This window comes from Carassius auratus, chromosome 1 (assembly GCF_003368295.1).
Source record: "Carassius auratus strain Wakin chromosome 1, ASM336829v1, whole genome shotgun sequence".
Taxonomy (NCBI): domain Eukaryota; kingdom Metazoa; phylum Chordata; class Actinopteri; order Cypriniformes; family Cyprinidae; genus Carassius; species Carassius auratus.
The window spans coordinates 20,356,878-20,645,235 of record NC_039243.1 but is presented as its reverse complement, the minus strand read 5'-3'; the positions used below and the strand labels follow the sequence as shown (position 1 = coordinate 20,645,235).

The 288,358-nt window shown below is 36.8% G+C and overlaps 1 protein-coding gene and 1 long non-coding RNA gene across 2 annotated transcripts; both read left to right on the top strand.

Moving 5' to 3' along the window:
* The first annotated feature begins 52,326 nt into the window (after positions 1-52,326).
* On the top strand, positions 52,327-55,519 carry LOC113100998 (uncharacterized). Its single transcript, XR_003289881.1, has 2 exons — positions 52,327-53,091; positions 54,467-55,519. It is a non-coding gene; the product is annotated as an uncharacterized LOC113100998 (long non-coding RNA).
* Positions 55,520-56,052: 533 nt separating this feature from the next.
* On the top strand, positions 56,053-284,539 carry LOC113106621 (glypican-5-like). The gene is made up of 9 exons (XM_026268740.1): positions 56,053-56,088; positions 57,259-57,475; positions 67,310-67,471; positions 115,139-115,833; positions 118,511-118,647; positions 119,395-119,520; positions 171,504-171,624; positions 223,314-223,464; positions 283,741-284,539. Exons 1-9 carry the CDS (start codon positions 56,053-56,055, stop codon positions 283,881-283,883), a joined length of 1,788 nt encoding a protein of 595 aa, XP_026124525.1. The 3' UTR covers positions 283,884-284,539.
* Positions 284,540-288,358: the final 3,819 nt, after the last annotated feature.

The window sequence follows — 288,358 nt, the reverse complement described above, 5'->3', positions numbered from 1 at the left end:
TGTTTGGTTGAATGTTCTTAATTGTTGCTAGGGTGTTCTGGGTGGATGTTAGGTTGTTATTGGGTAAAATGCTAATATGTTACTAGGCAATTGCTAGGATTTTGTGGAAGGGTTTCTATGCAATTAAGGCAGTTGGTAGTACTGTGTGGTTGCTAGGGCATTGCTAGGAGGTTGGTACGATGCTTTGAGTGGTTGTTATGGTGTTGCTAGGCAGCTGCTAGGGTGCTCTAAATATTGTTAGTTTATGTTGAGTCAATTGTTGAATGCTCTGTGTAGTAAGTAGAGCATTGCTAGGAGGTTAGTCTGTTCAGTGTGGTTGCAATGGTGTTATTCGACAGCCCTCATGTGGTTGCTGTGTGGTTGCTGGAGTATAACTAGGCAGTTATTAGGATGTTCGATGTAATTTTGGGGGAGTTCATAGTTCTGTGTGGTTCTAGGAGGTTGGTAGGATGTTGTTGCTAGCTGGTTGGTATGGTGTTCCTAGGCCATTGCTCAAGGCAACACCTTGAGACACAAATTTGCCTAAGTCAAGTCAAGTCTGCTTTATTGTCAATTCAACAACATGTACAGCATATACACACTGAGAATCAAAATTGCGAAATTGACCCCCGGTGCATACAGATAAAATTAACAGAAGAGCCTAAAAATTTAGATCAAATATAAAATGTAGATACAACTATACAATAAGAAAATGTAAAAAAAAAGACATATAATAAAATAAAATAATAAAAATAAAAAGTTTAAAATTAAATTTGTTTAAAGTGAAAAAGGGCTCAAGAGCAGTTATTTTATTTAACTGACTGATGAGGTAGTAGAATGACGTCAGTTCCATGCTGAATGAGGTAGTGAGCAGACCAATGCTGCACAAAGTGACTGGTGCATGTCATCGTATATTAGTGGGGGGGTGGTGGAAGGACCTGGGGATGTGGGATCTGGGGGGGAGGGGGTTATGTGTGGCAAGGCCTTAATTTCAGGCTAGGCTCTAAGCAAACTTTGTCTGTAAGAGTTCTCTGTTGCCGTATTACTCCAGTGACAACTGAATATTGAATCTACAATCGCTTTATAAGGCACCACATGCTGTATGGCAGACATAAACATCTGCTATTCAGATCAAATTTGTATAGGTTAAAAGTAAACATGGTCTTATCAACTCTTATATGACATTCAGCTAAACACCCAGGATCCCATATTTTGATAAACAAAACTCAGGGTAGCCATATCACCCACTGTGCAATCCTTAGCATGAGGTCTTCCTGATGTGGCTGACAGTTCAAAGCGCAAGATTCACTTTGGGATGAAGACTGATAGAATTCCTCAGAGGAATGTCAATCTTTCTTTGGGCTGCTGCATGTTTTTTTATACGGCCCAGCGCATGATAAGGAAGCCATGACACTGTCTGGCTCCATATGTGATTAAGGGATTGAGACACCTACAGGGAAAATGTGTCATTCCTTCACTGTGACAAGACAAAGACTGACAGTTGGCTTTATGACAAATACATGGGGTGTTCTCTATCTGCTTGCCCTGTCCCATTATTTCTACCCCGCGCTTTCTTTCTTTTTGGTATCTTTTCCCTGTCCTCCTCTCCCAGCTTGCTGTGCATGCATTCAGTCAGTCATGGCTGAAAATAATCGTTCTGCACTAAATTGATTGACACTGTGTGATGGTTAAACTCAGCGAACCAACTTGAGGTGACACAAGTCAATAGGGAACTGCAAATAACCCAACTCCAAATCACTCCAACTCCAATCATTTTGTCTTAGGATGTTAGCTGGAATTTATTAAGAGAGTGATATTCAACAATTTAGCTACAGCTACACAACAGGACATTTTAAGCATATTTATGGCTCAGCACTTGTAACTATATACTTAACTAGATTTTTTTTTTTTTTTTTTTTTTTTTTTATAAAACATGAGTGGTATTTGGCTTTGCAAAAGACATTGGCATGATTTTAGCATGTTTCTCTGCAGTTGCTAGGATGTCTTTTTTAAGACATTTGTGTGTTTTGCAGGGATATTTATTTGAGGGTGGTAGATCATTGTTGAGTGTTGTTAGTAGTTCTAGTGTTATGTTATAATGGTTGATGTGGTGTTGCTAGGCAGTTTGTAGGAGATCTGTTTGTTTGCTAATGTATTATAGGAGGTTGTTATTGTTTTTTTGTTTTGTTTTTTTCTGGGTGGTTGCTAGAATATTTAAGATGGTAGTTTATTAGGACTTTTATGCTTGGCCATTGCTATAAGAATGGTAGAATGTTCTTGATTGTTACTAGGGTTACTGGTTAGTAGTCCCGTGTGTTTGCTTGGACATTGCTAGTGGGTTGGTAAGGATGCTATGAGTGGTTCCTAAGATGCTGCGAAGCAGTAAGTAGGGTGATCTGAATGTTGCTACAGTAGGTGATCTTGGGACAGCTGGTCTTATGTTTTGCGTTTTTGCTAGAGTATTACTAGGTGATTGCTATGGTTTAAAGGATTTGTCTATAATATTTAACATAGTAGCTTGTTCAGGGGTGTTGCTGAGGCATTTATATGTGCTTAATAAATTGTTCTTAAATGTTGCTAAGGTATTCTGGGTGTTGCTAGGGTGTTACTAAGTGGTTGCCAAAGCATTCTGGATGATGCTCATATTTTGAAGACATTTTTTTTGTTTGTTTTTTTTGTTTTTTTGCTAGGACATTTCTATGAGAATGGTAGATTGTTCTCTATGTTTCTAGGGTGTTACTATGCAATTTTCAGAATGTGAATGGTTGATAATTTTGAGGGAGATAGTAGTTATTTGTGGTTGCTAGGAGGTTGGTAGGATGTTCTAAATTGTTTCTAGGATGTTACTAGCTTTATGCTGATGCTAGGAGGTTGGTAGGATGTTCTAAATTGTTTCTAGGGTGTTACTAGCTTTATGCTGGTAGAATATTCTTGATAGTTACTATGTTTTATTGTTTAATGGTCAGGATGTTCTGGATGGTTGTTGCAAATTTTTCAGGGAGTTAGTAATTCGTTGTGTTTGCTAGGAGCTTGGTAGGATGTTCAAAATTTTTAATTTTCCACAAACTGTATGATTTGAGGTACAACTCATGTCAAGCGCACATGGAATTTAAATGACTAATAATATTATCAGTAATAATATTGACACTTTCCCTAGCAAACATCATTAATAGTCTGATTTTTGCAGTAATACCTAATGCATTTCAAAGCTATTATCGATGAATATCCTTTCACACAGATGCACTGCAGGTGGTAATTCTTTAAATAACCAATGTTGATCTATGTGTAATGGCTAGATTGTTCTAAGTGGATCCCTGCCCAGATATCTATGTGAGCTGATGGACTTCTGCGGATCTGCACTGTAAGGGTTATATTAAGGCTTTTGCAGGGAAGCCAAAATCGTTAGAGAGATTGGCAGATGGTGAAGACAGCCTTTCTAAACATACCCTTAAACCTTTCTCAAGCCCTTCAGCAAACCAAATCAAGACTCTGATTGATTTACTCTGGTCAATTACAAGCAATTAGCAAGACTGCACCTCTGTCTTTCATATCCATTTAGGTTGCAAAGTAGAAACAGAGCGTAATCCTGGTTTACTAATGCTGAATATACAAATCAAATGTTCAAAGCAGAAAACCAGTCAGTCCTGTTGCCTGAAAAGCTCATCATTATACATTGGAAGGCTTTAAAGTATATGCCAGATATCTGAGGAGGAAAAGGCACTGATTCGACGGTTATCATTTCTTCTTGACACTGAGCTGAAGCATCGCGACCCAGCCTGGGGCAGAGCGTTGCATTTCCTGACACAAACAGGATACACTCGGAGCAAATGCAATCGTGCAACTGCCCAATCTTAATCGATCGCTGACTGCACACCTGACATATCTCTGTTGTCTGTGGGGAAATGGGTGCCACCTTCCTCTGAAAGAGGCTGAACAACAGAGATAAAGCATTAGAGAACAAAACAAAACCTACCAGTCATGTCGTGGCTTTCAAGCACAATGCAAAGCGTGGTGGTGAATACAGTTGGCATCTAATAACAGACTATTTCCTTCACAACCATTGATTTCTAGCAGTTTGTAACCTTTACTGCTCATCTAGTGTTAGTTAAGTGCATTTAACAATAAAATTAAATAGGCTTAGCAACTTTGTCATTGTGAGGACAACACTCAAAAATGCCAGAGGCTGTGTGTCTAATTTAAAAATATTTTTACCATATTTATGAAACCAATGTTGAAGTCCCTCCCACATGTACCAACTCTTTGTCAGCACTCACAGAAAACCTTCATGTATGTAAATTTTTAAAAATGTAAATAAAACGTCCCATAAAATGCTCCCAGCTCTTTTTCAGCTCTTTTTTTTTTTTTTTTTTTTTTTTTTTTTTTGCTTGACATTGCAAGCTAAAATCTTGTTTTAATGTATTATCTAACACACTGATTTGTAGTGCAAAGTGTTTTACCATTTACTGCTCTTTGTTATTCTTCTCATTATTTCCCAGTGGCTAATGAACCAGAAGTCTTGCACATTCACGGAAAACAGCTTACTTCCACGCTGGAAAATAAGGTGGACACCTCTCATGGAGCTACATCTTGAACTCAAAAAAAGTAAGTAAACATATTGACAGTAAATAATAGTTCCACACAAGTAATCAGAGATGTACAGGGTTGGATGGGTCATGCCATCCCAAGCTGTACATTTGTTATCAGAAAACAGTTTACTGTAATGAACCACCAGTGCCATTGTGCCCTTCAGCACCACAATAGAGCTCTACCCATTTACTTATCCTGTAATACTTTACAATTCAGCAGTCACTGATTTACGAGTTCTTTTACTGAGATATTTTATTTTGTAAAACAGAAAGTTAGTTACACGGACACTCTTGTCTGGATTTTTGTTGAGTCTTTCTGCAGGTTACATGGTTATCCCAGAAGGTGGTGACAAATGAAAAACACAGATTCAGTCAGGAATGAATCATGTGATTACCTTTGAGTCAGCCATTGAAAGGATTTGTTCAAAGATGCTGATTAATTCAGGAATGAAGTGGAGTCACTGAATCACTCATTCAATCGAAACATTCACCAATGTTGATTCAAACAGAAACCAAACATGCATGAGTCTTTGAATGATTCAATATATTCATTAAAAACACTTATACATTCAGGAAACAAGTGTGGCTTATTAAATGACATATTTTCTTATTAAATCTATTCATTCAGAAACACACAGTTTTGAAATGGTGCTCTACTTTAATTGTTTTTAATTGGCAGAAAAATTATTTGGAAATATGTGACAAAAATGTAAATTACTAAATAGTACCTTCATGTGTATTGCTTTGTTGGACAAAAGCAATTGCATACAATAGTACTGCTTACTTGTAGCTCTAACAACATTTCAAAAACAGCCCACTTTGCTAGTTAACATTTTAAAATTAGTAACTGGGACTCAAATTAATAAATATTACTAGCCTATATTGTAAAAATTATATAACTTTTTTCTCTCTCTGCATTTTAGACAAAGCAGGGTACAAAATAAACACTCATGAAATGCAAATGCAAGGAAAAGTTAGATTTGGATAATTCATTTTAATAAAACACATCTGTCAGCAAGTTGGCGTTTAACTCATTTTATTAATAGCAATGTTATTTATTTTTCGATATAAGGATAAAAGTCTAACTCTTGCTGTTTTATGAGCAGTAAAGCAGAACATTTACTATTAGCACTTTGGCTTGGAAGCCGATTAAAAATCTAGGTCTGATTTGTATGTGAAAATGTAAATAAAGTATCTTGGTCTGTAATATTTATGGCTGTTATATTCAAATTAGTTTCAAGATAAGGCTAAAAGTTAATTTTGGAACCTGAGCATAAGCATCTCCACCACTGGACATTAACACAGTTTGTTTGTAACAAACAGTTAATGGAGACAGCACGTTATAGTGCCTGGAAAGAACTTGGCACTGACAAAGGCCAAAGCTGTTTGCATCAGCAAGTAATCGGCGCTCACTCTTATAAGCAGGCTGGAGCAACAGTAATTGTTAGCTTAGTGGACAGCATTTCCTCTCTCTTTCTTCTCTCAGTGGAGTCTGCCCAGACAAGATAAGTGGGAGTCTCGTAATTGTAAAAAGTCCTCATCTCTCCAAGTCTTTAATAATGGGCTTATGAAAGCCTTTGCTCATTAAGCAACCCTTGTTTCTCTCTCACTCTCTCCCTCTTTCTCTTTATAGCAATGGGGGATGCTTATTTTATAAGTATTGTCAGAGTCAAATGCCATTCGATAGACAAAAAAAAGCTGATTTATCTTTTGTCTTTAAAAAGGGGGGAATTTAGAAGAATGGCATATGCAAATCTATTGAGTCGCTTCTTAATTCCTTAATTATTCTGGTTAATCATAAAAATCCAAAAATAGTCATTTAATTATTTATGATTGAAATGTAAGGCTTGAAAATAATAAAAGTAAGTTTTTTTTTGTTTGTTTGTTTTTTTTTTTTTGGTTAGCAAATTGTAGGTTGCAATGCCCTTTCTCTTATCAATCTGTAGAGCGCTCTGTTAAGCATGTAAATTTTTTTTGAATGAAAACAGGGTGTGATCTTTCATCATTCAGATAATCAGTCTTCAAGGTTAAAAAGTAAATGCATTTTAGTGCTGCTTGGCACATGTATTGGGATGAGAAAATTATTTAGAGGATGTTGTTGTTTTAACAAAAAATATCAATTCTGTCATCATGTCATTCTGGATCTAATTGTAATGTCTGGAATGTACACACTGCTTTTTATAGTGTAGTCCATATGACTTGAGTGCTGTATTCTTAAGTCTATGTAAAGTAAATTTGAGTTATTAGTTATTAATCATCTTTGATATGATTAAGAGAAAAACTATTTACATTTAAAGAAACTGCTGTATTTTAGGATGAAAAAAAAAAACACAAGAATGCTAAGGGAAATGATTTATGTGGTGCCATAAGCCATTTGCTGTTTGGCCTAATCCTTCCTGGGTGGAATTTGAAGTTGTCATAAGTCAAAGAAGCTTTGAATACTAAACGCATTGGATTATGACAGGAAGTAAGCTATGAGAAAGGTTGGAATACATGTGCTACGTAATTCGTGTAATACACCAAACAAGTCTTTCATAAACGAAATGACAGCTACAGCCCCGAAGAGTTCTTCCTTTTCCCCCTAAGAATACATCCTTCGTTTCTTACTTTTTCTTTTCTACTTGATGCCCACTTCCTCCAATTATCTCGCTCTCTCTTCCTCATCTCTTTATTAAGTTCTCTTAACCTCATTATCAGGCCATAAAGGATTTTTCCTCTAAAGTAAGAAAGAGAGGTCAAAGCCACTTCTTCTAGCTAAGATGCACTTGCTGGCTCTCGAGCATCAATCCCTGGCAAACTAGATTAAAAGCATAACTCATCATTCCTGCTGGCAGGCATATGGACTGAAGAGGCCTAGCTTTCAGATGCACTGCCATCATTTCTCAGTCCCATAGAAGAGAATGACCCCTTCTCATTACTCCTCATCTCTATTTCTTTTAGCCGAGGAAATGTCACTCCAGTGGTGTTTTTCTATTTTTTCTTTTTTTTTTTTTTTTTGTGCTCCACCGAAACCTTGTGGATGATTGCATAAATCTGCGGTTATCATCAGATGTCACATTTCACAAGATTTTCCTTGTATTATTCATGTGAAAACCTTGGGTTTTAATGTAAATATTTATGTTGCTGTCAATTTCTGTGCCTGTAAACTTGTTTTTATTATTTTATGGCAGTTGTCATATTATATCATGTTATGTTGCTTGCTGCTTGCATGCATGTTGAATTATGTATGTTCGCATGTTAAATTTAAGCATACAGAGAAAGCAGAATCAAATACAGACCCATTGTGTTTGGACACTTTAAAGGAATAGTTCACACAAAAAAAAAAAAAAAAAACACACAAAAAAAAACATATAACATATATATATATTCATTCATTCATGATGTAGATTAGTTTGTTTCTTCGTCAGAACACATTTGAAGTAAAATGTTTGAAGTTAAAAATGACTTGATACATTTGTTTCTTATCATTTCACAAAACATTAATTGATGGACTTGTGGATAAATGTGATGTTTTTATCAGCTGTTTTTTACTCTCATCATTCTGACGGCACCCATTCACTGCAGAGGATCCACTGGTGAGCAGGTTATGGAATGCTCAATTTCTCCAAATCTGTTCTGAAGAAGAAACAAACTCATCTACATCTTGGATGGAGTTAGTTTTCAGCTAATTTTCATTTTGGGGTGAACTATTCATTTTAATTCATTCTGAACATTTGTAATTTGGACAATTGTAGTAAAGATGCAGAAGCATACATTTATCTGCGACTTAAGACTTCAAATACTTTCAAATCCTGCATGTATGTTGAGTGAACAGCAACCAAAGATTCTAACATTAATCATGATGTTGTTTAAAATGTCTGACCGGTGTGCATTTTTACCAGTTATGTCCTCCGAGCTTATGTTACCACCCGAAAGTCTAAGGCTTCATTGAATCCTCTAAACTTCCTCGGAGATGGGAAAATGTCTCTGTGTTTCCATCATGAGGCCTGGTATGACTCTCTTTCTGTGTTTATATTTGCAGAACGGTCACTATTGGGGTATTAGCCATCGCTTTCCATGTTTGGGTGTTGAAGGTGTTCAGTTCAATATGAGGACATGATGGAAACAGGCTGAGTGATCTTTCAAATATGGTTGATGTTTTCCATGCTGAGTAGCAGAAAATAGGTCAAAATGCATTTCATAGCCTATCACTGTAAAAAAAAAACAGTAAAAGACTAAAAATGCTACAGTAAAAACCTGTTTATTGGTTATCAGTAAGTTTCCAGACTATAAAATACTGTTAAAATCACAGTTTTTGGAAGTGGAAAAGAAAAAGTATTTGTAAAATTTACAGTGAAAAAACGTATATTGACACTCCGAGATTTCCCTGCATGACACTTCATATTTTATGTTTTTTTTTTTTTTTTGTTTTTTTTTTTTTTAAATAACGCTTCTTATTAGTTTATTTCTTATCACTTGTGTACATTAGGGTTTTATCTTACATCTAAAGTTGTTAAATTAATGTTTATTGCATTATTTCAGTATCATTAGTGTTACCATGATGGTGTTAAGTGTTTCTGTGAATAACACTGTGCATTTCACATATTATTATAGCCCAGTTTGTGCTGATTACAGTGAGATTAGACTTTACCCATTTGGATATTTATAAGAAACTGAAAAAAGCACAAATGTCAGGGCATGACAAAACTTCTCCAGGCCCCAAAAATACCCTTAGACTCCAGAGGGTTAAATAGCTAAGTTAAAATAATAATATTTTATAATAAAAAGAATAATTAATTATTACAAAAATAATAAATGCATTATAATAATTAATAATTGTACTAATCATTTTACTAGTATATTTTAAACATAACTTTTACATGTATGAGTATAATCATACAATTTGAATTCATAGTCTTTTGCCATTATGATGTTAATACGGTAAAACATATAGACCTATATCTAATAGATTTTCTGTAGTTAATTTATTATATTATTAAGTAACTGTGTGTGTGTGTGTGTGTGTCCAGAGCATGCTATACTCTAAAAATGTTGCGATCTTGCTGTTATTGCAATATATGATGCATCTTGAGAACTGTTAAATATCACTGTTAAAGTGATAGTATTAAAATTAAAATGCACGGAGGCTTTTGAGTTTCAGCTCAAGCACTAGGGAGTCTCCGAGTTTTGTGTTAAAAAATGCTTAATTAATCCGTTGTGTGCAACAAAATCCTATTTTTAAATCAAAACTCACTGCCTCTGCATTTGATGCTTATCCTCCCCCAAACACCCAAAGTGTCTTAAAGATATCTAACCCATCATACCCTGACAGTGTAGTGTGACGGATGGCCGGTTGGAGACCCACTCGGTGAGGTTAACCAAGATCAGTTGCAGCTGGCTGTTTTAATGGTTTCATCAGTCGTGTCAAAGCTTGGGCAGGGATCAGAGAGACAGATCAGACCCGAGCACCGCTTGAGTCACATCTCTTCAAAAAGGCCTCGACATTCTTTCATTGCCACCATACACATAGACACACATACACATTGTGCTCATATTAGAGGACTGGGACAGTTTTGGTTGGTGTGGGTGTGATTAAGTCAAGTTGTGTGGGTGTTTAGAGCGACTGGAGCACAAATGAGGACACATAACGGGGACATTTTGCTCGGTAAGAAGGACACAGAATATTTTCAGATAAGAAGAGTGGGTTACTATGCCTGCTTATTTTACAGCTTCTCTTTGGCACTCTTGTCACAGGTGGGTGTGCTGTCATTTAGTTTTTGAAGTCCTCTGTGTGGTCACGGATCAAATACAGCGACAAAAATTACCATATAATGATAAATGATGTTTGTGAGCATCTGAAAGCTCAAAAACTCAGAAAAATCATAGACGGCAGAGCATAAAAACACTGTGTGCTGGTAGTAGTGCAGGGGTTTAGATAATCACTGAAAATGACACACTTTCAGCTCTGCTTTGTTCTGCTTTTTACCCGATGGTAGGTTAGCTTTTGCCGTGATTTATGTGATTGATTAGTGTCTAGACATTCTAAAGAAATCTTACATTTGTACCAAGGCAAATTTAGACTTTTGGGTAGTTGCAGAGCCTTTTTTGGTTCACTTTATGATAATGCAAGTAACTAGTAAAAAAAGTGTGGGATCATATTTATTTGCTTGTTTGTTTGTCATGAAGCTATGTCATGAAACTCTAGATTACACCGCCTGATAGGTCCTTAACTTAATCTGCGAGTCATCACATCATTATATACACGGCAAAGCTGATTGGTTTATTTTGCATCAGCAGCCAATGACTTTGCTGTGAACATTTAAATACTTGGCCAGTGTTTGCTGTAGCAGTTTGCAGCACACTTTCAGGAGCCCTCCACCTCCCCCAGCTCCACCTGTATTTATCAGCCAAGGGGCTATTTCATAGGTACTTGCTCTGCTGCAGCAGCATTATAGCAGATCTATTGACCAAATACATTAACATTGTCATGTATATTACCATGTTCAACTCTCCAAGGGTTGTCATGACATAAATACATTTATCTAGCAAGTGCACATTACATTGATGAAAAAAAATCCTAAAAAAAAATGTGCAGCAGCACAATTGTTTTAACACTGATTTCTGAAGGATCATATGTTACACTGAAAACTGGAGTAATGATGTTGCAAATGATGCCGACAGCCACCAGCGAAGATTTTCATCGAAGAACTGGACAAGGTGTTATGTGGAGGTAAGAGATGAACTCAATCGCAGATAGGATGCACAACACAATGGGGTTTATTAAAGACAAAAGGGGAAAAACAAAACCCACGAGGGGGAAAACAACGACTAGGGCAAGGACAGATACTTTAACAAGACTAGGTAGACACGATAAACCAAGACTCTAAACACAAGAACACTAACTACAGATAAACAATCACAGGTATAACAACGTCTTCTTTAAAGAGTAACAATCACTCACAAAAAAACATATAGAAACAATGAAGCACACAGGACAGTGAACACAAGGGGATCTAAATAGGAAGACTAATGAAGACACAACAGGTGGCACAGGTAAGGCAATCACGACAAAACTAGGATAACAAGGGGGCGGGGCAAGGGAACGAGACAAAACAAGCACATGGCCCAACGACCAGGCCATGTGCTTGCACACAAAACACGGCCTGTCATGATCCTGCCTCAAGTCTAGAAGAAAATCAAGGACACGAGGGCAGAATCATGACACAAGGCCTCTGCACAGTCCCTGTGGACATCTAAAACTCCCTCCATATGCCAGCGTGATGTGTCCATTTTTAAGCAGAAGGAACTGGTTGAAATATTCAGAAAGATATTAGTCTTGTGATGCAGCCAGGAATCAAACCACTGCGTTTTTAAAACAGGTTCATATGGCCAGAGGAGAATTAAGTCTGGTCTCTCCCCAGGTTTTTTTTTTCTCTTCATTTTTGTCACCATGAGGTTTGGGTTTCCTGCCACTCTTACCTTTTGGTTTGCTCAGCTGGGAACACTTGATAACTGGCAATACTGACTTGACTGCACAAGACACCATTGGAAGAGAACTGAACTGAATTGGATGATGTCATCACTGTTTTCTCCAGAGCTGCTTTATAGATGAATAAAACTCATTCCATAACTGACAGAGTTATTGAACCGAAATGAATCAACAAATTAGTATTTTGTTTGCATCATTGAATCACTATTTTCCTGTCTATAACTGTAAAGTTTTGAAACAATCTGTACAGTATAAAGCGCTATAAATTCAACACGGGAGTAAATTACATGTAAAACAAATATTCAAATGGAAAACACTTATTTTAAATTGTAATACTACTTCACATAATTATCATGGTCCCACTTTATATTAGGTGGCCTTAACTGCTATGTACTTACATAAAAAAATAAGTACAATGTACTTATTGTGTTCATATTGTATTGTAAAACACTTTTGCTGCTATTGAGGTGGGATAGGGGTAAGGTTAGGGAGAGGGTTGGAGGTATGGTTAAGTTTAAGGGTGGGTTAAGGTGTAAAGTATGGGTCAACAGTGTAATTATAAATGTAATTACAGAAATTAAATACAGATGTAATTACATGTAGTTTTTTTTCTAAATATAAGTACAATGTAAAAACATGTACACAATAAGTACATTGTACTAAATTATTAATTAAAATGTAAGTAGATAGTAGTTGAGGCCACTTAATATAAAGTGGGTCCATTATCATTATTACTGTATTTTGATCAAATAAATGCAGCCTTGGTGAGCAGACGAGTCTTTTTTCAGAAATGTTACCTACCTAACAGAATTTATGTTGTGGTTTGGTTTTGCTGAAGTCCTAACCGCATTTAAAACCGTTCACCGTTCAGTTTAAGAAACATTTTAAACATTCAGAATTCAAATGTATTTATATACCTTAAAACCCATTTTAACTTGAGAAACTTTCTAAATTCAACTTCCTGGCATTCAAATTAGAATTGGAATTCTGCATCCTATTTGCTCAGAAATGTACTTGATCTAAAAGGCATTATCAGTTCAGTTAATGTTGGTGATTCAACACAGGTGTAAACAGTGTGTAAGTTAAAAAAATATATTTTTACAAAATATTCAGTTACATCATATATATATACACATTATTATTATTATTTTTTCAGGTTCAATTAATCAAGCATTTTGTAAATCTAAATTTTGTAGATCTTTTTTTTAAACAGCTTATTTATAGAACATAAAAATGTTTATGTGCTTTGACATCTTTGTCATCGACTCTCTCTCTGTCCTTCAGAGGTGCTCAGTCCATTATGGATGATGAGAGATAGGAGAGGCCACAACTAAATGTGCTGGACATGTCGGCTCGCATTTGTACAACTGCCGCAACGTGAACGCCATCATGGATGGTGACCGTGATAAACTGAGTGACTGAAGCTGCGGCTGATGTGTAGGAAATGTGTCCTTAGGGGCCGCTGATGGATCACTCAGCATCAACAGCCTCTAGATATATAAATTCAAGCTCTGTCCTGCGCCTACTGTACCAGTCAAAGCTATGCACACAGCTACTCATTCTTTATTATGACTGTTTTTTTTTTTTGTTTTTTTTTTTTTTTACATTTTATAGTAATATTAAGTCATGAAGACGTAATAAATACTCATGGGACTGTGGGAGTGATGTAGTGACACATCAAATCTCTTTCATCACTCAAAAGTTTGGGGTCGATAAGAATTTTTAATGCTTTTGAAAGTCGTCTCTTCTGCTCACCAAGGTTGTATAAATACAGTAATATTGTATAGTGAAATATTACATATTTGATATTACAATTTAAGAAAAACTTGTAATATATCGTAAAATTGTATTCCTGGGATGCAAAGCTGAATTTGCTGCATAATTTCTCCAGTCTTCAGTGTCACATGATCTTTCAGGAATCATTCTAATTAGCTGATTTGCTAATAAAAAATAAAAAAAATGATTATTAGCAATGTCGGAAACAGCTGTGCAGCTTATTGTTTTTGTCGAAAACATGATTTTTTATTTTTTTATTCTTTATCCTTAACATTATAATTTTCTTTACTGTCATTTCTGATTAATTGAATGTGTCCTTGTGGTTTAAAATTACAAATTTATTTATTTAGCAATTAAAAGCTATTTACTCATTTTGAGAAATTATTTATTGAGATGATTTACTTCTTACTGGTGTTTTTAATCATTGCAGTTACAAAGTTGAAAATATATATGCATTAATATTTCAGTCAGCATAATGTTTAATATTAGATGTTTTTTCTTTATTTTCATTCCTTTTTCATTTAGAAGTATCTCAGCCTTCCTCTCCTGTCATTCACATTTTCGGGATATTTCCAGTCCACCCATGTCTCTTTCTGATATGTATTTGCACATTCTCTTTCATATCTGTACACTATTCAAACAGTTCGAAGACGAGCTTTCAGAACTGCTTTTGTTAGAATGAGGTTGCGAATAATAATTATAATAATTGATGTTTAAATCACAAAATAATAATTATTTAATATTTTATAACATCAATGAGAAAAGAAAATTAAATGTATTTTTATCTGCATGCTCAGACGAGACCCCCTCCCTACTAACGCTTTGGATTCACGGACGCACATCCACTCTTTCTCTTTTGAATGACGCATGAACATCCCCATGCTCTCCTCCCTCCACACACACACACACACACACACACACACACACACACACACACACACACACACACACACACACACACACACACACAGAGAGAGACACACACTCACGAAAAGAGTCTTTCTCTTCAGCAGTGGGTACATGCTCAACTGAGCTGAATTTGCATTTACAAATTGTGGCTGCTGTTTCCTGCCTTCGCTGCATCTCAAACCCCCCTTTCATTCCCACACGAGGGTTTTCAAACACAGTAATGCTTTCGTTCATATTGGATGAATTAACCCATGTATGAATATGCCACTGCTTGGCTCCTAAAACTACTTGGAATCATTTCTTTAAAGGTGCAGATCACCAGATGTCAGTTCTCCCTAATTTGAAGTTATGCTGCAAGAACGGTTAAATAATAAGCTGAATTGAACAATTCAAAATACATTAAACTGACTTTCACTGTATGGACAAAAGGAACAAAAACATTTGTCAGTATCTTTTGTGTTTTACAGAAGAATAATAAATTCATAGAAGTGTGTAACAACATGAGGTTAAATGAAGACTATTTTAAAAGTTATTTTTCAATTAATTATTTATTTTGCAGTCAATATAGCATAATCCATAGTCTATTTTAGGGTGAATTCAGGTCAGTACTGTTACGGATATGTTCAGCTACATGGACTTTTTGTGTTTATTTGTTTTTAATTGATCCTGTGCGCCTTTTTTCCTGCTCTTCCTTTGTTGTCATAGTCCCTGATATGAATAGTTCTTTAGTTCAGCTGTGTCTTGTTAATTTACCTTGCTCGTATCTGTACTTAAGTTCGTCCTTTTCCTGTCTTCTTGGTCCAGTTCCGTTTATGTTTCTGGTGTTCTGTTCTGTTCTGTTCCATAGTTCTATAATTATGACCCTGGACCACAAAACTAGTCTTAAGTGTTGAAATTGTATTTTTTGCATCAATAATAAATAAGCTTTCCATTGATGTATGGTTTATAAGGATCTGACAAAATATGGCCGATATACAACTATTTGAGGATCTGGAATCTGAGGCCGTAAAAAAAATCAAAATACAGAGAAAATCGCCTTTGAATTTGCCCAAATGAATTCTTAACTATGCATATCACTAATCAAAAATAAATTGTTGCTATGTTTATGATAGGAAATGTGCAAAATATCTTCATGGAACACGATCTTTACTTCATATCCTAATGATTTTTGGCATAAATGAAAAATTTATAATTTTGACCCATACGTTTTTGTTTTTTTTTAGCTATTGCTAAAAATATACCCCGGGCGACCTAAGACTGGTTTTGTGGTCCAGGGTCACTGTTATCTGTCTACAACACGCCATAACAAATAGTGCCTTTTGAGGTGCCAAAAAGTTGCAAAATTCACCATGTAATGTAATTGTATGCTGCAAAAATTGAAAATTAAGAAAAAACTTAATGGAGCAAGTCAACACGAACTTAAAAGGAGGTCTAAACAACACTGGTCCCCATTGACTTTCATTATATAAAAAATTACAATTTAAAAGATTTTTCTGTGTGTTTCACAGCTGAAAACAAATTATACAGTGAGTATGTTTATATGGACATCAGTATCTAATTATTTACCTTATTTTGAATAAGACAATATTATGATTAAAGCTGCAGTCGGTAACTTTTGACGCTCTAGCGGTTAATAAACAGAACTGCATGTGTCTTGCGGAAGAACATCGTAGCCGGAACTACTTCTCTCTGTTTATGTTTATGAAGAATCACAAAGGTACTGGGTTACTCCACCGTGGTATCCCCGAAGCAATCTAAAATATAATATAAACACTTATTATAGGTGCACCCTAGTGATTCAGGACAAGCCAAAAACACGGTTTGGAAAATGGATTAATGGTGTACTCGCTTATTATATACATTTTTCTACATTTTGAACACAAACAAAGTTACGGACCGCAGCTCTGATTGGTTATTTTTTACCGGGAGCGGTCCTTAACTGCAAATGGCAATAGGACCACTGGGAGGAGCCAGAGGAGCTTGATTTTTTTTCACAGATTATCTGTCTCATATTCTACTGTCAGGACATAATGACAGGTTTAATAAATATGTAAAAAATATTTTTTTTACAAAAGTTCCCTACAGCACCTTTAAGGTGTTTACATGAGTTGCTTTTAAAATATTCCTTTCATGTTCCTGTTTTACATGTTATAGTACATAGATTGATTAATGGCATGTCACTACGTTCCCACACAGTGCCATCCAACATTTCCTCCAGAATTTCACGTATAAACATACAGTTCATCTTCAGTACTAAACAGTTTTGGTGTTTCATTTAAAATTTTATGAAAGTGCAGTTAATTATACGTCCTAGCCTACTATACATGCAAACAGATGATGAGGGATAATAAAAGTGCCTTCTTGTTTGAAGCCATGCTCTTTTGTTTGCCATCAAATGGTTGACCACTTCTATGTGTGTATCCTGTCGCAAAATGTGGCGAAATGTCCTACACAATGATAAAAGTGTGATTAATGTGTGTACATGTCTATATTTCACTTCAATAATGCAGCTATAATAGGAATACTCCATATGTCTTAATTTGGTAGAGGGCGCTAGTACACATCTTCTGCACAGAAATTAAAAAAAAAAACACAAATGAAGAAGAAAAAAAATACACCACATACTAGAACATGTAACATGATTATTTGACAAGAAACAGCATCCGAACTGTAACGTAATGGAATAAAATACCAATGAAGAGGTGTTTTACGTTTTTATTATCATTCTGAATCCAATTCATAGTCTTTTTTCAGCTTTTTGTTCAAAATGTTATTTCTTTATTTTTATGAAACACATTAAAGTGTTTAAAAAAATAATGCATGAAGTTAAAATAAAATGTTTTTGTTTACAAGCAGATACCTGTTCTTTCTTTGGAATGTTCAGATATTCATACAACAAAATATATACAAATTAAAACCTAAATATGGACAAAGTAGTATACATAAGTCTGATGTAAAGTTCACTTAAAGAAAACGTATGAGTATACTTGCAGTATAAAACTATTAAACTAGTAGTTTACTTAGACTATACTTTAAAGTGAACAAAGTATTTTATTAGTAAACTATCAATAAACCTATAAGTTCACTTTTAGTATAATTGCAGTACAAACTACAAACGTAGAGGCAAACTAGTTGTGTACTCAAATTTTGCTACTGTTATACTTAAAGGATACTTAAAAGTATACTTTTATATACTAGAAAGTGGGCCATTTTAGTCCCAAGGATTATTGACACAGTACACTTAAAAGTATGCTACTAGAACACTGATATATGTATACTTACTGCATGAAAAATATACTTGAACTTCACTTAAGTACACTTAGTAAAATAAACTTGAAGTATACTACTTTTTCGTATGGGTCAGCATCATGAGGGTGAGTAAAAGTTTCATTTTTGGGTGAACTATTCATTTAATAACCAGCACTTTTGTTTCCTGGGTCAGTGTATTGTTTTTAAGATGAACATTTGATGTTTAAGCAGAACATTTTTTGTTGTTCTCTATTGTATTGCAGTACCTTACATCCAGTTTATCTCTTTTTCGCTCTGTCCTTGCTGTCAGTGCTGAAAGCATTTTAACTACTCAGTGGCTCTAATCACTGCAGGCGCACATACAGACATGAAAAGTGAGCGCAGTAAATGCGTCATGCAGTGAGACCCATGCTGACGCCCCAAAGTGCACTGCAATGGCGACTGCCTCTACTTCAAAAGGGTCTGGGGGCTTTTCTCCCCATACACGCTCACATTTCATGGCTAAAAGACATTTCCTAGGAACCCATATTGCTTCTGAAATACTTTAGCTCGAGGTTGAGTTGAATGCAGTGGGAGGTGTCACTGCACAAAGTACTTTAACTCAGAAATCAGGCGTAGGGGTTTGGCTTTAGGCGCAGCGGCTGTAAAGACAATAATGACTTTGCCAGCACACTGCTAAAGTGGCTCTGACTAAAATGTACTTGGCGTACTCATCGCCTATCGAAAGATGTATGAATGAAAATTTAATTAGTTGGGGGTGTTTTAACACAAAAGAAAATGCTTAAAAAAATGCTCAGTGGTGGCTTTTATCCATACAATGAAGGCCAGTGGAGTCAGATTTTTCAAAAAACATAAGTCATAAAGTTCTAAAATGAGGGTAAGTAAGTGATGATGCAACTGATGACAGGATTTTTTTGTTGTTGTTGAAACTCCCTTTAACCGCAGTATGTATGCTGTATTTTCAAATTAACATTTACACCTTTATATTGACTATTTGAGTAAAGTGATTAAATCGCTCAGTAAATACATTTTTTAGGTAACAGCTGGTGGCAGAGTGAAAACAAGCAATTTAGCAATTTAGAAAATTCTAAAGTTCTGAAGAAATAAACCAGTGCAATGTGGAAAGCAGGTGCTGTAATTGTATTATGTCTGGTTGATTTCTAAAGTAGTGTGTTCTGGGTTGGTGCTATGATGTTCTAAGTTGTTGCTAGGGTATTCTGAATGGTTTCTAGGACATTCTAAGTGGTTACTGGGGTATTCTGGGTTGTTAGGATGTTCTAAGTGGTTGCTAGGGTGTCATGGGTGGTTGCTATGGTTTTGTCATATGGATGGTTGTTAGGATGTTCTAAGTGGTTTCTAGGCTGTTCTAAGTTCTTCTTTTTTTGCGCTTTTGTCATTTTGTTAGTTTTTTATTAGATTTCCATTAATAATATTCTATTTCTTTTAATATATTTCTATTAAGCATTCATTTATTTTTATTTCTGTTTTAGTCATTTTAGTAACTTATGACACAATAGTTGCCAAAGCAGTAAATCTAAACGTAAATGCAATATTATACGTTTATTTATTTATGTTAGACGTTTTTTATCATTATTTATCTAATATTATATTATCTATATTTTATTCAACTTAATTTCAATTTACAAAATATTTGTTTAGTAACTTTAGTTTCATATTAAAATAGCTATGCCCATAACACTAACAGCATAATTTCTTCAGAAGTTATTTATTTATATTATTATTATTTTATTATTTATTGTTGTTGTTGTTGTTGTTGTTGGCTTTATTCAATCTTCCGAAAATGTGTTAAGCCTGGTGTTTCCATGGTCCAAATGGGCTGGAGTATGAAAACAGCAATGAGAGTTTGAATCATGTTCTGTGTCATTTGATTCCTGGCGAGCAATGTATTCCGCCGCGGATACTGATTGTCTCCCATTCTGGAATATCATTCTGAAACTGAGGTTTTATCTCACTATGGTCCATGTTTCATTCTAGCAAAGATTCCTATGAAACCAGCTGTCTGGTGTCCGTTTTCTTGGGTCAGTTTCGCTGCAGGCGGTACAATCACTGACAAAACAAATCATTGTGATCAAAAACAAAAAGTGAAAGAAAAATATCCATCATTTCTGGTACATCTGTTTCACCAGACAATAAAAATACAATTAATTACCACATTTTATTTTAGAATTTGACTTGAGCTTCTGCGTCACAATTTATTTCCTCAGAATCATGAGTTTATAATCTGCATTTTCATATCACAGTTATATTTATTTTTCGCAATTCTTGATTTTCCCTCAATTCTGTGTTTATATCTTGCCAGCTTCCATAATACTGAATGAACATATTCATACAATCCAAAGCATAATAATAACAACAGTAAAATTAGGAAAACTAGGAAAATGTATTGTGGATACCATTTTTATTTATTACCAGCTATTTCATCTTGGAAGAATTTGATGAGAAGTCTTTGACTTCATATTGAAATCTCTGACAGTTTGAGACAATATTGAGATCTTCTAAAACTTTAGAATAGACCGTGTGATATTTATTAGTGTCTTTTTCTTACACTATAAGCAAAAGTCTCAGTTTGGTCTCCATTTCATCTCATTGCTAAAAAAAACATATCGAGATATAAATGTTTCTTCTTTTTTTCTTATAGGGTGGTGTTTGAAAATTTTCTTCACTTTTATTGACAGTCTAATGCGCATGTTGGTTCTTCACTGTGCTTTAAAATTTTGTCACAGTAATTATGAGGACAAACAATACAGCATCCCGCTGACAAAACCGTAATGCCAGCCAAGATGTACGTGGGCAAAATACCTGTTTTTGTGTTTTCCTCTGTTCTGCCTTCATTTGTTTTAGCACCACCCCATCATCAAGATTCCTCCTGACGATATTACTCAGCAGCAGCTCTTCCAGAAGCAAGTGGGAGCAGAATTAAAATGAAGGAAGAAAACTCATCAGCAAGCAAGAAGGGGAGATCAAATACGCCAATCAAAAAAAATGAGGGTATATGTGCATGAATTTGCATGTGTGTGCAGTTGTGCTGATGAAGAGGTGCTAGTGAGGCCAGCAGGGGGTGCTCACCCTGTGGTCTGTGTGGGTCCTAGCGCCCCAGTGTAGTGATGGGGACACTATACTGTCAACAAGCACCGTCCTTCGGATGAGACGTTAAACCGAGGTCCTGACTCTCTGTGGTCATTAAAAATCCCAGGATGTCTTTCGGAAAGAGTAGAGGTGTGACCTCGGCATCCTGGCTCAATTTGCCCATTGGCCTCTGACCATCATGGCCTCCTAACAATCCCCATGTCTACTGATCGGCTTCATCACTCTGTCTCCTTTCCATCAGTAAGCTGGTGTGTGGTGGGTGTTCTGGAGCAATATGGCTGCCGTCGCATCATCCAGGTGGATGCTGCACACTGGTGGTGGATGAGGAGATACCCCCTGTCTATGTAAAAGCGCTTTGAGTGTCTAGAAAAGCGCTATATAAATGTAAAGAATTATTATTATTATTATAAACAAAATTGGCCGTAAAAAATAAAAAATGCTAAAAACATGACTTTGTAGTAACATGCCTGAGTATTAAAGACATAGAGTCAAAAGAGTCTCTATTTTGGTTCCTAGAAATGGCCAGTAGCCTTTTTTAATGGAAGTCTCTATTTTGTCCATGTTATTGTTGACATTTACTTTACATTCAAGCACTACCGTTCCAAAGTTTGCTGTAGTGATATATTTGGCTGTGTTTGAATGTCTCTTATGCTCACCAATTGGCTGAATTTATTTGATTAAAACTACAGTGAAAATGTAAACTATTATTGCAAATTAAAGTAACTGATTTTAATTGTGATATATTTTAAAATATGATTTATTCATGTGACGCAAAGCTGAATTTTCAGCATAATTTCTAGAGTCTTCAGTGTCACATGATCCTTCAGAAATCATTCTAATTAGCTGATTTGCTGCTCATTTCTGGTTATTATCAATATCGAAAACAATTGGGTTGCTATAGGGTCATATGCAGTTGCTAGGCTAGGACGTTTTGTCTGCTAGGGTTGGTTAAATGGCAGCAGTGATCATGAGACTGTGCCTGTCACACACATATAGCAGCACCATCACAGTAATGTTACACTGCCATTGAAAGTGGATTCATACTTCACTGGAGCTTTGCCAGACTGAGTTTGTTTATTGTTCAAACAACCTTTAAGCAGTCTAAAGTCTTGCCAATTCACTTAGCGGAGGATATTTTGGGATGCTTTCTGTTGCTTGCGGACGTGACCTGATTGAACTGTGTAAATGCTCTGTAGATGTTTGATGAAAACTGAAACTTTAGCCAAAGAAATGAAGTCCATTTGAAAGTCAAAAGATGTATCATTTATACATGCTTCTCCAATTTTTATATATCATCTTTTGGTGAACAAGAGTCGAAATGCCAGCAAAGCATCTCTTTGCCATTGCCAGATCTACATTACAAAATCAGCCCAACTGGTACTCAAAACTAGCCCAATCACGGCCCAAACTAGCCTGGGTTTAACTGGGGGGGTTTCAACTTATGGACTAAAAAGCAGCAGCAAAAAAGTAACCTAATTTCAACAGAAAAAAACATGGACTTGCCAACACTGCAGAAAATTTTAAACGTCTTCCTAAATTCTTGTATTCGTGTAATTTTGCCATAAGACCAATGGTTTGTATGACATCATCTTCCCTTTTAAATGATTTTTTATTCGTTTTTGTCATCTGTCAAGTGGTGTCATCTGAAGACATTCTCTGTCTCTTTCAAGAATAAATAGAGCCTGTAGTTGTCTACAAGCACATTTTGAAAGAACTGCTATCCCATTCACGTTATTGTTTTTTGGAGCAGGACCATCATTGAGCCTCAATAAAGCATCTGTCATAATATAATAAAAGCTTTGAACACTTCTCCACACCACCCTGATCTTTTCCCGTTTGTTTCTTTTTCTGCAGATACCACTCGGAAGAAAATGTGCAGAGGAAACACTGAGTCACCATTTGGGTTTGTTTGTGTCTGAGAGAGCAGGAGAATCAAATGATAGACAATCGCATGATCATCAGCTCTGAACACAGTGGATCACTGGGTTGACATGATTAAAACATCTAACTAGGGGAAGAACCTAATTTTTGGCTAGAATTATTCTGATTTTATTACATTTCTTGTAAACAGAGACTGATAGCTATTGACAGCAACTATTTGTTGATTCTGATTTCATTTGATTGGTAACAGTCCTATAATATCTTGTTTTATCAACTGAAATCATTAATAAAATGTAAGAATTTGATATGATAGATGACATGCATTCAAGGTTTTTTTTTTTTTTTTTTTTTTTTTTTTTTTTATCAAAATAGAGTTCCAGGTTAAATCAAGTTAATTTTAGTATGCAGTAGTCAAAAGTATGGCCAGTGAAAATGCTAAGTGGCAAGTAATTTTGGAAAACCACTAGCCACAGCGGCTGGTGAGCAAAATAAGTTATTTTAAAGACCTGTGACCATACACTTTAAAGTATAGTGAATTATTATTTATGATTTTGATATGATACTCCAAGGTTTTTCAAACAATACAATGGAATACTACAAAGAATAGTAATAAATGCTATCCTGCAGCCTTTGTTGTTATAGAGATGGTTATGTAGCATGGTAATTTACAATTAAATTACAGGGCAGCAATTAACACAATGTTTAGATTGGGATGCAGCTAATAGTGTTAAGCAGTATTGCAGCAGTGCTGAAGGAACAGAACTTCATTCCAGTCACATAAACTGTCAAAGGAGAATCTTAAGAACATTACATTCTGTAGGCGCTGAGAGAATTCTGGGAATTTATTTTAACACACTCGCTGCTTATTATGTGTGTTGATAAAAGGTAAACACCAAGCGTAATGAGACCCCCTAATAAACTCAGCCTCGGCCCACTCAGTCTCACATTGCTCATTTTCCACACTTGTTTACCTCCAAACAACCTTTATCTGTGCTCCTCTCTCCTCTAGGATTAGTCAACGTCTTTTGTGTCTTATCTCAGATGTGATATTATCAAGGCCCTGGGAAATGCCAAGGGGGTGTTTGGTATCTCTGCGGCGGTTGGCTTGATTTCAGTCACAAATGGACAGAGTTTCCTCTTCCATTAGAAGTGAGAGCTGATACTGAACAACAACATTATGGTCCATTGTCACCATATGTCAGCTTCACTGAGGGACTGCTTTCATAGGTGAGATCTTATCCAGCTGTGGTGCTGGCTACGTAATTACAGAAATCATCTTCTTGTTACTGACTATATCAAATAAACTAGACTTTTGCTATGATTGGCAATCGATTAACAATTTTATTTAGACTAATTACATACAATGAGTTCTTAAATGTTAACCTTGCGGTCTGTGTTTTGAATGGTTGTTATGCAGTTTCTATTGTGTTCTGGGTGGTTGCTGGGTGGTTACTTGGTTGTTCTAGGTGGTTACTAGGGTTTTCTGAAGGGTTGCTAGGTGGTGGTCAAGTCGTGAGAGTTCATCCTCTGTGATATTCAGGTCTGTCCTTCAGGGTAACCCTATCAGACTATTGTTCATATTTTCCTTGTCTGTCCGTCTCATTTTAAAGTAATAGCATCTCTCTTCAACAAGCTGTGCCATCATTTATGTCCACGGCATAGGGATGTATTCACCCAGTCCATTTTAAGCTCCATATTTTGAAATGTCCTGCCTTAGTTTAGTAAGTTCTCTGCCAAACTTTTGATGTGTATTCTTGCGTCCATAATACTTCCACAAAGTGCATTTCTTTTATTTCTCTTTATTCTCTTTATTTTTATAACCTTACTGATGCGGAAACTTTTGTAAGGGTTGTGCAGATACCCAGAGTTTTATGTAGCCACAATGTTGCACTTTAATATGTACTTTTTGTACTTTAAAGTGATTCAAAGTTCTGCTGTGATACATGTAGTAATATTTGCAGGCTGATGGGAAATGAGTGGAGATTAAATAAATATGAAACAAGATTTTATACAGCTACAATGAAGTGACTTATACATCCATATATAACAAAATATTTTCATCACAAAACTGAAAAAAATAAATAAACAATAAGTAATTATAATTATATATATATATATATATATATATATATATATATATATATATATATATATATATATATATATATGCTTTGTGTATCTATATATTTTTTTCAGCTATTGGCAAAAATTAATTAATTATATACATAAACTATACAAATAAAATCTAAATCAAAATATTGTATTATCATAGTGTATGTTATCAATATTGTATTATCATAGTGTATATTATCATAGTGTATGTATGTGCAGTCACCATAAAATTTATCTGAACACCGTTTGAGTGTCATTGCATTCAAAAACAAAATATCAAAACAAAATGTGCACTTCGCTGAACCATTTTACAATGACTTAAGTGTATTAAAACCATCTGCCATCATTTAGTGCCTATGCAGTACCATTCTAAAACACAGCATGCCGAGATAAAGAGTACATTTAAAAAATAAAGTACAGTCTTGTTCAAAATAATAGCAGTACAATGTGACTAACCAGAATAATCAAGGTTTTTAGTATATTTTTTATTGCTACGTGGCAAACAAGTTACCAGTAGGTTCAGTAGATTCTCAGAAAACAAACAAGACCCAGCATTCATGATATGCACGCTCTTAAGGCTGTGCAATTGGGCAATTAGTTGAAAGGGGTGTGTTCAAAAAAATAGCAGTGTCTACCTTTGACTGTACAAACTCAAAACTATTTTGTACAAACATTTTTTTTTCTGGGATTTAGCAATCCTGTGAATCACTAAACTAATATTTAGTTGTATGACCACAGTTTTTTAAAACTGCTTGACATCTGTGTGGCATGGAGTCAACCAACTTGTGGCACCTCTCAGCTGTTATTCCACTCCATGATTCTTTAACAACATTCCACAATTCATTCACATTTCTTGGTTTTGCTTCAGAAACAGCATTTTTGATATCACCCCACAAGTTCTCAATTGGATTAAGGTCTGGAGATTGGGCTGGCCACTCCATAACATTAATTTTGTTGGTTTGGAACCAAGACTTTGCCCGTTTACTAGTGTGTTTTGGGTCATTGTCTTGTTGAAACAACCATTTCAAGGGCATGTCCTCTTCAGCATAGGGCAACATGACCTCTTCAAGTATTTTAACATATGCAACTGATCCATGATCCCTGGTATGCGATAAATAGGCCCAACACCATAGTAGGAGAAACATGCCCATATCATGATGCTTGCACCTCCATGCTTCACTGTCTTCACTGTGTACTGTGGCTTGAATTCAGAGTTTGGGGGTCGTCTCACAAACTGCCTGTGGCCCTTGGACCCAAAAAGAACAATTTTACTCTCATCAGTCCACAAAATGTTCCTCCATTTCTCTTTAGGCCAGTTGATGTGTTCTTTGGCAAATTGTAACCTCTTCTGCACATGCCTTTTTTTTAACAGAGGGACTTTGCGGGGGATTCTTGAAAATAGATTAGCTTCACACAGACGTCTTCTAACTGTCACAGTACTTACAGGTAACTCCAGACTGTCTTTGATCATCCTGGAGGTGATCATTGGCTGAGCCTTTGCCATTCTGGTTATTCTTCTATCCATTTTGATGGTTGTCTTCCGTTTTCTTCCACGTCTCTCTGGTTTTGCTCTCCATTTTAAGGCATTGGAGATCATTTTAGCTGAACAGCCTATCATTTTTTGCACCTCTTTATAGGTTTTCCCCTCTCTAATCAACTTTTTAATCAAAGTACGCTGTTCTTCTGAACAATGTCTTGAACAACCCATTTTCCTCAGCTTTCAAATGCATGTTCAACAAGTGTTGGCTTCATCCTTAAATAGGGGCCACCTGATTCACACCTGTTTCTTCACAAAATTGATGACCTCAGTGATTGAATGCCACACTGCTATTTTTTTGAACACACCCCTTTCAACTAATTCAACTAATTGCCCAATTGCACAGCCTTAAGAGCGTGCATATCATGAATGCTGGGTCTCATTTGTTTTCTGAGAATCTACTGAACCTACTGGTAACTTGTTTGCCACGTAGCAATAAAAAAAATACGAAAAACCTTGATTATTCTGGTTAGTCACATTGTACTGCTATTATTTTGAACAAGACTGTATATATATAGTATAGCTATTACTAACCTGGAAGCCCTGCATTTTTGAAAACTCTAGAAAGCTAGTTTCTCTTATTAGAATTTCTTCAGGAGATTCCCACAGTCAGATATGTTGTACAGATGCAGTTAAGAGGGTTGAGTGGCTAACAGCAATCCACTGAGATTGGGTATTTTGAAAGTTACAGTAGTTTGAAATGCTGTTATGAGGTTGGTTTCAAAAACAGGTCAAGATATGTGAAGCTTTGTTCTCTACTTGCACATATGCTGACACATTCTCAGGCTATCCAAGATGTAAATAATTTGGTTTCTCTATAGGAACAGTTTGGAGAAATTTAGCATGTCATTATCACTTGCTCACCAATGGATCTTCTGCAGTAAATAGGTACCATCAGAATGAGAGTCCAAACAGCTGATAAAAACATAACAATAATCAACAAGTAATCCACACGACTCCAGTCAATCAATTAATGTCTTGTCAAGTGAAACTGTATGTTTGTAAGAACAAACCCACCATTCAGGTTTTTTTTTTTTAGCATTAAATCATTGCTCCTAGCAAGGAGGACGTGTTATTATGGATTATGGACTATTATGGATTGTTTTGGCCAGAAGCTACACTTTAAAGTTTAACATTTTCATTTTTGGCTGAACTAATTCTTTAAATACTCTTTAACATGATCCAAGTCAGAGTTTATAAGGTATAAAATAACTCACCATAGTCATAAACGAGCATATCATATTGCCCACACAATTACTGTAATTACTTTCTTGGAATGAGAAAATGGCTATTTGCAAGAGCAAAGTAATGGCTGCCAATTTGCTTGTTAATTGCAAATAATGCATTTCTCTCGAAAAAGGCTGCAATCAACAACAATCCTTAATATGGTACACTCATTTAGCCACTTTTTCTTAAATTTGAGTTTTAGACACCCACATCAAACAACGTGAAGATTTCTGGACAAATGGTTCTGGCTTTTGATGTTGTGATTGGCCATTTAGAATGTGTTTAAAAGACAAATACTGTCTTTGGTCTTCCACTTGTACCACGCAGAGAGGCAACAAATATTTTGAACTACTTTGCTTTATTTTGGTCCTTGGGTTTGACCCCCCAAATGCTGAACACAATTTCAAAAGAGTGTTTCCATCTTACATTCGGCTGCCTCCTCCTTGCAAGGACACTTTAATATCGAATACGTTCCCTGTTGAGTAAAATCATGCATTATCCAACAACACTCATTAGACTCCAAAGTTTACCTTAAAAGAAGCTGGCGGTACAAAGATATGAAAGGGTTCAACCTCAAAGCATACAGTTTCCTCATGGAGGTAGCTCTGGATTGGAGGATGTTCTCAGCAAGAGACTGGAAGATAAGAGTTGTCCCTCCTCAAAGGCCACACTTACAGCCTCCAAGCTCCGTGCAGGGGCATGCCCTTACCCTATGAGAGGAAATGCCTCTTGACAGGAATCTTCTATGGAGCACCATCGAGGAGTGAAATCAGGTCCGAGAACCATACTGGGCCCGGCCAGAATGGGGCTACTAATAGAAGATGGGCCCCACCCCGGTGTACTCTAACTAGAACTCCTCGGAGCAGAGCAATTGGGGGAAAAGCGTTACCGTTTAAGCCTCGGCCAAGTCTGCACCATAGTGTCCAGTCCCAGAGGAGCTGGATGAACTAGAGAGAACCAGAGTCGACAGTGCGATGTCATCTGAATCGCAAACAGATCCACCTGACCAAATATTCACCACCTCGGGATGAAGCATCCATTCCCTTGGCCTCTGCCCCTACCTCAACAGGATGTCTGCTCCCATATTTAAATGCCTAGTAATGTGAATTGCTCTCCTTAAGCAAGAGGAGTTTGCCCTGGGACCACACACAAGGATCTGATATAAGAGACCACCGCTGTGTTGTCGGTGTGCACCAACACATGGTGACCTCTTAGGTCTGGGAGAAAGTGTTTTAATGCTTGAAGCTCGGCCTAGCATCTCCAGGCAGTTTATATGCCTCCACAGATTGTGGGCAGGGTGCCCAGTCATGACTGCACCCCAGCCGGCGAGGGACGCATCCATCACAAGCATTACACGACGACAAGAGCTCCAAGCACCGGGCCCTGAGACAAGTACCAAGATCTCCTCCACGTGTTTAAGGCACGTAGGACCTCCATGTGACCTTGATCACGTGAAGCGTGTTTCCCCTCTGCGAGAACCCCTTGGTCTTGAGCCACCACTGTAGAGGTCTCATGTGCAGCAGGCCAAGAGGTATCACATTGGATGCAGCTGCCATCAGACCCAGCAGTCTAGAACTGCTTGACAGTGAGTGACGGGCCTTGTCTTACTCTCACAACTGTGGTGAGGATCAACTACATCCGAACAGGAGACATCTGTGCATGCACCGTGGTCGAATCCCACACCACGTCCAGATAAGTGGTTCTCTCGTGAAAATGTGGGGTGACAATGCAAGGCCAAAGGAATAACCGGTATTAGTAGGCTTTTGCCCCCAAAAGCCAACTTTAGGAACTTCCTATCATGGCGAAGAATGGAGTATGCATCTTTCTAGATCGATCGGGACACCAGTCCTCAGACTTGATCTGAGATGCAACCTGTTTGAGTGCGAGTGTGCGAAACTTTGTAGGAGTGAGGTTATTGTGACTTAATATCCCACATTTGCCATTTTAATTCTCTTAATTGCGACTTTAAAGTCACAGTTCGACTTTCTATCTCATAATGTGACTATTTCTTACTTTTATCTGTTTTTACTTTGACCTGTTTTATTTTTAACTCTGTGGTGGAAACAGTCTTCCATACTTCTCATTATTGATAAAAACAGGTTACAATGAAACATACGGCCACCTCCAAGCTAGACTTGATTATGTATTTTTTCCACTGAGGTGTGTTTACACAGCAGCCCCTTGTTGTATTTCCCGATCTTATCTCATGGCCTTTTCATTTCCTGTTAACGTCTTTCATTTCATCTCACTGGGAACCAGTGTCTCTACCAGACCCATGTATGACTCAGTGCTAAATAGAGTTTAGCTACAGAAGCTCAGCGTTTGTTATATATTGCAGATAATTCACTGCATTTGTTGAACAATTGATCCCATGGAAAAATGAGAGGAGATAGAGCAGGAGGGACTTTACTGAGCGAGGGATAATGCAGAGGGCTGGCTCCGTGTCAAGGGATTCTGATTGGAAATAGCGGGGCAAAAGTCTAAATTTTAGGTGATTACACCGAGCTGCTTTCAGATATTTCCCTTCATGCCAAATCTCCAGCCCTCTGTCAGCAAGGACTTTAAATAGCAGTAGGAACGGCTTACAATTCCACATTTGCTGGTATAAATTATTAGTGACTTCCGCCTTTCTTCTCCCAGGAATCCCGCTGAGAGCGGCAAGTAAGTGTATCTGATAGTGTTTCCAATCTCCTATCCCACTCTCTCAGACAATGACATTCAGAAGCAGTCAGAAATGAAGAATGTACTTTGTCATGGTTCAGTAATTACTAAGTATGGCCATAAAGGACTGGATTTAAGAGCAGACTGCTTTGTGCCAGCCCTCCTCGCGAAGGGATGTTGTATTTTCCTGTCAGTGACACCACAGAGCGAGCCCCTCGTGGTAGGAATGACACCTACTGAGTTATAGACGAGTCACCTTGGGTTGGTCTTTGCAGGTGACATTTCCAGAGTGTGGCACGGTGGGTAAAGCGCATGATCTGTCGCTGAAATCATCTGCTGACAGGGAGAGGGATTTATTACATCGAGTGATATTTGCTCAGGAGCACAGAGTTTGGCCAGTTGGTTCCTCCTGCTAGATTGCACAGATACACCAAACAAAACAATGTGTATCCTGACCGAAGAGGGAATTTATTGGAAGCCACATTAAATACATTGATATAGATGCAAGAATCATCTGTCACATGGCACCACAAAGGTGATTGGCTAAGAAAAATATTTTAGCCGAACACCTATGATGGCAGAATCCAGGCCACACACCTATAAAGCTGCATGCACCAGTTCAGCAGGTCCCATTGAAATCAATGCTCTTAGCATTTTTGCTTTGTTTTTCAGTATAAATATCTAAACATTTTTAAAACAAGATATATTTACTTTAAATGCAAACATTTCATATTAGATATTAGATTTTCTTTCCAGCAGAATCTAGTAGAATCAGTTACATGTAATAGGTTTATGCTTAAAACAGGTAAAACTATCTGCCAGTGGGGCAAGAAAAATAAACATTATATATATATATATATATATATATATATATATATATATATATATATATATATATATATATATATATATTTGAACATTATAAATGTTTACATTTATATATGTATTAATTGCTTTATTATTTATAAGGATCTTGATAATGATATTTCCAGTGCACACATATAAATAAAAAAATACATTATAATAAAATTAAAGCACAAAAAATGAAAAAGTATTGAGACACAGTTAGGTGAAGTATATAGATAGACAGCTTCTTCAAAACATTTTTTGTGTTCTGCACTAGAGAATGGTCAGAATGACACAAGGATGAAAAAATGATGTCAGAGGTTTAATTTTTTGCATGAACTACCCCTTTAAATGTCCAAATAACATATTGAGGCTTCCATACGGTATGAGAGTTTCTGTGCAAACATGTTTTAGTTTTCTAAGGTCCACAAAGTAAAGAGTTTTGGAGTGGAACAGTCCGATTTTCACTCATTGATTCTAAACTCTGTCCCTGATTGGAGAAGTCAGGCTTTGACTCCCTGCTGTGATTCTTTCTTTTTCCCCATTTTCCATCCTTAGGATTTCTTTATTGCTCGGTGCTTTGAAGTGTCCTCAAAACCTCAGGCACATGTGGGTCAAATGAAGCAGATCTCATTTCGTGGATGGCGGATTCTCTTCTGTCTACACACGCTCGTGATCACTCACATCTTGATGCCCCGAAGACTTGATGATTACTCTTACTTTTGATGCCAAGTGTCAGTCAGTCGCACCCCAAAAAGCCAGATTCCATTGGCTGGCCTCATAACTATTTCATGGCCAACCTTTCCTTGTGCTGCCGTCAGTCAAAATGCCAAATAGAGGCAGAATTTCCATCGTGACCAAAATCTTCGGCGGTCAGATGGTCACCCTGCATCAGCATCAGATGCCTTCGCCCTTCAAAACAACAGACTCCTGTCCAATATATAAGACACCTGATATCTCCGGTGCCCACTATCCAAAAAAGCGATCACTGAAAAAAATGAGAGGGGGATTTAGTGACTGGCTCACTTTATCATATCTCCTCAGAGGCCTAGAGTTACAGATATATCTTCAGGCTGGCAGACAGAATACAAATCATATGTCGGCCTTCGGGGTATAGGGGGGTCATTATAAACTGGGGTATATGATGCAGAATTGTTTTCTGTGTATCGCTGAGAGAAAAAGCTAATGCATGTAAAGATGCGCGGAATAAATCGAGGTTATCAAGGGGGATTGTGGTGTGGCACCAAAGATGTTTGTTTTACACCGTCATTCAAAGACTATTAAATATATACAGCTCTGTTCCAAAACCTAGGATGCCTAAACTGCCTAAATAGGGTAAACAGCATTGCATGCACCCTTCCATGCACTCATTGCATGCAGCCAAAAGTTCAAAGCGAGAGAAAAATAATTTATCTATTAATTTATATTATTGTATAATATATTATTGCTAAAATGTACTCATTTTAGTATAATCTCACTGTACTTTGGAACAATAGTCTATTCTTAATTAGACAGATTGAACTATTTTGTATCTCTTTTTAATATTGTGTATAATACGTGATCACCTATAATCAATTTCACTTGCAATTCACTCTGGGATTGCCATCTTTGCAAAATATGCAAGCATTGCTGCCTTAGTTTTTGGCCTAAAGAAAGTAAATAGTCGGTAAAGGGTTCTTATTGGCTGTTTGTGTTGCAGTGCATTATGGGAACTTGTTGTTTTCACCATCTGGCGTGAGTGTAGCATTAATAGTCAGGTGTTTATGAGCTGTGTGCGTAAAAGTCATCTATTTAGTCTTCACTGAGATGTTACAGTGTATTTTATAATGCTTTTTCTATAGGTAAGCAGCTCACTAGGTTTTGGAAGTAAAACATAAAGTTAAAACTAGAAAAACAGGAAGAATCATGCCACAGGGCATCTGGTTATTTTAATCTAAAGTAACAGTACAGTCCATTTGGAGCAACCTTAAGTTATGTTCCTTACTCGAGCATGCAATGGAGACAGGAAAACTCACTAACTCATGCCTTCTGGGGTTTGATCGAAAGATCTTCGGGTTCCCAACTAGAACGTTTCATTGACCACCATCCCATATCTGTCCTGACCTTTACTTTGACCCAGCAAAACATACACCATATTGGTTTCAAAACAGAGCTGGAGTCATGACTAGACCTTCAATTCAGGCCAAGACCATGACCTCTTGGTTTCAGTAATAGCTAGTTTCTTCTAACAAACTGAAAGTTAGAGCATTTGTTTGAAATAGTTTTCAATGTTAATTCGATGTTGCAATAACTATTAATAAATAAAAAAAAACGTGTTATGTAAATTATTCAGAATGATAAAAAATAATAATCTTGAAATAAAACTGAATTGAATTACTAATTATTATTTCAATCATTTAATAACTCATATATTTTTTAACTATTCAAAATAAAATCATGAAATTAATCTGGTTCATTCAGTTAATTTACTAACTATTTCATTTTTATGATATTCAAATTCAAAATTAGTCAAAATAATTACTTTTTTTAATTAATTAACTATTTTTCTTTTTTAATTATTTGAGAACAATCATAGGAAAAAAAAAGATATAAATATATTTATATATATCTATATCTATATCTATATATATATATATATATATATATATATATAATTTTCCTATGATTGTTGTTGATGATAATTTTTTCTTTCATTATTATTATTTATATAAATATTCAACATTAATTAAATAATATGACTCCAGTACTCCAAAACACTGTGCATCTGCATTATGTATTTCAGAGCTTTATGTATATTCAAACACTCTACAGGCAGTGTATCCTGGTGGAGTTGAAATGTATAACCAATCACACAAACAAAAAAAGCTGATGTAATCGCCACACATGGGACGCTCTTTTAAGAATGCTTAAAAATAAATAAATAAATAAAATCAGCTGGAGCTGGAGTGAGAAAATGGAAGAACCACACATGCACACACCTAACCCCAGCCAAGTCTGAGGGAGAAAGTCTTTGGTGTATAAAACAGGAAAGATGTCTTCACAGTGGAACATCTGTGACAGCCAGAAAGATAAAAAGAGTAAGCCTTGAAGCATCAAGTGTTTTCCACAGTCAAGCGTGCACATTGTTTTGCATGGCAGTTCCCTCAGCCAGAGTCCTAAATAGAGCATCTTTCATCACAGACAGTCAGACAGCTGTGTGTCTCCATTGCTCTCTGCTGGACGTTCTCAGTAATGACATCCTTCCCATCCTCACCTTGCCAGAACAGATCATTTTATCTCCGTGAGCAATCGGGTGTGTGGAAGAAGGGGGATTTATTATTATATCAAATCAATATGTAATTCCAGCCTAAGGGGGGTTTTATTTGGGCTGGGGTGAATATGAGATGGCTTTCTTTTGTCGGGAGATAAATGAGCTGTCTCTTGGTCACTCAGTCAAACCAGGCCTGGAGACAAATCCCTACAGACAGCAGAGGGAAGATCAGTGCATCGACGGTGTCCTGATTAAAACTGAATGCAGGATCACAACAAATGCAACAAGAATTAGGTGCAACAGCTAAAGGTCTGTTTCCTTTCATTTCAAAGGCGGGTGTGTTTGACAAATGCCACTGAATACAAAAGATGGTTCAACTATTTATCCTGTTGATGTCTTCTTTTGTGTTAAAGGAAATGAAAATGTTTATCTACACAGAATGCAAGCAAAAAAAAAAAACAAAAAAAAAAAAAACACCATTTTGTATTACAAATGTGTTTTATTTGCACACACGCACACACAAACACCTAACATCTAACCCAAACTATCAGCAATTTTCATGGACGTGCTGATTTGAGGCTGCAAATACACATTCTGTTTCAGGCCTCAATTTGACATGCAACTTGCAATTGATTTGCAAATCATCATCCTACTGAATGACAGAGAAGATTACAGACTCATATTACTAGCAAACAAATATATTTCCTGCATTATAGGGACCAAATGTCCCCGCAAGGTTGAAATCTCAGTTTGTCCGTTTAACAGCGGAGCCCAAGTCTCCATTACTAATTTGTAAATGTCACATTAGAACTAACAAAGGAACTTTCAGTTGCATCATTGCAAAACTTATTGTATTGTATTACTGCATTAAAAGCTCACAGTATTATGCAGAGTATTTATGAGAGAGTTGGACTGAGCGAGTGTGATTACCTTCATCTGATACCGCATTCATTTTTCAGCTTAATCTCATATTCACAATAAAACATTAGTTTGAGAAAAAAGAGGTATCTTTGCCAAACTGTTCTTTAATCTGTTAAGAGTGATTTTCAAGTGACAGCAATCTTTAACAAGCCCCATATTTGAAGTCTAAACAGCTACATTCCCAACCAAAAAGGGTTAAAAATATATACATTCCATAACACAAAAACAGTATTATTGATATAATATATATGATAAAAATAAAAAATAGAACTAAATGATCAATATATTAATAATATGTATATTCAATGATCACTCGGGATTCTACTAAAGACTTAAACATTGCTACCATAACAACATCCTCTCCTATATTTTTACACTGATGGGATTTCAAAATGGCTAGCTTAGCTCGCCCAATTAGAAAACTTTCAAGAAACACTTTGTTGTTACCACGACCTTCTATATTGATATCTTGAAATAAACAAAATTGTTGTAAGAACAACCCAATTTTATAATCAATCCATTACGAATAAAGAAAAAATAAATTGTGAAAAACCGTATCATGAGCATTACAGAATGGACGCAGTAAAACCATCTCATTAAATTTTGAAACTAAAATATTTGAGGCTATAATAGAGTACTCTCCACTGAAGATCTACACATCGCTAATATACAGGAGATAGAGAGACTGATGATATGATATGATATGATATGATATGATGGCAGCCAACAGTTAGTGTTGAGGTAGTAACTCTTGGCTTCCATCATCACCTGTTCATTCGCTTCTTTCTTATTTCGCAGAACACACACCTGCTGCTTTCCTTGAACAATTTTCAAGTACAAAGCCCTTAAACCATCGCAGTACAATGAATTATTGCATGATAGACTGCAACAGCTGGGATTGGGAAGTAAAAGTCCCATTAATTTTCTCCATAGAGAAACTGATTTTTAACGACAATCTATAAACCTTTCAAGGCAGACCTGCCGTGAGGCTGTTAAGTGATGAAATATGCACCTGTAGAAGTCGGTGTGATTTTAACATCATTTTAAGACACAGGCCCGGTGTTTAATTACAAACTTCCTGATGAACTGTAATGCTGAGGAGAGAACTATATTTTCTGCTGCCATGGAAATGAAAACAATGGGAAAAACAGCCCAGGAGTATGATTTTCTGTGTGTTAACTATTATAGGCTATTGATCTAATGATTAATTGAATTATTAACTCATTCAAATTGTATGGACTTATTTTTATGGTGATTTAAAGGTGCTTTCTATTACTTTCATTCATTCATTCATCCATCCTTTCATTGTAATTGCATGGACAAAATGTTGTATTCCACAGAAAAGAGAAAGTCATATAGGTTTGAAACAACATGAATTTTCAAATATTCCTTGAAGAACAAGAGCTGAGTGAATAAGTAAGTAAAATGAGCCTGCAGTAGCCAGAGAATCCCTTATTCTGAGTTTCTAGGTTTTTTTTTTTTTTTTTTTTTTTCTCTCCCAGGGCCGTAAATTGCAAGCCCAGTGAAATAGACCCACCAATTTGGAGACAGAAGTGCATCGTGGCTGCTTCTCAATTACATTCATCCAGTCAAGGGTAACAGAAAGTGTTTTCGATGCAGAGGAGATGGTATAGCGTGGCGTCGTTCACACTGAGGTGACGCGGAAGCGAAGAAGCATCATTCGTCTTGCGCCTGCCAGTGTGGAAGACGCACCTGTCACTCTGAAGGGGGTAGATGGGGGAGACAGATGTGATTATTGTACTGAAAAATGAAGCGTCTCATGCTCTCAAACAAATGAGTGCAAACGAAGGCCCTGCCAGAATTCCTAATGCTCTTTTAAAGTGAAGCCCAGCGCAGTCAAACTTATTTGATGCAGCAGCGAGATATCTTTGATGACAGTAGTTTTCTTTACACTGACACACATAATGAAAACGTCATTAAAAGCTAATTTAAAGGAATAACTCACCCAAAAATGAACATTCTGTAATAGTTGTAAAATTTGTTCCAAACATGGATGGATTTCTTTCAGCTGTTAAACACAAGAGAAGATGTTTTGAAGAATGCTGGTAACCAGACAGTTGACGGTAGCCATTGACTTTCATTATATTTAATTTCATCTACGAAATTCACCATGTTGGCCAACAGAAAGCTGCTTTGAAAGTGACTTCTGTGTGAGCGGTGCTTCATACGTTGCTACATAAAGTAATGGACAATCCCAACTAATAGGAAACGTTCCCAGAATGTTCTGGCAAGGTTATCACCTCAACGTTATAAACAAATGTTCTTCCAGTTACCTGAATAGAACATTTGTTCAAATTGTTGTTTCTGGTTTCTAAAGATGTTCTCAAATGTACATTATTTATTGATATATTTTTTATTATTATTTTAAAGCTTAACATGGACAACTTTGTACTTCCAACAAGGCAATGAAAACTAATTGTAACGAAGAACAGTAATCTTAAATAAATAAATAAATAAATACATAACTATTATTATACTTACTATACACCTTTATACATGATCGAATATATACTATATTAACTATATTACTATATTAACTAGGGTATTTTAAGTGGTTGCTAGAACATTGCAATACAATTGCTATAAAGGTATTCAGGGTTGTTGGTGTGTTGAATCTAGATACGAATGTCCCACCCTAAACTCTCCCTATATGCTCCTGGCTGCTCTTTGAGAGCCTTGAACTCAAATGCATTGTCAAGACTCCAGATTTTCATATGCATCAAAATAATGAATGATGTATTTTTTTGTGGTACAAAGCTTATAACTTTTGGCACGGTAAGCGCCACTGAACTTCAGTTTTGAGCTTGTTTAAAGCGAATGGCTCCTGACTGTTGTCCAGGTGATATTGCCAGGAACGTTACGGAATCTTGCATCATGCTCAGAGTAGAAAAGCAGGCCAAATTGCAAAGTTGCTCTTCCTCAGAATTTATGCAGAGAAATCCAATTTTAAACGACAGAGTGAATTTGCAGAATAATTGATTAAAATGATATGAAGGTTGCATTAATAGGAAAAGATTAATGTTCCAAAACCTAGTGAGCTTCCTACATAGGCATCATTTTACGGCATGGACATTTTAATACATCTAAGTGTGTCCTAAGCTTTTAATACCTTTACTGTAAAAGTGGATCGATTCAGTTCCTTGATTCATTCAAATAAATGATTCACTGATCAAATACATGTTCCAATCATTTAATGTCCTGCTTCTTATGCTGTTCTTCAGCAGAATTTTTTTTTATGAAATAATGTGTTTTTGTACTTCATATTAAGGTTTGGCTGACAGCTATAAAAACTATGCTTAAAAAATATCATAAATTCTCAACTCCAAGATTGTAATAATTTACAATAACATCTCATAAGTTACTATTGGTTAATGTAATAACTATGTTAATGTTTATTAATATTTGTTCAGGTTAATTCATAAAAATACAACTTTAGTTTATAGTAGTAAACTCAGGTCCATGAAAAAATATTGGTAAATTCAACTTTTTATTTATTTATTTATTTATTTATTTATTTAATCTATCATTAAATGTTGAAATTAATATAAATTGCTAAATGCTTTAGAATTTCCATTGTTAGTTAATGTTAACTAATGATGTTAACTGATGTAACCTTATTGTAAAGTGTTATCTCAATAACACCCCCCTTGGAGGGGGAGATTGATTGATTGGTTTTTTTATGCATTTTGTAATAATAATAATAATAATAAACAAAAAATGTGCATTAACTACAAAATATTCAATTAAAATGTGTACATATTATTTGCTCCTCAAAATATTGTGCAATCCATTGAAAAGTTGATTCTCACATTTAACTGAATTCCATTGTCATTGTCCAGTTGCAACAGATGCGTTTCATTTGATTACATCAGGTTATACAGCAACAAATGCATTTGATTAGTTTGTGATTGCGATATGAATACCCATAATGTTTATTCAATAACATTTTATGAAGAGTATATAAATAAATGTATATATACAGTCGTGGCTAAAGTTTTGGCAGTCACATAAATGTTATGTTTTGCAAAGTTAGCTGCTTCAGTATTTGTACAGTATTTTTCCAAATTTCTATGGTATAATGAAAAACAATAATACACATCATAAAGTTTAAAGGCTTTTATTGGCAAAAAATATGAGTCAATATTTACAGGGTTGACCCATGTTCTTCATAACCTCTGCAATTCACTCTGGCATGCTGGATATTAGCTTCTGGGCCAAATCCTGACTGATGGCGATCCATTCTGGCCTTATTAGTTCTCGGAGTTGATCACAGTCTGTGGGCTTCTGCTTGTCCACTCGCCTTTTGAGGACTGACCACAGGTTCTCTGTGGGATTGAGATAAGGGGAGTTTGCCTGGCCACAGACCCAAAATGTCAAAGTTATGATCTTTGGACCACTTCTTAATCCTCTTGCTTTGTGACATGGTGCACCATCATGCCTCAAAATGTACAGATCATCACCAAATTGCTCACGGATCGTTGGAAGAAGTCGCTCTTGTGGGACAAGAGCTTTGTTTTTTTTTGTTTTTTACTTTGATACTATTCTTTATTCCTGGCAGTGTTTTTGGGCAGAATTATGAGAGAGCCAACTCCTCTGGTTGAAATGCAACCCCACACACGGATGGTCTCAAGATGCTTCACTGTTGGCACAACACAGGACTCTTGGTAGCGTTCACCATTTCTTCTCCGAACAATTGATTTTCCAAATGTCCCAAACAGTCGGAAGGGAGCTTCATTAGAGAAAATAAGTTTGCACCAGTCTTCTGCCGTCCAATCCTTGCACTTCCTGTTGAATTTCAGTCTGTCCTTGAAGTTGTTGTTTTTTTTGTTTTGTTTTTTGTATAGAAGGGGCTTCTTTGCTGCCTTTCTTGACACCAGGCCATTGTCCAAAAGTCTTGACATCACTGTGTGTGCAGATGCTCTCACACCAACCTGCTGTCATTCCTGAGCGAGCTCTGCACTGCTGGAGACACGACTCCATATCCGACTCAGGAGGAGACAGTCCTGGTGCTTGATGGACACTCTGGGACGTCCTGAAGACTTCTTCACTGCAGTCAAACCTTAAGTTCTTGATGATCCAGTAAATGGTTATTTAAGGCAATGTTCTTTGTAGCAGTTTCCTTGCATGTGAGGCCAATTTGAAACAAAGCGATGATGGCTGCACGTTTCTTTGGAGGTAACCATTTCTACCAAGAACACAATGATTGGAAGCGCTTCATTCCTCCTTTCAACAATCAGTCTGCTCTTACAATCTAATTAGTACGTAGTGATTTGACCTGACTAGTACTTATTCGCAGTTTCACATGTGCTGCTGATATGAATAGTCTGGTCATTTTGTGTCAGGATCATTTGTTTTGGAAAAATGGCTGAGTTGAGATATACAAGATGCAATGTGCATGTCACCCTACAGCTGCTGCAGTCCTCCTGTAAGAAAAACCTCCTAGTTGGTAAGATGATAGATATTGATTTAGATGCTATACAGCAGCATGCTATGGTAAATCTGTCTAAATGAAATAAATTGAGGCGAATGAGCCAAAGCTTCAGACAATATATCATTCTTTTTCCCTGATGCCAAGCCCTCCATCTCGCTTATTGCTGGGCTGAAACAAGTGTCTTACATGTACAGTTCATGAGTTAAAATCATTTACAGTGTGAGTTTGTAGTCACAGTCAAAGAGTATGGTGTATAAACACTCCACAGAACATGAAACAAGGAAGAATGATTATATACATTGTATACTCAATATGTAAACAACCAGTCAAAAGTTGTAACACATCTATGATTTTCCAAAGTGAAGAAAAAGCAAAAGCTGATGACCTTCTATAACATTTTGACTGAGGCAGTGAATGCTCACGCAAAAGCAAAAAGATGTGACATAATAATAATAATAATAATAATAATAATAATAATAATTATAAAAATAATTATAATAATAACAATTTGTTACTGATGCAAATATTGTAAAGAGGTTACAATAATAAAACATAAAATACGTAATAAATGAGCACAACTGAGATCTTTCAGACTTCAATACCCAATAATGACCAGAAGAGGGGGCCATTAAACAGAGAGTCATTCCCAAAAATAATCAATAGACAATTCTGGCCAATGTGTATTAGACAAAAACACATTTATTTCATAATGTGATTCATAATGTCATGATGTTATTTCATAATGTCATATCTACCATATATATATATATATATATATATATATATATATATATATATATATATATATATATATATATATATATATATATATACTGCTGAGCCAAAGTTTGGGATCAGTGAGATGTTTAATGTGTTTTGAAGAAGTCTATTCTCGTCATCATGATCAAAAAAAAAAAAAAAAAAAAAAAAAAAGTACTATGTGACACTGGACCACAAATCTAAATTGTAATGTAATTTTTAATGTACATTTTTCAAAAAAAAAAAAAAAAAAAAGTTATCCAAATGGAGTCCTTAGCAATGCATATCACTTATTTATGGTAGGAAATTTACAAAAAAAATATCTTCATGGAACATGATCTTTACTTAATATCTTAATAATTTTAAATCATTTTGACCCATACAATGTATTTTTGGCTATTGCTACAAAAATACCCCAGTGACTTAAGATTGGTTTTGTGGTCCAGGGTCACATATTGTAAAATAGTATTACCAATTAAAATGTAAAATTTTAACATACTATCATGTGTATAGAATATAATTTATTTCTGTGATTCAAAGCTGAATTTTTCAGCATCACACTCCAGTCTTCAGTGTCACATGATCCTTCAGAAATCATTCAATATGCTGATCATATTATCAATTTTGGGAACAATTGTGCTGCTTAATTAATTAATTAATTTACTGAATATTTATTTATCTGTTTGTTTATTTTTCTTAGATGAATAAAGTAAAAAATAAAAAAACAGCATTTATTTCAAATAGAAATAGAAATAATAAATAACTCTAATAAATAACTCTTTATTATCAATATTATCAACTTTATAACATCCTAGCTGAATAAAAGCATACATTTTTTATTATGAAAAAAAAAATACTTACTGACCCCAAACTTTTCAACAGTAGTGCAGATTGTTACTATATATATATATATATATATATATATATATATATATATATATATATATATATATATATATATATATATATATATATATATAATCAAGACAATAGTTAAATTTCCACTATTATATTTATATATAAAATGTCCAAATATCTGCATAGTACTGTATATTTACTTTTTTTTTTTTTTTGGTTTGTTGTTGTTGTTTGATTTTTTTGTTTGTTTGTTTGTTTTTAAGATCAGATTTTTTTTTTTTTTTTTTTTTTTTTTTTGTAAAACAACATCAATTCAAACAATCAAAACAGGAAAGGGGAAGCAACATACACACGTATACTTACAGGTTTAAAGCGTGTTCGTAGTGTCGTACCCTTCTGTACCACTAGGGGGTAAAATGATTCAGTAAATTGACTAATCAGCGCACATTTATATGAAATCCAGCCAAAAATATCTAAACAAATGCAACTCGCATCTCACAAGGCTCCTGTAGTTTTTACAGTCATTTATAAAACAAAATGAAGCAGTTTCTACTAGCGGGAAGATTATTATACCAAAGTAAGTAAAATTTCTAATGTGCAATACTTAGGATAATTGTTTTCTAGCTGTGTTAATTTGAAACACTGTGTTCAGAATGGTCTTGGATTAGGACATTTTTTGTAAATGTTGTCCTCCAAACTAAAATCTCACTGTTGTAATGTATGCAGCCTATATACATATGTGTATTTTAACTGTTTTATTAAAATGTTTTATGGTGTTAAGACAAGGATCATTGCCAGGTCTGTTTGTGTAGATTATAACATTAATTAGCCTTTCCTCTTTATATATATATATATATATATATATATATATATATATATATATATATATATATATATATATATATATTTGTAAAAAAAAATGTGTGTTCTTTATAATTTCATGATTTGTTTTTGTTTTTTCTAATATTTTTTTAATTTATAATAATTCATTTAATTGATAAAAAACAAATTTTAATATGAATGTTCTTGTCCAAGATTTATTTATTATTTATGTCTGTGAATGTACATAATTTATATGCACACTGTAAAAAATATTAAAAAATATACGGTAAAAAAAGGTTTTACCTTAAATTTACAGTTTAATACCATAATTTAACTGATACTATATTAATATATTAACTTATTGAAGGACTGAAATCTGTTTTGTACCTCTGAAATTCACTGATAACCACCAAAAGCAGGTGGTAATGTTTAAGTTACCTGGTGAAATAAAGCCCATCACAAACAGCTTTTAAATAATATGAATCATTGAAGGTGCAGAGTGTCATTCAGACAGACACTAAATACCATCATGGTGAGACTCATTAAACTGAAATATGCAATAAACATTAATTTAACAACATTATATGTAACATACTACCCTAATAAACAAAACAGATAAGAAAAAAATAAGAAGGAACATAGTTATTTAAAAGAAAAAAAAACATCAAGTTCAAACAAAATTTGAAATGCAACGCAGAGAATTCTGGGAACGTAAGTTTACAGTTTTCGCTGTAAAGTTTACAGGAAATTACCTTTAACCATTCAACAGGTTTGTACTGTAGCATTTTCACAAAACAATTCCGTTAAAATCACAGTCATTTTTTACAGTGCAGGAATATGTGTTTTTGTAATGAAGATTTTAAAATTCGATACAGGCAATGAAGAAAAATTCAGTGTGACAACTAGCCCCAATTGTCCCTATTGTAAATGTTATATGTTGGAAGTATTGAACTCAAAATGACAACAATCTGCAATGGCAAATGACAAATAAAGGATAATGTACAGTACAGACCAAAAGTTTGGACACACCTTCTCATTCAAAGAGTTTTCTCTATTTTCATGACATGGAGGCTGTATGTAAAAATAATAATGGTAACTTCAAAACTGACATATTATTTTCCTTTCAAGTTGTTTACAGTTCCTCTGACCAAAATCAAAATCCTGTACAGATAATGTTTTCATAAAACAGTTTTCATAAAACAAATAGCCTCTTACTTTGATGTTAAGTTTGATCTTAAAATGGGTTTGTTGTGTCTCAGATGCCAAACAGAACGTAAGGATTCATTGGAGAATCATGGGATCATTCCACAAAGTGTCCAGTTCCTTTAATGCTTCTGACACATGGTGGCTGATGACGTTGCTCTTCAAAGGGAATGCTTATGGTGTTCAAAAACATGTTTGATTGCAAAATGTTCCGAAATGTTAAAGGCTAAATATGATCTGGAAATCTGGAAACTGTTGAGATTCTGACACAGAGATTGAAGTGGGATGGAGGGAGTTCAGATGCCATTCTTCATTCAAACCTTCAAATATTTCAATAATAATCTTATATACATCAGGCTTTTATGGCTCATATAGATTGAGAATATGGAGGTCACCTCAATTTTATTCAGAGACCCAAATTGTGCAAAAAATATAGCGTTTTGTGTAGATGTATATATTTTTGGCCAAAAATTTGATGAAATTCAATTTGCTAACCCATATTTATAATACATTATAAGGGTATTCTTAAGACATTATAATGAATGCATAATGCTTTATAAAAAATAAAAAAAAAACAAGGTATAATATGTTGTATCATCTCATGAATATTCATAAGAACGATTTTAATATATTATTATATTTTCTTATTTGTTGTTGTAGCTTTTAAGAGATGATTTATAACACAATGAATATGTTGCATCCACTTTTTCAATTGATTCTATTTATCATAGTTATAATGTATTATCTCATATCTCATCTCATTATCTCATATGTATTATCTCATATCATACATGTCTCATATCTTGCCATTTTTCTGATGCTACTTTACTTAAAGCAGTCAAAGACCACTTATAAGTAGTAGTAGTAATAATATTTTTTTTGTCTCAAACAGCCATAAGATCAGATATTGGATCAGATGAATGTGTAATATGACACATTTGCTTTGAACTATTTTTATTGTGATATCAGTTTGATTATTTTACCCTTTAGACAGCTGTTGATAAGTAACTCTGCAAATACATGTAACTAGCAGTCAATGGAGTATTGTATTAGTATGTCTGCTACTGTAAATTTATGCTAACACTTTATTTTGATGGTCAACCAACGGATAAATTGACGATAAGTGTCTTTGCAAGTACATCAATTTATTCTACCAAACTAGATTATACCATTCTTGAGCATATTAATACTCTAATGAGAGTTAGTTGGCATGTAGTTGCAAAGTTGCAATATAATCGATTAAGTGGACCATCAAATTAAAATGTAACCAGATAAAACATTGCATTTTTCTTCAGTTGGAGTATTAAGCTCACATCAATTATTTAACATTAACCCCACAGGAAACACTCAAATAACACTCAGCATCTAACCACTCACAAGCTGTAGTAAGATACTGTGCAGATCTTAAATAAACAATGTCAAGACATGATACAGTCCATTATACTGTAAATGAAGTAGATTTATTATGGTGTTTATTGTTTGTTATAAAAAATCATACTCTTATAACCACAAATACGTTAGTATTTTGATGCATTATAGTTGTAGTTATGATTATCCATGAATTTATATAACATATACTTTTTTTATTATAATGCATTATGCATTCATTATAATGCCTTAATAATGAATTTATTTCAGAAATTCAACTCTAATTGTGAAATGCATGTATTAAATCAATTTAATGCACACAGACTTAAGTAGTCTAAGCCTTTGGTTCTTTAAATTATTATTATTATTGCTTACATTTAAAGCTGCAGGAGGTAACTTTTGTAAAAATATATTTTTTACATATTTGTTAAATCTGTCATTATGTCCTGACAGTAGAATATGAGACAGATAATCTGTGAAAAAATCAAGCTCCTCTGGCTCCTCCCAGTGGTCCTATTGCCATTTGCAGAAATTCATCTGCTCCCGGTAAAAAACAACCAATCAGAGCTGCGGTCCGTAACTTTGTTTGTGTTCAAAATGTAGAAAAATGTATATAATAAGCGAGTACACCATGAATCCATTTTCCAAACCGTGTTTTTAGCTTGTCCTGAATCACTAGGGTACACCTATAAAAAGTGTTTATATTCGGACTATGTTAGATTGCTTCGGGGGTACCGCGGCGGATTAACCCAGTACCTTTGTGATTCTTCATAGACATAAACAGAGAGAAGTAGTTCTGGCTACAGTGTTCTTCCGCAAGACGCAAGCAGTTCTGTTTATTAACCGCTAGAGCGTCAAAAGTTACCGACTGCAGCTTTAACCAAAACCAACCAATTCACGACATCAACAAATTAGAATATAATAACATGCCAAACAGCTAATCAACTCAAAACACCTGCAAAGGTTTCCTGAGCCTTCAAAATTGTCTCTGACAATCATTGACACCCTTCACAAGGAATGTCACAAGGAATTGACAATAAGCTGGCTGTTCACAGAGTGCTGTATCCAAGCATGTTAACAGAAACTTGGGTGGAATGAAAAAGTGTGGAAGAAAAAGATGCACAACCAACCGTGAGAACCTCAGCCAGGATTGTCAAGCAAACTGGATTCAAGAATTTTAGAGAACTTTACAAGGAATGGACTGAGGCTGAGGTCAAGACATCAAGAGCCATCACACACAGACGTGTCAAGGAATTTGGCTACAGTTGTCATATTCCTCTTGTTAAGCCACTCCTGAACCACAGACCATGTCAGAGGCATCTTACCTGGGCTAAGGAGAAGAAGAACTGGACTGTTGCCATTGGTCCAAAGTCCTTGTTTAGATGAGAGCAAGTTTTGTATTTTATTTGGAAACCAATGTCCTAGAGTCTGGAGGAAGGGTGGAGAAGCTAATAGCCCAAGTTGCTTGAAGTCCAGTGTCAAGTTTCCACAGTCTGTGATGATTTGGGATGCAATGTCATCTGCCGGTGTTGGTTCATTGTGTTTTTTGAAAACCAAAGTCACTGCACCCCTTTACCAAGAAATCTTCGATTTATTTATGCTTCCTTTATGCAAACTCACCAGACCTGAACCCCATATGGAATCTAAGGGCTATTGTCAAGAGGAAAATGAGAAACAAGAGACCAAACAATGCAGATGAGCTGAAGGCCACTGTCAAAGAAACCTGGGCTTCCATACCACCTCAGCAGTACCACAAACTGATCACCTCCATGCCACGCTGAATTGAGGCAGTAATTAAAGCAAAATGAGCCCCTACCAAGTATTGAGTTCAGAAGGCCAACAATTCACTAAATGTTTTTATTTATTTATTTATATATTAGTTTTATTAAGTACAGTATTCTAATTTGTTGAGATTGAATTGGTGGGTTTTTGTTAAATGTCAGCCAAAATCATCACAGTTAAAAGTAAAAAGACTTAAACTACTTCAGTCTTTGTGCATTGAATTGCATTAGTTTCACAATTTGAGTTGAATAACTGAAATAAATGAACTTTTCCACTTCATTCTAATGTATTGAGAAGCACCTGTATTGGCACTCTAAATCTCACAATAATGTCTTAGTGAGATACAGTATAGACCAAAAGTTTGGACACACCTTCTCATTCAAAGAGTTTTCTTTATTTTCACGACTATGAAAATTGTAGAGACACACTGAAGGCATCAAGGGCTATTTGACCAAGAAGGAGAGTGATAGGGTGCTGAGCCAGATGACATGACCTCCACAGTCACCGGACCTGAACCCAATCGAGATGGTTTAGGGGTGAGCTGGACCGCAGACAGAAGGCAAAAGGGCCAACAAGTGCTAAGCATCTCTCGGGGAACTCCTTCAAGACTGTTGGAAGACCATTTCAGGTGACTACCTCTTGAAGCTCATCAAGAGAATGTCAAGAGTGTGCAAAGCAGTAATCAAAGCAAAAGGTGGCTACTTTGAAGAACCTAGAATATGACATATTTTCAGTTGTTTCACACTTTTTTGTTATCTATATAATTCCATATATAATGCCACGTGTTAATTCATAGTTCTGATGCCTTCAGTGTGACTCTACAATTTTCATAGTCATGAAAATAAAGAAAACTCTTTGAATGAGAAGGTGTGTCCAAACTTTCGGTCTGTACTGTATATTTTTTGTAAATGCTTAATTTAACATGTAATGCAATGCAATACAATTATAAATTGAAAGATTAAATAAACATTCTTCAAAAGCCTGATGATCATATCTGATACTCATATTTTAAAATTTGTTATCACTAAAAAATGTCATTGAAAAAGTAAAAGTAATCCTAAATTGCTTCAGTCCAATGAATGTCCATCTTGAAATATTACTAATAATATAAAATGTATTCTTATGTGTACTTTATAAAAATCAGATTTCACAGCAAAAAGCAACCATGACTTGATGGTGCATGTTTTTAATTTTAAATTATGTATTTATACACGTCAAATGGATCGTGATGTGTTGTACAAAAATTGTACCCAATTTGATTTACTATTTTAAAAATTATTTGTAAATTTGTCCTTAGATTTTGAGTGAGAAAAAAAAAAAAACATGTGGATAATTTTGCCAACGTTCGCTCAAAATCAGGTGCATGAACTCAGATTATTGTGACCAATGATCAATCAGTTCCAGAAAGAAGGTACAAAACCTGTGCGGATTGAAAAGTTGACAAGCAGATTGAATCCAGTATCTGTTGATAGTAAAGAATGAGAGATTTACAAGTAATGTTTATAGGCCTGTGCTTTTTGACCAGAAACGCAAGGTGGGGAAATAAATGTAAGTCTTATGCTTTACCATTTCAGGGGGAAAAAAAGAACATCCTCTCTATAAGTCAAAGGGACAGTAACATAGCTCACTCTTGTTCTGTTTGGTGGAAGGGGGGAATTCTGTTCAGATCTAGTGAGATAATTTTGTTTCCAAATGTAAATGCCATAACAAACATATGCCATATGATACGGTACGACTTTGTTTTTTCCAAAGATGCTAAAATACAACAACACAGTTCTATGAATAAACAAGTTCGAACAGGACAATTTCCTTGACCCTCTTAGAAAAACAAAATTGGAGGTTAGTTAGAATACAACAATTCTATAATACACTTTGCACTGAATAGGAAATACAATAGAAAAAAGTTGCAAAAGAGCATGGTTATATTAAAAACTGCAAACATTTACAATTTCCCATTTGTTGTTCTAACTTAATGTTGTCAGTTTGATTTAATCTAAACAATAGCTATGATTCAAATAAAACACAAGGAAATAAGGGACCATCAAGGAATTAAGTATTTAAAAAAAAAAAAAAAAAAAAAAAAACAGCAACAACACCTGTTTAAGTTTGTGCTTTTATTAAAGATCAATAAGAAAATACAAAAAGTAACATACAAACAATTTGACAAGTTTGTATCATTCTGTGCAAAAAAAGAAGAAAAAAACATAAAAAAAAACAAAGACTGAAACTCTATAAACAAATATACATATACTATGAACCAGATTACAATAACTACATATTGCGTACTGTCTTCATAAAAAACAAACAAACACAAACAAATATATTTTGTGAACTGACAGAGCAATTATCGCTGCCATGTATTTACAACTACTTGCAAAATGTGGCAAAGAAAAAAAGTGGTTTGGCAGAGAATTTTAAGACCAATGAAATGCTCTCTTTCTCTCTCTCTAGTGCTTCTTTAGCAGATGGTATTTGAATAATAAGGATTAGGCTATTTAAATCTTGAATACAGTTTTAGGTTTTATGAAAACTGATTCACTTCTAATGCTAAGATTAATTAATACACAAGTTCGTACAGTTTAAAATAATAATAATAATAATAAAATAAAATAAAAATGAAATACTGGCAAAGAAAAGAAGCACTGGCAAATCATGACCTGGACATTATCCACCGATTTACTGGACATTACCATTTACTCCAAAACATATAAATAAATACAGAAATTCCTTGTACATGTGCCCCATTTTATTTTTATATCCACCCCCACCCCCAGAGTGTACTATTTCTAAGTCTTTCTACTTCAAAATTTAATTCAAAATAGTACTTAAAATTCTATGAAAATAGCAAAAACTATTTATAAATGAATATTGTTTAAAGGTAAATCCTAAACCATTTTTTCAGTGTAAAATATAATGATAGATTTTATTCTTATCGATACTTTATATATATATATATATATATATATTTCAATACAGTTTAAATAAATATAACATTTTATATTTGGAGCAATACTGCCTTCCAAAATAAAAAATAAAAATAAAAAAAGAAGAGAAATAAATAAATAATATTAAATACAGATTATACAACTCCATTAAAAAAGCTAAATAATAAAACCACATTAAACCCTTAGTTAATCAACCTAAATAAAATTACATTTAAATTTACAAAAACTGTTTAAAGTTTATATATCCATTTTTCATATTTTTCAAATTTGTTGACTGAGTTTCTCCATCAGAGATGACGCAGGGTGTTCGTCTGTGAGATCTCTCAGTTGAATGGACTGTGGTAGAGAGAGGTGAGTCTGTTTGACCTCGGGTCACCAACAGTGACAATTCCTGGCCTTGCTTTTTCAAGACAAATAAAAAATTTTGCCTGGCCCCTGAAGTGGGTGGAGTCTGCTGCCATTTTAAGAGAGGAAGAGACCGGGAGAGGGGAAGAGAGAGAGACATAAGGACAAAGATACAGTGAGAGAGAAAAGGCAAATACAATAGAAAAAAAGAAGCAAAAAAAAGAAAAGAAAACAGGATACTCTTCCTGCTTGTCCACCATCCTTCATTCTTGAAGAATCAACTTCTTCATCCTCCTTTTCTTAGATGCAATCTCCAATATGGTTGAAATAATCTATAATATCTCTTTCTTCTCCCTCTAATTGTATTTTTTCTTTCTGCGTCAGTTCTCAGAACTATGCGAATGATTGTTTCTCACTTTTCTCTTTTCTCCAGAACTCTAAACTTCATCATATCCACCCTCCTTCCCTCCCTCTAAAATGGAATTGCATCCTTTGTCCAGAGACACAGGGGAACGGGGTGTTGACCAAGAGGCAGCCTTAAGCCGAATGTGACCCCCACATCCATGTGAGGCCTGAAATCTGCCCCATTGAGCAAAACAGCCTGTTCTCAAAGTCCTGAATTGGAATGGGGGTTGGGAAGGTTACAAACCAGCGATCAAGCACAAGACCTGCCCGTAGCTCACTCCAACTCTTGCTTTCTGAAGACTGTGAGGAACAAAGAGGAAAACATGCACTTTTCTCCTTAATCAAAAGGAATTCCATCAATTTAAACATGTTAGGCCTATGTTTAAGCAAGATGAACATTATGAAGTTTGATGCTCTGTGTCTCTTTGCATGTCACTGCAAACCTTGCTATATTTACAATTAAGTAAAGACATGCCATAAAAAAATAAAAAATAAAAATCTCTATAATGTAGGGTTGTAAATATATAGACCAACCAAATACTTTTCTTAACCCCCCCCCCCCACACACACACATATATATATATATATATATATATATATATATATATATATATATATATATATATATATATCACATTTGCAAATTGTTAAATGTTAACAGATTCTCATCTAATTTAATGCGCTGATTTCTAATTTCATGTTATTAATGTAAATTTTCATCATCTGAAAATAAAGGGGTATAAAAAGAAGAGGAACAGTTATATTATTTGCTCATTTTATATATCCATTTTATGATTCCCTTAAAAAATGGATTCAGTATACATGCTATTTTTTTTTAAAAACAAACAAACAAAGACATTAACATTTTATATTTTAACCAGTTGCTTCACTCTTTGCAGAAAACCTACTGCATTGTACAATGTAAACATTTTTCATTAAAAAAGCTGTAAATAAAACACAATTTATAGGAGTATGTCTTTCTACTACTTTCTAATTTCTTTGTAATTAACAGTGAAACTAATAATTGCTGAGTGAAAATTGTACACCAATTGTACACTTACTTTTGATTTCTAATATATAATATCTTTTTTATAATACACAATCTGTATATATGTTACTCAAAAAAACTTATTTGTACTTTATTATTATTAGTAGTAGCTGTAGTATTTACATTAAAACATTTCAGCTGAGCAGAAATGGACAGCTCACATAAATTTTCGGCTTTTCAGGTTTAACTTTGATTTTGGATTTTATTATTATGTATTGCATGATTAATAGCTCGTGCTTGTTCGCTCGTTCTTTTTTCCTACGCCAGTGCTTTCTTTTCGATTGGTTGGAGCGCTAAAGATCGGAAGTAGTTTATTTATGCTAATGAAGGAGTTGGGGGTTGTAGATATTTACGTTCAACGGGAGACGCCCTTCATTCACCCACATGGTTCAAGGCAGGTCGCCTTCGCGCCACTTTTGCAATTTTACTACGATTAAGAAAGTCGTTTTAGCAGAAGTTTCACTTCACTTTGGATGCGCGCCGCGTGCGTTACGTTCGAGCTCGGTCCACTTTTAAGTTTACGCACCAGTTTCGCAGATTTGTCCAGAGCTGTGGCAGTAAACGGCAAGTGAGTGAAGATGGTGGATTTCACTGGTGAGTGTCTTACTGTTCGTTACTGACTAGGAACCTGTTGTTAAATTTTCTGGCTTAGTCTCACAAACTCAATCGCGTTTTCCCGCTTAAACGCATAAGATGAGATTTCCGCGAAGGATTTTGTAACCCCGCTATCGCAAGCGACAACGATGGTGATACAAACAATGTAGTAAGTGGCGCATGGTAGTCCTCTCCACCTCCATACTTGGGGAGAATGTGGGAGATTTGAAAAGCATGCTTGCTGCAATGCAACCACCAACTCTTATTTCACCGCACGCCTGCGCAGTACGTTTACATTCGCATCGTAAATAAGATATGAAATAGTCAAATGCGAATTAAGTTGTTTTTAGACTTCTAGAGTGATGTTTTCTCGTTCTGTTGCGCGTGCGAGTTAAAGTGCCTCCAGAACAAAGCAGCAGCACATGGGGGGACGCGTAGGCCGCGCGCGCACAGGCTAGCTTAGCAGCGGTGCGCTGGACAAAAACATCCCCCCTTTCAGCCATCACTTTCTGCTTCTCGGGTTTTTAAGATAACATTTGGAGAGATGTTAAAATAAATTCAAGTTAATTAGCCACTCAATGAGCTTGTTGGTTTTTATCGATGACTTTTAATGGGGAATGGATTGAGCTAGCCAGCACTAACATTAGTTGTTGTAGTTTAACTGTTAACTGGCTAGTTTCTCTCAGGAACCGCTTCGTGTAAATACTTTGAGCGCCTTATTTGTTCACGTTAAGACATTTTAACGCTCGTTGTTTTATTTTTATTTTGAGTGCAAGTTTAAGCCACAATCCTAGTCAGTTAGCTTAGCATTAGCAGCTATTCCTGTCCTCAACGTCGGCTGAACGCGAAAGCAACAACGCGCCGCTTTATTTCCCACACCTGTTTTACCTGTTTGACTAATAAAACATATTGCTTGTTGTCTAATACAGTAGTTTTTAAGCGAAGAATGATCCGGTTGGTAAACTCTACGGCGCCATGTTAGTACAGTTTGTTTTAGGTGGGGGAGGGGTGACCGGGGAGGGTCTCACTGCGCATGCGCCACACACCGACGGCGCGGTCCGCAGGCTGCGCAATTCATTCACTCGCTCAGCTCTAGTTCTCATAACTTGGAGATTGGTAGTGAAATGCACATTTAAAACTGAGAGCGCGAAGTAGTTAATGCTGGTTTGGTGGAGTTAGCTTTTCTTAAAAGAGCGATACACCGTCAAAGTTGGATATGAATAGTACCGCAGTGCCCGAGTGACATGTGCTTTGCCATGAGGCCCTTGCTTTTGTATTATAGAAAAGTCAATCCTATTTACTATTTTGCTTTTAAATTTGTTTTATTATATAGGCAATGAACTAATTCAAATATTTCTCCCCTTCCCTCTCTCAGAAACCTCAAGAAAGATGGGAGTAGTTTCCCGCAAGTTCACTGGAGGCTGTCCACTGGACGTTGTTGTGTTGATGGTGTGGACGTGGTTGGAGTCAGTGTATTGTCAAAGTGCTTACAGTGCAGGTAGTATTATGGAATATCTACTGCAGTGGAGGCACTTCTAGCAATACACTTGGCCATTGCTTTTTCCCTCCGCCAAACATCCTTCACCAAGACCCCATACTAACGGCTTTGTGCTAAGGTGCATCTAGTGCAGATAGTGAAGTAGACTAGCACCTACTGCCCTAAGTGCTCCTTCTGGCACGAGGGACTGTGACTTTCATCCTTGTTTGCAAATTAAGTCATAGTTTTTCTTGTCTTTTGGTGCAGTTCTCTGCTAGTTTTGCATAGTTGCACTACAAGAAAACCGGAGTTGTGCAAATCTATGCAAAACTGATGGTGGCCTGCTGCTTCTCCACGTTTCCCAAATTTCAGTTTGAAGTCTGAAAAGCGGTGCCCCCCCCCCCAACCATTCTTTTAAATAAAACCTGCCATTGTGTTAGAGTTTCAGCAGTGCTAAAGTGCTTATAGTGCAGGTAGTATTTCTGTCATCTACTGCAGTGTGAGCACTTGAAGTACTTCTAGCTAAATGCATCTGGGATCTGAAGACCCTTGCCGAACACTCCTAGGTCTCTGGACGCTGTGTATCCTTGCTGGACCCCAGTCAGTTTTGCTGGTTTGCATCCAGCTTAAGACAGCGCGCTGTGCAAATCCATGCAAAACTGACAGTGGCAGCCCATCCAAGAACCGCTTTTGGAGCCGTTTGGTCCCTTTCTGCACAGGTTGGGATTAGTAGCAATGCTGTGTGTTTGGAAGGTATTGCACTTGTCCCGGCCTGTAGAGGATTGTGGAGATTGTACCCCACAATTTAAGTTCCCTAGAATACCCATTCTTTTCCATAAATGCAGTTTTTATAATTTTTTTTTGTGAGCTTGAATATTCGGGAGTTTTATTTTTTTTTTATACATTGTATGTTTTTAAATGAAAACATTGTCAATAAACGATTAAGATATGCATTGTCTTACTGTGTTAATTTTATCATGTTATCTAATTTTCACTTACAGCATGTGAGACATACAGGTGTAACTTGGGGCTGGTAACTGTTAACCACAATGCTTTATTGGATGCCATTGGTATCAACTTGAATTTTGTTTTCTAGGGTGCAAGAGTTTTGATGTTGTTCATGAAGTTAACTTTTGTTTATTTTGGACCAAATTCCATGATTCCAGACGGTTTTACTGGATCAACAGGAGCAGGCAAATTCAACAACTGTCTATCAAGCTGTTCATTGTTTAGTTAAGTCCAATTATTTGAATGCAAAGCAAGTTATGTTGTCCCTCTTAGTGAACATGCTTAATGCAAAGGGGTGGTCTAAAAATAAATCCAGTATTTTTATATAAATAAAGGAATACATTTGAACTTATTTTATAAACATTTAATTTGGATCTACATGTGTTATGGGGTTACGAAAAACACTCTCTACATCTGCAGTGAAAATTACTCTATTGTGCATTTCCAGCTAAAGTTATTTCTAATGGAGTATTACCATGGTGTCCAGCTACTGTTCAGTGGAATGTGGGGAGGTTTTCTGTAACCCACAGTCAAGATGAACAAGTTTAATTTTGAAGAAAACAAGTTCAAAGCCTTTAAATCTGTCTGATCAGTTGCCCATAAGTGTTGTCTGTTTTTAATGCCTAACTAATTGAAATGGAAACTGATGTTATGGTTGTTTACCTCTCCTGGTTAAATTCTTATGGTTATAGCCATTTAGGAATTATGACCACGTGAGTAGCTGTTTTAACTTTTTGTCTAAACAAATGATTATTATTTTAAATGAACTCTATAATTAAGTCAAGCTAGAGTTAATTTAACCCCCCGAGCGTTGAGATGCCTGTAGTTTCAGTATTTGTCCAACAGATGGCTCTGTTGCAAGCCGTTTGAGAGAGACTTCGCACTTCTCTGGGCAGGATTTTTTTTTTTCTTTCTAGCACACAATTTGATTAGACTTGTCAGTTACAGCACTCAAAATTCACTAGTATTACCGTGTAAGGTCTAAAACATGTTTACATAGACAACAGTACGGGTTTGGGCATAAACTTAAAAATAAAATAAACTTTAAAATAAACACAAAACAAAAGTAAGTGTTTTTTTGGAGCTCCTCTAGCGCACTAACCATGTTGTATTCATAATGCATAATTAAACAATGACGAGATGCATGGTATCTCATCCTAACTGAACTCGAGGAGCAGTTGCTATGGTGCAAGCAATATGCGCGCGTATACGTTTAGCGCACTTTCTATGTAAGGTGAACGAGTGTAACGTTATCTGACTTATTTCGAAACTAGTATTTCAACTTTCAAGACTCCCAGAGTTTTATGATACAAACGATGGTCCAGATTTTTTATGATTCTAAACGCGCCCATTATTCGAAAATGTCGACGCGATAAAACTAGATAAAAGTTATTGAAATTGTAAGAACTGTATTGTTGTCCGCTTCGTTAGTGTAGATGTGTTGAAGAGAGTGGCACTGCTTTTAAAGTCTGAATACACGAATGATTCCGCCCAGTCTCTCTTGACAGCTCCGTCTTTCACCAACACACAGCGAATTTTTTTTTTTTTTTAAAGGTCCTGCGTGAAAGCCTTCCCAGGCGCGTGACAGGCACGTTATGTCGTTTTTTTTTCTTCACCTAAAATCAGCACCGGTTTTTTTTTTGTCAAGTTTTCTGACACCTAAACAACGGCCGCGTTTCTAGGTTTTTTTTTTTTTTTTTTTTTTTTTTTTACTCGAAGGGACACACTCTCCTGGGCAGCTTCTGGAGATGGGGTTGCGTGGAGTTGTGTTTTACGTGTTTTTAGCGGTTTTCATCGAGCCATGTTGGGGGACTTTAACGAACTGCGATGAAGTGCGCAAAGTTTTCCAAATGAAGGAAATCGGACCAGTAAAATCAATACCTGAAACACCGAGAACAGGTAAGATCTAACCAAATCTGACAGTGACTGTGACAGTAATGATTTTATGTTACCTTATTCGTTTTTATTCCCTTCCCAACATAACTCACTGCTGATCATACAAGATGATCATTTAAAATATAAAATTCCCAAAACAATTTTATTCCCTTCCCAACATAACTCACTGCTGATCATACAAGATGATCATTTAAAATATAAAATTCCCAAAACAATCTAAAGCTCTATGATGTCAAAAAAAAAAAAAAAAAAAAAAAAAAAAATATATATATATATATATATATATATATATATATATATATATATATATATATATATATATATTACAATTCGAATAGTTTTAATTAACTGCACGATATTGACCCGAAGTATTTCAACGCTTGATATATGTACTTCAAATGACGCTTTCAAGACGCTTTAGATGAGTCCTAGCCGTAGGGCGCGTTTACCGGCTTTACTGAAACACTGACGGGCATTACTGTTCAAATAAACTCCGGTACTGAATGGTGTCTCATGTAGGAGTTAATAGACAGACCCTTCTCTAACAGCTTGAAATTGTTTCACTTCCATCGAAAGGCTAAAACCTGTTTTTATACAAACCAAAGATTTTCAGTTTGCCTTCATGAAAATCACATGTTCTCAGAAAATTTGGAACAAGAGCATCTGAAATTGTCTGGAAGCATATCGCTGCTGTTAAGGTTTCAGGATTCCTCGAGTAGCCTAATATTTTGAACATATTTTGAACTTTGAGTAATAGACTAATTGTGAACACTGAACATAACCCTTTCACTCATCAATCCCAGCAGTCTGAAGTGGTTTACTTGGCAGGTATCTTCAAGCTGAGGTTTAAAATCAGCTGTTTTGTCAAAACACATACTGTATACAAGGTCGGAAACTAACTTGTGCCACTTGACTGCAAAACACAGCTGTAATTAGTCATGAGAAGATGTGCAGTTTGGTTTCAACAGCTGTCACATGTATCTCTGAGGACTGTTTGGTTTGTGACCTCTGAGCCTCTGAAATGGTCTTTGTCCGCTTGTTTAGATAATAGTCCCATTTTGCTGTTGCTCTTGTGATCTGAAACTAGTTTTGTGTTCTCTCAAATAATGGACATTGGTAGTTTTAGCTGCTCATATCATGGGAAAGGCAACCTCTAACCAGTTTGACAAATTGGCTGTTAATGGATGTTAAGTGGCTTGAGGAGAACGGCTTGTACACTGTTTCCCGCAGAGGTCATCAAATGGAGCTCACTTCAAAGTGCTGCTTGGAAGATGTTAGTTTTACAGGAATTTAGAGCTAGAGGTTGTGTGGATTGCTTTGAAAGTCTTGTGCTACTTTTGATTTGCTGTCTTTCCCATCACACCACTTTTTCCTTCAGGTTTCATTTTATGAAGCAATATGCTCAAAGTATTCCTGGCTTGTTTTTTTTTTTTTTTTTTTAATGTTGTGGAGCAAATAATAAACAATCTTGTCACACAAACCTCTATACTTCAGTTTTCTAAAAGCTGTAGTGTTTTTCTTCTCTCTGCTTCCAACCTTGGATGTTAATAGCAACACAAACGGTTTGATGTCCAGCGATTTCCAGGCCAATTCAATGAACTGTGTGAGAGCTTTGGTCCTAAAACATCAAATAATAAACTGAACACCTTAGTTTGTAGGTAAATAAAATAGTTAAAAATAATCCTCAAAGGTTTTTATTTCTGTAATTTAGCATTACTCAAGCATTGGCTTGTGTGTGCCAGTCATTTTTCTTGTCAGAGAAGCTTGTAAAATGCACTGTCTGTCGTAACTGAATCACGCATTTTATTGCTGTGCTCAGACAACTGAAACACAGACTTGCATGTCACTGCTAGCAGATTGAAAAGTCAAAGCCTCACGTTGCATTTGTTTTGATTTGATCAATCGTTGGCTTTGTGGGAATTCCTATGTAATGCATTAAAAGTGCTGGGAGTATAAGAGGCTTCAAAGAAGCATGAACTTTAGAGTGTTTTCTCTTTTATTTGATCATTGGGATGTAGTGGGAGCGTTGTCAAGAGGCTTACTGGAAAAACTCTAAAACCTACCTATATACACTATGGTTGTGACGATGAGGAAATTTTTTCATGGTTGATGGTCATGTAGTCTCACGTAGCCAGACCATCAGGCTGAAGGTCTTAAATTTATGGCAGCTATCTTTGGCCAAGGCCTGCCCATGATGCTGTTTGTTCGACATGTCAAACCACAAATTACAGTTTGTTTCGTTCGTCATGTTTCGAGGCGTGAAAATGTTGCCACACTAACAGACCGGTGTGTAAAAACCTGGGACGTATTTTAAAGATTTTATGCCGCAAACTATAAATATTTCACATACTTTTGAAAATCCAGTGTTTATATCATCCTGGTAAGCGCTGGTCATCACAGTTGTAAACACGGCGGCTTTCTCCTTCAGTGAGGGGTTTTGGCATCACAGAATTTTGTTTCCAGGCAAAAACGTTAAAGAAAGCGACACACACGTCTCGCGGAAATCCTGTAGAATTCAAACAATCCAATGGCGACTTGAACATTCTTGAATTGTTTCCACTTTTGTGTCCCATATGCATCAGACGTTTAGCCAACGGTCCGTGGGCGTGACGTCTTGAGACTGAGACTAATCGTCATGTGACAACACCAGTAATACCGGTATCACCGGGGGGTGGGGTGGTTGGGGTTTTCCTACTTTTCCTCGCTTTCCTTCGCTTTTAAATAGCAAATGCCTATCAAATTAGAGTCAATTAGGTGTTTATTGCTTGAATGGACAACAAAATGGTACAATGAAAAAATCACTTATATTAAACAGAACTTTTGTTAACAAACTGAATAAAAATACACCATGCTATTAGCCTAATATAAAATAAACAACTCAGGCCACACAGTTTATATGAAGTTTATATATATATATATATATATATATATATATATATATATATATATATATATATATTTGTCAGTGACAAATAAGGGTTGGGAAGAAGAGAAATTCCAAATCTTAAAAAACTTGTTTCGAAAGCATGCTTTTTTTTTTTTTTTAATGTATTTATGCAATGAAAATAACAATTATTTATAGTGTAGTAATTACTGGATAATGAACAATAATGAAACTGAATTGCATACAGATGGGCTTTTTATTTTTTTTATTTTTTATTTTGTTTAAAATTGTTTAATTTGTATTGTTTGTTCATTCTATTTATTTATTTGTGCTATTTACACAGTTTAAATTTTTTAAGTTTATTTTTGTTAATTTAAAATAGCACTGCATATTCTTCACTGTAAAATAACAATCAAACCAAAATGTATTCAGACACCTTCAACATTTCTCACATTATCACAGTTTATTTGCTGTAGTATAGAAATTGGCAATAAAATATGACAAGAACTCCTGTGTCTGAATATGACAAGAACTCCTGTGGTTAAACTGTGTCAAAACAAATACCTCTTGATAATGTTAGATAATTTTGATAGAAAGATATGTAATGGAATCAACCAAAACTTCAGACAACTGTCAGTATGACAATATTTACACAACTATCAATACTTTGTTGAATAGTTACCAAGCAAGCAATGCTTAATTTGGTTCTGTGGTGTGAAAAGGTTGCATTAGCAATTAAAGAAAGAAACACTTAAGCAAAAAATGGTAAGGTCCCAAATTATTATTATTATTTTTAATCAATTTCACTGGTAGTCTACAGTATGACAAATTTTGGGGTATAATATTTCACATCACTGTATTTTGCTATACTCACTTACATAAATGAACTAGTTTCCTGCACCCACTAGTTAAACAATATAATCAATTCTATCTGATTTTTGGATTGACTTTGGATAAATTCTTGTTAAAACTAGTAATTCAGTCAAGAGCAGTTAGTGATTTACTTTCATTTTCATACATTAAAGACTCTGACAGCAGAACTAGTAAATTAGGCGCGGTCACCTTAAGAGACAAACGCATCCATTATAATGATACACATCCAATTTCTTTCTCAACTCTTTCACTTAAGACATAACCACAGACTTTTTTCGAACACACTTTCCAAGACGGTTATTTTGACATCTTTTTTGTGTATTTGTTGTCGGTACAAAAGCAAGAAGTCTTTGAGACGCGTCTCTGCTTGCTCCCTGAACACCAGAACACCGCGGTGCTGAATTGAGCTCATTTGCTTTTAGCTCTTTTTTTTCTGTTTATTTAAACTGCGATTTGCATTTATTCGTTCAGGCGCAGGAGGGCGCGAACGTCCTGAAGGAGAGCTCGGTTCAGTGTTGCTATTCGCGAGATGCGGCTCTCTCGTGCACACCGAACACAGCGCGTGAGTAACCAGCTGCTGAATCACATTCGTCAAGGGTCGGGGAGCAGCTGACCCATACAATTAATGAATAACGGATCAACTACGACAGCCTACATCGCACATCCTGCGATCATGGATCATGGATTCGTACATCGCGATATTGATGCTTAAACGACACATCGTGCAGCCCTAACGCAGGTACACCTTTTCAAAGATCAATAAACTTATTTTATTTTATGGCAGATTCAGAGCAAGAAATATCAACATGTTAACTTTGTGCGACTTAAAATTAATTAATTTTGTATGTTATATTATGTTTAGATGCCAGTTAGGGATGGTCATATTGGCTATTTAACAGTTAACCGAAAGTAAACATGTAAACAGCCGATGAAAGGGCTGTTCACATATCATGTCTTTTTTTGTGCTCAAGTTTGTTATTTCAAATGCGATATGCGCGCTCATAATGGAAGAGACCCGATGCGACGTGCTCGTTTTTTTCCAGGCGCGTATGCACCACATCTAGTTAAAATGCTCTTCAGAATGACGCAAGCGCACCAGGCCATGTGAAAAGAACCAACTCAATCAGCTTCCTTCGGGGTGAAATTGGGTGAGTATTTTACTTTTCTTATAAAATAAATGTTGTAGCAGAGTTACAGCAAGGGTTTTTCATTGCTGAAATGTCCTTGTTGTAACGGAGATCGCAGCTGATGGATGCCTGAGCAACGACAGATGCCTGAGGAGAGCAACTACCCTAGCGATTTGGAAAGAAGGAGAAAACGACGTGTGTGTGTGAACTCACTGGGCACGTTGACACACGCAACCACACGCCTACAGACATATTTAGCTGAGCAAACCAAATGAAGCAAGCGAAAAGTTGGCCCAAAAAAAAATCAGAAATCGTTATCAGAATCGGCCAGCTTTGCTTGAAAAAAATTGGTATCGGAATCAGCCATGAAAAATCATGATTGTACATCCCTAAATAAAACCAATGCCATTCTTTATATTTATTTACAATTGTAAATAAAAAAAAATTCTACATTTAATATAATTATGAAAAACAGTGAACAAGTTTCACCCAAATTTAATTTGTCTTTTAATTAATTAAATTTAACATTTATTTTTTTTTGGTAAATATAGGGGATTTGCTAATAAATTTAAAACATGGAAGAAATATTGTGTGATTTATTTCTATAAAAAATAAAGTTTTATATATTTTTTTCAACAGTAGTAGCACTAGCAGTATCACATACATTATACTAAATAATAGTAATATTAACAGCACAATTCAATTATGTAAAATTTAACTTTTATTTTGACGGGGTACTTTTATTTTGACACTGGTTTTACTCAAATGAAACGGTAAAATGCTTGTGAAGTGACTCAGAACAGTTTTGGTGATGTAGTTTATGTATTTATGTCCTCATTGAGACAGCAGATCCTGAAATTACTGCAAGCGTCACACGCTTCAGTCTATGTAGTAAACAAATGCGCACGTCTATGCCATTCATTCATTCATTCACACAGAACATGCAGGATTCATATTTCAACCAACTTTTGCGGCTTAACATTTACAGATACTGGTCCATATGGAGATTTGATTTCATTAATTTATGCTAACTTTGACAAATTCCGTGACTGTCTATATTAAAATGTAAGTTTAATCTTCATGACTGGATTTTGAAATTCCATCCGCGTTTTCTGCTTCGGGGAAATCTTAGCGCTGTATGTGACAAGAACCGGGTTGGGTTGAGAGCTGGGTCTATACTAAGCAAGCTATGATGACTTTCACCTGTTTTTAAGCCTTACAGCTTTAAACATTAAAAACACAGTCGATTTAAACATTAAAGCATCCAAACACAAGACGCGAAAAGCTGAACAGAGTAGCTGGTTACTCTCACACTGTATTCGGTGCGCACGAGAGAGAGAGAGCCGTGTATCGCGGACAGCGACACTGAACCGAGCTCTCTTTTGCGAAGTTCTCCTCGAAGTCCCTCCTGCACCTGAACGAACAAATACAAATCGCAGTTTGAACAAACAAAAAGATATGAAAGAGCCCTAGTCAGTACTCACGGTGTTCTGGTGTTCAGGGCTCATGCAGAGAGAGGCGTCTCAAAATACTTGAACAACGAATTTGCGTATTTTTGCTCTTGTGCCGACAAATACATACAAAATATGTCAAATTATCCACCTTGGAAATTATGCTAGAAAAAACTGTCAGTTATTTCTTAAGTGAAAGTAAACAGTTGAGGAAAAAAATGGGATGTGTATTATATTGGATGCGTTCATCGTCTCTTAAAGTGACCGCGCCTAAATTAGCTGCTGGCTGCTGTAATGTTAATCCAAGAAATTATTATTAAATTATTCAGACACCAGATATATTTTTTGATATATATAGCAAAACTGTAATAATGTGAGAAATGTTGAAGGTGTCTGAATAAATGTAGGTTTATATTTCATTTTTACATTGAAGACTATCCAGTGCTTTTTTTACATTTAATTATTTAGTTTCTTTACCTTGACACCTACAAACTTGAAAAAAACTTAAACATTGTGTAAATAGCACAAATAAATAAAAATAAACGAACATACAAATTAAACAATTTTAAACAGGGCCCACTGGTACAACCTTCACCGGGTCCCCGCTGACCGCAGCTAAGGCCCTGCTCAAGCCTGTTTCACACATATTCCATCTGCAGTGCGTATGCAGTCCCTGTGCGTTATGTATGTGGTGCAGCACGGACTCGATGTGCTTTCACACAGGACATGTTTGCAGTTCGCTACTCGGTACGTAAACGATCGCTGCACTGCTGCAGACGCAACGCTCCTGGAACGCAACTGGAATCGGTTAATATGGGTGCGTAAAAACATATGCAACGCATACGCACTGCAGACGGAGTATGTCTGAAACAGGCGTACGGTTGTTTGCACCTTGTGCAATGTGGAATTAGTTTTCAGGTTTTTCAAGCAGTTTGTGATGCATTTTGGAAACAGGAGATATACATTTCTAATGCACCATCTAGCTTGATAAACCTCTTCTCAAAGACTTACTGTTTGTCAATTTTATTTGGGTAACACACATATTTTGAATGCCGTCGGCAGAATTCGAATGAGCCATTTTAATCTAGATTAATCTAGATTAATTTCAAGATCACAGTGAGATTAATCTAGATAAAAAAAATGTATCTATGCCCACCTCTAATATATATATATATATATATATATATATATATATATATATATATATATATATATATATATATATATATATATATATATATATATAACTGAGAAGATGCGCAAATAAACGCTGGAAATGAACGTGGATTTGTGCATCTTCTCAGCTAACAATGGCTCTGTGTAGTAACAGCTGCTCTATGTGAAATCAAGCACCTGAGGGAATTTACCGCTGATTAGAGAACCGGCTTTACTGACGAGATGCGCATAACGATCAGCCGATCGTGATCGGAGCACCCCTAGTTATTACATCATAACCCTTTTATCATAGTGTATGATTTGTTAACTAATAAGTTTTGATATTTGCTTCTCATAACCCAGACATTCCATTTCTGAACTGCTACAATACACAACAACCCACGTAAAAACAATTCAAAAACAAAATAACCTTGTCAGATTGACATTCCGTCTGGATAAAACTGAATGCACTTTGAGTGCCACTAATTGACATTTCACTTTGATAATGTAATGAAACATGCAAAAGGAATGTAATATTTTGCAGAAGTGTCCACCCGGTTGTTTTCCAGTGAGCCTTGGTTGAAAGTTTGCTTGCAACAAAAAAGCGACACCATTTTGACACCATGTCAGCAAGGAGGTTCTCTATCTGTGGGATGACCTACACAGGGTCCCTTCTTTCAGGCATCTATAACAATTCCCAAATCTCACAGCCTGTTGAATCATGTGAAACCAGGGGGAAAAAGGGAGGGTGGAAAGTTCACAGTTGGATGCATTATTCTCTCAGGTGATTACACTGAAATGCCTAGTGGGTTGTGAGTGAGAAATAAACACTGGGGCACTTTTATTTTGTTTGAGCAAGACAGAGATTGATTCCTTTCCTCATGCCATCTCCTTTGCATCTTGCTCAGGAACTCAAAACATTACGTTGCGGCATGGTGATAGTGTCTTTAACACTTGACTCGTCCTGGCATGTCCCGCACTGTTTTCTGAGAGCTATAGCTATAGGGGGGGGTGTGTGTGTGTGTGTGTGTGTGTGTGTATGTATATATATATATATATATATATATATATATATATATATATACACACACACACACAGTTGGGCTCGAAAGTTTGGGCACCCCTTTCAGAATCTGTGAAAATATGAGTAATTTTCTAAAAATAAGAGAGCTCATACTAAATGCATATTATTTTTTATTTAGTACTGTCCTGAGTAAGATATTGTACATAAAAGATATTAAGATTTAGTCCACAAGACAAAAAAATTGCTGAAATTATTAAAATAACCCCCTCAAAAGTTTGGGAACCCTTGGGTCTTAATACTGTGTTCTGTTATCTGATGATCCACGACTGTCTTTCTGTTTTGTGATGGTTGTGCATGAGTCCCTTGTTTGTTCTGAACAGTTAAACTGAGCAGCGTTCTTCAGAAAAATCTTTAAGGTCCTGCAGATTCTTCAGTTTTCCAGCATCTTTGCATATTTGAACCCTTTCCAGCAGTGACTTTATGATTTTGAGATGCATCTTTTCAGACTGAGGACATTTGAGGGACTCAAACACAACTATTAAAAAAGATTCAAACATTAACTGATGCTCCAGAAGGAAACAAGATGCATTAAGAGCTGGGGGGTGAAAACTTTTGAACACGATGAAGATGGCCAAATTTGTCTTATTTTGTTGAATTACATTTTTTTTTCTATTTAGTTCTGCCCTTCGTAAGCAACAGAAGATACTTGTATGTTTCCCGGTATACAGATTAAGTACAATTTACCTTGATCTTTAAATTCCAAAAGTTTTCACCCCCCAGCTCTTAATGCATCTTGCATCTTGTCATAAATGCATTCAGTATAAATTTTAAACATATTTCCAAAAGAAAACCAATGAGAGCTTTATCAAAAAGTTGTGACATGCACTCACAACTCTCTCTATGCTCATGGGCTATATATTCATTCTTTTCGCACCTTTGTATAACTAGCCTTTTCTGTTCACATCTTTTACCGTGTGCAGTTTGAACGTTCTGATTCGTTAACATGGGTTCGAAAAAAAATAGGTTACATATCACAGACAGAGTGTATGAACCTGGAGTTAGGCATATGCCCATGCCCACTTGGAATGCAGTGCACCTAAGTGGAGCGTCTGTTCTGTTCTCGTGCTCCACTTAGGTGCGCTGCATTCTGATAGGTTCGGATAGCATACTGCGGGAGGTCGGGCCGAGGAAAATCATGATATAAAGCGATTTAGAAATTAGTCCCACTCAAATCGTGATTTTATTACGATTTCGATTAATCGCACAGCCCTACCTCTAATTGTTGTAATTTATTCAAAAATATGTCATTCTTCATCCCAACAGGTTCAGACCTCCAGGTTTGTTTGTCAAAGAATCTAACGTGCTGCACCAAGAAGATGGAGGAGCGTTACCAGATGGCGGCACGACGGGACATCCAGAACCTTCTCCAGATGTCCAGCTCTAGTCTGAAGTTCCTCATCTCACGCAATGTGGCTGCTTTTCAAGGTTAGTTCATTGATTTTGGAGACAAAATTTTGAAAGATCAACAGTTTATCCAAAGCCTTTTCTACCTGGCTGTTTGTGGTGATCTTGTTTGCTATGATATCATTTACATGGTACATTAAAGCACTGGTAGTGTATACTTTCCCTGAGACCCACAGAATGTGATTTAGTCCCCTGGTGGCTCTCCAGACTCTTCATTCTGCTGTCTTTTCAGTACATTTCAGGTTGAACAATGTTCATTTATGTGAATTAATGGCTTCCTTGATGAGTTGTACACCAAGATGTTTGTTTTGAGGCCTTAATGAAACCCTTCACAGATTTATAATATGAGGATTATGAGAAACCAAACAAAATGACAAACCTGGATAACCTGTAATCTCCCGTAAGTGCTGATGCAAGAAGATGCACTGCTCCTGACAAAAACCTCTCTTGTCGTCTATAAAGCGAATTCTAAGCAGAGGATCAGTTTCTGGTTCCACAAAGGTGGTTAGTGAGTGTGTTGCAGCTCATGATGGGCCAGTTTACTGGGAGTGTGTTGAGTTCTTGGATTGCTGCAAATGTTATAGGAGAGTGAAGATTAACAGTCTCCATTACATTAGAAGTGAAGTGTCACTTTTTCGCGCATGCACGCCAAACAGATGGAGTGCAATAATTGTGTCATATGCAGAATTCTAACCAACAAGTGTGTTTAATGATAGCAGATAGCAATAATAATAATGGGGTAATCAAAAATAAAATGCAATTAATCTGTGCTCTTGTGGGTTTTTTTTTACTTGTATTTTTGGTTTAGTGGATTGAACTTCTACTTGAATTGAATTTTACTTCTAACAAAGTAAAAAAAAAAAAAAAAAAAAAAAAAAAAAAAAAAAAAAAAAAATATATATATATATATATATATATATATATATATATATATATATATATATATATATATATATATATATATATATTAGTAGCAGCAGTATCTCTCTTTATGCACCATTTAAATAACAAAAAATAGATTGCCTGCTTTCATTATCAGCCAAATCCGACCATATCAAAATGATTACTGGTACATCTTGCAACCCTTTCTCTCACTGAATGTATACAGCTGTGAGAAACCCCTTGTTTTCTGTTCTAAGAAAACAATGTTTAGTTTCAGTACACCGTACAATTTATGGCACTGCAAAGCTTCTCATTTGCATGGTACCTGCATTTCTGAGTCGTGACTGACAGTTCAAACGCAGGTGTAGACATGCTTCTGTTTACTGCCTACATTGGTAGACAACATCAGTGTGAGAGTTTTCCTCAAATTTGAGACTATATCATTAAACCAAACCTCTTGCGTTATTTCTCTTGTGGTTTGGGGGACTTTTTAATCTCAATTTGAGACCTGTTACATCATATCATTTGGAAGAATGTTATTCAGGTGGCAGTTACCATAGTACTTAAAAACATTTTGCACATTTTGTTGGCTGTAGACTCGGGGAGAGCCCTGATCTAGTGTCTAATCACAAGACTCATTTTATGAGATTAAGCCCATATTACAGGGCCCAGTCCCAGCCTCCTGCTGTCTAACTAGCTATTACCTCTTGCCTACGATACTGAACGCTGTTGTCTTGCAACAGATAGGAAAACAAGGAATGAAACACAGCTGTACACATACTATGAGAAATAATGGATGGTTTATATATATATATATATATATATATATATATATATATATATATATATATATATATATATATATATATATGAGTTCTGGGCAATGATTCAAATTATTAATCATGATTAATCGCACTATTGTCTGCAATTAATTGCAATTAATATATCTATCTATCAATTGCAATTTATCTATCCATCTATTTAAATATACAATCTAAAACAAAAAAAGTAAGTGTAAATAAATACACAGACATTTAACAGACATTTAACAGTTAAGTTTCAAATGTTTTATATATATTTATAAAAACATATGAACATGAGGCAGTCTGCAAGCTCTTACCTGTTAACATGGGAGCCAAATTAAAAACGGACACGCCACGCAGCTGAGACGCTTGTGCCACGCATCCAATAGAGCATCACAGTCCCGCCCACAGCCCGAGAGAGCTCTGGTGCCGGAAGTAAATTTCCCATTCATTTCTCCCATTGACTTTCGGAAAAATCCGTATCTAAAGAGTTTTAGAGCACGTGTGAGGATAACCAGCTACGGCTGAACTCTTAACATATAATTTCGAGTGAAAAAATTAAGAGAAAATCCAAAAAAAGTCAAAGGTACAAACCAAAGGTTCATTTTGAGCGCAGGAACTACTCATCCCATAAACCACCACGCCTCACTGAATTCGACTGAAGCCACAACCGCGAACGAGCCTTTTGAGCGACTTCCAAATCTGATGACGGCCGCTCGCGCAAACTTTTTCCTCCAGTGAATTTTATTTTATATAGTGAATGTGCAGTAATAGCAGTTCTTTCAGTATTAATCGTGTAAATAAATAGTGTTTTATATAGGTATTGTGTATTGATTTTTATATTTATCATCGTGTATTTTATATATTGTGTGCATGTGTGAAAGCGGTTAACGATAACGTCAGCAACATGGTGCAGTGCTTTGTATCTGACTGCAATCGCCGCTCAGTCGTCAACACGTCGTTGCTATTAGACAAATGTTCAGTGAATGCACAGAAAGGTATGCCTAGGCTAAATATTGTTTTGACAGTGGCATTATAAAATTCTAGATATGACTCATACCATATGAAGGCTACAGTAGCCTAGCTAAGTTACCAACCTCCCTGCAAGACTCTAATGGCAGCCAAGGAGAAAAACGCAACAAAGGTTTTTATTTTATTTTATTATTAATGATCTTTAGTCTTCACGGACCTTCGCGGGGTTTAACCAGACGGTTAAACGAGCTCCACCAATCAGATGCATCACTGTGGGATTGTGGGATTGTTCAGGATTGTGGGTAATGAAGTACTTAGCCAAGACATCGCGAATAAAAGGCATTTATATCAAAACAAGGTTAGTGCCCCATGATCCTTTTGCGTTTATATGAGCATATACTATCGCTTAGTACAGCCGTAGCTGGTTTTTAAGTCTCCCATGTATGGTTACGTTTTTATGGCTTATACCCCAAATGTCAATGCAGAAATTGCATTGAATTTTTACTTCCGGCACCAGCTGTGGGCGGGACTGTGATGCTCTATGTGTCGCCGGCCTTAGAATCAGCTGCAGGGCGGGATTTGCGCTGAACGCGGAGACTTCCGCCACTTAATATGTTCGTTTGGAAACACGACAATGAACCTATGTTCCGCATACAAAATATTGCATTTGGTCATTCGGTACATACGTGCACCGTACTGAAAGCCCTGTACCGAAACGGTCCGGTACGAACACACGTACTGTTACACCCCTAATAAATATATATATATATATATATATATATATATATATATATATTACACAGATTTTTTTAAAATAGTTTTCATATATATAGAGAGAAATGTGTTGACATTTTATACATTTAGAATAAATTAATTTATAATTTGAAGAATCTGTCTATTTTTTTTACATTTTTTATAAATATGTAAAACGTTATAAACTCAAAAGTTAATTTATATTTACATATTTCATTTATTTTTTTTTGGATATTTGTAGTATAATTACTTAATTTTCATAATGTCACTAAAACATATTTCTTCTTTCAGTGTGATTTTGACGTGAATACAGGTTTTTTTTTTTTTTTTTTTTTTTTTTATATATTGGTAGTGATTTTTTTTTGTACTTTGATGTTTGCTTTCTTTTGAATTATTGGCTAAAAGTCACAGAGCTTTGGATGGTGGTTTATTCCTACCCGGTAAGATTAATAGTTGTGGTTGCCATGGAATGATGGCAAAACTCTCTCAGGGTGAAAGAATGAGTCGACCGGCGTCTCCCACAGTGGGCAGCAGCATATTTGCACATTTGATGCAAAGACCCTTTACGGCCCTAGGTTATAGACAAACACACTCCCGTGGAGTCATGGCCTCTCAGTTGACTGAACGTTACCTGATGAAAAGGCAGCTGTTATTTCATCTTTTAATTTCGCCTTATTTTTATATTATTTTTATATTTATTTATTTTTTGCTTTCTCAACATTACCAGATGACATCAAAGTGAGCTCTGCTTCAGTGGAGAGCTGATATCGTGAAATGCCCATGCAGTTGATGCCAAAAACAGCAATCTATTGCGAGACGGATGCTTGAATAAGAGGGCAAGATGTTTTCCTTAAGAGCACCTCATTAGTGAGAGCGAAATTGCACTGTGAGCGGGCAAAATACCTGCCAGCCAGTTGTTAAAAGCATATTCGAGTAGGCATACCTTTTAATGTTGAGGGGGAAAATGAGCAGATTTGTGCAGAGGCCTTTGGCTTGTTCAGTTTGATTCAAAGCCAACCACTTTGAAAGTGTGTGAATCATCATTTTTGGGGTGTCATGACGTTTTTTCTGCCAAAATTACTTCAAATTTATTGATGTTTTGTGGTTTACTAGACTAACCTCTTCAGCTACTAATATATATATATATATATATATATATATATATATATATATATATATATATATATATATATATAGTTTTTCTTCCTATAAAGCAAAAATATTGCATGTAGGAATAGTTTACCCCAAATTATCAACCTTCACATTCTTGCTCCTCTGCAGTGAATGGGTGCCGTCAAAATGAGAGACCGAGCAGCTGAAGATGTTTTTCATCTTTTTAACTTCAAACCTTTCCTTCTAGCCAGAATACCAGTCCATAGTATATAATAACTCTTCCTCCAGTGGAAAAAGTAGCCTCATTTGAATTAGATCAAGCACAGTTTAGAAGCGAATACAGTCCAAAACCGTTCTAAACAAATATGTTGGTGGGTTTTGAGGTGAGAGGACAACACAGGTTGGACTTTTTCACCGGAGGAAGCATTATCATGGACAATTTACTTGTATTTTGGCCAGAAGTGACAGTTTAAAGTTAAAATTCGTAGTGATGTGTTTGTTTCTTACAAACACAAAGCTTCACAAGACGTTAGCTGGTGGACTGGAGTCATGTGGACTCTCATCTGACGGCACCCATTTACTGCAGAGGATCCATTGGTGAACAGGCGACGTAGTTCTAAATTGATCCAAAACAATTGGATTTAAAGTGTGACCTAATCAGACTCTTTCTTCAGATTTCTCCAGAGCTATCAGATGCTGATGTCTGTGTCCTGTAATGGTGATGACAGGTACACTGAAAGACAAGATGGGTCAATTGGTAGCCCACTGACCCTAGACCTGCTAACCTAATTAAATCTGAAATGGCTCATATGGACAGTTTATACATCACACTGGAGAGGACGAGCTGAAAAGAAGGACTAATGTACCCATTTGTTATACACAAGTCCTTCAGTTATACAGTTTTATTTGATACAGATGGATACAACTACCCAAAAGACAGTTTTATTGCTCATATGTTGGTCTTTTGCATCAAGGCTAAATAGATCTTGCCACTGCGCTTAATTAGTGCTGTAAGGTATCACTAACTATTTTTTATCCTTACTTCGAAGTCATAAATCCAATTTTTGTGCAGTTTTACAAGTAATGAACGACATTCTTGAATGGTACCTTAAAATTTTTAATAATGTATACGTTATTATAATGTTCAGATTCATGCAATGATTTTTTCTTTTTCTTTTTGTATATATGTTTTTTTTGTTTTATTTTAAAGATGTAAAGGAAAAAAAATCAGCAAATGTAATTTAAAAAAAAAATGTGAAAAGAAAAAACTTTTTTTTTTGGTATTTTTTTATTTTATAATTTATTTATTGACTTATTTATACAAAAAAATTTATGTATGTATGATTGATTCAGATTTATCTCATCATAATTTAAATTCAGGTTTTGAGGTGCTTTTAAACAAAACTGCTTAAAAAGAACTTGGCATCAAACTGAAAGGTAGAAAAAACATTCTTTTTAAACTGTGCATCTGTGGTGCTCGGACAACAGGATGAAAGATGCAAAGCCTGTCAATTTATTCAGCTGTCACAGGCCGATTTGAGCCCATAAAACACGTTATATGCACGACTTGTATTTCCCAATGTCTCCTGGTTAACTTGCATTGCGGTCCCTTAATTCCTCTTTGTGATTCAGGAAGTCATCTTGGCAGGATCTAAACGTCCCTCCGTGCCTTCCATACTTATGTGGCCATAAACATTTTCACTGTGGAAAGTGGAACTTGTTGACTGATCGTTCTCAGTAGCAGGAGGATACAATGCCATGTGGGTGGCTGTGATGGGCTGAATTTAGATTTGTTTATGTCACAGATTGACATTCCCTGGAGGATGTCAGAATCCCTTTATCTGACATTTAGAGTAACAAGTCATTTGACATGTTTGATTGAAAGATCTTGCTATGTTGCATCTTGTTATTCTCAGAAATAATGAACTGGGATACATTTCCTGTGAAAAGTGTGACATAATTAAGATTTTTTTTTTTTTTTTTTTTTTAATGGTTTTGAAGGTTTACTCTCACGAAGTCTGTATTTATCTGAATAAAACTACAGCAAAAAATTATTGTGAAACATTATTAGAATTTAAAATAACAGTTTTAATTTTGACTATATATTAAAATGTAATTTAATACTGTGATTTACAGCTGAATTTTCAGCTGCCATTAAGCCAGTTTTCAGTATCACATGATCCTAAAAGTCTAAAAATGATCAGTGATGAAAGTTTTTGCTACCTAATATTTTTGTGGAAACTGTGACACACTAGACATTTGAATTGTAATGCGAGTAAAATAAATACAAATAAAAAATAAACACTTTTATTTAGTAAAAGGACACAATAAATCGATCAACAGTGACAGTACTACACATACAATACTGTTCAAAAGAATTTTGTGACAAAATATTAAATTTTCAATTTAATGCTTCTCTTTTAAACATTCTATTCATCAAAAATCCTGAAAAAAAAAAAAAATTATAATAATAAAGCAACAATAACTGAGCAGCAAAGCAGCATATTAGAGTGATTTCTAAAGGATTATTTGACACTTAAGACTGAAGTAATGACAGCTGATAATTCAGCTTTGCGTAAAAGGGAGACATTACATTTTAAAATATAAATATATTTAATAAATTCTATAATATATTTTAATCAAATAAATGCAGCCTTGATGAGCATAAGAGACTTCTTTCAAAAACATTACAAAATCTTGAATATTCCAAATATTATCAGTGTGTACAACTAAATTTTTAGAAAACTGTTTCTAGAAAACTGTTGTGCTTGTTCTTGCTATACACAGTGCTAGGATGTTTCCAGGGTGTTGCTGTTGATTTCCTGGTGATCTCTAGAATATTTTGCTCTCTAAATATGGCTCTTTTTTCTGCCTGTCTAATCATCTTGTAGTTTATAATCGCATTTTAGTTTTCAAAAAAAGAAATCATACAATTTGAGGTCTCATTCATATGGCACAAACAAAGCCATTTTAGATTTTCATTTCTATGTGCTTTTCCCATGCATATGTTCTCGATTTCCCAACAGGACACTAGTGGCATCCTTGCATTTAGAGAATAACTGTCACACCATTGGCACCAAGAGCATGGTCCACTGCGTTCCACTCACATGACCTTGTCCATGAATGACTGTAGACTTCAGGCAAATGACCAAGACCAACCTCTCCATCCTCAACCATTCACTAATCAGAACCTTTCGCTGGAGCGGGTAACAAAGGCAGCTTAATGAAAACAGAATGTCTCTGTTTAAGACGGCTTCCCTGTAAAGGACTCTGGTTAGAGGGCAAAGACATGCTTTTGTCCCATTACCGCTGCTTTGTGGTCTTTGCTGCATTTTTGCCTTCTTTAACTCATGAATCAGAGGTTGATGCTGCTCATGCCCTGCTGAAGTGGCATTCACCCTATTAATATTTCCCATCTCCAGTGGGTTTTGCACAGAGTTAGAAGGGGGTTTGGGGTGGCTGTGACATTGAAACCTGACATTGGCTCATCATGTGTCCCCTTAAGTGTCTTAAACTGCAAATAGTTGGCAAGTAAACAAACACTGGAAATGAGCAGATGCATCCATATGGATGTCTTATTGTTTGTCAGCAGGCTTTGAATTTGATTCACTCCAATCTGTTAGCTGGGAAATTATGAAATCTGTTCAAGAGCTCTTTTCACAGGACTGAAATCCTAGACATTTATATTCTGGATGAGAAGAGCATGAAGTCTGGTTCTCCGTTTTTCATGTCTAGTATTGTTCTTTTCATCGTGCAATTGAATTAAAATCAAATGGTTTTGTAATGATTAATGCAAATAGTTTAAAGCAGAGCAAAGCTAGTGCATCATAATTTCTATAATAAATATACCAGTACTTAGAGCAGATCTTAATGTTTTTACTCTAAGTAAATGCATAACAGGGTGTAGTTATAAACACCGTGTGCATGAGTTTGGTGGAAATGGAAAGTGAACACACTGTAACTCAGGAAGTGATGTATCTTGTGGTTATCACTGCAGATGCTGACAAAGATAAGCCATATTATCAATGTTAGTTACTCTATTTATATCCACTACTGTTCAAAGGTTTAGGTGGGTAATAATATATATATATATTTTTTTATGCTCAGCAATGCTGCATTTATTTGATCAAAACATTCAGTAAAAGTTATATTGTGAAATATTATTACGAAATTCAAAATAACTGCTTTCTATATTTATATACTTTAAAATGTAATTTATTCCTGTGATCAAAGCTGCATTTTCAACACCATTAATCCAGTCTTCAGTGTCGAAGAATCCTTCAGAAATCATTCTTATATGCTGATTTGCTGATCAAGAAACATTTTGATTGAAAATATTGAAAACAGATGATTGATATCTATATCTATCTATCTATCTATATATATATATATATATATGTATATGTATGTGTGTGTGTTTTATATGTATAAATACATGTATATTTATACACACACACACACACACACACAGTCACTTTTAACCAATTTAAAGCTGCATTCTTTAACTTTTGGTGTTAAAAAATTATCCTAAATCAATTATTGAGCAAGTACATAACCAATCAGTGTTCAAAAAAAATCTCCTTACCTTAGCCCTATCCACAACTGTATGCTTGTAATACTGTGTGCTAATTTGAGTAGTTTGGGTTGGTTGCTGAGTTTGTTGTATTTGTTTTTGCATCATTTAAGTCATGTCTGTATGAAAATGGAGTCCCATCTAGAAGGCAATATTGCTTAAGTGGATGCTGCAGGTGCCGGTTTATTTTTACAGTAGCTGGACTAATTACAGTAAATTAGCATTTTAGAACGATTTTTAAGGAACATTAAATTGCTATTTTAAGGTTAAAATAACTATTTCTTATGGTTTCATTCGAGTGGTATGACTACTGTTGTCACGTTACCAAAATTTCAGTATTCGGTACCAGTACCAGTGAAAATCCATGGTTCTCTGTACCAATTTCGGTACCAAAGCAAAACACAAAAACATGCTGATTAAAAACACATTATTTTTATTAATAAAATCAAACAAAAATAAATGATACCAAGTAATAAAAGTATGAAAAAAGTAAATACGTTTTACCCAAATGTTTTTGTCTGTTGCCATTGAAAAACAGCTGTTAACTGCTGTCTGTTTTTGGGTTTGCTGGTGTGTTTCATGATCTTCCTCAGCCTGCAGCTGTAAAAAGGAAGTATAATATACTTAAGTAAAGCAATAGGCCGAGTCTGACCAAATGCAACATCAGATCATTGACAACAGCTAAAATATAACTTTTCAGTAATTAACAAACCTCAGCTTTTATAATAATTTAGATACGATGAAATGTGTTTTAGGTTAAGTGTATATCAAAAAGACAGAAAATGTAGATTAAAAACACTTTACAGTAAGATTCCATTTGTTAGATAACATGACCTATCAGTAAACAATATTTATTGTAATTATTCTTCTTAGGGTCAATTTAAAAATGTACTAATACATTGAACGAGTCATTATCTGGCTCGGCTCGGTGTTCATCTTCAGTTCTCTCTTCACAGCAGTTCGGTCAGTGTACTGTTTGAGGAAATGAATTACTCCGGGATATTGGTTTGTTTGAACTCAGAGGGAGTGTCAGCCACATTAAAAACAGCTTAAGTCTAGGGCTGTCAACTTTAGTTGTTTAGTCGACTAATCGGTCGATGCTGTCTTGGTCGACTGACATTCTCATTGGTCGACCAGTTGCATAATTATTTTTTTTTTCACCAATAAAGAAATTTTCATTGATTTACTCCTTGATATTTATTCCTTTATTGGCAGTTATATATTACAGTATTCTAAATATAATTAGCCTATGTTTTATCCCAAACTTTAAATGCTTTCATTTAGGATATTTTATAACAGCGCCACAGTTTAGCGCACCACGTGAACACTCGGGAACCGCATCTGTGGCTGGCTGCACTGCTGCTTCGCGCTCAGTAAGGACTATATGTAGATTTGCTGTATTAAATCAGTTAGAACGCTACTTGTTTGGCTTTAGTTGACAAAATATCCAAGAAATCTTTAAGAACATGTTTAAAATCGTCGAGCCAAGATATACTGTGCCAGCAAGGGAGACTGTCATGCGTGCGCTACGTTCGCGGTTTGATGGACTTAAAGTAAATGTAAACCAGTTAACGTTTCTCCAATCCTCGGAGGCTGTTGGCCTCACAACTGATTTGTGGTCTTCTGTTAGAATGGAGGCATACATGATAGTTACGGCCCGTTTTATCGATGCGGACTGGAAAATGAATAGCGTTGTTTTAGAAACGGATGAAGCACACACGGGAGAAAATATCGCTGCGCGACTCAATCAAGTCGCGAACGCTTACCACATTCCACCAGAGAAGCGGGTGTCAGTGGTATAACGGAAAACGCTGCCAACATGGTTCTCTCGGTGGAATTACTGATGTCAGTGGCCAGACATGGAGTTGGTTAGGTGTGCAGGCCACACCCTGCAGCTGTGCGTAAATGCTGCCTTATTTTTTGTAGCGTGTGGTGTGGTCAGGTGCACGGACCTAGGACAGAGCTCGTCACTTTGCAGTAAAAAACAATCACTTAATTTTCAAAGAATTGTATTATTATTATTATAGTTTTATGTATTATTGATGTTTTTTCGTTTTACAAATGCTCATTATTGTTTAATAAATGTTCAATCAAAATGCAAAACATCGCTTTTTATTTTTTTTATTTTATTTTTTTTAGTCGACTGGTCGTTGCGCAGGACAGGACTTTGGTCGATTAAGCATTTCTTTGGTTGACTACAGCCCTACTTAAGTCATTTGTGGATTAATGCGTATTGGAGACGCGAACCGTTTAAAACGATTCAGTTCGATTTGGTCAACTGGTTCAAAAAGATCCGGTTACATCGAATGATTCGTTCGCGAACCGGTTATCACAAACTGTAGTGTTTTGAACTCTCTCTCACAACAGACACGGAAGAGAAGACAATGCTGAATAAAGTCATAGTTTTTTGCTATTTTTGGACCAAAATGGATTTTCGATGCTTCAACAAATTCTAACTGACCCTCTGATGTCACATGGACTACTTTGATGATGTTTTTCTTACCTTTCTGGACATGGACAGTATACCGTACACACAGCTTCAATGGAGGGACAGAGAGCTCTCGGACTAAATCTAAAATATCTTAAACTGTGTTCCGAAGATAAACGGAGGTTTGGAACTGGTTTGGAACGATATGAGGGTGAGTTATTAATTACATAATTTTGATTATTGGGTGAACTAACCCTTTAAAGGTTACATTGAGTGATTCGTTCGCAAAGCGGATATCACTAAACTGCAGTGTTTTGAACTCGCTCACAACAGACACGGAAGAGAAGAAAAAGCTGAATAAAGTCGTAGTTTTTGCTATTTCTGCTATGTGACAAGGTGTACAGTAAACAAGCTAAAAACCAGAGCTAAGTTTTGATAAGCTACCGAACCGTAAAAGCTAGCCTTTAAGGAGACAAAGGTGGATACAGGCAATAAGATGTGAAGCATCAGCAGGAATAATGGTTTAATTGTGGGATCCCAACTCTCAATTTGATTTAGTATGAGTAAAATTTAGTTTCTCCATATATCTCATTCTCTCAGGTTCACATAGGGTGGTGAAAGAAACCTTTGACATGGTTACAAATAATGAATGTTTCCTGTCGGCGATTACTATTACGTTTCCCTCAAGTGGGCTTGGTTCTCAGAGTAACATGACACATGTCGCCCTCCTTTTGTGTCCCAAATGCTAGTTTCTTTTTTTGGGGGGGTCGTTTTTTTTTTTTTTTGTTTTTTTTACTTAATCCCATCACACTAACATTAGCGTCTTCATGCAGGCAAATCCTTAAACATTTTTAGTTATTGTGATCATGTAACGATTAATTTTGTTTGTTTCCAAAAGTTTGTTGACAATGTTGCATTTTTAAAACGACATACTTCAGCTTCCCCTCAAGTCAAGATAAGCAGATTCTACTGTACATGCAGAGCTAATCAGCATCACTGAGGATATTAGATAAGGATATTATGGGTATGCATTCTTGAGGAAATAAATGCCTTTGCCACCTTTATCACAAAGCGTGTGTCACGAATTTTGTTCGTAGGGCCTTAATATACTTTTGTTTGTGTGTTTGGCTCACACCCCTTTCAGGGCCCCTGCTAATAGCCCTGTTAAAGTGCATGTTGTTAAGTGTGGCTTACACATTACTGCCACTTTTTGACCACAAACCAGATCTCTGATGACAGACCCCAGTGTGAAATCGTTTGGCTTTTCACATACTTGAGCTGTGTCCGAGCTGTGCTCTTCAAAGGTCGCAGACTTCAAAAGCCACACCTTTGAAGGCCACAAAGGTTAGACCGACCATTGTGAAATGGGATGGTCTAGTTGACGAAACATATCTTATTGCCTAGCAACTGTGACAGCTGCCGTTGATGAGTGGCAGTAATGTTTGTACTGGACTTTTCTTTCTTTCTTTTTTTTTTTTAAAAATTGTAATTTTTTTTTAATTAAACAGGGTTCACAAAACCAATTTAAATATGCTTACCTTGGTCTGTTCTGCCCTACAAAGGCAAAAGACCTTAAAGCTGCAGTAGGTAACTTTTGTAAAAATATATTTTTTACATATTTGTTAAACCTGTCATTATGTCCTGACAGTAGAATATGAGACAGATAATCTGTGAAAAAATCAAGCTCCTCTGGCTCCTCCCAGTGGTCCTATTGCCATTTGCAGAAATACATCACTCCCGGTAAGAAAACAACCAACCAGAGCTGCGGTTCGTAACTTTGTTTGTGTTCAAAATGTAGAAAAATGTATATAATAAGCGAGTACACCATGAATCCATTTTCCAAACCGTGTTTTTAGCTTGTCCTGAATCACTAGGGTGCACCTATAATAAGTGTTTATATTCTGACTATTTTAGATTGCTTCGGGGGTACCGCGGTGGAGTAACACAGTACCTTTGTGATTCTTCATAGACATAAACAGAGAGAAGTAGTTCCGGCTACAATGTTCTTTCGCAAGACGCAACAGTTCTGTTTATTAACCGCTAGAGCATCACAAGTTACCGACTGCAGCTTTAACTCGCTAGTGTGTGAAACTGAGAAAAATGACATTAAAGTTTTTTACTTGTCCAGCCAATTTAATTATATGTAGGACACATGTTTCAGAAATGAAAATTATCTACATTAAAACACTGAGCTCAAACTAGATTTTTAGCCCTATTTTGAAGTTAGTGTACTCTTCCTTTGCATTGTCTGGAAAACGTGAAAATTCACACCAAGGCATAAGGCAGTAACTTCCACATCATCGATATTTGGTTGATGATCACCATTTACAAAATCATTTATTGTAATATTACTCTAGCTATGTGTACATGGGAAACCATGGCATGACCATACCAAAACTACTTATCAGGGGAAGTAATGTTGGTTGGCAAGTAGTGGTCGTGACCTCTGACTAGAAATGTTGCTTTATGTAAGTGTGTACAAATCTATGGGGGCTAATTAAAAGTACTTTTAGAATGAGCAAGCATAGGAGAGGCCGTCTGAAGTATTAGCCAACTACCTCGGTCTAATAACCAAACTGACAAAAATGTTACCGTATGATACGCTAAGGCCAAAGCAATTTTTTGGAGTGACATGAGCACCCGAAGGAATAAATACAATACTATTAAAGAATACATTGAATAATTAAAACTCATAATAATAATAAGAAGAAGAAGAAGAAGAAGAAATTATCAAGCAACCAATTCATATGACAATCAAAATAGGGTCATATTAAAATGGAGTCAGATAAGATACTAAAATGGAATCAGATTATAATTAAACTTAAATTGAATAACTTTGCGCGCTGAAAAGACCGAACATGCAAGAAACCTTCAGCTACAACTGGATACCTTACCTTGGGCTAAGTGCATGGACTTTACAGTAGCTTGATGCTAATGTTAGCTCTAATGCAGCTGCAGATCAGGTGCAGTTCTTCTTCATAATGTATTTTGTCACAATAATTGACTCAAGGTTGTAAGAAAAAAAAAAATGCTTAATAAAATTCACAGTTTAAAAAAAATTATGTCCTGAATTTGAAATGAGGCATTAGTAGACTTGTGGCTTTATCTTCATTGTTTTTGTAATAACATTTACCACAGCAACATTTTTTTTTTATACATTTAATTATTTTTTTTTATATATACATTTTTATTTTTGCTTTTATGTTTGAGCTTATATATTTCTATCATCATAAAGTCTTATTAATTCTGATTCTTGAAGAGTAAACTTTGAAGTCTTAGCTCTGTGAACTTATGTTGATTATGTATCTAGTCAGAAAGACTGATGAGCAGCAACCCTTTTATTTGAGTTGATGCTAGGTTATTTCTGTATGGTGTCCTTGTGGTGCTAGTGTTTTGAGTGGTTGCTATAATGTCACTAAGGTAATGCTATAAGGTTTCAAGAAGTTAGGTGAAAGCCAAGGTGTTGCTATACAGTTATTTGAGTGATCAGGATGGTTGCTAGGCAGCAATGTTTGTGCATAGTTGCTGGGGTGTTTTGGGTAGTTGCTAGCTGGGGCATTGCTATTCAGTAGCTAGACTGTTTTCTGGGTGGTTTCTAGGGCATTCATCTAGATGTTGTGTTGCTAGAGTGTTGTCAAGGTGGTTTCAAGAAGTTCTGGTATTGCAAGGGCATTTGCTACAATTTTGAATTGTAGCTATTGTGTTCTGTGGTTTCTAGGGCCTTGCTATGTGATTGCTAGACATCTATGTGATTCCGGTGTGTTCTGGGTTACTAGGGGGTTTGTAGTTGATTGCTATGGTGGTCTTAGATAGACAAGCTGTAAGAGATATTGTCAGGCTGAGATGTATGCATATTTTCCTGTCTGTGTCAGTGTGTTGAAATCATTGCTTTTCCATAGATTTAGAGGCCGTAGATGGAGATGGGGTGAAAGAGTCCAGACTGTTTTCAGCAGTCGTGCAGTAAATGACAGGTTTCAGCAAAGACTGCATTCTTTTCCATTGAGAGAGACAGAGAGAAAGAGAGAAATGAAGTTGTACTTTAACATGTTCAGTTCAGTAACTTTATTGTCCATGTTGTATCAATTGTATTATTTATTGTATGAGAGTTTTCTCTCATACAATAATAAAATGGTTGCAAATGCTGTTTCGTGTTAACATTACTGTGTCAGAAAACAATTAAGATGTTAATGAGATCTCATCCATGACTCTTTTGTTTCCTGTGTGTAATAAGCTGTCAGGAATTCCTAGTCTTGACTTCTTTCTTTTCTTCATGAATGGCTGCTTCAGGATTTCTCTCTCAAATAAACTCCCGACTGGGACAGCAGGCATAAATAGTAACACAGTGTTATTCCTGTGGTTTTATGTTTGAATGTGTCTGGTTTTAGCATCTTCAAAAGCAGGATATGGTTTGTGCAACTATCCAACCCCTTCCTCTATGTCTCCAAAGACATGTGGCATAATGACCCCATAATTATACAACATGCAAACAAAAGACACAAACTTAGCTGCAGCGCAGTGTAAGTCATTTAGGAAAAGCTGACGTTTTGTGAGTCTGGAATGTGAGCTGTAGGTTTCCTGTGAATAAAAAAAGAAAAAAAAAAGAAAAGACAGCTCACTTGGCTTCTGTTGTTCTGCTCTATAAAAATGTAAACTCTTGAAGGTTTAAGTGACAAACAATGAAGTTTAAAATCCAGTTGTCCCAACTGTTTGTAACACTGATAATAACCAGAAATGTTTCTTGAGCAGCAAATCAGCATATTAGATTAATTTCTAAAGGATCATGTGATGTAACTGAAAATTCAGCTCTGCATTACAGGAATAAATTACATTTGAAAAATTCAAATAGAAAATAGATATTCTAAATTATAGTAATATTGTGAAATTGTATGGTTTATAAATTTATTTTTTAATCACATAAATGCAGTGTTTAGTGAGCAGAACGTACTTTCTTTTTTATATGAAAAACAGGGCCAACCTCAAACTTATGAATGACATTATTTTTATCACACTTTATATAAATGATAGACATGAACACCTATTGTAGTGCAGGAATTCAAATTAGTTAGCTTTTTGTCAACTAGATCACTGACATGGACTGCCCGATGCTTTGTACACTTTCACCTGCTTTTGAATTGGTGTTCTGTATATTTAATATATTTTTTTAGAAAATATAATTGTCTATTGCGCTTACATTTTTACACCTTTCACTTTCTAAGAATGAATGCTAAATGCTTGTAAGATGGATTTATTATATTCTTAATGAAAAGCACTACAACAATAAAAGTATAGTGTCAAACTAGTTTATACTGCGGTGGGAAAGTAATGCTTTCGATGTACAGCCGAACACCGGGTAATACCGACCACCACAGCAAACCTGACTGTTATGAAAAAGTTTGTTCTGGTTTGCTACTTTTTAGTTAATTTCTCCACAAAGCTGACTTCAGATTCTTGCTGTGTCTCCCCTTGGCCTGATTTTCTTATTTTCTTAAGATTGGCCCTGACAAACTATGTTTTACCAGTTTTTTTCTGAATGTTGTTTATTGTAGAGTAAAGACTGTCTGGTTCTGTCCTGGCCTGAATTTGTTAAACATCCATGATGCTTTGCTTTTTATATTTTCCATTATAGTCTAGGAAAGTTGAAATAAAACTTTGTTTTTTTATTTTTTTTTATGCAAGCTTAGGTCAGGGATAGTTTCTGGGGTTTCCCAGACTATACTGTGGTTTGCTATAAAATATATGTGTGCATCTGATTAAAGAGAGAGAAACTATTGTTTTATTTCTATTATTGCTTTCTTGCTAACAGAGAACATTTTATCGTGTTTTTTAGACCCATATAGTTTGCTTTTTGTGGATGAAACTTTCCGTTTTCTTAAAATTATTGTCTTTCTTACAGTGGTATGATCACTTATAAAACTCTGTCCTCCTCCTGTTGACCTCCTCCTCCTCCTCTCTCTCTCTCTGGCTCCATTACTCAAATGCTTCCTCCAGGTCTTGAGCATTTTGAAGATATAAGGACATAATTGCTGTCGTATACCATTAGAGCATCCGGCCCTGAGTGACAGATGGATATTACTGAGCAATTACCTAGGAGCTCCGGGTCCTCCCTAACCTGTCCTGTGTTGATATTCTGATTGTCTAAACATTCCTGTGTTCTCCTTCACGGAGTTTCAAGCCCTGATTTGTTTTTCCTGTCTTATAGCTTGTGATTTTCAGATATCAGAATGTTTTTTTTTCTTTCTTTCTTTCTTTGTTACTTTCTTTCTTTCTTGCTTGCTTTGTTACTTTCTTTCTTTCTTGCTTGCTTTCCAATCCTTCCCAACTTTAGCAAAATGTCAACACGCTTTTGAATAATTTATAAAATGTATACATAATTTATACATATGGGTTAAAGATACATAGATCTGCAGATAGATACACACACACACACACACACACACACAACCCTCTACAGACACCTTGGTAGTTGAATCTCCATTGGCTAGTAATTCTTTTAGTATATATAATGTTTGTAAAATGGCACAGTTTTTTAAATATCTGAAAGTACACTCTTAACATCAGTCAGTCAAGCATTATAATAATTAAGTTTTATTTAATAATAGAACTTTAGTAATTAGAATTAAAACTTCATATGTTAAAACTTTGATAATAGGTGAGCACCCACTGCCGGTTTCTCCGGTAGTTCTTAAACTGAAGAATCCCAAAGGAACGGCATTATTTTGACAGCAAAATACTATGAAGAATATTGTTTACATGTAGCGCATAAATTCGTAGAGTGAAAGTCAGAGAATGTTTGGTGAATTAAAAAATATCTGTGCTAAACTTTCAATTAGCCTCCAAATCAAACACTGGCAAGTAAAATCTGATAATTTATTAGCCACTGGCTAATATAAGACATAATTTTTTTAATTAAGGCAGGCGTACACGGTGCAATTTTTTCTGTTGTACGAATTCGCATGCGATTATTTTTTTTTAAATCATGTTGAAATCGTGTATGCTCGCAGCTCGTATCATGTGCGAGGAATTATGAGCCGAGCAGGGTGCCTTATGAGCACTTCCCGACCTCCCGATCATTTTTAAACTTGTCTAAAAAGTTTGTGAGCCATCAGTTTGAATTTGTGACGTGTGCCGTTGAACGAGATGATTTGTTGATTTATCTGAAGTTGATCAATGAGGATAAACTCGCTGAACTCAGGCAGGAACAGTGAGTGCTGTATGAAGTTTCTAGCAGCCTGTACCATGACAGGGTCGTCCATGATGATATTTTACAGCGGATCGCCCAAGAGCTTCATTTATCAGGTGAGGAGATGTCACATATTGTTAGCTACAGTTATTCTATGCTAGCTATAGTATGCAACTATTATTTGTAATTCTCTCTCTCTCTCTCTCTCTCTCTCTCTCTCACACAAACGCACACGCACATGTGGTTTATGGGGACTCTCCAAAGACGTAACGGTTTTCTATACTGTACAAACTGTATATTCTATCCCCATACACTATACCTCTATCCATCACGGAAAAATGCATGTTTAAAATTTCAATTAAATAATGTTTAGTATTTTTTTAAAAGCCATTTGGTTTATGAGGGCACAGGGAGTTTCCTCATAAACCATGTTTACGTTGTAATACCCATGTCATTATAGACATTTGTGTCCCCATAAACCATATACAAGAACACACACACACTAGGGTGACCAGATGTCCCGGTTTCCTGTTGCTGTTTCTGTTCCCTGTTGTAGGAAATAGTCACGGCTCGTATCAATATTTCATATGCAGTTATGAGAGAGGGAGAGCAGTTATATTAACTTCGTGCGATTTGCTTCGGAAATAGGCAAGTCGTAAAATCATGTGGTATATAACCTCGTCCATACGATTTTCAGATAAACTGACTTGTGATGTGTGCGTGGACATACGATCTTTCGACCACCAGATTTCGCATTGTGTACGCCCGCCTCTAGTCTCCCAGGTAAATATTTAGTTGCATATGCGAATGATTTACTCGCAGTGTAGAGGGTTGGTACAGCATGTGAGAGGGCAGCTCTAAGATACGCATATAAAAAATTTAGCATCATAGTTTCCTGTGCTGATGTCCTATAAAGTCCATAACTTTGGTCAAATATTTGTTATTCATATTTTTGTAACCTTTAAAACCTCCTTTATCATGTGGATAAGTATCCTCAGTCAGTTTTGTTGTTGTTGGGTTTTTTTTTCACTGTCAAACACAGTGAGATCCAACTATGGAGTGGCATAAGAGGTCACAGGTTGTAATGACAAGGTGTGAGAATGACTACGTGAACTGGATATTGATGAACAGCAAATTATAATTAAAGAAGCTTTAAGACGTAGCTTTGTGCTTCATTGGCCACTGGTCGAACGTTCCTCTTTCCCATTGTTGCTCTGGCACCATCTGGGAGCTGTAATACCCCTGAAAGCTGCAAGGAGTTTAAGTCTTTTTAATCATTTATCAAGATTTTCTTTGAACATGTAAGCCTTTGCTTTTGGCTCTTGGACAAGACTTTGTTTTTTCAGACTAAATCAGCCTTGCACTACCTTTTTATGACTACAGGGCAAACCTGTTTACAAATACAGCACGGATGGTTCATGCTTTATCACACCGCATGGGACCCTCTCCATCAACAAAACAGTGCCATCAGATTAATAACGTCCTGCATCTCGCGATTAAGTTTTTTAGTTCATGCTGAACTGATTGTGCCATAGACAGAGCTGTGATATTGTCCTGGACGGTGAATTATAAGGAAGTAGGTGCTTTAAAAAGACAGATAACATCTTCCATTCATGTGTTTTTCAGCTGAGCACATTTAGGAGAGAAGGAGCACCACTGGCCTGCTGGTGTATGTTTCTTTATTTGAAGGGATAGTTCACCCAAAGATGAAAATTACTAACCCTCAAGCCATCCTTGGTCTGTATGACTTTCTTCTTTCAGACCAATACAATCGGAAAGCTCTGGTGAGAAGTGACTAGGCATGGGCCGAGTACCGGTTTCAAAACTACTAACATTTTCTGTTATACCGTTCCTGCGGTATGCACTGTTTTTCAAAGACTGAAAGTGTAGGAATCCCTCAGGTTGAGTGAGAGTAACATGACCCCACCCCCTCCTGTTGGTACAAGCGATCTGTCACATGTGTGTATGGCGGCCGAAAGAGCTTCCCCTGAAACTTACGTGATTGGCACCCGGACGTATTTTTGTTTTATTGCAGCCGACCTCTGTAACTTTTTACTTTAGCCACATTCATCGTGAATCTTGCTGATTAGCACATTATTAGGAAAGGTGATTTGCAAAGATTCATGAAAAAAAAAAAAAAAACTAAAAAACCCAATAAAGATACTCACTACTTCTTTTGGTGAAGCTGGATCATTTAGGTAGATTGGGGGCAGATTCCCTTCAGAAACAAACATAGTCCACTGTGTCTTTAGCGTCTCAGATGCCAGGAGTAAATGATGACTGATATGTTCATTATTACATCCAACATTATGATATCACACAGGCATCTAAGATTGGCTCGATTTGAGAAAGGGGAAATGATTTAAGGAGATTAAAAAAAATAAAAACACTGGTTGGAGTTTTGCACTTTTTTGGGCGACACAAATTTGAATTCAACTGTATTTCATGATGGATTTTAGCTGGTTATCCATCATTTACACTGGTCAATCTATACATGCAACAATGGCTATTAAAAAAGCTTATTCCAGTCTCTTCAACTTGAAGTCAGTACAAACTGTGAAAGATTATTATTGTATTTAGTTCGTTGTTAAGCTCACTAGCTAATCCAGAGTGTTAACATTTATACTTTTCGTGTTGTTTTTTTTCTTCTGCTTTGCAAGATCAACCATATTTTTGGCATTCAGAAATACAAGCATTGATGGTGACAGTCATTTGAAGGAGAGTGAGGGCAAGTTATTTTATTTTTTTTCATGTGCACAGACTATAAAGTTTTATCTGTGATCTGAGCAGCATACCTGTGGATTTGAGTTTGTTTATAGTGGAGTTAAGGAGTCAAACGGTGAGTGAGATTTAAAAGCTCTCAAGAGGTTTTTTATGGGCTTTACTGTTTTTTCTGTGCTTTGTGGAGACTGGGCTAATTTACTGCTACGCTGCTGTCCGTGGATGGATATGTTGATACGTATCCAATCAAAGAAACACTGACCAGTCCAGCAGCATTGTAACTTCCCACACAAACTCTGTGGTTTGTGCCTGTTTTTTTTTTTGTCTTCTTTCCTTCTTTGTATTTTTATGACATCCCTACTATTCATTAAAGACAACATGAAGTGAAATTTGACCTTAGTAACTTTCCCCAGTGCTTGTTATTTCTAAGGACAATTACATTTGTTTATTTATTTATTTATTTTTATTTTTAAGGTTATTAGATAATGCTAACTTAACACTTTAACTTGACTCCATGGCAAAATTGCATTGTATTTTTGGGCTATAAACATTGCTTCATGTAAATGTTCTCTCTGTGACAGGGTAGTGATTTTAAAGTTGATAAAATGTTAAACTGCCAACTGCTAACACATACACACACAAAAAAAAAAAAAAAATATTGGCATAGAGATGGGTCCAATCAGTTTTGTGGTTGATTTTATGTTTGCATAAGATTATCTTTAAAAAGATAAAATGGCATATTTGTAACCATTAGAACAGTTCTCCTGTGATCTAAATGCTGTTTAACCGTAGGAAACATTCCTAGATAAGGATTTGGACACCAAACAAACAACACAGGCAACTTAGTTTTTAGATATGGGAAAGAACTTTACAAAATAGCATTTCCCTGCCTTAAAGTTTGTAGAAGAATGTAAGAAAAGATGAGGTTTTGGTTTCATGAAAGTTCATTTCTAAATGAAAATAAAGGCTTTTCTCGTGTTACAACTGATGCAAACTAAAGGTCAAAACAGTCAGAAAGCCAATAAGGTTTGATTCAGAGCCATGTTTAAATACTTTTATATTGATATTATTGATGGATCATTCACAAAAAGATCAGGATTATGTTTTAAAGGGATATATATATATATATATATATATATATATATATATATATATATATATATATATATAAAGGTTTATATATTGTTTATTTTCGTTTACTTTAATTTACTGTAGTTTTATTTATTTAAATTTTTTAATACCGATGTTACATAAAGCAAAAAGTTAACAGACTTGATTCACAGTAATGTTTGTAAATAAAAGGATGCTTACAATTAAATATTGTTAATGTACTATATTAAATTGTATTTTAAATGTTAAAGGGGGGGTGAAATGCTATTTCATGCATACTGAGTTTTTTGCACTGTTAAAGAGTTGGATTCCCATGCTAAACATGGACAAAGTTTCAAAAATTAAGTTGTACGTTTGAAGGAGTATTTCTGTTCCAAAAATACTCCTTCCGGTTTGTCACAAGTTTCGGAAAGTTTTTTTCGAGTATGGCTCTGTGTGACGTTAGATGAAGTGGAATTTCCTTATATGGGTCCTAAGGGCACGTCTGCCGGAAGAGCGCGCGCTCCCGTAGAGCACAGCACTGAGAGCACAACAGACTTCACTGATCAGAGCGAGAACATCGCAAAATGTCACAAAAGATGTGTGTTTTTGGTTGCCAGGGCAAGACAACCCTGCACAGATTACCAAAAAAAAAAACAGCATTAAGGGACCAGTGGATGGAGTTTATTTTTACAGAGCATCAACGGAGTTGATCGAAGATGCTTGTTTTACAAACAAGGCCCAGTTTGACGCCGGATTTGCACATCGTTTATTTATTAAGGATAATGCTGTCCCAATGAAAAAGGGTCATGATCGTGTGTTGGAACCGCATGCGGTGAGTAAAACTGCTTCAAATATCTCTGTGTTGTTAACTTAGCTATCGGCGTGTAAGCACATCAAGTAAACAACATGCGATGTCATCAAACTGCACGAGTAAAACTGCTTCAAATATCTCTGTGTTGTTAACTTAGCTATCGGCTCGTAAGCACATCAAGTAAACAACATGCAATGTTGTCATCAAACTGCACTTTCCACATGTACAGCTTAAAAAAAAAAAAGAAGAAAAAAAGACGACAAAGTGGAACTTAGTCATTTTCCAAAACCGCTAAGCAAATATATACAGTTTCAGTACATACCACATAGAGACGTCGTTGCTGATGCTGCTCTTGTTAAATTTCAGCCTCTGGATCTAATTCTGGATCATAAATATACGCTGAATCTGACTGTTAGCCATGGTTTGTTTTGGAAGTTTTTTTCCTCACGGTAATGTCACAGCTTCCAAACGCTCTCAACGCAAAAGCCTACTGGCGCTTGTGATTCTTTAGCTCCGCCCACACGTCACGCCTCCAGCCGGTCGTGTTTTTCCAGGAAAAATCGGTACAGACTATCTATCTCTTATGAATATAATAAAACTAAAGACTTTTTGGAGTTATGAAGGATGCAGTACTACTCTATAGGTACTCAAGATTAACAGGATATTGAGTGAAACCGTTTAATGTAGTAACGTGCATATTTTGACATTTTGAGTTGTGCGCTTTTTGGTGTCAAAAATACATAAAACATATAAATATAAAATATATTGTTAACGCTTTACAATAAGTTCCATTAGTTAACACGAACTAAGCATGAACAATAGTTCCACGGCATTTATTAATCTTTGTTAATGTTAATTTCAACATTTACTAATGCATTAATACAATCAAAAGTTGTGCTTGTTAACATTATTTAATACACTGTGAATTAACATGGACGAACAATGAACAACTGTATTATCATTAACTAACATGGAACATGGAACCTTACTGTAAAGTGTTACCAAAATAGCATAAACCCTCATTAAAACTTTCAGCCAGAATTGCAGTCCACAACACCCTCTTTTCTCTCTTTCCTCACCTGACTTTACCTACTTTATGCTGATGAGGTGAAACACGTCTACAAGCAACAAAAAGACATTTTGTGTTTTACTGCTCTCTCTTTTACTAAACAGTGACTCATTTAGGCAGAGCAGGTCAATGCTACTGAGTGGGACAATGAGACACATTCATACACTTGTGCTGCAAATATTAGAGCCAGGGAAGTGTGTTTAAGTGTGTTTGATGGGTTAACAGTAGTCATGGTGCTGTGTGTATTTCTAAACCATCCCCTACCAAATCATTGACCAAATGATTTTTGTTTTTACAGCCCACACTAGTGTTGGGTGATATGCTCCATAGTCCTATCGTCCTATCGTCAGCCTATGAGATCGCTGATACATGATATTTTCATGTTAATTTATTTAACTATTTACTTAGTTTCATAACTAAGCCTAAAGCAGCCTAATGTTAGTGTAATCTATCAACTACACATTATATATTTTTATTAAAGTAGCATATGGTTTTCTTGTCATAAGATATTTTTAATTTGACTGAATTTGTATTTAACACGATCACAGTTGAATAAAAACATTGTAAGTTACAAATTTTAATGCTTATATTTCCTCAGTCATTCAAGTGACAGAAAATGAGTAAGGATCATTTACATTATCAAAGAACATCATCACTGACTTCAGTCTAGCACGAGTTTATGCACTTTTAAGAAACACTCCCTTTTATAATCAGTGAAGCCATCTAAACTGTATGATGAATAAATATCTTATAGTTACCTGTGCACCTTGTTTATGACGAGAGAATATGTATATACATTCTCTCGTCATAAACAAGGTGCACAGGTAACTATAAGATATTTAATCATCATACAGTGTAGATGGCTTCACTTCATACAGTGTAGATGGCTTCATGAGAGAGAGTTCAGCTTCCTGACAGCCTGATGAATGAATCTGTCCTCAGCAGTCTTCTCCCTGATGGCAGCAAACTGAAGAAGCTGTGTGACGGGTGTGTGGGATCATCTGCGATGCAGAGGGCTTTACGGGTGATACGGGTTCCATACATGTCCTGGAGGGAGGGGAGAGAGACACCTACGATCTTCTCAGCTGCTCTCACCAGCGTTGAAGTGACTTGCAGCAGGACGCATTGCAGGTGCCATACCACACAGTGATGCAGCTCGTCAGGATGCTCACAATGGTGCCTCTGTAGAAGGTGCACATGATAGGGGCCGGGGCTCTGGCTCTTCTCAGTTTCCAGAGGAAGTAGAGACGCTGCTGTGCTTTCTTGGCAAGTGCTGCGGTGTTGTTGGCCCAGGAGAGGTCCTCTGTGATGTGCATACCCAGGAATTTGGTGCTGCTCACTCTCTCCACAGTCAAACCGGTGATGGTCAGAGGAACATGTTGAGTGTGCACTCTCCTGAAGTCAACAACAATTGCATTGATCTTCTTCACATTCAGATTGTTGTCATTACACCACCCGGCCAGGCCACTTATCTCGCTTCCGTTATTTTCTCTTAACACTGTTGCTAATGAGACCTACTACAGTTGTGTCATCCGTAAACTTAATGAAGAGGTTGGAGTTGTGTGACGGTGTGCAGTCTTGTGTCAGCAGAGTAAAGAGGAGGGGGCTCAGCACACATCCTTGGGGGCCCCAGTGTTCAGTGTGATGTTGCTGGATGTGTTGATTAAATATTATATCAACACATACAACTCACGTTTCATTGTAATGGCTGTATATATACACATTTCCCTGAGCAATTATTATGTTTAAATGAAAACGAAAGGAGACAGTGGTATTTGATATCCTATTTAATTTTATTGCAAATATACAGTGAGGAAAATTGCAGTAGCCAGGGCGAGCTAACTGATGTTGGGGGCAGTGCCATCACCTGGTCGCCGGGATGAGGTGGAGTCTTCTGTGCAGTGGTGCTGTTTTGTTCCTCAAAGTGAGCAAAGAAGGTGTTCAGCTCGTTCAGCAGGGAGATGGTGCTGTCACCAGTGTTAATTTCGTTGACTAAATATTTTCGTCATTATTTTCGTCACAAATTTATTTTTGCGGATGAAAACGAAACGAAAACTAAAAAAGAAGTCACTGATGGAGACTAAAACTATGACTAAATTGATTGAGATTATCGTCGAGGAATAAAGGACGAGACGAAAATAGACTGTGGCGAAATGGGACAGGAGAGATGCGAGGAATGAACAAAAGAACCGTCAAAACGGAACAGGCGAGACTGCATGAGAGAAGAGAACCTATCAGAGTCTAACTTATTGAGACGTGAAGCGAAGGTATTCAGTTTTTGACTGAGCTCCCTGGAAGATGGCATTCGAAGAGGTGATGTCTAAAAGAGCAACAAAATGTCCACATCTCACTTCACGTTTGACGACGAACAAAACAAAGTGTAAAGCATGCGGAGCGATCATTCATGGCAAGAACACAACCAATTTGAAAAGACATTTACAGATGAGCCACCCGGACATTTTCTCAAAGGTAAATTCACAACGATGTTCTTTTGTTTATTGAGCTAAGCAAAATTGGAAGACTGCAGTGCGTAGATTGTAACATTAAATATTACGAACTGAAAAGTTCTGTAAAATAGCCCCTTCTTCAAGTTAGATGAGCGCACCATACTAATACGTAATATTATGCTACATACATTTGATTAATACTAATGTTTAGTATATTTTATAATGTTCTACTTGTTGACAATATCACAAATATTTCTAGATTAGTCATGTGAAATGTGAATGTTCACATCCTGTCATTATACATACTAATCTAGCAATATTGTAGTATTTAAAACATACAATATTGCTAGACAAATGAATACCTTATAAAATCTTGCTACTTTTTTTTTTATCCACCTAGCTGCCAACTTATTAAATATTTACTTTAAAAAAATGTTTGCACTTATTGTTCAGCTCAGCTGTAAGCTTTAAGGTCCTGGACCTAACTTTATTTTTCTTTTAGTTGGTCAATTGGCAGCTAGTTATTGTTTACATTATCATGACAGTGTTTGTTGCTGCATAAAAGCTTTTGAATGGAAATAAAGACACAGTTGTGTTGAAATAAAGTTGCATTTGTGAATTTTTATATATTTTGGTTAAGTTTGTTTCCTATACCAGCTGTAAAAAAATTGTCTAGTAAATCTGTTATTGATTTTAGTCTTATTTTAGTCAACTAAAATACCAAGCAATTTTAGTTGACTAAAATAAGACTAAAATTAAAACAAATCAGATGACTAAAACTTAACTAAATCTAAAAAGAATTATAGTCAAAAGACTAAGACTAAAACTAAATTAAAATTTCGTGTCAAAATTAACACTGGGTGTCACAAGTCCATGGTGGGGGCTCATAGACCGTAATGGTGTGTAACCCCTGCCACAGGCTCCGAGGATCTCTGCTTTTCGCTGAATTGATGGGCTATCCTCCTGAAAAAAAAAAAAAAAATATATATATATATATATATAAATTTTATAATACAATTTGAATATCTAAAATATTATATAATTATAATTATATATAATAGTAATTTTTATAAAGTATTTTTTTATAGAGTATTACTAAGATTGCAGTAAGATTGCATTTATTTTATAGAGTATTACTAAGATTGCAGTAGCATCTTTGTTATATTTATATAATAATAATTATTTATTTTATATAGAATAAAATTATTGCAGTAGCATCTGTGTTGGTCATAATTGTGGTTAGTGGTTTACTGAACCAGGATATAAAATAAAATAAAATAAAATTAAACTTATGCATGTAAATGGTCTTGTACCATTTGTTTTATGGACTTTATAAGCAATCGGACTATGATTTCTGCTTGGCGGGTAATAAAATGGGCCAAAAACCTACTCAGAACTGCCAAGAGCCATCATATTAGTTGTGTATATTGCTTGTATATTGGTTTTATGTGTTTCAGATACAGGCAGGTCACCATGGTCGCAGGTCCAGGTATGGCTGGTATTTGTGTTTGGCCATGTTCGGGCCAGGGCTAACAGGACGGCAGGAGCAGCACCTCTAAAGCGTGTGATAATGGAAATGTTTGCTCAATCTTCCCTTTTTCTACTAAGTCCTCTCAAAAACCAACATAACCCGAACAAAATATACTAACCCACTCACTAGCAGTGATACCACTCCCTCTTTAAAGGAAATGGACGTTTGGTGAATGGTTTGGAAAGCTTCACTTGTAGAGGAGACTAAGAGTGGCATGTCTTTTGGGTGAGAAGGGTCCTCAAACGTTCAGCCAGATCTGAATAGGATCTAAAAGCAACTGGTAAAAAAAAGCGAATCTAAAAGCGAATAAGGTAAAAGTGTGAAAACTGTTTTAACATGATATTGCCAAACTATTTTTCCAAAATATGACAGATGATTAAAAATGACATTATGGGGAAAAACAAATGTTGATTTGATTTTTAGGTAACACTTTATTTTAAGATGTCCTTGTTACACGTTACATGTACTTACTATTATAATAACAATAAATTCTGCATAATTACATGCAAGTAAGCATATGCCCAACCCAAATCCTAACCCTAACCTTATAGTAATTACATGTAGTTAATTAATATTACTTTGTACTTAAACAGTTACTCCACCCCAAAATACAATTTTTGTCTTTAATCACTTAAGACAATAAGTGTTGTTCCAAAGTAAAATAGCTTATACAGCTTGCGTTCAGCAGTAGGGCTGTGTATCGGCAAGAATCTGGCGATACGATACGTGTCACCATACAGGGGTTTCAATACGATATATTGCGATACACTGCAATACTGTAAGTAAGGCAATATACTGTATAAGGATATTTCTTATTTTAGGATATATTTTAAGGGAAGCTGTCATATGCAAACCTTAGCAATTAATAAAATAAAAATTGTTTAACCAGAACACACTGGGATCTGGATTTGCAATAATCAGTCCCTGTAACATTCTTAAAGTTCTTATTATTAGTTTCCATGTCAGTGGGGTCCAAGGCTATAACATTCTTCAACATTGTAACATGTTTAGGCTATAACATTCTTCAAAATGCATTGTTTTTATGTTCCACAGAAGAAAGAAATGGCAAAAGGTTTGACATGACATGAGGTTGATTAAATAAAAGTAGAAAAATTGGGTCAGTTTTGTTTTCACATCGACTCTAAAGCCTTGATCTGTTTGGACAATCTTTTCAGTGCTTTTGAAGGAGGTAGAAACTAATCTATTACTTTAAAGAACCAAGGAGGACTAATTTATACTGATTATATGAGTTTTTTTTTTTTTATCTCAAACGAACCATATAGAGGCAAAACTGGATAAACGGCAGCTTATTTGCTTTGACCTTTATTTGTAATAGGTTAATTCCCTTAGAGCTGAAGATTCATATGCCAACCCTGCTTTCATTCTCTTTAAGAGAATCTGGATTGTGCCACATTTGCATTCAAATAATAGTTTATGGCTTTAAATAAATGGTGGCCAGAGCAAAATGGCTAAAGACAGTATATACTGTAAATAAATATCTGCCTATTTCAACATAAAAACATAAGTTAAGTTGAACTTAAATTCCTTAAAATTTTAAGTATAATCAACTTGGTTGTACAAGTAATTTTAACTGCAAATTATATTAAACTGACTTTACGAAAAATAGCTTCAATCTTAAATATAACTTAAATAAAAAATCATCAAACTAGTTTTGATGAGTTAAAGTTATGTAAAAAAAAATATGTTTCCATGGCTTACTGATCATATCAATGTGAGCTTTGTGCCTTACTTTCAAGCATTATTGCTTTCCAAAATGTCTTGATGATGTTATATCACTGGGACTGTGCACTTGCAATGCATTGGCCAAGGATCTGAGTGTGATCTGACTGTCTAAATAAAGGTTGAACCCAGCTACAGAGATGATCACTCACGTCTCCCCTGGGTCTCAGCAGTATCTCAAGTCACCAGTGGCTTTTCTTGTGGTCTGAGGCCATTCAGAAGAACTAAATCGAGTCAGTAAGAGTCATCTTTGTTTCTCAGCACCGAAGATGGCCAGGTGGCACAAGAAGTTCTTTGAACTCTGTCTAAACGCAGTAACAATGAGGGGCCTCCCCTTGGAGCGCTGGAGCCTTTCAGCGCGGATTAGGCTGTCCCAGGACAAACGGTGGATCGCAGAACTATGTTATAAATGGATGTGGTGATTGGCACAACTGAAGTGGCATTGTGACAGGCAGCAGGTCTACTCTCACAGTGAGCTGAAAAAAAAAATTGTAGACACTATTGTCTCCTCACTGTTCTGTTGCCTTTGTGGGACGCTGTTGTAGGGGAAAGAAATGGAAAGGAGCTGGAGGCTTTGGGTAGGTGACAATAAAGCTACAGCATGTCTGGGTACAGCGCTCTTTGTTTGCCGGTCTGTGTGAATCAGAATTGCACCATATTTTTCTGTTTGTATCATATACTTGTGTACCACAACATTGTATATTTTTGCGTGTGGTTTGTTTGAGTCACAAAGTGAGTCACGTCTTTCACACTTGAATATTCGTAAAGTTGACAAATGTGACATTAACTCAAAGAAATCATCTCAAGCATGTTATATGCTTACGTTTTGATACACTGGTACACAAGTCATGTCGGTATACTTATCAGTCTGTTATTTGTAGTTGACTTGTATTTTATATGCATTGGCTATCTAACATGGAATAATGATGACATGGTAATTGTGTGCAATTTTTATACCATACACGATAAATGTTTGTGTTTAATACTGTATGATTATACTATGATTTTAGGTGATTGACCAAAAGACATATCATATTAGTAACAAGTGCGTGTCTTTAGATGAAGGATGCCAGATGAAAATCCAAAGGAGTAGGTTTTAATGATCACAAGGGTGAAGAACTAAAACATACATAACTTAACTTGGCTTTACGCTATGATACCTTAAGGACCGACAAAACAGAACTAAACAGAGAGGGTTTATAAACACAAGAAAAGTAATTAGAAGAACAGAAACAGGTGGAGAGTAATCAATCAACTAAACCAGAAAATGAAAATTACCAAATAAGGAAAACTCAAAAGGAACAGGGGAACGGAAGTCCATGACTGTGACATTACTCCCCCCTCCCGGAAGGCTCGTCCCGAGCCGTAACACCAGGGAGTGGGGGTATGCACCCTGGAGGTTGGTGCAGGACAGGAACAGGGTGGAATTAAGGAGGACGTCCAGGGCGGATCTTGAGACTCGGGCAACCATGGTGGATCTGGAGACTTGGGAGGCCATGGCACCAGTTTAATATATATATGGCTTGCCATATGACTTGCCACCGTCTGCCGCATTGGTGGGCTGAGGGAGATAGCTGAGCTCGGGAGGCTACTGGGGTGGTTGGGTTTGGGCAGGCAGGGGGAACTGTATGCAGAGGTTCCTGGCTCAGGGTGAGCAGGCGCAACGTGGCTCGTTGCTGAGGGGACTAGACGAGGAAATTTTGGACAATACTGAGAGGTACTTAGAAAAGTAATTAGAAGAACAGAAGTAATCAATTAACTAAACAAGAAAAGGAAGATGACCAAATAAGGAAAACTCAAAAAGGAACAGGAGAACGGAAGTCCTCAGTATGACTCGCAGTACCCGCTTGAGCAGTCCCTTATCAGTTGTATCAGTTGTGGTTGTATCATTAACACTAGATGGTGCGATTAAAGAATCAGAGTTTTATTGCAGGGATCCATGTAGAAATATAAATGAACGAAGCAAGGTTCTGCCAAAGTCACTAGAAGGCAAAGTATGCAACTTTATTGTAAATTATTGTAGGTCCTCCGCCTCTCTCAAACTTAGTTTTCTACAAAGTCTCTCCTTCTGACAGTGTAGTACACAAGCCACGGACGGTTAAGACAGCTGACTCCACTGTGTGACCCAGTCTCTCTCTCTCTCTCTCTCTCTCTCTCTCTCTCTCTCACACACACACACACATACACACACACACACAGAAAAAAAGAAAAAAAATCTATTGCATGGCAATTCATAGCATATTTTCATTTTAGGGTGAACTATTCTTTTAATAAAATTTACTTAAAATGGGAACACCTTAAAGTCACCTGAGCATAGAAAGAGCATAATCAGACCGACGAAAGGTTGGTTTGGTGTGTATGTGTGTGTATGTGTGTGGGTGCACTGATGGCTTGGCGAGAGCAGCAGTGAGTTGTGACCTCATAACACTGCACTCACTGGACACTAATTGGTGCCACACCACTGATCTGCTATGATGGGAGAAAATCAATACTGACAATGATTTGATGGGCTTGTGTGGGCGGACGTGAATTAGAGGAGCTTCTTTCTCACCCAGAATGGCTTGTTGATGTCTGTGTCTCTGTGATGAATGTTGGAGATCATGTTTGGATGTTGCCTTTGATGGAAAGGAACATTTCACCAAAAACTGAGAACTGTCATCATTTGCTTAATCTCATGTCATCGAAAACCCGTATGAAACATCTTGCGTGCTTAATTCCAAGTCTTCCAAATCCATACAGTAGATTTGTGTGAGGATAGTTTTTTTTTTTTTTTTTTCAATTATTCCTTTAATGCTTGTCTTGAAATAATGGCCTTTTTAATGGCAAAGGGCCAGTGCAGTCATGTAGACAAAATATTTAATAATTATTGTAAACATGGTTTAAACAAAACCCACTTAAAAGTCTTATTTGTAAATATTTTATATGACATTACTCCTCATATAAATAACCACATTAGGCAAGTATTTAAAAAATTTTGCTCACAGAGGATGTTTTAAGTTCAAGTCCTAATGTGCAGCAAAAAAAAAAAAAAAAAAAAAAAAAAAAAAAAAATCGCAAGCACAACTAAATATCCTTGTTCAACTCCCCCTGGTGGACAGATGTTTGATTCTAATAATTTAAATATTTTAACACAAAAAAAAATATATAAATAAATAAATAAAATTATATATATATATATATATATATATATATATATATATATATATATATATATATATATATATATATATATATATATATATATATACACACATACAGTGGGGCTCGAAAGTTTGGGCACCCTTAGCAGAATCTGTGAAAATGCGAGTAAAAAAAAAAAATAATAATAATAAGAGAGATCATACTAAATGCATGTATTTTATTTAGTACTGTCCTGAGTAAGATATTGTACATAAAAGACATTAACATTTAGTCCACAAGACAACAAATTGCAGAAATTATTAAAATAACCCCACTCAAAAGTTTGGGAACCCTTGGTTCTTAGTACTGTGTGTGGTCACCTGATGATCCAGGACTGTCTTTCTGTTTTGTGATGGTTGTGGATGAGTCCCTTGTTTCTTCTGAAGAGTTAAACTGAGCAGCGTTCTTCAGAAAATTCTTTAAGGCCCTGCAGATTCTTCAGTTTTCCAGCATCTTTGCATATTTGAACCCTTTCAAGCAGAGACTTTATGATTTTGAGATGCATCTTTTCACACTGAGGACATTTGAGGGACTCAAACACAACTATTTAAAAAGGTTCAAACGTTCACTGAAACATATCCTCCTCCTAAAAACACATAATTTAAACGCCCCCACATGTCTCCATCACAATGTGGGAAGATTTGCATAACACCACCCAAATGTTCAAGCAAAGAAAAAAGGCATAACTTGCAACTCGCTGTTGCTGCCAGCGCCATGTTGTGAAGATGCTGTTTCATTGTGAAAGTGAAAATACATTATTTAGTCTTCCAAAAGTGGACACACCTAGAAATCAATGGTTAAATTGTATTTGCATCACTGTTCCAGAACAGCTCAACCTAAATATTCAGATGTGTGCAGCACATTTTATGGAGGACTGGTTCATGATCCTGGGAGAGTAGTCTACAATGCCGGCTGTTTTGACTCATGGTAGAGGGTGACACGGGAGTGGATTTTCAAATCGGTCCCGTCCCACTCCCGCAAAAAAAAAAAAAAATCCCATCCCGTCCCAATCCCATGAAAAAACTGGGGGGAAAATCCCGTCCCGTTCAAGCCCGGAAGAATGAATCCCGCTCCAGATCACAGCATGCCAACTTGAGTAAAATAATGTATAATTTTTTTTTTTTTTTAATGAACTGAAAGCCATCTTAAACAATGCACAATGTGCATTGCGGCGCTCAAAAAAAGCACAGGTCAGAGCAGCGCGCAAATGAAAAATTTAAAAGCACATGTAAATGAGAGAGTAACTCTAGCGCTGAGTTAATACTGCTATGAATGATGTGGTGTTGTACAGTGTATGACAGTGGCGACAGAACTGCAGCTGATATAATGAGCGCTGCAGCACGATACTACATTTCTTCATATCGCACACCCCTAGTTTATAGTTTATTTATATAAAAGGTAAGCTATATTTGTGTATAATGTTGGGGATCAAAGTGTATTCCCGGTCCCCCCCACTCCCGCTGACATTTTTTCCTGTCCCATCCCAATCCCGTGATTAATAGTCATTTTGTTCCCAATCCCGCGGGATTCCCGTGCACCCGAGACCAGTCGACCCCGGACCCGACCCGAGACCCGTACGGGTTCGGGTCTATATTTTAAATCATCAGCCGGGTCCGGGTCGGGTCTGAATCTATTACCTCAGGTCCCGGGTCTGTTTAACATTGTGTGTAATACCCGTGCGATCGCCGATCGGAGTCATCGGACTCAAAGAACACCCGGCCGTGATCAAAGACTGCTTGTGTTTTTTGTAACTTGCAACTTGTAAAATTAGGAAAAGAAAAGAGTGAGCCAAAAAAAGTGATCTCTCTCTTGCTCGCAGACTCAGAGTTAATGTACAAGTGCACGCACGGTATTAATGCTTGCAGACTTGACACATATTTCAAATCAGCAACACAATCTGAGGTGAACTGTCACATGAATGTTTTCTATTACGCTCAAATTGCGTTAAAGCATTTTAGGTTGATACAGCTAGCACACATGTGCAGTCTCAAGCGCATTTCATGTTTCTATGGCAACCAGTGAGGGACACTTCGACTGCCAAACCGCGTTTTACATTTTCTCCCATTTTTATAATATTATAAATTAACCGTTTAATCTTAAAGTTTTAGTGGTTCAGATTCAGACTCGATGCAGAGCAGAGAGCACAGACAGAGATCAGATGATAGTAAATAAATAACGTCAGCGGCCATGGCATTGCACGAGCGATCGTTATTATAGTTCAAAAGGGCAAACAGTCTAAGTTATTATGCGAATTAACTCGAGTCAGAATGTACATGTGCACAGTAGCATTTGTCATCCGTCACCGTGACATCAAGTGGACTTTTGAAGCTGAAATAATGAGTGGATTCAGCTTGGACTTTGAATAACGAGAGGAATAACATGAATAACTTTCTTGTCGGAGGATTGTAATGCATCACAGGCAGTCAGGTACAAGGAAGAGAGACTACGGCTCTTTAAATTAGGTAAGACAAAAAGCTGTATTCTTCGCAACAGGTTTATTGACTTGTAATAGCAATTTAAGGTGGAATATGTGAACGTCGGGTCCAGTTGGGTCTGTGTCAAAAAAATATGCATTTCAGAAAGGCGGGGCTTAGAGGAGAAACAATAATGTACAATATTTGGAAAATACTTTTTTTATGCTTATACTGCATAAACATATTTCATTACACTGAATACACAAAATACATGCTTGTTTGTTTTTTGCAACATCATATGACCCCTTTAAGATATGTGAAGTTAAAGTAATTAATTAATTAATCAAATCAATCAATGAATTAATTATTTTATTTATTAATTTATTTATTTTAGTTTTTAGGTGTCATTGTCAAAAAGGTTAGTATTTGTGAATTTTTATTTTATTTTATTATTATTATCATTATTATATTATTTTCTTTAATTCAAGGTTAATACATTTCTGGCTAACTCGTTGTTGTACTTAGTCCAATATTATCCGAGTTTAAATACATACAATAGATATTCACAAATTGTTATTTGTAAATAATTTGTAATTATCATTAACAATTTTTTTTTATTTTCAGAACATTTACGACTTCTTTATTTTTATTTTTATTTTTATTTTTTTAATCCTTCAGCTTCTCTATACTGATCCATTTTGGTGAACTGAACTCTGTAACACTGACATGTGATCCTAGCAGGAGTTGAATCTTTCGCTTTGCCCACAGCTTCATTTATTGCAATTCATGCCTCACCTAAATCAGACACTGATGTAACACAGCTTATGAAAGCGCCTGTCCCAGACGTAACCCCAGCCCCTATAAAAGCACCAACATGCACACTATCCACTGCGCTAAATAGGGGTGAGAGGTTCCAGCATTTCATCATCAGACACATGTGAGTTTTCACTACAGTCCGAATAAAACCCATGCCACCTTTCTGTTATCCCATTCTTTTTGCACTTCAGTTAGGATGGCGTAATCGCAGCCAGCCGTGTTGATGTTTGCAGAGGTCAAGAAGGAAACTCTTTGCCAAGAGCTACTCCTTTGCAGTCAAACCCTTGTGAGAGAAGCAAACAGAAATGCTGCCAGTGAACAAGTGTTGGTCCAACTCAAACAAACGTAGCAGTCAAGTCATAAAAAGCTGCTTCTTTCTTCACACTAGAGCTCTGGTTTCAGGTCAGACGATTACAGAAGCACCTTTAGTGACACCTCGCTAATCAGACCATCGTGAAGCCGACTGGTGTATGCCATAGATAAGCTTGGCTGTGCTAGAATGGGGTGATGAGACATTTAGTTAATTCATTTCTAAGCACAAATAGAAGTTTTGTAGTTACATAAAAACATAAAAATGTTAAACCTGGCCTCCCCCTCTCTCTCTCTCTCTCTCTCTCTCTCTCTATATATATATATTATTATTATTATTAATGTATTTTTACTTCTCTCTCTAATAAATCTATAATAACACATTTTTTTGTAAATTGTTTTAAATCAAAGAGTGAAAGTATTTACATGAGAACGATAATTAATTTTAAAGCGTGTGTGTGTGATTATTTATTCATTTATTTCTCAGTTGTCACTACGAAATAAGTCTGTGTATGCCGTTTATGCTTTGCTTAAATTTAAATTGAATAAATTAGAGATGCACCGAAATGAAAATTGTTTTTAGATTTTTTCCCTTTTTTTTTCACCATTGCACAAATGTTATTACAAAATATAATATATATATTTATACAATGAATATTTCTTTACATTTTAGCGGAAATTATGATTTTTTTATAAAAAAAAAAATAATACAAATGTGACTGAGCAACTGACGAGTAACACTGTTTCAGTGCAGATTTCAGTGCATTTTGGACTTTGAACCCTCGTTAACAAGCAGATCCGTCGCGAGCTCATGCAGCGCTGTTTGAACACATTCATTTTTCACATGCACACATGCGTGCGTGAATTAGAAAACAAAACATTCTGCAGATAATTTCCTAATTGTTTAAGGCCATTTCAGGATTTCAGGATTTCAGTCATCATACAGTAACCAACAACAATCACCCCTTCCTCTTCTCATCGAAGACGTGATGCAGTGCTAAACAGTCTCTTGCTGTCAGTGCTCGTAATGATTTTTGTGTCTTTCTCTGACAGTTCTAAATGCTTCCACACTGCTGACATGTCTGTTGCATTGCGCATCTCACTGTACACTGGATGCTATTTAATTTCATCACATCATTGTTCGGTATAGTTTATTCTGTCTTTTTGCTTATCCGGCCAAACACCGAAATAGTTTTTATTTTTTTTTCATTTTTTTTTGCTATTTTAAGATGAATATTATTGGTTACCGAACATTTGGTGCATCACTATTATGAATTTGAAAATCTTTTTTTTTTTTTTTTTTTACTTGTAGTGTTAGCACAATGTTATTTTTGTATTTTAAAATGTATAAATATTATTGTAAAAACTAATAAAATTTATAATTTAGTTATTATTTCACACATTGTTACCATTAGCGATTTTCAACAATTGCATGTACATAAGCATAGCTATTTGATATTACAGCGGCGCCCCCCCACCAACACATCTCAAGACCACCACAGAGACCTACTAGTCCTGCGAGCCGTGACGTACCGTGCCTCATTCATGAATTAAATAATATGCTGTCATGGCTAAGTAGATTACTTAGCATTATTGAAAATGAGTAATGCTGCAATTATGGGTCGAGGGATGAGAATGGGGTCTAGAAAAGTCTTATAGCAGCCAGCCAGATTCATGTGAGAGAGAGGAGCTGCATCAAATAGGATGAAACGCATTCCTGATTGTGCTACGATGGACAAAGATGTCAGGGGAAACAGCTGCAAGAACAATGCATCTCGGATGGGGCAGTATGTCACTATGACTAATTAAATGTTGTAGAACGTGTACATGTATGTGAATTGGTTGACTGGAACTATTTAAATTTAGAGTTGTAAAACAAGTGAAAAGAAAAACCACAACAAGGCTTTTTTTGACGTAAATGTCATAATGCAGTAAAATTGTCAAATTTGTCCTGCTCTTACTGTGAACAATTTGTTGTGCACATTAAAATATAGAAAAAAAAACAAGATTGTCTTTATAATAACTTATCAATAATTATAATTGAGGTGTTTAACTTTTTTATTTGTAAGTAATAATAATAATAATAATAATAAATCTTATCTGAATAGTGCTTTTTGTACAGAACATTTAGCTCAAAGTGTTTTGAAAAAAAAAAACATGACAATAAACACCAAGTACTTCGACTGAAAACAAGTGAAAATACTAAATAATAAACCCAATGTATAACGTTAAAATACGATTACAAAATGTATAACAAAAATGTTAATTAAAGTCAAAGACAACTTAATACATCTAATTCATGAAAGTGCTTTTATTTATTTATTATTGGTTAAAAGCTGAAATAAAAATGTTTTTCTAGATTTAAAAAACAAAAAAAACAAAACAAAAAAAAACATTTAGCTTGCTGGCGTCCTTGTCTGTTTTCACTGTCTGATTTTACAGATTCCTCTTATTTAGCTGTATTAGGATATTTAATTCCCATTTTTCATAAATTTATCATAAAAATCATGTCCCCTGCTATATATTTCACATGTAAATGCATTAGATTACTGAGGTAAATTAAGTTGTATATTTTGCTTTGTTGACTTTAAATGTTGTAAAACAGGTTTCTGAACAAAGACAAAGCAATCTCTTTTGTAGCATTTATTTCCTTTGACATTAAACCACTGGCCTGATTTTTAGTAGCCTGTTTGAGTGTTCTTTTAAGAGCTCACATGCTGTTTGTAAATAAAAATCAAGTTTCCACCTGTTTTTGTGGTATAAACGAAGTGTCTTTATGACCTTTGAGTGTCCTTGTCATAGTAGCAATAACCCTTTTTGCAAGGCCTTACAAACATCACGTCATCTGTCTGTATGACAGCTCGGAGTTAAGATATTTGTTCTTAGCTGTGGTTGGGCCCTTTATCTGATGAACAATGCATTAGGGCAGCTAATGCAGTATTCATGCGCCGTCTGAGCATTGATGCATTGTTCTTCCACCTGTAAAGATCAGTCCCGTTTGGGACATACACTCTGCATTGGAAGATCAAAAAGCACTCAACAAAATGTATCTCTAGCATTAAGAGGCAGAAATACAAGAACCCAGGCTGTTTTATGATAATTAGCAAAAATTGAACAAGCAATGCAACTATGCAAGCTCCATTTCATGCATCGTTTTAAAGGAATCGTTTTTCCAAAAAATGAAAATTTGCAGAAAATGTACTCACCCTCGGGCCATCCAAGATTTATATGAATTAGTTTCTTCATCAGAACAGATTTGGAGAAATTTAGCATCACATCACTTGCTCACCAATGGGTCCTCTACAGTGAATGGGTTCCGTCAGAATGAGTCTCAACAGCTGCTACAAATAATACAATAATAAACAACAAATAATCACTGTTGGGAACGTTACTTTAAAAAAAAGTAATTAGTTATAGTTACTCTACTTGTTCCAAAAAGTAACTGAGTTAGTAACTGAATTACTCTATAATAAAAGTAACTCGTTACCAGGGAAAGTAACTATTTGCGTTACTGTTAAAAAAATAAAAAAAAATTAAAAAGTTGCTATATGTCAAATATTTATTTATTTTTTTATTTATTTTTTTGGAGCAGTTTTCACAAGTCAGTTAAAATGAGTAGAACAGACAGGTGTTCGTACATAACTTTCGATATGTATTGCACGTCAACAGACAGCAAGAGTTTTATCCTGCACTTCAAGTATTATCTTTGTAAGAAAAGTGTTTCTGGCCACTAGCTTTGTAGATGCGTTTGTCACATATTACATGTACACATTACATGCACGTTCTTGCCTTTGACCACAATGAATTTGAAGTAGTGCTTATATATCCACCTTGAAAATGCCGATTTTTCATCGGATTGCTCCTGACTCGCTATCTCTGCTGCTGCTGCGAATCTTGCGTGCGTGCGTCAGTGTGTGTGTGTTTGACGCCGCTGGCGTAAAAACACTGGCTCTGATTGGCTACCATGAAACACATGACTGCCTTAGCCAATCATAATCGCTTATCTCGTTATTAACTCACCTCCTCACTCGCGACTTGTGAGTCAGGGGTGCGTTCAGATTACATAGTTCATTAAATCAATGCATAGTAACGCACCGCATTTAACGTCCAGTAATGTTAACCGCGCTATAACAACGTGAAAAGTAAGATCACATTTACCAAATGTACGGAAGTGTTTTAAAATACTGGAATGTTGTGTGATAAGGGTCGTCATTGACAGTGCCAGCAACATGGTCAAGGGGATTAACCTCTTCCCTGTGACTGAAGAGGAGGATGAGGGGACTGCGGGGGCCAGCAGCAGCAATGCTAAACATGAGGAGGAGGACGGACCACCTGAGCTGTCACAGATCGAGGTGGAATAGGTAGCGGCCAAAACATGATCAATGAGTACTTTACTGTGTCCAGTTTACATTTGAGGTGTCCCATTCACTGTTTTGCTTTGGAGGATTCTCTTCAAACTGGTCCAACAAATGACTACATTCACAATATAGCATGTCTTCTTCCACCATTTTTTCAAATTATTATTTTTATTCAAAATGAATGTTTCCAAGCTCAAAACACACATATCCTCCTACCTCATTTGATAAATGTCAGCAAGGGCAAATAATGCAGATTGAACTTACACACAGCGAGTTTAACTCTTTGTGGTTAAACTCACACACAATCATCACGTTTCTTCACGATCCTGCCCCCATTTGTGGTTTGAAATGTGTATAACTGAGGATGCCAGTCAAAACAAAATTGGCTTTTCAATGACTCTTGAAACCTCCGTAAACTGAGTGCGTCGTATAAAGCCCCTGATGTTTGCTAGAGCATGTGTTGTATGAATCATAAACTAAGACAGTCAGTGAGAGTCTGTCTCAGAAAAACTGGGATGATTGAAGTTCTGCTAATAATAATAACAATAATAATAATAATAATAAAAAGATTGTTGCTGAGTAACTTTCTGCCTGGATGCTGAAAAGCTGAAGCTGTAATGAATAATAATATTAAAAAGAAATATAATATTTCATAAGTTATAGATATAGAAATATACTAACAAAGATGTACAATAAACGTACTTAAAAATATTAACAAACAAATGAAATGTAAATGTATACATTAATATGTATTTCTAAGTTTACAACACTAGCACAGATGGTCTGAGAGCTAGAATATATGCAAAAAGTGTTATAAAACTTTAATTTGTATTTAATTGGGTTTTTAAATAAACCCCCAGATTTTTATTTAACATTTAAAAGTTGGCAAACTTTAAGTTCACAGTTGGGATCATCTGATGCCAGCTCTTAATTTGGCCCTGGATTTATATCGAACCACGCAGAAAGAATAAGAGTGCTGTTTAGTAAATAGTGGATTGGTAATGAAAAATAGCCCTGTGATATTCACGCTTGAGATGGATCCTGCTGAAACTCAGCTTAGCATAGCCGTCCTTGAGTCTTTCTCATGGGCTTTTCTTGTCTAGTGTCACGCTATGAAGCACACATATGGTTCCAATCGGAGGTGACACGAATCTCCTCTCCCTCCTCCCCACCTCCTGTTCTCCTCATGCTCTGAATGAAGGAAATGCCATGGTTTTACCCATCATGAATCGCAGGTGTGCTCGCCATGCTCTCTTCGTCTCAGTTCTGACGAGTTAGCACTTTTGTCACGATTTAATTTGACCTGTCTTGTAACTCTTTGTGGGTTTCCCTGAGGTGTCCCCTCATGGAGACATCAGCAGAAAACGTTGAAGCCATCGGCCGTGCTTCAGGGCAGAACATTTCAAGGTCTCTTAGCCTCAGTTATCCTGCTGTCATGCTAATAGTTTGCCTCTGGAAAGCGAATGTGTAAGATGAAGTCGAGGGAATGGAGGTGACCGTGATTTCACCAAGTACAACATGTTTCAGGATCAACATTCAACACATGAACTCGAATTGTAAAAATGTCATTTATATATTTATTTGTTTCTTTATTTATTTACTTACTTTTGGATGAACAAACATATACAATAAGGGAACCTACATGTGACTGGGAATGTCAGAAATAACCAGAAAAGTCATAAAAATTAATCAACCAGAGAGTGTGGGAAACCATGGCACCTTTAAGGGTGGTCGCTTAAGGTTTCGACTCTGGATTAACCACGAGAGCAATGAATTTCTTGGAAATAGCCACTCACCGTGTCCTTCGAGTTTGGTTCTCCTTGACCGTGGCGCGTAATGAGCCACTAAATGAGACACATAGCCACGGATAATATAATGGGTTCTACTCTAGTCACCTCGTGTCAGTTAACTCACTAATCTTTTCATTTAGCTCCAGAAGACTTTACACGCACACATGCTCAGACTTACTTATTTCTGGGGTCTAGTAAGGAGGATTCATTAACGCTCGGTTGTAAACAATCTTCGGTGACCTCTCTCAAGCAACCAGCCCTTAATCAGCTGTGTCTAATCCCTGTGAACCCTCAGTAGTCGGCCAAGACCAAATGCATCGAATGCGTCTAATCCTCACTGCATGACACCTGCTGATTCATGCTCTTTTTTTGTCCTGCTACTACAACCACTTAAAGGGATACAAGTATACGCTTACAAATTGAGGTACTTTATGGTTCATTGAAGAACCTTTAACATCCATACTCTTAATCCGTGTTCCAAGAGGGGTGTTATGTCATAGTACTGTGGTTCTCAATTCCAGTCCTCCCATACCATCGCTCTGTATATTTTGCTTGTCTCTATAATTTAACACACCTGATTCAGGTAACCAGCTTGTTACAAGAGAGCTCCATGCATAAACTGTTTTCCCGATTGACATGGTTCCTACACTACTCCCTGAGCACAGAAATCCGAAATCCACTTCAGGTAACTTTGAAAGTGAAAACGGTTGGTTAGAGTTTTAAAAATGGTAATTTGAATAAATGGTTGTTTGAAGAACAGTTCACTTAAAGGTTCTGTGACACAACTAAAAACGGTAGTTGTATGGTAGGCCTATTGCTATGAAAACCCGCTTTCAGAGCCTTTATTTTGAAGAGTAGAGAGGATTCTGTTGACCTGCTCTCATGATGCAGCTAGTAATTCTTTCACCAGTTGAGGGGATTGATTGCCTCTCTTGTGCTGAAGTGTGCTTTGTGGATTGTTGTCAAAGAAGGTAAAATTGCACTTGATGTTCTCAGGGATTGGAAATGATACAGTAAAGTGATTTAAAGAAACACCACCACCACCACCACCCTCTTTTTCTCTCTCAGATCTCTCTTTCTCTGCCCCTGCACACTCTTTCTTTACATGCCTCGTTCTCATCACACACTTACACCACAACCCATGATAGGCACATGATGTGCTCGGCTCTCAGACAGACATATTTATCTGTGCAGCGGTATTAGGGCAACCTCTCACCCTTCTATGTGATTTGGCTCCAGTCTCCCTGACCCGTCTTACCGCGACAGATCTCCATAGCAAATCCAAAGCTGCAGTCAGACATTTATTTACAAAGAATCACGCCATGGATAACATGCCAGCAGTGTAATATGTGCGAAACTTAAATAAGGGTCCAACATTAGCTCTTCTCAAGCACTTCACAATGTATGACAAGGGGGAAACTTTGGGAGAAACTGAGACTCTAAAACATTTTATAGTAGCTATATCAACTTAAATGATAAATGATTCTGGTGTTAACGAGGAGAAAGAGGTGGTTCTGTGTCACCTGAGGTTCTGTTGTCCTTCATATAGTTCTCGGGACTCATAAAAAACACAGTAAGGATTTTGCTAACTCTGCAAATCGTGCTTCATCCATAGACAAAAAAAAAAAAAAAAAAAAAACTTTCTGCAGGAAATTGGACGTCCTGCCGCGCTGGTCCTGTAACCTGCATCAGGTTATTTCTGCTTATCTGGCCCTGCTCCAGTCTTCCTCTCTGTCTTCTACCTCCTTCATGGCGAAGGCATGTGTTTGCACTCTTTATGTAGAGCTATTCTCCCAGTGGTCCTCAGATTGTAAAATGTGTTAAATATAATTTATTGGCTGAGATCAAAGCTGAAGGATTTAATCCAAAAATATCATTGGCAAGCCTGAAATCTCTTTTGCCAAGATTTATATACACTACCTTTAGAAAATTTGGTGTCTGTAAGGTTCATGTTTTTGAAAGATGTCTCTTCAGCTCACCAAGGCAGCATTTATTTGATCAAAAAACTATAACTGTTAGCTTGAATGCACTGTAAGTCACTTTGGATAAAAGTGTCTGCTAAATGCATAAATGTATTAAAAAAAAAAAAAAAAAAAAAAAAAAAAAAAAAATATATATATATATATATATATATATATATATATAGTAATTTTTTATACACTTATGCTGAATAAAAATATTAATTAAATTAATAAAAATAGGCTTTAAACATTTGAACAGTAGTGTATATTTCTTAATTTCAGTAGTGTATATTTCTTCTTGATAAAATATCCTAATTTATTTAATTTATTTTTTTAACAAGAAAGTGCAAACAGAATTAAAAGCGAAATAAGAAAGCCCATTAAAACCACAATAGCTAGGAGTCATTTTCAACATAATGCTCTCTGAATTACTGTTGGTAATGAGTGTTTGGAAAATTTGCACAAAGATGATTTTGGTCATCATAAACCGAGATAACAGAGAATAATAAAAAAAGACAGATGATATTTCAACGCACTCTTTAAATGCAGAGATATTGGAGAACGCTTCAAGGCATCATTGCACCCTTGTATCTTCAAGCTCTCTGTGTTTTATCAACTTTTTTTCTTCTTCTGTCTCTCTCTCTCTTTCTCTCTCTCTCTGGACTGAGGAAGCCCTTTAGATCTTGTTGCACACAGATAAAAAAGCATCTCATATTTGGTTTGCCTGCAGGAAGAGTCATTCTCTGTTCTGCTGCTTTCTAAAGGCCTGGACTCATTTCTTTGTAGTGGGCTTTTATACACTCAAAGCACAGACCATATTGCAAGAATGCCTCTAGTTTTATAATATTTTTATGCAAATGTCAGAGTTACACTACTGTTCAAAAGTTTAGAGTTTGTTTTTAATGTGTAAGTCTCTTCTGCTAAGAGTTTATTTGATCAAAACTACAAACAGTAATATTGTGAATATTACTACAATTTAAAATAACCAAATTCTATTTTAATATATTTTAAAATGTAATTTATTCCTGTGATGCAAATCTGAATTTTCACCATTATTATTTGGGCAATATGAGCTAAAATTCATATCACAACATTTTACACTGTCAAAAAGTGAAACTTGTATATTATACTCATTCATTACACACAGACTGATATATTTCAAATATTTTCAAGAACGCTGTGTGTTTGGTTATGAAAGCGAAACTACTTTGTTTGGCCTTCCAAAAGAGGACGATGATCCATGCTGGTCGCTGAAGAAATACATCAACTTCACACTGTGGATCACCGGATCAGCTTTCACCATGGATGAAGCGGAGTCCAGCCCGGGGTAGTCACATGTGGTTGCCACAAGCCCAATGGAAGCTCCTTCGTTGAATCCGCCGGCCACGCCATTCTCAAGCCGGCTCTAGGCCTCCAGCCTCCGCTCACTCAAGGCCGCGGTGTGTGACACTGTTTCGTTGTGAAGGCGAAACTACTTTGTTTGGCCTTCCAAAGGAGGACTCGACTAGAAATCATGTTTATATGACGTTTATAATGGGTTTTATGTTTGAGGGTTTATGTCTCGTAGCTCCAGCCGGATAGAGCATCACAATATGTTAAGGGGCGTAACATTTCCGTTACACGCTTGAGGTATTCGGCCAATCACAACACACTGGATAGCTGGCCAATCAGAGCACACCTCGCTTCAGACTGATGAGCTTTGTAAAAATCTATGCATTTCAGAAGGCGGGGCATAGAAGAGAAACAATAATGTACATTATGTGGAAAATTATGTTTTTTTTTTTGTTTTACCTTAAACCGCATAAACACATTTCATTACACCAAATACACAAAATAATGTTGTTGTTTTTTAGCAGCATCATAGGACTCTAATTCTTTAATTGCGCCATCTAGTGGTCTGTTATTGATACAACCACAACTGCTGTGACTGATAACGGTGCGATCAAGCTGGTGCTGCAAGTGATGTTGAGGTAATTAAAATATGTCAAATTAATACTTTGCGTTCAATTATTGACTTAGACAAGTGGCCACATGATAAGCGGGACATTTATGCAGTGTAGTCATTATCACCCTGCAGAGGTTTCTTTTTGCAAAATCATCTGCTGACTACACGATCCCTCAGTTTGGGAACCACTGGAGTATGCGATTTGCGCTCTATTAGTTTGGTCTGTTGCGATGCTCTATGTGTTTGATTACTAATGCCTGTGTAGTAGGGGTTGCACACAGAGGATAAAAACTTTCAGCCTTAACTCTTTATCGTCATTTGTGTTAAAATTTGCAAAGCGTACCAAACTTAACAAAACTATATAAATGCAAAATTTGAATTCTTTAATATATAACAGTATCCATGGTACAGCAAAATCCATATCATGGAACAACATAAAGTTGTAATTGATTTATAAAGTAAATCAATAATAATATACTGTACATACAATTCAGTGAAAAGATGGCAGATAAAACCATGATAAATGTAATGTGTTCTCCAAATAAAATAAATGAAAGTAAAACCCCAGAACTGTAGTGTATATTGAACAAACTTAATGGACAAACCTGTGTTTTGTGTGAACAATCCTGCTTTATTAATTTCTAAACATTGCAAGTCAATGTGAAATAATAAAAAAAGACTATTTCTAAATGAACAGGGCTTATTGCTTATATATATATTTTTTCCAATCAGAAATCATTTTGTATGTAATAACTTTCTTTCTAACTGTATTTCACTATTTTTTTTTTTTTGTCTTGCAGAAACCGTGGACTCACTGGTCCGTCAGGCGGAGAACCACACTCATGCCGTCCTCTTGCAAACGTACCGTGACCTGGCCAGTCCTGCGGTGGCTCCTATCGGGGAGTTTTTCACAGACGTTGCTCTCTTTGTCTTGGGCTCCGAGCTCAGTCTGGAAGAAGCTTCACATCGCTTTTTCAATGCCCTTTTCCCCCTGGTTTACGAGCGGCTGGTGGAGCCGGGTCTCTCCCGCTTGTCTCCACCGTACGCTGAGTGTGTCCGCGCGGCCTGTCGGGATCTGGCACCATATGGTGGAGCCCCAAGCCGCCTCGCCTCGCACATCTCCCGCGCCTCACTGCCTGGCCGGGTGTTTCTCCAGGTGCTTCACTTGGGTGTCGAGGTCATCAATACGACTGACCACATTCAGCTCAGCCGGGAGTGTAGACGTGGGTTGCTGAGGATGAGCTACTGCCCGCACTGTCAGGGTCTGACCAACAGCAAGCCCTGCATGGGCTACTGCCTCAACGTGGTACGGGGGTGTCTCGCCAGCCTGGCTGAAGTGGACGCCCATTGGAGGGAGTTTGTGCGATCGTTAGAGATGCTCTCCACCCGCATGCATGGAGCGCAGGACCTGGAGCAAGTGCTTCTGGGAGTTGACGAGTTGGTGAGGGACGCTGTGGCCCACGCGCAGAGGAATGCACCGCGACTTTCTGCTCAGGTATGCAGGATATCTGTGAGATAGTTTGCAGAAAGGGCATGTAATCAAAAGTGTTTTTCTAAATGATCTAAAATGATCGTGCATATGCCAGCATTTATTTATTACTGGTTTATTGTATTTCAGATTATATTCTGTGAAGTGTGAATATTTATGTTTACTTATATTTACATTTGGGAAATGCTGTTATTTGATGCAATTTCAAGATATACATCTTTTCTGATGAGATGTGCATGAAAATTGCATTTGATTTTTTGCACAGCCCTAATATAAACACATGGCATGAAAAAAGTATATATATATTCTTTTTTCATGTCATGTGTTTATATTAGGGCTGTGCAAAAAATCGAATTCAATTTTCATGCACATCTCATCAGAAAAGACGCTCCTGTAATTAGAAGTGTATCTCCAGCACGTGCGTTCAGATCATGGTTGCCAGGTTTTCACAACAAATCCTGCCCAGTTGCTTCTCGAAACTATCACGTTATTGGTATTTTTGCTTCGACCCGCGGACATGAAAAACAACCTCCTGGAACCTCCTGGAATCGCGATTAGTTTTGGACTAGTTTTAAGAAGCAATAGGGCAGGATTTGTTGTGAAAACCTGGCAACCCTGATCTGAACGCACGTGCTGGAGATAATACTTCTAATTAAAGGAGCGTATTTACTGATGAGATGTGCATGAAAATCGTATTAGATTTTTTGCACAGCCCTAGTTCAATCATCAGTATTAAAACAATAAAAGACCTGAAATATTTCAGTTGGTGTGCAATGAATCTGAAATATATGAAAGTTTAATTTTTATCATTACATTATGGAAAATAATGAACTTTTATCACAATATGCTACTTTTTTGAGAAGGACCTGTATAAGTCCTCCAGAAAAGCCCTACTTCAGTGATTTTGGCTGGAATAAACTGATGCATTGGCTAATTAGATACATATTTCAGTTTTCACAAAAATTATAATATTTTGACATGACGGGAGCATTTGATGTATGAAATCCTGAAAACTCTATGTTTGTTTACTTTTATGGCTGTGGCATGTTGAAAACCCTTACATTTACAATTAGGTGAACCAGAAACGTTTTCCTTCCAAACCCAAACATTGGCCTTTGCATTTTTGCAATTTTCATTTCAGAATTTCCCAAGCAGCATTTTAAACCTGTGGTGTAGCTACTCTGTGGACGGCGTGGAATGCGGTATAGCCTGAGCATGAGTTGGTCACAGTCACACATGCCATGCTGCAGCCAGAGAGCCCAGAACATTCCCAAAATACTCTCAATGTGGGCAGCTGCAGCGGCACAGCTGGCCACGCTGATGTGTGCTGGACTTGTGCAATCTGTGGGATTCAGTACGCATGTTTTCAGATAGTTGTGTGGTGTTGTTGAAATGTGAAGGTTTGCAGATGCAGTGTCTCGTGTATGTGTGTGTACAGTGTGGCTTTGCCAGCGATCTAGTGACACTTGATCAGCAAGGGTCGTGTGGGTGGATAAGAATCAAGTCTCTAATAAGGTGTTTGAAATCAGTTAAACTTGTTTGGGGGGTCAATAGCTGATATTAGACCAATAAAAACCTGTTTAATTCCAGACAAGCCCGGTTGTTCTGGAGGAATAGATCTTTATAAAATGAAACGAGTGTGCACATTATTATTAGTGTTATGAGTAGTCTCACATTGTGCATATCATGACGTAAATGGTTATGGTCAATGGACTGCATTTATATAGCGCTTTCAACAGACCCCATGGCCATCCAAAGCGCTTTACAAGTTGCCTCAGATTCACTCACTCATCCATACACCGACGGCGGTGGTGGGGTCAAGGACACCTTGACACTTGGTCAGGTGGAGCCGGGGATAGAACCACCAACCTTCCGGTTTGTAGACAACCTACATGAACCACTATAACCACTTGTATAATAAAAAAAAAACAACAACTTAATATTAATTTCATATTAATTTTAATTAATTATAAAATAATATATACACACATTAGCCACTTGAGCCAAAAAAATACATAAGTAATGCCATAAATAGATTTTATTAATTAACTTTATATATTTTATATATGTGTATTAACATAACTAAATTAAATCAATATTTGGTGTGACCACACTTTGCGTTAAAAAAAGCTTTTGTCCTGGGTGCACTTGCGTATTGTTTTTCATGTAGCTTTTTCAGGTAGGTTTTTTAAAGTGTTTTGGAGACATTGCCACAGTTCTTCTAGATTTAGTCTGTCTCAGTTTGTTCTGTTTCTTCATGTTCTTCCAAACAGACTGATGATGATGAGATCAGATCACTGTGTGGACTGAGCACCGGCTGCTGTCAGAGATCTTGTGCAAACAAAAATCTCACTGAATTATTACATTTAATGGCAAAAATAATGTATGGAAATGGAAACTGATATTAAGTACTGACACACTACAGCAAAAGATAGAAATAACTGACTTAAAACCATTTCTTGTTGGTGAAAACACTAGTGGCCTAAGACTTTTGCACAGTATTGTATATGACTGAAAAATAAAACAGCATCATCTAGTGGGTGATCATGCTACTACAGGCACATCGACCCCTTTTGACCTGCAAAAAGTGCAAGTTTCAGCAGCCCTAAACTGTATCATTGTAATAATGGTTATGCATGTGGATATGTTGGTAATGGTGCTGGTGCATGTGTAATTTGTGCAGGTGCAGAAGGTGTGCGGTCACCCCAGCAGACAGCCGGAGCAGGTGAGCAGCGTTCAGCACGGCAGCACCGGCCAAGACTCTATTCCTTTGAATGGAGTGGTCAGAAACGCTGAGGACTCGCTCAGCAACAGGAGGAAGTAAGTCCCATCTGCAAAACATCTGCAATCATCAACACTGTATACTGCGGTGAAAGCTCTGGAAACATCTACTCATCTACTGTTTTATGATGACTACCTTCGCTGTTTAGAATAATGTTTACAACATTAGATTTTTCTCTCTTCCATAGAAATAACTATATAGGCTTGAATTTGTACATACTGTATAAAATGGTTAAGAATATTTTACGTACTAATATATTTAATCAAACAATGTTTTGTGTAATAGTTTAAAAAAAAAATATGTCTGATAAACTTAATAGTAACTTATGAATCGGTCTTACATAACTACATAATCATACATAACTAATTCATATATGCTATATATTGACGAAGTATTTTTAATCAATTAAAAAAGTAAAATAGTATGTTGAAAACATGTCTTAATAACATTAATAATATTATTACATATTATGTAACATTTGTTTTTGTTTCACATACAGATACAAAAAAAAAAAAAAAAAAACATAGGTACACTACTACATTAACAAAATAAATTATATTATAATTTATATATTAATATAATATGTTATACAACAAGGGGATACAAGAAAATAATTTACTTTCATTATATTAATTTGGTAACTGAAATAATTTCTTCCTATAAAATTTCTTGAAGCTGCATGTTGTTTCCAGAGCTCAGTTGCAGCTGTGACACGAGTGTTGAACAGCTGTGTTAGTGCACCATCTCCTGGACAGACAGTGAAACACTCTTCTGTGTCTCTGCAGAGAGTTCATCAGCAGTCTGCGTCTACACCGCGCCTTCTACGGCGGCCTGGCCGACCAGCTGTGTGTGAGTGAGTTGGCTTCAGGAGACGGACTGGCCTGCTGGAACGGGGCTGATGTGGTCAAAAGGTAGACGTCTAAAATCTCCTGCAGATCTTCTGCCGTTTGTTTCTTCTGCCTGTAGCTGCAATTATACAGCAGTTTCCATAAGCAGTGCATAAATCATAAAGCTTTAGTTTTTTCAGCTTTCTTTTTAGGTGTGAATAATGACCAAGATCCAGGAGTTGCTTATACTCATGTCTGTATTTGAAGCATCCCATGTATTAATGCAGATGTGCTATCATCTATCTATATTTCTGATGAGGGTGGTCTGTTGGGAAGTGATATTTTATTTGTGATTTCTGCACTTTAGTTGATTTTATGAGAAAATGTTCCTTGTTAAATCTCTTAAGATTTGAGTCATGAACCATCAATCAGCTTTGATTAAGACACTTAAGCTCATGTTAGTACAGGGTGATTTACCTTTTATTAGTGTAATATAAGTTGTTGCGTATAATTGTGTCTGCTGAATGATTACTATCTTATTTTAATCAAATGATTAGAATTATCTAAACATAACATTAACACATAAGGAAAACTAATTATTAATTAGTAAAAAATAATTGAATAATTTAAGTGATCCCCGCATTCCAAGTAAAAAGTCAGAATAACCAATAAGAATAATTATTATTATAATTTTTATAATTCAATTATTATTATAACAAATTGAATTTATAATCCTCTCCTCTCCCCTTCGCTTCTCTCCTCCTCTCCGCTCCTCTCCTCTTCGCTCATCTCCTCTCGTCTTCGCTCATTTCCTCTTGTCTTCACTCCTCTCCTCTCCGCTCCTCTCCTCTTCGCTCATCTCCTCTCGTCTTCGCTCATTTCCTCTTGTCTTCACTCCTCTCCTCTTCGCTCCTCTCCTCTTCACTCATCTCCTCTTCACTCATCTCCTCTCCGCTCCTCTCCACTCCTCGCCTCTCTTCTTCGCTCATCTCCTCTCCTCTCCGCTCCTCTTCGCTCATCTCCTCTCGTCTTCGCTCATTTCCTCTTGTCTTCGCTCCTCTCCTCTTCGCTCCTCTCCTCTTCACTCCTCTCCTCTCCTCTTTGCTCCTCTCCGCTCCTCTCCACTCCTCACCTCTCCTCTTCACTCATCTCCTCTCCTCTCCGCTCCTCTCCTCTCCGCTCATCTCCTCTCCGCTCATCTCCTCTTCGCTCATCTCCTCTTCACTCATCTCCTCTCCTCTTTGCTCCTCTCCTCTACTCTTCGCTCCTCTCCACTCCTCTCCTCTTTGTTTATCTCCTCTCTTCTTTGCTCCTCTCCTCTCCTCTGCACTCCTCTCCTCTCCTCTCCTCTTTGCTCCTCTCCTCTTCGCTCATCTCCTCTTCGCTCCTCTCCTCTCCACTCCTCTCCTCTCCTCTTTGCTCCTCTCCTCTTCACTCCTCTCCTCTTCACTCATCTCCTCACCACTTTGCTCCTCTCCTCTCCTCTTCGCTCCTGTCCGCTCCTCTCCTCTTTGTTCATCTCCTCACTTCTTCGCTCCTCTCCTCTCCTCTTCACTCATCTCCTCTCCTCTTCGCTCCTCTCCTCTTCGCTCCTCTCCTCTTCACTCCTCTCCTCTCCTCTTCGCTCCTCTCCTCTTCGCTCCTCTCCTCTTCGCTCCTCTCCACTCCTCTTCGCTCCTCTCCGTTCCTCTCCTCTCTGCTCCTCTCCTCTTCGCTCCTCTCCTCTTTGCTCCTCTCCTCTCCTCTTCGCTCCTCTCCTCTCCTCTTCAATCATCTCCTCTCCTCTTCGCTCCTTTCCTCTCCGCTCCTCTCCTCTTTGCTCCTCTCCTCTCCTCTTCGCTCCTCTCCTCTTTGCTCCTCTCCTCTCCTCTTCACTCATCTCCTCTCCTCTTCAATCATCTCCTCTCCTCTTCGCTCCTCTCCTCTTTGCTCCTCTCCTCTCCTCTTCACTCCTCTCCTCTCCTCTTCGCTCCTCTCCGCTCCTCTCCTCTTTGTTCATCTCCTCTCTTCTTCTCTCCTCTCCTCTCCACTCCTCTTCACTCATCTCCTCTCCTCTTCGCTCCTCTCCTCTTCACTCCTGTCCTCTACTCTCCTCTCCTCTCCGCTCCTCTCCTCTTCGCTCCTGTCCTCTCCTCTCCTCTTCACTCCTCTCCTCTCCTCTCCGCTCCTCTCCGCTCCTCTCCTCTCCTCTCCTCTCCTCTCCTCTCTTCTCCTCTTCGCTCCTCTTCACTCATCTCCTCTCCTCTCCTCTCCTCTCCGCCCCTCTCTTCTCCTCTTCGCTCCTCTTCACTCATCTCCTCTCCTCTCCTCTCCTCTGGCCTGTCAGCGCCACAGCACTGTCATAAATTCAGCTGTCAGCGTTGCCAGGTGGTACCATATTTGAAGAGGAGAGGCGGGGCTGGACGGGTTATTATCCACCATTAAACGCTGACAGGAGATGAGGTAGAGACGCCCTCTAGTGGACACGAGAGAACATGGGCTTTCAGGGTTTAAAATGATAGACTGCTTTAATTGGAGTTAGGCAATGAACACAACAAAGTAAATTAATTAGCTTATTGATTAAATCTGTTATTTTTGCTATTTAAATGATAATTTGACTGACTTTGGTAAATGATTATTCTGCTTGTTATTTTACCAAAATAAATTAGGGGGCAATCTAGAAAGTTTATGCAAATTAAGACTGATTTTAACCTTATTTAAATGACCAAAAACAGTACAAAAAAGGAGTAAAATATTATTTTATTAATTTATTAAAAATATTTGTATATTATTATTATTAGTGGAATATTTAATAGCTAAAAGTTTGCTTCAGAAAAACTAAACTAAAATAACAATGTACTCTTAAATAATAATAACTTTGTAATTTCATAACTATCATTAATTGTCCACAAAGTGAAAACAAATATCTTCTGCTTATCATAAACAACATACCACACAGAATGCTCAATAAATATATATATATATATGTGTGTGTGTGTGTGTGTGTGTGTGTGTGTGTGTTATTTATTTATTTTATTATTATTATTGTTGTTTTTTACTTATTACTGGTTTTTACCCGGCTTAGTAATCATGCTAAGAGTTTATTTTAAATGAGTAAACATGAAGGCTAAGGACATAAATACATATATTATGAAGATATTATGAAGATGGTTTTTATTGCAAATATCATTGTTTTAAAACAGGGCCACTACCATGGTATTTGTAAGAACTTTATTGTACCATGGTTTATGGTAATACAGCACCATGATATGCTTCACAGTGGTCAAAATAGCATATTAACATCTAAAACCATAATTTGACTTTTTCAGGGTAAGCCTGGAACAAGATGCATAATGAATCAGGTCATGAATTACTTTGGAAATATTATAACATTCTCTCAAACAAAGGCAGTATCGAACACTTTTAAGCCTGTATCTTCGTCTCAAAGACGTTATATAAGTCTATAGTACTCTTTCTGATTAATCCGGTCTCTTTAAAACTACAGAGGAACATAGAGGCCTTTGTTTTACTGCGATAGATGGCCCACTTGTCTCACTCTGTACTAACTTTGTCACAGAGGTGTACTTATGTATGGCAGCCTCATCCTCCATTGTACCTTAGGCCACCGCTTTTAGCGTTCAGCCCACCAGAGGTAACGGTGATAAATAACCACGCACCCACAGGCTCCACATCTGCCAGCAATGAGGGATAAAAAAAGAAGAAATAAAACAGGACAGAGGGCGACAGACTGATTTACCAAGGCCATTCGTGCCTGAAGCGAGTGGTTTGGGGCCCTGGTCACTTTGAAAGGGTTATGGTGCATGTCCGAGAACCAGGGTGAAATGGCCAAAAGCAATTAGGATGGGGAAGCTGTAGCTTTGATAAATAAGATCAAACACAGAGGGAAAGGTAAAAGTGTGACCTTAAAGCTATTTAAGGAAACTTCTCTCATTAGGGGTGTAATGAAAACACAAAAGCTTGAATTATGCTCTTCTATAAAAACAATTAGCGTGACAATATGTCTAGTTGATATTTCACTTCAAGCTGGGGTCAAATATGGAATTAATTCTTTATTTATTTTTTTTATTTACATTTTTTACATTTATTTATCTGTAGTACTTTGTCCTTGGTGTGGTTATAATGCATGTTTATTATAAGCCAAAGATAATTTTACACTTTGTGGACAATCAACAAAGTTTCTGAAACTCAAAATATTAAATGATAAATGATTATTTTGTTTTTTATAAAAAATAATCTCTCTCTGTGTGTGTATACACACGTTTGTGTTTGTGAAAAGTGGGGACATCCCATAGGCGTAATGGTTTTTATACTGTAGAAACTGTATATTCTATGGCCCTAAACCTAACCCTAACCCTCACAGGAAACTTTGTGCATTTTTACTTAAAAAAAAAAAAAAAAAAAAATCATTCTGTATGATTTATAAGAGTTTTGAAAAATGGGGACATGGGTTATGTCCTCATAAGTCACCCTCTCCTTGTAATACCCATATGTTATTATACGAAGTTGTGTCCTGATATTTCACAAACACACACACACACACACACAAACACCATGTTCCAAATCATTATGCAAGTGACATATCAATAGGATTTCAATACAATAAAGAGTCAGGTTTTTGTTTGTGTTGTTTTTCACATCATTTCAGGTAACTGGTTTCAATCTCAGATTGGTTTGGTCAATAGTTTACCAGGTCTTCTTAGGTATATGGAAACCCTACTGAAAAAGGTTGTTCCACATTATTGAGCAAGCCACACATGAAATATGGTGAGGAAGAAAGATCTTTCTGAAGATGAAAAGTATGAAACAATGCAATATCTTGCAAAAGGCATCGGAACAAACAATATTTTGCAAAAAAAACTAAGAGATTATTGAACTGTCAAAAGATTTGTGACTTAGAGCACATAAGATATTGGTCAGATAAAGATTTCAGTTTTAGATTTAATAAGGAAAGTTTTTGTCAAACAAATGAACTGTATTGTAATGCCAGATGTTTTGACACCCTAAAATGACCTTACATCTCACTTCCCAATATTCCAACCCAAATCATCACCCATCGCCTCCTTGCTGATGTTGCAGTCTCATTGGAATAGGACAGCCATTAATCAGCTATCAGAAATCCATTTATCTGGACCATACATTGTACTGAAGCATTCGTAAGTGAATAAAACTATTTAAAAAAAGTGTTCACGTGTTTCTACAGCCACTGTGCATGTTTCTCTTTGTGAGGTTTGGTTAGCAGTGACTGAAACGCAGCTTTACACACAACTGTCAGTCTGCATGGAGAGGATCTTGAGACTCCAGGAGCTTCAAACACCTCTGCTGCTCAGCAGTGGCTTTTTACAGGTGCTATTACAATACAGTTCATTTGTTTGACAGAAACTTTCCTTGATAAATCTTTATCTGACCAATATCTTATGTGCTCTAAGTCACTGATGGTTTAATAATCTCTATTTGCTTTTACATCTTCAGAAAGATCTTTCTTCCTCACCATATTTCATGAAAAGTGTGACTTGCTTAATAATGTGGAACAACCTCTTCCAGTAGGGTTTCCATATGCCTAAGAAGACCTGGCAAACTATTGACCAAACCAATCTGAGATTGAAACCAGTTACCTGAAATGATGTGAAAAACAACACAAACAAAAACCTGACTCTTTATTGTACTGAAATCCTATTGATATGTCACTTGCATAATGATTTTGAACACGGTATAGATAGATAGATAGATAGATAGATAGATAGATAGATAGATAGATAGATAGATAGATAGATAGATAGACAGATAGATTATGCTTAACAGTGAGAAATGTCCATTGTGCACAAGTAGTAGCCTACTTCAAATAAAGTTTAATTTCTATATTTATATAAGTATGGAGTGATATGTCACTGAATAGTCAATACATAAAGCAAATAAAATGTTTAGTTTTGACCTAGTATGAAATAAATGTATTTTCAGTACAGTAAAGTATATTACTATTTTACTAGAGTTTGTAGTAAAAAATATGATAGCAAATACCATTAACTGAATGATACTGAAGTAACGAATTGCATGACTAATTATTATTAACAACAATAGTAAAAACAATAGTCCCTTATCTGCATTATCTCTCTTGTGGCTATCGGTTACTTCCTGCTAGCTGATTACACCTCTCTCACATTGAATGCTGGATATTTACATTTTCTCCATCATCATCCAGCTCTTTGTCACCAAATAAGCTTAATAATACATCTTGGTTGACCTACCAGGCTTTCGTGTTGTGTCAGTCATTTTGACTGATGTACTATCCACAGGCTTTACCCTCCATACATCTCTCAATGCCAAAGTGGCGTAAGTGCAGTTACACCCTACTGGAACCAACTGGCTTAGTATTTTCAGTGTTAAGTATTTTGGTTTCTAATGAATAACTCCAAAATGATTAAGAATTCACTTGTGTCCTCCTGGTAGTAGAAAGAGCCCATCAAGAGCTTTCATTTGATACAATTACCTAATCCTGAACATGTTATCCTAAGATTCAGGCTTGTATTAATTATGAATATCTGCGTGGGACCCATAAAGGTAAAGATGTATTTGTCTTCAGGTGCTATTTCTGTAAGCATCTCTATGTATCTCTAAAGTCAGTGGAAAACAACAAATGATGTGACATGGATGACATGGAACTTTGTCAGCAGGAGTCCTGACATGCATTGTCCTTTTGAGACTCATGAGGAAAGGGAATCACAAGCTCTTCATTCCCTATGGTGGTCAAGTGTACACACATTTGCTTTGGGCACTTGCAGACGACAGGTGGTTCTGATGCAGTATTTGATGGATAAGAATGCTTAAAATCCATTTTGGGGGTCTGGAAGGAGGCAAGTCATTTTGAAATAAAGCAGCTTTAAATATTTACTCTATTTAGGGATAGTTCACCAAAAAAATAAATATTCATCAATGTTGTCATTTATTCACCCACATGCTGTTCCAACTTGTATGAATAACTTTCTTCTGTGGAAAACAAAATTAATATTTTTTTTTTGGGTGAACTGTCCCTTTAATATGTGATATGTTGACCTAATTGTGCATAATATGTTGGTGTTATTGTGGATAATCCATCAGTTTGTTCGTTCATTCGTTCGTTCATTCATTCATTAATTAATTAATTCGTTCATTCTTTTTTTATTTTGAAACATATTTTATATTTCAATTCGTTTTAAGGTTTTTTTTTTTTTTTTTTTTTTTTGCCTACTGTATTAGGACCATTAATTATTTATTTATTTAATTATTTTTGCAATCAATATTTATCACAATTCTAAAAGGATTAATGCAATTAGTATGCTGTCAAGTGAAATTGTGAATTTAAAAACGTAAAAATCACAAAGTGTTTAATATATTTATCTACGGATGTTGAGTTCTGTTGAAACGGTCATGGTTAGCACTGCTTAATGCTAGAGTTTCGAGTCTCAGGCTGCTTGTTTGCGGCTTGTTTGCAGTTGGAGATGTTTGTGTTTGATGAGCAAAAATATCATTCCTGCCCAGACGATCCACAAACGCTCTTACACACACAAAATCAACAAGATCAACATCTTTTATTCATGATGATTACACTCTGTGCTGCAATCCTCCTTCCCACCCATTTTCCACAATCGTTTTGCTTCCCCCAATGTTTATTTACAGTTATTTATGAAGTAGGTCATTAAAACTTTGTCAAACTGTATTCACATGTTAGGCTAAAAAGCTGTCTGACCTTGAGAATCGATATGTGTTTGAAACACATTTGAATCTTGCACCGGTGCGGTGGCAAAAAGTGCTGCACACATCTGAATATTTGGGTTGGACTGTTCTGGAACAGAGTTGTAAATACAACTTAACCACTGATTCCTAGTCAAGTCCTCTTTTAGAAGACCAAACAAAGAATCTCCACAACATGTGGAGTTACACCTTCTTTCTTTGCATGAACATTTGGACGGCAATATGCAAATCTTCTCACATTGTGACATATACATGTGGAGGCATATATATATATATATATATATATATATATATATATATATAATATATATATATATATATATCATAAAATAATCAATATGACTTATTATCTACAGTATATTGATACAATTCAAAATTGCTTGCATTATAAACAAACATGAAACAATACATATTCGAGTTACATTTTTTTATTAGCTTTCAGAGGTTGCAGATTATTACATGACAGTGAAAAAAATATTGAAATAATTCTAAACGTAGGTTAAAGTGTGCCCCCGTTTCTCCTCTTCACTTTGTTTAGTTTAAATTATTACTGCTAACATGTGGGCGACCACATCCACTTCCAGGATTAATGACTCACTCTCCCACAGACACTGCACTTCAGCACCCGGCTCTCCCTAGGCTCCCTGAGCTCCCGTTTTCTCAGGGCAGAAAAGTGCGGTGTGGTCACTGTGGTGCGACGTTGGGAAGTGCCGTTACCCACGATTACCTTTCTCAGGCCTCATCAACCCGTTTACTCTGAGGAGGGATGTCAAAGTCCCGTATTTGCCCATAACAGCTAATGCATTTTATTTGTAAGAACTGAAATGAACACATAATAAACCAACATTCGAAAATAACTTGTTTTTTCATTAGTAGATTTTGGACACTAGGTGGCACTACTGTGTCAAACAGACGTTCATCTTAATAGTCTCAATCACTGTGAGAAAAACAGTGCAAACTGCATAATATTACAATAATAGTGCCTTTCATTCTCGCTGGAACATACTGCTGAAGTATCATGTGTCTGCAAACAGGGTGCGCAGAGGTATTCAAATACATATTTTAACAGGCAGGAAGGACAGCCTATCGTAATGTTCACACCGAACATTTTGATTGGACGGATATTTTATGGTCCTACACCTTCCACTGACTGTATGAATACATATAAATACATTTAGAACACTTAGCTTAGTGATTGCTATTAGGATGTGAAGAGACATTCAACCACTGTAACAAAAACTTTTTTTTGAACCAAGTCACCTACCCTGGCTTAAACTAGAAATAAAAAGTTGCAAATAATCTTTTTGTCAGGCATCGACAAACTAAAAGTCCTTGTCTTTATAAAAACAAAGCAGTAAGAGTATGAAAAGTGTGTTCAACCTTTTAATGTGGTCCTTTTAATTAAATTAAGATGCATAAAATCATTATATTTATTAGTTAATGCATTTTTTTTCTGCCTTCTGGAGCATCAGTGAGTGTTTGAACTTTCTGTAATAGTTGCATATGAGTCGTCATATGTCAGTTGTCCTCATTGTAAATAGATCTCAAAATCATATTGTCATTGTCGGAACACAGTTGTTTCAAACACAAAAATGCTGAAAAATCTAATAATTTGTGGGACCTGAAGGTCCATATAACACATATATACAGTATATCTGTGTGGTTCCATTATAATTTGGCTGTAGTGCTGAGTTTTGGCCAGATGGAGGAGCTGTGTTCATTTCATCTCAGCCATCTCTCTCTCTCTCTCTCTCTCTCTCTCTCTCTCTCTCTCCCTCTCTCTGTCATCTGTGCATTCAACATGTTCACAACTCCAAATTATGCATTAAAACAGGCATTATTATCAGACCAGACAGGAGACTAGTTACGCAAGGCAGCACAACTACTTTTTGGAGGTTTTATCAGCAGAGACGTGTCTCAAACATTCATTCACAGGTGTGAGTTTCTTCTTCTTCTTCTTCTTCTTCTTCAAAAAACAAAACAAAAAAACAATGGTCTGAAGGTTATTCTGACCGGGGAATCCAAATGCGAAATGTTTAAGGTCAAGTTATTCACATTGTTTCACGTATCTATAACTTGGCCGCTCTCAGTCCTCACACATCAGTGTGTAAAGATGGTTGGACGTACAACAGACGTGACCTCACGTCTGTGTTAAATCTTAGTTTGACATGGAGACGTTGTGACCGTGGGCAAATTGCAGCAGTTTTCATTGGCTTCATCCTTAAACAGTTACCATAGGGGCACGTGAATGCTAAGCAAAATACACAGTAGCTAGTCATCAATTATTGGACTATTTAAGATGTGCAGTACCTCCATGCAGCCTGCTGAGCATGGATATTAATTGCATATTTTGGTGTGAGCATTTTATTCAGTGAAATTCAACATAAATACCATCTGCCAGAGTGCAGAAAAGCAGATGGTAAAATCAGGTGTGGAGATACTGCGGTAAAACACTGCTTCACCTCTGTGTGAGAGTGGATACAGAGGACAAAACGAACACAGACTCCTTAAACAGAGTCTAAATTAACCATTTAATGCGTCAAATGCAGTGAAAATGGCCTCTGGCGGGTAATGTAGGAACATTATAAATGATTAACTTACAGCGAGTACCTTTATATGTAAAGCAATACTGTGTTAACTATAAAAAATAATGTCTTTATAACAACCTGTAAAGTGTACATTTGAAATAAACAAGATTAATCCCAATTTAGGCTGAACTGTACCTTTAAACTGTAGAAGAACACAGTTTAAGGATATACAAATTTAAATAAATGCATGCATTAGAGAAAGTGTTAAGGTTCTCTGAATGATGTATGAAGAACATCTTTGTGCTAATGTTTTGTGAATGATTCTAAACTGGATAAGTTTAAACAAACATTCTGTTAACATTACTGAAGAAGGTTTGTCCATACACCTTGCCAGAATGTTATCTTTTAGCTATGAAAGTTGCTTTTTATTTATTGTAAATAATTGTCATGTTTCTACTAGTAAACTATCAAAACAAACATTAGAGGAATAAATCTTGAAGGGTCCTGAGTGTACCATAGTAAAATCGTGGTAGTTTACCTGCATGTCATGTGACTATTAACCAAGTCACAGAACTGTGAACATGCAAGTGAGTATTCAAATATTTATTTTAAAACCTCAGGGGTACTTCAAGGACATATATTAGGTGAAAGAAATTCAAATGACCAGAAGAAGAAGAGGAAGAAGTAGAAGAAAAAAAAAAGTTTAGGAATGGCTGTATTACATGCAAATAAGAAATAATGTGATTCTCTGCATTTTAATGTGTTTGAAAAAGCAAAAGCCTTTCAAAAACATGATAATACATGGTTAGCCCTGCTGAAATATAATTCAAATAAAAATGAATGTGTCCATCAGTAGTTGATGCAGAGTTGAAACAACCAGTGGTCAAATGTTATAGCCACCTGACTTCCTAAGCAGTAGGCTCTTTTAGAAAGGAACATTTAAAAGATGAAAAATGCAATTTAATCTAATTACAAGCACTTATTTTTTTGGATTCTGATTATGTAATCCAGATTACATGTAATCAAATTACTACCCAGCTCTGTGTATATCGACACATTTCTGAAGGATCATGTGACTGAAGACTAAAATAATGATTTTGAAAATTCAGCTATGAATCACAACAAATAACTTCTATGTTAAAATCTATTCAAACAGAACACTGTTATTTTAAATTGTAATAATATTTCACATTATTACTGTTAATTTATGATCAAAATGCAGCCTTGGTACACCCACAGCGCCCTCCACTATTATTGGCACCCTTGGTAAATATGGCTGATGTAGACATTTCTCTTTCTCTGTGTGTGTGGTTGTGCTAGATTTAGATCAGCTCAAAAGCTGTCACGCAAGGCCAAATGAAGCCACAGGTGATCCGAGCTGCAATCGATGTATAAAAAAACTGATTATCTGATGCTCTGACCGTAGTGTGGCTGTGTTGATGAAAGAACGAGAGGACAGGGAAAGCGTTTTTCCTGGTTTTTCTTCCTGAGATGAAGGAAAGGATTGTTTGTTGTGTGTTGGACAGGTTTTGTCGAGTGCCAGTGCTGAACCACAATTTTCTGTTTTGAGTCGAGATGGGAATTATTTTGACTCCACTCAACGGTTCCATAAACAATTATTTTTGTATTTTTAATAAATCATCAAAATGTATTTACCTATTTTTAACACACCATTTTTTTTTTATAAACACAAATACTATTTACTGAATACTTACTAAAAGAACCGGATCATATGACTCATTCGGTCATGGATTGAATTATACTAGCTGTGTAGTTTTTTTTTTTTTAAGTGTTTTTTTGAGTGTAACCAGAGGGCTGTTTCATAAAACAAGTTTATCAAATAAGCCGGGCTTATTTCAGTTAGTCTGACTTATTTTGACTTGATTTGGTTTCATAAAGCCATCTTTCCATCGTTCAAGCTCAGTCACTATGGCAGCTTATGCTAGAAAAAATAATGGTCCAATGCAGGCTAACTGTCAGGCTAAGCTGAGCTCCTCTAACACTGGCCAATAGGAATGCATTGATATTACAGAACTGACTTTCTCACATAGAAGTCCAAAAATAAAAGTATACAGAAAAACTAAAATAAATCAAACAAGTAAAAATGTAGGCTACAACTGACTGTATTGTGCCCAAGATTTAATGATTTGTTTTAAAATATTTTAAAACATTTTAACATGCTGCTATATGCGCATTCAGTTGATTAGCAGTTTCTAGCCATGCAGCCTTTCTCTCTGGTTTTAAGACAGCTGTACTTTATAGTTATTAGTAGAAAATTAAAACATTACAATATAAAATTGTTATTTAATGCATTAAAACACTAAATTAATAGTTAAAATTACTAAATTAAAAATGAAAATAAATCTTATAAAACATACTTTAATTTATATGATAAGATGAATACACATATATCTCGTTTGAACTAGTAATTAGGATTATATTAGCTAGCTTACATTTGATTTACTGTTACTGCTATTATAAAAAACACACTTATATGTAGGATTAAAATTCTACATGTGTCACATTTAATGTACAACAGCAAATATTTTAGCAGAATTCATATTTTATTCAGAATTATTACGCTGTTATTCTATTGCATTCCATATGTGTAGTGCACTTGCGTGCAGAAGTGCTTATTCACTCACATATGCCTCGCCAGTTTGCATGACTTTCTATACAAATATACATTTGACGTGTCAGTTATGCACTGAGAAAAACACAATATCTCAAATGCATTAAACAGCACAAATATTTGCTGTTTGCTGTGGTGGATCGATTTGTTCCATGATCGACATTAAGGGCTGCTTAAGAATGAGCGTGCACATCAAATTATCCCGACTCATTGAACCTGGATCGAATTAGTGAGATTGTGTAAACTTAAATTGTCATTTTTAAAAATGCTTTAGTCGCGATTGTTTTGTTTATTTCAACTAAGGTTTTCAGACTTTAATTCTAATTTTTCTTTTATGAAACAGTCCCCTGGAATAAAAAAAAAAAAATAAATATGTGTTGCCTGTTTATTGTCTATTATTATTCTTACATATATGATCCAGACTTCAAACCTCAACTTAAGATAAGAAGTTAGAATATTAATTTTGGTGTGGAGCTGTAGATTCAGTGTCAAGGGACACAGATGGATGGCCTAAAAAATGTTCTTAAAAAAAAAAAAAAAAAAAAAAAAAAATTGGTGTTCAAGATTCATTATCAAATAATTTTTAACAGTATGATTTATTATTTATTTATGTATGGATTGAATTTAGGGCCAGGTATTGTTTTTTGATAGTTGTGAGAATATGGCAGAGATGTATAAAGTACTAGAGACCCATACTTGAGTAAAAGTACAAGTGCTCTATCAAAAAAGTGACTTGAGTAGAAGTTGAAGTGCTCTTTAAGCACCACACTTAAGTAGAAGTACTAAAGTATTCAACATTTTTTGTACTTAAGTATTGCAAGTAGTCTATTTTAAAATTTACAACTCAAGTACTGAAAGTAAAAGTACAAGTATTGTGTTATGTAGTTATTAAAGAAAGTAGTCAAAAGTTTGAACATTGTTTTTACTATTTCAAATGATTAACCTAAAGGACAATCACAATTCCTTTGACTGTAACTTTTTGTAAACAAAAAACAGATTAAAGGGTTATTTCGCCCAATTTGCAAAATTATGTCATTAATAACTTACCCCTCATGTTGTTTCAAACATGTAAGACCTCCGTTTATCTTTGGAACACAGTTTAAGATATTTTAGATTTAGTCCGAGAGCTCTCAGTCCCTCCTTTGAAGCTATGTGTTAGGTACTGTCCATGTCCAGAAAGGTAAGAAAAACATCTTCAAAGTAGTCCATGTGGCATCAGAGGGTCAGTTAAATATAAAAAATAGCAAAAACTACGACTTTATTCAGCATTGTTTTCTCTTCCGTGTCTGTTGTTAGACAGTTCAGAACAAAGCAGTTTGTGATATCCGGTTCGCGAAAGAATCATTAGATGTAACCGGATCTTTTTGAAACAGTTCACCAAATCGAACGGAATCGTTTTAAACGGTTCGCGTCTCCAATACGCATTAATCCACAAATGACTTAAGCTGTTTACTTTTTTAATGTGGCTGACACTCCCTCTGAGTTAAAACAAGCCAATATCGCGGAGTAATTCATTTACTCAAACAGTAGACTGACTGAACTGATGTGAAGAGAGAACTGAAGATGAATACCGAGCTGAGCCAGATAATGAACAAAAGACTGACTCGTTCACCAGTCAAGAACCGTTTACGAATTCGTGTCCGATTCGAGAACCGAGGAGCTGATGATACTGCGCATGTGTGATTCAGCGTGAAGCAAACCGACACGCAGAGCGCTGGACCGAACTGATTCTTTTGGTGATTGATTCTGAACTGATTCTGTGCTACTGTTATGAGCCCAGGTAAACCGAAGGCTTGCAATCATCGCCAATGACGTCATTACGTTGAGCACAAAAGAACCAGTGAACTGTTTTCTTCAACCAGTTTATTGAATCGAACTGTCAGAAAGAACTACAGGTGATCCGGAAACGGATGCAACCGGTTTTTGGCTCGTGAACGAGTCATTATCTGACTCGGCTCGGTGTTCATCTCTCTCTTCACAGCAGTTCAGTCAGCACGCGCAGTCTTCTTAATCGCTTGATCCGCTCAATGATGTGCCAGCTTCATCAAACCTGCTATCTACAGTTCTGGCAGTGGTAATGTGGGTAACGAGTAACAATGCAGCACATAACAAAAATAACGGAGTAAAAGTATTAAACTCATCGAAAATATGTACTGAAGTAAAAGTGGAAGTAGGGGGAAAAAATTATACTCTAGTAAAGTACAGGTACCGCCTTTTAGTACTTAAGTACAGTAGTGAAGTAGTTCTACTTCGTTACTATACATCTCTGGAATATGTGGGGATTAGATATCCTTTTGCTGTGTTCACACCAAATGCGAATAGAGCGTCAAATTCGCGTCTACCGCGTCTAGTTTGCCGTTTGAACATTTTGAATGCATTCGCGCATCTAGAGTGAAATAGACGCGCGTAAAAAGCAAAAGTTTGAAGTGAAATTGACGCGCTTCTGAGGCGAAATCTGCTTCTTGTGGGAGGGGCAAGTGCTAGCGGTTGTCTGTTTGCAAGATGGCTGATGTTGATCGAGCACTCGTGTCTTTTCCACTTTTTCCTGCACACGTTCTCTGAATAAACACTTATCCTGTTAGCGAAAAGTAGCTGTAGGCAATATTAGAGGGAAAATAGTTGTAAAAAAACAGCGGGAAGGGCGCGGGTCGATAAACGTGTACGTGACTCAAAAGTTAGATGTGTATTACAACACACTCTTCCAAGCGAGGTCCTTTTTATTCCTGAAATATGAACTTGTGTGTGATTCTTGTGTCATAAATCTCTGGTTGACTGCTCACTGACAACATCAGTCATTCCTCCATGTTGAATGAGTGACTCGGGCGCGAATTGACATTATTCAATTTTTCCAACTTGGGCGGCAGACGCGAATTCGCGTCAAACACATAAATGCACAAAAGTGTAATTCACGCGTAACATGCCTATCGCGCCAGACCCTCAATTCGCCAGACCTCCAGACATGTGTAACCGCCTTTGCTTTGACTTAACATTGAAATCATTTGCGCCAGACGCTCTATTTGTGTTTGGTGTGAACACAGCATTAGAGATCCTTTTGATTTTTCAGAAATCATTCTAATATATTGATTTGCTGCTCCGAAAAACATTTATTATTATCATCATCATTATAATTATTATTATGTTGAAAACAGCTGAATCATTTTTTTTTCAGGTTTCTTTGATGAAATCCTATTGGATTTTAGGTATTGCATAAAATACTTCAGACATGACGTGAATGTTTTACTGAGCTCGTGCAAACATCCATTAAAGCTATCTCTATATTTTGCTGCACTGAGCATTGCTTCTACTCTGACGAGTGCCTCATTCCCTGCCACTGAAAAACAGACCCACAGCATGAGGCTGATACCAGCACACTTTACTTTCGGGATGGTACTCTGCACATGATGCTTAAAATTGAGGTTCATCAGACCTGATAATCTTGTTTCTCAGAGTCTGAGGGTCCTTTAGGTGGTTTTTTTTTGTAAATTCCAATTGTGTTTTCATGTGTCTTGAGAATTGGAGAGACTATTGAGTTTGGCCACACCACCATAAAGACTGGATTGGCTGAATGTTGGAGTAATGCTTATCCTTCTGTAGAGTCTGTAGATCTCCACATATGATCATGGAGCTTAACTAGAATGACTATCAGGTTCTTGGTCACCACACTAACCAAAGCCCTTCTCCATCAGTTACTCAGTTTGGCCAGGAGGCCAGCTTTAGGAAGAGTCCTGGTTGTTTCAAAGTTCTTCCATTAACCCTTTGGAGTTGATTCACATGTATACGTGATTTCCTCAGAAAAAAAAAGAATGAATCACTTTATCCAGCAGAGATCATAAACATAAGTCTTTTTTAAATTATTAATCTACTTGTTTTAGTTGTCACACAACATGTACACATTTTCCTAGTGAGACTTTTTCCAAATTGACAGAATGTATAATCAAGTGAAACAGTATGAAGCTTCATTCATATCTAGTTCTACTGTACTACTAGTGTCAGTGACCATACAAATAATGTTAATAATGTTGTTTATAATTTAGTTTATTTGAGAGCACATAAACAATATACAAGTTGGAAATGCTAGTGATGTTCATTTATATATTTCAACATGACACTGTAACGATGAGCCAGAGATGTTCGGATCCATATGCAAAACTTTATTATAAGGATGGTCAGACAGGCATTAATCAGAAACAGCGTCAGGTATGTCAGAGATATCCAGGATCAGTAACAAGCAGTGATCGGGGCAGGCAGCAGAGAATCAGAGTCGGTATAGACAATCCAAAGGACAGACACGGAAGGAACAAACACAGGGAAAAATGCTCAGAAATGTCTGGGAGAGCAAGTCTGGTCAGGTAGGACTGAAACAGAGAAAATGAACAGGTTAATGGCGGCCCCCTTGGCTGTGATGAGAAGGTGGTTAGGGAGTTCCCAAACAGCCTCCATAGTCATGACAGGGCAGGTAGTCCATGGATGGCCACCGTGGCAGGACAGACAGTGAGTTGGTGGATGGCCTCCGCAGCTGTGACAGAACAAGCAGTGAGTTCCTGAGTGGCCCCTGTGGCCATAACAGGACAGGCAATGAGTTCATAGGCGACCTCCATAGCCATGATAGGACACGACGAAAGTTCAAGGATGGCTTCTGTGGCCCTGACAGGGCAGGCAATGAGTTCATAGATGGCCTCCTTAGCCACGACAGAGCAGGACGAGAGTTCATTGATGGCTACTACTGACACCTCCAAAGGTTCTGTAGCAGTTGCTGGTACTGCTGGAGGTTACACAGAAGTAATGGTCTCCTTGACAGCAACACAACAGGCTGAGAGAACATTGCTGGGTGCAACAGACAGGATGTGACGAGGCTCTGGAAGTTCAGCTGAGACATGACGAGGCTCTGGATGATCTGTGGTGGTATGATAAAGCTCTGGAAGATCTGCTGAGTGGGTTGAATTTCTGGGAGAGCTGCTGAGACATGACAAAGCTCTGGAAGGTCCGTGGTGATTTGACTTTGCTCATGAAGACCAATGGTGACTTGATTTGACTCATGAAGTTTACCTGTGGCTTTACATGACTTATGGAGATTAATGGTGACTTGGCTTGATTCACAAAAATCATCGATAACTTAACTTTGTTCATGAAGATCAACTGTGGCTTGACTTGACGCACAAAGATCAACAGTGGCTTGACTTGACTCACAGAGATCATTGGTGACTTGACTTGATGCACAGAGATCATTGGTGACTTGACTTGATGCACAGAGATCATTGGTGACTTGACTTGATGCACAGAGATCATTGGTGACTTGACTTGACGCACAAAGATCAACTGTGGCTTGACTTGACGCACGGTGATCATTGGTGACTTGACTTGACGTATGGAGATCATTGGTGACTTGACTTGATGCACAAAGATCAACTTTGGCTTGACTTGATGCACGGAGATCATTGGTGACTTGACTTGACGCACGGAAATCATTGGTGACTTGATGCACGGAGATCATTGGTGACTTGACTTGATGCACGGAGATCATTGGTGACTTGACCTGACTCATGGAGTTTAACTGTGGTGTTACTTGACTCTGGGAAGTCAACGGGGAACCGACCTGACTATGGGAAGTCAACAGGGAACCTACCTGACTCTGGGAAGTCAACGGGTAACCAACCTGATTCCGGAAGTTAACGGGGAACCGACCTGACTCCGGAAGTCCCTGGAAAGTCGACGGGGACCTTACTTGACTTTTAAAATCACACTTACGGGGTTGAATGAACCTTGGCTCCATACCTGGTCTGGTGCTTAGTAAAGCTGCTGGATCCTGGTTTGGCAAAGTCTTCAAGTGCAACAATACACACTATACCTTGGAGTCAGTATATATAGAAATTCAAACTTTTATTTAGCACACAAGTGATGATAAATACAATAACCATTCTTACATGAACATTTATGCATTTAGCAGATGCTTTTATCCAAAGCGACTTACATTGCATTCAGGCTAACAATTTTCTCCTAAAATGTGTTCCCTGGGATTCGAACCCCCAACCTTGCGCTTGCTAACACAATGCTCTACCACTTGAACTACAGGAACATCAAACCATTGTCACAGTATGTCTGGTCTGTGTATCCCTGGGTGTCCACTAGAGGTCTCACTTCCCCTTATCGTCACTGTTCATTGTTTTCAGCTGTTTTCACTTACATCGTTTGCACTTGTCTTTAAATACCTGGCTTGTTTCTGTCCTTGTTACGGAGTCCTTGTTTGATGTCATTGCGTTTCATGTCCGTCACTCTTGCCTTGTCTTGCCTTGCCTTGCCCTGCCTTGCTTTGCCTTGCCCTGTGTTCGTGTCCTGTTTATGTTCTGTTTTGGATATCCTGGTTTTGACCCTGCTTTGCTTGACTACCCATTTGGATTACCCTTATTAAACAAGCTTCATACCTGCATTTGGTTCTCTCGCCTCGTTCCTGAAACGCCGAACGTGACAACCATGTTATTTCAATTCATAAAAACAAATACTGAAAAAAATATATATATTCTCAGCTCTTTTCAAAATGAATAATAAAAGTAGTAATATATATATATATATATATATATATATATATACACATACAGGTATATATATATATATATATATATATATATATATATATATATATATATATATATATATATATATATATATATATATATATATATATATACAGTACAGATCAAAAGTTTGGACACACCTTCTCATTCAAAGAGTTTTCTTTATTTTCATGACTATGCAAATTGTAGAGTCACACTGAAGGCACCAAGGGCTATTTGACCAAGAAGGAGAGTGATGGGGTGCTGCGCCAGATGATCTGGCCTCCACAGTCACCGGACCTGAACCCAATCGAGATGGTTTAGGGGTGAGCTGGACCGCAGACAGAAGGCAAAAGGGCCAACAAGTGCTAATCATCTCTCGGGGAACTCCTTCAAGACTGTTGCAAGACCATTTCAGGTGACTACCTCTTGAAGCTCATCAAGAGAATGCCAAGAGTGTGCAAAGCAGTAATTAAAGCAAAAGGTGGCTACTTTGAAGAACCTAGAATATGACATATGTTCAGTTGTTTCACACTTTTTTGTTATGTATATAATTCCACGTGTTAATTCATAGTTTTGATGCCTTCAGTGTGAATCTACAATTTTCATAGTCATGAAAATAAAGAAAACTCTTTGAATGAGAAGGTGTGTCCAAACTTTTGATCTGTACTGTATATATATATATATATATATATATATAGAGTATCAATTCAGAATATTGGAAGGATTACTGAAGACTTGTGTGACTGGAGTAATGATGCAAAAAATTCAGCTTTGAAAGTCAGCTTTTATTATTCCTAATAAACTGTTTAACAGCACTCACACGTGAAGCAAGTGAATCAAATGATTTTGTGGGATAATTAAATATATTCTAAATAAACTATAAACATTTATTTTGTCCTCGCATTCTTTCTTGTAACTCTTCCCTCCCAATCACACAGCTGACTGAAAGGATCATTAGGTCTTCTCAGGTGTAGATCACTATTATTCATGGTCAATATTGGCTACTCGCATATGCCCTTTCGAAACAAAAAGTGTCTAAGAAAATTTAAATCAATCTATTGTTTTCTGTGAGTGAGTAAACAAGATGATTTTCACATTATTTGAAGCAAAAATTCTAGGCTACAAGCTCCAGGTTTTGGTCTTGTGAACAAATGTTCTGTATGTTTTATGACCTTATTTCAGCGACTTTAACATTTTAGTTTTTCTATAACTACACATAGACATTTCTTTTCTTAAAAACACAATCATGTACATACATCCAATTTATATGCTATTGTAGCCCAGTTTGTACTGAATACTTTAGCAATGTATATGTTTATAACCAACTGAAAAAAAGCACAAAAGTCAGGGCATATCAAAACTTATCCAGGCCCCCAAACCCCCAGACCTTATAGGGTTAAGGGTAACAGAGACTACATGCTTCTGTGACCCTTCAATGAAGCAGAATGTTTTTCTGGACTCTTCCACAGATGTGTGGCTTGACGCAAACCTGTTTCTGAGCTCTACAGGCAGTTCTTTTGATGCATTATCAGCTGTTAGACGTGTGTGCCATCCCAAATCATAATCATTCAATTGAATTTGCCACAGGTTAACATCTACAAGCAAAATGAATGCTCCTGAGCTAAATTTCAACTGTCCCAGATAAGGGTATGAATAGTTGTGCAATGGAATGTATATATATATATATATATATATATATATATATATATATATATATATATATATATATATATATATTTTTTTTTTTTTTTTTTTTTTTTTTTGCTTTGCAATGATGGTGATGAATCAGTTATTTGAACCACTTCACTGAAACCTCTGAAATTATCAGATCATGGAACAGAACCAGACTTCCCCCCTTGAGGCTATTGATTACAGATAATATAGTAAATATTTTATTTTTTAATTATTATTATTTTTTTTTAAGATTTTCTTGCACAGACTGAACTTTTCACTTCATAAGACCTCAGTATATTATCAGGAGCCACATGTATTAATTTCATGCTTCCTGATATGCTTTTTTTTACTCTTAAATTCTGGTAGCCATTGACTTGCATTTTTATCAATTGCCAAGAACCACAGTTAAATTTTTGGGTGAACAAAATGTTCTTTACCTTGTAATAGGCTTGCCGCAATAGACGGTGCTGACTGTGACACCGTTTTAAGCCTCAATATTGGTTACGTGGTAAGACCATACACTACATTACCTGGTAAGAACATATACTACAATTACAAAACTGAACATGGCTGCTCAATGCAGCATGCCAAATGACAGTCACATCACATCACAGATCAGATTTAATTTGTGTTGACTGACAAGAAGAGTGACAGACAAAATGATGGCAGATGATTGAGTTTCGAAATTAAATGCAAAAGCGCCTGTTTGGCAATATTTTGGATTTTGACCGTTGAAAGCTGCGTATTTATTTCATGGACGGTGCAGAAATGTAAGCGTCTAAATCAACGCACAGTTCCACTGAATGATATATGTGTTTTAACAATGCTGATGAACCAAACGTATGAAGGAAACTGTTAAAATAACCACAGCATTAACAACAACCTTGAAATAAGAGCGCAAGGTTTATCTGAAAATCAGATGCATGAAAGTAGCATTTGTTGCTATAGAAACAGGCACGTTTTCTTTCAGAATCATCATTCGCTGATGGTAAAGGTAAAGTTAAACAGTTACTGTAGCATTTTATTTTGTGAAAATTAGATAAATACATTTTAACACTGAAAGAGATGTGATCGCTCTCATAGACGTGCCAGGCTTTATCTACAACTAAACTGAATAAAAGCAGAATGAACTGATGAAACGTTAATAAAGAAGATAATTACTTTAAAAAAATAACAGAAATAACAATTATGGTATTACATAGGCTACATACATAAAATGATTGTATTTGAAAATTCCTGTCACTTCTGAAATTATGGCCACGCCCCTGGTGTGACAAAATGTTAGCTGATACATAATACCTTTAAAGCTTTTTTTTTTTTTTTTTAATCTTGGCTAACATTTTTTTTTATATATATGCCATGTCATGCCATATCATAATAAAACTAGCATCTAACAATGGACAAAAGGTCCACTTTTCTAACCTATGATTCTCTAACCATAAAGGCTGGTGTAATTTGCCCCCTGACTAAGCATTTAACAAATTTTGGGGAAACATTTAAATAATCCTGTGAATGCATCTAAAGAATGCAGAATCTTATCATCATAATTGAATCAAATCAAATTTAATTGAATCGAAAACCTATGAATCATGAATCGAATCGCTGTCTACCTAAAGATTCACAGCCCTAATGTATACTTATTTCCAGTTATGTAAGTTATTTGTTACTTTATATTAGACGTAGCCTGCACTGTAGCATGGTTTAATTTTATTCGTTTAGTTAATAAAACATTTGTTAAAAAAAAAAAAAAAAGTTTTTTTTTATATAGGCTAAAGTGAGATTGACGTTGTATTTTGTTGTTGCATTCAAGCAGTTGATGCTGAATTTCTGCCAATTCGAAAGTGAAAGTAAAATGTGCATGTCTTCTCTTCCAAGGAAAGCTTGGAAAAGAGGGAAAATTCAAACAAACTGAAAACTAACAATTGTTTTATGCCGATCGGGCACTATTTGAAAGCGAACGTAAAATACACATGCCACTTTTACAAGATATTTTACCTTTTTAATGGTATGGTCCCACATATGGGATTCTTATTTCCATGCCCCTGGGAGTATGGTCCCACATATGGGATTTAGAACATTTGGTGACGTCACATAACTGTCAAATTCAAACTGCGTTTTCGCTCGTTGGCTGGCACCGTGCCAGAGAGCGACATGCACTGCTCTTGTCATATTATCACAACTATGCTGTGTCATTAACCACATAAAAAATATTTTAGGTTTCAGACATTTAAATACACATAAATACCAGTAAAACAATACATTAAGAGTTTGAAAAATACACCAATCCATTAAAATTTTATTTGCAGATATGTTTTATTCATAACAGATACACAGTATAAGAATCTATAAAGTTCACTCTGTTCTTCACCCAGTTCACAGGTCACTTATTACTTGTATTTCGGGAAAGACTGATGAATTCACATGCTGTAAATCCGACTGACAGGACTCTCTGCACTGCAGCATGAACAAACATGGCGCAACTGTGTGCAACTTTCATTGTCCAGGATTCAGATTCAGTTCCCTAATGAAAATCAATGGAAATTCAGATGGTCTCCAGTTGAAGCACTGCCCATTAATTTAGCTCTGATTCAAGAAAAGTACACACATTTAGATGGTATTATTTGATCTGTGTGAGAGCAGCATCAGAAGCTCCACTTAGTTTCACTTGTCTCGACACCTTCTTCCGGCTATAACATCAATGTGAATAACACTGCAGCATAATTTTTCAGTGAGCCGATTATGTATTCAGCCCTGAGTTTCGACAGTCTGAGGGCAATGAAGATGAATAACCTCTTAGTAATTAACTGCAGCATCCATAAGACCATGTGTTATGTGTCCCATCACACGAGTGCTGCAATATTCTAATTAAAAGCTCAGGCGTAAATCAAGCGTTAAACATAGTGCCATCACCTTTAAACTCTCAGCATCCGCCAAAGCCAAAGCTCCTCTTCAGGCCTGTTTGTTTGGACTTTTTATTTAAGCGAAATGCATTGAATAAATTCATAAAACTGTTAGTTTGGAGCCTTTGCCCATGGCTATCATAATGTACACATCATTGCTCTGATGGCAATGTGCTCTTCTGGTGCGACATTCATTAACTGTAGAATGAGACTAAAATGTGTTCTTCAATTATAAGAGTATCGCCCCAAGTTATTTAGTTTCAGTGAACAGTAAACAATGGAAACTCGTATTTATACATCTGCACTCAGCATTTTGTACCTTTGAATGTTGTATGAGAGGTTAATTGAATGAGCCATGATAAATACAAGCTGACATGCTGATAATTACAATTCAGCTTGTCCTTAAGTAAAAAAGAAAAAAAAAAGAAAAACTAAAATTGTGCTTAAAGTAATGCATTTAGAGGGAATACAATTGCAATCAATGCTACATTAGTGTTTATATATTATTGTGCGATTTCTTTCTTTCTTTCCTTCTTATCTTGGAATGTTTTCCTCAAAAATCTTAATTTCTTTGCGACTGAAGACAGAAAGACACGAGCATCTTGGATGACATGGGGGTAAGTAAATTATCAAGAAATTTTATTCTGGAAGTGAACTAATCCTTTAATCATGCATTTTTATTTGCTTGTTGAACATTTGATTGCTTAGAGTATGACAGTTTTCAAAAATTAATAATCCCTAGTTAGCTATGCTTGCAAATGACAGGCGGTCCTCCAGTGTATCTTGAAGTTTGAAACTTTGTGATTGACACAAACTAACAAGGTTGTCCTACATCGTCAAGAATGGCTTGATTCCTTGTATTTGTCAAGCTTCGTATCTAAAAGGAAATGATTAAATGAGCATGAAGAGTTTGTTTTTGTCTGTATGCATGTGCAATCAGTGAGGCTTGCTGCACGTCACTTTTAAAGAAGTTGTGTGTGGTCTCGAAGGCAGCAGGCTTATTAAATAAGTAGTTGGGAGAGAGAAAGAGAGAATTTCACCTTTTCGTACGTTGCCCTTTACCTGACAGCCAAGACAAACGAGCCGGTGTGCAGAGAGGTACGAGAGCGCAAACACGTGTTTCTGTTTGCCAAGCCATGCAGACTGAAGGCCACAATCCTTATTTATTGGCCAGCATAATACAGCTTTTCTAAAACAGAGCCCTGACACATTACATGGAAAAATAAGCAATAGAAACTGAGACAAAATGCACACGGTTTGATTCTACCTGTGAGCTGAATACTGTGGGAAGCTTTTATGAGCATTTAAAGGAATGGAGGAGAAAAGAAAACTTGGTTAAACCTTAAGGTCTGAAGGATATTTAGGCCTATGAATACATGACCGTATGGTTTCTAAACAGTTTTGGTGTTGCTAAGCTACTGTTAAACAATGGCAAGCTTTTGCAGGTGATCTGACTTGTTGCTAGGGTGTTGCTATGCTAAGGTGTAAAAAGTTGCTGGGTGGTTGCTAAGAAGTTTTGGGTAGATTAGTTCAGCAGTCGAGCCACACCTGACTCTTTGATAAAAACCATGTGATTCGCCAAAGCAGCCAATTGCAACACCTTTGTTGTATAACCTACCAAAGCTAATGATAAGTTCAGTGCTGTTTGCAAGTGTCATGACAGCAATCAGCGGCAAACCACTTACTTTGCTGATAATGGCGAAAATAAAGATTTTTTGAAAAGCACCATAAATAAAAAAAAAAAGAAAAGAAAAAGTGACTGGACTGAAACATATCCCTATTAGTCGCAAGAGAGAACTGAATCTGAACGCTTTCTGTGTGCAAACTGCAAGTGCAGTAGCATTTGTCTTGGGTTGCGTTCTTAAATACATGAGGTTGCTGTGGCGTTGCTAAGGTATAAATGAATTTCTAGGCAGCAGACATTTGCTAAACATTTTATAGTTTAGTTGTTGCTACATAGGTGGTTGATAAGGTTTTGTTTGCTAGGAAGTTGCTTGGATGTTAAAATTGATTACTAGATGGTTTCTAATGTGTTCTGAAAAGTTTCGTAGGATGTTGTCAATGCCGAGTTTCTACCGGAATTACCCGGAACAACTGTACCAGGAACTTTTTTTTTTTTTTTTCACAGGAACCCCCCCCCCACCAGAGCAGTGCTTTCTGCGTTTCCACCGTGGTCTAAAGTACCGTGAAGATTAGACAAATAGTCTAGTGACAAAAGTATGCGTGCATTTCGTAGTACAAAGTACACAAATTTCAGACTCGCAATCCTTCGGACTTTGCGAGTTTGACTTTGGAGTGTGATCTCCCACGGATGGGAGGACACAAGTCCAGTAATTCTGCAAATAGTAGCCTTTGCTACTGCAATTTTCCTCTCTGTATATTTACAATAAGACGAAATATGAAATAACATATTAATAGCCGCAAAAATGTAGATCAGGGAAATGTGTAGGCCTCTAGCCTAATGTTACATTACAATGAAACGAAACATAATATCAAACAGTATTATAATGGTATAAATGCGCATATTTATCAATCAGCATATTTAGTGCTCAACTCCAAACCCCCGAAAGTTCCGGACCTTTGAAAAAGTATTACCTTATGAGCAGGGACTATCTGAGGGGCAATGTTTTACCCGGATATTGATTTAGATCCTGGTTCCTGCGGTGGAAATACACGGAATACCAGCCCAAAGTCCCTAGTTCCTGGGTAAATTTCCAGCGGTGGAAACACAGCTTTAGTTGTAAAATAGGTTTTAGGCAGCTGTTGGGTGGTTGCTAAGATGTTTTGGTTAAGGGCTTTTGAATGGTTGCTAGGGTGTTTTTAAGGTGTAAATTAGTTTCTAGGCAGCTGCTAAAAGTTTTAATGGTTTATTTTTTGACCAGGTATTCTGAATGGTTGCTAAGGAAGTTCTGGGTGGTTGCTCTGCATTGCTAGGGGAGTACTAAGGTGTTCTAATTGGTTTCAAGGAGGTTGCTAAGGATTTTTATATCCTTTTTGTGTTGAGACTAATAAAACAAATAATTTCAATCTCCATTTAGTCTCATTGCTATCAAGGGAAAAAGTTGCATTATTTCAGAAATCTCATTGATGATTGCTCTTTTCCCCGTTTCACCTGTTTGTCCTCATTGTAGTCCTATTTTTTTAAGATAGCATGGTTATCTGCCATGCATTTGTCATACCCTTTTATTCTTGTTTCTAGCTCTGCTGCTTCCAATAATCTCTTCCTGATCTCAAGACACACTCCAAAGCAGAACAGATAAGAGGAGAACTTCTCCTTGTGCACTTTTTCTCTGACATACACTCTGAAATCCACACATATTGTCTGTGTTCAGTATACAATGCTAGCATACTCCTTTCTGAATACAAACACTGCATAATGATCATATGATCATCTTGGAAATACATTTAGTTCTTTTGTATTTGTAATTCAGTTTTGTGGAACTTAAGCCAGATAATGATTCAAAAGTGTTAACGATCATGCATTCAGTGCTTATAGAGACTTTAAATACAGTGTGCAGCATATGTACAGCATACTCCTGAATTTCTAGAATAGTATGTTAGTATGCTACTCTAAACCATCAAAGTCACCCTTGAGAAGCCCTGTTGAGTTTGGTCAATTCCGTTGTTTGATTCATTTACTCAGTGGTGGACAGTAACGGAGTAGCTTTACTTCGTTACTGTACTTAAGTACATTTTTCAAGTATCTGTACTTTACTGGAGTAGTTTTATTTTGAGCAACTTTTACTTTTACTTCACTACATTCCAAAGCATAAAATCGTACTTTTTACTTCACTACATTTCATAAAACATATCGTTACTCCCTATAATATCATGTGCTCCGACACGCAGAAGCGGTGTCTGATTCATCATGAACGAACTGAATCTTTTCAAAATAAACTTTTAAATCGGATCGCGAATCACACCAAACAATTCGTTTACGAATTAGAATGATCCGATTGCAGCTGTTCTGGTGTCGACCACTCACTGATTCAAATGAACCGTTTAGTGCGAGACGAGTCCCCAGAAGTAAGAACCGGGAGATCTTGTGAGCGCGCGTGCGTCTGACGTTGCTAAAAGTAAGTTATTAATGTCTAAATTTTGGATTAATTATTGTAACTGAAAATCATATTTAGGTCAAAACTGTCAGTTGTTTGGGAACTAAATCCGTTGTAAAGAGTGATCTATTTAAGCCCACTGAAATGCTCGAGTGCAGACGATGCAGATACATCAATTTTAGGTAAAAAAAAAAAAAAAACATAAAATAACACAGATTAAATACAATAACTCATGCACGTTAAAATTCACCGCTGCCGTAATGTTAACAGTTTAATTAAAATGTCCAATGTGACGTCTGTTTTTATATTGTTTATCGACATTAACGTTATACATATGTATATTGTTTGGATTAACTAGACGAGTAGACAGACATGAATGTTCATCGTACTGAAAATAAGTAAATATTGTTAGCTGATGCTAACAATCTTGTTGGTGCTAAGTTGATGTAATTTTTATAAATAATGTCCAAATATTTTTATTCAGCCACCTATATATATATATATATATATATATATATATATATATATATTTGGCCAGGGGTGTTTTTAAACCACAGACAAGATTTGAAAAGGAAAAAATCATTATCTTTATTTACATTTTTTTTATTATTTTTTTCCTTAAAATGTTCTTCCTAACTTCAGGCCTTATTATCATGTCATATATACAGTACAGACCAAAAGTTTGGACACACCTTCTCATTCAAAGAGTTTTCTTTATTTTCATGACTATGAAAATAGTAGATTCACGCTGAAGGCATCAAAACTATGAATTAACACATGTATATAATTCCATATATAATTCCACATAACAAAAAAGTGTGAAACAACTGAAAATATGTCATATTGTAGGTTCTTCAAAGTAGCCACCTTTTGCTTTGATTACTGCTTTGCACACTCTTGGCATTCTCTTGATGAGCTTCAAGAGGTAGTCACCTGAAATGGTCTTGCAACAGTCTTGAAGGAGTTCCCCGAGAGATGCTTAGCACTTGTTGGCCCTTTTGCCTTCTGTCTGCGGTTCAGCTCACCCCTAAACCATCTCGATTGGGTTCAGGTCCGGTGACTGTGGAGGCCAGGTCATCTGGCGCAGCACCCCATCACTCTCCTTCTTGGTCAAATAGCCCTTGATGCCTTGAGTGAGACTCTACAATTTTCATAGTCATGAAAATAAAGAAAACTCTTTGAATGAGAAGGTGTGTCCAAACTTTTGGTCTTTACTGTAACTTTGATATTCTGTAAAACAACAAACTTTAAAATACTTTGTTCTTACTGGTGAAAATCAGATGGTCATCTCTGTTTTCTCTCAGGTACATCACAGTGTAAGCTTCACAGTGAACATTACTCTCATCAGCGTAGTCCATATCAACAACAAAAATATATCTTGACTCCATATAGTGGTTATTTTGAAAAAATCCAAGGTATTTTGAGCAGTAGGATTATAAAAAAAATGTGCTAATATAAAATTAAATTAAGTAGCCTATATAAAATTGCAAACATCTATCTTGCAGTACTTTTAACAAATTGTACATAAAAAAAATTGAGTACTTTTGTACTTTCACTTGAGTAAAATTGAAAAAGGAGTACTTTTACTTTTACTGGAGTAATATTTTACCATATGTATCTGTACTTTTACTCAAGTACTTGATTTGTGTACTTCGTCCACCACTGCATTTACTTTGGGACCTCTCTCAATCTAGCACACTGGGAAATTACATTCAGTATCAGAAAACAAACCCAGAATGCTAATTTATTTGCTTTAGCTTGAGTGAGAGAGAGTTGTACAGTGCTCTGTGATACATGATTAACCCTTGTGTTCTGTTGAATTGAATTTACTCAATGTTGTCCCAATGTTGCACATGTAGAAATGTTAGTAGTAATAAAACCACATTTTTATTGATTGATTTTACTTACTAATCCAAAACCAGTAGACCTGTTACTGAAATCGTTACCCTATGGTAGGCATGCATTGTACAGAATATACATATAAATTGCTTCGATATTATAGCAGCAATATTTTCTATTAGAAGTATCAACAAATTATGAATAAAAATATCAAAACTTAAATTAAAGAAAGAAATTTAAGAAAATATAGTTTTAAATTGCAGCGGTTTTATTGCCAAATTATTAAGTATTTATTGCCAAATTAAAGCTGCAGTAGGTAACTTTTGTAAAAATATATTTTTTACATATTTGTTAAACCTGTCATTATGTCCTGACAGTAGAATATGAGACAGATAATCTGTGAAAAAATAAAGCTCCTCTGGCTCCTCCCAGTGGTCCTATTGCCATCATCAGCTCCCGGTAAAAAACAACCAATCAGAGCTGCGGTCCGTAACTTTGTTTGTGTTAAAAATGTAGAAAAATGTATGTAATAAGCAAGTACACCATGAATCCATTTTCCAAACCGTGTTTTTAGCTTGTCCTGAATCACTAGGGTGCACCTATAATAAGTGTTTATATTTGGACTATTTTAGATTGCTTCGGGGTACCGCGGCGGAGTAACCCAGTACCTTTGTGATTTTTCATAGACATAAACAGAGAGAAGTAGTTCCGGCTACAATGTTCTTCCGCAAGACGCAAGCAGTTCTGTTTATTAACCGCTAGAGCGTCAAAAGTTACCTACCGCAGGCTTTAAGTATTTAATAATTTACATACATACACACACACACATATATATATATTATAATTTTTTTTTTTATCTATGCATTTTTTCCTCTTTTCTTTTTTTTGTGATATTTATTTTTTCTTTCATATATTCAAAACACCAGGGTCAATGCAAAATAAATCCACAAGCTTAGGACAGAAACCGTAGTCTGCCACTAACAAAATGTGATGAGTACATTTGCATGTACCGATTCTGCAATCCTACTTCTACAATCTGTGACACTCTACGGGATTTCAGTTTTGTTATCTTCAATATTTAATGTGTTTTTTGTTAAAAAAAGAAAAAAAAAAGAAGATAAAAATGAGACTTTTTCATCCATATGCATGTTGTGATAAGACAGATAGACATCACTGCCAAAATATCCCGTGTCCCTGCTGATTGTTCCACGTCAATCAGTGGCCATCGGAATTACACACTGTGAAGAAAGGCTCCTGCATCTGTTCCCTGGTGGCTTGGACCAAAGAAAGAGCATCAGATAACCTTAAATTGGGATGATGCCATACGGTTTCCCAAAACCAAGCATTTGTCTTTGTCTTTTTCTTTCTCTCGCTCATTTTTCCTCCTTGTTTTTGTCATTCCTCCCCTAGCCTGACATTCTATCTGATGCCGAAGTAATTTAACTCAAGTAGATAAAGGGGAGTAGAGCAATCTACTGTGATTCTTGTTTCAGATGCTGTCCTCTCAGCCCAACTCTATAAATTGGATCAAACAGAATGCAGATGCGTAGAGACCGGCAGCTCTATGATCCGTGCCAACGAGACCGAGAAAATAATTGCAGGACACTTGCCGGAGATGTTGTCTTAACTCCTTGTGTGGTATTGATGTTTGGTGTGGAATAATAATGAACAGTCTTGAGCTTTGTTGAACATTTTTGACATCTGACTAGAGAATACAGTTTTGACTAGTTTGGTCCAGCTTAAATTCTAAGAGGGCATTTTTTGTTTTACACAAGATGATTGATTAGGTTATTATAACAGACCTTGCCATTAAGATTAATTCATAATTTGTTGAGACATAATACAAATATATAAATAAACATTAATAGTGTATTTGCAATGGGCTGGTGCAAATAAATGCTCTGCAGAGTAATACTGCCAGGAAACAATTTAATATAGTAATTGGGAAAACCACTGAAGAACAAGACAATATGGAACACAGGACAGAACAAACTGAAAGCTTATATACACATTATAGATAATACATAACGAAACACAAGACACTTGCTAAACCTAATCAATAACCATAGAGACACATTAACTAATGAAAAGATTCAATCAAGCTTACAGAAACAGAAACCATATATGTTACATTATTTTTCCTCCATAAAAATGATTTGCATTAATGTGTTAATGTAATGTAACTGCATTAATGTGTTAATGCTAAAATAACGTCAAAGTTATGTATTGTATCTACTGTATATATATATATATATACAGACACAGTATTGCAATGCTTTTTATTTTTTTATTAGTCATTTTAGTACTACAGATTATTATTTTTTCAAACAGTATTTTTCTGTTGATTGCCAAGACACTATTTCAGGTTTCTATACATTTATATTTTTTAAATGTTTATCTCTCTCTCTCTCTCTCTCTCTCTCTCTCTCTCTCTCTCTCTCTCTCTCTCTCTCTCTCTATATATATATATATATATATATATATATATATATATATATAATGTTTTAGTTAACAATAACAATGGTAGTTTATATATTTTATGTATTTTCATTTTTTATGTAATCTGTATGATATTTTTTTTTATTTGTTTTACTCAAACTATTAAAAATATGAGTCCAAGCTAAATAAATGCATAAGAAAGGACAGACAGAAAATAAGCCCTACTTCAAAACAAATTAATGTATAAATGAATGAATGAATGAATTAACTTGAATTAATACACCTAAAATCAATTATTTTGTTACAAGTTGAGTCAGCTTTACCAGTCTATTCAATTGAATCCAGTCAAAACCCTCATTAATCTAACCAGAAACAACCACCAAAAACTGGTTAAGTTGCCCGTGCACAGCTATAGTTGCTATGGTGTTGCTTGGTGGGTGGTTGCCAGGGTGCTCTGTGTGATTGCTACATTATTATTTACAGTTCTGAGTCTAAATTTCTATAATAATCAGAATAGTTTATAATAAAAAACTCTCAAATCCAGATACAGCTCAGGTCTCCCCTTAAATGAAGTCTAATAATTCTTTAGCTTGTTTTATCACCTGCTGGTCCAAAATTGCATGCCTGGTTGCTTAGAAAAGTAATAACAAATTTCATTTTCTACCTTATTTTTTGTCTCAGGCTTTCTCCTAGCTGTAGCTGCAGTCCTCTGAGGAAAGTGTGGATGATAGTTGGACTAGGGACTGTTCAAGTTTGTTGTGGATTCCCTGGTTCATTGACAGTCTGGCACTGGCACAGGTCTGAAAGCCTGAAGGGCTCATACAACTGCACATTTTAAAGTGGCCTTTTATTGTGGCCAGCCTAAGGCACACCTGTGCAATAATCATGCTGTCTAATCAGCATCTTGATATTCCACACCTGTGAGGAAATATTTTAAATTGTAATAATATTCCACAATATTGCTATGTTTACTGTAACAAATAAAATCAGCCTCAGTGAGCATAAAAGTGCAATATTCAGTGTACGGCCAAGCCAAGTTTCAGGAGCAGAAGTTCAGAAAAGTAAAAGAGAAAACATTATTGTACTTCTTTTGATTGTTGCTGTATTTTCAGTTAGCATCACTGCAATTTCCATTTGTTGTTTAACAAACTTTTTCTTGTCGGTAATCAACATCGTGCTGTTGTTGAAAAATCTTAAAGGGCAAAATTTAAAGGGGTCATGTGATGTTGCTAAAAATACATTATTTTGTGTATTTGGTGTAATGAAATGTGTTTATGTGGTTTAAGGTTAAAAAACAACAACAACAACAACAAAAAAAAACATAATTTTCCACACACTGTACATTATTGTTTCTCCTCTATGCCCCGTCTTTCTGAAACACATAGTTTTTTACTAAGTTCATCTGTCTGAAAAGCGATGTGTGCTCTGATTGGCCAGCTATCCAGTGTGTTGTGATTGGCTTAATGCTTCAAGCATGTGATGGTAATGTTATGCCCCTTTCCATACTGTGATGTGTGACCCGGTCAGAACACCGGCGAGACAAGACAATAACATTAAAACCCATTACAAACGAGGCATTTGTTAAATCCATTATTAAAGTTTTCATTTTTTATCAGAGAAACAACAAACAGCAAGCTCTACTCTATTCCGGAGGTTCTCAATTCCAGTCCTCGCGCCCCTCAGCTCTGTTCTCAATGACATGGTCTCTTCACAGTGTTCATTTCTCCCTATTTCCTGAGCAGGGGAAATCTGTTGAAGTTACCTCAGTTCGGAACATTCATTCACGGATTTGCACAGTGCAACGTCTTCACACACGGACAAGTGTGACATCATATACTTCTGTAAATAAATATTTAAATTCAAACTCGCACACATCAATGCATTTGAATGGAACATTTACGTATGAATCATCAGTGGCAAACCCTTGACATATGTAAACGTACTTACAGACTGTGAGTCAGAAAAGCCGGCATTGTAGACTAGGGCTGCAACTAACGATTATTTTGATAATCGATTAATCCGTCGATTATTATTACGATTAATCGGTTTATGTACTTACATTTTAGTTTTGCCCATTTTTTCCCCAAGTAAATTATTAATAAAGGGTCTTTATCATTCAGCATAGATTTTTAAGAGATTTTAACCATTTTGCATTGTCATATCCTCATCAAAAATATACCTGGAATTGTTTTATTATGTGTTAGTAATTCTTTGTCGAACTCTTCTGCAATCAAAACACTGACCCATACGTACTCTAGCAAATTTCACAAGGAGATTTCAAATAATGTTTTCACCATGGCAGTCCTTAGAGCTCCTAAAGTAGTTTAACATCCTGAACAAAGCTTAAGGAATCTTTCAGAACATATTTTCGCGAAGAATAAAGATAAAACAGAATAAAATTGCAATGCATTGCATTTTATTATTTACTGGGAAACAGCTTTATAGCTTTTGCTGTGAAATTGTAAACAATCATTCGAATAAAGTGCCAATGGCATGAAACCTGAATGGAACTCACAATTTAAAGTAAAATCCATCAGAAGGTTGTCCAGAAAAAAAAAAAAAAAAAAACTGGACACACAAAAAAACCTGCTGTGTAAAAAAGAGCAGTGAATTTCAAATATTCAAAAAGTGCATTTCAAATATCTTTAAACATTTACCTCTCTCATTCAGTCATAATTAGGCTGCAAGACTGAATTATGAATTGGTAAACAACCAGAGGTGGGTAGAGTACCCAAAAACTTTACTCAAGTAAAAGTAAAAGTAATTCTAGAAATATTTACTCAAGTAAAAGTAAAAGTACTAGTCTTGAATAGTTACTTGAGTAAGAGTAAAAGAGTATCGTATAAAAAATCTACTCAAGTACTTAGTTACTAGTTACTTTGGGTCATATATACAGAGCCTATTTTTTATTTAGATATATAAATAAAATGTATGTTATGTATGTGTGTGTGTGTGTGTGTGTGTGTGTGTGTGTAAAAATGTATATATTTCATCAGCCTTTACTCCAATTTATGTAATTTATTATAAAACCCTGTCTGTTTACTTAAGTAACAGATATAGGTGTCATGCCATAACATATTTTTAATACGACTGACTTTATATTAAATGTGAATTTAACATTGAAAGTTAATGTGATATAAATATTGCTACTAATCTTTCATTGTTCAGAAAGAGAGCAAATATAATTTACATTATTAAAGATCATTTTCACTGACAGTCTACATTTCAATCACTCTCAGAAACTGCCATTAAAATCACTGAAACTGTTAACACTGTGAAATCAAAATCTTAATTATAGATTCGTACACACATCTGCACTTTGTTGTTTCTGACGAGAGAATTCGCCAGAAAGAGGTATTCAGTCAGTGAGCGAGTGAAGGAAGCACCGGCATTTCAGCGATGACTCATCTGATCGCCTCTGATTGGCCTGATTGCATTCATAAGCGCAACAGAATCGTGTGTGATTGGTTATAATGCGCAGTGCTGTAAAAACGCGTCTGTCTCTGGCTCAGCGCCAGCAAGCGATCACAGGTCTGAATTTAGCAGCTGATGATATGACTTGCTGAACGTACCCGCACCGGTGTGATTGTATTAAAATTAATAAAATCTTAATCGGTTATTTTTTGTCTTTTGGAAGCTGCATTCAGCTTGGTTCCCTACTGTTATAAGTCACACGTACAACAAACTAATGTCACAGTGGTATCGTGTACTGTAATCGAATGTAGCCCAAGTTATTACCTGTTAAACAGTAGACAGCACACGCGGTGTTCATCTAATAAGGATCTCCATCGCAAGCAAATAATAGCCTTTGCAGATTTCCTTTCAATTCAGTGCAGTTCCACAGCCCCGTTTTCAACGCTGCTGATGTTAAACGTTACAACTCTGAGTGAACCGCTTCAGATGCTCAGCGCGTGCGGCAGGGAACTGAACGAATCATTCAAACTGATTCATGAACCAATTCACTCGTTTGCCAATTGGTTTGATCAAGCCTTTGAACAGAATTGACTCAAAATAATGAATCATCGCGAATGGGCATCGCTCATTGCCCAGAGAAAAGTAGACGGCGCGTTTGGAATAAACTGAAGCATTTATAACATTTATTGCATTAAGATAAAGTAACGAGAGGAGAGTCGCCCACAGTAACGAAGTAAAAGTACAGATTTTCCCCCAAAAATTTACTCAAGTAAGAGTATAAAGTACCCATCTTTAAATATACTCCGAAAAGTATTAGTTACCCCGAAAAATTACTCAAGTAAATGTAACGAAGTAAATGTAACTCGTTACTACCCACCTCTGTAAACAACAAACTGATCACAGAACATGTTTGTAAAGCTTTAAAGGGGGGGTGAAATGCTCGTTTTCACTCAATATCCTGTTCATCTTGAGTACCTATAGAGTAGTACTGCATCCTTCATAACTCCAAAAAGTCTTTATTTTTATCATATTTATAAGAGAAAGATAGTCTGTACCGATTTTTCCCGGAAAAACACGAGGCGTGACGTGTGGGCGGAGCAAAAGAATCACGAGCGCGAGTAGGCTTTTGCGTTGAGAGCGTTTGGAAGCTGTGACACAGATCCAGAGGCTGAAATTTAACAAGAGCAGCATCAGCAAAGGCGTCTCTATGTGGTATGTACTAAAACTGTATATATTTGCTTAGCGGTTTTGGAAAATGACTAAGTTCCACTTTATGTCGTCTTTTTTTTTTTTTTTTAAGCTGTACATGTGGAAAGTGCAGTTTGATGACAACATCGCCTGTTGTTTACTTGATGTGCTTACGCGCTGGTAGCTAAGTTAACAACACAGAGATATTTGAAGCAGTTTTACTCACCATCTGCCGTTCCAACACACGATCGTGACCCTTTTTCGTTGGGACTGCATTATCCTTAAGAAATAAACAATGTGCAATTCCGGCGTCAAACTGGGCCTTGTTTATAAAACAAGCATCTTCGAAATGCAGGGAACAAACAAAAACACTTGCACAACTCCGTTGATGCTCTGTAAAAATAAACTCCATCCACTGGTCCCTTAATGCTGTTTTTCTTTTGGTAATCTGTGCAGGGTTGTCTTGCCCTGGCAACCAAAAACACACTTCTTTTGTGACTTTTCGCGACGCTCTCGCTCTGATCAGTGAATGCCTGTCTGTGCTCAGCCTCTCAGTGCTCTGCTATACGGGAGCGCGCGCTCTTCCGGCAGAAGTGCCTTAGGACCCATATAAGGAAATTCCGCTCCATCTAACGTCACACAGACCCATACTCGAAAAAACCTTCCGAAACTTGTGACAAACCGGAAGAGGTTTTTTTGGAACAAAAATACTCCTTCAAACGTACAACTTAATTTTTGAAACTTTGTCCATGTTTAGCATGGGAATCCAACTCTTTAACAGTGTAAAAAAACTCAGTATGCATGAAATAGCATTTCACCCCCCCTTTAAATATTAACTGTTAAAAAACAATGTTATCAGCTTTTACGACTAAACATTTGCAAACAACATTGTACTGGAGAATCTGCACAAATAAAAGTCTTAGGGGCCGTTCACATATCACATTAATCGATTAAATCGATTCATTGTTTCAGCTCTATTGTAGACTACTCTCCCAGGATCAGGAAACAGTCCTCCATAAAATGTGTTGCAGACATCTGTATATTAGGGTTGAACTGTTCTGGAACAGTGTTGTAAATACAACTTAACCACTGATTTCTAGCCAAGTCCTCTTTTGGAAGACCAAAGAAAGTTTCACAACAAAACAGCGTCTTCACGACATAGTGCTGGCGGCAACAGCGAGAATCAAAGGTTATGCCTTCTTTCTTTGTGTGAACATTTTGGTGGCGTTATGCGATCTTCCCACATTGTGATGTAGAGATGTGGGGGCGTGTTAGAACAAGCAGTTTTAGGGAGGCGTGGACGACTCTTAACTTTTATAAAGAGTATCTCTTTGGGTTTGAGACTTTAGTCTTTGCAACTTTACAGATCTTCTACGTATATGCACCAAAATCTTGTAACACTCCAAAGAGAAAGGAAAACTTGAAATTGCATCATATGACCCCTTTAAACAAGATCTGCAACACCTAATGATGCCATGAAGATGTTTATCCGGGTCCGGAAGTCTCCCAGTGTTCCATTTTGAATAAACATTGTTGTGTCACAAATTCGATGCATAAGTAAGTAGTAAGTATATTCCCACCGAGCCACTTTACAGTCGGCAGCTGGGAAGGGATTTTATCAGCATCCAATGAAGAGCACTTGTGTGAGTGTGTTTCCTTGGTTACAGAAGCACTCTTCCGTGATTGTCCAAGTGAAAATGAGTCCGTCGAGATGCCATGTGGAAACATAAATACGGACAGCAGACAGGGGGAACCAAGCAGTCAAGGCCTTAGACCACTGGACTATAAAATTGATTTGGAATCAATAAGAGGAGTGCAATTCTTGGAGCAGGGAAAGATGTATGAATGAGGCATAAAATCAAAACGGAGAATGGCGGTGAACTCGCATACATAACGGTGAAACGCTAGGGGCTTATTCACTGCATGCGATAAAAACAGAATGTGGTGTCTATAGCTGCTTGATCGAGAGTTCACTACGCAGCAGCTTTCTAGGAGAGAGCTCATGTGGTGTGACAATTTTATTTGGGCTCAGTCGTAGTCAGCTGTCAGTTGTCATTCAGGATCCAGCTGCCCTCAAACCACTCACACTCATTACTCACAACTTGAGTCACACGCACTCAAATAGTCTGCGTTTCTTCATCGTGGGAGGATTTCAGCACCTGTATAACCACTTCTTTGTGGACGTAGATTGTCTGGTGTTTCTGTAGACCAGAGTATTGTGATGATTGGCACCCGTAAGTCACCTTTTACCCTTGCACACCTCTCAGTCTCTTGTCAGTTTGACGCTTCTGTTGGAAAAGCTGTAGAAGAGATCAGGGAAGTTCATGTCCCACCAGTCCCAAAGCATGCAGTCATTTAGTATTTGTTCAAGCTAGACAGGAAACGCAGAGCATAAAGGGTCAGCGAAAGTGGAATGATAAAACATTTCTGACAGTGCAAATTGAGGGTCAGAAAAACAACACAACTGACAAGGTCAGGAAGAAACGGAGCGCAGAGAAGCACAATCACATCTGTTTACATTGATTTCTGTCAGATGAATGTTATTGGAGATGTTGAGCTGTTTGTTAGGTTTTCAAGATAGTAATATATATATATATATATATATATATATATATATATATATATATATATATATATATATAATATTATTTTTTTGCTCTACTTGATACTGTATGCATCTTGATAATGTAATTAGAGTTAGTGTTTGGCAAGAAAAGCGCCACTATTATCAGCACATTGTATACAACACAATAAACATTTACAGATAAATAGTTTCATAGTGGTGTACCATTGTGAAGGAATCGGTGCTTTTGAACAAAATGTTTTAGTGAGTTCAGATGCAAAAAGACTTTAAGTGCCATCTGAAATTTTCTTCTAAAAGTAGAATTTTTCTCAGGATCTTGTGTGTAGGTTCAGTAATTTCACTTTAATGGCAATAATAATTGTTTATTTATTTTTTATTATTTATTTATCTTCATGAGGAGCACCGCAAGTTCTCTTTCACGCTTTTAAAAACATGAATAAATATACTTCGATAAATCAAGCATGTCCCATGTGGAATCGGGCACAATAATCGCTTTTTCTCGATTAATGTATTTTCATAATCGTTGGAGGTCAAAATAGAAATCAAATAATTTTTTCGATTAATTGCAGAGCCCTAATATCTGTGTCTTTGTATTCTCACAAGTAAATGCTAAGACCCATTAGTCGGGGATCAACTGGTTATAAACTGCAATATACTTTGCCTGAGAAAATAAATACACACTACTATAGAGCATCACAGTCCTGCCCACAGCTGGTGCCGGAAGTAAAAATTCAATGCAATTTCTGCATTGACATTTGGGGTATAAGCCATAAAAACGTAACCATACATGGTAGACTTAAAACCAGCTACGGCTGTACTAAGCGATAGTATATGCTCATATAAACGTAAAAGGATCATGGGGCACTAACCTTGTTTTGATGTAAATGCATTTTATTAGCGATGTCTTGGCTAAGTACTTCATTACGCACAATCCTGAACAATCCCACAGTGTTGCATCTGATTGGTGGAGCCATAGACAGTAGGTGGAGCTTGTGTAACCGTCTGGTTAAACCCCGCGAAGCTCCGTGAAGACTGAAGAGCATTAATAAAAAAAAAATAAAAAAAATAAAAACCTGTGTTGCGTTTTTGCACGGTAGACTTATCAGTGCAATCATGAGAGTTTTACAGGGAGGTTGGTAACTTAGCCTTCATGGTATGAGTCATATCAAGCATTTTATAATGCCACTGACAAAACAAAAGGAATACCTTTTTGTGCATTTACTGAACATTTGTGTAATGGCAACGGCATGTGTTGACGAATGCGCGGTGATTGCAGTCAGGTACAAAGCACTGACTGCACCATGTTGCTAACGTTATTGTTAACAACTTTCACACACGCACACAATATATAAAATACACGATGATAAATATAAAAATCAATACACAATACCTATATAAAACACTATTTATTTACACGATTGTAAATTCACTACATTCACTATATAAAATAAAATTCACTGGAGGAAAAAGTTCGCGCGAGCGGCCGTCATCAGATTTGGAAGTGACTCAAAAAGCTTGTTGCCTCGTTCGCGGTTGTGGCTTCAGTCGAATTCAATGGGGCGGGGTGGTTTATGGGATGAGTAGTTCCTGCGCTGGAAATGAAAATATGTACACAGTCTTGTACCTTTGACTTTTTTTTTATTTTCTCTTAATTTTTTCACTCGAAATGATATGTTATATGCTTATGAGTTCAGCCGTAGCTGGTTATCCTCAAAAATGCTCTAAAACTCTTTAGATACGGATTTTTCCGAAAGTCAATGGGAGAAATGAATGGGAAATTTACTTCCGGCACCAGAGCTCCCTCGGGCTGTGGGCGGGACTGTGATGCTCTATTGCATTACTTCTAAGAATGTGGGACCTCATGATGATATGTTTACTGTTTAATTTCTGTTATAAATGTTATAAATGTATTCTGTTCTGTGTTTAATAATTCATTTAGGGATGCACCGAATAAAAACGGAATAAATTGTTCCGAACAATGACGTGATGTGATCAAATAAAGGCATGCGGTAAGGCAGCAAACATATTGCTAGTGTTGAAGGATTTAAAAGTGTCAGAGAAAGACACAAAATTCATTACAAGCATCGACAGCATAGACTGTTTAGTACTGCATCGCATGTCTTCGATGAGAAGTGGAAGGGGAGGTTGTTACTGTATGATGCCTGAAATTGTGAAATGCATTGAAACTATTAAATAAACTGCAGAACGTTATGTTTTCTAATACATGAATGAATTCCATGTATTCAAACAATGCTGCATGAGCTCGTGGCACCAGGGTTCAAAGTCCAAAGCGCAAGGAAAATCTGTGCTGAAATAGTGTTATTCGTCAGTTGCTTAATAATATTTTTATGAAAGCGAAAAGCTTGGCCCAGTGTTTCATTATGTTCGGCTTCGGTCAATAACTTTCATTTCGGTGCATCCCTACATGTATTTTTTCATAAGGTGTGTTTAGAATTTTAAGTATTATGTTTGTATTTGAAATTGCAAATATATATATATATATATATATATAACTCTTACTCGGAATTGGTGCTCTGCATTTAACCCATCCAAGTGCACACACACAGCAGTGAGAGCATTGAGAAGCGAACACACCGTGAACACACACCCGGAACAGTAGGCAGCTGCTATATATCCAGTGCCCGGGGAGCAACTGGGGGTTCAGTGCCTTGCTCAAGGGCACTTCAGCCATGGGTATTGAGGGGGGAAGAGAAAAAATATAAGTCTCATTCATCATGGTTACAATATATTGGCAATGAACTATTGTTTTTCATTTATTTTTTAAGTATATTTTAAGAAAACAAAACAAAAATCGGTTGTTTATTTTCGTTTTTTTTTAATTAAAACTTTATAAATATAAACAAAATGTAAATCATTTTAAATTAATGAATGTAAAGTGTCACACAAAGTAGCTGAACATCATTAAATAGGAAAATAGTGTGTCAATAAAGCAAAAAGGCAGTTCATCATTTAATTAAATGATGTCATCATCCAACTCAGTTAGGTTTAAATAGTATCTGCTTAGGGCCCTAGTACTGAGCCTTGAGGTACTCCTTACTGCACTTGTGATCGATATGATACCTCTTCATTCATATCACATGCTAAATAACTATTTTTGAACAAATCTTTATTATAATATTTATTTTTATTATTAAATGTGTTTGTTTATATTTTGCTGAAAATAATAATACTGTCTGTGTTCTTTTAATTTATGGATGCAAACCAAATACAGTATGCAATAAACTGATAAAGTCATTGTAACATGTAGCTGTACACTGAAATTAATATGTCTGATTATTTTTCACTTGTAAATTGTGTAAAGTAGCCATAATAGATGGTATATATTATTAGGAAAGACCTGTCTTTTTATGGCTGACCTCAATACAAAATTTCATTTTCAGCTCTCTCCACGGTTGTGTTGTGGTTCTCGCAGAATTTTGGCAGAAGCCGAGGCGTTGTTGCCTTTAGTTGCTGCAGTAAAGAGCTAAGTGAGGATTATACACAATAGACATTGACCTTTTCAAAAACAGAGAATGCCCAGAAAGCCTTGCTTCCCTGGATGCCCATGCCCACACTTTGCCCCTGGCACAGATCGATGGGCGTTTATGGCTCGGGGTGGTTTCATTGATTGGAATGCTGGAACTGCAGTTTAATGGACTACTGTGTGTCTTTTGTTTAGGTCTCGCTTTCTTTGTACTGTTAAAATAAAAACTTTTTTTTTCCCCCTAAAAAGAAAAAAGAAAAAAATAAAAAAATCAGTAAAGTGAGATCAATTGTGAAAAAATATTACATTAAAAACTTCAGATAAATAGGTCTTGACATTTTCTTGTTGTTTTTGCTGCTTTAAGCATAAATTAGTAAAGGTTTCCTTGAAGGGGTCATATGACGTTGCTAAAAAGGAAAATTATTTTGTGTATTTGGTGTTATGAAATGTGTTTATGTGGTTGTGGCGAGTGGGGCGGGGCCGAGAGGCGTGGGAACGAGGAGTGAGGCCAGGTGTAGTGATTGAAGATGAGCTGCACCTGCGCCCCACCGCCGGTATCGAGTCCCACGTAGGAGATGGAAGGATATAAAACTGGAGCGACTATAGTGAAGGACGAGAGAGGACCAGGCTTGGGACATATTTTATGTTTTGGTTTTTATTTTGTGCGCACCAGTCGTCCGTGAGGGGCTGGTGCGCTGTTTTGTATTTTCTTTGGAATAATTAAAGTTTCATTTGATTGTGCGCCGGTTCCCGCCTCCTTCTTCCCGATGATTACGAAGGTTTTAATATTATTACAGTGGTTTAAGGTAAAAAACAAAAACACATACTGTACATTACTGATGCTCCTCTATGCCCTGCCATTCTGATACACGATTTCTGATTTTTTACAAAGATCATTGTTCTGAAAAGCGATGTGTGCTCTGATTGGCCAGCTATCCAGTGCATCGTGATTGGCTGAATACCTCTAGCGTGTGATGGAAATGTTACATCCCTTACCATACTGTGATGCTGTGTCCTGGCACGACAAGACAACAACAATAAAACCCATTACAAACGACGCATTTGTTGCATCCAGTGGGGACATAATTACAGATTATAATGACTTGATATTGTGTTTTTATGCATTACATTGCATCACACTGCGTAAACATTAAACCATGTCTGCATTTGTGATCAAAAAAAAAAAAAAAGTGCTACTCTACACTGCTCAAATCTCTTTGAATTGTCAGTGACAAATTCAGCAAACAGTCCTCCGTAAAATGCGTTGCACATTCACAAATATTTGGTTTGAACTATTTTGGAACAGTGTTGTAAATACAACTTAACCACTAATTTGTAGTTGTGTCCTCTTTTAAAAGATCAAACAAAGTAGTTTAAATTTACACAGCATCTCCACGACGACAATACTGCAACAATACAACAGCGATAATCTAAACTACACGTTGTTTCTTTGCGGCGTACATTTGAGCGGCGTTATGCAAATCCTCTCACACAGTGGCATAGATGGGCGGGATTAAAGGAGACGTTTTAGGAGAGCGTTGGCGAGTCTTAACTTTTAAGTAAAATATATCTTTGGGTTTTAGACTTTAGTCTTTGCAATTTTAGGAATCTTATCTATTCAGGAACAGCTTGTAACACTCTGAATAGAAAGGAAAACTTGAAATTGCAAAATATGATTTGCCAAAAGAAACAAACTTTATACAACAGACTCCACTGTAATCAATATAAAGACTGTTTTTTTCCCCCCGTTTAAAGCATAAAATTTATTTTATTTTACAAGATTACACTTTCATGAGATTACAACTAAAGACAAAAGACAACTTGTCAAGAGATATTAACTTAAAGGGGGGGTGAAATGCTCGTTTTCACTCAATATCCTGTTAATCTTGAGTACCTATAGAATAGTACTGCATCCTTCATAACTCCAAAAAGTCTTTAGTTTTATCATATTCATAAGAGAAAGATAGTCTGTACCGATTTTTCCCGGAAAAACACGAGTGGCTGGAGGCGTGACGTGTGGGCGGAGGTAAAGAATCACGAGCGCCAGTATGCTTTTGCGTTGAGCGCGTCTGGAAGCTGTGACACCATGAGGACAAAACCAACCAAAACAAACCATGGCTAACAGACAGATTCAGCGTATATTTATGATCCAGAATCAGATCCAGAGGCTGAAATTGAACAAGAGCAGCATCAGCAATCAGTCTCTATGTGGTATGTACTGAAACTGTATATATTTGCTTAGCGGTTTTGGAAAATGACTAAGTTCCACTTTGTCGTCTTTTTTTTTTTTTTTTAAGCTGTACATGTGGAAAGTGCAGTTTGATGACAACATCGCATTTTGTTTACTTGATGTGCTTACGCGCCGATAGCTAAGTTAACAACACAGAGATATTTGAAGCAGTTTTACTCGTGCAGTTTGATGACAACATCGCATGTTGTTTACTTGATGTGCTTACACGCCGATAGCTAAGTTAATAACACAGAGATATTTGAAGCAGTTTTACTCACCGCATGCGGTTCCAACACACGATCGTGACCCTTTTTCGTTGGGACTGCATTATCCTTAAGAAATAAACGATGTGCAAATCCGGCGTCAAACTGGACCTTGTTTGTAAAACAAGCATCTTCGAAATGCAGGGGAACAAACACTTGCACAACTCCGTTGATGCTCTGTAAAAATAAACTCCATCCACTGGTCCCTTAATGCTGTTTCTCTTTTGGTAATCTGTGCAGGGTTGTCTTGCCCTGGCAACCAAAAACACACTCCTTTTGTGACATTTTGCGACGCTCTCGCTCTGATCAGTGAATGTCTGTGCTCTCAGTGCTGTGCTATACGGGAGCGCGCGCTCTTCCGGCAGACGTGCCCTCAGGACCCATATAAGGAAATTCCGCTCCATCTAACATCACACAGAGCCATACTCGAAAAAAACTTTCCGAAACTTGTGACAAACCAGAAGTAGTATTTTTGGAACAGAAATACTCCTTCAAACGTACAACTTAATTTTGGAAACTTTGTCCATGTTTAGCATGGGAATCCAACTCTTTAACAGTGTAAAAAAATCAGTATGCATGAAATAGCATTTCACCCAACCTTTAAATTCAGGATAAATATACTTGTGAAGAAAAATTGCATAAGATATTAAGACTTCACAGAATACATTTTGAAGTTCTCTCTCTCTCTCTCTCTCTCTCTCTCTCATATTTAAGCATAAATACGAGTACATTTTCTGAAGCTTACGCTTAAAATAAGAATTCCATTGAAGGTAAAAATTTTAGGTAAGAAAAAATTGATTAAAAGATAGGGTTTTGATGTTGTTGTTTTACCTGGTTTAAAATTCATATACATTTAATAAAGATTGGACTTAATATAAGACTTCAATTAAAGATAGACATGCTTGTGAAGAAAATGTGTATGAGATATTAAAACTTTGTTTTATATATATTTCTTGTCTTTTCCCCAAAAAAATAATTGTCAAGAGAAATAAACTTCATTTAAGATAAATATCCCAATAATATTACACCGTTTTGCTTCTCAAGTATAGAAATCTTGTTGTTGTTTTTTGTACTGAAAAGCAAGGCAGATAGAATAAGCAGGTTTTTTTTCCTTTTTTTTTTAAAATACAAAGCGCAGTGCACCAAAGAGTCGCTGTAATTATGTATTTAATCATCATATTCATGTTTGTTTGGATGTTGGCATCAAGCTTCGGGGTGGCAGTCATGCTCCATGACAGAGGCGACATGTTTTGCAGCATTATTGTGCCGCATGCGACGTCCCTCTTCCAAACTCCCCATCCCATTTCATTTCATAGCAATTGCATTCAATCTAAGCCATTATTTCTTTTAATTAACACTGCTGTCTCATTGAATTTATGCCGAAGAACGCAGATTCATTTAGATGGTTGTATTTCCTGAGGAGACCCGGGTGGCTCTCGAGATTTTACAGACGAGAAGAAATGATGAGGATACAGCTGCTGGAGTGATCCGCTTGATTTCTCTCTCAATTCTGCAATCACAACAAAATGGGCACAAATCATTATTCCTTCATTTTCATTCTCAATAATCACATCTTTCACGTCCTGAGAAAAAGAGTCTGATGGGATTCTAAGCGCTTTCAAGCAGAGATTGTAGTTCACAGGTGGTTTGTTGGGAGCATAAGCCCTGTTGGCCTATGCATTGGCACAGATTTCCTTCATGTGTTGATGTATTTGTAAGACGTATGATGATTGTTATTCATTTTTATACTAGTTTATGATACAGCTGTGAACCATGATTTGTTTCTTTATTTTGTTATGGGGAAGGCATAAGAAGATTCAATGATTCGCTCGGTGGATCTGCAAAAAAAGTTAACGATGTGGTGCATCGATTTAAAAAAGTGTGCAGTGGATACAAGTTGGCATTTGTATCGATTCACATATCAAACAGTGAATATAATTGTGCTGTTTAATACATTTGAGACGTGTTTTCATCAGTGCATAACTGACATGTCACAGGTTTTTTTTCTTTTATCTGTAAATGTAAGAAAGTCATGCAAACATATTCATTTTTCTAGCCTTTTGTAGAATTTTAAACCGACATATAAGTGTATTTTTATTATAGCAGTAACTGTAAAGAGTCTATTGTAATATATATTTTAAAAAAAAATGCAAATACAGTAATTACAAAGCTCAGATGAGTTGTGTGTTTCTTATAGCAGTAAAAATTTACTTTTAATTTAGTGATTTTAATGCTTTGAAGAGCCATTTTAGATAGGCTGCATGGCTATAATATTATGTGAGAGAGTCAGTGGTAATATCATTGTGTTCATATTGGTCAGTGTCAGAGGATCTCAGCTTAGCCGGACAGTTAGCCTGCCCTGAACCAGTTTAGTTTCCCAGAATAAGTTGCCACAGTGACTGAAGTTTATCTTTGTTAAATTTGCTTCATGGAACCAGATCATTTGACAATGAGTTAGACTAACTGAAATAAGCTTGGCTTATTTGGTAAACTTATTTTATGAAACAGGCCTTGAGGTGTTATAAGTCAGAAGACACATAAGTTAATTTATGATTTGCCTTTTTGATTTGTTGTGTATATATATATATATATATATATATATATATATATATATATATATATTTAAGACTGCAGTGTATGTAAATAATATATGCATAATAGTGGATTAATTCTCGCAATAGTTTGTGATATCATAAAAACCTGTTTTTGTACAATCTGTGCAGCTTAGCTTTCATAAATGGCAAGACATTGGCGAATGATTTGAGTCTCTGTATTGCAGAATCATTACATTTCCACAAATGAAAAACCATTTCCCTTCATTTGGACACAATTGCCTCTCAATTCTCTTGTACCTTTGAGTCATTATGATAACTACCACAATTTCAGAGTAAATACCCCACAGATCATTCTTCAGTATGTGAATCTCAAAGACAGCACTGAAAATGAAGAATACAAACCATATGAAGATGTAAGAGATAAAATGCATAAATTATATATATATATATATATATATATATATATATATATATATATATATATATATATATATATATTTAATTACAAAATTATTGTTTCCAATTATCAGGTATGAAAGCTACATCAAACCACCCAGATCTGAGGATTTGAAAGCACATCTGGAGTGTCAAAAATGTATAATATGGACGCATCTGTTAAAGGAAAAGTGCCTGCAGTTTCACCAGAATCTCTTGCTCTAACTGCAGCCTGAATTGTAGCGCTGATTGAACTGTTACACAGATCTGCAATTATAGGCCTTCTGGGTGGTTCTCTCACCGGTGCTGGCCTCTTGTGTAATATGCTATTAAACCAATAAGTCACTTGAGTCTCTGCGTCGCAGTGATTTTACCATGTCTAAGGAGTTTTGCACCTTTTAATCATGATCAAATCACTGTAAAACTGTAACAATCATGGCAACCATCTAAAACACCATAGCATGATGCTGTTTTTTTTTTTTTTTTTTTAAACGATTATTATTATTATTATTCGTAGTAGTAGCAGCAGTAGTAGTAGTAGTGGCAGTAATTCATGATTACTTATAAGAAGAATCATGACCATAATCATAATTGTGTCCACAGATAATATATTAGAATAGAATATAATTATTTTTTTCTTTATTTTTATGTTTGCCAATCAACTTTTCTAAATATAGATTTCACATTTTTAGAATATATATATATATATATATATATATATATATATATATATATATATATATATATAATGAATGAATGAATGAATGTATGGTTATTAAATTAATGTGAGCTTTCAGATTTGTATCTGTTGTTTTATTTGTTGTTACATTAATCCAATCAGTTTTCAGATGCAGGGATGGACTTTTATGAGCATACAGTAATTATTGTTTTTCAAAACTCTACAGTTCCTGTTTTTGCCATGAGAGCATATAGCTTGTGTTTTATTCGAGGCAAATGAAATAGCTTTGATTGTGATATGCCGCTTCTGTCAGCCGCAGTTACATTTCTCATTACACAGATCGTTTGGTGGATGGTTTGTTGAGCAGTAAAATGCGTAATGATCCGTTGTGCGCCACTGCAGTGTAAATTTGTAAAGTTTTATGACTGATGTCTTTAAAAAGACAATCCTGCTCATATGTATGTACACCCACACAATCCCATCATTCATTGGCTAAGGATAAAAAAAATAAAATAAAAAAAACCCTCTTCTTTAAATGATCCATCTCTGGCGCTGAAGGATCCACACACACCAAAAAAGAGATTGAAGAGCGTTGTGATTGAGAATGCTGTCTGTCAATCCTTACCAGATACATACAATCTCTGATCTATTTTCTCTTTTGTAAAATCAAGTGTTTTCACAGTTAGCGGATGGCATGTGCATGTACAGAGGAGCGTTGTGCATGTTGGTAGTTTTATTATTCAACACCTCTAAAAAAAAAAATACTCTGTGTTCCCCGGCTGCGTGTCATCTTGTGTGACTCTTCCATGAGGCGTGAGTGTGTTATGAAATATTAGTGAAATGTCTGCAGAGCGGCCCGTTGCACAGTGAAAGATGGCTTTTAAATGGAGCGTGTGAGTGCGGCGCACACATCCGCTCTGCAGTCATGGCTCCTGTTCTTTTGAGAGGACATGCAGGCGTCCTGGCAGAATATTCTTTTGAAGTGCACTTAGAAGCATGTTTGCAAGTGACCTGCATGTTGATGATTCGGTATTAATCAAGTCAGACAGAGCCTAGTGTTAAATGAGCGTCTTAAAAGCATTAGACTATATCAAAGGGAGGAATATTATACATAAGTCCTTGATCTGCACAGCAAAGGTTTCATTGCTCTCCATTGCAACTAACAAAAAAGACTTTTTTTTTCTATTTTTTTTTTTCTTTTTACATTTTGGACAGCACTTTGTTTTAGGCACTGCATCATGACACACAAATCGCACTAAAAGCACACACTGTTTTGTTTTATTTATTTATGTCTTTAGTTTTTTTATGGAAATAAATAATGTTAAACATACTATAATAGTAAAAAACACCATATTACTATGAATCCCAGAGTGTTTTTAGCATTTTCAGAAGAGAATGGCTTGAATATGAGAAATAAAAATGCTATAGTATTGTTTTCAATGTATTGTATTTTTTTATTGTGATTTTATTATTTTTATTCATTTATTTTGTTCTTTTGACAGTGATTTCATTGCATTGTTATACAATTGCTAAGGTGTTCTGTGTGGTTTTAATGTGTTGCTATGCCGTTTCTAAGGTGTTCTAAGTGATTTAGTGTGTTGCTGTGTAGTTTCTAAGGTATTCTGAATGATATAAATGTATTAGCATGCAGTTGCTAAGCTGTTGATAATGATTTTACTATGAGGTTACTAAGGTGTCTTCCATAGCTAATTTCGTTAAACTGATGATAAGCTGTAAGCTGGTGTGATTTCTATATCCTTAAGAAGACGAAACATTGAAAAGTCTGTATTTCATTTTTGTTGTTTCATTTGAGTCTTAAATTTCCCACTCAAACCCCTTTAATCAATTTGTCTCCAAGCCTCAAGAGCACAAAACCCACAGTGAGACTTAACGGTGTATTTCTGGAGCATTTGCATTCCACTGAAGTGCGTGTCTGCCTTTCAGAGCGCCGCTGCGGGTTTGAAAGTTATTCAGATGAGTGTGTGGAAAGTGGCAGAATGGCTAAGTGACAGCACTGAGCGAACGCACCTCTCATGCCTTAAGTTGGAATCAAAGGAGCAGAGGAGACGACTCGGTGCTGTTGTGAGGGGCTTTTTGTCTCACATAAACCCATTCAGACACATGCTGAGGTGAAACTACAAAACAAGCACGAGGGGAGGATGAGTCTTGAGGCTCAACGTGACAGAAGATGCATGTACCCCCCCCCCCCCCATGTTATTATTTGCGTCCTTTTTAATGCAAACTTTTTAACTATTATAGTAAAAATAATAAACTTATAATCATAAACTAATAAAATATTAACAATAGTATGATGATGATGATAATAATAATAATAGCAGTAATGATAGGCTTTACTATACAAAAATGTTATTGCCCGAAAAACAAAGTCGATTGTCTGAGCCCACTACGGATTTTCCTATTCATTCATATTTTTTTCCTCACTGTCTTTACATTTTATATGTCCTTCTCAAGGTGATTCTCAACAGGACGGGCTGGTTTTACCATTGGTGTAAAACAAATTCACCCATAAAGAATTGTAATATTTCGTGTCATTTGTCAGCCATGCTTTCTGTGCACTATTGTGTCGTATCTGCGGTCCATCGCAACGCACATCCATTCTGCCCCACATAAACCCCAATCTGTCTCTCAGCCTGGAGTCATATCGCTTTTTAGTGTGGCTTGAGTTATTCATCCCATTGCAGGCCCTTGTGGGTTTTTCAGGGATTTAGTCATGCCTCTTTCTTTGTTGTGCTGATAAATGTAGTTGGTTCATGTAAGGCCTTCCTCATCAAGTCGGCAACAAAGCTTCAATTGGAAAAATTGGAAATGAATTTAAAAAAAAAGAAGTACACATAAAATGACTTCTTTATCTTTGTTTTTTTGTCTTTATAGCTATACTCTTCGAGTGGTTGGCAATGGGATTAAAGCCCAAGCTGAAAACCCAGAAGTCAAAGTGAAGGAGGCCGACCCGATGATCAGTCAAGTCATTGATAAACTGAAGCACGTCAATCAGGTGAGTCTGGCCAGGAGAAATACAGTCAAATGAAACAATGTAACGTGTTCCTTGATGTCCCACAAAATCCTGTTTCATGAGTTGCAGTGTTTTCATGCCAACAGATCAGAGCTGATCTAATTAGCTCTGCTCATGGATGCATGAAACAGTACGCTGTGTGAATAAAATGTGTTAACATTAGCTTTTTTTTTTTTTTTTTTTTCTGTTGAAAATAGTAAAAGGATCTGAGAATCATAAAATGTTAATGTTTTTTATGTTTTCATATTTTAATTTTATTGAAGGTTTTAGTAATTTGTTGTGTTTCATAATTTTATTAATTAATTTTAAGAATTGTATAACTTATTTTTATGAGAAATGATGCCTTGGTAACTAGCTGAAATTAAAAAGGTTTTATTTTTGTTTTTTTTATATTAATAAGAAGTTGTATATGTCTATGAATCAAATATGTATTTATATTTATATATTCATTATTATTATTTCTTTATGATTATAACCCTGGTCATAGGATATTTAAATCTGTGTTGCTGTTCTCTTTTTCCATCCAGTTCTGGTGTCCTTTAGATTGTGGTTTCACATCTAAACATCCATTTTTAATTCTTCTCTTATTTCTGAATTTTTAAATCATTGGCTACATTTACATTCATCCATATAATACGATTAGGGCTTTAGGGTGATTAAGCTGGAACTCACGTAAACAAAATACTGTGATTGTTAATGTGATTATGCTCATAATAACCACAGTAACCATAACTACAGTGAAATGTGTGCACTGTGGTTTTAATCACACTATTGGTGTTTTAATCGCATTTCTTACACAAGTGCTCCAGATTGATGATGTGTTTTGCTCACGGAGGGAGTAACACACATGCACTGTTGGCAATGCGAGCAATTTATGTAGCTGTTTATTTTAGAAATGTCATCCCTCGTATTACCTATTACTATAATCAGTCATAGGATTTCAAAGCAGCCTGTTTTATAAGCTGTAATGGACGGCGAATGCACCAGAAAAGAGAACTTGGACTAAACATTGTTCACATTTGTTTTAAGTATAAACTCGATGAATGTTGATGCATTCTTCAGGCAAAAAGACTTTATAAGTTGTTATTTTGCTTCTTGAAATAAAGGAATAGTTCACTCCAAAATTAAAAATGTGTTGCTGATGTACTATTCCTCAGACTACCCAAGATGTAGATGAGTTTGTTTATTAAAGGGAACAGATTTGGAGAAATTTATCATTACGTCATTTGCTCCACAATGGATCTTCTGCAGTGAATGGGTGCCATCAGAATGAACGTCCAGCAGCTGATAAAAGCAGCACAATGTTTCTATTTGGGGTGAGCCATTGCTTTAATTGAAAGGGAAAACTAATATTTCTTTGTTGAAGCATAAATTATTTTTTTTCTTTAATCATTAAAAATATATATATTTTACAGTGCATCTAAATTACTTACATTTACATTTGGAATATGCTTTTATTCAAAGTGACCCACACTGCATGCTGTACATTTATTCAGTTCATGCATTCCCTGGGAATTGAACCCGTGACCCTAGTGTTGCTATAGTCAGCAACACCAAGGTCATGGATTTGAATCCTGGAAAAATGCATGTTCTGATAAATTATACACCTTGAATACAATGCAGATTCCTAGCTACCAGCATCTGCCAAATGCATAAATGCATGTATATATTATATATATTCACTTTTTTATGATGGATATTACTTGCACATTTCCGTATGTGATTCTCAATTATTATTTCAAAGCTGTATGTGAAAAACTCGACTCGACTTTTGTATGGATGAATAAACATCACTGTCTAACCTCCACAGCCAAAAGTACTGAGCTTCCCTGAACAAACAAACGTCTGTGTTGATTTGATAATTATTGTCATCACTCTCAGTTTGGAGGATTGTAAAAGCTCAAACGCTGACTCACGCTTGAATGTTTTGCTTTAATTAGTATGATTGAAGGCAAATTAGTTTATGCTTCTTTTCATATCCCTCTGTTTTGCAAAATAACACGTCACAGCGGAACACTTAGAGACCAGAAAATCAATGGATACATATTTAAAAATCCATTTTCAGACTTAACACTCTTGCGTTTATTCTATCCCTGTACCACCCGCTGGCCAAATCAATGTTGTTTTACCCTCCTGAAGCAACAGCGTCAGGCTGATGCTACTGTCCTGCCTGCTGGAATAGATCGTGTTTCTTCCCTCCATGCTGGATGTGCTTCAAGACAAAACAGACAGAATATCAGAAGTCGTCTGGCATGTTCTGATCTTGAGAAACATTTCGTACAAAGTGTTATCATCTCTTTTGCTTTTCAGATGTATTTTTGGGAACACACGTTTATCCATTTAAAAAACCTGGCCTATGTTTCAGTAACTTTTGTTTTAGTTTTAGTTATTTTAGTGCATCTAGTTAAACTAAACTAAAATGACAATTATTAATACCCTTTCTCTAATACTGTACTGATGCCTTTGTTAAATTGTTTTCATCAAATTTTGTTTGCTGCAGCAAATGCCTTGCAGTTCAAAGGGGTTGAATAATTTTGATTTCAACTGTATATATATATATATATATATATATATATATATATATATATATATATATATATATATATATATATTAGGGATGCACCGAATCCAGGATTCGGATTCGGATTCGGCCGAATACTGGGCTTTTTGACGGGGTTCTGTTTCGGCCGAACCTTAGGTTTTTTTTTCACCGAACCGAACCCTAGGCTTGCGCTACTCTGGTCGACGTCACGCGGCCGTTGATTTCGTGAAGGTGAAGGTGTTTATATGAAGAGGAACAAGGCCCGACAGTTCGCTCTAAACTAAACCATTCAGGAATCTTAAGCGCCTGGGACGATTTAGGGGCCATTCACATATCGCGCCTAAAAACGTGTGGAAAATGCTAGGCGCGCCGCTTTCTCCTCCTTTCCAAAGCGCTCGGGCAGTTGCTCCCCTGAGTCGTCTGCCTTTGTTAAGCAACCATGACCTGCTCTCTCCATGAAGATGCGGAAATTTCAGCAAAGGATAAATGGATTTGCAGCTTTAAAAATCGCTTGCTAAATTTATTTCAAAATGGTAATCCATATACAACTATAGCTGTGTCTGAAATCGCTCACTCATTCACTAATCCCTATATAGTGTATGGCAGTTCAATAAATCAGGAAGGAGTGAACAAATAAATAAGTGAACGGATTCGGAGAGTGACGTATAGCCTACACTGCGCGTGAGACTTGGAGCTGTTGCAAAAACATTTCCATATGTACTTTTATATTACTTGTACCTAATTTTAGAAAATAATACTAATAGCAATAATACTCAAAATTACTTTATATTGCAGTTATACATACCTCTGCGTCAGCTTTGTGGTTTCATCGATGGTAACATTATATATATTTTTTTTGTAATGCTTATATGTTCATAATCATTAAATGCTATTAAAATAACGTACTGAGAACAAAAATAAACACACATTATTTTTAGTATCTTGAAACTCGCTCAAGCAGCGTTTTGAGCTCAGATGACCTTTCTCAGGCGACCGTCAATTTTAAAACAGAATACACTACCTTTTATTAACGAAAAAATTTAAATTATCCACCAAATTATCATCAGTTTTGTAAGTTAACAACAATGCCACCTCAGTAAATTAGTCAAATATTAAACTGGGTTATTGCCTACATAACATATTTTAATATAAATAATGTAGGAAAAACGTTAAAACAGAAATAATAAAGATATAAACTTAATCTCTCAATCAAACTCGCTTGCTCCCGCTCTCGCGTTCCAGCCGAGCGGCAACCTCACCCTCTCTCTCGTGAGGCCAATAAGGAAGTGACTAAAACTGCAATTCATCGACTGACCGCTTGAGGCTGGCTGCAGAAGAGAGTCAGTCCCATAGACTCCCCATGTTAAAATGTCCAACTTTACAGCAGAAAAAAACATGTTTACAGCCTGGTTGAAAAAATGATTTTGGTCTATATTGCTAATTTTGCCCTTCATGACAACTGTGAGGGGGGTGAATTTTTTTTATAACTCATCCGTTTAAATTGTATTAAGCCTTAAAGTTCTGCATAATTAAGGGCGTGGCCACTTAAGTGACAGGTGGATTGCCGCTGCTGACAATGCCAAAATGGCGACGGCTCGCTCTGCACACTTTAGGCTTCAAAACCGCTATTGAGGAGTCTATGGGTGACGTCACGGACACTACGTCCATATTTTTTTACAGTCTATGGTTCCAGCTCAACGCTACTCCGCATTGGATTGTGGGAAATAGTGCTTCAGCGAGTGTACACAGGCAGCAAGGAAGTCGACCAGAAGTTGAAGTCGGCCGCGCGCTGCCATCTTTTAGCAGAACTTCACTTGCGTTAGCATTCCCATTGACTCCCATTCATTTTGGCGTCACTTTGACAGCGAATAACTTTACATCAGAGGCGTTTAAAGACTCCGTTTGTCCATTATTTATTTTTAAAGATACATGACAATGTATAAAGGGCTCCATTACCTTCTATGTTACATTATGGCCCCGTAGAAACAGTTTTTGTAAAAATAGGCTAACGATTGCGTCATAACCACTCTGCATTACCGTACAGACAGGAGGAGAAGCTCGCAGATAATTAACTTAATATGGCATACTGGCGTTACAATTTAAAATACTATACAAAATAATTAATCAGAATACTTACTCCTACTCACTCACGTCAAAGAACTCCCCACTCAAGCTCGCCATCTCTGCAAGATTAACGATGGCAGTTTGCACGCACAGCTAATAGAAGATTTACATCTGTCAGACAGGTTGCTGACGTCATCAAGCTTAGTTTGAGTCTGCGCGTCAGAAACGGAAGTGCTAAAAAAACGCTAAAAATGGGCTTCACTTGTCTCAATTGAGTTCCAATGGGGTCGCTGTGTCCATTTCTTTTACTGTCTATGAGTGTACATCGGTTGTACACTCGAAATCAGAATGAATTGTGGGTAAAAAGTAGTGGACAAATGTAGGGAATGTAGTCGTTCACTCGGAATTCGGACAGCACTACAAAATGGCTGACACCCCATATAGTGCACTATATAGTGGATAGGGAGCGGTTTCAGACACAGCATATGATCAGCTGTTACTTCATCTTGGCTGATCTTTCAACGTTGTTACGGGAAAGGATGAAGCTGATTGGTTAGTTCTTGTCACATGTTGAAAGGTTGAAATGAACTCGATGCAGGCGCGTCGCACCGCGTGCGCGTCGCGACCGTGTCGCTTCCATTATGAGCGCGCATGCCACGCTCTTACATGGGAAATAACTAACTTTTTTTTTTTTCGGTGAGCCTTTGATTCCTCTTAGAAGAGGATCTTCTTCAGTGGTGGAAGACAAACCAGCAGCGATTTCCAATGCTGGCAAAAATGGCAAAAATCTACCTCTGTGCCCAGTGAAAGACTTTTCAGTACTGCTGGGGATAATTAGTTCCCACACTCGCAACCGGCTGTCACATGTTAATGCAGAGCGTCATGGTTTTTTTTTTTTTGTATTAAACAAAAAAGTTTTTCTCACTTGTCATCCTGGCATAATCTTGCCTATTCTTTTTCTTTTTTTCAGTTAAAATAAAATAAAATGAAAAATACATTGCTGTGGACGTTGTTTGCTTAATTAATGTGTTTTACTGTGTTAATGGAATAAGGATGCGAGTAGGATTCGGTATTCGGCCGAATCTTAAACAGTGGATTCGGTATTCGGCCGAACCCCAAAAATCTGCATTCGGTGCATCCCTAGTATATATATATATATATATATATATATATATATATATATATATATATATATATATATATATATATATATATATATATATATATATATATATATGGGTGGTTCTTGAACTACGGCCACTTTTGGCCTTGTGAACTTGAGGGAAAAAAAATTGTTCAAATCAATATTGTCACAATCTAATAGTTAAATATAGTTAGTCTAGTTTAATGATCCATAAGAGAACGCACTTACATTATAAGACAAATTGGTGTTTTTTGACATATTTTCCGATCCGCACTAAACAAATGTCATTTCCATCACATGTAAATATCTGATTATTATTTAAAATTAATATGATATACATAATTTCTTAACAGTGTGAGACCACTGTCACACATAGTTTTACCAATTTATACCTATATTACAATTACCATAGATTTGTGGATTAAGTAAATTAATTGTCATTAGGCCCAAACGCAAAGCTTACATCCACCACAACCTGAAATATAATATTGCATTGGTTAGATACATTTCTCAAAATTACTACTTGTGTTATTACATTAAGTGGAAGATTATCCCATAAACTATGCAGAAATTTTTAATGAGTGATTAGAATTTTGTACATATTTTTTAAAAGAGTTATGAGGTGGTGGAAATGACTGAGTGTTGTGGAAATGACAATGAATGGACGTCCATGTAGAAAAACACAAAACATATATTTGAAACACATTTAACAAATCATTAGTCATTAGTTTGGTTCCATAACCAGATGAACAGTTACAGCCTTACTGTAAACAACTAACCACAAATAATCACATGAAAAATGTAAGTTATACATAAATTGTAATTGTAAAATTATAACATTATAATTGGTTAGATGAACACGGTTTTGAATTTTGGAATACTTAAAAAACACCTAAAAAGTTAGTCATGTCAATGCATTGTAACATGAACTAATAAGCATCTTGAGCATGCTCACGTTGTATGTGAGTTAGTTTGGTATTGTACAATTCTAATCGGTCTCTTAGATGAACATTGTTCTGAAGAGAACATTTAAAAGACACCTTAAACTATAACATATAAATTATCATAAAACATGAACTGTAAAGCACCTAGATCACGAGGGCTGTGCGTGTATGAGAGAGAAAGAGAGAGAGAGACATGAGAGGCTTGTCCAGAGGGCAATTATGGTGACCAGACGGTATGTGTGTGAGAGATAATGTGCATGAAAGTGAGGTAGTGTGTGTGAAAGAGTTTATGAGAGAGGGAGTGTGTGTGTGTGAGAGAGAGAGAGAGAGAGAGAGAGAGAGAGAGAGAGAGAGAGATGTGATTCAAGGCCAAATCTTGTAGATTTCTTTCCAAACTTCCGTCTTAGGCCCAATCCCAATTCTACCCCTTAGCCCTTCCCCTTTCCCCTACCCCAACCCCAACGTTTCGTGCGTTCACGTGAAGGGGTAGGGGTATCTTGATTTTCTTTTGGTTGGAGGGGTAGGGGTAAGGGGAAGGGCCAGATAGCCCTTCAAATGAAGATTTTTCGAGGACCACACTTCAAATGAAGGGGTATGAATTAACTCGGCAACATGGCTGCTACAGCAAACAAAAAGACACATAAATGTAAGCTTTTTTGGCATAAATAAAGATTTTAACAAAAAGTAATCATTTGTTTTATGTTACATTCAATTGTGAGTTCATATTAACGGTCATGTTACTCAAAGAAATGTTTGCAAAAAAATCACTAATATTTGCTAACTTCATATCATTACAGACATGATAGTGCCACAGCATATGTCTGATCAAGGCGATAACTGCCATAGACATAATTGGAAATCACTAAACCATAAGGGAAGGGGTATAAAATAGAATTGGGATTGGGCCATAATCTCCTTGTGCCGTTTTAACACTGGTACAGGCTCAGGGATGAGGCCTATTATATCTATGGGTTGCTTTCAGGTGACATCATCTCTCAGTGGCCAATAAAAGCGATTGATCCCAGCACCACTGAGACCTTTCTCCAGTTGACTTCTGCGGCATCTTAAAAATAGATAAAATGAAATTTCAGCAAATATATATTTGAATAAAAACAGAAGTGTTGTACATTTCAATAAAAAAATATTCATATGTAGCCACTCATTCTATGAATTGCACCTTGTAAACATAAATGTCATTTCCACCTCACCTTTGTCATTTCCACCCAAGAAGGTAATGAGGTGGAAATGACAGTGATGGAAATGACAATTCTACAGTATTTTGTAAAAAAATCCAAGCTAGTATTACAGATTAGCTATGAATTGGTAGCAAGCATTCCATGCATGCAAAATAAATCTATTTGTGTTTAAAAAATCTATTTATTTACTGACTCATTTGATGTTACGCCATGTTTGGAAATGACATACAATAAAAATATTTTCATTTCAAGCAATATTTACCTTGAGTTTTCTTCTCCAAGTTGCTGAAGAAATTTAAAATCTCCTCCATGTCAGACATGTGCTGTGATGTCATTGTTCATCTCCATAGAAACTACCCAAACAATCTTTCAAAAAAAATGTTTTAAAAGGACATTACAGTGTTGTGGTGGAAATGACGCCAATACTGTGGGACAACTACATTTTGTATATAAAATCACATTAATAGTTGTCTGACCTTAAAATCCCCAATTATGTTTTGATTCCTTTACTGATACTTTATTCAATCATATTAAAAAAAAAATGGATGAATCACTTTTTCATTATTGAAGATCAGAAGTCTGGGCGTGGGACAAGCACAAAACAGCAATATTTGCATGTATAATGATGTTTAAAAAGGTGAAAAAATTATTATAGACTACTGGTAAAAAGTTCCTAAAGTACTTTCATTGTAAATTTAACTATGAAAGAGTGAATTTTTCAAAATTAAATGTTACAAAGGACATGAAAGTGCCCATAGTCTAAGAACTGCCCATATATTAGTGGTGGGCATAGATTATTTTTTTTATCTAGATTAATCTCACTGTGATCTTGAAATTAATCTAGATTAAAATGGTTCATTCTAAAAAAAATTAAATTGACAAACAGTGAGTCTTTGAGAATGGGTTTATCAAGCTAGGTGGTGCATTAGAAAAGGGGCTCATCTCCTGTTTCCAAAATGCATCACAAAGTGCTTGTGAAAGCTGTAAACTAATTCCACATTGCACAAGGTTGTTTTACAGCGTCTGCAGCAGTGCAGTGATCGTTTACGTACCGAGTAGCAAACTGCAAACATGTCCTGTGTTAAAGCACATCAAGTCCTTGCTGCACCACATACACGGACTGCATACGCACTGCAGATGGAGTATGTGTGAAACAGGCGTGAGAAATATCTTCTTCTTCGTGACATTCAGCCAAGTATGGTGACCCATACTCAGAATTTGTGCTCTGCATTTAACCCATCCGAAGTGCACACACACAGAGCAGTGAACACACACACACACTGTGAACACACACCCAGAGCAGTGGGCAGCCATTTATGCTGCGGCGCCCGGATATACAATCATACAAATATAAATATACAATCAAACCTACATTTGTTCAGACACCTTCAACATTTCTCACATTATTAAAGTTTTGCTATATATATCAAACATTATATCTGGTGTCTGAATAATTTTTGGTTAGACTGTTTAAACTACAAAGTAATTAAGTCAAGAGCAGTGAGTGATTTTCATTTTAATTTTCTTGGATTAACATTACAGCAGCCAGTAGCTAAATTAGGCGCGGTCACTTTAAGAGACGATGAACGCATCCAATATAACACACATACCATTTTTTTCCTCAACTGTTTACTTTCACTTAAAGGGGGGGTGAAATGCTATTTCATGCATACTGAGTTTTTTACACTGTTAAAGAGTTGGATTCCCATGCTAAACATGGACAAAGTTTCAAAAATTAAGTTCCAAAAATACTCACAAGTTTCGGAAAGTTTTTTTCGAGTATGGGTCTGTGTGACGTTAGATGGAGCGGAATTTCCTTATATGGGTCCTAAGGGCACTTCTCCCGGAAGAGCGCGTGCTCCCGTATAGCAGAGCACTGAGAGCAGAGACATTCACTGATCAGAGCGAGAGACCGAATTGTCACAAAAGAAGTGTGTTTTTGGTTGTCAGGGCAAGACAACCCTGCACAGATTACCAAAAAAAAAAAAAAAAAAAAAAAAAAATTAAGGGACCAGTGGATGGAGTTTATTTTTACAGAGCATCAACGGAGTTGTGCAAGTGTTTTTATTTGTTCCCTGCATTTCGAAGATGCTTGTTTTACAAACAAGGCCCAGTTTGACGATGGATTTGCACATTGTTTATAATCTTAAGGATAATAAACAACATGCGATGTTGTCATCAAACTGCACTTTGCACATGTACAGCTTAAAAAAAAAAAAAAAGTGGAACTTAGTCATTTTCCAAAACCGCTAAGCAAATATATACAGTTTCAATACATACCACATAGAGACGTCGTTGCTGATGCTGCTCTTGTTAAATTTCAGCCTCTGGATCTGATTCTGGATCATAAATATACGCTGAATCTGACTGTTAGCCATGGTTTGTTTTGGATGATGTTTTTCCCTCACGGTAATGTCACAGCTTCCAAACGCTCTCAACGCAAAAGCCTACTCGCGCTCGTGATTCTTTAGCTCCGCCCACACATCACGCCTCCAGGCGCTCGTGTTTTTCCGGGAAAAATCGGTACAGACTATCTTTCTCTTATAAATATAATATAATATAATAAGGGCTCAGACCCCTCCCAAATCAACCCAGATCCCACGTGACTCCTCACTCTCAATAGACCCAGCTCCCAACCCAACTTTGAGAATAGATTAACGGCGATAACGGCCCACCACTAATACATATATATAGATATTAAATCATGATATGATATTTTGGGAATGTCGCCCATCCCTGGATAAAGGCAAAGTATTTTAACATTTAAAAATTGCACCTATCTATTGCATTATAGCAAAATTACATCTGCTTTAAGTATCAGCTCTTTCTTGTCTCAATATTTCTCATGATCAAGGACATCTCACCATATCTTGATGGTAGCAAGGTGTTGATGGGGAAAATGTAGGAGAGAGATTGAAAGAGATTTTAAGAGAAAGCATTTCAGACGTTTCATCACAGCAGGTTCACTTCAGTCTTTCTGCCTGGAGCTACAATCATTTTATGGGCTGGTGCCACTGTTATCTATGATAACACGACAAAGTGTACTCCTTAATGACGATGAACACTGGAACACAGAGAGGACATTTACTGGGAATCTCAGCGTGAAGCCACTGGTCCGCTGACTGATCCAGCAGGACACGATATTCAGAGCAATCAGAGAAACCTCCTTCTGATGACGAAATGGCCCGATCGGTGGGGGTATGATTACTTTTTTAAGTGTGATGATATCCAATTATGGGCTAGTGGAACATTTTGATCAGGTGTTAGGAATTAAACTGTTAAATTGGACACTTTCAGACTCTTACTAGAATTTGTACCTTTGACCAAAAGAAAAACTCATTCAATAGAGCAGTGTGAGCTGTCTTCAGAAGATCAGACAATCATAGTGTGACAAAAGTAAAGTGCGGATAACATGCCACTTTAATGTGTGCTGAATGCTCCTGATTATATTGATATCGATACATTTTTAACATGGTTGTACATAGGGTTATTTCAATAACAAAATGGAATAAAATATTTAAATGGAATAAAATATTTAAAAAGATAAAATGAAAATTAAGTTGCCAAGGCAACAATATTATTTTTAATGTAGTTCAACTTGATGTAATAACTAAAACTAAGCTCTCTGTCAGCGGTGGACTCGGCCTGATGTTCCATGCAGCAGGGAGATGGTGGGCTGGGCTCTGGGTCAGGAGTGACACAAAGGTGGTGAAACTCGCTCGAGTGCCTTCCTCGGACGACAGTGCTGTGTACGCCAAGTTTAGGCTGACATCATAGAACGGACAGAGCATGTCAGCCGGTTAGCTGAAGAAGCTGGCAAGGACCATGAACAGTCTGTTGTGGCCCTTGAGTGATCTTTCACCCTGCTCCAGCAGGAGGAAGAGGTATTCTGGGTGAAAGATGCGATCCATGGAAATGAAATTTAGATTTTTTTTTTTACAATATGGCGACAAATACACCAAAAAAAAAAAAAAATTATTCGTCAGTTCTTCTGTTACAGTAGCCTTCTGTTAGGAGCAAAGAATGAGGAAACAAGAAATTTCATACAGAACGGTCTTTAATAATACACTGGAGTACAACAACGTTCATGGACAACACAAACAGACTGCACAGACTCAAACTTAAGTACAGGGGATGACTAACAAACACAGGTGTACTAAATGACTAATTAAACTAAACGAGGACAGGAAAAAGACCATATAAGGAAACCCAGGAACAGAAATGAGCAAAACACAACATAGAACAGTCCAGGGGCTTGTTCTTCGTACGTCGCTTATTACATCCGAGATCAAATGACACATCCAAGATGATATCATCGTGCTAATCATGATCCGGCTAATTGGGTTCTTCGAACACACCTGTTGTGTATGATTAGTATCGCTGGATTGAGTTATCTGAGATAATTGCGCGTTCATGTGTTGGCTTAAAGGGGATATGTATCGAAACTCGAAACCATGATCAGCAGTGCAGCGATTGGCTGGTGGCAAGACTGCAATGTAATGACGTCATATAATTTAAAACGACACCTGACGAAAAACTTGACAAATTTCTGGACTTTTATAAGGAAACAGCCAAGCAAACAAAACTACATAAATGTTATAATAGATACATGAAACAGATAATAGATACATGTTTTTATTTTATTAGAATTTTTTTCATGATTCCCAATTATTTAGATTCGCAATTTATAATAGTTGTGCAGTCTTTACATTTTTATTTCAATGTAGAAATTATCTATTCATTTCATTTTATATTTGGACAGATTTGTTACGTGACAGCATTAAAGAAAGTTTCTTAAGGGTCAATATCATGTTATCTGCATCTCCTGCGATCCATCAAGCCACTCTTATAATAGCAGTCATCACTCAAAATAATGCACCACTCTATTATCTGTATAGCATGTGTGTAAGACTCTAATACAATTATGAAGTAATAATTTGATGACAAATAAATATTTCAGTGAGTAAAACTGGCTGTCTATAGTAGGCTGTTATGGACTACACAGCATTTTTATATTATTTTTAAATAAATTTATTATTATTATTATTATTTTAAATTATTGTCCCTGGATCAGTACGATACTCTTGTAATAAAGTAGCGGTGGTAGCAGACATATTTTGAGTATCAGTTCTGGTTGAAAAGAAGCGATCTAATCCTGTTTACATGAAATAAGCCTGCTCCCGAGCAGGTTTAAGCTTACGGACCTGTTGCTATGACAGCAGCTCCGGGATGAGCTTCGAAGAACCAAACGATCCAAGATCACGTCAAATCGTCAACATTCAAATCCAGCTAACTGAGTTAGCGACGTACGAAGAACAGGCCCCTGGTCATTTGATTTTCTACTTAAAAAGAAATAAAGAGAAATTAGAAATGGTTACAGATGTCAAAAATACTGTGTCATTGCCATACTATACCTGTACCACTGTATCACCATGGTACTATCTTTATATTTTGGACATATACCGTAGTTTAACTATGGTATTCTTGGAAGTATGTTGTGTGTGCACTTTTACCATGAAATGGTAAAAATCAAAAGTACCATGGTACTTTTTGTTTGTAAGGGAAAACACTGTTAAAAATGTATCATGGTACTACTGTGGTATTTTGGACATTTACCACAATATTACTATGGTATGTTTGGAAGTACTTTGTATTGAGTGCCAGTAGTAAACCTTTTCTATGACATTGTAAATATCAAAATAACCATAATATTACCACAGTACTCTATTATATGTAAAAACATAGCTTTATAAATTGTAACAGTAGTACAGTAGTAAAATTAATTAACATTATGATGTTGGTATAACCCCAGTACTTTTTGTAAGGGAAAAAGAAACCTTACCAAAAAGAAACCATTGGAAATATTTTCTGCTTTTTATGAATATTATGGCACGTCACAAAAAAAAGGAAAAAAAAAGAAAAAAAAAAAAGAATAATAAAAATTAATAATAATAGTTTTTATGGCACAAAAAAACAAACAAACAAACATAAAATCATATTAGCATTGTAGCATGTTTGGTCCTTGTTTGACTCCAAACTGAAACTCCAGGAAGAATCACAGTGAATCAATGCAGTGTGAATGCAATGGGATAATGGTGTTATTATTCCGAGCTAACCATAACCCATGATCCCGAGCAGCCCAAAGCCAACACAAGCTCTCAGTACAACTTGCCTGTGGCAGAAAGCCACCCTGCAGATTCAGTTTGCCCAGAGCACCAGGCTAATGAGCTTCTCTCCTTGAGCAGACTTAGGAAAAGATACCCATGGCCTCTTTTTCAACCCATGAATCCTTCAAACATTTTATTGTAACGCAGGGCTTTAGTTCTGGTACATGAGGGGTCAGTTCAGCCTGAATGCTTTACCTTCTTTGTCCAATAATTACTTTCCCGTTTCAAGTCTAGCATCTGAATATGATAAATCAGACCTATAAGCATAAAATAAACCCAATATTGTTTATTAATAAAAATTTATATTTGGACAAAAGGTTGCATATGCACAAGCGAACTGAACTGTGCTGGTCATGAAGGTGCACCTCTGTTGTGAATGCACTCTTCCCATAGGTGCTTAAACACGGCTGCACCAAGATTCCGTAACATTATTTAACAGTAATGTTCTCATTACATTATGGCAGACTTGCCCTGCACATGTTGCACTTCACTCTATGTAACTGTTTGAAGTGATTACAATAATATTCCAAGCAATTAAAAACCATCATGGCAAACAATGCACATCTGAAGTGTCTCTGCAGGAAATAATGCATTACTTATCGGCTTTAATATATTGGCAAAAAATTATCGCTTCAATAACTGTATCGGCCAATACCAGTTTAGTGGTCGATATATATTGTGCATCCATAATCAGTATGAACACATGATACAGTATTTCAACATTTACTACAAATAAATTTAACTGCACAAACTATGTAGGCTACAACTTCAACTTGGGAAAAGAAGTGACGGGATTTAGGTTGTCCTGGAAGTGAGGAGTTGTTGGAAAACAACGTTGATTACTTCAGATGAGCTCAGCCCTGGTAAATTTGGCCCATCCTTGAAATGAGTTTTCCTCGTCTATGGCTGACAATGTCAGATTCTCCTGTTTCTGTCCCGTCTTCCCGGTTTGTGGAGACCATTTTTCCGCCGGTGAGCGGAGTCTTCGCATGCAGCGGATAGAGTCCAAAGGATTATACATTTATTAGTCTGCCAAGACTTTCAGGCCATGGTGGAGGACTTGTTTAGTAAATGTTGGGCGTTTTTTCTTATTTTGAATTTCAAGTGATTCAAATTGGTTGTACAGATCCTTGTTATTGTATTTGAATTTATAGCCCTCCTGGTCCGAGGAGCTCATTCTAAGATGATTTTAGTGATTTATTTTTATTTTAAATTTTTATCATCTATTCTTAAGCTCACTAGAATTGTGATTGTTGGTGACTTCAGAATGCATATTGATGATGTTTCTGATAAATTTGCAACTGATTTTTATAAATATAACAGACTTTTAATCTCATCCCATATGTTAGCGGTCCTACTCATATAAGAAGGCATAATCTAGATCTTGTTTTCAGCTTTGGTTTAAATATTGGTTCTGTTTTGTTCGAGGATATTTTTTATTTCAGATCATAATTGTATTCCATTTAATTTATTTTGTGATGTAGATTCACCATCCTGTAGTCAAGCAATTAATTCTCGCATCCTGAATAATCTTTCTGCAGAAAAAAAAAATGTCTGTTTTGATAATTCGTCCATTAATATGTCAAATAGTAGCGTTGATGTTCAAGTACAATCTTTTAATGAGCATTGCCTTTCAATATTGGATGAAGTTGTTCCAGCTAAATCTAGAGCAGCTCATCTGATAAATTCCATCCCTTAAATCAGTGATACTATCCGCTCTTTTAAATGTATTTTTTATAAAACCGAGCTTCTGTGGAAATCTACTCTACTACTAGTTCACTATCAGCTTTTAAAATAACTGTTAATGGATTTTAATAATACGATTAAGGATGCCAGATTTAAGAATTTATCTAATCTTATATCTAGCAGCAGACATAATACCAAAATTTGTTTGACACCATGCATAACATGTTATCCTCCATCTCCTGCGATTTAAAATCTCTTCAGTTTATGAGTGCAACAGTTTAATCTCCTTGTCCGGGCATAAGATAACCAAATTTACAAAATAATATTACTCTTTCTCCTTTACTTCAAATACCTTGTGTCTCCAGGCCAGTAAACCTGGAGAATGTTTCCCCTGTAACAATTGATGACCTCACTAAAGTAGTTAGTTCTATGAAATCTCTAGTTCTTTGGATGTGGTACCCACTGCCTTGTTTAAAAATGTTATTGACAAGATTGGTCCCTGTGTGCTATCTATAATTAGTAATTCATTATTCATTAAGTTCCAGTTTATTTGAAACATGCTGTTGTTCAGCCTATACTAAAGAAAAAAAAAAATCTTGATCCATCTTTATCTCAAAATTATAGACCTATTTCTAAGTTACCTTTTATTGCTAAGGTCCTGGAAAAGGTGGTTTAAAATCAACTCTCAGCTGTTTTAGATGGTTATAATGTGTTTGATAAATTCCAATCTGGCTTTCGTTGTATGCACTCAACTGAAACTGCTCTTCTTAGAGATTGAAATGATATGTTAATGCAAGCTGATGCGTGAGAATGCTCTTCACTGGTTTTATTGGATCTTACTGCTTCTTTTGATACAGTTGATCACTGTATATTAATTGAGAGGCTTAGACCAGTGTTAATTTTGACACTAAATTTTAATTTAGTTTTAGTCTTAGTCTTTTGACTATAATTCTTTTTAGTTTTAGTCAAGTTTTGGTAATTTGATTTGTTTTAATTTTAGTCTTATTTTAGTCGACTAAAATTGCTTGGTATTTTAGTCGACTAAAATTGCTTGGTATTTTAGTCTACTAAAATAAGACTAAAATCAATAACCGATTTACTAGACAATTTTTTACTGCTGGTATAGGAAACAAACTTAACCAAAATATATAAAACACAAACTCAACTTTATTACAACACAACTGTGTCTTTATTTCAATTCAAAAGCTTTTATGCAGCAACAAACACTGTCATGATAATGTAAACAATTACTAGCTGCCAATTGACCATCAATAAAAGAAAAATAAAGTTAGGTCCAGGACCTTAAAACTTACAGCTGAGCTGAAAAATAAGTGCAAACATTTTTAATTTAAAGTAAATATTTAATAAGTTGGCAGCTAGGTGGATAAAAAAGTACAAGATTTTATAAGGTATTCATTTGTCTAGCAATATTGTATGTTTTAAATACCACAATATTGCTAGATTAGTATGTATAATGATAGGATGTGAACAGTCACGTTTCACATGACTAATCTAGAAATATTTGTGATATTGTCAACAAGTAGAACATTATAAAATATACTAAACATTAGAATTAATCAAATGTATGTCGCATAATATTACGTATTAGTATGGTGCTCTCATCTAACTTGAAGAAGGGGCTATTTTACAGTACTTTTCAGTTCGTAATATTTAACGCTACAACATCTATGCACAGCAGTCTTCCAATTTTGCTTAGCTCAATAAACAAAAGAACATCGTTGTGAATTTACCTTTGAGAAAATGTCAGTGGCTCGTCTGTAAATGTCTTTTCAAATTGGTTGTGTTCTTGCCATGAATGATCGCTCCGCATGCTTAACACTTTGTTTTGTTTTGTTTGTCATCACACGTGAAGTGAGCCCACAAGTCTCCCCTTCTTTTTCTCCCAGCTGTGGACATTTTTGTCGCTCTTTTAGACATCACCTCTTCGAATGCCGTCTTCCCGGGAGCTCAGTCAAAAACTGAATACCTTCGCTTCACATCTCAATAAGTCAGACTCTGATTGGTTCTCTTCTCTCATGCAGTCTGTTCCGTTTTGCCGGTTCTTTTGTTGATTCCTCACATCTCTCCCGTCTGCTGATTGGATTTTCGTCACATTCTATTTTTGTCTTGTCCTTTATTAGTTGACGATAATGTCAATCAATTTAGTCATAGTTTTAGTCTCCATCAGTGACTTATTTTTTAGTTTTTGTTTCGTTTTCGTCCGCAAAAATATATTCGTGACGAAAATAATGACGAAAATATTTAGTCAACAAAATTCACACTGGCTTAGACAGCAGGTTGGTATCTCTGGAACAGCTTTGAATTAGTTCTCATCATACTTATCAGACAGGTCTTTCTAAGTAAGAGTTCTATATTATACCTCAACAACAGCACCGGTATCCTGTGGTGCTCCCCAGGGTTCCGTTTTGGCCCCATTGCTTTTTTTTTTGTATTTGCTGCCTATTGGGAAACTGATAAGTAATTTTGAAGGCATTCACTCTCATTGCTATGCATATGATATTCAGCTGTATGTTTCTTTTAAATCTCATGAAATTACAAAAAGTGTCTACTTTTTTAAATTGTATAAACTCTATTAAAGTCTGGATGGCAAATAATTACTTAAGAATTACAGAAGTACTTATCTCGGCTCCTGCTGGTATTCTCTGAAAGGGATGGAAAATCTTGGTCCTTTATCACATTCTGTTAAATCTACCCTTCGTAATTTAGGTGTTCATATGGGACAAGCCTTCAGTCTTGATCAACATGTGAATTATTTGGTTCATAATTGTTTTTATCAGTTGAGATAAATCACAAAATTGAGGCCAGTTGTGTCCACAGCAGAGATGGAAATGATAATACATGCATTTATTTCCTTTCGCCGTGATTATTGTAACTCTCTTTTTACTTGTTTTAATAATTCATCCCTGAAACATTCACAAGTGGTTCAAAATGCTGCTGCTAAGCTTTTAACCAAGTCATCAAAAATATCTCCGGTAACCCCAATTATTGTGATGGTGTTTAGAGCATTGCATGGTCAAACCCCTGTGTATATAAAAGAGATGTTACATTTAGCCATTTTGCAGACGCTTTTATACAAAGCGACTTACAAATGAGGACACAATCAACAAAAGAGCAATGATATACAAGTGCTATAACAAGTCTCAGTTATGTTCATGTATGTTATATGTGTAGCAGCAGTATTTCTTACATGCTCACTGCATCATGTCTGTGGATGTACTGTACTGACAGTAGCAAGCCTCTGTATTTCCTCTGCAGCTGCAGCAGCGTAGCAGATCTGTTCCACCAAAACCAATCACATTAATATCATTAATATCAACTTTCCAAGACGTGTAATGACAGAACTGTAATCAGTCAACCTATTTTTTTTCTTTAACACTATTTACTTGCATTTGCTACCCAAATATAACCTCTTGCTACCTATTTGTCAAATGACTTCTTTAATGTGAAATATTTCAATGTAAAATAGAATATTCAACAAAATAATGTTGGAATTGATTTGAAACCTGCTTTGATGTGATTAATAATATTATTATTATTTTAAGCAGTTTCATTTTGCAGCACTAATGTTGCAGAAATTACATTTCAGCTATAAAAATAGTTTTGCCCAGCAGTTTTTTTGTGTGTGTGTGTGTGTGTTACTTTTGAATTTTGCAGTGAATCACCATGCAAGTCATACCCTTCTCTGTCTGTATATGTCTGTATTTCTTCTCGCCTGTCTGCATCTCGTTCTTTGTGTCTCAGTTCCTTTCTGAGACTGTCTCTCTTTCTCTCATGTTCTGCCTCTTATTCTCTCTCGAATCCCTTTCGTTTATGAAACGGGGAAACTTCATACATGCATATAGGAGCTCTTCATTCCTTGGAGGACTTGAATACATTGAGTATGATCTGCATCTTTCAGCACATCTTAATTTAGCATTTTGGAGCTCATCTGCGACTCCGACTTCCCAGCAGGCTGAGCAGAGGCTGAGGTAATCTCTGTTGACCTGTGCTGGCACTGCGGCCTGATCCACACCATCTGTGATGTGTCACTGCATCAGATCCATAGAGCTATATGTCATTTAGGTACATCAGATATATGCATGCTAAAGTGTGTTTGCTCTCAAGGGCTGTAGCTCATACTGTGCTGCAAGGGATCAAACGATGATGTGTGAGATGTCATCTGTGGTTCTGTGTGTATCTGAGTGTATATATCTCATTTATGATGAGCTGTAATTATTCAGCAATTATCAGTTTCTCCAGATCTGCTTAGTATGAAGTAATATATGATGAACCCACTGCTGTTATTTCATGATATAACAAAGCACAACATTAGTAGGTTACAAACAGTAGCAAAAAATGATATTTAATTTTGCTTAATTATTTTCAAGCATTCTGTTAGTATTTTTCGCTAAATTTGTAACTGCTTACTAACCTTACTATGTTTTTACCGTATCTTTCTGTGGCAGGAACAGAAGAGTAGTACGCTAGTAAGCAGTTCAGAATTAAAACAAAAAATGTGTTGTTCGTTTTATTTATTCATTTTAATTTTTTATGCATTAGTTTAATTAATGATTAAATGACTCACTACCTACTGGTGTAACAATGTAGCTTTTAGAAAGAAGGACAAAAAAAAAAAAATATCCACCACTAATGTACAGATATATAAATATTACTTATATACATCACTTTCAGGAGGAGAAAAAATATAGAGCATTTTTTTTCTTCTGGAGACTGTCCAAAAAATGAGTTCAACAAAGTTAGAGCTGTCAAGAAACTCGGACAAGTGGGCCTGCCGATAACTACTCTAATTTATATGGACATTGAAATGGTAACCAATCAATTTCTCACATTTGAATGACTCAGACTCTTGCCCCTGTGTGGAACCATCAATTTAACTCAAGCCCTTGTCAAAGACGCCTTCTGAGAACTCACTATTCAGCACAGTAGCTTCGCAGAGAGATTCCTCTTGGCTAAATGGCATCAGTACGAGGTCACATGATCAGTTTTGCAGTATTACGACCTTAGTGTTCAAATCTGACTTCAGTTAGAGCTTTGCTTCTGTTCATGCAAATTTAAATATTCAGTTAAGTTCCAAAAGTCTGACATACTTTTGTTTTCTTAAGGCTGGAATACACTACTTTACAAAGTTTATGCTAGCTGCCGAAATTCAAAGCCAGTCTGCATATTTAAGTTGACTGATTTTTTTTTTTTTTTTGCTTCAAACGATGAATCCATCCAGTCGGAGGAGATCAAACATCCCTGTGTTTGAATAAATATTTTAAGAGAATGATTCATTCTATAAGTCTCTTAGTAGAGTTTTGGACACTTGCTGAATTAAGGATAGCATACTAACATACTACTCTCTCTATTTTTTGACATATAATAATTAAAGTTTATTTTAAATAAACGTTCTTTTGAACTTTGTTTGTGAAAGAATCCTGAAAAAAAACATGATTTCCATAAAAACATTAAGCAGCTTGGCTGTTTTTTTACCTTGATAATAATAATAAATGGTCTTTGAGCAGCAGAAAATTCAGCTTTTCCAGAATATATTTAAATAGAAAACTTTTAATTTAAAAATATTTTTACTGTACTTTAACTCTAACTTTAACTGCCATTGATGAGTTATCTAATAATTTAGAAGACAACACTTCCCCACCATTGACAAGTTTTTACGACTTTATGTGTTTTCACTGTTATACCCGAGTGTATAAAGTCGTAAAACACTTTTACACATCTTCTGAAGAAAATCTCCTCCCAAACAAAAACACACGCGAGCAGGACGGAGAAACAAGCATTATATTAAAAATAATGAGATCATCAGCAATAGACAGCATATAAATGAAAACTGCATAATGTTACAGAGTAAAATGTTTCTCCAGGAAGTGGTACATGTCTGTGAAAGCTTTGGAAGTATTGATGGAGCGATTTACTGGATTTTTGCTTTGATAATCATACAAAATATTATCCAGATGTAGTTTTTGACAAAAATCTTATTTTTTCAGCTTTTTTCTAAAAATGTGGCACTTTTATGAAACCTACCTATATTCAAGCGTTGATAAAAAATTATAATAATGCTTTATAGGTGCAATGTGTAATATTTACAACAATCTGTTTACATTAATGCATTATAATATACATAACTATGTTTTCAGAGGTGTATAAAGACCCACTTAATGGACCGTTATGCTTTTATTATACATTAGATTGAGCAAATTATATCTACATACACCGTGGCTCCCCTTGAATGGAAGTCGCCACCATGTTTCTATAGTAGCCCTTAATGGACAAAATGCTCTACAGAGTGCGTTTCGTCACTTTTTTGTTCTTGCGAATAAAACACTGACACAATGATGAACAAGTACATTTACCTCTGAGGTCTAGGGGGTTTTGAGGGCCTGGAGAAGTTTTGACATGCCCTGACTTTAGTACTTTGTTCAGTTGCTTCTATACATATACAGTCTTGTTCAAAATAATAGCAGTACAATGTGACTAACCAGAATAATCAAGGTTTTTAGTATATTTTTTATTGCTACGTGGTAAACAAGTTACCAGTAGGTTCAGTAGATTGTCAGAAAACAAACAAGACCCTGCATTCATGATATGCACGCTCTTAAGGCTGTGCAATTGGGCAATTAGTTGAAAGGGGTGTGTTCAAAAAAATAGCAGTGTCTACCTTTGACTGTACAAACTCAAAACTATTTTGTACAAAATTTTTTTTTTCTGGGATTTAGCAATCCTGTGAATCACTAAACGAATATTTAGTTGTATGACCACAGTTTTTTAAAACTGCTTGACATCTGTGTGGCATGGAGTCAACAAACTTGTGGCACCTCTCAGCTGTTATTCCACTCCATGATTCTTTAACAACATTCCACAATTCATTCACATTTCTTGGTTTTGCTTCAGAAACAGCATTTTTGATATCACCCCACAAGTTCTCAATTGGATTAAGGTCTGGAGATTGGGCTGGCCACTCCATAACATTAATTTTGATGGTTTGGAACCAAGACTTTGCCCGTTTACTAGTGTGTTTTGGGTCATTGTCTTGTTGAAACAACCATTTCAAGGGCATGTCCTCTTCAGCATAGGGCAACATGACCTCTTCAAGTATTTTAACATATGCAAACTGATCCATGATCCCTGGTATGCGATAAATAGGCCCAACACCATAGTAGGAGAAACATGCCCATATCATGATGCTTGCACCTCCATGCTTCACTGTCTTCACTGTGTACTGTGGCTTGAATTCAGAGTTTGGGGGTCGTCTCACAAACTGCCTGTGGCCCTTGGACCCAAAAAGAACAATTTTACTCTCATCAGTCCACAAAATGTTCCTCCATTTCTCTTTAGGCCAGTTGATGTGTTCTTTGGCAAATTGTAACCTCTTCTGCACATGCCTTTTTTTTAACAGAGGGACTTTGCGGGGGATTCTTGAAAATAGATTAGCTTCACACAGACGTCTTCTAACTGTCACAGTACTTACAGGTAACTCCAGACTGTCTTTGATCATCCTGGAGGTGATCATTGGCTGAGCCTTTGCCATTCTGGTTATTCTTCTATCCATTTTGATGGTTGTCTTCCGTTTTCTTCCACGTCTCTCTGGTTTTGCTCTCCATTTTAAGGCATTGGAGATCATTTTAGCTGAACAGCCTATCATTTTTTGCACCTCTTTATAGGTTTTCCCCTCTCTAATCAACTTTTTAATCAAAGTACGCTGTTCTTCTGAACAATGTCTTGAACGACCCATTTTCCTCAGCTTTCAAATGCATGTTCAACAAGTGTTGGCTTCATCCTTAAATAGGGGCCACCTGATTCACACCTGTTTCTTCACAAAATTGATGACCTCAGTGATTGAATGCCACACTGCTATTTTTTTGAACACGCCCCTTTCAACTAATTCAACTAATTGCCCAATTGCACAGCCTTAAGAGCGTGCATATCATGAATGCTGGGTCTCATTTGTTTTCTGAGAATCTACTGAACCTACTGGTAACTTGTTTGCCACGTAGCAATAAAAAAATATACGAAAAACCTTGATTATTCTGGTTAGTCACATTGTACTGCTATTATTTTGAACAAGACTGTACATGGTTAAAATCTGAAAACACTGTATTCAGTACAAACAGGGCTACAATAATATGTAAATAGCATGTATGTACATTATTTTTCACTAACAACGTTTGTGCGTGGTTAGTGTAAAACTAAAAACTAAAAAAGTCACAGTAAAAGGTCATAAAAAACATACAGAATATTTGTTCACAAGACTGCCAAACATGGAGCTTGTAGCCTAGAATGTTTGATTCAAAATGATGTGAAAATCATCTTGTTTACAATAACATGATTTAAATCTTCTAAGACACTTTTTGTTTGTAAAGGGCATATTGTGATTTACACCTTAGAAGACAAAGGCCCGCATAATGAGCTGCATAATGAGCCTTTCAGTCAGGTGTGTGACTGAGAGGGAAGAGTTACAAGAAAGAATGTGAGGACAAAATAAATGTATATATTTTTATGTTTGTAGTTTATTTTGAATATATTTAATTATCCCACAAAATAATTTGAGATTAACTTCCAAGTGTAGTTAAACAGTTTATTAAGAACAATCAAGGCTGACTTTCTGAATTTTTAGTTGTAATAATTTTAGTCACACAATCCTTCAGAAATCCTTCTAATATTCAGATTTTCTACTAAAAAAAATAATATATATATATATATATATATATATATATATATATATATATATATATATTGTTATTATTATAGTTATTAATTAGCTGAGAAGATTTTTTTTTCTTTTTTGTATAAATTTCAAGAACAGCATTGTTTGTAACATTTATCGTATTAATCACTTTTATCATCACGTTTTTATTTAAAACTAAATAACAGTTTTAATTTTTTTAATTTTGTGGCGGGTTGAAGAGTACACGACACGGGGATGCAGGTAAGATCCCCGAAGGGTGGATTTTATTAGTGAGTTGGTGGTGAAAAGAACGCTACCGTGAGGCGGTTTGGTGTTCGGTGCTCAACTTCTTCTTCTTGTGGTGCGCTGTGTTGTGTGGGTCCATGCTCTTCCTGTGCGGTGGGGCTGGTGGTCACACACTGCTTTCTGCGGAATAAACAGAAGATGGGGAGTCGAGTCTTGTGAAGACATATCTCACCTCTATGTTTGTTTGCTGGGTTTATGAAGCCAGAGCCTGGTGGGGCGCAGGTGTGGCTGCTCAGCCCGTGATGAGCAGGTGCAGGTGTGACGGTTTCCAGGGCGATGCTGATGAGAGCTCGGGACACTTGTCACCCCACCCAAGCGTCGTCCTTTGGGGGAGGGTGGGGATTGGACCCTGACAGACCTGCGAAAGCCACCATATTCGGGAGAGTCCATCTGCTTTAGGGTCTGTTTGGAGCGCTCGACAAGCCCGTCGGTCTTGGGGTGATACACTGTGGTGCGGAGCTGTTGGACCTTCAGGAGCTTGCATAGGTCAGCCATCATCCGGGACATGAATGGGGTACCCTGGTCAGTCAGTATCTGGGAGGGAATGCCGACCCGGCTACGCACAAGAAACAGCTCCTAGGCAATAGCTTTCGTGGTGGCCTTACGGAGAGGGATGGCTTCGGGGTAGCGGGTGGCATAATCCATGATGACGAGGATGTGCTCATGCCCCCGGTACTTCGGTGTCCATGGGCTCATCTTGCGGACCGGGAAACGCCGGCCTGTTTACTGGTCGCTGGTTGCCCTCCGGCGTGCGTTGCTCCTGGACCACCCTTCGGGGAAAAGGCGGCGCTCGCTGCCCAACCTCTCAGTGTTGGGTGGCCTCTGCCAGCTCGATGGCCTCGACCAGCTCGTCGATGTTGGATGTGTTCCGCATGCCGGCTGCCTGACAAAGCGGGCAGGGAAGGACTCGGAGGGGGCGGTCAACCACTACGCACTCGTATGCCCATTGTGCCTCTCCCGTTAAGAGCGGTGCCATGATCTGTGCCCACTCCTCCTTGGGCCACGCCTTCTTGTGTCGTCATTTTCGGCAGCAACTGCTGGTCAGTGGCAATGCGGAGCGCGGCGAGCTCATGTTCGGTTTCCCCTTGCCGGGAGGCCATGTGCTCCATAAATTGCTGAAAAAAGAAAAAGAAAAACGTCCTCTTCTTGTGGTGCGCTGGGCTGTGTGGGTCTGTGCTTTCACTGTGCGGTGGGGCTGGCGGTCACACACTGCTTTCTGTGGAAACAACAGAAGACAGGGGTTAGCCGAGTCGATATCTCTCACCTCTGTGTTCGTTCGCTGGGCAGGTGTGACTGCTCGGTTTCCAGGGTGACGCTGATGAGAGCTCAGGACACTTGTCACAATATATACTGACTCCAAGCTTTTGAATGGTATAGTGTATACTGTTGAACTTGGAGTAAGAATGGATGCTGAAAATTTAGCTTTGATCACAGGAATAAATTACATTTTAAAATATATTCCAATAGAAAGCAGTTACTTTAAATAGTAAAAATATTGAACAATTTTACTGCTTTAGCAAACTGGTATGTTGAAATATATAAATGAACATCACATAACTAGCATTTCCAAAGGGTATATTGTTTATGTGCTCTTAAACTAAATGATAAACTACATTATTAACCTTATTTTGATGGTCACTGATACTAGTAGTATCATAATGTACTTCAAAACTTACTCATGTTTATGATCTCTGCTGGATTAAGCGCTTTATTCAGTTTTTTTTTCTGTTAAAGAGATTTTTGCGCAGGTTCTGGCGTGCGCATGGTTTTATGAATCTGCAAACTTTTGGCCATCAAATTTGAGTGAAAATCATCAAAATCGCTGGCAGTGGCTGGTAAGTTTTTTCAAAAACGCAGGCAGGGAAAGAGTTAAATTAAATTACATAAAACATTCTTACCAACCCCATTCAATACTATAGGTTTTTCTGATTATTGAAATTATTGTACGTGCACTCCAATTTTGCATTTATTCATTTTGTAGATGTTTTTATATAAAGCAACTTTCAAATAAGAAAAAAAATATATGGTATGCTTTTTTCCCCCTTATTTCCTTATCTCTGCATTACAACCATTTATTAGCACATCTTCTGTTCGCAGATCATCATAACAGTTCATCAGCTCTTTCCCATTAGTGTTCCTGCATAGAAAAACCGTCAACCTCCCATCATCCACAGGTTGAATTATTTACCATTCATTGACATACAGCCTCGCCAGCCTGTTTGTTGGTTAATTATTGATGACTGCCCATTCCGGGTTCAAAGTCTTAATAGTAAAAACATGTCTCACTCTTCCACAGTCACTCAATGCAAATCCAAACAAATCTTAATTTGTGATATGCCTCACGTTGTTCAGTGCACACAGAGAAAAGCAATTAAGATGTCAGAGCATTTCAGGCTGGAAGTGTGAGACTGTGCAAGATTCATCAAGCTAGCAAGTGGAAAAGCCCGTAGGAGCACTTCCTGAGGCTGGGGTCAAAGGCCACTTGAGGGTTCTTAAGCCTGCGTTGAGCCAGGTGCTTGTGGATGTTTGAATGATTACTGCGGGTTTATCAAGGTCACCCTCCAATCAAATTGATTGAGAGTTAATTTCAGATCTCAGACTCTTGATTTTTCTGTGAAATTCCAGCAGCTTCTTTGTTTGCTTTGTGTCGGTTTCTATGGAGACGCCAGTACATGTGTCATGCAATGGAGACCTGACTAAAGACTGTGTTTAAAGGAAAAACTTCAGTAAACATTACAGACACTGTTGTTCATTTGACTGAAATTATGGTATAAGTGTTATGCTAAAACAGCTCCTTACAGTCTAAGACAACAGTGCTGATCTGGAAAAACACTGATGCTCAGCTCTTATTACTCATAATTTGTTAGGAAAACTATCTGTTTGTCTGTCTGTCTATCTATATATCTATCATTTGTTCATCCATTATATCTTTTGTTCTATCGTTCATTCTCTATATATATCTGGTATTTTATCTTTCAATCTATTGTTCTATCTGTGCATAATTTGTCCCCCATCAAGGAATTCAAGCATTGTCTAAACACTTTGGGATCGCCTCTGGGTGACCATGCTCTAAAGCACATGTGGAATCAATCCAATTGAGAAGCAAGACGTCATTAGTGGGGTAACAGGAAGCCTAAAAGTACACCTGGCACAGCGCATATTAGCTTTTGCTCTTCAGCAAGCGAGTTTTGGTGTGTTTGTGTGTGTATGTATGTGTATGTGTTTGCACAAGCAGTCAGAAAAACCTTGAGGCCCCAAGTCTTCCCCCCAAGCCAGTCAGAACAATGCCTGCCTTGGTGGGGAAAGCTTATACGGCAGCAGGTCTATCCAGTGCATGTTTGCACACCATGGTGGTGTTATAGGCGTTCCAGGCCAACGTGCTTAAGGACCTGAGTGAGAGCAAAGGGGTAGATTCAGGTGGATGCTCATTTTGCTCATTTCTCATATGGTTACATATGTAACCTGAGACATTCTATTGTTTGTTCAACTGTTTGTTCTATCATTCATTCTATCATTCAATCTATTGTTCTATTTATCCATCTATTGTTCTGTTGCTTTATCTTATATATTATCTATGATATCTTATATTATATCTATGACCCTCCATGGTTTTTAGTGGTTTAACTATAAAACAACATGAAATGTAAGCAATTCAGTGTTGCAAAAATCTGGAAAAAATGGCTGTGAAATCCTAGCGTGACTGAAAAGCTCACATTGACACCACAAAAACCACTGAACCTGATTCTGTGCTCACATTCAATTTCTTTGTGAGGTTGACCCTTTAAATGTGACCCATATTCAGAATGTGTAAAACTAGCCAACTAATCAGTCGTAAGGAAGCCCAATATAATTAGACTGGTTTTGAGTTCAGCTGACCCCGATCGGGTGGTTTTCTCAGGAGGAGTTTGTATAAGATATGTTCTTTTGCTCAAAACATATATAAGGAGCACAACAAAATGCAACTGTTTTTATCCCCTGCTTCACTTCTTGGTTTATTTTGCGATAATGAGACCCTTGCTGTGCATTATATCCTTTACTTTGTGTGTGTGAGAGCGTATATGCCTCTATTTCGAAGAAAGCGAGCCTGTAAGATAAAAATAAAGCAACAACAAAGGAGGTGAAGAAGACACTACAAGCAATTTTAGAAAGAAATTCAGAAAAAGAAAAAGATCATGTTGAAGAAAAAGAGAAGGACAGATTTGGCAGGTCACGGCTGTCACAGGTGAGCAGAGTGAGCGATCTTTCTCTGGCTGCTTACCCCTGTTCATTTATTCTGGATCAATTTTATTGAGTTTCATCAAGTGAGCTGCCAGGGACGATTGCTTGGCACAGCCGGCTGGATGGCAGATGCTGGATTCTGATTGGCAGCTGGGCCGTTCCACAGACGTCCATGCTGACTGAACATTGGCTTTGGTTTGGGAGAGAGGCATCCAAAGTAGTGCAACTGAAGCAGCGATAACTAGGTCTTTACAGACCGCAATTGCTTCTCACAGAAGTGAGAACGGATAGAGATCAGAAAAAAACACACAAAATGAAAATGAGGATGTTGTACCATGGTATTATCTCAGTATGGTCTTTACCATAATAGTATACCATGGCATTCATATTCATGGCAAATCATATTTCATAGACTGTACCAGTATATTAATATTAAAGGGGGGGTGAAATGCTATTTCATGCATACTGAGTTTTATTACACTGTTAAAGAGTTGGATTCCCATGCTAAACATTTCCAAAAATACTCCTTCCGGTTTGTCACAAGTTTCGGAAAGTTTTATTCGAGTATGGCTCTGTGTGACGTTAGATGGAGCGGAATTTCCTTATATGGGTCCTAAGGGCACTTCTGCCAGAAGAGCGCGCGCTCCCGTATAGCAGAGCAGAGACATTCACTGATCAGAGCGAGAGACCGAATTGTCACAAAAGAAGTGTGTTTTTGGTTGCCAAGACAACCCTGCACAGATTACCAAAAAAAAAAAAAAACAGCATTAAGGGACCAGTGGATGGAGTTTATTTTAACAGAGCATCAACGGAGTTGTGCAAGTGTTTTTGTTTGTTCCCTGCATTTCGAAGATGCTTGTTTTACAAACAAGGCCCAGTTTGACGCCGGATTTGCACATCATTTATTTCTTAAGGATAATGCAGTCCCAACGAAAAAGGGTCACGATCGTGTGTTGGAACCGCATGCGGTGAGTAAAACTGCTTCAAATATCTCTGTGTTGTTAACTTAGCTATCGGCGCATAAGCACATCAAGTAAACAACATGCAATGTTGTCATCAAACTGCACTTTCCACATGTACAGCTTAAAAAAAAAAAAAAAAAAAAAAGACGACATAAAGTGGAACTTAGTCATTTTCCAAAACCGCTAAGCAAATATATACAGTTTCAGTACATACCACATAGAGACGTCTGTAAATGCTGTAAATGAGATGCTCTGTAAAAATAAACTCCATCCACTGGTCCCTTAATGCTGTTTTTTTTTTTTTAGGGGGGGGGGGGGGGGGGGTAATCTGTGCAGGGTTGTCTTGCCCTGGCAACCAAAAACACACTTCTTTTGTGACATTTCGGTCTCTCGCTCTGATCAGTGAATGTCTCTGCTCTGCTATACAGGAGCGCGCGCTCTTCCGGGAAAAGTGCCCTTAGGACCCATATAAGGAAATTCCGCTCCATCTAACGTCACACAGACCCATACTCGAAATTTTTTTTCCCAAACTTGTGACAAACCGGAAGAGGTATTTTTGGAACAAAAATACTCCTTCAAACGTACAACTTCATTTTTAAAACTTTGTCCATGTTTAGCATGGGAATCCAACTCTTTAACAGTATAATAATATTATATGATTATATAAATAATTATACTTAAATATTTATTATACATATTAATACAAAATACATTTATAAATAGAATACGAATTTAGCTCTTTGTGCTCGCTAATACTCTGATCGCTCTCTGTAACACTCCGATCGCGTTCTGCTTTCTCCACCCTGATGCTGATTCTCTGAACGCTTATTGATTACATGTCTTTTACTTTAGTCCAGCCAGCTTTTACAAGGCTACAGCAGAGCTACAGAGTCCTCTGAATCGCTAGAAGACATAACCTTCCTCTGATTGGGTTAGAAAAAGACTCCTCCCAGCGGCAATTTTTCCATTGGCTGTTGCGTGTTGAATCTGCCTAGCACAATCGTTTTCATTGGCCTGTTTACGCAGTGGTATTGCGCAATAAGGGAAGTGTTTAATATACAAACTGGACACCGCTGTTTTCAGCGGAATCTGAGGAAGACGGCAAAAAAACCGCTTCTCTCTAGCATTAATAGTTTTTGAGATAACTACACATTTGTAAAAGTATGCCATTTTGGGCGGTACCGCCCAATTCATCCCCAGAGGGTTAATGACCTCAGTGTCTGAATTTTTCGCTGTTCACATTGGGATGCAGGCAGCTCTGTGAATGTTTATGTGCTTATTAGACTGCTGATGGTGATTTGTACACACTTTGGACACACTGACGGTCAATATGACCTTTTCTCTCCGGACTAGCACTGATGATGACTCTATGAGCCTAGAAGGTATGTTTGTTTGTGTCCCGTGAGGTAAATAAGGGCCAGACAGCTGTCTTCAGTCAGTCAGTACAACATGACCTTGTTTTTAGGACACAGGGAAGACCATCTGGAGTCCTGCATGCCTTTAAACTACAAGATACCTTGATATAATGAAGAATAAGCCTTCATATTTTCCTTTCTCTTTGGAGTCTTATAAGCTCTTGGTGCATGGAGAAGATCTGGAAAGTTGCAAAGACTAAAGTCTCAAATCCAAAGAGATATTCTTTATCAAAGTTAAGACTCTGCCACACCACCCTAAAATGGCTTGTTCTAACATGCCCCCACATGTATATGTCATGATGTGGAAATATTTGTGTAATGCTGCCCAAATTTTCACGCAAAGAAAGAAGCCGTGGTTTTAGTAATCGCAGTTAGTGTTGAAGCAGCCATGTCAGGGAGATGCTGTCTTTATCTAGGCGAAAGCAAAAGCACTTTATTTGGCCTTCCGAAAGTATATGCATTTAGAAATCTTTAAGATTACTTACAACAGAATAGCAATGCATTTTATGGATGACCATTATGTCAACCTAGGAGAGGAGGCAATTCTGACTTGCTACGACAATCTGGCACTTCTGAATCAGCTACTGTACGTATGTTTTGTTATTAGTTTAAGTATTTGTTAATGACAGTTCAAATGCTGAGTTTTGCGTGTTGTGTGTGTGTGTGTGTGAGAGAGAGAGAGAGAGAGAGAGAGAGAGAGAGAGAGAGAGAGAGAGAGAGAGAGAGAGAGAGAGAGAGAGAGAGAGAGACAGGGTCACACAGTGGAGTCAGCTCTCTTAACCGTCCATGGCTTGTGTACTGCAAACACATACAAGTTTAATCACTGTGTCTGTCACACCACTCTGTTCCCCTTTTGGGCTTGAACTGATGGTAAAACTAAGGATATTATTAACTGTCTTTATATTTATTTTGAAAGATGAAGATTGCAATTATGGAAAGGGGCTTTACATTTTCGACGAGTGCTTGCGGTGTTCGACCAATCACCATGCACTGGGTCAGTTGGCCAATTAGAGCAGACTGCACTTGTCAGAAGGCGGAAGACTTTGTAGAAAATGATGCGTTTGAGAGAAGCAGGACATAGTGGACCTACAATAATGTACAGTATTTGAAAAATAATGTGTTTTTTGAAGAAGCATGTCAACATATTCTGTTACACCAAATACACAAAATAATGATCTTAAAAAAAAAATAATATGACCCATTTAATTAATAGTTTGATGTTATTTATTCCCTATCATGACAGTATAACTGTTACAAACACGCCAGGTTCCACCTCCACACAATCATGGCGCACACCCTCACCTGAGTTCTAACCATCACCACCTGATCCTCATCACCAACCATCCACCACAGCACTATAAAAGCCACACACACGCACCCAGTCATTGTCTGGGCACGTTCGCGACAAGATCATTCATCTGCGCTAACTATAAGGACTAACTCCTCTTTACCTTCTCTCCAAAGATAAACTCCGAAGACTCCTCCTCCATCTTCTCTCTAAGGATTACTCCCGAAGACTCCTCTAAGCCCCAACGGTGCGTGTGTGTGGTCACTACCTTCCCAGCACGGATCCCAACACCCATCCACTCTTCACTACCTGCTCCTCTGCTTGTGTCTATAAATAAACATCTACTTCATCTGTTACTCCTCTGTCTCCGAGTAATCCATAACAGATGACCGGACTAGCACCGAGAGACGCAAGCATGAGCCTCACGGACCCCTTCCAGGAATTGGTTGATGCACTCCGTAGGACACTCATGTCAGCACCCGCATCACCACCACCAGCGAGCACTTCCGCTAATCCCGTCATCCCTCCTTCACCTGCCGTTCACACCAGTCCCATGGCCCGGCCAGCGCCCTACTCTGGTTCGGCGGAGGAATGCAGCGGTTTCCTGCTTCAGTGTTCACTGGTCCTGGAGATGCAACCGCTCTCATATCCAACGGACCGATCCAAGGTAGCTTTCATAATTTCCCAGTTACAAGGCAAGGTATTGCAGTGGGCAGATTCTCTCTGGACTCAGAATAACCCTGTAACCCAGTCATATTCTAGCTTCATCGAACATATCCGGGAAGTTTTCGGCAAACCTGTCTGGGACTCCTCGATAGGTGAGAGACTATACAATTTGAAACAAGGGAACATGTCTGTCAATGATTATACCTTGAAGTTCAGAACTCTGGCGGCCTCCAGTGGGTGGAACGAACAGGCCCTGCTCACTACCTCTCGTCAAGGACTGGAACCCCGAGTGCGGTTGCATCTCGCTGCATACGAGGATACCATCGGCCTCGAGCAATTCATCCAGTTATCCATCCGCTTTGCCACCCGTATGCAGTCGTGCTTAGAAGAGGACCAGGGCCAGGCGCATTCCTCCACACCGCTCTGCCGACCAGAGAACGTCAGCTCCCCAGAACCAGCCAATGAACCCATGCTCGTGGAGCGTCAAAGACGGCTGGCCCAGAATCTTTGTCTGTACTGTGCAGCTCCGGGGCATACCATAGCTGGATGCCCCGTTCGTCCTCCTCGTCCCATGGTGAGTGCCATCCTTCCCTCACGATATCAAATGAAACCACTCACCACTGTTGTGACACTTACTGCGGCTGATGTGTTTCTTCCAGTTTCCGTCCTTCTCGATTCTGGGTCAGCCGGCAACTTCATCTCCACCGCCCTCTGCCGTCAGCTCAGGCTCCCAACCACGGCCACGCCAGCCGCTTACCAAATCCACACAATCACCGGCAGACCGCTAAGCAAGAAATATGTACGCCACTGCGTGGGCCCTATCTCCCTTCAAACAGGACTTCTTTACCACGAGGACATCCATCTGCTGGTTCTGGAGGATTCCACCGCTGACGTCATCCTAGGGCGCCCATGGTTGGAGCAGCACAACCCGGTAATCTCCTGGAAGACCGGAGAAATCCTGAAGTGGGGCGAAGCCTGCTTTCAATCATGTATCTCCGGCTGTCCTGTTCCAGTGGAACGCCCCCCCCGAACCACTACCAGTCTACTCCACCTCCATTGAAAGCCCTGTCGAGAACCAGTCCATCTCCATACCCCAGTGCTACGCCCCCTTCAGCAACGTCTTCTGCCCGAAGCGGGCCTCCAAGCTGCCTCCACACCGGCCGTGGGACTGTGCAATAGATCTGCTGCCGGGTGAACCAGTGCCAAAGGGACGGATTTATCCCTTATCCGTCCCCGAGGAGAAGGCCATGGAGGATTACATCAGGGAGGCGCTGGCTCAAGGATACATCTGCCCATCTACCTCCCCTGCTGCTTCCAGCTTCTTGGTGGCCAAGAAGGATGGAGGTTTACGGCCATGTATCGATTACAGAGCATTTAACAAGATAACTCAGAAGTTTCGTTATCCTCTTCCCCTCGTCCCAGCGGCCCTGGAACATCTCCGTGGTGCCACTGTATTCACCAAGTTGGACCTCCGCAGCGCATATAACCTCATCCGGATACGTGAGGGGGACGAGTGGAAGACCGCCTTCATCACCCCTATTGGCCACTACGAGTATTGCGTTTGCCGTATGGGCTTGCAAACGCCCCCTCCGTATTCCAGGATTTCATACACGAGGTGCTCCGGGATTTCCTCCATCAGTTCGTCCTAGTCTATATAGATGACATCTTGATATACTCCCAGAGCCAGGCAGAACATCAACGCTACGTTGCGGAGGTCCTGCAACGCCTGAGGGACTACCAGCTCTACCTAAAAGCAGAGAAGTGTTCATTCCATCAACCCTCAGTGAAGTTCCTTGGATATACCATCGACCGCAGTGGCATCCGGATGGACGAGGGGAAGGTAAGCGCCGTCAGGGACTGGCCCATTCCTACCACTATAAAGGAACTGCAGCGATTCCTTGGCTTTGCCAACTTTTATAGACGATTCATTCAGAATTTTAGTATTCTCACCAGTCCTCTTACTAACCTCCTTCGTCAGAAGCCCAAGTCCCTGTCATGGACTCCTGCCACCACCGAAGCCTTCCAGGCCTTGAAGCTGGCCTTCACGACCGCCCTACTCCTCGTGCATCCAGACCCAGAATTACCATTCGTTGTGGAAGTGGACGCCTCTACCACCGGAGTGGGAGCGGTCCTATCCCAGCAGCAGGGGACGCCCAGCCGCCTCCATCCATGCGCCCTCTCCAGGAAACTCAACCCGGCGGAGGTAAATTATGACATTGGTAATAGGGAGCTCCTTGCCATCAAGCTTGCCCTGGAGGAGTGGAGACATTGGCTGGAGGGAGCCAAACATCCTTTCCAAGTGCTCACAGACCACAAGAATCTGGAATACCTTAGAGCAGCCAAGAGACTCAATCCCAGACAAGCCCGCTGGGCACTATTCTTCACCCGCTTCCAGTTTACCATCACCTACCGCCCTGGGGCTAAGAACGTAAAGGCCGATTCTCTGTCCAGATGTTATGCACCTGAGGAAAAGTCGGAGAACCCTGAACCCATCCTCCCGGACAAGGTCATAGTCGCCCCATCACCTGGTCAGCAGAGACTCTCCCTCCAGTCGAAGCTCCCAACAACACCCCGCCGGGTTGCCCACCAGGACACCAATACATTCCTAGGACACAGCGCACTCCTCTCATCCACTCCACCCATACATCAATTGGCACTGGTCACCCGGGGGTCAATGGAACCCTCTCGTTGCTACGGGAACGCTTCTGGTGGCCCAACATGGCTTCGGATGTCAGAATGTACGTGAGTAGATGTACAGCAGTCCAACGGGCAGACGGAAAGAAAGGTCCAGGAGATCGGACGCTTCCTCCGTACCTTCTGTCACGGCCACCAGAACTCCTGGAACCAATTCCTGGGGTGGACCGAGTACGCACAGAACTCCCTCCGTAAACCCACCACCGGACTCACACCCTTCCAGTGCGTACTCTGCTAACAACTACCTCTATTCCCCTGGTCTGGAGAGCCCTCTGATGTTCCCGCGGTCGACTATTGGTTCCGGGAGAGCGAGAGGGTCTGGGGCGCGGCCCATCACCAACTGCAATAGGCGCTCCGCAGACGCAGGACGGCAGCCGACCTTCGCCGTTCTGAGGCCCCCCAGTATCAACCCGGTCAGATAGTCTGGCTGTCTACCCGGGACATCCGTCTGCGTCTACCTTGCCGCAAGCTCAGTCCCAGATTCATTGGCCCATTCACTATCACCCAGCAGATCAATCCAGTCACCTACAAACTTCAACTTCCCCCTGAGTACCGGATTCACCCCACTTTCCATGTCTCACTCCTAAAACCCTCACCATCCTTCTGTTCTTCCCTCCACAGAACCTGGCGAGACGGAAGCCCCCCCTCCTCTCCTCCTAGATGACGGCGCAGCCTACTCGGTCAAGGACATCTGGACTCCCGGCGGTGTGGTGGACAACTGGAATACTTAGTGGACTGGGTCCAGAGGAACGTTCCTGGGTCCCACGCAATGACATCTTTGATCCCGCCTCGCTGGATACCTTCCACTCCATGCACCCCAACCGACCTGCTCCCAGAGAAAGAGGACGCCCACCACGTCGTCGGGGTCCCCGGCCCTCAGGAGCGGGCCCTGGGGAGGGGGGTACTGTTACAAACACGCCAGGTTCCACCTCCACACAATCACGGCGCAAACCCTCACCTGAGTTCTAACCATCACCACCTGATCCTCATCACCAACCATCCACCACAGCACTATAAAAACCACACATACGCACCCAGTCATTGTCTGGTCACGTTCGCGACAAGATCATTCATCTGCGCTAACTATAAGGACTAACTCCTCTTTACCTTCTCTCCAAAGATAAACTCCGAAGACTCCTCCATCTTCTCTCTAAGGATTACTCCCGAAGACTCCTCTAAGCCCCAACGGTGCGTGTGTGTGGCCACTACCTTCCCAGCACGGATCCCAACACCCATCCACTCCTCACTACCTGCTCCTCTGCTTGTGTCTATAAATAAACATCTACTTCATCTGCTACTCCTCTGTCTCCGAGTGATCCGTAACAATAACATCATAATTAATTGATTCCTCTGTGGAACGCAGTAGAAGACATTTGGGATTTTAGGAAAATTAGGCATAAGTACTTGTCACTTCAAAAAGGGCACATAAGTATCATACAAAGATTATAATCCATATGCCACTATAGTCCAAACCAATAATGCATGATAGCTTTATGTGAGGAACAGACAAACATTTCAATGACAATCTTCAAATCCAGTAAGCTGTTGACTGCTGTGACTGGATAATTTGAATCACTTCAGAAAGGGATCGGTTTGATTTGTGAACAAATCATTCAGATTTCTGTGAACTGGATAAATCAATTCATTGGGAAGATCTGATTCAAAACGATTCATTCATGAATCATCGCATTCACTAGGTGAGCAGATGGAGCTTTTTCTAGCAAATAACAACTTAAAAGTATATACCTTATATAAAGATATTGTGTGTACTGTCATTTGATAAATACTGGCCAGGATATGTTTCAGTGTGACTTGAAAGAAAGGCAGCTTTGGAATGACATAAAGTGTGAGTAAATATGTTTATCATGCATAAAAAAGGCTTGACTGGCCTCGATGGTTGGATTGATGGTTATAAACTTTTCATATAATAACATACAGGGATTGCAACAGTGCTTTGAAAGCAAAGACTGAGAAATTGTTTGATGTAACTAAGAAATAACCTGGTATGAATTTGATCTTCTTAATGTTCTAATTCCTAGAATTCCTAGCTCTGTCCACCGTGAGATCTCATTGGTCTAAAATATCTCTGCTCGTTCTCCATGAAACATTTCATTCTCTTATTGGGCTGTGATTGTGTCATGCCTTACAGTGGCAGCTAGTTCAGCATAAATTAGATTTATGCCCCTTCATACTCTTCAAGTGAACAAACATGCCAAGCATTGCTTTTGGTTTTACATCGTCCAGTTTAATCCTGCGTCTTTATGGCTTTGATAAGACGTGTTGATTTACGCCTCATTTAGTCAGACTCCAGCAAACAGTTTGTTAATGAACTTTCATCCAGTCAAAAGCACCTGATGAAAAGCAAACGCCAGTTGCCTCATCAAATACTGTTTCAGTCTAAACAAATCAGGCTCAGAATAACACTGCTGTCTCGTTTAGAGAACATTTAACATTCCGACGTGGGATTTCCTAATGTTACTGTGTTCGTCTTGTTAGCGAAGCCGCTTTAAAGACATCTGTGCATCTGAAAATATCTCAGCTATTTATTTGTGTTCCAGGAAATTTTTATGGTGTTTACCTCCTCTGTTGCCAATGTGATTTAGTGGGGCCATTTTTCACAAATCATAAATGTTTAATGACACATTTACGAGAGCAGGGACAGGTTATAGACTGTGACATTAATCTGAATTTATTTTTATTTTATTTTATTTTTATCAATCGGTGCTCATATCCAGTAAACGCTTTTCCCCCCTCACATTTTTTTCTGTGAAATATATGAGAACATGAATTACTGAACATGCAATTTGTGTCCATTTTTAACTAGCAGATTGATGCATGTTTATGTATGTTTGTGTGTGTGTGCGTGCGTGTGTGTATGTGTGTGTGTGTGTGTGTGTGTGTGTGTGTGTACGTGTGTATACAGAATAAAAAATAGCTGATCTTCGACTTGAAGTTGTTACTGCCTGTAACAGATTTCCTGATACTGATAATTATCATTATTATTTATTTATTTAGATTTTAGATTTTTTTGCAACAGATTATTCACAATTTTGCATTGTAAACTGTTTCTGTGAAAGTACAAATCATTTTCAGTCTCACATAAGCGGACTGTATTCAATTGTTTCTGGATTCCTCATTGTGTTCTCGCAATAGCTATTTAATTAGAATACCAAAACAAACAAACAATAACTTCCAAAACCGTCCTTGATCCCTCACTACCCAAGAGGCCATAAGTTTCATTCACTGTCAGGCCTGTTATCTCAAATGTCGGTGGCCTATATTTGCATTTATGCTGTGTTGCGAGGTCACGTCTGGCTTCCCTGGAGGTGAATCTACTTCCTTTACAAATCAGCCTAATCCTGGAGGCGTCCTGATCAGCCTGCGTTTGCCCCGAGGAGCCGCTAGATAAGCAGCCAGGAGTCCCAGGCTCCAACATTGTTAATTACACAAGAGAAAGTGGAGCGATCACATAAGATATGCAGAACAGGAGGAACAGTGATGTGGCTTTAAAATCGCGTCTCTCCAGCTGTTTTTTGCTGTCAAAGGTGGGGCTGGACATGACAGATAGTGGCCCCCTGAGACCCTGATTGATTTAGGAAATACGTGACGGAGTTTTACACATCGGAATGTCCCTGTTTGCTTATGCATTAACACTTATGTAAAGGGCACCTCTGTTTCATGCTTATCTGTCTGTGATTGTAGACCTGTTTTAATGCATCATGGATGTATGAAAGCTCATATAAACAAGATAATGTACAGATATTGAAATGCCATGATTTACTGTGCTATGTTGCTTTTTATATTATTCAACCTCTCTTGAGTGTAAACACAGATAGATAAGTAGACAAAAAGTAAGAGCATAGCAGAACAACATAAACGTCTTTCAGTGGTAAGGTTGTGAATTGATAATTAAATTTTTATACTGGCACTAGTTGATTTTCATGACATTTAATGGCTGCTGAAAATTCAGTGTTGCATCACAGGGATGAATAACGTTTTAACATATATTCAAAAATAAAATTATTATTTTAAATTGTAATAATATTTCACAATATTCCTGATTTCAGTTTAATTTTGAACACATAAATGATAAATAAATGCTAGGTGAGAGTAAAATACAGTAACTAATAATTCCAGACCTTTGATGGTGCTGTATATTGCTATCTATTCTTAAGTAAATCATGGAAAACCTGGAAATATCACAAAACTGCAAAAAAAAAAAAAGTTTCAACATTTTACAGGGAAACGGGCGAAGCATGGAAATGCTACCGTAAATATTTCATTCTCATTTGTAAGTCGCTTTGGATAAAAGCGTCTGCTAAATGAATAAATGTGAATGTAAATGTTTCATCTCTTTATTCAGCCTCCTCAAGGGAATCACATGCAACTGTGGTGGGAGTTTTAATTGGCTGGTTGCATTGCAGGAAAACCTCCCAGTGCATGTCCTACTGAAATCTTCATATGTGTGCACGGCAAGGTGCACGTGCTCTGCCTAGAGCTCTTTGCCTTAGCTAATGGAGTTATTGATCATTTTGACACAGCCGACACTTCTATAAGCCCCAAGAAAGGCCCACTCAAAGTGTAGCGCATCATAACGGAATGCATTTAGATTACTTCATTGCAGCTCTGAGCGGCCAGTGCCTGCAGAAGATAGCATGCTCAAATGTCCCGTCATTGCTGGCCTTTAAAGGACACTTTAAATATATATATTTGTCACAAAACTCTTTATGCTGCTTCTCTTTTTCCTTTTCCTCAACCCAGCTACCAGATTGGCGTGAGCACTGGCTTCAGGTGTAGAAAAATTCCATTGGCCAACGTGATGAGGTGCCAGCAAGGAAATTCAAGTTCTTCTGAGAAGTAATGAATCAATCTGAATGTAATCTCCATATTGGCTTTAGAGGTTATAGAGAACTGTCCCACAGAAAGGCCGTAGCCACTGGCAAGTGTATAGAGTAGAGTTCTCTAGTGTTGATTGACAGCCTTTCCTATAAAACACAGTCTTATAAACACAGTTTAGATATGTTTGGAGTAATTGGTTATTTAACTGATCCCGTTGGTTATTTGGAATGGTGTATGGTTATCTGTTTCATTCATTTATTTATTTTTTTGATTTTTGATTGATTGATTGATTGATTGATTTGATTAGTTGGATGGATTATATATATATATATATATATATATATATATATTCAAGTTGTGTATGTAATGTCATTCAGTCCAGTCTATGGAGTCTATAGAGATGTATTTCAAAATAAGAAAACAACAAATGTCGAGCTTTCTGTTTGCTTTCTCTATTATGTTATTGAGGCATAAGCTGTAGATAATAGTTAGTTGATATTGAGTAATGGACCTTAAATAAAGTGTGATCAGCCAATGTATAATGATATCTCTAGATTATACTGATGAAATGTCTGAAAAAGTGTTCTTTTTTGAGCCAAAAATATATGCGGTTTTGTCCATTATTTGAAATGCAGTCTTTTAAGACCTAAAAATCCATGCATTCATGCTTTTCAAACTAATTTAATAACATAAGCACAGTAAGTGATAATTTACAGTCAGCCAGTCATAAACACAAAATAAACCCTGACAAGACCATGACATGAAGAGGCTAATGAACAAATATATAATTTAATAAATAGACATAAAATAACCATATATACATCATTCTGATATCATACCACTACATAACCAATTACTAAATAAATGCATGGTCATAAACTATAATGAGAAATAATAATTTTTGAATAGAAAGTTGACTGCTGTTGTGCAAAAAAAAGTTATATTGCTTGAAATCGTGTGTGTGTGTGTGTGTGTGTGTATATATATATATATATATATATATATATATATATATATATATATATATATATACCAAAGCCTATATCTTCCTGCAAAGCTAATATAAATCAGAATCAAATCTGACTGCTGACCTGTAGTTTGTATGCTGTACTTCATGTTCAGATCATTCTGAACTCTCCACCCTGTAGAACAAATCAATGTACCTGTAGCCAGCATCATAATTAAGGCTTTGACGAAGCTCTTTCATTTACAGACTCAGGGCTAATAGGCTTGTCAGACTGTACGATAAATCAGCCATCACCCACGTCAGACCCAAGTTCTTTCCCAAAGCTGCCCGCCGCAATCAACCTCTGTCAAATAAAAGCCGCTTTGTTTCATGCCTTGGGGAAACGGGTGGAGATTAGGTCTTTGATTGACATGAAGTGTGTCAAAAGGCACTCTTGTGTTGTTAGAATGCAAAACAATTATATATCATCTCATCCAGTCTGTGCTCTTACTTATTACTTATTAATTAATATGCTGACATATAACCACCAAAGACAATTAAAAAGGTTGTTCATAACAGATATATTGATATATCATATCCAGCAGCTGACCTGTAGTTTGTATTGTGTACTCCACCCTATGAAACAAATCAATGTACTGTACCTGCAGCCATCATCATAATTAAGGCTTTGACGAAGCTCTTTCATTCACAGACGCAGGGCTTATAGTCTTGTCAGACTGAACAATAAACAAGCCATCAGGCAAGTTAGACCCACGTCATAATCTTTTAATTTATTGCATTGAAATAAAATACATTTTATGCAATCTCACATTACTGGTTTGGCCAAACGTTTATTAGTGCAGCTGTGTTTAGTTTTAGTCTGTTAGCATAAAGAATAAAGACAAAAATATAAAGCAATTTTGTGAAATTATGAATAAAATTTTGTATGCCAAATAAACATTTAGCAATGAAAGCTCCATTCGGTTGGAGAATAAACTGAACATCCTGTTATAAGATGGTTTGCAGAACATGAAAAGAGAAATGTTTCACTGTTTCTAGTTGAATGGCCTTTATTAGGTGTTTTTAATGCTCAAAAGTTGCTCTTTCATGATTTAATGGATCTCGGTTAAGTTTCGTTTAAGTAACAAGTTTGTCTCCGATTTTCTCCTAAATATATTTAGGCAAAAAACAAATATTAGGATTGCAATTTGAGAAGGGTTTGTTCTGTTTGTTTTTTTGTTTTTTGTTTTTTCCTCTAAGAAGATCAATCTGAGAAGGAATTAAAGGGTTCTCATATGATTTGTCATGTAATAGCATCTAAGGGGCCATTTACACAACATAGTTTTCAATTTAAATCAAAGTGCCCAATCCTGTAGACAGGGATGGTTTTGACAATGTTGTCATATGTATGCATGTATGCAGAACTTCTGAAAAATGCAAAGGAACATTTCTGTTCTGTAGTATATCATTGTTGAGGAAACGTACTAGGGTTGGTAGATGTCTACAAATTTTGCATCGGACGATGAAACAACCAGATGGATGATGACTTCAGCTGGGGGTGGGGGAGTTGTTGGGATTGGAATTAGAGCGGGGGCCCGAAGTGTTAGGGGCCGTTCACATATCGCGTCTTTTGCGCACGCAAGTTAGTTATGTCCAATGTAGGCGCGCGGCATGCGCGCTCATAATGGAAACCACGCGGTGCGACGCGCCCGTTTTTTCCAGGTGCGTCCGCACCGCATCGAGTTAAAAACATCTCAACTTTTCAGAATGTTGCAAGTGCACCGCGGGTCATGTGACAAGAACTAACAAATCAGCTTCATCCTTTCCCGTAACAACGTTGAAAACTCAGCCAAGATGAAGGAACAGCTAAACATAGTTGTATATGGATTGCCATTTTGAAATAAATTTAGTAGACGAGCTACTGCAAGCGATTTTTTGTGCTGCAAATCCATTTATCCTTTGCTGAAATTTCCGCATCTTCATGGAGAGAGCAAGGTCATGGTTGCTTAGCAGCGGCAGACGCCTCGGGAACGCTACTGCCCGAGCACTTTGGAAAGAAGGAGAAAGCGGCACGCCTAGTGTTTTACACGCGTTTTTAGGTGCGATATGTGAACGGCCCTTTAATCCTTATAAGGGAAAGCAACGGATGATTTCTAACACCGTGTCTATATCGGATGCGAGCAGTGCGGCACGACAATAGAACCACTGATCTATATTAGAGATTCATTATATATAGATCAGTCAATAGAACTTCTTATAATCAGTGATGCTGTCTACACTGGGTGCGGCGCAACATGACACGACAAATTCCTGACAGTAAACTGCTGCCATGTTCAGTTTATGTCGTGTTGACTCAAATTTCTAATTATTTTCAACGGTTTCTTTGTCATGTCCACGTTTCTTTGTCAAATGTCGCATTCTGTGTAGACACTGTGTAAGGAGAGATGACTGAGGATGATGGAAAATGATTTGCATATCCTCAATACACACAGACAAACATAATCTTGTAAAATGTGTGGTAAGTACTGCCGCTCCATAATATAAACCAGACTAAATGAGATTGCGAACCTCAAAAGTGATAGTTAAGCTAAAAAGCGGTCGTGCATTCAAAGGAGGGCAGTGGGGTCACGGAGATCACGATGCCGGTGCAACATCATGATGTCGAGCGGACCAACCCTAAAACGTACCCTAGAATTCATTATTTTCTTTTACTTTTAAAGCAAGGCATCATTGCACATTTGGTCAGCAAAAGTTACTCAAGGTCATATTAACAGGATGTGGAAACACAGACAGTTGGAAACAATTGCTGGCAGTTTGACGGCATTCGAGAGACGATTCGCCAATGTGCCCTTCATGACTGACAGTCAATGGTGGTCTGTCATAATTTTTAGTCTGTTATTACAGCTACAAAGAGTGTCCCATGAACTGCCCGCTAATAGTAGCTTTAGTGACAGTAAATGTCAAGCAGAGGCCTACAAAGTGTACGTTAGGGCACATGGTCAAGGCCAAGGCATCAGAAATTTGTAGACCTTAACCTGTTTACAAGCTAGTGCCCCTTTAAAGTGTTGTTATATTTAAGTAAAATGTCACTTTCTTCTCTGGATCTTATTGGATATAATTAAAGTGCTGCATTTTTTCATCAATGTTGTCCTTAATTTCCCATTATTTGTAAGGATTGTTGGGTCAGCACCATCTACTCTCTTTGTCTTTAAATGTAGATGAATAGCTTTTTTCTGATCTGACCAGAATCTCTGCAGCAGATTCCAATGGTACATTAATAATATATTAAAGTATTATGATTCTGCTCAAGAGAAGCAGTCAGTTTCTCAGGGATCATACAATGCTTTTTTAAAAGATCATTATTTTTTGTATTTGGTGTAATAAAATATGTTGACATGCTTTAATGTTCAAATGTTTTTCAAATACTGCATATTATTGTAGGTCCTCTATGCCCGGCCTCTCTCAAATGCATAGTTTTCTACAAAGTCCCGCCTTCCGACCAAGCGCAGTCTGCTTTAATTGGCCATCTGACCCGGTGCATGGTGATTGGCCAAACACTCCAAGCACTCGTCAGAAATGTAATGCCCCTTTCCATAATTGGGAGCTTCAACTTTAAAAATAAATGTAAAGACAGTTAATAATGTCCTTAGATTTACCATCAGTTCAAGCCTGAAAGGGGAACAGAGTGGTGTGACAGACACAGTGATAAAACTTGTATGTGTTTGAAGTAGACAAGCCACAGACGGTTAAGACAGCTGACTCCACTGTCTCTCTCTCTCTCTCTCTATCTCTCTCTCTCTCACACACACACACACACACACACACATAAAAACCCGTAAGTAATCTTAAATATTCCTTAATGCATCTACTTTCGGAAGGCCAAATAAAGAGCTTTTGCTTTTGCCTAGATATAGCATCTCCTTAGCATGGCTGCTTCAACACTAACTGCAGTTACTGAAACCACACCTTCTTTCTTTGCGTGAACATTTGGGCAGCATTACACAAAAAATTCCAGGTAGTAACATAAACATGTGGAGGCGTGTTTGAATGAGCCGTTTTAGGGGGCGTGGCAAAGTCTATCCCAAAGAATATCTCTTTGGATTTGAGACTTTAGTCTTTGCAACTTTACAGATCTTCTTCATGCATTGTAACAATCCAAAGAGAGTAAAAATTTAAATCGCATCATATGACTCCTTTAAGAGCATAGTTGTTGTTGTTTTTCTTCGCACCAAAATGGCACACAAAATTTTATTTAAAATTATAAATATTTTTTGTTGTTATATTTCTATTTATTATTATCTAAAATAATATTGAATTATCAATTTTTACTTTTTAACTTAAAAATAAATTACATTTATGTGATTTGCAAAATTGTTTAATAGTAAAAATATTTAATTATTTGTAATGTGTAAATGTCAAATGTAAGCAATAATTAATATTTCGCCTTTTATTTTCATTAAAATTTAAGCCTGTTGCCAAATGTCTACATAACATAAATATAATACATAACATAAATTCACTTCTAGCACAATTTTGGGGATGTGATAATACTAAATTTTCTGACATTTACTGTGGTACTACCAAGGTTTATATATATATATATATATATATATATATATATATATATATATATATATATATATATATATATATATATATATATGTGTGTGTGTGTAAAATACCATAACATATGCATGTAAATACCATGGTGCATTCATAACAGCATTTTAAGATATCACAGTAATGCCATGTTATCTCATCACTGTGATATGATACCACAGTTCTTTTTGTAAGGCAGGTCGTAGTGTTGTGCAGTGCTTAGATTACTGCACCACTCAATACCACACAAAAGCCTTTACAAGTATCCTGAATTATAGAACACACGTATAGAGTCTTTCTGAGCATTTCATGATGTGCAGTTCTGTTTTTATAAAGATCTGATTCGGACATCAAACTTAAAACGAAATTTAAGCCCTGTCTCAAGAGCTCAGAAAAGCCGAATTGGATTTTTGAGTTGTACCTGAGAAGGGTGCTTTATAAGAAAATAAGAGGCATTACTTTAACTTTTGTTTGAATCTCAGCTACGTGTCTCAACAGTTCTTCCACTGTCCTTCACTCTCCTCTTTATTCTTCTGGGGAGCTTTAGCTGAAATAATGACAAAGATATTCTCCATCAGTCTCCATTTAAAGAAAGAGAATTTTAAATCAATACCCTATGTGTTTGTGTAATTGTTTGTCTTGTATATTATGTGAGGGTCATGTACACTTGTCAAACTAGCATATGAGACTTTCTGCACATGCACACTGAAACTAGCACACTGAAACTGAAATACACTCCTGCACATAAATCAATGTTTGCAAGCCATTTAATTCAGTTATGTGTAAGACTATGGTCTTGGTAACTCAGATTTCACCCATTTTGAAATTTGAAAAAACTAATAATAATAATGACTCATAATCATAAAGTTAGTCACTTGTTTTGTTCCTGAATGAACGAACCAGTGTTTTGAACAAATCTCTAAAGTGAATGAATCAATGTTGTACCCATAAAATCAGTCACATGCTTCATTCCTGAATTAATCACTGTTTTGAACATATTAGTTGGAGGGAATGATTCGGTGATTAATTATAAAAACTTTTTTTTTTATTTTATTTTTTTTTTATCCTGAATGAATCAGTCTTTTGAATGAAACAATTCAGTCAGTGAATTAATGATGCACTCATAAGGGGAGTCAATTTTCGTCACTTTTCATTGCTTTTGTAACCGGCAGAAAAAATAAAATAAAATACACTAATCGTTGCAACACACTACTGAATATATCTCTATATAGCACACAGATCGTAAACTTCTGTGTCTAAAACTGCTTTTATGTTTTATTTATTTATTGTTTTATTTTTATTTTTTTATTTATGTAGTTTTGAAGCTTGATATAGCCCACTTTCCCATTCACATTCATTGTAGCCTACAGATAAAGCAGCTTAGACATCCTGCTAAACTTTCTGCAATATATAATGATTAAAATTGTGGGTCGAACTATTCCTTTAATTTTGCTACCATTAATTTTATCAGCCTTTTTTCTCTTTAGATAATAAAGGAAGACTGTAGCCAAACAATTCAAGAATTACCATAAAATTAATAATTTAGAAAATAATAATAATAATAATTCACTTAAAAAATGTCAGAATGTGTGTGTTTTAATAACTTATTATGTATTAGAATAGTTTTTCATGTATGTGCTGCTAAATGGTTCATGGCTGATCTTTTCCTCTTTTTGCTGTTGATATTTCAGTGACATAAAGATTGCAATGCCAAAAGCAAAGCTATTTCCTGGGAGACAACCCAGAGAGAGACCGCTTAGAAATGTAGCTGGGATTCACAAAATCTTCACACAAGATGGCAGTCTTTAAACAGTGCTTCTCCAGAAATATAAATTTCACTTTCAGGTGTTCGAATCATTCCTAATCTTTTTAGCAAGCTCTTCAGAAACTATAATAAAGTCATCTCAAAAACAAATGGAATGGATGAACTTCATATTAGCATGAACAGCAGTGGAAGCGATGTTTTGGTTACTAGTAAACATCAGAATTAGTTTCATTCCTGATATTTATGGAGATGATTTCTCTGTTTAAATAAACTCAGTGACCAGCATGCTTGTCATACCTGCTGAGACAAAGTCTTGCTCTGCAGTGAAGCATAATGAGAAAATGAGATTTTAGAGGGTGAAGTGGTAATTTTACTAATGATAGCTGCTTTTTGCGATGGTCTTTCATTAGAGCAGTTAGCACTACTGGGTGCACCTTAGATTACATAATTAATATTCATGAACCAAGCTGATAAGTGCTACATTATGCTCACATTTCAGATTATTTCTATGCCTCTGGTTAGAAGCAATAATGAACTAGAGAGGTTTGCCTGGCAGATAAATAGATGCATTCAGATTAAGATAATTATTCTACTATGCCTGGTCATTTTACATACACTTTTTTTTCTTATTTTATTTTTTTATTTTAAATATTTTTTTTTTGCACTTTCAAACGTTTCATGTGTTTGAAAAGTTGCACAAAAGCTGGATTGTGAAGTTTCAACCACTGCAGGAAGCCAACTAACCTCAGGCAGTCAATCAAACCGTAGAGGAACACTGAGGATTCCTTGAGGAACAATGCACCTCACCGTTAGAGGAGAACGTGGGCATTCTACAGATAAGAGGCAGAACATTTTTACCTCAGTGAGATAAAGGTCTTCTGTGCTGCAGGCTTTCTGGTTATGGTCGCAAAGAAAATTAGAGAAGGCTAACATATATTTGCTACAGGCCTGACTGAAAGTAATTTATGCATTTGAAGCATGCTGCTGTTTTTGTATTATTTCTTTTTTCTGCCTGCGAGCCTCAGGAGAAACATTCAAAACACTTTTTATAGTAAAGGACATATACCATACAAGGGTAATAGATTGAGGTTATTGTGAAGAAACAATTTTATTAAAGTGAAATGCATATATATATATATATATAGAGAGAGAGAGAGAGAGAGAGAGAGAAAAGCATAAAATATCCATTTTGAATCAAACATTGCTTTACATTGACTGTGTTTGTAGTAGCATCATATATTAATGCATTTATTTATTTATTTATTTTTTGTTTTTGTTTTTGTTTTTTGATAGTATGCAGTATGCAAGGAAAAATTATTTTAATCATTAGTATATGTACATACATATGTTTTGTTATCATACATTAATGCATTTATTTAAGGTTTTGTTGTGAGAGGTAGCAAAAAATCTAATGGTGGATTTTATGGTGTATCTAACTTAAATCCGTTTAGTACTTTGTGGTCTGAACTGCAAAGGAAATGCATTTTTTTTTTTACAAACCCTATCCAAACCACTTTCATATGTGGTTTGATATCGAAATCTAGTCAATAAAAAATAAATTACTGTAACATGATCCCAATATGTTGAGTGGCGTCATGCCTTTTGAATTTTAATTGCCTTTAAAAATAATGTTAATTTTACAGTCTGTTTAAATAATGGGCCTAGAAAGAGAAAATTGTGATTTTGTATCACTTCTGAATAACATCTAGTTAAAATTTTGGAAATAAATATGGTTATGTTGCATTTTAAGCATTTTTTTTTTTGTATAAAAAAAGGAATTGAATTGAATTATGAAGTTAATTGCATTGCGGGATAAAGTTTTCTGAACAATGTGCTGTGATTCAATAATGAACATGTTGGTAAATGTAGTTGGTCGTCCATGCATACAAAAAAATTAAATAAAAAAAAATAAAATCCTGCATGCCAAGTATGCTATTCTGAATCCATTCGCAATTAGGTATTTTTTTTTTACTTGTACTTTTTCTTAATCTTTTTTTTTTTTTTTTTTGTGAGTCACATTCACTCATCTATGATAGCTCTGCTAATCCATTAGTTCAGCCACTTAATCGGAAGATATTGAGCCACCACAGCTGCTAATTACCACAGACAATTGCAACGGCCCAATGGGCTCTACCTGATAAAAACAAAACACTTTCAATATCTGAGAGGCTGTCCTGCATTACAGTTAGATAATTAAATGTTCCTGTACTCTAAGCGGATATTGCTCAAGTCAGTCTTGCTGAAAATCCAAACTTTTCTCTCAAATATGACATACAAACAGTCAAACACACACACACACACACTTTTCACAGCTTTACACACTGATGAGATACATTCAAAACAATGCTTCAAAACCTGGTAATAAGTGTGGTTCTCCCCAGATGTTTTATTCCTTAATTTGATGTACTGTAGAGTACAGTACAATACAGCAAACAACATCAAAAATAATTATTCTGCCCCAGTATCCCATTTTTGGTCTGGAACAGGTAAAATCCGCTCGCATGCCTGATGTCCTTGTGTCATTGTTCACAAATCAAAATGCTTAATCATGTTATCAATATAACACTGCACTCTGTTAGTATTACCTGGGGTTCATGAGATGTACCTTTGAGCTGTTTCAGAGAACTATATAATACATTTTGAGCAACATGACAATAGCAACTGTTAATGCACAAAACCACAGACAAATGTACATAATCAGTTGTGTGAATGTACCTAAGCAATCGCAACTTGATCAAAAGATCAAAACTTTTTATGATGTGCACAAGTAACTAGATAATGTGGAGGCTGAAAAAGTAGTTTGAGAATTGAATTTCTGATGTGAGAGATGAATCAGAGCCTCTGTAAAAAACTGTTAGCTGACTTTGGTCCTTTATCTATCGAAGGTTCTGACTGGTGCGTGATAAATTTTGACTCCTAGTGTTAACACTTTCATTGTGTGCTAATTGAGTTCAAACTGTGCAGACTGAATGCCAGTTCTTTCTAAATGACCACATGGTGTAAGCACTGAGAAATGTAGGAATTTGTGTGTGGAGTTTTGCAGTAACAGTTCACCAAATCTGACTCATGTTAAAGCAGGGGAATAGTGTTTATAGTTCAGCAAAATTGGTTTGCTTTTTTAAAAATGTTTGTTATGGTTTTGAAATTTTAGTTCAAGAGCCTGGTTATAGTGTTTTAGCAACCGAGAAAAACTGTAAATGACTGTTAACTTAATCAAAATGTAACAATTAACATGCACAATTAAAAGCCCAATATTGATAAATAATAATAATAATAATAATAATGCCTTCAATATCAGCCAGTAACTGGTCCAGCACCAGCATTCCTATTTATTACGGGTTTGTTGAGATAAATACAATTTTTGTTATATCTAATTGAAATATATTTAGTTACTTGGTGGTCTGAATACCTAAAGGAACACATGAAAATCATATTGCAAACCTGATCCAAACCACTTTCATATGTGGTTTGAAACCTGATAAAAATAAATCAAAATAAATACTGAAATACTAAATTCTGAATTTCAAACATGTTTGATATGTTTCAGCTGTTGCAGGGCAAGTCAATACCAAAGCTTGGGACCCTGGAACAAATCGAGACAGGAAGTGGAGATGGATACAGTGGAGAGTGTGATGATGAGGATGGATGCTGGGGATCAGGGAAAGGAGCAGCAGAAAGGAGAAGAATAGTAACTATATGTGAGTATCAATCTTAAATGAATGGCTGTAGGGCTGTGATGGTTGCAACCACGTCAACTGCCACCGACGGTAATACACGTTACATCACGCACTCTATAGCAAGCATAATACAAAGTTTTGTATAAATAGGTTGTATAAATAAAACTGTTTCCACACTCGCTTGACTCACGCCTGGTGCTGAAATGAAGAGCAGCACGTGTCTAAAACGTCTCCCATTCTCAGTCATTCTGCGAATGAATAAATTAACTTCTTGTCAAAAGAAAAAGTGACAGCAGTAGTTGTGAGTGGGGTGGCCAACCCCCGCCTCTGTGTTAACTGCATTAAATATTTTTAATGCATTAAACTGAAATAAAATCACCTGCGTCAACGTGCAAATTTTGGCACCACCAATATGCCACCGTCACAGCCCTAAAGTAAGAAAAGAGATAGAACACTTCTGGGAACACCTCTTACTTCATGGGAACAGATTTGGAGAAATTTTGCATTATGTAAATAATTTATTCACTAATGGATCCTCTGCAGTGAATGGGTGCCATCAGAATGAGAGTTCAAACAGCTGGTAAAACCATCACAATAATCCACAAGTAATCCACACGACTCCAGTCCATCAATTATCAACTTGGAAAGCCAAAAGCTGTTTGTGAGAAACAAATTTTAACTTAAAAATCAGGAGTCTGAATCAGGAGAGAAATATGCACACATGATATGCTCTTGCTTGTAAACAAAACAGCTCTAAACAAATATTGTTTTGGATTTTGATGTGAGAGGACAATAGGGAATGGACTTTTTCACTGGGGGATGCATTGCTATGGATTATGAACTAATTTCAGATGTAAGAAAGATTTGATCTTAAAACATCTTAATGATGTATTAGCTTTTTTACAAACACACAGCTTTTGGCTTCACAAGACTTTATTGGATGAACTGGAGTCGAGCGGATTACTTGTGTATTATTGTGATGCTTTTATTATCTGTTTGGACTCTCATTCTGACGGCACTCATTCACTGCAGAGGATCCATTGGTGGGCCAAGTGATGTAATGCTAACTTTCTCTAAAATAAAACAGATTACATCATGAATAACCTGATGGTGAGTAAATCAACACGTTTTCATTTTCAGGTAAAAAAAAAAAAAAAAAACTTTAAAACCATTAAGAATGTCCTTTTATTAATTGTAGACCTGCTAATCAAATGTGAGTCACTTTGTTCCTTTGTACATCATAGTTTAACCGTCATTAAGTCAGAGATAACAAGTAGGAAATACCACATCTGCTATTTGAATGGAAGGCAAAATTAGATCCGACTTTCACTGATGCTTGATATCAGAGTGTAATTAAGAGGTGGAATTAAGGTCAAGCATATAGAAACATTTTTCCAGACATTTCTCCCTGGTCCAAATGAATTATGCAATCACGAATAACGTGGTTGTAAAAAAGTGGAACAAATCAAAGTGGCCATCTGGTAATTACTTCATCTTCCGGAGGGGATTGGATCTCTGACCCGTGGCCCCACTAAATCAACCTCAAGGGCTGTGTGCTTCTCTCTCCAAGCCTCCTCTATCTCCTGTATGCTTGTCTGATTAATTGCCCCACTCTTTTTGTCTGGATGGGGCGTTCTGGGTCATCTAAATGTGCCATCGCATCCCACCAGTGTTTCCTTTTCCTCCTGTCAATCTGCCGTAGAGTGTCAGAGCCGCCTCATACTCCTCTCATAATTCATGGAACGCAGTGACGATGCGCTCATTTATCACTGTCTCTCCCTCTCATCCGCTGTATGGTTCTCTAAAACCACTTCATGCCTCAGCCAGCAATGCGCCACCTGTTACCACTGCCAAGAAGTCAGGCAGATGGGGGCTCCGCAGTCAGGAGTCACACTTTGTTTTCGGATCTAGATATGTAGGCAAAATTACAACTGCTTACTTGACAGAGTTAGTGAGGGAGACATTTGCATCTTCTACTCACTTACATTTGTTTGTTTTTGACATACTGCTTGTGTGTTATTCTGCAAAAAATCCCATTCTTAATCAGTGCCTTATTTTTATCTAGCTGCTTTGCTAGTAAATGATATAATTGCAGTAAATACCAATAAAGCAAGATACATTTATTTTTATGTTTAGAAGCAAGATTGCAAAACACATTTTGTTTTTAGATAATGTATGATATACATTTTGTGATGAGATCATGTTGCTTGCCTGTGCAAAACTTGCTGTCATGGTGCTGGGGTGTTCATAGTCTCAGCCTTCGACGTCATGCCAATGGACCGTTGGCTGAACGTCTGATGCATACAGCACACAAAATTGGAAACATTTCGGAATTTCAAAGTCGTCATCAGATTTGTTGAATTATACAGGATTTTCGGGAAACGTGTGTCGCGCTCTTTAAAGTTCCTACTGGAAACAAATATACTGTAAATATACTAAACCCCCTTATGTTAGAAGAAAGCCGTTGTGTTTACAACTGTGATAATGAGTGCTTATCAAGATCAACTAAACTCTGGATTTTCAAAAGTATGTGAAATATTTAAAGTTTGTGGCATAGTATCTACAAAATACGTCCAAGAGTGTTATTGTGGGGACATTTCCACAACCCTAAACATGAGGGGGCACAAAACGGAACCTGATTGGTTGCTTTATCTGTCAGTCATATGGTATTTTGGGCGGTCCTTGCCATTCAAATTGGCCAAGGTTCAAGACCTTCTGCCGTGAGTCTGAAGGTCTTGCTACATGAGACTGGGGTGTTCAATGTGGAAACAAGTTGCTAGGGTGTGCTGACTGGTCACTAGGCATTGCATAGTGGCTTCTTTGTTCTTCTAGTTGTTTGTTATGTCATTCTAGGTGGTTTCTAGGTGCTAGGGGTGGTGTTTTGGATGGTTGCTAGGACATTTCAGAGTCATTGCTATGGATTGAACATTTCAGGTTGCTAGGGTGTTATTGGTGGCTGCTATGGTGTTACTGGTCATTGTTAGGGAGTTCTAGGTAGTTGTTAGGGTTTATTTGATGACATGTTATGATGTTTTGGTTGGTTTTCTAGAACTTTGCCAGGAGGTTGCTAAGGTGATATTGGTGGTGGATTCTAGGGTATTGTAAGTGGTTACTATGGCTTCTTAGGTTGCATTTATACTGTACTTCTCAGGTTGGTTGCTAGGGCATTTTAGGTGGTTGCCAATATGTTATTGATAACGTTGCTATAGTGTTTTGAGTATTTTTTATTTTGTTTTGGTATCTCAAGACAAAGTGACCGTTTATTCTTTTTCATCCTTGTAGCAGAATAAGCGTGATTGTCTTTAACTTAGAAAAGTAGCAATCATTTCTATGCAACATAATCATCAGCAACATTATTATCTGCATGAAATGCGTAAAAAAAAACTGTAACTCTGAGTTTGTCCTCCAGTTGGGATATAACAAGCAAACACAGTGCGATGTACATTTTATCAGGACACTATGTTGTGGTGCAGCTGAAGATAAAATGTTTTGTTGTTCGGCAGGAGTTCCTGAAGTATTGAAATATTCATTAGTTTATGGTCTCCTTCGATTTATCAAACCCTAAAGCTGCTGAGGTACAAGAAAGAAAGAAAAACAGAGGAAAAGAATCAGTCTTGCTGATACTTACCTGTCACTTAAAACCATTCGCTGGCAATACACAAAAATAACCACTCACTTCCAGATTCAAATGACTCTTTTTACCACTAACTTTTGATTAGTCACACTGAAAGATATCTGTGATTACTGGGACCAAGCTTCAATGGGCCGCGGCAAAGGGAAATAAATAAATAAATACAACAAAACAAATGCGAGCATTGTCTTCCCTCAGCGTGAATGTAATAAATAAAATATTAACAGACATGAGGCATGTGATTCTGACTCAGTCTCCCGGAGTCTTTACACATAAGGATGCGTCGCTGGGCTCCTTGTCAGTGTCACCTGCGCACGCTCTCGTGATTGGCAGCGAATCCAGATGCTGCGTACTTGGTATGGAAAACAAAAGGCGTCAGCGAGACGTATCTGAAGGAAGTGCATCGATCTCCAGTAAATAGACAAAATGAGAAGAAGTGGAGGCAGGTCCCTTCGGTGAGCACTTGTTAATTAATAGCCTGTCTCAGGATGGGATTACATGATATATCGTCCCTGGCTTTCATCCTGAGCTATCGCTTGAAGGTGATATTTTGCACCTGATGAGATGTAATGATCCTGTTGTATTTAAATGGGTCATTTAATGGACAGGGCGCTTGTGGGGTACTTCTGTGGCCAATTGAGGCATTGGAAGCTCATGATATACTGCTCATCAATGGTTATGTAGCGTGAGAAGTGCTGTGACACAAATTGCTTGCGGAAAACAACGGGTCATGTCGTTGAGATGGGAATTGTTATGTAGTTTTTTTTTTAAAGAAGCATCCCTTAACAATAATAAGGTGTAACTTAACAGCCAAACAGCAATACAAAGATAAAATAAAAATACTCTTAGGCGTCTTTAAAATGAAATGACATTTATTGCAACCAATTCATGTTCAAATTCAGCAATTGAGCTGAAATGTAAAATACTTTCTCAGTCCAATTCTGAAAGGTGCATACACTCTTAAGTTTGATGTAATATCCAAATTGGCGGATGAGTCATTGAAGAACCATGAACAGAAGTGTACACTAAGTTTGTTCCAATATTTTCAAGATATTTTTTTCATGCCCAAGCGGAGTTCAAAGTAGGTCTAATTGGCATTCTGCAAAAACAGAAAGTGTAATGCATTATTCACTGTGACTGCATAGATGCTCTTTTGTTAATGATGCCCCTTAAAATCAGATATTACTGAAAGCTAGAGCTTTAAAAGTTTGATCTGCTTGTTAATGATTCAAAAAGATGCCAAGCGGTCCAGACGACATGCAGATCATCTATATAAAGTATTATGGTGAAAACCTGCTGGCTGTGTGACATCAAGAAGCTCTGGCAGGGACTGGGAATCTTAACCAATGCAAGAATTAAAATAACATTCATATCCAGTAGTCTGATAACGAGAGGGATGTACAGATGAAGAACCGCCATTGTGCTTGTTTAACTAATGCTCTGCTCTGAAGAGGCCTGCTGAAAATGACCTGCTGTGTCACAGAATGATGAAAATGAACGATAATGATCCTCGTTGAAGTGCCCTGATGCTCAGTGAATCATAGTGGGGAAGCTCGTCCTCATAGGACTAGTCTTTCATCAACAAAACATTGCTTATAGATACTTCAAATCAAGCAGGATCTGGAGGTAGATGCATCTCATGCATCTCTGATGAGATGTTAGAGAGACTGTACACTGGCTGTCAGAGCCGTTCTGTTCTGCTTTATTACCCAACTTAAAGTACTGACATTAGGTTAACTAAATTCTTCCGTCTTGAGACAAAATAGATGACAATATGTGGAGTTTTAGTAGTTTGTTTGAACCTGGAATTTACACATTACTTTTTTAAGTCTCTAATCAAAATATACTATATATATATATATATATATATATATATATATATATAGTCATTCTAGCTACTGTTATATCCATCTTACCATACATCCATTATTTATCTATACATCCATTCATCCTTCCATCCATCCATCCATCCATATGTCCATCCATCTAAAGTTCATGTCCCTCAAATCCAATTTATGATTATTTTGGGTTGACTTATCTCTATCATAGCTATACATTTTTTAAGCCGTATAGCTATATAAATATATTGTAGTCTATTTATTATCGATCTCACATGAAATCTTTTCAGTTATGGTACTGTATCACTTTTATTGAATGCGAACAGCTGCGAACCTGCCAAAGTACAGACCCTTAACTATGAATGACTCTAAGGACGAGCAAACTCACTCACAGCTGTTGCAAATCCCAAATAAACCTGCAACCTCCAGCTTAATGCCGCTCCCAACAGCTAAACCACAAGTTCCCCAGTCAAAGGTAAATGCCTTTTTAAAGGTAAATTAGGGGCTAACTGTCCCCCTTGAGTGACTTCTTTCAAAACCCTGTCAAACATGATATCAGTGTTGAGTGTCTAAACACTTTATTATTTACTCTCGACTTGTCCAGGATACAAACACAGATACAGTACCCATTAGTCTGGCCATTTGCAGCCATTAGAGCTCTGAGTGTGAGATGAGTTATGGCACCCTGCAGAAAAATAAAGTGCTTCATGTGGGGAAACCAAATGCTGATGCTATCTCGGTGTGCCACAGCTGCTGGGAAATTATACATTTACCCCTCTTTTATACAAGATCAATTTAATCTGATATTTTCCTCTATCAAAAATAATTGTATACATTGAAAACCTTTTTTTTTCTTGCAAAGTATATCACAGGTTGCTACTGCATAGCTGTTTTGTTAACTTAAACTGCTGGACTGAGACCCAAAACATACTGAATGCGAGTTTGCGAATGCAAGCGTTTTGCAAGTAACATTTTCTGTAAAGTTTATTGCTATGTGGTTGCTAGGGGATTCTAAATGATGTGTGGTTGCTAAGGTGCTCTAGGAGGTTGCTATGGAATTTCTGTTTGGATTCTAATGCTTTTAGCATTTTTACATTTGGTTGCTAGGGAAGTCAGTGTGCTTTTAGCATGTTTTAATGAGGTTGTTAGGGTAATTTCATCTAATTTTGCATGTCTTGCATGTCTTGCGTGTCTTGCTTTTGTTTCTGCAGTTACACAATACAGACACGTCCTATTTCCAAAACCCCAATTTCACGTATATGTTGGCCAATCATATTCCAGAATACCTAAATATGCAAGCATGACTGACAGGCAGAAAACGCCAAAGTTTCTGATTGTCTGACATGTGCAGACCATCATTAGATTGGTAGTAGTGTTATTTTATGTGTTGTATTTTGACATTAAAATGGGCAAGTTAATGTGTTATTATCGCATTAACACATTAATTGATTAACACCGACAATTATTTTATATGCAATAGCTTGTAATCATGACTTGGAAAGTGGGAAATAGGAAGTTTTCGATAACAATATATTGCTTTACAGATCAATTGCTTTTGCCGCTCAGAAATATTCATGCAATCATGCACCACATATCAGAATATCTGCTCTCTTGCACTTTTAGCACTCACTGATCTATAGATTACTGAACCGAGTTGTTGCCCACCCCTTCCAACCGATCCAGGGACTGCTAAACAGAATGATCACATGATCAAACGAACCAGGCTTTGGGGGTCAAACGCACATAAAAAAAAATAAATAAATGCACAATGCACTACTTTTGAATGCATTATTAGTTTTGTGCATAACAATCGGATTAATTGTGATTAATCACAGACAATAATGCGATTAATTGCGATTAAACATTTTAATCGTTGCCCAGCACTAATTACAATGCAATATTTTTTATATATTTTTTTTCTGTCTCTAAAATGGTATTATTAATAGCAACTACCAGCAAACTGACCCATGCTAACCCAATTTCAATTTCTATGAATTGAATTCTATTTTATGATAATCGGTTTCTGTGTTTCTGTGGTTTCTGTGGTTTATGAAGTATTTTATCCTTCAGATTTGTTCATTGCAGTTCTTCATCAAACTCTCTGTCCTCTTAAACACCCTGTCCAGTTCAAAATCTAAGTTTGATTACGTTCATTTCCAGCATATGCCAGCAGGGTGTTGGGAATGTGAAGATATGTAGACATGAGATGTGTCAGTGCATCTGAATGTTAGAAATGAAAGAGGACTATTAAATCTCATCTCCTTTGCTCGGACGTGATTTCTCTATATAAACACAAATAATAACAAAATTGATTGAAATGTGCAATATTGAAAAATGTTTATTATAAATACTCCCCTGCAATATGTAATGTATTGCAATAATGTGTTTATAGGCTAAATATGTTCATATTTCATATGATTAGTTGTCAATTTACATAAGGAAACTAGTTTAAAAAAATATATGATGTGTTATATTATTTGCTAGACATACTGCTAAATGAATGAATTTAGCTAAATAGCAATGATTGAAGTCTTTTTTGGTAGTTTTTGATATCTGGTTTTGTGAAAACAGCACTGTGTCCACCTGACACAGTGCAAATTAATGCAAAAGCACTCCATTTCAGATGATGACAGCTCATTAATCCTGTAGAAAAGAGAACGGCAAGTTTCTAAGATTAAATTTAATTCAAAGTATATATGAAAGGTATTTGATATTAAATGTCCGCTCTTTGGTGTCTGAATGCAGGTAGATATTGTGCATAATATTATCCAGTTTGAAAAGCTTCTTTAGAAACCATAACATACATGAATGAAACTGAAATTATTTATAATTCCAGCTTATACATTGTGCTTGCAACAACATTTCACATTTTATTAGTTATTTTTCCTCTTAGTTTTTATTTTCCCTTAATTTGAGTTGTTTTGTGTGTGTGTATGTGTACTTTTGAATTGCTTTCATACAGACAAGGAGCAATGCAGAACAGTCACATTTATAATACAATACAGAAACTGAAATTCTGTTATTTTTATTCATTTGATTTATACTGACATCGATTTGATTTCTTTAGACACATACACAATAAAATAGTCTTATGTTCTGTCCTGATCTCTTTGATTATGTTTTTGTCTGAAGGACATTTCGTGTGCTTCATCTTTGGTGGTTCAGAACATTAAATCTTAGGGTTATTTTAATACATGCACAGCTTATTGATCTGTTACGTTCAATTTACCTGATGTTTCCCAGCCGCTAATGAAGGTTTTATCCTCTTGAGAGCCGTCAGTTCAGTTTATTACTCTGAACCGCCGTAAAGCCAATGTTAACATCCATTTATCGGGTAAATGAGGAGGGATTTTAGCTCAGGATGTGAAATATTTGTTGATCCTTGTTTTGGTAATTTACAGTTAAAATGTCAGTGAATTATGTTGTTTACAAAGTGACTGGTGGAAATGTAAAATTATGATTTGTGTGTGTGTGTGTGTGTCTGCAGTTAATTTCACATCATCCAGATCGTCTGATGAAATGATAACTATCATTAATTATTAGTAATTACCAGATTCTCTGTGGAATAAAACATTTGAATTGTCAACAATTCATTGTTCCTTTTGAGTTTTATTATATAAATGAGATCAGTAATTATCAAAAAAGTATTGTTGTGTTATGTGGTTACTAGGGTATATTCTAAATGCTTTTGGCATGTTTTTATGTTGTTGCTAGGTTTTCCTGGGTGGTTGTTATGTGATTGCTTTAGTATTTTAGCATCTTTCTGTGTGATTGCTAAGGTGTTTTGTTTCTTTTTATTATTATTATTAGTATTATTATTTTAATATGTTATATTGTCTGCCAAGGAAAAGTTGTAAGTGTGATCTCCTAGTAAAGCATTACTGCACTTTTCCTTAGGGGTTCACTCTCATATCTAACTAATAAATAAATATGTAAATGGTTGCAGACCGTCCAGTTCATGTTATCCTGCTTTGGTGCTGGAGCATTATTAATGGACGGCTCTGTGGTTTTTCCCAGATTTTGCATTCAACATAATTCCCCTCACTGACTTAATGAGCTGTGGATTGCATGTGGCAGGTTGCCTGATTTTGTTAATGAAGCATGAAAAGGCTAAGCACACATCATTCTGCTGAGCGCTTCTATAATCAACCGCGATGACGGCGATACGTCAGCCCCTTTGCCTAGAGCAAAATAAGTCAATTCCCCGAGTGGCTTGAGGTCCCATTAAGATGTAATACACCCACACCTGTCCTTCCTTCCCTGTGGTCACTCTGGCAGGCCCCTTATTTATGAACACAACCACCGTTAGATGTCTGTGTAAACTCACAATTCACACATTGACATTTGCATTGGCTGATTTGCCATGAGGGTTTTTCAGCTATTTCTAGGGTTTCACTGTGAAGGTACCATTGTTTATTATTGTGCTAGTGTTGTGCTAGTGAAACTGAATTTGCAAGCGTACATACAGGTGCTGGTCATATAATTAGAATATCATCAAAAAGTTGATTCATTTCACTAATTCCATTCAAAAAGTGAAACTTGTATATTATATTCATTCATTACACACAGACTGATATATTTCAAATGTTTATTTCTTTTAATTTTAATGATTATAACTGACAACTAAAAAATACCAAATTCAGAATCTATGAAAATTAGAATATTGTGAAAAAGTTCAATATTGAAGACACCTGGTGCCACACTCTAATCAGCTAATTAACTCAAAACACCTGCAAAGGCCTTTAAATGGTCTCTCAGTCTAGTTCTGTAGGCTACGCAGTCATGGGTAAGACTTTTGAATTGACAGTTGTCCAAAAGATGACCATTGACACCTTGCACAAGGAGGGCAAGACACAAAAGGTCATTGCAAAAGAGGATGGCTGTTCAGAGAGCTCTGTGTCCAAGCACATTAATAGAGAGGCGAAGGGAAGGAAAAGATGTGGTAGAAAAAAGTATACAAGCAATAGGGATAACCGCACCCTGGAGAGGATTGTGAAACAAAACCCATTCAAAAATGTGGGGGAGATTCACAAAGAGTGGTCAGTGCTTCAGGATCCACTATGCACAGACGTATGTAAGACATGGGTTTCAGCTGTCGCATTCCTTGTGTCAAGTCATTTTGGAACAACAGACAGCATCAGAAGAGTCTAAAGAAAAAAATGACTGGACTGCTGCCAAGTCTTCCAAAGTTATGTTCTCGGATGAAAGTAAATTTTGCATTTCCTTTGGTCCCAGAATCTGGAGGAAGAGAAGAGGGGCACACAATCCATGTTTCTTGAGGTTCAGTGTAAAGTTTCCACAGTCAGTGATGGTCTGGGGTGCCATGTCATCCGCTGGTGTTGGTCCACTGTGTTTTCTGAGGTCCAAGGTCAACGCAGCCGTATACCAGGAAGTTTTAGAGCACTTCATGCTTCCTTCTGCTGACCAACTTTATGGAGATGCAGATTTCATTTTCCAACAGGACTTGGCACCTGCACACAGTGCCATATCTTCCAGTACCTGGTTTAAGGACCATGGTATCCCTGTTCTTAATTGGCCAGCAAACTCGCCTGACCTTAACCCCATAGAAAATCTATGGGGTATTATGAAGAGGAAGATGTGATATGTCAGACCCAAGAATGCAGAAGAGCTGAAGGCCACTATCAGAGCAACCTGGTCTCTCATAACACCTGAGCAGTGCCACAAACTGATCGACTCCATGCCACACAGCATTGCTGCAGTAATTCAGGAAAAAAAAAGAGCCCCAACAAAGTATTGAGTGCTGTACATGCTCATACTTTTCAGTTGGCCAAGATTTCTAAAAATCCTTACTTTGTATTAGTCTTAAGTAATATTCAAATTTTGATTTGAGATATTGAATTTGGGTTTTTCTTTAGTTGTCATTTATAATCATCAAAATTAAAAGAAATAACATTTGAAATATATCAGTCTGTGTGTAATGAATGGATATAATATACAAGTTTCACTTTTTGAATGGAATTACTGAAATTAATCAACTTTTTGATGATATTCTGATTATATGACTAGCACTTGTATATGAGCAATATCACACAAGAACCCGTGTGGCATCACTGTATATCAGAATGGCTGAGATTCGGCCATAGGCATAAGGCTGCAGACTAAGTGCTGTAAGTAATGTTGCATTTCACCATATATTATATTGCATTTATAAAACAGTTTGATGACACAAACAACCATGGTGTGTCTTAAAAAATGATATATATATAAAAATAAAAAAAAAAACTAAGAAAAAAAACATTTTGTATGCTGAACTACTTCCTTCTGCCACGGATGTGTACACTTTCAGTTGAGTGCTCAAAATATCATAATAATATAATATTTTTGCGCTATTACTGTACATGATGCATACCTAGTGGAGCTTTAGGTTTCCAGGTAAAGCACGATATTACTGTCTTACTGAAGTAGTTCTGATAATTCGCTGTGAACCTAAGTATGTGTCAATTATTGTAGACTGACGTTCTAATTACTTCATTCAATAATAATAAAAAATGAAGTGTGGCACAAAGACTTCATAATCATTGTGAAATTGCTGTTTATTTTGCTGCACCGGCAGTTATAGAGTAAATGCAAGAGAGACAGGTGAGTTGGTTAGGCTAATGATCCTGTGATACAGCTGTTCTGAGTTCTGATTAAAAGTTAAGACTGAGCGCCTTTTGTCTGTTGTTCTTCAAGCAGTAGACTTATTTTACTTCTTTACAAACTGTATCGTTTCATCAGTTAGCCATGTTAGTACTCCGTTAACGTTCCCACCATTATTGTTCACAGTTTAGCAAATAAACTTTAGCTGTGGGGACGGTTCGCTTGCATAAGTGTTTTTGTATTTTATGCCATTATTATAAGAACGGATCTAAGCACTATGTTATTGTTTTATGTAAAGGTTTCATTGTCAATGGTAGCAATCGCTAACTGGCTCAAGGACTCCTCTCTGTGCCAATCACAACAGGCTTGTTACTCTAATAGTAAATGTATATTCTGAGAAAATTACAATGTTTTCTGACATTAGATGCATTTAAACCTGTTGTAGGGGACTCCAACACAATATGGGGACACTTTAAAATTGCATATTACATGCTCTTTAATTCAAGACCTGGTAGAACTAGAACTAGTAATGAAGGAACGTTTCGGTTGCTTCATTGAAAGTTTACTGTATTATGTAGAGTTTAAATTAGCATTCATTATTCAGCTCAATCTCAGTTTCAGAATAAAACACCATCTCTTTCACTATAAAAGTCTTTACTGCAGACTCACTCATAAAAACAGTGTCTAATGGTGTAAAAGTGTAACTAAAATCACCATCACAAACACACACACACTTGTTTCTCAATAACAATTATTATTATTAAATACTATTTATATCAAATATTGTTAATTGAATAATAATATTTAATAAACAACAACAACAGTCATCAAATTACTAGTCAATTTAGTCAAGAGTTCAAAGGCAGCGCTCTGATATACAGCATTAAAGTTATCTGCACCTGCTTACGTCCTGGAGCTCATATGTCACAAAACATTGAAGCAAATTTTCAAACAGGTCTTGTTCTTTATTAACAATCTGCATATTTGAATTCTAAACAATTACATACTCACTTAGAAACTCTTGAAACTACATTCCGTGCCACAGAAACCGTATTATTTTTAAAATAGTGGATTTGGGCATCCGCCATACTGAAAGCAGAGTAAAACAAATGGTGAAACTGTTCTCGAGGCATTGCTGGGTTAATATGTTTAAAGTGTGAAAAGACCTCTCAGCCAACCAGAAAGAGCTGTTGCATATATATTTATTCACACACAACATATATGTATAGCTGTATAGCAGTAATGTGATTTGTCCTGTTTCAACACCTTTTAATGGTTGTTTATTTCTTTGTCCAAGACTTAAATGTCGTCTTGGAGAATTTGTTGTTGAGAATTGGCCAATGGTTCACATCTATGTTTCGTGAACTCTCACTTCACTTATCTTGCCCTTGAATGTGCAGTGACTCAATAGCTGAACACTAATGACAGTCTCTGTCGTCGCTCGACTTTCCCTGCCACAGTAGGTATAAAATCTTACATCCGTCGACTGCACTGTGGAAAAAGCACTCAGCTCACTAACGGCACGGCCACTGCACCTCCTCAGGTTGGGACCCTGTTATCCCTCTGGACCCTTACAGTAAACAACTCATCACCTCCCTGTCCTCTGTGAGACAGTCAAGATAATGGAACAGGAAGGTCAGGTATAGGGCTGCTTCTGGCTGAGTTTTAATTTGTGAATTTTGAGGGGGTCAGAAGAAAGCAACATTTATCAGCACATATTCCTGCATTATATATATATATATATATATATATATATATATATATATATATATATATTTCATCCAGTATAATAAAAAATAAAACACCAAAATATAATTTTTTTTGTCCAAATCTTGCAACCCCTAGTTAGAACAAAAAAATCTCAATCAATTTGCTCCATAAATCAAGAAAATTATATTTGATCATATCAGACATTTAATATAAATATAATCAATGCTTGTTGTATTTATTTTATAATATTTTTAATTTGCTTTTCATTTTTATATTTTCATTTTTCATTTTAATTTTAATAAAAATTGCAGTAATTTGTTATATTTATTAATTTTATTAGTTTAGAGTCGATTCATGCGTGTACACGTGATGAGGCATTTCATTCAGTTTTGATCATACAGATGAGAGCAATACATCTGTAAAGGGTCTACTTTTATTTGTATACAGACTCAATAACAACAAAACTTTGTGCATTTATAAAATAAAGATACAATACAAGGTGTGCTTTCTGCAGCCTTGGTCTGCAGTGATCTTCATTTAGAAACGCGTTATTAAAATGAACTGTTACTCAGTGAATACTCAACGAAGAGACATCAGAGAGATATCTATAGAAAGCTTGACGTGTGTACTTTTAAACTAAACAAGTGCTACCGAAAACAAATATTCTGTCATAAAGTAATCCATGTGAAAACAATGCGATATTCGTCTTTCAAGTTTCCCTTAAAGGGGGGGTGAAATGCTCGTTTTCACTCAATATCCTGTTAATCTTGAGTACCTATAGAGTAGTACTGCATCCTTCATAACTCCAAAAAGTCTTTAGTTTTATTATATTCATAAGAGAAAGATAGTCTGTACCAATTTTTCCTGGAAAAACACGACCGGCTGGAGGCGTGACGTGTGGGCGGAGCTAAACAATCATGAGCGCCAGTAGGCTTTTGCGTTGAGAGCGTTTGGAACAGTCAGATTCAGCGTATATTTATGATCCAGAATCAGATCCAGAGGCTGAAATTTAACAAGAGCAGCATCAGCAACGACATCTCTATGTGGTATGTACTGAAACTGTATATATTTGCTTAGCGGTTTTGGAAAATGACTAAGTTCCACTTTGTCGTCTTTTTTTTTTTTTTTTTTTTTTTCATTGTATGTTGTTTACTTGATGTGCTTACGCGCCGATAGCTAAGTTAACAACACAGAGATATTTGAAGCAGTTTTACTCGTGCAGTTTGATGACAACATCGCATGTTGTTTACTTGATGTGCCAACGCGCCGATAGCTAAGTTAACAACACAGAGATATTTGAAGCAGTTTTACTCACCGCATGCGGTTACAACACATGATCGTGACCCTTTTTCGTTGGGACTGCATTATCCTTAAGAAATAAACGATGTGCAAATCCGGCGTCAAACTGGGCCTTGTTTGTAAAACAAGCATCTTCGAAATGCAGGGAACAAACACAAACACTTGCGCAACTCCGTTGATGCTCTGTGAAAATAAACTCCATCCACTGGTCCCTTAATGCTGTTCTTTTTTTTTTGGGTAATCTGTGCAGGGTTGTCTTGCCCTGGCAACCAAAAACACACATCTTTTGTGACATTTCGCGACGCTCTCGCTCTGATCAGTGAATGTCTGTTGTGCTCTCAGTGCTCTGCTATACGGGAGCGCGCGCTCTTCCAGCAGAAGTGCCCTTAGGACCCATATAAGGAAATTCCGCTCCATCTAACGTCACACAGAGCCATACTCGAAAAAAACTTTCCGAAACTTGTGACAAACCGGAAGGAGTATTTTTGGAACAGAAATACTCCTTCAAATGTACAACTTAATTTTTGAAACTTTGTCCATGTTTAGCATGGGTATCCAACTCTTTAACAGTGTAAAAAAACTCAGTATGCATGAAATAGCATTTCACCCCCCCCCCCCCCCCCCCCCTTTAATTTTCTCTAATGTGACCACGCCCCTGCGCTGAATGCACTATTGAGATTATAATCTTTCACTTGAAGCTCGCGGCTTGTAAACGCCCACACAGAAACCAAAGCAGTGGGACTGTTCTTCTAGTTTTTTTATTTTATTTTACTCTTTGCTTCGCGCTGAGAGGAATAAAATTAAGTTTTGGATCTCCTCAGAAAAAAAAAAATGAAGCACTTTATTCAGCAGAGACCATAAACATGAGTAAGTCTCTTTTTTTTATTTATGTATATACTTGTATTAGGTTTCACATAATATGTAAACATTTTACTAGTTAGACTTTTTCCACTATAATTTCTATATATATAATTATAATTATAACTATAATTTCTGACTAAATGTATAATCAAGTGAAACATTATTAAGTTTCAATAACAATATACACTATACCATTCAAAAGTTTGATGTAAATAATATAAATGTAACAAATACATATAAATGTAACAAATGTAACAAACAATGCTGTTCCCTTTCAAGGGAACTTCAAACTGCATCCTCTAGGGGGCGCTATGGGGAACACCTCGTTGTGACCCATTTCTGAAGCATATATTGAAAAAACAACAACGAGTTGGCCTTCAACGGCCTCTGACGTCACTTCCGGCCTGATCTCCATACAGAGATCTATATGAAATGAAAGAGGACATTTTCTTCTCACATCCATCGATTTCGGCATTAGAGTTGCGCTGACATCGAGGCGATGCACGAAAGCGGCTATGAGAGAATGCCCCCTGTAGAAAGAGCTTTCTTTCTGCAGGGGAGATATCCTCTCTTAATCTCCCTCCTTGCCCTCTAGGCCCCTTCAAGAAATACAACTCACTTAAATGGCAAGGCATACGCAGCAGTAGATCAGGCTTTGGCTTTATTACACACGATGGTGGTGCTAATCTTCTAAGAGATCCAGGTCTGAGCCTGAACAACATAGGAGTTCTGGCCTGTCTCTATCTGAGGACCAAATATGGGCACAGAAAGCTAGTGTTGCCACTACCAATAAACTCTGTGAGTTTCCTTTGCAGTGCTCACTTACAGTGTTTACCAAACACTCGTCAGCACCAGCCATCCTGCTTCATGTTCCGATATTAGGTGGCTGAAATCACAGGTTTCTGAGGGAACCTCCTTGATCATCAGGCCTGACACAGCACTACATGGAATTTCATGGATGTACAGCCAGGTCATCCTGAGGAGTCTCCTGGCAGCTTAGTTGTGCAGACGCATCCAGCGGGAAGTGGAGGTGGCAGTTACAGAAGTCTCCTTGCATATGATGCCTCAGGTGATGCTCCCCTCACCAGAGGTTTGTATAAAATTGAGTTTGCCTCTCCCGTGCGACTCAGCGCCTCTGCGATGCTTAGGAACCTTTAGGTACACACGCTAAGCTCTGTGTACTTTCTGAAAACAACATGGTGGTTAGTGTGCATGTGAACAAATTGCACACTTTATAAAATCCACGTAAGTGGTAAGTGTGCACACGTTCCCTTTCTTGAGATGATTAGACTTTGGTTCCTTGGGCTCCATTCAGCCAGTGTGTATTTGTTTATACACTTCAAGCATCGCTTCCCTCAACATGATGGGCTATTTTGGCGATTCTCATGGCAGTTTAGCAGTATTCCTCTTTTCCAAGAAGGGTCGCCTATGAGTGTGCTACTCTGATTTCAGAGTTCTCCTCTTATATGAGACTGAGTTCTCTGTTTTTTACCCAGAGCGCTCCAGCATTATTTCCACAGATCGAGTTGATGACTCTCAAACATACTGTTTTGAGATGCACCATTCAATTTATGAGCTGCTCTATCAGAGTGCCATGAGAGCCCCTCCTTAAAACATTATTTGAAAATCTGTGCTATGGTAAGTGTGCACATGAAGTCTTTGCACACTTTCAGAAATCCACACTGTGGTAAGTTCGCAAGCTAGTATTCTGCATTCTTTCTAGACCCTATATGGTGAGGGCTTCACATGGTTGCTTCATGCCCTTTCTTGAGTTGGTAAAAAGCCCCATTCATCCTCGCCGCCACTCCACCTATGTATCCTCGGATACATATCTAAACAGGGTGTTGCTACTAGGGATCTGTTGAGACAGCTCCTTCAGCAAGCTTATGCCCGGTAGCCCCTGTGTGACAGGCAAGACATGGTATAAAATGCTAGGTTCTTAGTCGTATCCCTCTAAATTAATATTTTCTGATTCCAAGCCCTCAGCTCTACTCAGGGCCAAGGCCCTAATGATTAAGTTGGGTGTGTAGCTTAGGCCTTTGGCCGTAAGGAGTACTGTCACAGACAGCTGTCCAAACGTCCCAGGGGCAACTCCCATGGAAATGGTAGAGTTGGTACTTAGTGTTTGCCATGATTCTGGCCTGCACTCCCCTCAGCAGGGCGGCGTGGGTATGCTGTTCCCCATAGCGCCCCCTAGAGGATGCAGTTTGAAGTTCCCTTGAAAGGGAATGTCCAAGGTTATGAATATAACCATGGCTCCCTAAGTAGGGAATGAGACACTGCATCCTCTAGCTCCCTGCCATGCTTCGGATGCAAGCTTCAGATGAAGAATTGAATGACGTGTTCTCCCGGTGCCTGTGTATATTCATGCCGGTAGTGGCGTCAGAGGCTGTCGCCGGCCAACTCGTTGGTGTTTTTTCAATGTATGCTTCAGACACGGGTCATGATGAGGTGTTCACCATAGCACTCCCCAGAGGACGCAGTGTCTCGTTCCCTACTCAGGGAACCCATGGTTGCATTCGTAACCTGAGACGTTCTTTCAATTTATATATATATATATATATATATATATAAATAAAATAAATAATAATAATAAATGTTTTATTTTTATTTTATTATTATATTTTGGAAATCAGTGTGCGACTGGAGCAATGATGCTAAATATTCAGCTTTGAAAATCAGCTTTGTTTGTTCCCAATAAACTGTTTAACTGCACTCGCAAGTGAATATTAAATTATTTTGTGGGATAATTAAATATATTCTAAATAAACTACAAACATAAAAATCTATACATTTATTTTGTCCTAACATTCTGTCTTGTAACTCCTCACTCACAGTGGCAAAGCTGAATGAGAGGCTCATTATGCAGCTCATTATGCGGGCCTTTGTCTTCTCAGGTGTAAATCACAATGATATTCATGATAGTTGACGACTACTCGCAAATGACTTTTACAAACAAAAAGTGTCTTAGAAAATTTTAATCAATATATTGTTTTATGTGAGTGAGTAAACAAGATGATTTTCACATAATTTAGAAAGAAAAATTCTAGGTTACAAGATTAAGTTCTCAAAAGTCCCGAGAACCAATGCTCTGTATGTGTTTTATGGCCTTATTCAAGTTATTTAAAATTTATAGTTTTTCACTAACCACGCATAAATGTTTTTTTCTTAAAAACACAATCCTGTACATACATGTTGCTCTCATATTATTATAGCCCGATTTGTGCTGATTACAGTGATATTAGACTTTAGCCATTAATATGTTTATAAGCAACTGAAAAAGCACAAATGTCAGGGCATGACAAAACTTCTCCAGGCCCCCAAAATACCCTTGGACTTCAAAAGGGGTTAACTCTGTTTATATATATATATATATATATATATATATATATATATATATATATATATTTCAGTTATAGTTTTTAGTTATATAGTCCTTTAAATAGAATTTTAGTAAAGAAAACTAAATGAAAATAAGAATTGGTATTGGATTACTTTACTCAGGATTACATTACTCAGATGCATCGTCTCTCATGTGGGACTCACAGCGGATAAAATGTCTGTAATCCAATGCTAATTTCATGCCAAAAATTCTATGAAGAAGATTTCATCATGGCAATTCTCTCCATTGAATCTGTTCAGCATATGTAATGGTGCCGTTATTCATCTGTTACAAACAGTCAAGACTAATGAGTAATTAGAAATGTGATCATACTGACTGTCCCATTTTTTGAGGTGGCTCTTGAACGGCAAGATTAACATGCTAATTGGTTTTAAATTGCATGTTTTGTCTGCCGCTGCGTAATCTGGAAATATATTTTTATTTTTTTTATTAAATTGTTTTTTGCTTGAGAGGTAAAATAAATGCTCAGTGCAAGGCCTCACGGTAATGCATCTAGCATTTAATGTTTAATTTGCCAGTCTATTCATAACAGTCTCCTCATAACGCATGGCTACGGAGGGAGGAGGAACATGGAAATTCTGCCTCAGTAGCTTAAATCCTGTGAATAAAACGGTGGGAAGCTACTGTACATGAGCTGAATGTTGATATTACTAGCTGTATTTCTCTCCAGCTTAACTTTCTTAGCTGGAAACCGAATAGCTTTCCAGAGCCGTCAGAGGCCCTTGAAGGCGATATAATATGGTTTAGAGCCACATTTGTATGCATGATTGTCTTAGTCTGACTCATAATTTTCGTCAACAAATCTTTTTCACCAAATAAATGTATAAAATGAGATGATAACAAAATAAAAATTAGTTCTGAATGACAAAAATCTATTGACAGATAAACATGTTAAGGAGGGACAATTTGGGAAGACAGATAGCCTCTCAGATAGAGTACAATTACTGAATTCAGTTCTCTTTTGCGTCTTGAACTGACAAATACACATACAAATATGTCAGATTACGCATACACTTCAGATCAGTGGCGTAGCAACGGGTGTGCCAGGGTGTGCCGGTGCCACCCACAGTGGCAGCTAGCACACCTAAAAATAGATGCAGAATTATTTTTATAGTCTCAATAAAAAATGTTTAATAAACTTGTGCTATTGTTGTTTAGTTAGAAAATTCATTTTATTTAGTTTTTCATTTTTTATTAAAATATATACACAAACTTGCTTACCATGTCAACTATCTGATATTCCGATTCTTCGTTTAAAAACCTTTATAAATGATCTTGATCTATAACGAGATGAGCGATGCAGTTCAGAGTCCTGTCAGTCGGATTTAACGTACAGCACTTGAATTCCCCAGTCTCTCTCGAAATACATGAAAGTAAGTGGCTGTTGAACTGGACGGAGAATAGAGTAAACTTTATTGTTCTGCTTTGTGTTTCTGATATATGAATAAAACACATCTGCAAATTACATTTCATTAGATAGTTTTTGCTGCTTCCATAGACATCAGTATGTATTTTACAAACTACCAATGTATTGTTTTACTGTGACTATGTATATTTAAATGTATGAAACCTAAAATGAACATTATGTGGTTGAAAACACTTCATATTAATTGTGATATCTGACAAGCGCTGAACGCGTCCGTCTCTGGCTCAGCGCCAGCCAACGCGTGAAAGCTGTTTGAATCTGGCAGTTCTGTAATGTCACTGAACATTCTAAATCATACTCTCAGGGGCACAGAAATAAGAATCCAACATATGGTGCAATAATGCTAAAAATGTTAAAATGTATTTTACATTTTAAATGATTTTTGTTAAAATATATCTGCCGACATTTTGACTGCCAACCAATCAGCAAACAGCAGCTGACTGTGACCCCAGCAGTCTATGATATAAACAGATAATTTGTGATTGCACATTGCTAGCTAGCAATATTTCGCAGAGATCCTTTCTTAATTCTTTTTTTGAAAAAAACCTTGGCTTGATGGACAGCCGGAGCCTTAACGTTACACCTGATGAGGATGTTTCTCCCTCCCCGGGCCCAACATCAACAGACAGTGTTGCCAGATTGGAAATGTCCAACTATCATACCAGAAGTTCAAAATTATCCTATTTGGAAGAAAATGACTGCATTTAACAGTTAACTACATTTTGAAATGACAATTACCACTAGGAGTATGGTTGGACGGAAGCAGTGCGACAAAAATACTATCCCATAATTTTGCACAGTAATCTGACAATAAAAATGGCACACCCAGATTTTCATATGCACACCCAGAGTCTCTTTTCTGGCTACACTACTGCTACCAATGTATTGTTTTACTAGTGTTTATGTATATTTAAATGTATGAAACCTAAAATAAACATGTGGTTGAAAACACTGCATAATTGTGATATATGACAAGCGCTGAGTGCGTCCGTCTCTGGCTCAGCTCCAGCCAAAGCGCGAAAGCTGTTTGAATCTGGCAGTTCTGTGATGCTACTGAACATTCTAAATCATACTCTCAGGGGCACAGAAATAAGAATCCAATATATGGTGCAATAATGCTCAAAATGTTAAAATGTAATTTACATTTTAAATTATTTTTGTTAAAATATATATCTGCCGACATTCGGACTGCCAACCAATCAGCAAACAGCAGCTGACTGTGACCTCAGCAGTCTATGATATAAACAGATTTTTTTAGCAAAAAAAACTTGGCTTGATGGACAGCTGGACACAAGCCCTAACGTTACACCTGATGATGATGTTTCTCCCTCCCCGGGCCCAACATCAACAGACAGTGTTGCCAGATTGGAAATGTCCAAGTATCGTCCCAGAAGTTCAAAATTGTCGTATTTGGAAAAAGGTTTTTACATTTAACAATTAACTACATTTTGACACGACGGAATGGTTGGACGGAAGCAGTGCAACATAAATGCTATCCCATAAAGTAATCTGACAATAAATGTGGCACACCCAGATTTTCATATGCACACCCAGAGTATCTTTTCTGGCTATGCTACTGCTACAGATTAAGTTAAACTTAAATCTGTAAACTCTAAACTCTTAAAAGCATTAGACAAAGGCAAGTACAATAGTAGCCTGATTGTTTTGCAGATGCTTTTCTTTCAACGCTATTCAGTAACAAATTACATATGTTTAATACTGTGACTCCAGCAGGCACAGAAACCAAGAATTTGATCTGTAAATCATGCTAAAATGAGCCTTTTTGTGTCAGCGAACCCATCCTATACATCTGCGGTTAATCCTGCGGTTAAACCGGCAGAAATCCACCGTGCAATTTGCATTACACAGTTTATGTGAGAAGTTCAACATTGAATGTAAGGTATATTTAAACAGAAATGGAAAGCTGGCATGATATCAAGTCATGCACATGAGTAAAATATGGGCAGATGTCTCCCGTGGGTCAGCTATAGGTGAAAGTTTTGTCTTACAGTCAGCGATCTTAAACTCACAATATCAGTTTAATGGGTCTGTCATAAAGGAATTACCACATGAGAGTGCTTGGAGCCCAATAGTAACAGTTTATCCTCGGAGGAAATGTAATTCAATGGTAGAATCAGTTCATTCCATTCAGATGGCGTATGAGAGCCAGAGAGATGAATCTATGGCATGAACAGAAACAAGAGGGCTGCAAAACACATACTTGAAATAGATATTTGCTTTGTGCTGAGGCGTATGAAATGTGTTTCTCTTTTGTTCTCATAATGTAGTGCTGTTGGGTGGGACAGTTACAGACAAGCACACAAATGTCTTTAAACCATTAGTTCACCAGAGAATGAAGATTCTGAGGCTATTTACACCTTCATGTTGTTTCACTGGAATATGCTGGTTGTTCTTTTCCATTCATTTGCAATGAATGAAGAAGGAGGCTTTCAAGGTTCAAAATATATGCAAAATGTACCATAATGGCAGCGGCGGGCCATGCATTTCACACCTAGGCCTTCAGTGGCATCCTGCATGAATTAATTAATCACTTTATACCATCATAATGATGCCACGGCTATAGAAACCATAAATATTACACAGAAATGCAGTGTAACAGGGCATTGCATCAGAGACAGGTATCTAGTGTAGCGAGAATGAATGCTATTACTAAAGTAGGAACCCCAGACAATACAATTAATGCGGCTGCACAACTTACATCATCTCTTGCTGAAGCATTAAGCTAACAAAATGACATAAATACAGTCCACCCGATGTTCTTGCAGACAGTTATTCACTCAAACGAATTCATACCTTATAGATAAGTCGGGGAGAGAAAGAGTAAGAGACAAGTTAATACAGCTTGGCTCGGAAACTGAGATATTCTTACGTAAATTTAAACCTGGCTTTGTATCTCGCAAATAACATCTGAATACAATGCATGAAGTGATAAAGTCAAAAATTTAAATTAGCCTATTATACTGTGATTTTTCATCTTGATGGTGCTGAGAAAATGTGTGATTGTTTTTTGTGGTCTTTAAGTATACTGTTTTTATAGATTTACAGAGAAAATGCTGACGTAACAGACACCTGCACTGTTGTTTTTGAAGGCCTTAAGGTCTATTTATTTTACCCTGGCAATACAATTGCTGAAATATGTTTGGGTTAAAGCTTTAATATAAACATACACTACTGGAAGCAGCGCAACCAAGAGAAAAGCTATGAAATTATAGCAGTATGTAGCCTGTGATCATGAGGTTCGAAGGTCAAGCTTGCAGTAAAGTTTTAGAAGGGGATGGACCTTTTGCAGGAATCTCATTTTTCATGGTATCTTTTTCAGATTTGAAATAGAAACTCATGAGACATGTGACTTTCAACCCATTACTTTTCCAGATTGCTCCAGGATTGATTTCATGTATTTTTATATATAATAATAATAATAATAATAATAATAAATAATCAAAATTCTTTTTTTTTTCAAGGCACTTCAGTGTGTATAACGTTTAATATTTTTTTGAGTATAATCATCTCTTGTTGATAAAAAGTAGAGCCCAAAGGGTTTTCTTTCCAAAAACACCAAAATTATGTGTGTAACAAACATAAGTACGGAACTGTTGCAATTTTAAATTAGGTAGGTTTCTTTCATCTGGTAGGGGTGGGCTGCCCCTACAGGGTTTTATAAGTGGGCAGTCCTCCTGGGACTTGCATGGTGCTTTGGCTCACTGTAATATAGCCCTCTGAGGACAGCTGCCTTCTTAGCTTGGTTAATTCTCCACTAGAGGACGCAGCATGAGCTCACTGGAAGGGGAACATCTCAGGTTACACATGTAACCATGGTTCCCTGATAGGGAACGAGATACTGCGTCCCCTCATCATGCCTCGGGTTTGCCTGTTTTCAATTCTCCTTCAGACGTGATGTGTTTGGCAGGCACCCACTTATACTTTTGGGTGCCTGCTTGTGATGTCACGGACTATGTGGGCCAATGGGATTGGAGTTGTTTTACACATGCTTCAGACACAGGTCCTGCTGGCAGCAGTCCCCATAGTGTCCTCTAGAGGACACAGCTACTCCTGGTTACATGCGTAACCCAGACATTTGTCTTATATAATTGCTCCACAAAATGAATTTGTATTCCTACTGTAAATAAAACTTTTTTTAGCCCGTTTGCTTGCAAGCATCGCCGACGGCCCCAGTTTATTATTGTTTCACTTTCACAGCACGTTAAACATCACTCTCTTACTTGATCTGGACAAACTGTGCATCAATTGAAAGATTAAAGACTCTAGCTTCGATATTTGACCAATTTTTTGATAAAACATTGTTGCAGTGACAGTTATTTAGTAATTTATGTCAGCAGTGCAAAATAATAAATCCGTATTATGCCACATTTTGAATAGAAATTCACCACTCATTCATATTCAGTCACGTCAGCAGCGGTTTATTTGTGTTCACATAGACTCACTGAACAGCATCAATAAGGATTTATAGAGCAAAGATGCATATCCGCGGAGATATATGGATATATTTACTGATGTTTACTTCATATTTCTTCAGACATAATCATAATTTCTATTCATTTTCCACTGATTTGCGCTGATGACTGGTAAGGGCTTACTATTATTTCTTCAGGACTGCAGACTGTTATAAATATGTAAGATGTAAGATTAGGTGTTTTAATAAATAATAAAAATAAATTATTAATGACTTGGCATATATTTTTGCATTCATACTCAAAATGATTTAATGGTTAAAAAAGAAAAGTTGGCAAGATTCAGATTTCTGTGACGATTGTGTAAAGTAAACACAAGGAGAGAGTAAGATCCAATTGCTGGTATTTTTAATAACAAAAAGGGTAATTCAAAAACAAACAGTCCAAAGTGACAAACAAAACAAAAGAGGGAACCGGATGAAACGGAAGGGAACTCGGAGGAACGAGAAGGTAAGGGGAAGTCTCGAGAGACGAGAACATAGGTACACGAAGGGTAAGAACTCCATACAAACAACAGAGAAGGACAACTATATATAAGGAGACTAACGACAAAGGATTGTCTCCACCTGTGCATTGGAGTGCAATTACTGTGAAGACAGGACCAGACTGGAGGAATTAAAGTGCCTATGGTGAAGTGCCTAAGGAGAAGGGAGCTCAATAGGGAACACCCAGGAAAACAGAGACTGACAGCGTGACATTACCCCCTCCCCTACGGAGCAGGTGCCAGGGACGGAGGGCCAGGTACAAAGAAGGAGATAGACAGAAAGCAAAAGTTCCCCAGGGTGGAGCGGAAGACCACCACGTCCTCGTGGTCGAGGCCGGAGTCCCCCAGGGCGGAGCGGAAGACCACCACGTCCTTGTGGTCGGCCCAACGGGAGGACAAAGATCACCAGTGACTTGACTCAGTCCTCAAAGATCACCGGTGACTAGCCTTGTCTCTGGAAAGTCCATGGTACCTAGTCCTGACTCTGGAAGGTCATCAGTGACTAGACCTGAATCTGGAAAGTTCGCTGGAACCTGACTCGACTCTGGAGAGTTCGCTGGAACCTGAATCGACTCTGGAGAGCTCGCTGGAACCTGACTCGACTCTGGAGAGCTCGCTGGAACCTGACTCGACTCTGGAGAGCTCGCTGGAACCTGACTCGACTCTGGAGAGCTTGCAGGAACCTGACTCGACTCTGCAGAGCTCGCTGGAACCTGACTCGACTCTGGAGAGCTCGCTGGAACCTGACTCGACTCTGGAGAGCTCGCTGGAACCTGACTCGACTCTGGAGAGCTCGCTGGAACCTGACTCGACCCTGGAGAGTTCACTGGAACCCGACTCGACCCTGGAGAGTTCACCGGAACCCGACCCGATTTTGGAGAGTTCACTGGAACCTGACCCGACTCTGGAGAGTTCACTGGAACCTGACCCGACTCTGGAGAGTTCACTGGAACCTGACTCGACTCTGGAGAGTTCACTGGAACCTGACTCGACTCAGGAAGGTCAACAGGAACTAGCCCTGACTCTGGAGGGTCAACGGTAAATAACCCTGACTCTGGTAGGTCGACGGTGACTAACCCTGACTCTGGAGGGTCCATGAACACCTGACTCGACTCTGGAGGGTCAACCGGAAACTGACTCAACTCTGGAAAGTCAACGGGCACCTGACTTGACTCGGGAAGGTCAACAGGAATCTGACTAGATTCAAGAGGAACAACTGGAACATGACTCGACTCTGGATGGTCAGCAGGAACTAGCCCTGACTCTGGAGGGTCAACAGTAACTAACTCTGACTCTGGAAGGTCGACGGTGACTAACCCTGACTCTGGAGGGTCCATGAACACCTGACTCGACTTGGGAAGGTCAACAGGAATCTGACTTGATTCAGGAGGATCAACTGGAACATGGATCGACTCTGGATGGTCAACAGGAACTAGCCCTGACTCTGGAGATTCAACGGTAACTAACCCTGACTCTGGAAGGTCGACGGTGACTAACCCTGACTCTAGCGGGTCCATGAACACCTGACTCAACTCAGGAGGGTCAACCGGGAACTGACTCAACTCTGGAAAGTCAACGGGCACCTGACTCGACTCGAGAAGGTCAACTGGAACTTGACTCGACTCTGGACTGCCTGTGGAGACGTGAGGCGCCTCGGCTTCGGGCACTGCCTCTGGAACGGCCTCGGGCACCGCCTCGGTCACGGCATCGGTAGCGGCATCGGGCACCGAATCGGGAATGGCCTCGGGCACTGTCTCGGCCTCCGAAACGGCATCGGGCAGCCCACATAGGAGATCGCTGCCAGACCTCCTCTCGACAGCCTGAGTGATTCCCAATTCAGACAGAAATCCTGTTGTTTGTATCCACGGAAAGTAGCCAAGAATCATTTTACCCTTTTGTTTTTTTCTTAAAAGGTATGCAAGCAAATTCAGTGACCGTCAGGATTAATATAACTTAAAACACCAGAACTTAAGTTAAAATAACATAAAGAAGTAAATACAGGTAAAAGTGTTTGTTATAGCCTGTGTTTCAAAATGTACTGTGCTGCATATTTAGATTGTTTGCTGCTGATATAATGGAAGTCTTCATGAACTGAGCAGTTCCAAACCAGTTATTATGATTTTCCATTTTATGGACAGAACCTCTGCAGACAGACGTATATTCCCTAGACATTTAAGAAAGAGTACATCAAAATGAAAACATTGCATTTTATTTCAATATGATATTTTTGTTCATAGGCATGTGATAACATTTTTGGAACAGCCAAATCACATATGGTAAATTTGTCACACAGTGCAGAGGGAAACACTGTACAATTGCTGAAATTAGAGAAGAACATGTCTAATAAATGTCAGATCACCAGGGTTCTTATCATCAACTAAACCTAAAACCATTAAAAGTTGATAAAATGTTAAATAATTTGAAATAAAATAAAATATAAAAACCTTATTATTTCATCAAGTTGGCCAGACAAAATAAAATAGGCAAAAATGTATATTTATAAATAAACCAAAACTTATACAATAATATAAGAATTAATAAATATAGACATGCTAAAGTAATGACTTTAATTAACAAAATATTAGCAATGTTATCAGAAACTAATAGTATCTCAGTGATACTAAAATAACACTCCAGCTCACTACAGTTTGAGAAAGTTTTACCTCTGCTGCACTTCTCCACTGTCTCTTAAAAAGTTGAACATTTCCATCTAAGTTCATTAGAGACCATCCATGCTTCACTGGAGGATGTGACAATGGCAGCCATTTACATTACATCGATCGTAGCGTGGCGTGTCTCTCCATTAAAGTCAATCGATTATGGTCTTCACTTATCCCTTCCTGTGACCAGCTCTTAATTGGAGGTGGTAATTATCTGACCATGCACTATTAAATGTCTCATCCGAGGTTGTGTGGTAACTGAAAATGAATAGCCATTGATTAGTAGCAGAGCTATTCCACTGCTCTCCTTTCACAGATTGCTCTAGCATTGATCTATGGCAACAATTTCCAGCTTGCCATCTCACAATCAGCCAGATTGTCATGTGCGACTTGAGTTTGACCCTTCATTATGAGCTTACAATAGGCCTCTACAAGCGCCACTGGTGCTCTCAGAGACAGATGTAGATTAGTGTCGCACATCCATTCACTCATCTATTCATTTGTTTGGCCTCAACAATAAGCAGGGTTAGCCGTTTGCCCTGTTCTAGAGGCAAATTGATATGTGGTATTTTGTGATAATGCAACATTTAATATGAAAGTGACGTGACGTGTGGCCGAGTATGGTGTCCTATACTCAGAATTTGTGCTCTGCGTTTAACCCATCCAAATAAACACAAACTCACACACACACCTGGAGCAGTGGGCAGCCATATTTGTTGTGGTGCCTGGGGAGCAGGGGGTTCGGGACCTTTCTCAAGGGTCTCACCTCATTCATTTATATTGACCACTTATAATCCCTGCCATTACCAGTGTTGGTCATCTTACTTTAAAAAAAGTAATTAGTTACAGTTACAAATTACTTCTCCTAAAATGTAACTGAGTTAGAAACTCAGTTACCACATTGTAAAGGTAATTAGGTACTCAGCAAAGTAACTGTGACGTTATTTTTATGTTCTATAATGCTATTACGTCCTATAACATCTTGAATAATCTTTAATATATAAGATGTTTATATTAACTGATTGAAGAATAAAAACACTAAGTATTTTAGAAAATGTGGTATTTATTTGAACTCAATAGATTGCAGCCTGCCATATGATATGTATAGAAATAAAACATAAAAAATAAATATTGAAAATAAAATTCAAGTGCAAAATTAAGAAAAAAAATAAAATAAACTTGGGTAAAAAGAAACAAAGGGAAACCTGGCCATTAGTGCAAATCTATGTAACTGTATATTAGGCCTAAAGTTACTGCACAATAAACAGAACACTATCCAACTCTGGTGCGTTCACACCAGACGCAAATAGAGCGGCTGGCGTGAGTGATTTCAATGTTAAGTCAATGCAAAGTCGCGAATAGTCAACCTCCGAAAATCGGCTATACACAAAAAAACACATATTTGAGTTTAAAACAACTACATTCTCGCATGAAATACTTTTAATACTACATTTCATGATACGATAACAGTAATATTTCGAACATATCTCAGTACCCAAAAAATAAGAAAGGTCCTGTGAGAGCTGAGACCAAAAAGGAGAGAGAGAGGCACTCCCCAAAAAACGCAAAAATGTGCCTAAAGATCCTTGCGAACAGCGATTGCACTTAGGAGAAGATGACATATTAATATGAAAATGTTTCATTGGAGTCAAGTAAACCCTATGCAGCAATTTCCAATGAATCATTTGGTGTTTAGGGTTTTTAGAAAACAATTTAAACATTCCCCATATCTGATCCGAAAATAAAACATGCACTTCCTCATTAAGATCCTTAGCCCAAACAGTTGTAATAGATAAAGGATTGTATGAATGCTCAAGAAGAAAAAGATAGATACATGAAGCAGAATTCCTCAGAGGGAAGGATTAGTTTGCGCAAAGGGTGAATAGGCAGTTGAGAGTTCCAGGGCATTATATTGAGTTATATTGAGTTTTGAGATTCTGGAAGGATTGTAAACCACTATCATCATAGATATCTCCCAGAGTTTTTACTTTATGATGAGTCCATTGCTGACAGTGGAATGTAAAATGGTCGAATAAATTCAATACATGGGGAATAGAATGTGACGGGTTCTCCAGAAACAATAAGATATCATCAGCGAATAAAGAAATATGATGATGAGTATTCCTTATACTTATGGGAGAAATAGTTTCAGACCGTCGGACAGCTTGAGCTAAGGGTTCCAAGGATAAGGCAAATAACAGAGGAGAAAGCGGGCAACCCTGACGAGTACCTCGATGTATAAAGAATGGGTTAGAGCAGACAAAACCTGTGAGAAAAGAGGCTGCTGGATTGGCCTACAGAACTTTTATCATGTTTATGAAACTTGATCCTAGACCCAGATGCTGTAGAACCACCCATAAATAGTTCCATTCTAGCTGGTCGAAAGCTTTCATTGCATCTAGAGATAATACTGGACAAGGGGAGGATGAACTATTAGTTAAATTAATAATATGATATAACCTGCGTAAGTTATCCGAAGCTGAACGAGATTTAATGAACCCGATTTAGCACACGATTTAGCAAATCGAGGGAAAAAAATAATAAATTGTGCACGCAATTTATAAAACGAGTGAACGAAATAGTAAATCGAGGGAATGCAATAGTAATCACGTAATTCAGGAACTAAACAAATATTAATCTTAATAAGTGAGTTATTGAATAATTTCTTTAACTATTTCATTAAAAAAATTAAGATTCAGGAACAGTTCCATTTTGGAAATATTTTCTATGATGAATCAAAAACAGACAAAGCAATTAGCATTAATGTGCCTAAGTTAATTAATTAATTAAGTTAAGTTTATTTAATTTTAATTTAAGTTAATCACTGTACAAATTTATTGAATGCACAGCTAGATGTGCTAGATACCTTCCAGCCAATCAGAATCAAGTATTCAGGCAGACCAACGCATAAAAGCAGTGAATTAATGTAGCCGAACATGACGTTTAAGAGCTGAAGTGCAACATTCTCTTCTGGGTTTCTATGTGTTGCATGTGAACTCGCAAAATGATTGACAGACTGAAAGCACCTAAATATTTTCTGACCATGACTGTCTGACCCAACAAGCTAATTCCACATTGGTCAAAATTATACTGGCAACAGCCAGATTCTGAAGTGCAAAATAAGATATGAAGTTAATGGAATTAGTTTAGTGTGATTGCCAATAGTAAGTGAAGCACTTTGGATTTTAAGGGAACAAATGAAGCCTAGACAGAGAGCGAGAGCACTGGCCAGTAGATCAGATCCTAAAACAGTCAGGAATGCACTTAAAACAAACTCATTACAAACTGTTGATGTCTGTGCATTGACTGTTTGATTATTTTACCCACGTTGCCTGGGCTCTAGAGGGTTTTTGATTAATTGCTCCTATCAGCTGCAAACTCAGTTCATTGTTTGCATGAAGACTGACTATGGCAAGGCCAATGGATTTAACTCAACTATTCACCGCGGCTTTGATTTGCGGATAAGAAAACTCGAAGAGCATGGCAATTTTGGCAGGATACCTCCACACTAGTGCCAGCTTGACATTTCCAATAGTGATGTGAGAAGATTAGATTGGATCTTTTGCAAAGGTCCAACACATTTAACTGAGCAAAGTCTCTAGGGTTTTTCAATGTTATATTATTATTATTATTATTTTGTATATAATATATTGTGTGTGTGTGTGTGTGTGTGTGTGTGTGTGTGTGTGTGTGTATGTGTGTGTGTGTGTGATATTTTGCATTTTCCCATGTACGATCTAATTTCACAATGTTGGTAGTGGTTGCCAGGGTGTTGCTATGCGATTGCTTTGATGCTCTGGGTGGTTGCTAGGGTACTGGGATGAGAGGCTGTCAGGGTGTTGTTGTGGTGTTCATATATAATGCATTGCTATTCGGTTGATTTGTTTTGGGTATTCAGTGATTGCTGTGACATGCGGTTACAAAAATTTTCAAAGGGTTGTTATGCAGTTGTGTGGTTTCTAGGGTGTTCTGGGTGGTTTCTGGGGCATTTCTAGGTGGTTGCTACGTGTTTCCCGACCTTTGATTTGTTTAAATCATTAACCCCAGTTCTTAGAAATAGTAATAATAATAATTGCAAACACAAGAAATAAAATGTACAACGGTCAACAGATTTAAAAAATAAAAATAAATAAATAAATACAAGCGATGCATGTCATACAGTGCCATTGTGGCTGTGGTGTGCCATGTGACAAACATGACGCTTCTCCATGGAAACAGGGAAGTGATACATTCTAAAATAATGCTTATACAAATCATGCTACAGCTAAAATATTTTAAACTCACGCACGAAAAAATAAACATGTAGTCACCCTGTACACAAATGTACAGATAATTATGATCCAGAATTACAATAAGATCTCTCTCCTCCTCCCAAATCACATTCATCTATTTTTTTTTCACCCACAACTCTCACTATCATATTCTTCCCGTTTGCATCCCACATTAATTACATCACCCATTGTTCTGCTCTATGGCCCCCATTTTTTCTTCATCACTAATGTTGAGCTTTCGCCTTTGACTGTTTTGCATTTATTTTGATATTTTCTTCTAAAATAAATGTCTTTTTTTACTGACATCTTTGTATAATAAGGATGTTTGAAACATATCTCGGTTGGACACATTGACAATTCCTACTAATGCAACTTTCTGTTAGAAAGTTGAAGATGAACACCCAATGGCTGATGGTATGAAAATTATTTTGCTTTAAGCAAAAGTGTTAAGCTCTTACAAAAATAAAATCATAATTATGACATTTCTAAACATAATTAACTATTTTATTTATTTATTTTATTTTTTTAGATGATTTAAAGTAATTTTTGTTTATTGTTAAGAATCATAACTTTTGTAATGGCTCTCTTTTGGGATGTAGGTTGATCGGTGACAAATGTAAGCTAGACAGCCATAAAATGAAAAATATAAATTAATTAGATGCAAAAACTATTTGGTTTCTTACCCGGTGCTCTATAAGTTGATGCATGAGCTTGTTAGCGCTTTTATGAAAATTTGACACATTCAGTTGATCTTCATATTCGCCTATGATTTGTCTTGTCAAATGTTACACTGAACTTGACACTGTTGTCGTTTCCTGACATTTTCTGATGTGTGTGCTGCTGACATCTCATAAGAAGCAGTTGCATCAGGTATCAAAGGTCTCACGTTTCTTGTTTCTTAACTATGGGTCTATATATAATTTGTTGTGGATAAATATACAGGTGCTGATAATATAATTTGAATATCATCAAAAAGTTTTATTTAAAGTTATTTATTTCACTTATTCCATTCAAAAAGTGAAACTTGTATATTATATTAATTCATTACACACAGACTGATATATTTCAAATGTTTATCTCTTTTAATATTGATGATTATAGCTGACAACTAAGGAAAATCCCAAATTCAGTATGTCAGAAAATTTGAATATTGTGAAATATAGGTTCAATATTGACTCCATGCCATGCTGTATATTGCTGCAGTAATTCAGGCAAAAGGAGCCCCAACTAAGTATTGAGTGCTGTACATGCTCATACTTTTCATGTTCATACAGTTCATGATTCGTTCCAGTGCAAATAGCTCTGGAAGATGGCAAAGTCTCAAAACTTTAAATTTAATGCTGTATCAGAGTGTTGCCTTTGTATTTTTGACTGATTTTGAACCTCCATGATGAGTGTTGCCTTTGTATTTTTGACTGACTTTGAACCTCCATGATGGCTGTTGTTGTTTATTAAATATTATTAAATAATATTTATTTCGTAAATCATGGTAGTGTTTAATAATAGTATTTGGTATTGAGAAGCAGTCTGCGTTTAGTTACATTGTTATGCCTTTAGATGGCAAAAAGAGGCTGCTTTTATCAGTGAGTCAGCAGTAAACCTTTTTATATTGAAAGAGACTGAAACAGGGTTGTAAACAAGAACATTATTTTTACATTTAACAACACTTTGTAAGAGGCAACCAACAAATGCACTGGACATATTTATCATTGGAAATCACCCTTAAAGGGACAGTTCACCCCAAATAACTTTTGTGCACAAAGAAAACAAACATGTCATTCAGCAATTTATGCTCTTCCAGTCAGTCGCCACCATAATTAATAATAAGTACCACAGTGCATGTGTGTGCATTCTTCTACTTGTAAACAAGGCGCAGTGCATGCATGTTCTATGTCAGAACGCCAGCTCCTGCGTCAGCAGCACTATACACATTCGTCATGTGGAACAGTTGCATGAAATAAATATCACTACAATAATAATGATAATAATAATAAATACAATTGTAAAAAATAATAATAAATAAATGATTCTAAAGACTATACAGGAGCATACAGCCATTTAAATTTTAGGCCTGAAACTTATCGGTTGCTTGTAAAATAAAACCATAAGATATTTACATTTCAGAATATGACTGTTTCAGTGGAGTAGCACCTTAAGACTTAATTCACTGTTACCTTCTCTCCTTCCTCAATGTTTTTTACACTCAGAGAGACTTTTCCATTTCTCCATGTAAATGGTCTTCACAAACAGTCTCTAGCATGTTCTGCATGCGTGCATGGCATGGCAGGTGCACCGACACCGAGCTGAGATCCATCATCATAACACAGGTAGGCAGCTTAATAATGCTGCTGTTGGCTTCCTGAGAACACTGAACCATTTATTTAATCTAACAGTCATCAGATGATATCATTAGAGCAAACTAGGCATGGAAAAGAAAGAACAATACTAGATCAGTGTGCCGTGGATGATTTTCATGCGGTGCAAATATTATTCCCTGTTTGCTTTAGAAAAAAATGCTAGAATATTACCTTATTTCAAATAGTGCAGCTAAATGTATGTTCTGAATGTATGTTTGAAATGCCAGTTGTTGCATGTTCATCATATGTCATATGATGGGGGCCTAACTTTGCGATTGGCTTTTTGCACAAATAATTATTTCTTTTTTTTTCTACTCCAACATTTTTCATATATGTGCGTGTGTTTTGTGAGGAATGTGGCTTCTTCTTTATGATTACCATCTCTATGATTGATAATCAGCATGTGATAGACAGCTATCAGTATGCTTCTATATCGCACACTGCTCCGGGTGTGTGTTCACGGTGTGTGTGTGTGTGCACTTTGATGGGCTAAATGCAGAGCACGAATTCAGAGTATGGGTCACCATACTTGGCTGTATGTCACCTCAATTTTTCTGTATATGAATAGAGTGATTATTGAATATATGGCGCATCTGTATGATTACCATCTATTAGGAAGACAATCAGCATGTGACTACAGACTCTTTGAGTGTCTAACAGTGTAAATGCTGTATTTCTAGCAATCTGAGGATGTACTGTAATAGGAACAGGCCTATAATAGGCCTTAATTCTTATGTATATATATATATATATATATATATATATATATATATTAGGGTCTCTAATATTTATTAAAGTTTAATAAGAAAGTTTCATTATGAATAAACTCTTTATTAAAACTAAACTAATATTCTATTATATATACTGTATATATTAAATTTTAAGATATAATTTACTATGATATTATATACCGTTTATACAGTACAGTATGAACTCATCACCTGACTTTAATACTGGTACTGTTTGAAGTGTAACCCACTGAAGGAAACCACATTTACGAGCCGCAAGTGATGAGCTGTGATGTATGGGATGCTTTGGATCTGTGACAGATTGAACAGGCACTTTCACTGCTCTGGATCTGTTTAGAGGAGGCTGCATCAGTGGCCAGACGATCACTTAAACTCTGCAGCTTCACCCAATCCTATTGACTTCACTGAGCTCAAGATTAAAGCTGCCATTCACTGATGCTCTGCCATCGATTGTCTGCAGGAATTTACATGCCAGCCCTTTAAGATGTAATTGTGTTTCGTCACTAGTGACCCACACAACTGTAAGAGAAACTTAATGATAACTGGGTTCATTGGTAATGCCTATTGATCTGAGTTTAGAGTCTGGATTAATTTATGCAGTCATTTATTTGGTTTTTTTCCACTTTTTTTGTGTTAAGTCTTCATGCAGTCTTATTCCCGTCTTGGTAAAACAGTGTTGAAAATGTATTTATTTATTTATTTTTTATTTTTTTGTAAAGATTGGATCTTCAAAAAGTAAAAAAACATAATAGTAATAATAATAAAATAAAATGTAAAAAAATAAATACAAACTCCAACATCTACGTTTAGCTCATCTAATTTAATGTAGTGCAGCTAAACAAATGTTTATATACTAAATATATTCAAAATGCTATAAAAATATTTTCGACTAAGATGCACAAATTCTGAGTATGGGTCACCATCAGTGTTTGGAATAACGCCGTTTAAAAGAACGCCCTTAGGTAACGACGTTATTTTTTCAGTAACGGGATAATCTAACTAATTACTTTTCCCGTCGTTACAACGCCATTAACATTACTGGACGTTAAATGCGGTGCGTTACTATGAATTGATTTAATAAACTAAGTTATGCAATCCAACGCACCCCTGGCTCACACAGCGATTGAGGAGGTGGGTTAATTGATAACGAGATAAGCGATTATGATTGGCTAAGGCAGAGTCATGTGTTTCATGGTAGCCAATCAGAGCCAGTGTTTTTACAGTCATGCCGGCACACGCACCAGCGGCACCAAACGCACGCAACAGCTAAACAGAGATTTGCAACAGCAGCAGAGATGGTGAGTCAGGAGCAATCCGATGAAAAGTTGGCATTTTCAAGGTGGAGATATAAGCACTACTTCAAATTCATTGTGGTCAAAGCCAAGAACGTGCATGTAATGTGTGTGACACACGCATATATACAAAGCTAGTGGCCAAACGTACGAACACCAGCTGTTCTACTCATTTCAACTGACTTGTGAAAACTGCAAAAAAAAAAAAAAAAAAAAAACATATAGCAACTTTTTTTTTTTTTTTTACAGTAACGCAAATAGTTACTTTCCCTGGTAACGAGTTACTTTTATTATAGAGTAATTCAGTTACTAACTCAGTTACTTCTTGGAACAAGAAGTGAGTAACTATAACTAATTACTTTTTTAAAGTAACGTTCCCAACAGTGGTCACCATACTTGGCTGTATGTCACATCACTTTGTTGCCATTTTATCAATCCATTTACAGACTTGTTATAGTATATACATGGACTCCTTTATCTTACCATAAAAAAATGTAAATATAATAAACTAACTGAAAAAAAAGACAATATAAAACAATTAAACATTACATTAAACAAAGTTTCTTATTTTTGTATTATTTTGGAAATATACTCAGGGTATAAAAACACATTTAGCTGCACTGTGTGAAATTATGATACTGTGAGCTAAGATAATGGAGTCCATTTGTTTGTGTTTCACACAGTATAGCTAGGAACAGTAGGGAAAATGTTTATTTGATTCCCTGCTGATTTTGTAAGTTTGCCCACTTACAAAGAAATGAATGGTCTGTAATTTTAAGGTAGGTTTATTTAAACAGATAGAGAAAGTAAAAAATAAAAAAAATAAAAAAGCCTTACAAAGGTTAGACATGTATTTGCATTTCAGTGAGAGAAATAAGTATTTGCTCCCCTACCAACCAGCAAGAATTCTGGCTCCCACAGATTGGTTATGTGCTCATGTGGAACACAGATTAGTCCTGTCATTTTAAAAAGTTTATTATTCATGACATGCAACTAATATCAGCTCATTTGGTGAATTAGACACCTGTCCACACCTTTATCTTTCATTCCAATCTCTCCCACCACCAAGAACAAGACCAAAGAGCTGTTAAAGGTTGTAAGAGACAATATTGGAGATCTACGCAAGGCTTTCAAGAGCTACAAGACCATCAGCAAAGAAGCTTGGTGAGGAGACAACTGTTGGTGTGATTCTTTAGAAATTGAAGAAATGCCAAACAAACACCTATCAGCCTCGGTCTGGAGCTCTGGGCAAGATCTTGCCTCATGGGGTAAGGATGATCATGAGAAAGGTGAAGGATTTTCCCTGAAAGACATGAGGGGAGCTTGTTGATGATCTTAAGGCAATTGGGACCACAGTCACCAAGCAAATTGGTTATTGGTTATATCACATTGGTTATACACTCTGCCGCAATAGACTGAAATCCTGCAGCATCCACAAAGTTCCCCTGCTCAAGAAGGCACATGAACAGGCCCAATTAAAGTCTGCCAAAGAACATCTAAAAGATTCAGAGAAGACTTTTGAAAAAGTGCTTTGGTCAGAAGAGACCAAAATTGAGCTCTTTGGCATTAACTCGACTCGCCGTGTTAGAAGGGAGAGAAATGCTGACTGTGACCCCAAGAACACCATCCCTACAGTCAAGCACAGAGGTGGAAATATTGTTACATTGTGTTATAGGATGATTTAACCACATTGAAGGGCAAATGGACGGTGCCATGCACTGTAAAATCTTGGATGTGAACCTCCTTCCCTCAGCCAGAACACTGAAGATGGTTCATGGATGTGTCTTCCAGTATAACAATGACCTGAAACATACCGCCAAAGCAACAAAGGAGTGGCACAAGAAGAAGCACATTAAGGTCATGGAGGGGTCTAGCCAGTCTCCAGACCTCAATCCTATAACTTTGAGTGGCCAAACAATAGCCAAGAAAGCTTAAGGATTTATAGAGGATCTGTGAAGAGGAGTGGATCAAAATGCCTTCTGAGATGTGTGCAAACCTGGTGACCAACTACAAAAAAAAAAAAAAAAAAAACACGTCTCACCTCTGTGCTCGCCAACAAGGATTTCTGTACCAAGTACTAAGTTATGTTTTGCTTGGGGATCAAATACTTATTTCACTCACTGAAATGCAAATCAATTTTCTAACCTTTATATAATGTGGTTTTTTTTTTTCGGGATTTCTTTGGTTGATATTCCGTCTCTATCCGTTAAAATAAGACCCTTCATTTCTTTGTAAATGGGCAAACTTACAAAGTCGGCACGGGATCAAATAAATATTTTCCCCACTGTATTTATATTCTCAATAAATTTCAAAATTAATTAAGAATATTTTTGAGTTAGATTTGAAACAGGTATTTACTTTAAGGTGAAGGAATGAATCTGCAAAGAGTGAACATATTCGATTTTAGACCTCTGCTGGTCTTTGACAGCGACTTACATCAACAGGCCAGCGTTGAACAAATATTAGAGATATGTTGAACACAGTATCGTCCTTGTGCTCTGTTTGGTCTATTAGCACCAGGTTTTGTGCATCTCAGTGTGTTTATAGGACAAGGCCCTTGAAACCATGACTAGTCCATTCTGTAACCCACACAAGCAGACCACAGAGACTTCCAGAAGTCCCTGGAGATGACCAGATGGTGAAGCACTCATCCAGTCCCTAACCAACACACACACACACACACACACACACAAACATTTTTAATCAGAAGTGTTTATCGGGTGAAAAATTCCCATGTATAAATATTTTAAATAGTCTGACCCCACATATTTACAGTACTATTTGGTCTTAATAAATCACAAAAATAATCAAGAGCGTTGTTTGTTTTTCTATGCGGCAAGATGTTCAACAGATTAGAGCCCCTCATTAGTATGTTTCAGCTCTAAAAAGTAATATTTTGAAGTATGTTTACTTTTCAAAATATATTTGATCTTTTTAACTGTATGCATATGTGTGCATTGAAACAGCAAAATCATCCTGTGCTCGTCCATATGGAATGAGACGAGCAGCGAAAAAAGCTTGACAGCACTGCATTAATTAAACATCACACATCGCACGACCAGCCTTCCAAAGCATATTTCATGGCACCTTTTTGCTTGTGCCAAGTTTGTAAGTGAAGGTTTTGTGGTCTAACTTTCCTGCACAGCTTCGAACCTAAGTGGTCTCATCAAACCGCTGCCATCTGCCCCGGTGTCTTGCATACCTCCGTTTGAGACAGAAAACTATTTTTTCCCACATGACTCTGATTGGAGCACTGTTTGGATTTCATGCTTGATGAAACTGGAACTTACAGACATGCCACTAGGAGAAATACTTTTACCTTAGTTACTAAACACTGTAATAAGTCACGTTTGGATAGCTTCCAATTAGCAGTATGTTTCAGCTGACAATTAAAGTTTTCCATGCATCATGATGTGAGTTGCAAAAAGCCGAAATAGTGCAAAAAGGAAATGTGTTTGAGAAACCCGATAACACAAATAGAGGTCGTTAAAAAAAAAAAAAAAAATCAGCAAGGAAATAACCACAAAAATGAACCTTTACAGAGTCAAACAAAAAATTGATGTATGTTTGAAAAAAATATTAAATGAAAATAATCCCACGTCAAATGTCATTCATGCATGTAATTAAAAAAAAAAAAAAATTGGCACCAATACAAGGCTGCAAACATTGGTTTTCGCATCATGACCAATTATGATCTATTTAAATCTTTCCCCGCCATTGACAAGTTTTCATGACTTTTCATGTTTTCACTGTTATACACTCGGGGGCGCTATTACACATCATCTGAACGAGTACAAAACCTCCCGAACAAAAACAAGTGTGAACAGGATCGAGAAACGAGCGTTCGCTTATGTAAACAGATGCATATATATATAAATAAAAAAATGCGATCATCTGCAATAGACAGCATATAAATGAAAACAGCATAATATTATAGAGTAAAATGTTAATCCAGGAAGCTGTGCAAGCTTTGGAGGTATTGATGGAAGCAATTTACTGGATTTATGCTTTGATAATCAAATTGAATATTATCCAATGTAGTTTTTGATAAAGATGTGATTTCTCTTTTTGCTCATAATTTTGCAATTTTATGAAACCTACCTATATTCATAAAAATGAAAACTGATAACAGATAACACGGAATTTCTGAAAATATAAAACATTTAATAGGGCCCTGTTTTTGTAACATGTTCCATAAATTAATGAATTCATTTTTGAATTACTGAAAAATGTAAACCATTAAAATCCAATCCAGGAAAAAAATAACAAAAATGAATTAAAAGAAAATCCAGAAAAATCCAAATCCTAGAGAAAGAAAGAAAGAAAAAATAAAATAGAGTTTGTGTAAATGAGATTTAAATGCAGCTTTTTTTTTTCTCATAAAATAATGGCTTAAATTTACAATTTAAAACAGCTTAAATCTTCTGTTGTACATTTTATATCTCCTTTTGTCTTCCACAAAATAAAGAAAATTGTATGAGTTCTGAACAAACAGTTTCAATGAATCTCTTTTAATGGATGATATATATTATGATTTGATTAGTCATCTTTCATATGGACTGGTCTAAATTTACAGAAATTAATCGATGCCTTCAGCCAACTAGGTCCGTTTCCAGCTGATTAACACTGTTGGAGATCTGTTATTGTATTGGCTGCCATCTTAAGTGACTCATTAGTTTTGGAGATTGTTTTTCATAGTCATAATAGCAGAGGAACATGAAGCTGAAGAGCAGGTGCATCAAATGGAGTGAACAATTTCACTTCATAATTTTTCTGGATTCCTGTGTGATTATGTCAGAATGATCTTGTGTGGTTCTTCACTAGCATCTGAACATTGCATGATGTTTTTAATAGCATGTTTTTCTTCTTAAATATGTTTTATTCTTAAAGGAGGCAGTACTTTGATATTTTTTGTCTCTATTATTCCAAACACAGGCCCATGTTCTTTGTCTTTGATTCAGTTCGATAATGGAGCAGATTTCCTTGATCTTCCCTCTTCATATAGCAGAAGCAGGAAGGTTTCTGTCTTTCTTTGTGTATTTTTTTCTTTCTGCCTTTAATCAGGTACAGGGTGAAGGAGAGTAAAATAGCGTATTTCATTCTTCTGTTCTCTTTATAGTTAAGAAATGACACCCAGATCCCAATGGTCTTGATGCTGTATTGAATCTTGTATTTTAGTATTAGCTGTGGGTTCTTTCTTTCTTTCTTTCTTTTACAAACAAACATCAGTTTATTCAGTATGGGCCTTTACTAGACGAAAACATCTTTTATGTATCATTTTGTGTTAAAAGAGGCACTGAATGTATTGATATTAAATGTACAGATTTAAAAGCAAAAAAAAATAAATGATTTAGAAGGGAATGCAAATAGTTTGGCATTCATTTATTGTTTTAAAAAATTAACTGCGTCATACTTGCGCAACCCCATTGGCCAGCTGTGTGCCAGGGCGTCCGTGCCGAGAGTGCCCTCGGTCAGGGAGTAAAACAACTGGTAGTGTGAATTTTCTGGAGAAGCAAACAAGTCTACCTGAGCGTCTCCGAAGCCTTCCCAAATCACCTGAACCGACTGGGGGTGGAGTATCCATTCCCCGGGGCGAGACTGCTGCCGTGAGAGCTCAGCACGAAGCGACCTCAGATGCTTGTGACTCCACAAGAGGAGATGGCGAGCGAGTTGCTGACGGTTGATGTACGCTACGGTCGCAGTGTAACCCGAGTGGTATGACCACCGCCGTGGACGCCATGTGCCCCAGGAGCCTCTGGGACAGTTTCAGTGGAACTGCTCTCTTGCCCTCGAATTGTCTCAGGCAATTCAGCAGTGACTGCGCACGCTCATTCTTAAGCCGCGCTAACTTGGCTACCGAGTCTATTTCCATACCAAGAAAAGAGATCCTCTGCACTGGGGAGAGCAAACCGAAGAAACGGTCTGTGTTGAGAAAGAATGGAGACATGAAAGTACGCGTCCTTCAGGTCGATCGCTGCAAACCAATCCATCTGATGAATGCGTTCGAAAATGCGCTTGGGTGTTAGCATCTTGAACAGGAGTCTGTACAGAGCTCGGTTCAAGGCACGCAAGTCCACGATTGGCCGTAACCCACCTGTTTCTGCTTGGGTACTATGAAGTAAGGGCTGTAAGTTCCTGCTCTATCGCGCCCTTTGCCAGCAGGGTCACAACCTCCGTGCGCATGACAGGGGCATCTTTGCCCACCATCGTCGCATGGACACCCCGAAACCTGGGGGGACACCGGGCGAACTGAATCCCGAGCCTGAGCGTCCAGATGAGCCAGAGGGAAGGCCTGGGGAGCTCTAGCCAGGCTCCCAGAAACTGAACCAGCGGGGTCAATGGGACTACATGCGTACCCATGGTGGGGCAGTGTGGTGGAGCAGACAGCCCCGGCATGGGAGGCATAGCATCCCTTAGCGGGGGCGGAGTGCGGGCACTCGTCTGACTCCCAAGTAGCAAAGAGGGCATGAGAAGGCGAAGCTTTCTCGAGCTGGCTTTGCATGGAAACTGGCAAGGGAAGAGGAAAACGAGAGCGGCGAGGAAGCACATCGCCAACTGTCATTCGTGGCCACTTGGGACCCAGAGCTAGAGGAAACAGCTCTTTTAGTGAAGGTTTGGGTTCCACCGGCCACAGGGCCAGTGGCGGAACAAAGAAAACGAGAACAAAGGATTCTCCCCCGGCCCTCCTCCGGGGGAAGGAGTGGTCCTGCTACCATCTCCTGACAAGCTGACGTCTCCAACTCCGGGTCACCCGTCTCAGGAATGCCGCTTGGCCTGCCCTGCAGGGGGGCATCCTCGGCAACGAGCAGGCTGAGGCGGCTGCGCCGGTGGGGTGGAGGTAGCAGTGGGGCGCCGGGGCAGGATGTGTCTGATGGCCTCAGACTGCTTCTGGGCGGCAGAGAACTGCTGGGCAAAGCTCTCTACTGCGTCGCCGAAGAGGCCATCCTGGGAGAACGGGAGTTGAGGAGCTGAGCCCGATCATACTCCCTAATGTCTGCCAGGTTCAGCCATAGGTGGCGCTCCTGGACCACCAAAGTGGACATCACCTGACCCAAGGAGTGCGCAGTGACCTTCGTCGCCTGGAGATCGAGGTCGGTAGCAGTGTGCGCCTCCTGCAAAACCCCTGGGTCGAAGCAGCTTGGCCTGATAGACCTTAAGAGAGGCCATGGCATGCAGGGTAGAAGCGGCCTGGCCCACAGCTCTGTAAGCCTTGGCCACAAGCGTGGATGAGAACTTACAGGCCTTGGAGGGCAACTTGGGACCACCACGCTAAGCAAAGGCGCTCTGTGGACACAGTTGCATCACAACAGAATGCTCCACCGGGGGAATCCCAGCATACCCCTTGGCGGCCCCGCCATCGAGGGCAGTGAAGGTGGAGGAAGTACCAGAATGGTTTCGGGCAGTTAAAGTTGCCTTCCATGAACTGGTTACTTCCTGGTGCACTTCCGGGAAGAAAGGAACCAGAGGGGGGGTTCTGGCAATCCGCATGAGAACCAGAGGGGGGTGCTGGCAATCCGCATGAGCAGCCTCCAGGAACCAATCATCCAGCCTCGAGCGCTCGGGACAGGGCGGAGGATTCCACTCAAGACCGATGCTCTGTGCTGCCCAGGAAAGCATGGCCGGGATCGGACTCGGGATCGGACTCGGACAACGCCGGCACTCCCGAGGGAGGCAATGCAGCCGAATCCTCATCTCCCGAGGACTCAAGCCCACCTTATGATGTGGCGATCGATATACGGTCCTCTTCACGACCCCCGAATGAGATGTCAGGAGCCTGAGAGGGTCCAGCAAACTCATCCGGAAACTCAACCGGCTGCGACGTATGTGAGGGGGGTGTGGCCCGAGGAGGTTGTCTCGTCAGGGAAACCCACACAGTAACCCTCAGATCACCCTGGCCACCAGCCGAAGTAGCCACTGAATCACGCCGTCACACCAACACCCGCTCTTGCTTGTAGCACGCGAAGTGCTCGGCTCCGAGGTGAACACTTGAATGCGAGTTGCTCGCGTTGCTCCTTATATACCTGCTCTGCGGGGTGGAGCTCGCGATGCAAATCCCGCAGACCAAGGTACTTCATGTACCATTGGCTCGTTTTGTACCACTCGAAATTGATTGGGCTCTCGGGTAAGATCCCACTCGTAACGTCGAATGTGACCGACTGAAAGGGAACTAAAGTACTACCATTAAAGCTAATAAAGGTTAAATAGATTAAACATTTTCTGAAATTAATCCACACGGCTTTGATGTAGTTCAATTCCATTGGTCAAAAAAAAAAAAAAAAATATATATATATATATATATATATATTATTTGTTGTTGTTTTTTCTCTATTGTCAGAAAATATAATTTGTTTGAATAAATCAAAAGTAACTGGAAGCTGTTAATTTTAAGCAACCCCATTTAAGTAGTGATTTTATATGTGCTCCTGATATTGTTCATGGATTACCCAATTATACACAGCCACAGAAAATATTAGCATGCTAAATATATCTTGCTAGGATGTGCCATGCTAGGAAATTGTGTGTGTTCACTATGTGGTTGCTAGGGTGTTCTGGATGGTTGCTAGGTGTTTGCTTACAAGTATGTCTTTAAATATGTCTCAGATCCCTCTATTTTTTTGACTCTGCGCAGCACATTCCATGGTTTTTAACAGTAGTTCTGCTGGACACTTATCGAGCAGCGCTGCAGAGTTCTCAGAGATCCTTGCTCTGGCAGTCATGGCCTAAAATGGACAAGACTCAAGGGCATGGGATGGATTTTGTATGATATGGAATTCATTTGCTATCTGTGCAGACTTCAAAGCGAGAGCTCTCCGGTCCAGCCCGTACCTTTCTCACACCATAAAAGGCCTCTCAAGGAATGTCATGAATCAAATAATGTACTTCTGAAATTCCCACTTGTAGGGCAGCAATACATGAAGACGAGAGCTCAGCTATTTATAACATGCAGAGCTCTGGCAGCTATCAGGAACATGGCCACCAGGATTTTCAGTTTACAGGCTCTCTAAAAACCAGCTGCTGACCCTGAAAAGAAGTGTATGTGCACACAAAAATGTCAGGAGGTTTTCCAAGAGTGTGAGCGTAATTTATGATTGTGTGTGTGTGATGGTAGAACTGCTTCAACCTATAAGAAAAAATTAAACAAAGAAGAATAATCTTGCACAGCTTGAAGTTCTATATTATATAGAAGTTCTATAATTATATGAATATTATACAACATATTATACAACAGTTCTCTCTGCTCCTCAAATCTGATTGGCTGAGAGGTCTTTAAAAGCATGAGATATTCACCCAGTATATTTATCTATCACTCCACTTGCAGTATTTCTCCAAGTGAGTGTCATGGTGGATGCCCAAATACACTATAAATTTATATATAATACTGTATTGTGTCACATAATGTAATTGTAAGGTTTTTTGTTTGTTTTTTTTTTATTCTAGAATGTGTTTTTTTTTTTTTTTACTTGCCACTTTTCCCACATGGGAACAAGGGTGATGTTGCTCATTATATTATATTATATTATATTATATTATATTATATTATATTATATTATATTATATTATATTATATTATATTATATTATATTATATTATATTATATTATATTATTTTATATTATATTATATTATATTATATTATATTATTTGCTTACTTAAATATATTTAAAACAAATAACAGACTGTTATTATGTTTGTCTCTTTGCTTGCTGAAAATTTATTTTATTTGTTGTTATTATTATTATTATTATTATTATTATTATTATTATTATTATGTTATAAAAGAGGCAACAAATGCATTAATAACTAACATATTAGAATTTTAAAAGCAAAAATACTGATTTAAATGCATAAATGATAAAAATTTAATTATGTTTCCTTGTTTTATGGCAAAAAAAAAAAGTAAAATACATTAACATTATAATTTTATAAACTAGTAAAGTATAGTATAGTATATTTTCTCTCTCTCTCTCACACACACACACACACACACACACAAAATACAGTTGAAACGTCTTTAAAAAATCGATACAGAAAATTAATTTGTATTAATACAGTACATGGGCCATATTTTATTTACTTTTCTTCATATACTGTAAGTCATTTTGTGCTTAAAGACTTTAACTTTTTCTGTATGTCACTTTTCTTTCATCTATTTGTGACTTTGAGTAAGTGTTCAAAAAGAATATGAAACAATATGAACATTTATTGCATCCATTCCAAATTTTAGTTAAAGACTAAAGAGGATTGAAATAGATCAGCTAAACCCTGTTTAGTTTATTTTAGTTATTTGCTCAAGTTTTCTTTTTGTTTCTCTCAAAATAGCATAGCGTGGAGCATTTACAGTCTACCGTATGATGGGTTCATTACGGACGAGGCAGCTTGAAAATTGCCCGTCATTAAAATTCAGAACTTTGTAACTTATGAGGATGAAACAGAATCGCTGGCTTTTGATATTTTGCCGGTGCTGGTGCTGGAGTGAGGATGAGAGACTACTTGGTGAGCGAAGATAAATAAATCAGGTTTGAGTAAATAAAAAATGATGCCGTTTCTTGCACAAAATATAACTGTGCTGGAACTGCAAACTGTTAGGTGTAAAAGTATCATGTGTTCATTAAAACCCAAAAGATTATCGCTGATCTGCTGCACCATTGCAGATCGTGTTTTGATGCCTGATAGAGCAATTTCCAATGAAGACCAAATGTTTTCCACATCGTGTTTTGGGGAAAATAAATAGAGGCACTTGGGGTCAATTTTACCCAACAGTTTCCCATTAGTCAGGAAAACATTAGACTGAACTTTAATAGCAACATCATTGGTTTTCAGCTTAATGAGGTGAGTAAGAATTCTGCCCTGTTGTTTAATGAATTTGGGACAAGTCTCTGTTTGATCCAAGTGCCAAGACTGTTATTAAAAAGGTTAATAAGAGGTTAACAAGAAAAAGAATTAAGTAAATGGGAAAACCTTAATTCATTATGCAAATGTGATTTTATGCAAAAATATCCCACCGAGGCCGATATGCTAATGAGCTGATGAATATCATTTGGGGTGGAACCACGTTCGTGACAACCGATGGAGTCTGTTTTGCTGTTGAAGTGTTCAAACTGTACTGAACGTGTTTGCTGTACTTTGTTCTGGATTGTAAGATGTTTAGATGAACCTTAAGCATCATAAAGGTATCAAAAACAAGAATTACAGTTACAAGAGTTATAATAATTAATGGTAAAATAAAGTAAAATAAAATTCTGTCACCAATTACTCACTAATTCCAAATCAGGCTTTATAGGTAAAACTGAAGCTAAAAAAATAATAAAATAAAACAAGTAATAAATGTTCACTGATAAAAAATAAAATATGAAAAAAGTTATTTTGGCTAGTTGCAAAGCCATCATTTCTAAGACTGCACTTTTATATATATATATATGTATAATATATATTAAATATATGATATGATGTATATATTATGAGAATCAACCATGAGTAAATGATGATTACCAAAATTTAATTTGACCTCTAAAACAGAATAAAAATAATAAATAAAATAAAATAATAAATATATAAATAATAAATCCAGGAAAATTAATACAGAAGGGGAAAAAAGAAATAAGAAGAAGAAGAAGAAGAAGAAAAAAGATTGAATAGGGTTCTAAATTAGAAATAAATGTTGATAATGTGCAAAATAAAGTTTTCAGAACAAAACACAGGTATAAAAATGCTCAGCTTGGATTCTGCAAATCAATAGCAATTTATTAGATTTGTGCACAGGTGTTTTTATTTCAACAAGTGAATGCGATGTTCCTTTGTATTGAGTTCATCTGAACGAAAGCGCTGGGAGCAGAACCCAGATGGTTGCAGTCCGATGCGATTTTTGATTAGGAGGGGTTGCCACAGCCGATATCAAGGGAAGTCATTCTGGTTTGACCTGGATTACTGGATCTCATGAAAGATGCAACGTCTCTGCTTTCCTCTGCCACTCATCCTTCCCACTATTGCCCACTTTTGAGAGGGTCATAGCCTTTGAAGGTCCTTGTTTTTATCGTGGCCTTCAAACACGGAGCCTTTCAGAGCTGCTTTCCTGCTGTTGGGCTTTAAGATCCCCCTTTAAGATCTTCTTGTGTCTTTGTTGAGAAGTTAAAATGTGAAATTAACTTAAGTGTCTATTTTATCGCCATCAAAGCTACATAAATGCATCATGAGGGAATTTTCCAAAAGTTGTGTGTTTGTGGTCATTAGCTGGAATTGTGTGTTCAGGACAACTCATAAAACTCACTCTTGTTCTGATGTTCAGGGTGAGCAGATCCAAGCAGCAGGTCCCGATTAATGTTGTTCTAAGGAAAATGACGCATGCTGTAGAATTTGAATATAGCCTTCCAGTGCTTCCCTCAGGTGAACGTGACCAATGCTAAGATGCATTGGCACGAGTCGAGGTCCGGATGAGTGATGTGTCCCTTCAATCATCTATCAAACCCTAGAAGTTCGGTCATTTTTCTCATATTCATCAGCAAGGTCAGGACTAACTTTCCTGCGTGGGCCGTGTGATTGACAGTGAAGTAATGGCCGTATGGAGCAGTATGTGTGTCACGTCTCTCTGCCTCTACCTCACCAGAATAAAAGTGTGTTGCAGCCAGGTATTTATTCATTGTGGATTTTTTTTTTTTTTTTTTCTAGCCTACTTTACTTCCTTAACAGCATAAAGCCATATTGCTAATGACGCAGTGGCCCTTGATGTGTCTCCCATGACAGATTGTGTCACAGAAAGTGCAGAGATTGTATTTTGAATATTAATATAATATGAATCGCCTTTTTCTTTTCTTTTTTTTTTTTTTTTTTCTGGGCTTAGTTATGACTGACCACATCACCATGAGCAAATATAGACGCTTCCATACTGTGTGAACTTTTAGTGTTGCACACGAGTTGCATCAACCATCCATTTCGTCTTCATAATACATTTATGCTGGTATTATGGGGCATAAAGGGGCCATATGATGCGATTTCAAGTTTTCCTTTCTCTTTGGAGTTCCGTCAAGGTTTTAATGATAATTAGAAAATCTCCATTTATATATATATATATATATATATATATATATATATATATATATATATATATATATATACATACAGTACAGACCAAAAGTTTGGACACACCTTCTCATTCAGAGTTTTCTTTATTTTCATGACTATGAAAATTGTAGATTCAGATTACATATTCATCATTGTGTTAATGTTTTATTTGCTGGCTTTACCTAGCTTTTTGCATGCTAGTTAGTACAAGGTGAGAGTAATGAAGGAACTAGCTAACATAATGGTAAATAACTACACTGGTTAAAGTTTTTAATCTGACAGCAAGATACGGTTAGCATCAGTGTTGGGAGTAACGCGTTACAAAAGTAATACATTACAGTAACATATTACTTTTTGCTGTAACGCAGTAGTGTAAGGCATTACTAATCAATTTTCAGTAATATTTTACTCGGTACATGTTCAGTAATGTTTTACTTTTAGCCCAAAATAAAATTTTTCAAAGAAAAGAAGAAATAAAAAAACGAAAGACAGCAAGACATTAACGAATCGAAATATGAATCAAATAAGTCATATTTCCTGTTCGTGGTCAGTCAGTAGCTGCTTGTGGTGTTCGTTTTGCATTTAAATAATTTCTGCGTTTTATTTCTTTCCTAGTAGCCTATAGTTTATAGTTTCAGTTCAAAGCGGCTCGCGCTCGCCCCGTTAGAAGCTCTGACAGAAAGACTGCGTGTGAGGCTGACAGAGACTGAGAGACGTGTTTGAGATGTGCTGTTTTCCTTAATGCATAACTTACATTTCACAGGTATATTCTCCATCTGTAAATGTTAAAAAAACCAATGGAAATATTTCCATTTTGCTGTCAGAAGTGCATGAGCTTTTGCTTCAGCGATTCTCCGCTAGTCGAGCGCAGCCGCGCATGCGCGCCAAACAGATGAGCTCAATGAAACAGGAGCGCAATAATTCTAATGTATACATTTTGCTGAAATATTTATAGTTGGACATTAAATGTGAAATGTAGAATTTTAAACCTATAAGTAAGTGTATTTGTATGATAGCACTAACTGTAAAGTGTAATGGGGTAATCAAAATAGCCTTTTTACTCAGTCTGTGCTTTTTAATAATTTTTAACTTCTGCTTTAATATATATATATATATATATATATATATATATATATATATATATATATATATATACACATCAGATTGCAATGTAATGTTACAATGTAATGAGATTTTAACCCTAATATATGCCTATATGCTTACATTCACTTTATTTGTTTAATCCAAATCCAAAATACCAAGATATAGACTTCATTATACCACAAATCAGACAAAAAATAGAGAGATATGAATTTTTCCTCAGATCGCCCAGCCCAATACAGAAGTGTGGAGTTTTATTTCACGTATAATTTTTTCCCTTTTTTTAAAAAACAAATAAATAGCAAAAATAAATAAATAATTAAATAAATAAACAGGTACGGTAAACTGCAAAAAATCAGAAAGAGCTTTATTGCCAAGTATGCTTACGCATACAAGGAATTTGTTTTAGTGACATAAGCTTCCAGTACACAGAGACAACAACACAGAGACAAAAAAAAAAAAAAAACAAAGAGATTTACACATTAGCAAATAAATAAGTGTATAAACAATTGTGCTATAAATGATAATGGAATAGGATTGAGTGAGATGCAGGAATGTTCTAGTATGGAGGGTTAACAAATAAATATAAGGATTTTGCACGTTTATAAGCATAAGTAGAGAACATTTAACTGTTCATGAGGTAGATAGCCTGGGGGAAGAAACTGTTCTTGTGCCTTACTGTTCTGGTGTTTGCGGCTCTGAGGCGACGGCCAGATGGCAAAAGTTCAAAGATGGGGTGACTTGGATGTGAAGGATCCAGAGTGATTTTCTGAGCCCTTTTCCTCACTCTGGATGTATACAGTTCTTGAAGGGTGGGCAGGGGAGCACCAATAATCCTTTCAGCAGTCCGAACAGTTCTCTGTAGTCTTCTGATGTCTGATTTTGTTGCTGAACCAAACCAGACAGTTATTGAAGTACAGAGGACAGACTCAATGACGGCTGAGTAGAACTGTTTCAGCAGCTCCTGTGGCAAGTTAAACTTCCTCAGCTGGCGAAGGAAATACAGCCTTTGCTGGGCCTTTTTCACAATGGAGTCAATGTGAATGCCCCACTTCAGGTCCTGAGAGATGGTGGTTCCCAGGAATCTGAATGACTCCACTGCAGTCACAGGGCTGTTCATGATGGTGAGTGGGGAAAGTGCAGGGGGGTTTCTCCTGAAGTCCACTGTCATCTCCACTGTTTTGAGCGTGTTCAGCTCCAGGTTGTTAAGACTGCACCAGACAGCCAGCTGCTCAACCTCTTGTCTGTAAGCAGACTCATCACCGTCCTGGATGAGGCCGATGACTGTAGTGTCGTCTGCAAACTTTAGGAGCTTGACAGAGCTCTAGCTGTGAACTGCTAGAATAATAAATTGTCCGTTTTCCCCTCTGTTCACACCCATTACAATAAACAGTAATACATTATAATATATAATGTATTACAGTTTGGAAGTAACTTGCACAACACTGGTTAGCAGACATTTTTCTCCACGTTTGTAGAGTCAGACACAACCAGAGTACACACTGCAGGTAACAGGAAGAGGGACAGGTAGATGTTTGCTCAAATAGTTCTTTCTCTTCATACTTCTATAAAAGACTTCTGCTTCTAAGAAAGCACACGACAACTACCATTAAACTACTTGTTTGTGCATATTCAACATAGGGACAATGCAAGCTGCCTCTAAAAACACGAGGAAGAAAATAACAAGAACATCAGTGACTAAACACACTGTGTAGAGTAGTTTGTCCATTTAGGGCTACTGTAGAAACATGACAGCACAAAATGGCAACTTAACCATGGAGGGGGACCCGCAGCGTAGAGCATGTAGATAAAAATGGCTTATTCTAAGGTAATTAAAACATAATGGTGAATTTTATACCCAACTGAAAAAAGTTTTGTTTGTTACATTGCATTTCTTAAACAGATTCTCAAAAATATTACACATTAAACCTCAGCTTACTTTATTTCAGATAGTTGTCAAAGTATTTTTAAGAGACCATAAAGGTGTATATATATATATATATATATATATATATATATATATATATTGGTATTAGTAACATATTTTATATCAGTTAGTTGTTCACTTCTATTATTTGTATTTTATTTTCAATTTCACAAGTGAAAGCATTAGCTGTGAACTGCTAGAATAATAAATTGTCCGTTTTCCCCTCTGTTCACACCCATTACAATAAACAGCACATCAGCAAAGCTGCTGGAGCAGAATTAACCGAATCACAGCACGCACAGGAGACAAAATGCATCCACGGTGCCAGCGATACTCGACAGTGGCAATATTGAGCTCTGTCCTGCAGGGTCGTGTGAATGCATTGAGCAGAGACTCCAGAGGCCGTGGAGTGTTCTGGCAGCTTCACACGGCTCTCAGGTGGCATTGATCTGCATGGCTTCCTCTCCACGCCCTCCTCCAGTGAAAACACACAGCGCCAGCACTCCCCTTTCATTCTGTCTTCTCCTCATGTTATCCGTCTTCATTAATAAGCCTCAGTCTGCTGAATGTAGGTTGGCTTGTTGTTTTCTAACAGCTGATAAGTTGATTTCAAATATTTAAGCTTGTTACATACTTTCTAATTAATAGTTGTATAATTGTGTGCTGTTGTGTGTAGATGTTTGTTCTCTGCAGTATATCCTGCAGTACGGACGATACTCAGAAAATCTAGCACTTTCTACCCACGAGACTAAAGCCGTACAATAATTGATAATTGTAAACATAGCTTCTACAGAAATACCAGTTTCTATGGTTACTTCATTAAGAACCGTGGCACTATTGTGTTTGTACATACCCAGGATTTGTGGAAAATGCATTATTTATTTTTTATTATTATTTTATTTTTTTATGTACAGTGAAAATCAGTGAAACCTCTGATTTGATAATTTACAATAAAATAATAATAATAAAAATAAATCCAGGAATATGATAATATATATATATATATATATATATATATATATATATATATATATATATATATATATATGTGTGTGTGTGTGTGTGTATGTATGTATGTATGTATGTATGGAGAGTTCAGATGCAAAAGCCTAATGCCGAGTTCACAGTGCACGATTTTCAAACTTGTCGGATCACCATTGTTTACACACCGCTTGACTACCTGGGGTAGCATTCAGTTGCTGCTGTGTTCACATTACACGATGGATCGGCAACAAGGGTTTCACATGCATGACTTCACAATAGGAAGAATCGCCGACAACTCTGGTCTGCAAGCAACATTTCACAACACAAGCCAGAAGTGATAAGGAAATTACGCAGGTTCTCGAGCTAGAATTATTTTTAAAATTATAGTCCGCAAATTATCTGTGCACTGATTTCAAGCTAGGAGGAGAAAAAGAAAAACAGATTATGCAGGAGGGAGACGTAAAAGTTTACCTGCAATGAAAACCATTGAAAACGCTTTATGGGACAATAAAAAAATAACCACTAACCTTCAAACCACTAGGTTTTTTTCTCATTTGTCACTTACAAGTTTCAATCACTTAAAATAGATTAAAATTTAGTATGATAACTGTTTCTTCGATATAATTCAACAAGTAATTATAATTTGACCTGTACTTAACAAGTACAGGTCAGAATAAGTATGTTGCTTAATTTTTATGTAAATATATGTTACACTGAATGAAAATGTAACATTATTTTCCCCATTATTTTATTTTCACAAAAGTTATTTGAAACATTAAAGTAGACACTTTACTGGCATTTAATATAATGTAATATGATTTCATATAAAATTACTTTTCATCACCGACTTTTAACCATAGAGTGGCAAGTATACATCAAAAAAGAGTGAAGTGGAACCCAGACTAATCTTGTCAGCCTTCAGCTTTTCCTCCCTGAATAGTGTTTGGCTGCTTTTGTATTGGCGTTTGAATGGAAGTGCTGTGATTCGCAGTCTGTGGAGTGTTTTCCAGCTGCCGCGTGAGAGAGTTCAGCGCTGGGAGCTTACAGTCACTGATTCCACTGACCTTAAGAGAACAGCAGTGCTGATTCCCAAAGCAGAATCACAGCTGCCTGCAGGACGCATTTCACTACCATCTGTTTTCTTAAGATATAGAGTCACATTTGGTTTGTTTTTCATTCTTTCACATTGCCAAAACAGATTTTAACATTCAATAAAAATAAATAAATATTTATTTAGGAAATGTACAATTATTTAGGAAATGCTTTTAGCAGCATTATACGTGGCAAAAAAAGAACAATTACTTTGGCAAAAGAAAAAGTGCATAAAGAGCAATATGTGTATTTTGTTTAATACTTTACAATAAAATCATTATAACATTCAATGTATATTATTTGTTTTTAATTGTATATTTCTATTATAATAATGCATATGCTAAAGTAAGTGGTAACTGCATTTTAATCTAAAATTGTTAATACGAATCTGGATGTTGTCACACCTTTAAAATCGATCATATATTATTTTATTTTTTTACTATAGAACATGATTTCTGAAAGGGTTATACCATTTGTGTTTTGTTCGACTGGCGGAATTACTTGTGCATATCTACATGTTCACAGCTGGAGGTTTTTTTTGTTCTTTTTTCGATCTGTGTTTCACACTGGCACCCTGGCAAGTTATTTAATGAAGAGCATATGAAGAAATGTATCACCAACAAAGAAATTCTTAAGATTATAGTTTCAGTTTTGGAAATGTTTACATTGCTCCCCTGAGCTGGACACGTTTCTTTTAGATAACGTTGATCTAATTTATATACAGTTAGGCATTTGTGGATCAAAAAACTTGTGACGAGATGACAAACTTGAGGGTATAGATGTAATTGCATATTTAAATTGAAAGATTTGCTGGATATTTCTTTACAGTTTCTGCTTGTGTTTGTTCCTGTGTGGAAATTCAGTGGGCATGTAGTGTAAGAGAAGACACAACTCACTTCCTCCATCCTCACTCACGATAGCCTCTTTATTCTGCTCTTATTCTTCCCTGTTGTTGTGTTATTGATCATTGTTCTCTGAGGTCTGAGAGATTTAACTTGGATTGATTTTACATCAGCCTCCAACTTTGTCTTTGCTGCATTATCTGAGCCTCTTCTGGTGCTAATGCTTGCTTTATAACATTGGTTTATGCAGGCACAGAAATGTGTTTTTGCATTTCTGTCCCTGAAGAGACTGTAAAAAAAAAACAACTGGGCCAAAAAGGTCATCAGGTTCACTCACTAAGGATAAATGGAGATGGCTGTATTGCTACACAAGCACAGCAAGGCCTGTTTCCTAACTGTGTCATAGTTTCTGAAATGCTAGGCTATTTTATTTTTATTTTTGGTCATTTGGCGTTTTATAAGACGTGTTCAAAGTGAACATGACAAGGCAGAATTATGCAACTATTGTAATAATAAATTAAATTTAATAATTAATAATAAATAGTTCAAATTTAATAATAATAATAATTTAATTTAATATTAAATATAAACATTTAATAAATATAACAATTTATATCTAATATAAATATAATCATTTATTAAAAAAAGTTTTGATAAAAATGTATACTAAAAATGTAGCTTTTCTTATTTAAAAAAAATATGAATAATAATATATTATATAATATATTATAATAGTATATATTAAATGTTTATTTAGTATTGTTAATTAAAAATAAAAAGCTATTATTAATAAAAGATATTTAAGTTGATGTTCTTAATTGTTAGTTATGTAGTATTAATTAATAATAAATTAATTATATATTTATAATAAAATAATACGATACAGCGTCTCCTCAACATGAGGTTAACCACACTGAAATTTTTAGCGCGATTGTGTGCAGGTAAGTTGGCGATGTAGAATATGTGCAGACATTATGCAAATCTGTTACTTTGTGATGTAGAACCGTAACTGAATAAGATTTGTTTAGGCAATTGCGACCTGATTTTTTTATTTTTATTATTATTATTTTTATTTACAAACAATAACTTTATTTATCGTGCACTGTCGGCTTCACAACTTTGCAGATAGTTTATGTTCACATACAGCTACATGACACACTGCATAACAGGTAATATTCAAAAAGGCATAATAGGGGCACTTTAAGAAAGCTCATTTTTGTTAAATTAAAATGTATTTGGGACTGCTGCCCAATTTATTTTTACATTTAGAAATGTGATTCATATTAGTAAATGTGACAGAAATGTGATGTAAACTGACAAATGTAAATATGTCTGTAATTGATTAATAGTAGATTAAAATAGATGACATGGGCCATTCTTTCAGACTCCTTCACTAAATTCTAATTAGAAAAATATTGACCATTTGTCGTCATTCGCTTTCCTGGACATTTGTCTTCACCCTCGGCCTGATATGCATTCTGTATGTTTCCAGAAAGCAGTCAGCATGAGCTCTCAGATTACGCCTGCCAATCATTGGTATTCCCGCACCGTCTGTGCTGAGACGGAGGAAAGCAGGGATGCATCGGAGGAGACGGGTCATCACTCTTGTCTTCCTCCCCCTAATGGGGTCTGACAAGAGTCCAGAGGGACAGAAGAATCAGGCCAGAGCTCACAGCACAAAGCTAATGACCAACACAGCTGCGCAACAGTCACGCATACTGCATCAGAACAGAAACTGCAGAGATTGGCTTGATTTAGTGACATTATCTTAACTGTTGGACTTCAAGCCAAACATGTTGTCAAAGTGGCTCCGATTTTGCTTTGCATAATTTATATTGGACTCAATGCAGAACCATGATTGTATGTATTTTACTTTGTGCAGTTTTCAGGTTGAGAGCATGTCACGCAACCTGCCCATGTTGGCATCTGTCTAATTTAACTGAGTGACAGATTAATTAGCTCAAGTATCGTCATGTTTGATTTGACACACAGCCCTTGACATCAGTCAAAGAGATGAGATGCCTCCCTTTTAAAAATATTACACAAATCGTTGAATTTATTATATCAAATATTGTTAGATAATGTTACTATTGTGGTATTATCTACAGATATTTTATGCTATTATTTCTTTTATATATATATATATATATATATATATATATATATATATATATATATATATATATATATATATATATATATATAATGAATATATGCCCCTTCAAAACTACAGTACATGGTATTTGTATTTATGTAGTTATTAATAAAATAATTTGGTGACACTTTAAAATAGGTTACACTTGTTTACTATTAACTACGACGTTTCTCTCAATAAATTCTTAATTTTCTGTTTATAAATAGTTAGTAAGGTAGTTGTTAAGCTACTACTAAATATTGTAGAAACGTAATTTTCTGTAAAGTTGTTTTCTAATGATTTGTATTGTAAAAAGCGCTATACAAGTAAACTTTTATTGAATTGACTTGAATTTAATTGTTATGTTTAGGTAATGAGTAAGATTAGGGATGTAGCACAAGGTCAGATAGAATAACGCATTAATATGTCATTAATTAGAACTAATACATGGCTAATACTCTAGTAATATGCATGCAAATAAGCAACTAATAGGTGTTACCTATCCTAAAGTGTTACCAATTTGTTGTTGTTGTTTTAAGATGTTAACACTGATGTTTATTATCGGCAGCATTTCATTTATTTTAACGTTCAATGAGAGTTGATGAATTGTAGAATTCATCTTTTGCAAATAAACATAAATGACAAGAATACATCTTAAAAGCCCACATACGCATTTGAGGTTATTGTTTATCAGATCACATAGTCGGTTTACAAAAAACATCCCGTATCTGCTTTTGTTATTCTGGTTTGAAGATCTATCAGAATCAGCAGTGGTGCAGATGAGACGCTTGGATTGTTCTGTTCGCCTTTGTTTGTTCTGCGTGTTCACAAAGCTGCGGTGGACTTTGAAGAGCCCCAGCATGTGTAGGATTTGTACTTCGACCGCCAGTGGCATCATCGGATGCAAGCGTTTCTCACTGAGCCTTTTCTGAAGATGCACGAGGATCAATTTCTTGAGTCGGATCAGCAGGTTCCCAAATACCCGACGTGTGTCTCCGATCAGCCCTTTAAAATGGCTGTCTGGGGACATCAGAGCTGCAAATCCATATCTGCTTAATTTTACTCCACACTGATTTATTTGACAAAAGCTCAAACATGATTTGTGTCTTCTTGAGGGAGATATGTCAGTGGTTTTTGCTGACCCTAGCAAAGGCGGTATGCTGCTTTTGTAACGCTGTCTAACTCACAATACCTTCTGTTTCTTCTTTGAATATGCATAGTCCCGTCCAAATTTGTACTGCGTTATTAATGGATTATGTTTCGCCAAGGAAATTCAAACATATCAGAGTTAAAATAAATATTCCCAAGCAGTTCAATGCCAAGAAATGTGAGTAGTTCTTGTCTTGAATGATTCCTCAGTTTGGAAAAGTTTGTGCAATGTACTGACAAAATTGTTGGACATATTTCATAGCTCTTTTGTTGAGAGCAGGTTCTTACTGAGGGACAGTTGTAGATTTTGGCTTGTGGAGCTCCTCTGGCTAGAACGATGGGAAACTATGCATTGTGCACTTTGTTACAGTATATGCAGCATTCGTTATGTACAGTCATTTGAATGAGACTTTAAAACCCTAATGAATATGTGGAGTGTATGTGGAGTGTACTGTATGTTGAAAACTGCAGATCTTTTTTTGTTTGTTTGTTTTAGTTTTGTGTTTTTTTTTTTTTTTTGACAAATGGTTTCAACGTGTAAATAAGCAACTGCATGATGTTTCCGTCAATCTTGTTTGAATAAGTTTATTTATGATTTTGACTTTTGATTTTATTTAAGCCCCAACTTCTAGATCTAGGGAATAGCATTTTGAAGAAATGCATGCAAACATTATGGATACACAATAGTTTGACTAGCTAGCTAGATATTACGTTTTGAAATTTGTCAATTTGACAAGCATCATCTTCATTTATGGGGAGAGAAACCAAAAACTATAATTGGTGCTTTATCTGTATTAATGATGGGAAAGTTTAGTCATGCAATCATGTTGCCGCATGAACCAAATAAATGTTTATCACAGTGAAAACACATGTTCTTAAGAATCCCATCTGACTAGTTCACATCTAGTGGAATGACTTACATTTTTCTCATTTCTCTTGCAGTGACATCGGAAAATACCGACAATCACCGGTTCCATCACCCACAAACCAAAGACCTTGATCAGATGAATTCTGGAACGAGAGGAACACAAACTGTCCCGCTGGCTCTGGTCTCGATATGTGCGTTTGCGCTGTTGTCTGGGTAACATCAGCCAACTGGGCCCAAACCCCAGTCTCAAGACTGCCTTTTCACATTGTTTCTTGGAAAGAAAAGAATACATGTCAGCTTTAAAATGTTGAGGGTGTAATTTCAGCGAGGAGATGTTCTCAAATTTAAACGGATTGTAAAAATTGATGCATTGAGAACTGAGGATGAACTGAGAGTGAAAAATATTAAACAAAACTGTCCTTTTATAAACCTTTTTAATCATAAGAGTTTCTATCATAAACAAAACAGGCTATTAAACATTCTGACGACACTTTACAGCCTTGAAAATGTATTTTCTACAGGGTTCAGACTAACACTTTTAGAGAGAAATTAATTTAATTCTTTAATGATATATATTCAAAACATAGTTGTGAGCTGAAATGAGCACTGCACATATCGGCATTTTTTTTATTTTATTTTATTAGGAATGATGCAATATTTCTGATGTCACGTACTGCTTTTTGAATAAGTCTCGGTACCATGTACCTAAATGACCTCTTTTTTTCAGCGTTTTTAAATGTACTATACTGTTTTTTTTTTGTTTGTTTTTTTTTTCTTCATCTGAAATGGCATACGACACACCTTAACTAAATGTATAAAGATGTGTTGAATTACAATGTATTTATTCTTGGTGACATTAAACAGATAATGACACTAAATAACTGCCACATGAAGTTAATTTTGGTTAATTATGGTAACATATTATAATTAAGTTTTAACTTGCTAACATCAGTTAACAAATGTATGATAAATAATACTTCTATAGCATTTATCTTCTATTATGTTAGCTAATGTATTAACTCATGTTAACAAAGTATTAAAGACCATAAATCTGTCTCAACTCAACCTGAGATCTCCAGCTAGGAAAAAGCCCTTCCCCACCTTGAAATTTGCATGCATGTAACTAAGGAAGCATTAAAGATATCTTAATATGTTTTTTTTTTTTTTTTTTTGGTTTTGGTTCTTAACAAACTTTACTTTTATTTTAAAGCTCCTATATGGTTCAATTCCAGAGATGTGGGGTTGTCAATGCAGCTCCATATCAAAATTGTTCAAAATTACCCATTTTCAATGGAAGAAAATGAAATGTGGGTCATTTTACTTACATATAATGTTGAAACTAGAAATGCATCTTCTTTCCCTTTATCAAAACAACTGCATATAACATAGAGTACCTGCTGAGTGCCAAAAATACATATAATGCAACAAGGAAGTCAACGGATTTTACTAATAGACCTACCAATCACTGTACCAAAATAATATAATGACGCTGCCATCTTTCTGGAGTCATTTTTACCCGACTGTAATTTGGCTCTGAATCAGGTGAAAATTGCCTCTTTTTTTTTCTTTTTTTTTTTACCTCCATCTACCAGGGGCGTAGCCATCTTTTCAGAAGTGAGGGGGACAGAAATTATATATATATATATATATATATATATATATATATATATATATATATATATATATATATATATATATATATATATATAAAACATTTCTGTAATCTATATAGCCTAACAATCAACAGTTTTGAACTGTAAGATATTCTGTTTTTAAAGAAGTCTCTTCTGCTCACCAAGCCTGCATTTATATGATCCAAAGTACAGCAAAAACAGTAATATTGTGAAATATTTTTATATTTAAAATAACTTTTTTCCCTATTTGAACATATTTTAAAATGTAACCTATTCGTGTGTTCAGAGTTGTATTTTCAGCATTTTTACTCCAGTCTTCAGTGTCTCATCCTTCAGAAATCATAATATGCTGATTTGCTAAAAATCATAATAAGCTTCTCCTCCTGTCTGTACGGTAATGCGACAGAGAGACGAGTGGTTATGACGCAATCGTTAGCCTATTTTTTACAAAAATTGTTTCTACGGGGCCATAATGTAACATAGAAGGTAATGGAGCCCTTTATACATTGTCGTGTTTCTTTAGAAATAAATAATGGACAAACTGAGTCTTTAAACACCTCAGATGTAAAGTTATTTGCTGTCAAAGTGACGCCAAAATGAATGGGAGTCAATGGGAATGCTAACACAAGTGAAGTTCTGCTACAAGATGGCAGCCCCCACCCGACTTCAACTTCCGGTCGACATCCTTGCCGCCTGATCATGACAGACCCTTGTTTTGTGTGCAAGCACATGGCCTGGGGCCTGTTCTTCGTACGTCGCTTATTACATCCGAGATCAAATGACAAATCCAAGATGATATCATCGTGCTAATCATGATCTGGCTAATTGGGTTCTTCGAACACACCTGTTGTGTATGATTAGTATCGCTGGATTGAGTTATCTGAGATAATTGCGCATTCACACTCATTCACACTCACTCGCTAATTTTCCAATTGTTTGTCGACAAAATTAGGAATTAAGTTAAGTCTCAAGTCCAAAGTCCTTTTTCCCATTGAATGTCAGAAATATGTCACATTACAAAAATGTGTAGTTACTAGACTGTACCAGACAAACTGCATCATTTATTGTCTCTCCAGACATGGTTTTCTTCAGTGTTTGTCTACAGAACAGCGCTGAAGAGGAAGGAAAGGCTTTTAGACTTTGAAATGTGCTCCTTCCTCTTGTGTATCACAGTCTCAAAAGTCCAGAAGAAGATAAATACAGAGGAATCACTCATTTCATCTCTTGTTCTCTAGAAGCCCTTTCTGACAATGAAAACTGTGACCAAAATGGTCAAATGAACTCATTAATGTACTGCCAAATCTCAGGACACTTTAAAAAAAAAAAAATCTTTTCTTGAAGAGCTTCAAAGGGCTCCTCAGAGGACTGTGAAAGATATTTCCTTCTGAGTTATTTCTACCAATGTTCGGGTTCTTCAGATTACTTGAAAATGCAGAAGACTTGTGTCATACATTTAAAACAATTCCCACATTTAGTCATTTTATTTATTTTTATTTTTTTCTTCACGAGGAACAAATCCACCTCCAGTCCTACGCATTTACAGAGAACTTTCATCTCAAATTGATGATGCTTCTTCTAAAACCATTTTCAAAAATCAAAATTGAAAGCTGCACTAAGTCATTTTTACTTAATTAATAAGTTTTAAAAAAAAAATACTTCAATTTAAATCAATTATGTACACTTTAAGTTTCAACCCGTCAAATGCATAGCACGACCACAGCTGCAACAATGGCGCACTAGATTAATATTTTTAATCCTTTTGTAGTCAGTGGAGCGCATGGAAACTTTGTTACATATAAAAGCGAAGTCGCGTTGTATTTCAGCAATGTTCGCACATTCGTTTGGCAGAAGGAGAAACTTCCACTGTGGCGCCGGCAATTCATTGTGTAGATTCGGTGAATGCTGCTTTTGTAGTAGGCTAGCGTTCCAATGCAATGTTAGCTGCAATGTACATTTAAACAAATAAAAGACTACACACATTTTCCTATTTATACAGTAATAATTTAATAGGAATCTACCCAGCACCTAGCTAAAAACATATATATAAATAAAGTGACCCAACAAGCTAAACCCAGCATTTGGGTTAAAACAAATAACCCAGCATTTTTAGTATGTTTGTATTTAGCATGTATTTAGTTATGTAGACTGCTGAATTGTTTCTAAAAATTAATTAGATTTCTTGAAAACGTAGTATAAGAATTGTTTGGCTTCAGAAGATTACAATAACTATTTTTTTTAGACCAAATCTCACAAAACTTCAAGAAAATGCCCAATTATATTTCATCCTAGTATCAAGAGAATTTTTTTTTTAAATAGCATGACAAAATTACAGAAAAATTCTTAACGATCCTAAAAATTATATTGTATTATTTTATTAACATAATATACTAAATATTATTTGTCCTTAATTTAACCAAGAATTTAAATTATGTTTTTAAAAGTATATTATATTATATTATAATCATCATTATTCTTATTACTTTTCTTAAACTTTTCAAACTGGGTTGATATATATATATATATATATATATATATAGAGAGAGAGAGAGAGAGAGAGAGAGAGACCGAGAGAGAGAGAGAGAGAGAGAGAGAGAGAGAATATTTTTGTCTTTTTTACGGAGCCCCAAACGTGACATGCAAGAAAAAATAAATAAATTGTGCGCACGATTTACTAATTCGTTCCCTCAATGTACTAAAATGCACGATTTAGCAAATTGAGGGAACGAATTAGTAAACCGTGCGCACAATTTATAAATTGAGTGAATGAAATAGTAAACCGAGGGAATGCAATAGTACTCATGTGCACGGTTTAGTACATTGAGGGAAAATTTAGTAAATCCTGCGCACGATTTAGCCCTCTATTTTTGTCCTTCATTTCATGTGCGGGGCTCCGTACTTTTTTTTTTTTTTTTTTTTTTTGTGAATTAAAATTTTGCATGAACTTTCCTTTTAAAGGCAGCAGTCACGGAGGCATAATTCATGACTGAACAGAAATGTAGAACTATTTGACAATTTGCCTGTAAGTTAAGCCAAAACACATGATTTATTTCCTGTTCTC

Bases quoted from the DNA above. Each gene is read 5' to 3' on its own strand.
- LOC113106621 (XM_026268740.1), top strand. From the start codon at position 56,053: ATGGTGTCCAGCTACTGTTCAGTGGAATGTGGGGAG. The intron at 67,472-115,138 runs GTTAGTTCATTG...TTTGTCTTGCAG, and splicing joins CAATGTGGCTGCTTTTCAAG to AAACCGTGGACTCACTGGTC. The intron at 223,465-283,740 runs GTGAGTATCAAT...TTTCTCTTGCAG, and splicing joins GAGAAGAATAGTAACTATAT to TGACATCGGAAAATACCGAC.